The sequence below is a fragment of the Myotis nattereri genome (genome assembly GCF_964212035.1).
Source record: "Myotis nattereri genome assembly, chromosome: 5".
Taxonomy (NCBI): Eukaryota; Metazoa; Chordata; class Mammalia; order Chiroptera; family Vespertilionidae; genus Myotis; species Myotis nattereri.
Genome location: NC_138080.1, coordinates 6,961,391 through 7,245,566, shown reverse-complemented (window position 1 = coordinate 7,245,566; position 284,176 = coordinate 6,961,391). Strand labels below are relative to the sequence as shown.

Here is a 284,176-nt window from a genome sequence, read left to right as displayed (position 1 = left end):
AAAGCTGCAAAAGGGTCATAAAATCTCAGAGAAGTTTAAACAAAGACTAGCCCACTACCCTTATCTCCCCTGCCAGGGACAGAGTAAATGGTTAATACAGGAAGGGAGGGCAGGACAAGGTTGCTGAATACTTCTTAAGCAGATTGGCTGGGGGGTGGGGCAGCATCTGTACTTCATAGGTCTTTTTCAATAAACATGACTACTTTAATTACTTAATAAGTTAGCTTTTTACAATATAATTAAGGTCTCATATAAACTCATTTATATAAGAAGCCAATATTTTATGAGTAATTGGTTCTAGTAAAATCCAAAGTAAAATTTGCATAAATATGCAAATAAGCACTAGCCAAAAAGAATACTATTTTCAAAAAGAGAAAAATTTAAAATCTCTTCTGCTGCTATTTACAAAATATACTAAAAATTAATATGCAAGCATTAAATCTCACCATTAATGAGACACCATAAGTAAAAGGAAGGTTACTTTTACTTGAATGTATGCATTGCAGTATTGACCAGCATGTTTTTCTCCTACCTGTTTTTCTGAAAGGCAACTAAGTTGATTGTTGCTGTTTAAGAGAAAGTAAAAGTTTAAAAAATAAAACTCTCTAAATGTGGCTTAGAGATTTCTCTGGGAGAAAAAAACAGAGGGAGATGCCCTTTAATATCTAGGAACTGTAATTAAAAAGTCCATGTATTAGGCCTTAAAAGGTGGAAATATGTAAGGATTGCCTTAAAACCTTAAATGACTTTTAGAAATTATTAGGGGACATTAATTGGTTAAGGCCTTATCTAAAAATCTCTATGAAAGAAATGACGAATTTATTCAATATACTTAGGGGTGACTCTAATCTTTCCTCGCCCCAAACATTAACAGATGAAGCTCGGAAGGAGTTACTAAGAATTGAGCAGGCAATCTCCTCAGCCCAAGTAGCACGGGTACAGCCTCAATTGCCTTTATTAGGACAGATTAATCCTACTGCAAATAGTCCCACTGGAGTCATCTTCCAAAATAAAAACTCTCCTACTATTATTGAGTGGCGAACCTATGACACACCTAGGGCAGTGATGGCGAACCTATGACACATGTGTCAGAGGTGACACGTGAACTCATTTTTTTGGTTGATTTTTCCTTGTTAAATGGCATTTAAATATATAAAATTATCAAAAATATAAATCTTTGTTTTACCATGGTTGCAAATATCAAAAAATTTCTATATGTGACATGGCACCAGAGTTAAGTTAGGGTTTTTCAAAATGCTGACACGATGAGCTCAAAAGGTTTGCCATCACTGACCTAGGGCATCAATCCTCTAAAACTGTGGTTACATATATAGAACTCATGGCTCAGTTAATATCTCAACTCAGAAAGCACTGCAGGCAGCTTAGAGGAGAAGAACCCCAATACATCTATCTTCCCCTCACTGGGAAGCAATTACAAATGTTATTTCAGACTGATTTGAATTGGCAAATTGGACTAAGTATCTATTCAGGGGAACTTAGTTGTCACCTAGTAAAAAACAAATTACTATAATTTTTATATTACACCCCTATTATTATACCAAAAAATACTAGGCAGGAACCTATTCCTGAAGCATTAATTGTCTTTACTGATGGTTCATATAATGGTAAAGCTACTTATCATGCAATGAATTCAGGCTGAGTCATCCAGACCAGTCATACTTCTGTGCAAAGAACTGAATTAGAAGCTATCAAGCTACATTACAGGATTTCCAAGAGCCTCTTAATATTATTTCTTTTTTTAATATTTTATTGATTTTTTACAGAGAGGAAGGGAGAGGGACATAGAGTCAGAAACATAGATGAGAGAGAAACATCGATCAGCCGCCTCCTGCACACCTCCTACTGGGGATGTGCCCGCAACCAAGGTACATGCCCTTGACCGGAATCGAACCTGGGACCTTTCAGTTGGCAGGCCGACACTCTATCCACTGAGCCAAACCGGCCAGGGCTTAATATTATTTCTGATTCTGCCTATGCTGCTGGCCTGGTAAATAGAATTGAGACTGCTCAATTAAAATGGCTCAGTGACCAAAGTCTATTTACTAGGTGTACCAGTTAATAATGCGGATTTTTTTTCAATAGATGGAGTTACACATATGTTGATATATATGCGATTTGATATGTATGCTATTTTATTGTACTGACAGCAAGCTTCAAAACTTCATATGTCAAATTTGCTGATGGTGTTAACATCATAGATATTTCGATGCTTAAAAATGTCAAATTTCATGCCAAAAAAAGAGCATTTGTGGGAAGTTTTAACTCATTACTTTATTTTGAAGAAAAGTGCTGCTGAAAGTTATTGTATACTTTGGGAAGCTTATGGTGAACATGCTCCATCTCAAGATACTTATGAACACTGGTTTAAACGCTTTAAAAGTGATGATTTTGATGTGAAAGACAAAGAACGTCCAGGTCAACCAAAAAAGTTTGAAGACCAACAAGTACAAGCATCCATTGTACTCTATGCAGCTTAGTGGTCCTTGGTTGGGAGAGCATCCCTGAAAGTGCCAGCATGGGGGGTGCTCCTGTGGGGTGGGAGGGAACATTTGGAATAGTGAGTTAGCAATTAGGGATAGGGTTGCGATTTGGGGAGTGAGGGTGGCCATTTAGTTTGTGAGGGGGAATTTGGGGGCAGGTGCTGGGGAATAATGATGAAATTTTGGGGGGTGGTAGGAGTTGCTCCAGTGGAGGTTTGTCAATGGGGGGAGATTTGGACTTGGGGGGTAGGGTTGGGATTTGGAGGTCATTGTGCATGGTTTGGAGTAGCCAGGTCCTCAGGAGGGTGAAGCAGGTATGTGGTCTTTGTTGTTTCTGCCCTCAGGTGGGGGTTCACTTAGGTGACCTCAGTGTGGCCCAACTGAGGTGGGGGACAAGGTAGGTGCCTGGCTCCAGGCTGGAGGAGGAAAGTCTGGCAATTGATGAAATATGTCAAATCAGTTTTAAAAATGGTAAAATATCATGACATGAAAATTGCCACTTTAACCATTTAAAAAAGTATATTTTTATTGATATCAGAGAGGGAGAGAGAGATAGAAACATCAGTGATGAGAGAGAATCATTGGCTGCCTCCTGCCTTCCCCCCACTGGAAATCGAGCCTGCAACCTGGGCATGTGCCCTTGACCAGGATTGAACCCGGGACTCTTCAGTCTGCAGGCCCATGCTCTATCCACTGAGAAAAACTAGCTAGGGCACCACTTTAACTATTTTTAAGTGTAGCTTCCAGTGTCAGATAGTACACTGTTGAAGTAAAAATGTCCAAAGCTGTACAGAATTTTTATGAGTTTACTTGAGTCAAACTGATGACAATTGGCTGGAAGCAAAATGTCAACAGATTGAGAAAATGCTCTGGAGAATGGCAGTTTTGCAGTTTAATATATATATATATATATATATATATATATATATATATATATATATATAGCCTAATATGCAAATTGTCCCCTTGGGAGTTCAACCAGGAGACCGGGAGTTCGCTTGCTCGCTATGATGTGTGCTGACCACCAGGGGGCGGTGCAGAACGAAGGGAGCCCCTGGCCAGCAGCTAGAAGGAAGGCCCCGATTGGCCCTGATCACTGGCCAGGCCTAGGGACCCTACCTGTGCACAAATTTTGTGCACTGGGCCTCTAGTATTAGAATAAAAGGAGAAGCTGTAAGGAGGGTTACATAAAATTCATTGGTGGTAGACTAAGGAGGTGGGAGAAAGCATAGTGGAGGGGGGATTTTGGGGATTGAATAAAAAGCAAAATGGAGAGACCCATACTTTTTTCACAGTGATGCATATAGGACAGTTAACATTTATAGTACATAGAGATGGCATGTGGGCAACAAGATAATAAGGTGGTCTCATGCTATGGTTCCAGTGGTTGGAAAAGATTCCTCAGACATTTCAAAGGTTTGCTATCTTAGATGCAAAAAGACAGTAGATAGGGTTACTTAAGTAAGGATTGATCTTTGTCATGGAAGCTACAGGCCTAGGACATGACTACTGGCCATGACCACTTTTAGTTAGGAATTTTTATGTTTAGACCATCCTGTGTGGTCTCTGAGTTTGGAAGGCTCACCACATGAACCTCCCCTGAACATTCAGGTTTAGTATGTGGTCTTGTTTTTGTCCACAACATTCACATTTTTGTGCAAACTTCACCACCAGCCATCTCCAGAACTTCACTATCTTCCCAAACTGAAACTCTGTGTCCCCATTAAACACGAATTTCCTGACAGCTGCCCTTCTACTGTCTATTTCTAGGAATTTACAACTCTGGGGACCTTGTTCCTTTAAGTGGAATCTTGCAGTGTCTGTTCTTTGGTGTCTGGCTTATTTCACTGAATATAATGTTCTCAAGGTCATCCATGTTGTAGTGTGTATCAGAATTTCCTTCCTTTAGAATAAAGGTTAAAGGACAGAAGTATTAAAATGGTTATAGCATGATAATTTGTTATTGGATGCATAATATAAAGAGATGTAAATTGTGATATCAAAAAACAAAAAATTTGCTGGGGGAGCAAATGGAAGAGATTTTGTATGTGAATAAAGTCAAGTTGTTATCAGCTTAAAATAGACTTTTATCTATGAGGTGTTATTTGTAAGCCTCAGTAACTACAAAGCAAAAACCTACTGTGAAAACCTATAGTATATTCACAAAAGATAAAGAAGGGAATACAGCATACACTATGTCTTCATTTCACAACAGAAGAGGGAAAAAGAGGAAAGGAACTACAAAACAGCCACACACACAAAAAAATAGGATGGCATCAGCAAATTCCTATAATCCTGAATGGATTATAAAAGCAAGACCCAACTATATGCTGCCTACAAGACACTCACTTCAGCTTTGAGAACACAGACAGACTGAAAGTATAGGGATGGAAAAAGAATATACCATGCAAATGGAAATCAATGGAGAGCAGGGGTAGCTATACTTGTGTCAGGCAAAATAAATTTTAAACAAATAAACAAACAAACAAAACAAAACCACCAAACTGTACCAAGAGATTAAGATCATTATATAATGACTAGAGGCCCAGTGCACGAATGTGTGCACCAGTGGGGTCCCTCAGCCTGGCTTGTGGGATCAGGCTGAAACTGGCTCTCCAACATCCCCCAAGAGGTCCACGGGAGAGCTCCAGGGCATGTCTGGCCCATTTCGCTCAGTCCTGGTCAGCTGGACCCCAGCAGCAAGCTAACCTACCTGTTGGAGCGTCTGCCCTCCTGGTGGTCAGTGCACATCATAGTGAGCAGTTGAGTGTCCTTAGCATATTATGCTTTGATTGGTTGAACGGCCTACTGGTCGACTGGACACTTAGTATATTAGGCTTTTATTATATAGGATAAGGAAGCCAGTTTATTAAAAGGCTATAACAGCCCAGCTGTGGTGGCTCAGTGGTTGAGTGTCAACCTATGAACCAGGAGATCATGGTTTGATTCCTGGCACATGCCTGGGTTGTGGGCTCAATCCCCAGTGGGGAGTATGCAGGAGGCAGCTGATCAATGATTCTCTCTCATTGATGTTTCTATCTCTCTCTCCCTCCCCCTTCCTCTCCAAAACAAAAAAAAGGCTATAGCAATTGTAAATGCATACATATGCACCCAAAAACAGAAATCCTATCTATATTGAGCAAATACTAACAGATCTGAAGGGAAAAACAGACAACATACAATAATAGTGGGTGACTGAACACCCTACTGTTAGCACTGGGGAGATCATCCAGACAGAAACCCAATGGGGAAATGCTGCACTTAGACTATACTGTAGATCAAATGAACCTAACAGACATGTACAGAACATTTCACTTTCTTTTATTTGATCATCTGCACACCAGATGGCTGAGCTTGGATGGCTCCAGCCCATTTCACTTTCTTTTAATGATGTCTTTTTAGAACAGAAATTTTAAATTTCAACATAGTTAACTTTTAGATTTTTTAAAAGGTGTTTGCTTGCTTAAAAAATCCTCCCCATCCTGAGGTCACAGAGCTCTTGTCCTGTACTAACTTCTAAAACTTCTGTGATTGAACTTTTGGTAAGTTTTATTCTACCTGGGGCTGATGTTGAAGTATGGTGTGAGGTAGGGGTTAATGCTAATGTTTTCCTGTTTATATAACACTAGAGGCCCAGTGCACGAATTTGTGAATGGGTGGGGTCCCTTGGCCTGGCTGGTGATCGGGGCCGATTGGGGCCACAGGAGGTTGGCTGGCAAGGGGAGGGACTGCAGGAGGTTGGCTGCCCTGATCAGGGTCATAGAGCCAGCTGGCCGGGGGTGAGGGGGTGGGGGTTGGGGTGGACCGCAGCCGGCTATTGTAAATAATGCTATAATGAACATTACGGTGCAGATATTTTTTTAAATTAGTGTTTTTGTTTCCTTTGGGTAAATAACTAGAAGTGGGATTGCTGGGTTATAGGGTAGTTCTATTTTTAATTTTTTGAGGGCTCTTCATATTGTTTTTCATACTGGCTGCACTAATTTACATTCCTACCAGCAGTGCACGAAGGGTCCCTTTTCTTCATGTCCTTGCCAGCATGTGTTATGTCTTGTTTGTTTTGTTTCTTAATCCTTACCAGAGGATACTTTTTGCATTGCTTTTCAGAGAGAGTGAAAGGGAGTGGGGGGGGGGGGGAGAGAAAAGAGAGAGAGAGAGAGAGAGAGAGAGAGAGAGAGAGAATATCAATGTGAGAGAGACACATTAACTGGTGGCCTCCTCCATGTGCCCTGCCTGGGGGCGGAGAGTGAACCACAACCCAGGTATGTGCCCTTGACCAGGAATTGAACCCATGACCACTCGTGCACAAGCCAATGATCTAGTCACTGAGCCACACAGGCCAGGACTAACGTCTCTTTTATGATAGTCATTCTAATAGGCATGAGGTAGTTATCTTATGGTTTTAATTTACATAGCCATGATGATTAGTGATGTTGAGCACCTTTTCAGGTACCTGTTGGCTATTTGTATATATTCTTTGGGAAACAGACTCATGGCTACAGAGAATAGACTGAAGGTTGCCAGATAGGGTTGGGGGCTGAGTGAACAAGGTGAAGGGATTAGGATGTACAAATGGATAGTTACAAAATAGTCAAGAGAATGTAAAGTACAGTATAGAGAATGTAGTCAATAATATTTAATAACTATGTTGGTACCAGGGGGTACTAATTGAGGGAATAATCACTATGTTGTACATCTGAAACAAATATAATATTGTATGCCAACTGTAATTGAAAAAAATGTCTTCAGGTCCTTTGCCTATTTTAAATGTTTGTTTTGTTTTTTCAGGTTGAATTGTAAGAGTTCTTTATAAATTTTGGATATTAACCCCCTTATCAGATGTATCATTGGGGAATATCTTCTCCCATTCAGTAGGTTGTTTTTTAATTTTGTTGATGGTTTCCTTTGCTGAGGAAAAACTTTTTAGTTTGATGTAATCTCATTTGTTTATTTTTTTTATTTTCCCCCCCTTGTTCAAGTATTGAAAAAGTATTACTAAGAGTGAGGTCAAAGAGTTTACTGCCGAGAAACTAAGATGCCGGCATAGATAAACACCGGGAAATAGTCGCCTCCCACAGCAATTGAAAATTATCCCAAAGGACGGAGCAAACATCGTCCAGAAAAACAGGAAGGCTGGCTGAGTGTAATTTCTACAACTAGAAGAAAAGAAAAGCACGCTGAGAGCCAGAGGAGCTGCGGAGGCTGAGTGCAGAGGTATGGCGGCGGCTCGCACGCGCGGAAAGGGGGTGGCACCTGAGGACGCAGCTGTCTTTTTGAATCACAAGCTCCCGACTGCTCTGATCTCCGGTTCTGGGAAGTCTCTGGGGACTCAGGACTCATACGGGGAGAGGCTGCTCTGTCAGGCGGCAGCGGGCGAACTAGAGGGCGGATTTCCCGCAGAGGTGCTTGCAGCCCTTACTGGGACACTGAGACGCGCGACTCCGGGCGCGGAGAATCAGCCATTGCTTCTTTCTCCGCCCTTTTGACTCCCTGAGACCCCGCCCCACCCAGGCTGCAGCAGAGGCTTTTGCATGTGAATGTACCTAACTATAGCCCAGCCAAGCAGACCCGGAACTTCCAAGAGAAGGCCCAAGGCCCCGCAGCGGCTTGCATTGCTTCACAGCTGAGCCTCTTCGTGGCCCCGGCTGTGAGGCCTCAGGCAGGGGCTGAATTAGCACCTCCTTAGATCCAGGAGCCACTGTACCCAGTGGTCAGAGGAGGACCATTCTCCCACTTCAGACACAGCTGCTTCCCACAGCCAATTGGCCTGGAGGTCAATTCCTCCCAGTGATCCTACAACAAGCGAGGCACCAAGAGTGCACCAAGAGTGTCCACCCCGGGTAACTGGGGAGGCTGAGCCACTGGGCCCTACAGGACACCTGGCGCGCAGGGCCACTCTATCAACACAGGGAAGCAGCCAAAATGCGGAGACAAAGAAACAGGTCACAAATGGCAGAAACGGAGGAAAGCAAACGACTGGATATAGAGTTCAAGGCCACGTTTATAAGGTTTGTCAAGAATTTTATGGAAACCGCCGATAAATTTAATGAATCCCTCAAGGAGTATAGTGAGACCATGGAGGACATGAAAAAGGACCAACTAGAAATTAAGCATACACTGACTGAAATAAAGAATAATTTACAGAGATCCAACAGCAGACAAGAGGATCCCAAGAATCAAGTCAAAGATTTGAAATACAAAGAAACAAAAAATACCCAACCGAAAAAGAAAAAAGAAAAGAGATTCAAAAAATATGAAGATAGTGTAAGGAACCTCTGGGACAACTTCAAGTGTACCAACATCAGAATTATAGGGGTACCAGAAGGAGAGAGAGGGCAAGATATTGAAAACATTTTTGAAGAAATAATGACAGAAAACTTCCCCCACCTGGTGAAAGAAATGGACCTCCAAGTCCAGGAAGCGCAGAGAACCCCAAACAAAAGGAATCCAAAGAGGACCACACCAAGACACATCATAATTAAAATGCCAAGAGCAAAAGATAAAGAGAGAATCTTAAAAGCAGCAAGAGAAAGACAGTCAGTTACCTACAAGGGCATACCCATCCGACTGTCAGCAGATTTCTCAACAGAAACCATGCAGGCCAGAAGAGAGTGGCAAGAAATATTCAAAGAGATGAATAGCAAGAACCTGCAACCAAGATTATTTTATCCAGCAAAGCTATCATTCAGAATGGAAGGTCAGATAAAGAGCTTCACGGATAAGAAAAAGCTGAAGGAGTTCATCACCACCAAACCAGCATTATATGAAATGCTGAAAGGTATTCTTTAAGAAGAGGAAGAAGAAAAAGGAACTCTTAACATTTGCCACAGCATCGATGGAACTGGAGAGCGGATAAATACCACAAGATCTCACTTATTTGTGGAATATAATGAACAACATAAACTGATGAACAAGGACTGATCCAGAGACGGAGAGGCTTTGATTGGACTGTCGGGCCTTGGAGGGAAGGTAGGGGAGGGTGGGGGTAAGGGGGAAGGATCAACCAAAGGACTTATATGCAAGCATATAGGCCTAACCAATGGACACGGACAACGGGGGGGTGAGGGGATGAGCGGGGGGGGGGGGGGTTGAGGGTACACATATGTAATATCTTAATCAATAAAAAAATATATATATAAAAAAAAGAAAATTGAAAAAAAAAAAAAGAGTTTACTGCCTATGTTTTCTCCAAGAGTTTTATGGTTTCAGGTCTTACATTTAAGTTTAATCCATTTTGAGATTATTTTTACACATGATGTAAGAAGGTGGTCTAGTTTCATGCTTTTGCATGTGTCTGTCTAGTGTTCCCAGTACTACTTGTTGAAGAACCTGCTCTTTCCCTGTTGTGTGTTCTACGCCCTTCAAAAGAGAAAAGTTGACTTCAGTTGAGTGTTTGTTTCCAGGCTCTTGATTCTGTTCCATGATCTGTTTTTATGCCAGTTGTACACTGTTTTGATGACTGTAGGCTTGTGGTGTAGTTTAAATCCCCTTATCTTTTCAATCTGTGCAGCCTTCAATTCCTAATATAGACTCTGTGGACTTTTTGTGCCATCTGCCTTTTCTCTTAGTCAGTCTGGACAAGAGCTTGTCAGGGAAGTGACATGTGGTTTTATTTATCCGCTCGGGTGTTTGTTGACTCTTTGTTTCATTAACTTCTGTTCTTATTCTTCCATTCCTTACATGTTCTTTGTGTTGGTTCCATGTTTCTTTGACTTCTGGAATTGAAAGGGTAGTGTTTATTTTGGCCTTTCCTCTCAGTGGCTGATGTCTTCTCTCTCAGCTGGATCCATGGATTTGACAGACATGTTTTTGTTACATTTTAGTTCTAAGTATTTTTAAATTGCAATTGCAATTTTTTTCTCTTTGGTCCTTTAGTTATTCAGAAGTGATGTCTAAATGGAACTTGTTCTTGTTTTGTTTTTGGTAAGTTTTAACACTGTCAAAGACATGAAGTTTGTTATGCTGTTCCTTTTAAGTTTATGGCTCTTGGTGAATGACCTTTTCAAATGACCTCTGAACTTTTTCCCAGAAAGCCACTTTTTTTTTTTTTTTTTTTTTTTTTTTTACTGGTTATATAGCTGCATCAACTTTCTTTTGGTTAATATTGCCATTTCTGTATTTTCCTGTTCTCTTTCTTTGAACTTTTTTATGTGCTTGTTTTAGGTGTGTTTCATAAAAAAGCATTATTTAGATATATGTTTTTAAAATCCCTGAAATCTTTTTTGTTTAGCTGGACTACATGTATGAGTATGTATACACAAACATATGCACTTAACCCCGAGTGTATTTCTACCACTTGCATCAACAGCTGTTAGCTTATGAACCATGAGTCTGAAACTGGGAAAATGATCCACAGGTCTGGCTGTCCATTGCCATAAATGCCAAACTCATTTGACTGGTTCTGGTTGAGAAGGAAAGAGGTTTATTCAGGTGTTGACAACTTGAGAAGAGGGCAGGCTCATGCCTTCAAAACCCTCTTAACATCTCTGTGCAGGTGAGGGTTTTTATACGGAGGGAGAGGGAAAGCAGAAAAAAGAGATCAGGAGGAGGGGCTGTGGATGCACAGGCAGTGTCCTTGCTGGTTCCTATATGGATCTTTAATGTCAGTATACTGGCATGGGTCGGTGCTTGCCAAATTTTTGCAGTTGGGCGATCTGCATCAACCAAAGTCATGGTCAAAGCTCTTTCTTGTACAAGCATGAACTGGAACTGTGGATGCCTGCAATATGCTCATAAAAAACTGTCAGTATATGAGTTCCTTTTGTCAGTTTGTTACTATATTTTATTCTAATTCCATTTCATGGTTAGTCCAGAGTAGTATAAAATTTTTATTCCCTGTTACAAGTCTTGAAGTCCATGGTTCAAAGCCATTGCATTCTTTCTTTGTTTTTAAAGCAGACAGTTCAAATATATGTTCTGTGGAAGTCAGGGATTCTTTTGGGAGGTTTTTGGTCTCACAATTACTTCAACTCCTAAAAACTTTTGTGGACCTCATAAAGCTTTAGTTCATGTGCAATAAATCTATCAATATCAAAGCCAAGGAAAAATTTCAATGTTTATCAATTTATTTAAAATAAGCCCATTATATATTAATATAATTAACATATTTTTAATGAAAAAAAATAACTATTTTTCAAAACCAACAAAAAAAATGTAAGGAGGAGAGTAGTGATTGTTACAGTGTGCAAATCTCTAATACCCAGCTTCACACCAGACAGCCAGTTCTCTGCTCTGGACTTCTGCAGCCTTGGGATAACGCTACATTTGTAAGAATGAGAGTGAGAGAGGCAAACATCTCAGCACCACCATAGAAACTGCCTGGCTTTGTCTGCCTCCCATGGCCCCATGTGACCTTCCCATGGCCCCCACCCTGGTCCTGCCCAGGCCTGGCCTCCTGAATAGTGCACTATGGGGCTTTTGCTATATTGTCACAGAGTTTCTTTCCCATTGTGAGCCAACCTACATGCTGTCTTCAACTGCTCTGAGTTGGGATATGAAATACCAATTTGGCTGTGTCTGGGTCTTCTCCAAGCTCTGGTCCTCTTAGTACCCTGCCTGGCTGAATTATACAGGTTTTTGCACACATGTTCACTTCTTCAGGTCCCTATCTACTGTGTCCAGCCCCCTCTTCCCAGGTCTGTATTACCTGGAAGATCTCTCTTGTGGAGACCCATGTTAAGGTCTAGCCCATTGGCTTGGCTTTCCTCTTTAAAATTTTTATCTTCCTATTTTTTAACTGAAAATGGGATGTATGTCCATTGAGTACAACTTAGTGGCATAGAAGCACCCAGGGTGAAAGGATTGTGTCCTCTTTCCCACCATCCATCTCCATCTGTGCACCTACAGATATATAATACTAGGGGCCCAGTGCACGAATTCATGCACCTTGAAAAGAACTGTGGGCTGTGAGGATCTGGTGGGCACAGGGATGGGTCTCAGCCCATCCTCTGCATCCCTGCCTGGCCCATCCCACCACGGTCCGTGGTCCCCTGGCTGCTGGCAGCCCTGCTCCTGCTGCTGCTCCCACATTCTGATGATGCTGGCCCCGTTTGCATCTGCTGTGGCGCAGAGCGATGTGGGCCAGTGCCGGCAGTGGGTGTGAGAGGCGACTGCCGGCCCCGATTGCCCCTCAGGAGCAGGGGGAGGTGAAGAAGCCCTGAGGGGCGATCATGGCCAGCAGCCACCACTCGCACCCAATGACGGTGCCAAGTGACTGGGGTTGGCACTGGCAGCAGATGCGAGTGACCGGTGGAACCACAGTGCGTGGGAATAAACAATTTTCACTAACCTCCAGAGGCTCGCTCCGATGATAGCGCCCAGCGTCCAGCCTTGGTCTGGTGCCCCCACTCACCTGTTCCACCATCCCACCATGGCTGATGCCTGCCATGTTCTGCGCTCTGCTGCCTGCTGCTGACGTCTGCCATGTTCCGTGCGTGCTCCCTGGTGGTCAGCACACGTCATAGCGACCAGTTGTTCGGTTGTTTGGTTGTTCCACGGTTCGGTCTATTTGCATAGTAGGGATATATATCCTTGTGTCCATGTACATGCCGTTTTGTTCTGCTCTTTTCCAAGCTAAATCAGATTGTGCCCTTGGTGTCCTGTAATTCACATCACACTGGGTACTGGTGTTGGCTGATCTTATGTGTCACCTTTACTGGGTCATGGGAGCCCAGACATTTGGTCCTGCATGAATCTGGTGTGTCTATGAAGGTGTTTCTGGGTGGAGTTAGCATTGACTCAGTGCACTGTGTGAAGCACAGGGCCCTCCCGAGGGTGGGTGGCCTTGTCAAATGGGGAGGAAGAGAGAACTGTTCTTGCTGATTACTGGGAAATTGGTCCATTCCTTCAACTTGAACTGGAATGTTGGCCCTCCTGAGTCTCCAGTTTGCTGAGCAGATGTATATATTTGTGCCTCCTGTTGGTTCTGTTTCTCTAGAGAATCCTAGTACTGCTGTCTTCCCATGTCAGTGGTGAGGACCTGCTGCAGTCCTTCTGGGATTGTGCCCTGCCCTCAGCAGGTGTGCCCTGCAATTTATTTGATTCTCTCACTGGTGACTGAGTTTGTTGAGAGTTTTTTGCCTCCATCCACCACTTGAACATCCTTGTATCTATTGTTATGCACATGTGTAAGAATTCCTGCTGGTCATACGTGGGGTAGGGTCAATGGGTAGGGTTTTTTGTTTTTTTTTAAAATATATTTTATTGATTTTTTACAGAGAGGAAGGGAGAGAGATAGAGAGTTAGAAACATCGATCAGCTGCCTCCTGCACATCTCCTACTGGGGATGTGCCTGCAACCAAGGTACATGCCCTTGACCGGAATCGAACCTGGGACCTTTCAGTCCACAGGCCGATGCTCTATCCACTGAGCCAAACCGGTTTCGGCAATGGGGTAGGGTTTATTCCAAGGTTTGTTTTTGGTGTTGTTGGGCAGCCATTATGAATTTTAATGTAGTCAAATTAATTTTTTTCTTTTTTAGGTTGGCTGCTCTTTGTGTCTTGTTTAAGAAATCCTAGCCCTGCTGGCATGGCTCAGTGTTTGAGTGTTGACCTATGAACCAGGAGGTCAAGGTTCAATTCCCACTCAGGGCACATGCCTGGGTTACAGGCTCAATCCCCACTGTGGGGTGTGCAGGAGGCAGCTGATCAATGATTCTCTCTCATCATTGATGTTTCTATCTCTCTCTCCCTCCACCTTCTTCTCTCTTTTTTAAAATATATTTTATTAATTTTTTTACAGAGAGGAAGGGAGAGGGATAGAGAGTTAGAAACATTGATCAGCTGCCTCCTGCACACCCCCCCACTGGGGATGTGCCTGCAACCAAGGTACATGCCCTTAACCGGAATCGAACCTGGGACCCTTCAGTCCGCAGGCCAATGCTCTACCAACTGAGCCAAACCGGTTAGAGCTGTACCTTCTCTTGATCAATAAAAATGTATTTAACAAAAAAGAAGTCCTGGATATTAATTAAGCTTACCATGTTAATTATATTGCAATATATACATATATTGAATAATTATGTTGTATACCTAAAACTAATATAGTGTTATGTATCATTTACATATCAGTAAAAAAGAAATCCTTGCATAAAAATACTTTTTTCCTAAAAGTTGTTTAGATTTTTTAGTTAGGCTTTTAATACATCTCAGCTTGACGTTTTTTATTGAATAAGATTCACATTACATAAATTAATAATTTAAAAATGCATATAACACTGTTACTAGGGAACCCCCAGGTGGGCTTGGGCTGCCTGTCACAATGTCCAATAACGAAGGCAGGGTTGAATCATATAAGGCATTTATTGAGAAGGCCAGTCAACCAAGAAGACAGGAAGCTTACACGCATCCAAAACCTGTCTTGATAGTAAGGTGCAGGGAACAGGATTATATAGGAAAAATGAGCTGGGGTGAGGTTGGGGACAGAATGCAATTGCATGCAGTCCTGGACATCAGCAGATGTCAACCATTGCTCTTGGTTGTCAGGCAATGAGATGACGGCTTGGCTCCTGGTGGGGTCTGCCTGGTTATGCTTAGTAGTTCTGCTTGCCTGTTGGGTACAGTATACATTGTTTGCAGTTGAATCAACTCCTCCATCATGTTGTTCAGGATCAAAGGGAGTATGCAGGTGAACTGGCCTGAGAAATGAAACTTAGAAAAGAAAAAAAGCTTAACCCTCTGTTCCCACATGTATATGTATTTCAGAATTTCAAACTAATATGATTATCTTTCAGATTAACTCAGGTGCTCTATCTATTAGATTATAAGTCCTCCCTCTGATTAGGCAGATTAGTTGATATCTGTCAACCTTATACTATAGTAAATTTTGTTTTTAAACCCACCATATTGCTGTAGTGCCACTGACTTTGCCCCTGCTATGTGGCAATTACCTCTTTTAGGTCTGATGACTTGACATGCACTAGAAAAGAGGGGCATACATTGAATACAGCAACAAGATGTTAAATTAAAACAATAAGTGAAAACATGAGGAAAGCGTCCTTTAAACCAACCAGCGAGGTAAAGGATCCTCCCCTTTAGGTGACTTGGGAGAGTGTTTCCTTCACTGCTTGTAGTTCATGTTCTATAAGTTCTGAATTGTCAGTTAAGTTAAAGCAGAACATGCCTTTGAAGTCCTCATATCCATGACTATGTCTTAATAATAAACAATCTATGGCAGCACGGTTCCCTAGAACTGCCTCCCTGACCTGGTTTAGCTTTTGATTTATTCCCTGTATAGCCCTGGAAGTGGCATTCAGGGCTATTACCATGCTACAAGCCAGCCAGGTCACTTCTACATTAAGGGAGCCTACTATCTATAATAATCTATAATAATAAAAGCATAATATGCTAATTAGACCAGATGTCCTTCCGGACGAAGCTGGGGCTACGAGGGAAGCCCAGGTCCCTGGTGCCAGAGGGAAGCCAGTGTCTGCAGCTGGGGAAGAAAGGCCTACTCTTGCACAAATTTAGTGCATCGGGCCTCTAGTTACTAGCATATAAAAATGGTTAAAGCAACATGTTCATCAGGGCTCCACAGGTGATCATTGTTGCAGTCGGCCTGAGAAGATCTCCTTTGGTTTGGACCCTGTGCTGTTTCTGAGACATAACGACAGTCATTCATCCTAAGGAACAGGGCTGTTAGCAGGGATATATGAATAATTAGTTGCCCCACATATCTTAGAAACCAGCCAGCCAGGAGCTTAGTATGTCCGTTACTATAAGGTAGGGTGAATTTATCAGAACAATTCATGTTGTAGTTATTACTAAAGACAATATCTAGAACACCCGGTACAAGTCAGACATTCACCACAGGTAGCTACTGCAGTAACCTTTAGAGAAAGCATCCCTGCATCCTTTTCCCAAACAGTGGGTCCCATGCATAAAGGTCCCAGTATGTGACTTCCCCAAATGAATGGAATAATTCTATATATTAGCAATAGGTGTCCCAACTCCTACTCAGCAAAATGTAAAGGTCCATTCTGCACAGGTTCCTCTGTGGCCAGCTTCAGAGCAGTTGGCGTGGTGAGAAGCATGTTTCAGGGTCCAGTCCACTTCTCCTCCAGTTGGCCCATCGTCCTCGCTCTGCTCGTGTCTGTCTAACTGCCCACCACACCCCTCAAGGACCTTGGCTCTGAATTCTTTCAGGGAAAGAGACACAGAGTCACTTCTGTAGCTGCTTCAAGCTGAGGAGGGTTGAAGATTTCTTTTAGACCCAAGAGATCCTTGCTCTCTGTCAGAGGGACGATGAGACCTGGGCACGGAAGGAGGTGGCAATGGTGTCTAGAGGTGATATTCCCTGAGTACGAGTAGGGCTTGTAACCTGGTGGAGACAAACTGTATTATAAATTTTAGTATTATTGGGGTAAAAGCACCAATTCATAGGTGCTAATATTCATATCTGTGTGTTATAGAGTCTACTGAAACACAAAATTTCCCCCTAAAATCACCCTCATTTTTTTTAAGGAGCTAAATTAAGACCGATTCACTTACTGTATTAAGCCTAGTTTTAATTTGGCCTGATTGTTTGCATGAACAGAACAGGAATAACAGTTGATCACATTGCTATTTTTAAAAAATATGCTTTGCTGGAATCTCATGATCAAGTTTTAACTAGCCCCTCAGGGCAAAGAAGCTGAGCCACCTAGCTGCTAGCAGGTTTGCCTGCAGTATCTGTGAGTGAATTCCTCAAATTGAGGTCCCCAGTGATGTCTTGAGGTTCCTCTTTGCCATCTCTCAGGAAAGCAACATTCACTCCTTACCTGGAAAGACTGTCATAAACCACTGACCAAGCAAGGTACCAGGCTCTTTCTCCAAGGTGCTCACATTGGCTTCAAGTCTTCCGGTGACATCCAGAACCCTGGCATGTCTCTCTTAGACATGACACTCCAGCATACGTCTTGGTTAATAAAACCACAATTGGAAACTGCCCTATGTCCTATTATGAAAAAATCAGATTCTTATTGGATTTATGCAAACAAATACATTGCTATGAGAACAATATTACTCACTCATTAAGAGTTTCTGAATTCTGGAGGGATCAGATAGGAAGAAAAATATAAATGCCTCAACATTGCTTATGAAAGTATAAAAACTATAATTATTTTTTAGTTTATTCAATTCTGCAATCAAATTCCATTTCTCCTGATTTTTCTTGCAAGTATTTATATAAAACCAGATACACTATAGAGTTCTAATAATTTTAATCCAGTTTGAAGGGGATGATCTGAAAATGTCAGAGTCCTTTCCATGGGTCCCTTGGAGGATGTACATTTTTCCAGATGCATTATGACAAAACAGCGACTGACTCCAAATGACAAGAAGAGATTTAAAATGACACAGTTATGGATTTGATTATAATGCAAATGGCATGGAATCTTGTCCTTTCTGCAAAACACAATATTCCACAATATTATAACCAATAACAATTAGTGATAAATAAAAGCATATCAAAATCTATTCAATATGCATACATAAATAGAATATAGTTATTATTTCTTTATTTGACAAGGTTTCCCATCTACCTTAAATATAAAATTTTCCTTCATGAGAGAAAATAAATCCTTGGGGCATTTTAGGGCCTATTGGGGTGACTCAAAGCCATTTTCTAGGTCAAGAAAAAGTTTCTTAAAATTCAAACCCTGGGAAGGTTGTCAAAGTTATTTTACCAAAAGATTATATATCATCCTTATTACTATGAAACACTATTAGATTATTCATTCAAAGTGACAAAAGGGTATTAAACAGAAACATAAGCTAGCAAAACTTTAGTTCCTACAATTAAGAAGATTGTTTTTTAAGTAATTAAGTACTTGATTGATAAAACATAATATATAACCATTTCAATAATTTATAGAACTTCTGCTTCCTGGGCAAAAACACGAAAGGCTTTTTCCCTTTTAACAGACTAGAAAAGGCTAAACAAATTCTGTATTAGCTTACTTTAGATTCATTTATCTAATTAAATTTTTTACCTAAAACATTTTCTTAGCAAATTTTGTAACAGTGATAACTCACCAGCCTCTTGTGACTTTAATGTCAAAGTACTATTTTATTTTATTTTTTTTTATGAAATGGGAGTGGCCCCCACTGCTATTTCTGCAGCCTGTTGGAGGGCACTTCTGCAGATCTGGCCTCCTAGGAAAAAGACTTGGGGGTTTTAGGAGATTTTTATTTCCCACATTTTTCTTTCTGAGTAGACTGTAACAACATGAAATCCTATATAATAAAAGAGAAACATGCAAATTAACCATCCCTCCGCTATGCTCAAGCCATGCCCACAAGCCAATCAGGAGTGAGTATGCAAATTAACCCAACTAAGATGGTGGCAGCCACTGAGCTGGAGTGAGCAGGAGGCTTGGGTTGCCCCCGGCAATAGAGGAAGTCAAGCTTCCTGCCTGCCCTGGCCGGCCTGGGCTCCACTCAAGACTACAAAGTTTCAATTATAGAAGATAAATAAATCCCAGAAAAAAAAAGAAAAAAAGGAGAGGCTGGGAGGTTGGGTCACTGGGGGGTGTGGCTAGCCTGAAAATGACCCTCAGCCCCTCACCCAGGCTGGCCAGGCACCCCAGTGGGACTCCCCCACCCTGAAGGGACCGTGGGCAGCCAGAAAACAGCCCTCAGCACCTCATCCAGGCTGGCCACACCCTCATGGGGTGAGGGTCCCCACTGGGGGGCTTGACCAGCCTGCAAACAGCCATCAGCCCCTCACCCAGGCTGGCCAGGAACCCCAGTGGGGACCACCACCCTGAAGTGGCTGTGGCCAGCCTGCAAACAGCCATCAGCCCCTCACCCAGGCTGGCTACACCCTCACGGGGTAAGGGTCTCCGCTGGGGACTTCGCCAGCCTGGGTAAGGGGATGAGGGCCGTTTTCAGACTGGCCACACCCCCTTCAGGGTGGGAGTCCCTGCTGGGGTGCCTGGCCAGCCTGGGTGAGGGGCTGAGGGCTGTTTGCAGGCTGGCCACAGCCCCTTCAGGGTGGGGACCCCGGCCCTGAAGGGGCTGTAGCCAGCCTGAAAATGGCCCTCAGCCCCTCACTCAGGCTGGCCAGGCACCCCAGCGGGAACACGCCCCCCCCCCCCCCCCGAAGGGGCTGTGGCCAGCCTGCAAACAGCCATCAGCCCCTCATCCAGGCTGGCCAGGCACCCCAGCGGGCACCCCCACCCTGATCCAGATCACCCTTCAGGGCAAACCAGCCGGCCCCCACCAGGGCACCAGGCCTCTATCCTATATAGTAAAAGGGTAATATGCAAACTGACCCTAACAGCAGAAGGACTGGGAATGACTGGTCACTATGACACACACTGACCACCAGGGGGCAGACGCTCAATGCAGGAGCTGCCCCCTGGTGGTCAGTGTGCTCCCACAGGGGGAGCTCTGCTCAGCCACAAGCCAGGCTGATGGCTGCCAGTACAGCGGTGGTGGTGGGAGCCTCTCCTGCCTCCTCAGCAGTGCTAAGGATGTCCAACTGCAGCTTAGTCCTGCTTCCTGCTGGCAAGTGGACATCCCCCGAGGGCTCCCGGGCTGCCAGAGGGATGTCTGACTGCCAGTTTAGGCCCAATCCCCTGGGGAGCAGACCTAAGCCAGCAGGTGGACATCCCCTGAGGGGTCCCAGACTGCAAGAGGGCACAGGCCAAGCTGAGGGATCCCCCCGAGTGCACAAATTTTTGTGCACTGGGCCTCTAGTCTTGTATATAAGAAGAGATCTTAAAAACAAACAAAAAAAGAAACAAATACCCCTATCTATATTAATAAAAACCTAGGTGGTCCTCATGCCCTCATGCCACGCCCTCATGTCATCACAAGATGGGTGCCACAAGATGGCCATCAAAACATGGCTGCCGCCGAAACTGGTTTGGCTCAGTGGATAGAGCGTCGGCCTGCAGACTGAAAGGTCCCAGGTTCGATTCCGGTCAAGGGCATGTACCTGGGTTGCGGGCACATCCCCAGTAGGAGATGTGCAGGAGGCAGCTGATCGATGTTTCTCTCTCATCGATGTTTCTAACTCTCTATCTCTCTCCCTTCCTCTCTGTCAAAAATCAATAAAATATATTTAAAAACAAAACAAAACAACAAAAAAAAACATGGCTGCCACAAGATGGCCAGCAGAGGAGGTCAGTTGGGGGCAAATGGGCTGGCAAGGGAGGGCAGTTGGGGGCGACCAGGCCGGCAGGGGAGGGCAGTTGGGGGCCATCAGGCTGGCAGGGTAGGCTGTTGGGGGTGATCGGGCTGGCAGGGGAGGGCAGTTGGGGGCAATCAAGCCGGCAGGGGAGCAGTTAGGGGGCAGTCAGGCTGGCAGGCAGAAGTGGTTAGGGGCAATCAAGCAGGTAGGCAGGTGAATGGTTAGGAGCCAACAGTCCCAGATTGTGAGAGGGATGTCTGACTGTTGGTTTAGGTCCGACCCCTGTGGCAGTTAGACATCCCCCAAGGGGTCCCAGATTAGAGAGGGTGCAGGCCGGGCTGAGGGACAACCCCCCCCCCCCCCGCCCCTATGCTCGAATTTCATGCACCAGGCCTCTAGTAGTAAATAAATGAATACTCTCAAAAGTACAGACATGGGACATTAGCCTTAGAATCTTTTATACTAACCCAGTACAGCAAATGACCTTTGGTTCCGAGTGGCACAAAGCCTACACACAGCAGAGATAGGATACCCTATGTACATAAAAAGGCAAAGAGAAAACTAAGTCCCCAAAAGATAGAAAGCAAGTAAAGTACATCAGTAACCAAAATTACATTACAGACAGACAAGAAATCTCACTAGCTAAGAGTTTCCGGTGGCTGATGCCTTGAAATTCCTGCAAGCAGCTGTATCCCCCAAAGTAGGATGTGCCCCATCTTTAAACAATTAAACCAAACAACAAAGAGACAGAAAACAACAATCAACAGAGACACTCTTATATACAATATTTACAGGCGTGCACAACCTACAGACAGGATCCTCAAAATGTGCATTCCCAAACACTAACTTCTCTTGTTCCCAGTTGAGAGGATATTTAAGAGTGAGGCCAAGCAGAAAACCATTTTCTTTTTAGCATAGAATCATAGGCATAGGTCGACCAATCAGCCAGAATGTGAAACAGAGGGCTGTCAGATGGGGTTGCTAGTGCATTTCCCATGCTTTTTGAGTTATTCAGCACCCACAAAGAGAAACAGACCAGAACAGAAACAGAAGGCACCTTAAATATGCCACTCCTGGCTTACAATGCTCAGGATTTACAGATCAGACCAGAACAGGTGGGCAAACAGAATGGAATGCCAATTCAACCAACAGTGAAGGAGACTGGGAAAGTTCACAAGCACTTAAGGAAAGTCCCCATCTATATATATAAAAGGCTAATATGCAAAGTGTCCCCTTGGGAGTGCGATTGCTTGCTATGATGTGTGTTGACCACCAGGGGGCAGTGCAGAACATAGCGGGTGACCAGTGGCAGTGGTGGGGCACTGAGGGAGCGAGGAAAGGAGGCAGGGAGGCGGGGAGGCGGGGAACCTGATTGGCCCTGATCACTGGCCAGGCCTAGGGACCCTACCCAGGCACGAATTTTGTGCACTGGTCCTCTAGTGTTAAATAACTTGGCAGCTGCTAGGGAGTTTCCACAGGTGCCTGAAGAGGAGACCCCATACTCATTACAAAGTCCAGGCAACCTCCCTGAGTCCTTTGGTACAAAGTCACTCCCATTTTACCTCCCCCAGGCCCTGATAATGTACTTTCTGTCTCTATGGACTACCTGTCCTGGATGTTTCATATAAATGGAATCACACACCATGAGTCTGGCGGCTTTTGCTGAGCACTGTAGCATGTGACAGTATTCCTTTTTATGGCTAAATAGTATTCTGTTAGTGGCGGGATGACGAGACCTCTGTTCTTCTCTTCTTGAAAGAAAGATTTCAGTAAAGAGGCAAAGTGCAGCAAAGCAAACAAGAATTTATTGGCTGCAGCAAAAACACACTTAGGGCAGTGAAACAAGGAAGCGCATGGAAGAAGCAACAAGAGAGCTTAAACTGGGATGCTTTGGTTCACTGGGAAGTCAAAGAAAAGGAGGCGTTGGAGACAGGTTCAGGGGGTTAGCCCAGGACGTGCTGCAGCTGTCCATTGCTCCCTTGTTTGCAAGTCTCCTGGGGTCCCTTAGAGTTTAGGAGATGCACGCCTGTGGGGGAAGGGAATGGCATGGGCATGATCCCCTGGGGCAGAGCGAGAGCACTGGGTTCTTTGCATTGAGGGTATTTATCTCTCTCTTGTGATGGAAATTTTAGGGGAGATCTCAGAGGAGGGTCTCAATAGACTATTCATCAGCTTCCAGGTGTGTTTTTTGAGGGTCGTGGTCTCCACTGATTGGTTGGCACTGGGGTCATTAGTCAATGTACCTGGTCCTGAGGCAGTTACATGCCACTTGTCTGGTTTTGCAGCTTTTCTGGGCCTGGAACTGAACTACAACTGAGGCCCAGATGTTATGACCTGTGATATGCTAGGACAGGAAAGGTCACCCTGGGGGTGAGGTCCTTGTTTTCCCAGTTTTGCCCCCTTGCTAGGCACCCGGGGCTTTCTGTACCTGGCCCAAGTCCTTGCTCTGCTCATGTCTGTCTAACTGCCTGTAACAAATCCATTGTATGGATATTTACTTTTCCATTCATCTGTTGGTGAATATTTGGGTTGTTTCCACTTTTTGGCTATTGTGAATAATGCTGCTGTGAACATTTGTGTACAAGATTTTTGTTGTTGTAATATGTTTGACATACAACATGTAAATTTAAGGTGTACAACATGTTAACCTGATACATACATATATATTGTAATATGTTTGCCATTGTAGTGACAATTAACACCTCCGTCATTTCACATAATTACCTTTTCTTTTTAGGGGTGCATAAATCCTGGGTGGACATGTTTCAATTATCTTGAGTATACACCCAGGAGTGAAACTGATGGGTCATATGATAATTCTGTTTAATAAGCTTGAGTTTTGTAAGTAGCATTGTATTCGTTTCCTAGTGCTGTTGTAATAAATTATCATAAATTGGGTGAATTAAAACAGCAGACATTTATTCTCCTCCATAAGTCTAAAGTGAGGGTGTCACAGGGCTGAGCTCCCTCAGGGGGCTCCAGGGGAGGGTCCTTCCTGCCTCTTGCAGGTCCTGGTGCCCCAGGTGTCCCTGGGCTTGTGGCTACATCACCCTGATCTCTGCCTCTGTTGTCTTGTGGGTTCTCTTCTTGTGTGTCTCTGCATCTTTTTTTCTCGTGTGTGTCTTCTCTCTCTAAATTTCCCCTTATAAGGATGCTAGTTATTGGATTGGAACCCACCCTAATGACCTCATTGTTAAGTCAACATGCCGACCCCCAGGGCAGGAACTTCCTCAGCTGAATACGTGATGACCCCCGCAGCGGGAACTTCCTCAGCTCATGCCCCCCGCCTCTCATTAAACACCTGTATAAAAAGGAGCCCCCCTTCCCTGTTAGCGCAAATTCACTGGCCCTGCCTTTGGGGCTCGTGGATTTCGCCCGTGGACGCAGATTAAACCCTTCCTTTCCTTCTCTGGCTGACTCGACTGTTTTCCTGCACCGTAACTTTACGTTTGGTGCCTTGAGACCCGGGTGGCGCGAGCACCCCATTCAGCCGGCCCTCCCCGGCTCGGGGTGCCCTCCTCTCCCTCCTCGCGGCTCAGGACCCCTCAGGACCGCATTTCCTCAGCTTAGCAGCTCTTTTCTCGGCTTGGCAGCTTTCCCGGTTTGGCAACATTAGCGGTAAGTCCCGCCCCATGTCAATCCCCGAGGTCGCCCTCTGGCATCTCTGTCCGTAAAACTCGCTGAGACAGAGATTGCCCCGTTCTCCAGACCCTTCCAGAAAGGGCTCCTCCGGACCCCGGAAGATAGCGGAGATGTCCCTGTCCTCCCCCGTTCCTCCGTCCGTCCATAGCCCTGGCCAAACCACTGGGACACGGGCCCTTTGGCCCCGGCTACTGGCCTCAGGTATCGAGCATGGGGAATCGAAATTCCAAACCTGCTGCGGGCACACCTCTAGGGTGCCTGCCCGCCGACCTGGCCAAACACTAGGCCTGCCCCAGACCTGGGTCCTAAATGCCTCATTTATTTCTGTAACGTAGCATGGCCTCAGTATGAAAACGGGACCTTTGACTTTACCATCCGTACCCATCTCAGTAATTTCTGCCAACGAACTGGGAAATATGCCCAAGTCTCTCTCTCTGTCTGCGTCCTCGTCCCTTCCCCCAAAGTCCCTTCTGCCTTGCCGTCCCCGCCCTCTCCTCCTCCTTCCGCTACCCCCCTCCGGCAATGCCTTCTCCTCTACCTGCTGACCTCCCCCCTCTTCTGCCCACTGCCTCGGCAGCTGCAAGCTCAACTCGCCAGGCGATCCCACCCTCCCCCACCCCCGCCTGCTTCCCCAGTCAGTAAACACACGCGTTCGCAGCACCCCCCCCCCCCCCCCCCCGAGGTTGCGGCGGCGTCTGAGGGCAATTGAAAAGCGGCTGGGGTCCTTCTCCGCCAACCCCACCACGTTCGTCAAGAAATTCCGATACCTCGCCTGCCCAGGACCATTCACCTCCACCTCTCCCGCTCCCGCCCCTCCCCCTGCCCTTACAACCCTGCGGTAGAAACCTGTGCCCCAGCTGTACCCTCTAAGAATTCTAACCACTCGCCTTCCCCTGTGCGCTCCGCTGAATCTCTGCCCCCAGGACTGCCAGCTATTGAGTTCACAGGTGGCCGGCCAGTTCCCTTTGCGAGAGGTTGCAGCTGGGAAGGATATTATCCAGGTAGCCATTCTCTCTCACTTTCTGATCTTCCTCAAATTGAAAAATGCCTTGGCTCTTTCCCTTCAGACCCTCTTAACCAGCAGCCACCTTCTCCCCTATCCCTGAGAGCCCAAATCTTGAGAATGTGAGCTCCAAAACAGCCTTTCCCATCTAACAGTCATTCTCAGGCCACCCACAGACTGCCTTCCTCAACAGCCTCTTCCCTTTCTGTATCCATTCTACCCCCGAGGGAGGCAGCAGGAACTGAGGGCATAGTCCAAGTCCACGTCCCATTCTCTCCTTCCAGCTCCTAGCCACCCACTTCATTTCTCAGTCATCCCAAGATATTTGGAAAAAAGTTAAAAAAGGCTGAGAATGGCCCTCAGACCCTGGGCTGAGATCTAGTGAACATGGCCTTTAAGGTTTTTAATGCCCGTGAGGAGCAGGCAGAGTCAGATCGGGAGGCCTGCCTTCGACAGAAGGTAGACCTGCAAACTCATGTCCTGGTTGCAGCCCTGCGGCCAACGGCAGCCACCCATGGTTCCAAGGGGGCTGTGCGCGGTGGGGGTGCAACAAGAGGATGAACGCCACCTGGAGAATGCTTCAAATGCGGAAATGAAGGCCACTGGGCAAAGCAGTGCCCCCGGCCCCGGGTTCCAACCAAGCCCTGCCCGGCATGCGGTCAAAGTGGTCACTGGAAAAGTGACTGCCCCTGGAAAGGTGGCGGGCCCTCTGCACCCCAGCGTGGAGGGGCCGCCCTTCCAGGTCATGTCCCACCACTGGCCATGCTGGGACTGGCCGAAGACTGAAGGAGCCGGGACTCGACGACCCCCATCACCCTTGCCGAGCCCAGGGTCATGCTCAAGGTAGTGGGTATGTGGGTCTCCTTCCTGGTCTACACAGGGGCTACCTTCTCTGTCCTGCCCTCCTTTTCAGGGCCCCTTTTTTCTTCCACGATCTCGGTCATGGGTATTGATGGCAAATTCACCTGCCTGCTGACCATCGGACCCCTTCCCTGTCTCCTTGATGATAGCCCTATAACGCACTCGTTCTTAGTCATGCCTTCATGCCCTGTGCCCCTTTTAGGATGAGATATTCTCACCAAACTAGAGGCCACTCTGCAGCTCACTCGGAGCCCTTCAGCCTCCTTGCTCCTTCCGCTCCTGGTCCCCTCCCTTCACGGGGATGCTGATCCCCCACTGCCATGAGTCCCCTTATGGGGCCCAGTTGTCCCAGACCACAGTCACCTACCTCAGTTTCGCTTTCTCACCCCACAGGGCCACACCATTCCTTGGACTGTGGATGCCTTATCTCCTTATCTCCTCTGTGACTGTTCCCTCCTCTGAACAAGAAATGTTCTCCTTCCTCAGGCTCACTAGGTACTCTCGACTCCGGGTTCACAACTGTAGTCTTCTTGCAAAGCTCCTCTATGATGTGACATGGCGAAGGAACCCCCTCACTGAGCCCAGTAGATCCCAAGGCCAACATCCTCACCCCTTTAATGCTCTGAAAACTGCTCTGACCTCAGGGCCTTCTCACCCCCTCCCCCTCCCCCACTCCACTCTTCCCAAAAGAAACTTCCTTGACTGCACAGGTTTACTCAACAGTCCGGCTATTATCAGAAACGGAGATCATTATCTCTAAGAAAAAATGCGGCAGCTTTAAAATCCAAGCTGCTAGAGGCCTGGGAGCAGGGGAGCCTGCTCCCTCTCCCCCCCATCCCCCCCCCCCGCCCCCCACCTTTCCTCCAGCCTCATATCCAGGTCCCTGGCTTCCACTGCACCTTTCCTTCCCTTTCTCTTTTCCCTTGGATAACAGCGCATTCTAACATTCCCTCCCACTTTCACTGCAATACCCACCTCTCTCAGGCTCACCAAATGCCTCCCACCATCCCCGAAGAGGACTCAGCAACACCATCTAGGACCTGATGACCCATCATTCCTCACAGGCTCTTACCTGGCAAGGGACCCTCCGATTTTTACTCTGGAAGAAGCTCAGAAATTCGCAGCTCCTGGCCGAACCTCCTGCCCATGGCCCTGACCAGAATCTGGGCTACACCAAGGAGCCCCACCTTCTTAAGCCCTTTTGAACTTCTATATGAGAGACCCTTCTTGCTCAATCACTGTCTCCCTACTGATCCTCCTCCCCTGGGTACGTATCTCCCATATCTGTCCTTACTCAGGCAGCTGCTCCAAGAATATGTGGACAGGTTTCTGCCCAAGCCAGAGCTGACCGACCAGGGCTCCAGAGGACCAGCCCTTCACCCTGTTGACTCGGTCCTCCTTATGAATCTACATCCAAAAGCCTTGGTGCATAGGTGGACGGGACCTCACACTATAATCCTCACAAACCCAACTGCGGCCAAGCTGCTTGGTGACCCATTGTGGCACCACCTCTCCAGACTCGAGGACCCCGGAGCAGCACGACTTCTATAAATGTGAGGTGTTGGGCCCCACTAAGGTATGCCCTAGTTGCCCTCCCCCTCCTTTTTCTCCTCCCGGCCCTGAGTAACCTACACCCACCCCCACCCACTTATGTGTGGAGGTTCAAGGTCTGTGATGCCTCCCAAAACTCTAGAGCCCACCCTGCCCCCATGGATATGCTACCAGACCAGTAATCCGATAACTGGGGGACGAGTCACTTGGAACTGTACCCAAAACCACATCACAGCCAGTCTCACCAAGGCCAGCCCGGGTACCTTCTTTTGGTGCAGCAGCACCTTAAGCAACTGCACAAACTCCTCTGACCCCGGGCCTTGCTTCATAGTCACAGTAGTTCCCCAACTAACCTTGTACGGAGAGTTGGAGCTTGCCTGGCTGCTCCCTTCATCCCGCCCCCAGGCCCGCCATGTTAGGGGTGAGTATCGCTGCCTCGGTAGTCCTTGCCAGGGGGGCCCTCGGTAACAGTCTGGTCTCTGCTCAGGATTTCAATGACAAACTCCAGTTAGCTCTGGAGTCTCATACTGCCTCTTTAGCCTCCCTACAGTGGCAGGTAATATCAGTAGCCCAGGTAGCCCTACAGAACCAGCATGCCTCAGACCTTCTGACTGCAGAAAAAGGAGGAACCTGCATATTCTTTCAGGAGGAATGCTGCTACTACATCGATGAGTCCGGAGTAGAGGAGCAAAACGTGCAGAAGAACTACATGCAAGACACTCCCGGGACAACTCTCTTTTCAGCTGGTTCCAAAGCCCCTTAGCTACTTGGGTCCTACCCATGATAGGGCCCCTGATTCTTATCTGTGTCTTTTTTTCTCCTAGCCCCCTGCCTCCTCAAGTTCATCTGCTCCTGGATCGCGGAGATGTCACGGGTGACTGTAAATCAGCTCCTGCTTCATCCCTACACTCGGCTACCCTCCGACCTGCCTCTGCCTAACCCTGGCCTTTAAACAACCCCCCCCCCCCCGCGCCCTCCCCCTCGTCCCTGGTCAGCTGGAAGTAGTCAGAACGAACTGGCGCCCCCTATCACCAAAAGGCCGGGATGTTAGGTCAACATGCTGACCCCCACAGCGGGAACTTCCTCAGCTGAATACCATGACGACCCCCCGCGGCAGGAACTTCCTCAGCTCATGCCCCCTGCCCCTCATTCAACACCTGTATAAAAAGGAGCCCCCCCTTCCCTGTTGGCATGAATTCACTGGCCCTGCCTTTGGGGCTCATGGATTTCGCCCGAGGATGCAGATTAAACCTTTTCTTTTCTTTTTTCTCTGGCTGACTGGACTCTCTTTGTTTTCCTGCGCCAGTAACTTTACATTCATCTTAACTTGATTGCATCTGCAAAGACCCTACCCCCACCTGAGGTTCTCTCAGATTCTGGGGTGAGGACTTTGCTGTGTCTTTCTGGGGACACCAGACACCATCTCGTGCCAGGTCTGAAGTAGCCATCTGGTTTTCTTTTTTTGGAGGACAGCTGATCATCCAGAGCACTCTCCTACTTGAGTGTCTGACTGTGTGTGGGTTTCCAGGCTCTCTGTTCTGCCTGGTACCTCCCCACCCCGGGGCTTACTTACTCTTAGGTTTTACGCCGCCACGAGGAAAAACCGTGAGTCCAAACAGAGACCAGATTAAACAGGCTTTATTGGGAGCACACGGGCGGGTTCACCGGCTCAGAGAGGGGAGCCGGAGAAGCCGCGCCAAACCTGGGCAGGGGCAAGGTTTTATACTTTTCTGAGGTAATTGTTGCTGGCCGAAACTGGTGGCAGTCGGGGCTTTCCAGGGTCAGGTGAAACCTGCGGTCTGTCCTGCGGTTTGGTCATTTTCCGGGAGCCGTTTGTCCGGCAGGAATTTTTCACCGGGGTGGGGTGGTTTTCAGACGTCAGTGTGGACAGGTCAGCTTCTCACCGGCCCAAGAGAGGGAGGGGGTCCTTTCGCCCCGGGGCAGGGTGCCAGCGAATACCAGACATTCCGGACTCTCTATGATGGGATAAGAGGACGACGTGATCATCTGGCTGCTTCCTGCTGACTAGGGGCGCTGGGGGGAATAGAGAGGCTCCGAATGTTCTGTGTCGCTAGGCAGATGCTGCAGAGGGGCGAGGGAAGAGAAAAAAAAGAAAAGAAAAGAAAACAGGTTACACAGCATCCCTGCATGTATGTGTAGGCTGAGGCTGTTTACTTGCAGACATAGGTGTTTCAGCATAAGGGCCGGTTGAGAGAGCCCCCGAATTGAGGGCTAGGTACAGTTCTCCAACCTTCGCATTCGTGAGGGCTTGTATTCTGTTTTGGAGGAAGCTAGTAAGACATTTCATGAGGCATGGGCCAAAGAGAAGGATTAGGAGTAGGGATGTTAGCGGCCCCAGGAGAGGGAGGAGCCATGGAGCTAGGGAGCTGAAGAATGCCATCCCTCCAGCTTCCTCCCTCCACCTCTGACTAATTCTGTCCCTTAGTGTTTTTATATGGTCCTTTATTATTCCTGATTCATTGACAAAATAACAGCATTCTTCCCTGAGGAAAATACATGTACCTCCCTTCTCGGCGGTGAGGAGATCAAGGGCCCTGCGGTTTTGCAGAGCCACAGCTGCCAGCGAGTCTATCTGCCTTTGTAAGGATTCAATGGAGTCACTTATGAGAGCTATGTCTTCAGAGAATTCTGTGGAGAGCTTGTGATAGAAGTGTACTGAGGAAGAAATCCCTCCGACCCCGGTTCCCACGGCTGTTAGGACCCCTGTCCCCACAAGAAGGGGAACAAGAGCTGCTCTCTCTTGCCTGAATGAGGGAAGGCCGGGGTGAGAGATGATTCTAGCTTGCCTTCAGTTCTAACAGAGAGATTTGGTGTTAGGAAGACATAGAGACAGGGGGCTTGTTCGAGGTTCTCGGGGACACACGTATAGGCCGTTGTTCCGCAGAGGATGAAGATCCCCGGTGGAGGGCAAAAATTTGCAGGGGGAAGTGAGGTATTAGAGGTGCACGGTATGGTTGTCAATTGTTGGGTATGGTTGACGAGGCAAGTCATGTCTTCGGTGCCAAAGAGGGATATATTGTACAGTGTGCGTTGAAGCCTGCCTGGGGCGAAAGTAAGGTTGTTTATGAGTGTGTTAGGGAGGGGGGTTGCGGAAACCAGAGTTCGGGTCAGGGACAGGCATATCCAGCACGAGGTCGAGAAGGAGGGGTTCAGTTTGGAGAGGAGGTGGAAGGTGGTGTTTATTAGGGCAGGCAGAGGGGAAGGTTTTGCTGTGGGGCGGGAGAGAACATTCTGTATAGCCAGTCTATACTGCCCGTTGGGTTTTTTAACTGGGAGGATGGGGGAGTTACAGGGGGAGTTGATGGGAATGAGGAGCCCCTGGGTCTTTAGCTTGGTGATTATGGGGCTAAGTCCCATCCGGTGAGTGCGAGAGATGGGGAACTGGGGGCGGTTAGGATAGGAATGAGGAATTTTCAGTTTTACAAGGGCTGGTGTATGATGCCTGGCCACAGAGGGAGTTTCAATATTCCAGACCCCAGGGTTTACTTCAGGTAGAAGAGGGTGTGAAGGAGGGGAGGGGGCGTCAGACATATAGTCCAGGAGAACAGCTATGAGGGGGTGGTCCGAGGAGGAGAAGGTTATGGATGCGTGGAGTTTAGTTAAAATATCCCGCCCCAGTAGGGGGACAGGGCAAGTTGGGATAATGAGGAAGGAGTGTGAAAAAAGGCGGTCTTGGAACTGGCAGGCTAAAGGAGTTGTTTGCCGGGGGGTTGAGGGGGACCCATCTATCCCCGTAACTGAGATCTGGGAAGGAATACTAGGGCCCAAATGAGAGGGGAGGACCGAGTAGGTAGCCCCCGTGTCTACCAAAAAGGAGATAGACTCACCCGCCACCTGGAGAACTACCCTGGGCTCCGCGAGGGTCACCGGAGTCATGGAGCCAGGGCTACTTCATTCGTCCGCCAGTCCGAGGAGCTCCATTGCTGGGTATACCTGGTTCTCAAGCCCCCCACATGGAGATGTAGAGGGCCGAGCCAGGGTCGGACAGTCCGACTTCCAGTGCCCAGAGCGTTTGCACAGAGGACAGGGCGTTGTTGGCGGCCGGGGCTGGGGGCACGACTTGGCCCAGTGGCCTTCTTTACCACATTTGAAGCATGCCCCTGGTGGGGATCGGAACCCACCCTTTGATGGCTGGCGCCGACCCGGTTCCCCTGCCGGCCGCAGAGCCGCCACCAGAGCCTGGGTCTGAAGGGATACCTTCTCACGGAGCCGCTCCTGTCGGGCGGCTTCTGCCGTCTCCTCCCGGGCATTAAAGATTTTAAAGGCCATTTTTACCAGATCCTGTATGGGGGTTTCAGGGCCCTCCTCAACCTTTTTGAGTTTCTTTCTGATATCGGGAGCAGATTGGGAAATAAAGTGTGAGGCCAGGACAGTAGCCCCGTTGGAGGAGCTAGGGTCAAGACGGGTGAATTTTATGAGGGCCTCTTGAAGGCGGTTAAGAAAAAGGGCAGGGTTTTCATCAGCTTGTTGGGTGATTTCTCTTAATTTATCATAGTTTACTACTTTGTTGGAGACAGCATCCATCCCTCTGAGGAGGTATCTTAGCAGGGTGTTACGGTTAGGGATGTTAGAGCCTTGCCCGGTCTGGTAATTCCATAAAGGATCCTCCCGGGGAACAGCCTGCTCTCCTATGGGGACAGTGGGATCTACTTCATGGTCCCGGTCAGCCTGGTGTCGAGCCGCGGCGATGATACGTTCGCGCTCATCCGGGGTGAGGGAGGATGAAAGGATGACATGTACATCATGCCAGGTTAAATCATATGTCTGAGTTAAGTATCGAAATTCTTTTATATATGAGGTCGGATCAGCAGAGAACGATCCTAGGCGTTTCTCAATTTGGGAGAGATCTTGGAGTGAGAAGGGGACATGAACCCGGACCAGACCTTCGGCCCCCGCCACCTCGCGGAGGGGGCAAAGAGGGGCCGGAGTTGAAGAATGTGAGCGGGTATGAGAGGCAACCGGAGAGGAGAGCGAGGATAGTTGAGGTTCGGGTTCCTGAGCGGGGGATTCCGGGGGAGGAGAAGGGACAGAGGGGGTTTCGGGGACGGCCGGAGAAGTTGGGGGACGAACGGCTCCGTCAGGGGGACGGTAAGGAGGAGGAGAGGAGAGGAGGTCAATGAGGTACGGGTTGAGCAGGGAGAACAGAGGTCGGGGCGGGAACGTATGTCCCAAAAAGCCTGGACGTAGGGGACCTCAGAATCTTTGCCCGTGCGCCGGCAGTAATATCCAAGTCTGTTAGAACATTAAAGTCAAAGGTGCCAGTTGGGGGCCAGCGGGACTGGTTATCTAGAGGATACTGAGGCCATTGTTGTTGTGAGAGAGAAATTAAGCGTTTGGCCTTGAGTGTCTGAGTGTACCCCAATTTGGAAAAATCTTTAAGGAGACACCCTAGAGGTGTCTTAGGATCCGGCCTGGACTCTGAGACTCCCATAGTTGAGGGGTTTCCCGCTCCCCGAGATTAGAGACAAAGCACCAAGGGAGGCGTCCCACCGATTGGTACAGAGTCCCGGTTCTGGGTTGGGGTCTGAAGAGGACCAAGGACGTCTCCTTTGTCCTCAGAGACCGGACAGTGGCCCTCTGAGGGCGGAGGAGTTCTCTCGGCACGGCCGCGACTCAGGACGAGAGGCTCCGGACGGATCTCGGAGAGCAGGAAGGAAGGGAGGGAGGTTTCCCGTGTGACTTACTGGAGATGGAGTCGGGGAAGTCCAGGCCGAGGTCCGGGCGGCCAACCGGGGAAGTGAGCCGGACCGGCCAATCGACTCGGACCCCGGCACCTCAGAGTCTGGGAGTTAGCCCGGGCGAGCTGCCGCTGCCCACTGCTTCCCAGGTCGTAAGAGGAGACCGGGGCGAGGATCGTCCGAGCCCGAGACCCACTCCCGGGTTTCGGCACCAAATCTTAGGTTTTACGCCGACGCAAGGAAAAACCGTGAGTCCGAACAGAGACCAGATGAAACAGGCTTTATTGGGAGCACACGGGCGGGTTCACCGGCTCAGAGAGGGGAGCCGGAGAAGCCGCGCCAAACCTGGGCAGGGGCAAGGTTTTATACTTTTCTGAGGTAATTGTTGCTGGCCGAAACTGGTGGCAGTCGGGGCTTTCCAGGGTCAGGTGAAACCTGCGGTCTGTCCTGCGGTTTGGTCATTTTCCGGGAGCCGTTTGTCCGGCAGGAATTTTTCACCGGGGTGGGGTGGTTTTCAGACGTCAGTGTGGACAGGTCAGTTTCTCACCGGCCCAAGAGAGGGAGGGGGTCCTTTCGCCCCGGGGCAGGGTGCCAGCGAATACCAGACACTTACTATGCTTCCTGGTGGTGAGCTCTTAGTACAGTAAGTAACATTGGTTAGGAAGTCGAGTCTCTTTCTTGCTTCGACTGCTCTCTGTCCTGGTGATCCTCCTGCATGTTCTGGCCCTGGCCTGGCCCTAGAACACCAAGCAGTGTCCACTTGGAGGCTCTGAGCCTTGTGGTGTGCCCTATAAATGCCTGTCCAGACTCCAGAGCATCTCCTACCACAGTCCTGGGATAAGAAGACAGGGCAGGATGGGGCAGGGGCTGAGGCCTAGAACATGGTGCCCAGGAGGAAGGAGTTGGGCTGTGAAGCTGTTCCCAAAGGCCAGTGAACAGGGATGGAGCTGAAACAGCTGAGTCACTTTGCAGCAGAACCAGGGCCTGCCGTGGAAAGAAATGGCAAGATGGCCAAGTTAAGTCATCCAGTTAATTGTGGCCCTTAATTTCTACTCTAGGAATTTGTTCAGCCCTAATCTCAGCGTTTCCAGGGAGGAAAGGCAGCTCCGTGATCCTTGGTGGCTCCCAGGCCCAAGGGCTCTAATGTTAAACCATGGCAGGGAGGGTGAGGGAGGCTCACAACTGTGCTGCTGCCACCAGTGCACTGGCACCAGAGGCTAATTTCCTCCAACATGTCAACAGATTTCCCACAAGCTTTTCAGAAGTTTTGGCAAATACTTTGGGTTAAAAAATTTTTTTTCATGTGCATTCTGTGGCATTTGTTTTAGTGGAGGAAAGACAGATTATAAAAATCTTTGCATTTATTTTAAATTGTTTAAATTCTTATACCAAGATTGCTTCTGAAACATTATCAAATTATGGGGTCATTTCTGCATTTTCACTTGAATCAGTTATCATAACTGAATCCCTCTAGAACACTGTGAGAAAACCTCAGGGACTGGTGAGAGAATTTCTAGCATTGCAGTCCCTTCCCCTCCCCCAGCTCCCCAGCTGGTGGTTTAAAGTATTGCCACAATGGAAATAAGTTTAATAATAGTTACTGCTTAGAGTAATAGTAACAGAATCTCAAGCATGTTGTGTTTATTTTAATGTTCTGATTTAGCATTTTTAAGGTCCTGTTTTGGCTGATGCACTGTTTTGGAAAGAGGGCATTCAACCATGCTGCCTGTCCCCACCACCTTGTGGCATGCTTGTCTGATCAGAAATAAGCCATTAATCATGTCGAGGGTCCCTTGCATGTGTGGTTGAAAAGGGCCACAGGCTGACCTGACAAGCTCAGGGGAGGCCTGCATGGCGGTCTTGCAAACTCAGAGACCTAAAGTCACCACAAAGGATGGTCTGAAATGAAACTTTAACTAAAAGCAGTGATGGGGGGCAGTTACATCCTAGGCCGGTATCTTCACTGACAAGGTCAACCTTTACCTTAACTGAGCCTATCTGTCTTTCTTTTTTTAAAAAAAATATATTTTATTGATTTTTTACAGAGAGGAAGGGAGAGGGATAGAGAGCTAGAACATCCATGAGAGAGAAACATCGATCAGCTGCCTCCTGCACACTCCCTACTGGGGATGTGCCCGCAACCCAGGTACGTGTCCTTGACCGGAATCAAACCTGGGACCCTTGAGTCCGCAGGCTGACGCTCCATCCACTGAGCCAAACCGGTTAGGGCCTATCTGTCTTTTTGCATCTATAATAACATACCCTTTGAAATGTCTAGGTAACTTGAAACTTCCCTTTTTCTGGACCCCTTGGGGCACAACCTAATGTGCTGGGTGCCAGGACAGATACCACAAATACCTTCATTATCATGTTAATTGTTCCTACACCCACCTAAGTATGTTTCTATCATTTTACTTTTTATCCAATCCCAGGGGTTTCCTTGCTTTGCTTTCTCCTGCCTCTCTAGTCTGTCACCAATGGATTTCATGTAACCCACATTATCTCAATTTGTTGAGGTTCTGCTTCCCGGCATATGTTGACAGTTTGGTTCAAATAAACTCACAAAAATTCTTTACAGGTTTCAATGTTGTTGCTTTTTTATGTTAAGACATGCAATGAGTGTTTTCTCATGTGTATATTGGTAAACTTAATGGTGCCCACATTTCTCTAAGATTGTGAAATAGAATTTTTGGACTGGAACCCGGATTCTTTGTCCGCCGGAATCAGAGAATGAATCCACGAACAGAAAGTAGTATAGTAAAGGTGGAAATTTATTGAAAAATAAGTACAGACGTCCACATGGGGAGAGGGAAAGAGTCTCCCAGAATGGACTCTTATGTAGGGAGGGGGAAAGGTTCCCACAGAGTTCCTTTTCCCTATGGCTTATAAAGGCTTGCAGATCCTGGTGCCTTGATATCCCCTCTGATTGGTCACTATCTCCTTAGACTGGTTGCTATAGTAACTCCTGGGCTAAAAGGACCATGTGAGGTTCGCCCCCCCCTCCTTCCTTATTGTTTTTCTATTCCCTTTGGGCTTTCTTCCTCTCCTTCTGGATGAAGGGCTTCCTTCTCTTTATTTTGTAAATATAGACCTTTTGCTGTTCCCAGCTCCCTCATTCTATGGAAATGTACCTGTTGCAGCTTTTCAGCTTTTCTATTCTATGGAAATATACCTTCTGCTGCTCTGCAGCCCTGTGCTTCCTCCATGGTCCCCTTAATTTCCAAAATTTCTAAAATTTCCTAAATCTGTCCTATTTTACCCCCCAAATTCCTGTTTCAATTCTATATTTTCCTTCATTGTTTTTCTCTGATCATCAGGCTCCATAATTTTTATCAATTGATGTCAATGTTCCTGGATTCTAGACTTCTGTTGTTACAGAAGACCAGAGAAAAACCAAGCAATGCCCTGAGAAATGCAGTTACACTGTTTATTATGCCGTGTGGGCTCAGAGAAAGATTTCAAATTTTGAGCAAAACCATGGAAGAAGCCCTCCCTTTTATATCTTTCCAGCCCTTTGTCTCCCAAATAAGGGTTTTTCCAGTCCCCTTTGCAAGTTCTTAAAGACCCCCATGTGCTGGTTCCTTGAAACCACTACTAAAGGCCTGGTCTGGCACCAGCACTGATAACTCTTTCTGGGGATAGCTATGGACTCTCTAAAATGGGAGTAAACAGGTCTTGCAGGACCAGACAATTAAAGGGGAAGTGGCTAGACCAGGGGTGGGCAAACTTTTTGACTCGAGGGCCACAATGGGTTCTTAAACTGGACCGGAGGGCCGGAACAAAAGCATGGATGGAGTGTTTGTGTGAACTAATATAAATTCAAAATAAACATCATTACATAAAAGGGTATGGTCTTTTTTTTCAATAGTTTTATTCATTTCAAATGGGCCGGATCCGGCCCGCAGGCCGTAGTTTGCCCACGGCTGGGCTAGACTATAAGTCAGTGATGGCGAACCTTTTGAGCTTGGCGTGTCAGCATTTTGAAAAACCCTAACTTAACTCTGGTGCCGTGTCACATATAGAAATTTTCTGATATTTGCAACCATAGTAAAACAAAGATTTATATTTTTGATATTTATTTTATATATTTAAATTCCATTTAACAAAGAAAAATCAACCAAAAAAATGAGTTCGCGTGTCACCTCTGACACGCGTGTCATAGGTTTGCCATCACTGCTATAGGCTAATAAGAATGTGCATTAGGCTAATGGCACAGATTCAGATTGCTAGCCCCCCCAAAATGTCTCATTTTCCCCATCACTGTCAGTTGACTTCTGCCATGGAGTCCCTCTGAGGAATGGTTCATTTCATATTCTTATTTCCTTATCACTAGTCTCTATTTGATGATATGGCATCATGATACCTCTTTCACTTTCAAAAAAATTCTTTATTTAAAAAGCATTACATATGTCCCCTTTTTACCCCCATAGACCCCTTCCATCCCTCCCAGCCCCCCACCTCAGGCCTTCAGCACCCTATTGTCTGTGTCCATGGATTATGCATATATGCATACAAGGTCTTTGGTTGATTACCTCCCACCCACCCAACCTCCCCCACTTTTCCTCAGAGATTCTGCACTCCGTTCCATGCTTCCACATCTCTGGACCAATTCCATTCATCGGTTTATTTTGTTACTTAGATTCCACATATGAGTGCGATCATGTGATACTTGTCTTTCTCCGACTAACTTATTTTTCTTAGCATAATACTTTCCAGGTCCATGCTGTCTCAAAGAGTAAGAGATCCTTCTTTCTTTACTGCTGCATAGTATTCCATGGTATAAATGCACCACAGCTTTTTTATCCACTCATCTACTGATGGGCACTGAGCTGTAGCCACATCTTAGCTATTGTAAATTGTGCTGCTATGAACATAGGGATGTATACATTCCTTCTGATGGGTGTTTTGGGTTTCTTAGGCTATATTGCTAGAAGTGGGATCATTGGTTCAAATGGCAGTTCCATATTTAACTTTTTGAGGAAACTCCTTACTGTTTTTCATAATGGTTGCACCAGTCTGCATTCCCACCAGCAATGCACTAGGGTTCCCTTTTCCCCATATCTTCGCCAGCACTTGTCATCTGTTGATTTGTTGATGGTAGCCATTCTGACAGGTGTGAGGTGATACCTCCTTGTTGTTTTAATTTGCATCTCTCTGATGATCAGTGACTTTGAGCATTTTTTCATATGTCTTTTGACCATCTGTATGTCCTCTTTGGAGAAGTGTCTATTTATGTCTTTTGCCCATTTTTTAATTGGATTGTTTGTATTCCTTTTGCTAAGTTGTATGAGTTCCCTATATATTTTGAATAGTAACCCCTTATCAGATGTATCATTGCCAAATATATTCTCCCCTTTTCATTTTGTTGATGGTTTCTTTTGTTGTGCAGAAGCTTTTTTTTTAATATATATATATTTTATTGATTTTTCACAGAGAGGAAGGGAGAGAGATAGAGAGTTAGAAACATCGATGAGAGAGAAACATCGATCAGCTGCCTCCTGCACATCTCCCACTGGGGATGTGCCTGCAACCCAGGTACATGCCCTTGACCGGAATCGAACCTGGGACCCTTCAGTCCGCAGGCCGACGCTCTATCCACTGAGCCAAACCGGTTTTGGCCAGAAGCTTTTTATTTTGATGTAGTCCCATTAGTTTATTTTCTCCTTAGTTTACTTTGCCCTAGGAGATGTACCTATAAACATATTGCTATGAGAGATGTCTGAGATTTTGCTACCTATGGTTTCTTCTAGGATTTTTATGGTTTCATGACTTATATTTAAGTCTCTTATCTATTTTGAGTTTATTCTGGTGTATGCTGTAAGTTGGGGGGCTAGTTTTATTTTTTGCATGTATCTGTCCAATTCTCCCAACACCATTTATTGAAGACACTGTCTAGACTCCATTGTATGCTCTTGCCTCCTTTGTCAAATATTAATTGAGCATAATGGCTTGGGTCGATTTCTGGGGTCTCTGTTCTGTTTTATTGATCTATATGCCTGTTCTTGTGCTTGTACCAGGATGTTTTGATTACAGTGGCTTAGTAATATAATTTGAAATCTAGGATTGTGATTCCTCCAATTTTGTTTTTCTTTCTCAAGATTGCTGCAGTGATTCGGGGTCTTTTCTGATTTCATATACACTTTTGGAGTATTTGTTCTAATTTTGTGAAATATAGCGTTGGTATTTTAATAGGGATTGCATTGAATCTGTAGATTGCCTTAGGTAGTATGGACATTTTAATGATGTTGATTCTACCAATCCATGAACACGGTATATTCTTCCACTTTTTTATATCTTCTTCTATCTCTTTTTCCAACATCCTGTAGATTTCCGAGTGCAGGTCTTTTGCCTTTTGCCTTGATTAAGTTTATTCCTAAGTATCTTAATTTTATTGTTGCAATCGTAAATGGGATTGTTTGTTTAGTATCTCTTTCTGAGAATGCATTCATTATTGGTGTATAAAAAAGCCATCAATTTTTGCGTGATGATTTTGTATCCTGCTACATTGCCAAAATCATTTATTAAATCTAGTAGTTTTTTGGTGGAGTCTTTAGGGTTTTCTATGTACAATATCATGTCATCTGTGAATAATGAGAGTTTTACTTTCTTCTTTCCAATTTGGATGCCTTTTATTTCTTCTTTTTGTCTGATCACTGTGTCTAGGACTTTCATGGCTATGTTGAATAAGAGTGGTGAAAGCGAACATCTCAGTCTTGTTCCTGTTCTTAGGGAAACACTTTTAGTTTTTACCCATTGAGTCTGATGTTGGTTGTAGGTTCATCATATATGGCCTTTATCATGTTGAGATATGCTCCCTTTATTTACACTTTGCTGAGAGTTTTTATAAAAAACATGCGCTGTAGTTTGTTGACTGCCTTTTCTGCATCTATTGATATGATCATGTGTTTTTTGTCTTTCAATTTGTTTACGTGATGTGTCACATATATTGATTTGCAAATATTGTACCCGCCTTGGATCCTTGGAATAAATCTCAGGTGGTCATGGTGTATGACCTTTTTAATATATTACTGGATCTGGTTTGCTAATATTTTGTTGAGGATTTTACCATTAATGTTCATCAGGGATATTGCCTAAAATTCTCTTTCTTTGTAGTGTCTTTATCTGGTTTTGAAATTAGGATAATGCAGACTTCATAAAAAGAGATTAGAGGTCCGCGGCTCTGCCTCCTCCGGGCTGCGCATGTGGCCCAGGTCCGTTGGGCCGGCGGGGGTGGGGGGCGGGGGAGAGGGGGGGCGGGGGTGGGGGGAGGCTCGAGGATGGAGCCAGTCCCCCCACCTCCTTTCCCTCTGGGAGGCGCAGCCAACAGCTCCACTTGGTCACTGCCGTGATGGAGGCGACCGCTGTCTCCGTCTGGGGAGTCGGGGGTCCCGGCCGTACCCCCAACACTCAGTCGCAATGCCCCCCCATGCCCCGTGACCTCTCCTCATTTAGTAACAGTTTTTTTCTTAGGTTGCTTTCTTCTTTTTTATTTACTTACTTTTTTATGGTCTGAAGTTTTACATGTCTCCTCCCCGACTTGACCCCCAGCGCTCCCACCCGTGAGCCCCACCCCGGTCCGCGTCCCCTCCCCGCCCTCCCGGCTGTGGCTGGCGCCATCCCTGCATCCCGGTGCATGACGCTGAGCCCCGCACCAGAGACCACGGGCTCTCCCACGGGCTCTCCCATGGGCTCTCCCATGGGCTCTCCCACGGGGTTAAGGCTCAGGCTGCTCCAAACAGAAAAAAAAGAAAAAAAGAAGAGATTGGAAGTGTTCCTTCCTCTTGAATTTTTTGCAATAGTTTGAGGAGTATAGGTGGTAGTTCTTTGAATGTTTGTTAAAACTCCCCTGTGAAGCCATCTGAACCTGGGCTTTTGTTTGCTGGGAGTATTTTGATGACTGCTTCTATTTTTATCAGTTGTTACTGGCCTAATCAGGTTTTCTGATTCTTCCTGGTTCAGTTTTGGGAGATTGTATTTTTCTAGGAATTTTTCCATGTCATCTACATTGTTCAGCTTATTGGCCTATAGTTGTTCATAGTATTTTCTTCCAATCATTTGTATTTCTGTGGTGTCAGTGGTTACTTGTCCACTTTCGTTTCTGATTTTATTTGGATCCTCTCTCTTTGTTTCTTATTGAGTTTGGCTAACAGTTCATTAATCTTTTCATCCTTTCAAAGAACAAGCTCTTGGTTTCTTTGATTTTTTGTATTTTTTTAGTCTCTATGTCATTTATTTCTGCTCTAACTTTATTATTTCCTTCCTCCTACTTACTCTGGGCTTTTTTTATTGTTCTCTTTCTAGTTCTTTAAGTAGCACGGTTAAGTAGTTTATTGCTGATTTTTTGAGGTAAGCCTGAAGTGCTATGAACTTCCCTCTCAGGACTGCTTTTGCTGTGTCCCAGAGATTTGGCGTTGTTGTGTGTTCATTTTCATTTATTTCCAGGAAGTTTTTGATTTCTTTCTTGATCTCATTGGTAACCCATTCATTGTTTAATAACATGCTATTTAGCCTCCATGTGCTTGAATATTTTGGGGTGTTTTTACTGTAGTTGATTTCTAATTTCATTCCACTGTGATCTGAGAAGATGCTTGATATGATTTCAATCTTCTTGAACTTGTAGAGATTTGTTTTTTGTTTCAACATGTGGTCTATCTTTGTGAATGATCCATGTGCACTTGAGAAGACTGTATATGCTGCAGTTTTGGGGTGAAATGTTCTATAAAAGTCAATTAAACCATCTGATACAGTGTGTGTTTTAGAGTCAATGTTTTCTTGTTAAGTTTTTGATTGGAAGATCTATCCAGTGAAGCCAGCAGGGTGTTAAAGTCCCCTGCTATGACTGTATTGTTGTCTATCTCTCCCTTAAAGTCCTTAAGAAGTTTTTAAAAAAATATATTTTGGTGCTCCTATATTGGATGCATATATGTTTATGAGAGTTATATCCTCTTGTTGGATTGGTCCCTTTAGTATTATGTAGTGACCTTTGTTGTCTTTTGTGATGGCCTTCATTTTGAAGTCTATTTTGTTGGATATGAGTATTGCTACTCCAGCTTTTTTTTCTTTTCCACTTGTATGGAAAAATTTTTTCCAACTCTTTACTCTCATCCTGTGTGTGTCTTTTGTTCTGATGTGAGTCTTTTGTAGACAGCATATAGTTGGGTAGTGTTTTTATATCCATTCAGCTACCCTGTCTTTTGATGGGAGCATTTAATCCATTTACATTTAGCGTTATTATTGGTAGGTACTTATTTATTTCCATTTTAATTCTGTATGCCTTGGTTTCTCTCTCTTTTCTTCTTCTCATTATAGCAATCCCTTTAGCTTTTGTTGTAATGCTGACTTGGTGGTGATGTACTCCTTTAGCATTTTTCAGTGTAGGAAGCTCTTTATTTGATTGCCTATTTTGAATGATAGCCTTGTTAGATATATTAATCTTGGTCTCAGATGCTTGCTTTCCATTACCTTGAGTACTGCATGCCATTCCATTCTGGCCTGTAAAGTTTCTGATGAGAAATCAGGTGTCAGCTTTATGGGAGCTCCTTTGTAAGTAACAGTTTGCTTTTCTCTTGCTGCCTTTAAGATTCTCCCTTTGTCTTTAATTTTTGGCATTTTTATTATGATGTGTCTGGGCGTGAGCCTGTTTGGGTTCTTCTTGCTTGGGGTTCCCTGTGCCTCCTGAACTTGTGTTACCTTTTCCTTCACCAGGTTAGGAAAGTTTTCTGCCATTATTTCCTCAAACACATTCTCTATCCCTTTCTTCCTTTCTGCCTCTTCTGGAATACCTAATATTTGAATATTGTTATGTTTCACATTGTCCCACAGCTCTTTTAAGCTGTCCTCTTGTTTTTTTTCTTTGAGTGATTGAGTGATTTTTTTCAAACCTTTCTTCTAATTCACTAATTCTATTCTCAGCTTCCTCTAATCTGCTGTGTATTCCTTCCAATGTGCTCTTTATTGTTGCAATGTCAGTCTTTATTTCTGTTGTCATAGTTACTATATCATTTCTCATGCTTTACCATTATTCTGAAGTCTATATCAGATAAATATCTTATCTCCATTTCATTGATCTCTTCTGGAGAATTCTCTTGTTCTTTCATTTGGGGATTGTTTCTTTGTCTCCTCATTTTGGCTGCATATTTGGGTTTGTGACTATGTATTAGGTAGATCTGCTACGCCTCTCATCTCTAATGCAGGACAGTATCAAATGCTGTTTCTGTTTAATTAGATCAGGCAAAGACTGCCTCTGTCTACAGACTGATAGGATTTTGTCTTGAATTGCCTTCAGGCAATCGTCCACCGGTGTGGGATGAGTTTTTTCAACAGGGTGGGGTAATTGCTTCTGCCTGGAGGCTAATTGTTGTTCTCAGTCTCTTATTGGGCCTCAGAAACTCCATACCATGGGGCAAGGTGTTTTCCAATAGGGTGGATCTGCTGAGGTCTTTCTGCAGCTACTAGGGTTCAGGAATCTGGAGAAGGGCTGTGCATAAATGAATGAAGAGACTAGAGAAGAAATACAAATTTGGAAGGCATTTTGGGGGGCCAGTTGGATACTTCGTTCTGGTGACTAAGCTCCCCGAATCTCCAGACCCCTGGCTTTTTATTCCCACATTTTGCTCTATAGTAAAGCAGATATACATATCAAAGGTAAGGCTTGGTAAACTATGAAGGATTATCAGGTTAGGGGAACTGCCCTCAGCTGTCTGACAGCAGGCAATAAAATGCAGATCTTCAGCCCCGCTGAAAATTCCCATCAGCCTTCTGATGAACTTCTCAAATTTATTATGCCCTGCTGGACTTAGCCTCCAGCATGGATCAACTGTCTTCCCCCCAGGCAAACAGCCTGTTTAGCAAATATCTGTGTGAAAACGATGGCCTCCACAGCATGAGGGAATGACTCAGCACTGGAAATTGGGTGTCTGCCTTCTGAGCTCTAACCCCATAGCCCCCAATCCTGGCTTCTGCTCGCACATCTCCAGTCCACTCTGCCCTCCCTCTGCCGGAGCCCATGGTGAGTGGCTCCACAGGGAATTTTGTGTGTTGGGCCTTTAAGAGTGTGCTTGAATTTTCCAGCTGTCTCTCCCTGACAGATAGCAACCCTGCTGCTTTTCACCCAGATTTATGTGGGTACCCTTCTCAGTTCTGGTGCTCTCTGCTGGGGGAGGGGAGTAGCACAATCCCTCTGCAAATTTCACTTTTAAAAGTAGCATTTCCTTTCAATTCCTCATTTCTGGCAATTATTAGCCTAAATTTGTAATGAATGATTTATTTTTAAAGAGGCACAAAAAGATGATAATGAAGGGCCTTCGGTTTTGAAATGGAAATGCAGAAGGATAGTAAGAAGCTAGGAAAATTCCTTGACTACTGGAATAAGGAAACTGAGGTAAAATAACTAAACAAGGCCAAGCAATTTGAGCAATTTACAGCCAGGTGGGTCCCCACATGGTGGAAGGTGTTACCTTCCCTAATCAAGGACACTTAGGGCAAATGGTTTACACATTCCAGACTGTGCCAAGGCAGACTGGCCTTAGTCCCAGGTCCTCTTCAATGACATTTTTTTAAAAAATGAAACAAACCAAAAAACTCCTGACCCCTTTATTTTTTGTTAATCCTCACTAGAGGATTTTTTTTTTCTATTGATTTTTAGAAAGAGTGGAAGGGAGAAGGGCAGGGAAGAGATAGGGAGAGGGGGAGAGAGAGAGAGAGAAAGAAACATGGATGTATGAGAGACACGTTGATTGGTTGCCTCCTGCATGCACCCTGACCAGGGCCAGGGATTGAACCTGCAACCCAGGTATGTGCCTTTGATGAGGAATTGAACTCTTGACCCTTGGGTGCTCGAGCTGATCCTCTAACCACTGAGAAACACTGACCAGGGCACTCTGGACCCCTTCATACACACATTTTGACGAATCAACACAATGAAGGACTCACCTGGAAAGGCTAATAAATATTCTGTTAAGACCCTCCCCTGAGACCTCCCTTAGGATTCTGTGGGGCCCTGTCTAAGAATCCACCGGATGTTCAAGGCTTCTCTAAGCATGAGCCTAATTGGGGTGCTCAAGGCCAAGATACTTTTAAGCAGGTGCAAGGCCACAGCGATCTCACAGTGCACTGTGCCCTTCTGTAGCCAAATAATTGATGTCACTGTTGGCAGCTAGCCTTCTTTGTCTAAGTGGTAATATATGTTACTGACCAGCTAGTCTGCTAGAGTATGAAGAAGACGAAGCTGGAGAGATGGAGCTGAGAGCTAGTACTGCTACGATGTAAGGTTAAGAGCTCATAGAGAGCTCAGATATAGCTGCCATGTTAACCAGACAGTGTGCTGGGCAGGGGAGACAGGAGAAGCTGCTGAGCCAGAGAGGCTATAGCTCTAAGGGAGAGCTCAGGTACTATTTCTATGTAAAGCTATAGGTTTAGAGGCAGCATGCGGCTGCTCAGATAATAGCTGTGGGTATAGAGATTAATGCTGCCTTATGGGCAAGATATGTATTTACCAACCAGTGTCTGGCTGGCTGCCTATATGGAATTGCTGTGAAAGACTATATTGTCTGATGGCTATATGGCCACTGGGCAGTGGCAGTTTGTCCTAGGCTGACCCCCGAACCTGTCTCCAAGGACCCCTTTTTCTCTCTCCTGTTGCTTCTTCTATGGTAAGTCCTTCCTTTGTTTCACTGTCTCCAGTTTTAATAAACGTACTCTCAAAATCACTGGATTCGTATTGTGAAATCTTTCCTGCATGAAGTGAAAAACCCCCATACTCTCGGTGGGCCCAGTCTTGTCACCTAACAGAAACAGAAAGGATAACCCAGTTTTGAACTATCTTTAGGAGAACGAGAGGATTAGGAGCAGAGACCATTTTCTCCATAATTTGATTTATTCTTTTTTTTAAAAATTAAATCTTTATTGTTCAGATTATTACAGTTGTTCCTCTTCCCCCCACCCCCCATAGCAGCTCCCCTCCACCCGGTTCCCATCCCACCTTCTGCCCTTACCCTCCCTACCCCTGTCCTCATCCATAGGTGTACGATTTTTGTCCAGTCTCTTCCCGCACTCCTCACACCCCTTCCCCCGCCCCCGCCCCCCGAGAATAGTCAGTCCACTCCCTTTCTATGCCCCTGATTCTATTATATTCACCAATTTATTCTGTTCATCAGATTATTTATTCACTTGAGCTTTAGATTCACTTGTTGATAGATTCGTGTGGCTACTCCCTTGTAGGTAACTGACTGTCTTTCTCTTGCTGCTTTTAAGATTCTCTCTTTGTCTTTTGCTCTTGGCATTTAAAAAAAAATTTTTATTGATTTTTTACAGAGAGGAAGGGAGAGGGATAGAGAGTTAGAAACATCGATGAGAGAGAAACTTCGATCAGCTGCCTCCTGCACACTCTTTACTGGGGATGTGCCCTAAACCAAGGAACATGCCCTTGACCGGAATCGAACCTGGGACCCTTGAGTCCGCAGGCCGACACTCTATCCACTGAGCCAAACTGGTTAAGGCTGCTCTTGGCATTTTAATTATGATGTGTCTTGGTGTGGTCCTCTTTGGATTCTTTTTGTTTGGGGTTCTCTGTGCTTCCTGGACTTGTAAGTCAATTTCTTTCAGCAGGTAGGGGAAGTTTTCTGTCATTATTTCTTCAAATAGGTTTTCAATATCTTGCTCTCTCTCTTCTTCTGGCACCCCTATAATTCGAATGTTGGTACGCTTGAAGTTGTCCCAGAGGCTCCTTACACTATCTTCGTATTTTTGGATTCTTTTTTCTTTTTGTTTTTTCCAGTTGGGTGTTTTTTGCTTCTTCGTATTTCAAATCTTTGACTTGATTCTTGCGACCCTCTAGTCTGTTGTTGGAACTCTGTATAATATTCTTTATTTCAGTCAGTGTATGCTTAATTTCTAGTTGGTCCTTTTTCATACCCTCAAGGATCTCACTAGATTTCTTGAGAGTCTCACTAAATTTATCGGCGGTTTCTAGAAAATTCTTGAAAAACCTTATAAGTGTGGTTTTGAACTCTATATCCAGTAGTTTGCTTTCCTCCATTTCTGTCATTTGTGACCTGTTTCTATATCTCCGCATTTTTAATGCTTCCCTGTGTTGATAGAGTGGCTTTCTGTGCTAGGTGTCCTATAGGGCCCAGTGGCTCAGCCTCCCCAATTACCTGAGGTGGACACTCTTGGTGCACCCCTTTGTTGGCTTTGTGCACAGTCTTGTTGTAGTTAAGCCTTGATTGTTGTAGTTATCACTGGGAGGAATTGACCTCCAGGCCAATTGGCTGTGAGAATTAGCTGTGTCTACAGTGGGAGAACTTCTGTGCTGGAGACACTCTTCTGGGGCAAGACTTGCTTCAGTGGGGCTTTGGTGCTCACTGAGTCTTCCCCCTGAGTGTGTCCCTTATGGATCTAAGGAGTTGTAATCTGGATGGTCACACTCTGACCACTGGGTACACTGGCTCTTGGATCTCTAAGGAGGTGCTAATTTAGCCTCTGCCAGAGGCTACCCAGCAGGAGCTAGGGAGAGATCTGCAGATTCCTCTTCTTTGTTTGGGGTTTGGAGGTGCCCAGATGAGGCCCAGCTGTGAAACAATGCAAGCTGCTGTGGGGCCTTGGGCCTTCTTTTAGAAGTCCTGGGTCTCTCTGACCCAGCTGCAGTTTAGGTAATTTTCAGATTGCAAAGGGCCAGGCCTTTCATATGCAAAAACCTCTGTGCACAGCTTGGGTGGGGTGGGGTCTCAGGGAATCAACAGGGCGGAGGAAACAGCTATGGCTGATCCTCAGTCCTGCCCTAAGAGGTCCCGGGTCTCAGTGTGCTGGTAATCACTGCAAGCACCTCTGAGAGAAAGCCGCCCTCGAGTTCTGACTGATGCCAGATAGTCCAGTTTCTCCCCGTATGAGTCTGGGTCCCCAGAGACTCGCCCAGAACTGGAGTTCAGAGCAGTCGGGAGCTTGAGACTCGCTCCCGATTGAAAAAGAAAACCGAGTCCTCAGTTGCCAGCCCTTTCCAAGTGCGCCTCCGTACTCTTCACTTTACTTCCGCACCTCCTCTGAGTCTCAGTGTGCTTTTCTCTTTTCTTCTAGTTGTAGAATTTCCACTCAGCCAGCCTTCCTGTGGTTCTGGATGATGTCCATTGTGTCTTTTAGTTGTATTTTTGAGTGGTTGTGCGAGGCAGCAATTTCCGGTGTTTACCTATGCCGCCATCTTGGTTTCTCCAATTTGATTTATTCTTTTTTTTTTTTTTTTTTTTTTATATATTTTATTGATTTTTTACAGAGAGGAAGGGAGAGTGATAGTTAGAAACATCGATGAGAGAGAAACATCGATCAGCTGCCTCCTGCACATCTCCTACTGGGGATGTGCCCACAACCCAGGTACATGCCCTTGACCGGAATCGAACCTGGGACCTTTCAGTCCGCAGGCCGACGCTCTATCCACTGAGCCAAACCGGTTTTGGCTTTTTTTTTTTTTTTTTGATTTATTCTTGAATAAACTTTGGAGGCAGTGTGATGTGCATAACCTAAAGAGAGGATCAGACTAGATGGGAGAAAGGAGACAGAAATCTCAGCTTTATGGTGCAACTTAACACGTGTTAATAACTGTGAATATGGCTCTATTTTTAAAAGCTCAATTAGCTTGTTTCCAATATGTAGGGGCAACAATTTCCTTTAGTTTCTGTGGTATCCATGTGTATGGTATCTGTTGTCAATCCTTATGATAGGAGTCAACATCATTTACTCCAAGTAGATTTTATTTTGCTTCTGAAATATTACTGGAAAAGCGTTCCTTTGAAGGGCGATATTTGTGTGAAACCTCACTTCGCACTGGGACACAGAAGCCTTTCTCTAGATTTGCAGTGTCCCACTCCCCAGGATGGGTGGCCTCTGGCTCTCAGGTGGACTGTCCACTCTGCTCCACCCTGAGGTCACCATTGGGGGGATGTCAGTCAGGGGCAGATGGGAGACCTGCACCCCTTGTAGCTCCCTCAGCCACTTGGTTCTCTTGGAACTCATTTTTGTCTTACACTTCTTCTTGCAAAGAAATATGTGCTTGGTATTCAAAATTCAAATAATATACAAGTATGTCAAGGTAAAACACCCCCCACTTCTAATGATAACTATAATTAGCAGTTCACCTGGAGTTTTCTGGATGTTTCTCTCAGTCCTCTGTGGCTCTGTCCTTGGCACGTGGGCTGGGGTGGGCTGTAGGCTGCCCCCGGCCTAGGCAGTGTCTACTCCCTGATGACCTGAGGGCTCTCCACCAGTGCTCTGAGCAGTGCACATGAAATGACATCACAGCATGGCTCTATTTCATTTTTTCTCTGCTGTTCTTTTTCCTAACATCTTGGGAGGACAGCCATCACCAAGACAGCCTTTGTGGCTGTTGGGAAGAAATCAGTGCTTTGTAATCCAGTAACTGCAGTCTCTTGTGTGGCATTGTCTTGAACCAAGTTTGGGCCTTACCATTTCTGGCATGTGGGGCAATTTTGCAACAACCTCCTTTCAGTAGCACTTATCAGTTCTACCTGGGCTTTCCAGCCACCCTTCAGTGAGATCAGGATAAGACCCACCTGGGGAGTTGGGGTCCATGGACTGGAAAAGGCAGCCTCTTGTCTTGCGGCTTCTGCAGTCCTGGTGGGGACCCAGGACTCAGCCTGGAGATGCATGTCTCTTGTCCAGGAATAATGTCCGCAGGTCCATGCTGTGGGGAGCAAGGTGGGCCAGGACTATGCCCGCCCCAGCATGGGCACACACTGAGACCCAAAAGCAGATGGCCCATCATGCAGAGAGACAAGTGCAGTGCTAGTAACCCCCTCTTATGTCCCCTCCTCTGGATGTATGTGCCCTGGGCCCTGGCCTTGTCTGTCCAGCCACCAGCTCTCTCTGTACCCCAGGTACCCAATGGGGCCCCCTCTCTGCACCCAGGAGGGGCCCACGAATCCTTCTCCCAGAAGCCTGTACAGCCTAGCATGCCCAGAGCCAGCTCCCCTTCCCAGTGCCCCCACTGAGCCTGGTTGGTGAGGCCAGGCCAGGCTGGCAGCCTCTCCTGCCTGAATAGCTGGCAGCCAGCAATCAGCCCAGGGCATCCCTTGGTCCTTCCCTTCCTCCTGGGTCTTCACCACCTGGCTAAGGGCCCCTTCCAGTCCTGCCATGCTGGGTATGTTCTGGAGCTGCTTCTGTGGCCTTCACTGCTGAGCAGGGGGCCCTGAAGGCTACACCAGGCCTTCTGCAGCCCCGCCTCCTCACCCAGGCTGTCATGCAGGCCACGCCTCCTTCCTGGTCTTTCTGGCACATTCTTCTTCTCTCCCAGCCCTCCCTCCCACCGCCTCTCCTCCCCTCACCCTAGCTTCTGGCTGTGGGTTTAGCAGAGGGAAGGGGGCAGGGGCACAGGGTGTGGGAGAGCTGGACACCATTTGGGTTCTTTCATTTTCATTTGATCACTTTATTTACTGACATGGTTTTTAGAGTTAACTTTGTGGATACAATTCAGTTCATTTTAAATGGTGTGTAGCACTCATTGCCCAGTGATGCTGTTATTTCTTCACTTTAATATTGATGGGCATTTAGGTTCTTTCCAAAGTTTCTCCATCAAAAGCAGTAGTGTGATTAAAAACCCTCTGTCCACCTATGAGCTGGGTGCTCATCTGGTTGCTGTCTTCAAACTATTTGCTTTTGCGCCTTCCCAGAATTCTAACCCTTACATTTTGTCAAAACTAAGCTCCAGACTTTATGTAGATTTCACTTGGTTCGCCACCGGTGTGCCCTTTTTGTTCCAGGACGTCATGCAGGCTGTGATAATGCCGGGTTGCTCCTTCGCCCCGGCCGCCGTCTGTTTGCCACCTACATTCAGGAGGAACCCGGTGGAGCCCTGTCGATGTGAAAACTTGAGCAAATCATTGCAGCCACTCTGCACCTCGGGTCACGCTGCTGTGAAAGGAGAAACCCTGGGTTGGGGGACCTAGTGAGACCCTGACCTGAAGCCCTAATGTGTTTGTTTTCCAAGCGGGACATGCACTGGCTTCACCAAAGTCACACACCATAAACATCCTCCTTTCAAAACATTACAAGGGAATTAAATGCTCTTTTCCCAGAATATGCAACAGTATCTTTATGAGGACTGTGTCTGATGACAAGAGGGACACTCTGCCACCCACTTGTTTTTTCATCCCTGATGACGGGAGTGTTGGTCCAAGGGCCAGGGTGGGTAGGGAAGGTAGTCACGGACCGGGGACCCTCAAAGCTGGAGTCTCCCCAGACAGACACACCATTTAAAGCCTCAGGGACCTGGTGGGTGATGGGAATCTACTCTTACTGCCAAGACCCGTGAGGTGACGTCACAGTTTCCATGCCTGCAGCTGGTACATGGATCATTGATGACACCATGTTGGCCAGGTGCGCAGGGTCTGCTGCAGGAATGGAACAAGGAGAGTGGACCTTCTGTGACTGCCAGAGATGTGCAGGGCCATGGGTTGCAGCTGGTGACCTGGGATTTGTCCCAAGTAAAAGAGCTGGGCAGAGCTTAAGGGAATAGTGGTCCAGGGATGCTGAGCCTCCCATCCTGGGACTGAAGACACAGCCTGTCCTGAGACAAGTAGCCCAGAGAAAGAAGAGAAAAAGAGGGTGAACTATAGAGGACACAGGACAGGGGAGGACAGAGGAGGAGTGAGCTGTGAGGACACAGGACAGGGAGGAGGACAGAGGAGAAGGGTGTGGGCAGGGCCTCTTGGGACAGTGATATCTGAAGTGATGATTCCCTGAGTTTTCCCAAGGCCCCTGGCCCCGGGGTGGGCCGACAGGTGGTAGGTGACATCTCTTTGTAGAGGATCCAGGGAAGGGTTGGGAGGATGAAGGATTGTGCCCTGAATCGGATCCCTGTAGCCTCCCCAGCAGGAAGGATGCCATGGGCGTGGTGGCAAAGCAGCCTCTGGAGACTGTAGGACTCACCTCCTGGTCTCTTCAATAGACGTGCTATGAGGATATACACAGAAGGAGAATCATAGGCAGCAGGTGGGGCGGGGGCGCATTCAGAACACAGCAGGGGCCGGCCTCCTGAATCCTCTTTGGGTTTCACACCACTGCACTCAGCTTTTTCTTTTTTTAAATCCTCACTGGAGGAGTGAGGGTATTTTTTCCATTGATTTTTAGAGAGTGGGAGAGAGGGAGGTTAGGGAGAGAGAGAGAGAGAGAAACATCAATTGATTGCTGCCCATATGCACCCTGGGTTGAACCTATAATCTGGGTAGGTGCCCTGACCGGGAATGAATCAGCGACTTTTATTGCATGGGACAGCGCTCCACCAACTGAGCACACCTCACTGCACTGGGCTTGTAGTTCTCTGAAAAGAGGGTAAAGAGCAGGTATGTGCACCTCCTCTGGGCCCCACTGCTTCCATGGTCATGTCCCAGGAGGTATGCAGCATGAGCATGCACGCATGTGCACCAGCTGTGGGTCCCAAGGGCCATGTTGTGGGGCTGAGCCCTCCTCGGGTTTTCCTTTCTCCTGGGGTGCTGTGGACCGAATGTGTCCCCTCAGATTTCCATGGTGAAAGCTCTGCTCCACAATGTAATGTGGAAGGAGGTGAGGAGGTCAGATGAGGTCCTGAGGGTGGGCTCCCAGGATGGGATTAGTGTCCTTCTAAGAAGAGGAAGAGCCAGAGCTCTCTCTCCACCACGTGAGGACAGTGAGAAGGCATCGTTGTGTCCCAGGAAGGGGCCCTCAGCAGAACTGATCTGCTAGGGCCTTCATTTCGGACTTGCAGCCTCAAGAACTGTGAGCAATAAATGGTGTTTAAGCCCTCGGTCTGTGGGGTTTGTTATGGTGACTTGAGATGACCGAGCCCTTGGAGCCATTCCCCAGGGGACCAAGGAGAGGCCTTGGGTCAGGTGGAGTGCAGGGGGCCTGCCCTGGGGCTGGCAGGCGGGGTGGGGGCAGGGGCAGTTGATGTGGGTGGCCTTAGGAGGGCTCCCCCGTCCCTGTCTCTGTCGCCCCAGCCCAGGGACAAATGTGGTCAGGGTGCCCGGTTGCCCTGGATTCAGAGGGGGGCACCTGGTGGGAGTCCTGGGGCCTCTCCTGGGAAGGGGCCAGCCCCTGCCCCCAGGGCCCAGGCGAGAGACTCATCTGTGGGCAGAGCCAGGGCAGCACACTCAGACAGCCACTGCACTCCGCCTGACCCAGGCCCTTTCTGCAGGGGTGTCCATGGGTAGACCCCCACCATGGGTGGTACTGATCTGCACCCCCACCTCACCCCTGCCCCAGATCCAGCACTAGGGTGTGTGTCCTAGCTCAGCACCCAGCCCGGGTCCTGCCATCCTCGCACTCCCTCTGTGCCCTCTGCACTGGTGTGGAAACCACAGTTCTGAGCACAGACCAGTCACCCAATGTGGCCAGTGTCAGCTCAGCCATTGTTCCCCCTGGATGGTCCCAGGTCCCCTGGGCATGATCCTGGGTCCCCTTGGAGGTGGTCCCTGCGCTCCTGGGCTTCTTCCCAGCCTGCTCTCCAAGATGCTGGTCTGAGGAGGGGGTCCCAACCAGCTGGGGCCCTGCCCCACCCGCATCATCATCATCGCTGAAAGACAGGGTCTCCTCCTTCCGCCAGCTACCCCGAGCCTCCGCGCTTTGCCTATCTAGGGCCTGGGGTGAAACTCAATAGGGGCAGTGACAGCCAGGCTATTTTGAAGCTGGGCTGGGCTGCCTGGCCAGTGGTGGGGGCAGGGTGGGGGCGGGCTCAGCCTTCTCCAGCTGACAGCGTCTGCCTGTCCTCTGTCCCTGTCCAGTCTGAGGACCGGCCAGAGTGCAGGCTGCGGGCAGGAGTCCTGCCGGTCCTGGGCCCTTAGAGGAAGGTGAGACCTGGTGGCTCTTGCTCCACCATCTGAGCCCCTGGCCTGGGCGCTGCCCTGAATTCCCCTGTTGAGACAGGTGAGAAGGCAGAGTGGGCAGGGGTAGGGGCCATCCCATGGCCCCCATACCCCCCACCCCGCCCGCCCCCTCCCCCGCAGGGTGGTTTGGCTGAAGGTCATGGTTCTGGGAGACTGTGGGGCCTGGGTAGGGTTCTGCTGGGCTGTGCTGCTCCCTGGCTGGGGGCCTGGATTCCAGCCCCTGCCCCTCAGCGACCTGAGCTGGGCTCTCATGCAGGGAGGGAGCAGCCAAGCTGCGAGCCTGGGGCCTTGTGGCCCATTCTGATCCACGGGCCTGGGGTCTGGCTAGCCCTGCCCCCAGCTTGGCTGAGATGGATGCCCGCTGACAGCTGGGGCTATTTTGGGCCTGTTGGCTCAGTGGTGGGGACAGCCAGAGGAGTAGTGACACCTGACTCCAGGAAAGAATTTCCCCGTGGTGTCCGGGAAATAGGACCCTGGGTCTGGGGGCCGAAGATCCAGGAACTGCCCTTGAAGTCTTTTCTGGAGGGTGTGGGGGCAGCAGAGTGGGGAGTGCCAGGAGGACCTGCTGTCAGGTCCTCCCACACTGGCTCATTTGGAAAATGGTCCAGGGCCACCTGAACCCACACCCGAGAGTGGCCAAGTGCTGGAGAAGCAAGTGGCCGGGCTAGGGCGAGGAGGGTGGGGAACACCCCAGGTGGGGGGCGGTCTCAGCCCTTGGCCACTGAGGGATCCACAGGAAGCCACCTTCCAATAAGGCATCTGGGGGAGGAGGGGCCTCCTGTGAGGCTGGGGCTCAGGTTCTGGCTGGGTCCCCTCCTGAGGTCTGTCTCTGCCAACGTGGCAAGGAAAGGAGGAGGCCGCTGCAGATGTCCCTGTGCTCAGAGGTTGCCTTGTATGGTACCCTCCCTTGGTCTCCCGAACCAGAGAGGCTTCAGAGTCCTTGGGCATGTGCTCGGGGCGCCTGGCCCAGCTGACGGGTAGGGATGCCTGCCTGGCAGGGCTGCCTTGGGGCTCTGAGGCTGCCATGTCTCGGTGAGCCTCCTCAGATCCCATGGGGTCTGCTGCATCAGGGGTAGGGAGTGTAGGCTCTGGACAGGGAACAGGATATCAGTAGGGTCCCCAGTGGCCTTAGAGGATCTCAGGATCTCTGCCCACCCTTGTCAGGCCAAGGGACAGCCTGTACATCTGCTGAGGCTGGGGTAGGATCCCCCTAAGCACGAGCAGAGACGGGAGCTCCCTCCCTGTCCTTCTGGCACCAGAGGTCCAGGCTGTGGAGTTGCCCCCCCCACCCCCCCCCACCCCCCCAACTCATGAGCTGGAGCAGCTTCTCTGGCACCTGCTCTGGGTATGTGGGGGTGTGTGTGGGAGGTTCCATGTCCTGCCTTGGGGAACCCACACAATGACTATCTGATTTGGGGTGCTATTAGGAATAGCTCAGAGCTCAGGGTCCCAGGAGTCCTGGTGTCAAAGTAACCCTTCCAAAGAGGGATGCCAAAGCCCTGGGGGGCATCCATGGGCGGGGCATTGGTGGCTGCCCTCCCAGGTCTTCCCAGGCCCTCCCTGCCCGGCCTTGTGGGGGCAGCTGGTGGGGTGGGGGTCAGAGGTGCTGACTGCACAGTGAGTCAGCAGGCTGCTCTGGGCTCAGCCTCCTTGAGGGGGATTAAGGGGGATTAAGTGCTGAGTCACAGGACCAGCAGCAGAGGTCCCAGAAACATCCGCCTATCCTCTGGTGGTGGGCAGCCCATGCTGGAGGTTGGAGGTCCAGCTCCTAGGATGGAGGGAGTTAAAGCACTTGGTGACAGCCCGGGGCCCAGTGAGGCCCACTGTGCTCCCTGTTCTTACAGAAGCCCCCTCACCCACCTGTTCTGGGACCAGTGGGGGCTACCCTGGGTGGGTGGAGGCCAGAGTCACCTAAGACATTTAGCGCCCCTGGTGCCAGCCTTGTCTATGCAGGGTGCCCAGGCAGTGAAGCCGCGGAATGAAAGGGCTGGGTGCGGCCCCCCAGGTTGGGTTCAGCTAGCCAGCTGGCCTAGAGGTCCCTGGCTCTTTCTGGGGGATCCTCTGCTGTCCTCTGCAGGCACGCTGCTGACTGGGCTGCCCAGATAGTCTTGCTCAAAGGGAAGAGATAGGCACTCACAGTGAGGGGGCCTGTTGGGCTGAGGGTGCTGTCTGTTAGGAAGAGCTTGCTTGGCTATAGAGTTTTCATTTCTTCTCTGCTCACTGATGGGCACAACCCCCCAGGGGTTTGGGGTAGGGGACCCCAGGAGAGGTGCACCAGAGTTGCTGCAGGTGGGACAGATCTGTGCATAGGGCTCCCTTTCATGGGCGCCACTGGGCAAGGGGCCTGACATGCACACAGCCCCCGCTGGAGCCCAAAGGCTTGGGAGAAGCCACTTGGGGGAAGAACAGCAATAAGGGGAGATTAAGGGAACACTGGGCTGAAGGCTGGAGGAAAGCCTGCGACCATGGGAGCAAAGAACCACCCCCTCTGAGTGGAGGAGAGGCAGGCAGATTGCAGATTCTGACCCCGGGAGCCAGAAGTCTGTTGGAGGAGACAGGACACCTACGGCAGTTGGAGTGGCTCAGGGGGGCACAAGCAAGTCTGCTTAGCAGGTGCCATGGGGCTGGTGGAGGGAGAGGCTGGCGCTAAAGCCTGATGCCTCGCAGGGAGGGGGCAGCCTGGCTGCTGGCCTGGTGTTTGGGGCAGGTGCTCAGCTGGACCTGAAGTTGGGCAGCAGGACTGAAGCTGGGGGAGAGGCTGGAGATGCTTGCCCGTTAGGAGAACCTGTGTGGGGGTGGAGCCAGACCCCAATGCTCAGAAAGGGGCAAATCCGCACTTCTGAACCACCGTGCCTTCAGGTGATGTTGTCTGGGGTGGGGGCGGGGCACGGGACCTGGATGGGGGAGGGGCACGTGCAGGTGTCTAGCTGGATTCATGGGTTCTCTGAGCGGCACTGATGGGTGAGGTGGCCCGGTGGGACAAGGTGGCGGGCTCTGAGTGTGCCGGGGGCTTGTCTTCATTAGGACTTTTCACACCCGCCTCACAGGTCCCCCACCCCTTCCTTCCACCATGGATCATTCCTCATTCAGCGGCGCGCCCCGATTCCTGACCCGGCCTAAGGCCTTCGTAGTGTCGGTGGGTAAGGACGCCACGCTAAGCTGCCAGATCGTGGGCAACCCCACGCCGCAGGTGAGCTGGGAGAAGGACCGGCAGCCGGTGGAGGCGGGCGCTCGCTTCCGCCTGGCCCAGGACGACGACCAGTACCGCCTCACTATCCTGGACCTGGCGCTGGGCGACAGCGGACAGTACGTGTGCCGCGCGCGGAACGCCATCGGCGAGGCCTTCGCCGCCGTGGGCCTGCAGGTGAACGCCGAGGCCGCGTGCGCCGAGCAGGCGCCCCACTTCCTGCTGCGGCCCACGTCCATCCGCGTGCGCGAGGGCGCGGAGGCCACCTTCCGCTGCCGCGTCCGCGGCTCGCCGCCCCTGGCCGTGAGCTGGGACAAGGACGGGAGGCGCCTGGGCGCGCCGGACGCCCCTCGAGTGAGCGTGGAGGCCAGCGGCGAGGCGAGCGCGCTGCGCATCCAGGCCGCGCGGCCGCGCGACGGCGGCACCTACACGGTGCGCGCCGAGAACCCGCTGGGCACCGCCAGCGCCGCCGCCGCGCTGACGGTGGACGCGGACGCGGACGCGGCCGGCCCGCCCGGCGCCTCCACCGCCGCCCTCCTGGCGCACCTGCAGCGGCGGCGCGAGGCCATGCGGGCCGGGGGAGCCCCGGCCTCGCCGCCGGGCGGGGGCACTCGCACCTGCACGGTGACCGAGGGCAAGCACGCGCGCCTCAGCTGCTACGTGACGGGCGAGCCCAAGCCCGAGACCGTGTGGAAGAAGGATGGGCAGCTGGTGGCCGAGGGCCGGCGACACCTGGTGTACGAGGACGCGCAGGAAAACTTTGTGCTCAAGATCCTCTTCTGCAAGCAGTCGGACCGTGGCCTCTACACGTGCACAGCGTCCAACCTCGTGGGCCAGACCTACAGCTCCGTGCTGGTCGTTGTGCGAGGTGAGCTGGGTGCCTGCCCCACACACCTGCCGAAGTCACTGCCGGGAACGCAAGCTAGGCTCCTCCCTGTCTGTCCAGTAGTGGATGCGGAGTTGGAAGTCCTGACAGCTCTGTCTTTAACCAGCCCGCAAAATGCCTGTCCCCTCAGCCTGTCCCCTGTCTTTGTGAGTCACAAGAGTAAAGAAGAAAGTGCTTTGTCACCAGCACCCCCTCCCCATGGGAGCCGCTCCGAATGCCTGGTAGCTGAGCCTGCCCTGTGCAGAGTGAGGGTGAGCCAGGCATCACTCTCCCCTGGACGCTAAGGGGTGTGTGTCTCCCTGACAGAGAGGGAAGGAGGGCGGGGACAGGGACAAACCCTTGTGCTTTGGAGGGCTTGGGCCCAGCGGCTGCATGCAGCCTGAGGTGGCTCTGAGGCAGTTTGCAGGCTCTCGTCCAGGCCTGGGCAGGTGTGGGCAACACCGTCAGGTTTTGTTGGGAGGCCCCTTTATTCTTCCCTCCTAACATCAGCCTCTGGAGTGCCGGGGGTCCCAACTCCACCCTATTACACATCTCAACCACGGTAGGATTTGAACAGGGTGCATGGATCTTCCCGCACATGCCCCAGTTTCCTCGTTCTGTGGAGTAAATGCCCCTCCACCACGAGGGTCCCTGAGGAAGCTACAGGGAGAAGATGCATGTGGCGCCATGGCGGGCCTTGGCCAGCGGGTCTTGGTCCTGCTGTCTTGCCTAGGGCTCTGGCAGGACCTGTTCCAGCGCTGAAGGCTGTAGCTTCACCTGCCTTTATTCTTCTTTCTCTTTCCAGACTGCTTCTATTTGGGGGCAGGGGCTCTTTTCTTTAATTTCTGTCTCCTCTCCCTGCCCCTCTCCAGTTCTCTCACTCACCCTTGCCCTGCAGCCCCTCCAACCCCTGCTGGGACTTCTGCCCCCACCTCAGCACCTACTTGCCCTGCCCTGTGCCACCCACCACACTCCAGGTGCCCCCAGCCAAGTACCCCCTTTCTTTCCCTGCCCAGCCACCCTGCCCTGCTCATCAGCTCTCTCCCCTCAGAGCCCACAGTGCCCTTCAAGACGAGGCTGCAGGACCTGGAGGTGCAGGAGAAGGGGTCGGCCACGTTTCAGTGTGAGGTGCCACTGCCGACCACGGAGGCCGTGTGGTACAAGGAAGAGACACGGCTGTGGGCCAGCGCCAAGTATGCCATCGAGGAGGCGGGCACAGAGCGCCGGCTCACTGTCCACAATGCTTCCACTGATGATGACGCGGTGTACATCTGTGAGATGGCCGAGGGCAGCCGCACGGTGGCCGAGCTCGCAGTACAAGGTGGGCGGGCAACACGACAGGGGGGTCCATGAAACTGGAGGGGGGCAGGCTGTCCGGTTTGATTAACCCCTGGCTCTGGCCATCCTAGGCAACCTCACCCGAAAGCTCCCGAGAAAGACAGTGGTGCGAGTGGGGGACACTGCCATGTTCTGCGTAGAGCTGGCCAGGCCAGAGGGCCCGGTCCACTGGCTTCGGAATCATGAGGAGGTGGTGGCCGGGGGCCGAGTAGCCATCACCACTGAAGGCACATGCCACACGCTGACCATCTCCAAGTGCAGCCTGGAGGATGTGGGTGAGGTGGCCTTTGTGGCTGGGGACTGCCGGACGTCCACTCAGTTCCTGGTGTCAGGTAAAGGCCTGGAGTACCTCTCCAATGGAAGAGGTGCCCCTTGTCACCATCTGTGCTCTGGACCCAGGGCTGGCCCACATGTGCTCAGTAGCTGCAGGAAGGGTGTGGGGCTCATTGCGTTCAGGCTGTGGTTCTGGTACCCTCAGACCCACAGATGTTTGCAGCCATCCCCCACTCTGTGCTCCCCAGGCGTTGACAAAATGGGAGACTTGGTAGCCTCTCATCCTACCAACCAAATTAGAGGTGCAGATTGTTCTAGAAGCACAGTGTGTGGTTGTGTGTGTGTGTGTGTGTGTGTGTGTGGTTGTCCTGTGTGAATATGTCTTCTCTCTGTGGCCTTTAGTATCTACATTGTAGATTGAGCAGTGGTTCCCTCCCACTCCTGCCCTCCCCAAAAGGGCTAACTCTTGGCTGGGGGCAGGGGGATGCCCCTCCATAGGGCCCCAGCACCTCAGGAGGGTCACTGTGCCCTGCTTCAGCCACTGTCTAGCCAAGACCCCAATGCACTGAACTGGAAGGTGTCTGTCCCCAAACCACATGGCAAGCTTATGGTGGTCCTGGGCCCAATGTGGCTGCTGCAACTAGAGAAATGGTCACAGGTTGGGACCAGGGATCATGGGCCTACAGCTTCCCCTCAGGCTGGCCTTCCACCTTGGCTGTGGCCATTTCAGACCATCAGAGCGGTGCCCCCTAGGAGGGCTGGAGATTCTGTGCCCCTCTCCTCCAGGGTGATCCTGGATCTGGGGTCAGGGAGGGGCTCCCAGTTGGTGACAAGGACCTGTGCTCTGCCCAGCCCCCAGGAAGCCACCACCACACACCCCTGAGGCCCCTGTGGTGAAGGCCAAGACAGAGAGTTCCGTGACTCTCAGCTGGTCCCCACCACCCCATGGGGACCGCCCTGTCACCATTGATGGCTACGTGGTGGAGAAGAAGCGATTGGGCACCTACACCTGGAGCCGATGCCATGAGGCCGAGTGGGTGGCTACACCTGAGCTGACTGTGGACTGTGTGGCTGAGGAGGGGGACTTCCAGTTCCGTGTGTCAGCTGTAAACAGCTTTGGCCAGAGCTCCTACCTTGAGTTCCCGGGGACTGTCCACCTGGGTAAGTATGGAAGGTTCTGTTCCCATTGGCTTCCAGGTAATGGCCTGCAGGGCGCCTGCTGCTGAATCACCCAGACTTAGAGCATAGCCCAGCCTTGGTGAGGCCACAGTGATTCATGGAGCCTCTTTATTGGCGGGGTGGGGGGGGTGGCGGGGGGGAGTTACCAGGGTCCTGATGTTGGAGCCTCCTCTGTGGGAAGGGGAAGGGACTCTGAGACAGGACTTGAGGCCCCTAGGAACCTATCTGTGCCCACCAGCCCCAGGGGACCAGGCTGCACAGCTGCACCCTCCACCTCTGGTGTGTAGGATCCGGAGGGGATCTTGGGTGGTTCTAACTTATCCCTGCTCAGTCCTGAACCCTGCCATCTCTCATGGTTGCCATGGGCCTGTCTGACGGGCTTCCTGGAGATGGGGGCACATGTGCCCAGGCTCTGGGGGGGAAGAAGAGGGGAGGCCAGGTGCCCTGCTTGTCCTGAAGCCCCTACTCTGCAGCACCCCGGCTGGCTGTGAAGACGCCTCTGAAGGCAGTGGAGGCGGTGGAGGGCAGTGAGGTGACCTTCTCTGTGGACCTCACTTTGGTCTCTGTGGGCGAGTGGTTCCTGGATGGGCAGGCCCTGAAGGCCAGCAACACATATGTGATCCGCTGCGAGGGCACACGGCATGTCCTCACCATCCGCTCAGTACCTGCCAGCCTGCATGGTGCTGAGCTCAAGTTTGTGGCCAATGGCATCGAGAGCAGCATCCGCATGGAGGTCCGAGGTAGGGGGACGCCAGCCCATGACCCCTGGGGACTCTCTAAGTTCTATTTCCTCTAAGGGTGGGGGCAGGAGTGGGACCTGTGACCCTAGGCCCAAAGCTCCTGGGGTGTGCTAGTGGATTGCTGGGTATGTGGCCTGTGCAAGCAGGACCCAATGGGGTGGGGGGTATGTGAAGCAGCTTGCCCAGCTTGGCGGGTGTCCTCAGCCACAGGGTATGAGTGGACTAGGGGCTGGGGGCTCCTGATGACACAGAGGCTCATGTCTCCATCTGTCTGCTCTCCTTTCCCTCCTCCTCCTCCACTCTCTGTCACCTCCACACCCTCTCTTTCCACCTGTGGGGGCCCCCAGGGCTGACCACCAAGCATCCAACAGAAGTTCGGGAGGTGCTGGCCCGACTACACGAGGAGGCACAGCTCCTGGCAGAGCTGTCAGACCAGGCTACGGCGGTAACGTGGCTCAAGGACGGCCGAGCACTGCCCCCAGGCCCCAAGTACAAGGTGCAGGCTTCAGCAGGACAGCGGGCACTGCTGGTGCGGGATGTGGCGCGGGACGACGCTGGCCTGTATGAGTGTGTCAGCCGTGGGGGCCGCATCGCCTACCACCTGTCAGTTCAAGGTGTGTGTGTTCACATGTGTCCACGTCCTTCTGGGCACTGCTATAGCTACAGCATTCTGTACCCCAACTCTGGGCAGGCTCTAGGGATTTAGGGCAGTGGGAGCTGTTGTTCTCTGTGGCGGGGTAAGTTAGGGGGCATTTTCAGGTGACTGTGGGGACTGTGACTCAGGTTACCCCTGTTATGGGTGGGGGAGGGGTAGGCTCAGGTGACTCCATGGGGACAGTGGGGGCATGGGAGGGTGCTCACTCTACCCCATGGAAAAGTGGGGGCCAGGGCTTTGTTCACTAGAGGGAGGGACCCTGTGGGGAAGTCCTAACAGTCCATGGCACTGGGTGGCTGGAAGTCAGGAGCAGACCCTGTATGAAGGGGACCCTGGGCTGGGCTGAGCCAGGGTTCCACCTGGGACCCTCCATTTGCTACTGTGTGCTCATAGGCCTACCCCCTACCCCCAGCTGCCCTCGCAGGACTCACACCCTTTCTGCACAAAGACTCGGCGGGTGGCTGCGTGGACACGGTGGCCGGGGGTCCAGCCCACTTTGAGTGCGAGACTGCGGAGGCCCATGTGCCCGTGCGCTGGTTCAAGGATGGCTTGGAGCTTGGCCACTCCTCGCACTTCTCACAGGAGGATGTGGGCACACGGCATCGGCTGGTGGCCAATTCAGTCACCAGGCAAGACGAGGGCACCTATTCATGCTGCGTGGGCGAGTACTCGGTGGATTTCCAGCTGCGTGTCTGTGGTGAGTGGGCAACTCTAGGGCTTGGTGGGTGGGGAGAAGGTCTGGCTGCATCTGGGACTTGCAAGGTAGAGCTGCTAGGCTCTTCATTGCTTATGTGAATGCTTGGGGTGGGACAGCTGCTTTGATTTGGGGAAAGAAATTACCCACAAAATTAACACTGAGATGGATGAACAATGCAAAATAAGAAGGAACTGTGAAGTTCTTGTTTTCCTTTTAAAGATCAAAGGAGGCTGAGAGGACCCAAAAGGTGCTGGCAGCATCCTCAGTGGGATAGATTTGGATCTCAGTGATTGTGAGGTCCTGGCTACTTCTAGAAGCCACTGGGGCCTCTTGGTGCATTCTCTGAGCCCTGCTGCACCCTCCTTGCCCCCAGGAGAAGCTCTGCCAGCCCTCTATGCCTCCCTCTGTTTGAGGCACCAGTCAGGCCCCCTGTGCCTGGGAGGGCTGTGCTGTAGTACCCCATCGCAAAAGTTCCTCATGGGGACCCGTGGTTGCCTGCATCTGAGCCTCGTTGTGGCTTCAGGGCTCACCTCTGTGGGGCCTCTGACTGTGCATCCCTCCCTGTCCCCAGAGCCCACGGTGGTGTTTGCCAAGGAGCAGTCGGCACACAGCGAGGTGAAGGCCACGGCCGGGGCCAGTGCCACGCTGAGCTGCGAGGTGGCCCAGGCTCAGACGCAGGTGACGTGGTACAAGGATGGCAAGAAGCTGAGCGGGAGCTCGAAAGTGCGCGTGGAGGCCACGGGCTGCACCCGGCGGCTGGTGCTGCAGCAGGCGGCGAAGGGGGACAGTGGGGAGTACAGCTGCGAGGCCGGGGGCCAGAGGGTCACCTTCCATCTGGATGTCACAGGTCAGTTGACGAAGCAAAAGTTTGAGCACTCTGGGAACAGGCCTGGAGATGTGTTTCAGTGTGTGTGCACGGGCAGCAGTCAGCAGCCTCATCAGGGCCTGTTCAGCCAGTTATTTGGTGTTGAGTAACAGATATCCCCCAAGCCTAGAGGCCTGGAAGAACAATTGTTACTGTCCGATTCTGTGGGTCAGGGCTCAGTGGGGGTGGCTCATCTCTGCTCATGTGGTTTGGTGGGGACAGAAGGAGCCAGCCTGACCTTATTCATGCCTCTGATATCCCAATTAGGATGGCTCCTAAGGGTGGGTCTGGTGGGGCTGACAGGTCTCTCTTTTCTGTGACGTTGGCTGGGCTCACTTCTCTTTCTGAGACCCGTTCTCTTCCGGTGGTATCTCACTCACAGGCCTTTTTCTCCATGTGGCCAGCCTGGCCTCCTTCCAACAGTGTCTGGGTTCCCTCAGAGAATGGTGGATACTATAGGGCTTGCTAATATCTATTCTCAGCCATCCCAGAATGTTACCCCCTTGTGTCCTGTTGTGCAAAGCCAAGTATAAGGCCTCTTGATTCCAAAGGGGGAGAAGTAGAGCAGTGGCTCCCTGAGGACCACATCCAATAGTCTCTCACAGGGACATCGCAGGGACTCAGGCTCTGTCTGTCTCTAATTCTTTGCCATCCTGAGTGTTTAACCGTTTTCATTCTAATGCCCATGGTCACGAGATGGCTTTCACAGCTCCAGCCAGCACATTCAAGATGGGAAGAATTTGCAAGGGATGTTTTTAAACAAAAACAAAAACTGCTGTGTAACAAATGATTACAAACTCAGTGGCTTAAAACAATGCCTATTGATTGGATCACAGTTCTGTAGGTAGGACGTCCGAGCATGGTGTGGCTGGATTTTCAGCTCAGGGTCTCAGAGGCTGGAATCCACATGCCATTGGTTGAGTCCTCTGGAAATCCTCTTCCAAGCTCATCTAAGTTGTTGGTGAATTCCATCCCTTGCGGGTCTGAATGTGAGGCTGTTTCCTGGCTGGCTGGCAGATGGAGGCCGCTTTTGGTCCTTGGCCATATGGTCCCTCCCTCTTCAGGCCAGCTGTGGAGAATCCCCCTGTGTCCAATCTTTGGCCAGAAAGAGCTCTTCCCCTTCAGGGCTCCCCTGATTAATTCAGGCCCACCTAGGGTCATCTCCCTTTTGATGAACTAAGAGCCAGCTGACCTGGGACCTAATTCTTTCTGCAGAATCGCTCACAGCAGTGTGCACATGGATTGATGCGTTTGGCGGGCTAGCTTGGAGAGACTGTGAATGCCCTGGGCAGGGAGCTTGGGGCATTTATGTCTAGCACTGGGTGTCACCTGTTGTCTCTTCTGTTTGGAAGGCAGGTGCTCTCCTTTCTGGGAGCCTGAAGCATGTTTTCCCACAGCCATGCCCTGCTCCAGGTAGCCTGGGAGGTGAGCCCCTGACCTTCCTGTCTTGTCAGTGGGATATCGGGACTGGAGGAGGTGGGTCTGTTGAGGGGGCTGTGTGGCAGGTTGGCCCATGCCCACATCAGGATGGTCACACCGTTCAAGGCTGGCTGTGGAGGGATCAGAGTATGGACAAGGTCAGATCTCACTCTTGCCTCTTAGTAGCTTGGTGACCTTGGGCAAGTTGTTAATGTCCTGTACCCCTGTAATTCACACCCATATGGGACTTCAGATCACTGTGGCCTTATGTGGAAATAGGGTCTCTGCAGATATCCTCACTTGATGATCTCTAGATGAGATGATCTGGATGAGGTGGGCCCTGAATCCAATGGGGTCCTTATAGAAAAAGGAAGGGGAGATTTGAGACACACACAGGGAGATGGCCATGTGACAACAGAGGCAGAGATGGGGTGATGTGGCCACAAGCCCAGGGATGCTTGACGCACCAGAAGCTGGAAGGGGAAGAAAGGACCCTCTTTGGAGCTCCAGGTGGAGCATGGCCCTGTAACGTCTTGATCTTGGGCTTCCGGCCTGCAGACCTGCAGAGGATAGGCACCTGTTGCCTTTAGCCTCCGTGTGTGGTCATTTGTTCCAGTCCCTCGGGCCTCCTGCAGCTTCCTCTGCGTTTCAGTGTTCTCATTTGTGAGGAGGGGGTGGTAATAGAGCTTCTAGAGCAGTGCTGAAGGACTGCCCCCTAAGCCCATCCCTGCTGCTCTGCAATGGCACGGGCACATCCTGCCACCTCCCTCCAAGGCAGTGTGGGTTCTGACCACTGGACGGGGTTCTGGGTATGAGGTAGGCAAGGGAAAGGGTCTGAGCTTGCTTGCTGGGCCAGAGGTCCAGGCAGCAGGCCCTCATGTTGGTCCTGGAGGAGGAACCCAAGTGTGTCGGGCTGGCAGGACAACAGGAGCTGTGCATGTGTCAGGGTGTCCAGAAAGCTCTGGGTGGCAGCAGCTGGCTGTGTCTGAGGATTGGGCAGGAGGCTGAGCAGGAACCATGTTGGATTATTAAGGCCAACCTTCTCAAGCCGTGTTTTTTCTTTGGAACACACCACTCTAAAGTGGGACCCAGAGACCTGTGTGTTCACAGGCCCACGCGGCTTTGTCAAGTTTATGCACAGCGAGGTGATGCTCTTACACCCGGGGCAGAGCTTCCTTGGGATGTATAGTGAGGGGCTGGAGGCCCATAGGCCTCCGGGCTTCACCCCAAACTGGTGGTCTTTGCATAGAGTTTTCTTTAAAATGAATTCTTTTTTAAAACATTTTTTATTGATTGATTTGAGAGAGAGGGAAAGGATGGGCGAAAGAGAGATTTGTTGTTCCACTTATTTATGCATTCACTGGTTGATGTTTGTATGTGTCCTGACCATGTGAGCAAAGGTTTTTTGTAGTCTCTCTCTTCCGTTCCATTGATCTGTGTATCTGCTTTTGTGCCAATACCACAGCACTGTTATGATTATTATAGCTTTGTAGTATAGTTTGAAATCAAGGAGTGTGATACCTCCAACTTTGTTCTTCTTCCTCATTCATGGTTGGCTACTCATAGTCTTTTGTGATTCCATATAAATTTTAGGATTCTAGTTCTGAAAAGAATGTCATTGGTATTTTGATAGGAATTGCATTGAATCTGCATGGTCATTTTAACAATATTAATCCTTCCTATCCATGAGTATGTCTTCAATTTCTTTCTTCAATGTCTTATAGTTTTCAGAGTACAGATCTTTCACCTCCTTGGTATTTATTCCTAGGCATTTTATTTATTTATTTATTTTTGATGCAGTTGTAAATGGGATTGGTTGCTTAATTTTTTTGTCTGATTGTATAGGAAAGTGATGGATATCTGTATATGAACTTTATATCCTGCTACTTTATTGAATTCTTTTATTAATTTTACTAGAGGCCCAGTGCATGAATTTGTGCATGGGTGGGGTCTATAGGCCTGGCCAGCGATTGCAGCCCATCAGGGCCGGGCCGGCCACAGTGAGGGACCGCGTGAGGTTGGCTGGCCGGGGAGGAGATGCTGTGGGAGGTTGGCTGTGGGAGTGCACTGACCACCAGGGAGCAGCTCCTGCATTGAGCGTATGCTCCCTGGTGGTCAGTGCACATCACAGCAACTGGTCGACCAGTTGTTCTGGTCATTTGGCCATAATGGTTGCTTAAGCTTTTATATATAGATTAACTTTTTTGTGGAATCTTTAGGTTTTCTATATATAGTACCATGTCACCTGCAAATCGTGACAGTTTTACTTCTTCCTTTCCAATTTGGGTGCCTTCTATTTCTTTTCTTTTTTCTTTAAATATATTTTATTAATTTTTTACAGAGAGGAAGGGAGAAGGAGAGTTAGAAACATCGATGAGAGAGAAACATCGATCAGCTGCCTCCTGCACACCCCCCACTGGAGATATGCCCACAACCAAGGTACATGCCCTTGACTAGAATCGAACCCGGGACCCTTTAGTCCACAGGCCGAAACTCTATCCACCGAGCCAAACCGGTCAGGGCTCTTTTCTTTTTTTTAATATATTTTCATTGATTTCAGAAAGGAAGGGAAAGGGAGAGACAGAAACATTAACGATGAAAGAGAACCATCGATCGGCTGCCTCCTGCATGCCCCCAACTGGGGATCGATACTGCAACACAGACATGCACCTTTGACCTGAATCGAACCCGGGATCATTTAGGCCGATGCTGTATCCACTGAGCCAAACCAGCTAGAGCTTTTATTTCTTTATCTTTTTGGATTGCTGTGGCTAGGACCTCAGTACTATCTGTACATATAAAAGGCTAATATGCTAAGTGTCCAGCAGTCTGGGTAATGACGTCATGTAGCAACGCCCGGCTTCCTCTCCCTAGCAACTAACTAGCCTCCTTGGAGTTTCTTCAGCCCAGGAACATGACTTGCTTTATAGTGGAAGCACTTTACTCTGTAACCAAATGTCTGTGAAGAGTTTTCATGTGCCTCATCTCATTTGATACTCACAGAAGTCCTGGAGTAGGTAGACTTGGTGGAATCTTATTTTCTTTTCATTAGCTGGAAAACAGAGATTTAGAAAGCTTAGAAACTTGACCCAATTGAAAAGAAGTAAGAAATGGTGGACCATGAAAATGACTTCAGGTTTTCTCACTGAGCAGAATATAGTCAAACACTGCTGCAGTTAAATATTTTACCCTTTGTTCTCCCTGTGTGATGTACAATAATAATCTGCTTCGTGTTGATATTTACTGCTGTGTTGATGACAGTTACCTGAAAGAGAAGTTTGGGTGCTTCACTGGGCTGGAAAAAGTTTAGCTAAGTTAGAAAGCAGGTCTAATTAAGCAAGTTTATTATCCTATCTAATAATAGAGAAACATGGTAATTAACTGTAACTTTGCTACCCTTCCCATTGGCTAATCAGCGAGATATGCAAATTAACTGCCAACCAAGATGGCGGCCAGCAGCCAGGCAGCTGAAGCGAACAGGAGGCTTGCTTGCTCCAGTGATGGAGGAAGCCAAGGTTCCCCGCCTGCCGCTGCCGGCCTCTGAGCTGCAGTCTAAGAAACAATGTTGCAATTATAGGAGGTAAATAAATTCCAGAAACCTGCTTCCAGCCGTCAGAGCTGGAGCTAGCAGGACCGCAACAGTGTTACAGTTATAGAACCCAAACAAACCCAGATTCCTGCTTTCAGCAGCTGAGGTCTCAGAGCTGGAGCCGAGCCTCAGAGTTAAAGCCGGCTCTCAGCTCCAGTGACAGCCATAGAAGGTAAATAAATCCAAGAATAAAAAAAAAAGAATAAAAGGAGAGGTTGGGAGCTTCAGTCACCCGCCAGCCTGAAAACGGCCCTTAGCCCCTCACCCAGACTGGCCAGGCACCCCAGTGGGGACCCCCACCCTGAAGGGGGTGTGACCAGCTTCAAACAGCCATCATCCCCTCATCCAGGCTGGCCAGGCACCCCAGTGGGGACCCCCACCCTGAAGGGGGTGTGACCAGCTGCAAACAGCCATCATCCCCTCATCCAGGCTGGCCAGGCACCCCAGTGGGGATGCACACCCTGAAGGGGGTGTGACCAGCTTCAAACAGCCATCATCCCCTCATCCAGGCTGGCCAGGCACCCAAGCGGGACCCCCACTCTGATCCGGGACACCATTCAGGGCAAACCAGCCAGCCCCCACCCATGCACCAGGCCTCTATCCTATATAGTAAAAGGGTAATATGCAAACTGACCCTAACAGCAGAAGGACTGGGAATGACTGGTCACTATGACACACACTGACCACCAGGGGGCAGACGCTCAATGCAGGAGCTGCCCCCTGGTGGTCAGGGCGCTCTCACATGGGAGGAGCTCTGCTCAGCCACAAGCCAGGCTGATGGCTGCCAGTACAGCAGTGGTGGTGGGAGCCTCTCCTACCTCCTCAGCAGTGCTAAGGATGTCCGACTGCAGCTTAGGTCTGCTCCCTGCTGGCAAGTGGGCATCCCCCGAGGGCTGCCGGGCTGCCAGAGGGATGTCTGATTGCCATCTTAGGCCCAATCCCCAGGGGAGCGGGCCTAAGCCAGCAGGTGGTCATCCCCTGAGGGGTCCCAGACTGCAAGAGGGCACAGGTTGGGCTGAGGGACCCCTCTTCCCCGCCCCCCCCCGAGTGCACAAATTTTTGTGCACTGGGCCTCTAGTATATTTATAAAAGGCTCAGTTGACTCGTGCAGGAGCGATACATATAAAGTTCTTGCTGGAGCCAATCGCATGTGTGTGTTTCCATCTGTCATTGTTGATTATGAATTTGGTTGACATTTCTATTATAGAGAAAGGGCAAATAGCGATATTAAAATATTTCTTCTAATTAATTTCCTTTCAATGTGCATGAATTCGTGCACTGGGCTACTAGTATTGAATAATAGTGGTGAGAGTGGGCATCCATGTCTTGTTCCTGATCTTAGAGGAAGAGTTTTTAGGTTTTCATCATTGAGTGTGATGTTAGCTGTGGGTTTATCAGGCCTTTATTAAGCTGAGGTAAGTTTCTCCTATACGCACTTTGTTGAGAGTATTTTGTTTGTTAATCCTCACCCGAGGATATTTTTTCACTGTGGCTAGAACTTCCAGTACTATGTTGAATAAGAGTGCTGAAAGTGGACATTGCTGTCTTGTTTCTGTTCTTAGGGGAAATGCTTTTAGTTTTTGCCCATTGAATATGATTTTGGCTGTAGGTTTGTCATATAGGGCCTTTATTATGTTGAGGTATGACCCCTCTACTCCACTTTGCTGAGAGTTTTTATCAAAAAAGGGTGTTGGATTTTGTTGAATGCTTTTTCTATGTCAGTTGACATGATCATGTGATTTTTGTCTTTCACTGTTTATGTGATGTATCACATTTATTGATTTGTGAATGTTGTACCAGATTTGCATTCCTGGAATTAATCCTACATCCTCATGATGTGTGATCTTTTTTAATATATTGCTGGATCTGATTTGCTAATATTTTGTTGAGGATTTTAGCATCTATGTTCATTAGGGATATTGGCCTGTAATTCTCTTTATTTGTAGTGTCTTTATATGATTGTAGTATTAGGATAATGCTGGCCTCATAAAAAGTGCTTGCAAGTGTTCCTTCCTCTTGGATTTTTTGGAATAGTTTGAGGAGTATAGGTGTTAGTTCTTCTTTGAATGTTTGGTAAAATTCCCCTGTGAAGCCATCTGGATAAAGCTTTTGTTTGCTGGGAGTTTTTTGATGACAGTTTCTATTTCATCAGTTGTTATTGGTCTCTTGAGGTTTTCTGATTCTTCCTGATTCAGATTTGTAAGATTGTATTTTTCTAGGAATTTGTCAATGTCATCGAGATTTTCCAGCTTGTTGGCATATAGTTGTTTAATCCTTTGTATTTCTGTAGTGTTAGTTGTTACTTTTCCACTTTCTGTTCTGATTTTATTTATTTGTGAACTGAGAAGATGTTTGATTCCAATCTTCTTGAAGTTGTAGAGACTTATTTTGTGTCCTAATCTGTGGACTGTCTTTGAGAATGACCTGTGTGCACTTGAGAAGCATGTATATTCTGCAGCTTTGGGGTGAAATGTTCTGTAAGTGTTAATTAATTACATCTGATCTAGTGTGTCATTTAGGATCCCTGTTTCCTTGTTGATTTTTTTGTCTAGAAGATCTATCCAGTGATGTCAGTGGGGTGTTAAAGTCCCCTACTATGATTATATTGTTGTTGATCTCTCCCTTAAAGTCCTCAAGAAGTTTATACACACACACACACACACACACACACACACACACACGTATTCTATATTGGGTGGCATATATGTTTACCAGGGTTATGTCCTCTTGTATCAATCCCTTCACTATTATGTAGTGACCTTCATTATCTTTTGCTATGACCTTCATTTTGAAGTCTATTTCTTCATGTATGAGTATTGCTATCCCAGCCTTTTCTTCCATTTCCATTTGCATGGAAAATTTTTTTTCCATTCCTCCACTTTCATTCTGTATGAGTCTTTGATTCTGAGGTGAGTCTCTTGTAGACAGAATATAATGGGTCATGTTTTCTTATCCAGTCAGCTACCCTATGTCTTTTGATTGGAGCATTTAAGTGATTTACATTTAAGGTTATTATTGATAGGTACTTATTTATTGTTATTTTTATTCTTTATGTCTGCATCCCTCTCTTTCTATTTCTTTTTCTTACACCACTTCCTTTAGCAATTATTGCAGTGCTGGTTTGGTAGTGATAAACAACTTTAGCCTTGTTTTGTCTGAGAAGTTCTTTATTTCACCTTCAATTTTGAATGATAGCCTTGCTGGATAGAGTAGTCTTGGATTCAGACACTTGCTTTGTAATACAGTAGGTCCTCGGGTTATGTTGGAGATCTGTTCCTATGGCGCCACATAACATGATTTTCGCTGTGAGTCGGAACCCACTTACATAAGTACCTACGTCACTCACATGGAGCATATACACAGTAGTAATGTAGTGAAACAGTAAAAAAAATTTAAAAGAAAGATAACAATTCCTGACCTTTACTAGTGTTAAATAAATAATAAAAAACATAAAGCACATATGTACATATGTTGAAATGACAGAACTTTCTTTTTCTTTTTATAAATAAATGGGAGATGACGACGTAACCACAAAACAACGTACGTCAAGTCTGACATAACCCGAGGACGGTCTGTACTTTGTATACTTCATGGTCTGAAGTGTTTACTGACAGTCTAATGGGAGCTCCCTTTTAGGTATTTTTCTGTCTCTCTCTTGATGCCTTTTAGGTTCTCTCTTTGCCTTTAACATTTACCATTTTATTTTTAAATATGTTTTTATTGATTTCAGAGAGGAAGGGAAAGAAAGAGAGAGAGAGAGAGAATCATTGATTGGCTGCTTCCTGCACGCCCCATGCTGGGGATGGAGCTCGCAACCCAGGCATGTGCCTTGACCGGGAATTGAACCCTGACGTCCTGGTTCATAGGTTGATGCTCAACCACTGAGCCATGCTGGTCAGGCAATGTTTGCCATTTTAATTATGATGTGTCAAGATGTGGGTTCTTTTGGGTTCATCTTGATTGGGACTCTGTGTGTTTCCTGAACTTGAGTGACTTTTTCTTTCACCAGGTTAGTGAAATTTTCTGTCATTATTTCTTCAAACAGGTACTCTATTACCTGCTCAGATTCTTCATCTTCTGGAACCCCTATGATACAGAAGTTGTTATATTTCATATTGTTACAAAGATCCCTTAAATGATCTTTCTTTTTAATTTTTTTTTGCTGATTGCTTCTCTGATTGGGTGTTGTTGTTTTTTGTTTTTGTTTTTTTACCTTGTCTTCTAATTTGCTGATTTCTTTTCAGTTTCTTCTAATCTACTGTTGATTGCTTCCAGGGTGTTTTTTACTTCAGCTATGTCATTCTTCATTTCTGATTGATTCTTATTCATGATATCTATATCTGTTTTCATGCTGATATTTTGCACTGAGTTCCTTATAGTTCTCACTGAGTTGTCTGAGAATCTTTATAAACATTACTTTAAACTCTATATCTGATAAATTGCTTGCCTCCATTTCATTTAGCTCTTTTTCTGGAGATTCTTCCTGTTCTTTCATTTGGGGCCTGTTTCTTTGTTTCCCCCCTCTTTTTTTTCTGTTTCTTTGTGTTTGTTTCTGTGTGTTGAAGAAAACTCCTATGCCTCCAGTGGGACCGAGTGGTGTAAACTTCTTGATCTTCTGAGCTGTGTGCTGTGGGTTTTCCTGTTGAATTTGGGTCTTGATTTCTGTTGTTCCATTTGTGGATGAGTTCAGCCCTCAGGCTTACTGACTGTGAGTCCCAACCCCAACCTCATTGTGCCAACTGTTATGCAGGTACTGACAGAATGAAACAAGACCAAACCAAAAAGAACATGAAGAAGACAACAAAAACTAAAAAGCAAACAAACAAACATAAAAGCAAAACACCAACAATAATGAAAACAACAGCCTCAACCAAAAGACTGAAAAGCAAGCAAGCACACAACATCAGGCACACTAACAAAGACCTGAAGAATTAAAGGAGGAAAGAAAAATACTAAAATAAATTTTAAAAAGAGAATATGAAAGCAAAGAAGGAAGAGACCAGAAATAGTGTAAGTATCAAAATAAAAGGTAGAAAATAATATAATCATAATTTTAAAAAGTAATAATACTAAATAAAATGAGATATAGAATAGAAAAAGAAGATGGGAAAAGAGGAAAGAGAAGAATAAATAATTGAATTAAATGTAAGAACAAAAAGTAGAGAGAATGAGAAAGAAAAAAATACTTGGTTAAAATAAAAGATAGCAATTAGAGACTATGAGAAAAAAGAGAGAAGAGAGAGAAAGAAAATCCAAACCAAATCAACCCTCCCCCCCCAACCACCACCACCAAAGAAAAACACAAACAAAAAACTTTGAGTCTGCTATTTGTGGAGCTCGCTGGGTTTTGCTGTGATGCTGTTGTATCTGGCCCCTTGGTGTGTGAGTCCCAGGCCTCCTGGGCAGTTCTCTGGTGCTGGCCAATGTGAGTCACTGTCTCTCCCTAGCCCTAGGCAGCCTGGCTGAAGCCTCGTGGGTCCCCAAGTATTCCGGTGGGTGGGGCCTCCATAGTCCAGAGGCTGGGTCTGCTCGGACTTGCCCCTTGAATATACTTGTTCTGGGCTGCTTTCCCTTCTCCCATGGACCTAGGCTTGGTGGGGTATCTGGTCCAGGTCAGGATGTTTTTAACAGATTTGCCTTGGGGGTGGTGCCCATAGCTTGTCGGTGGGATAGGCGACTCTTCCTCTCCTCCCAATGCCTTAGCTCTCCCTGGATTGCTGGTACCCCCTTGTTGCCACCTCTAGCAGTTGGGATTTAAACAAAGCACACACAAAAAACAAAATAGAACAAAAAAATCACTCTGCCCCACTTGGCTGTCTAATCTTTCAGCAAGGCCTGCTCTCACTGGGCGGGGCTTCTGCTCAGGCTCCCACCTGGCCAGAGATGTTCGAGTCCTCTATGCCACCAGGCCCAGCTGCTGGGGCACAGATTTCTAGCCCAGAGCTGTTCCACAGGTGGGGGAAAGGGTGGCTCCTCTTCATTTGAGATTGGGAGAATTGAGCCTTTTTCCCGGGACACTCAGATTGGCCCCCATCCTGCTCTTTGGGGAAAGTTCTTTCAGAGAATAATTGACTCTTCAGATTCACTGCTGGGTGGTCTGCTCAGGCCCCTCTCCTGGTCTAGAGTTCTGCTGAGCTGCCCTTCCCACAGACACCAATCCGGTGAGCTTTCCAGGCTGTATTATAACTCATTACTCACTTTTTGTCTGGGATAGGGTGGTCTGAGTTACCCTGGTGGACTGAATTCCTACTTATTCCCACTGCCTGATGCTTTGTGGGCTCCCCTTACCTTCTCTGTTGCTTTGGTTTGGGAATCCCTGTGTGTGATTGAAACTCTGCTCTCCTAGGAGGCAGGAGCTGCTCTGCCACACCTTCCCTCCAGCTTTCCAGCCAAGGTGCTTAGCTGTGCACATTGGCTCACCCACACCATGTCTTATCCTGTCCTCCCTCCGTAGTTCACACTCACAGTATTTTTTCAGGTGGTTTTTCAAGTTGAATGTTCTTCAGATTAGCCTGCTACAAGTCCAGTCTGGTGTTGAGAGCAAGCAGATAGAATTTCCTTAGACTGCAGCCATTTTTCTTCCCCCAATCATTTCTTCATATCTACCTACCTACCTACCTACCTACCTGTCATCTATCATCTATCATCACCTTTAATTTTTTTAGTAGTTACTCTAGGAGTACAATTAATAACTTTATAATAATCAAGTTTGAAATGACATCATCTTAGTTTCAATAAAAACTCTGTGTCTCACCCCTGTTTTATTTTCTTCTTGTCCCATTATGTTTCATACATTGTGTGTTAATTAACTTTATAGATTTATAATTATTGTTTTTGCATTTCTATTTTAAGTCATATAGAAAAAAAAAGAGTTACAAATCAAAAATGCTACAATACTGGCGTTTATATTTATCTATCTAGCTACATTTGCTGATGTTCTTTATCTTTTCACATGCTTTCAAGTTACTGTCTTGTGTCTTTTTATTTTGTCTTGAAGGACTTTTTTTTTTTTTTTTTTTTTTTAGCATGTCTTGTGGGAAAGGTCTAATAGCAACAAAGCGCTCAGTTTTTGTTTATTTGGGAATATATTAAGTACTCCTTTTTTTGAAGAGCAGCTTTACCAGGTATAAAATTCTTGGTTGGTAGTTTTTTCTTTCAGCTTTTTAAATATGTCATCCTACTGCCTTCTGACCTGTCTGGTTTCTGAAGTAAAATCAGCTATTAATTTTAGTGAGGAATTCTTGTTTTTGATGAGTTGCTTCTCTGTTGCTGCTTTCAAAATTCTCATTATTTTTTGGCTTTTGACAGTTTGAGTACATATGTCTGTGTAGATCTCTTTTAGTTTACTTATTTCTTTTTTTTAATGGAACGCTTCATGAATTTTGTGTGTCATTCTTGTGCAGGGGCCATGCTAATCTTCTTTGTATCATTCCTTATTATGGTTATTATTTTTTATTTTATTATTGTTATTATTATTTTTAGTATATGTGCTGCTGAAATGAGCACTCTTTTAGTTTATTTTGCTTGGGGTTTGTTGAGGTTTTTTGGATTTGTAGATTCATGTCTTTCATCAAACTTTGGAAGTTTTAAAATAAGTATTTCTTAAATATTCTCTGTACCCCTTTCTCTTCTCCTGATGGACTCCCATTATGCATATGATGGTTCAAATCAATGTTGTCCCATAGGTATCTGAACCTCTGTTTTTCTTTATCTTTTTCTTTCTGCTTCTCAGACTGGATAAACAATAAATCAGATGTAGAATTACAGAACAGAGATTACTGAACTAGAATATATACCTGAGGAAATTACTCAAAATGAATCATAGATAGATTAAAAATAAGAGATATTGATAAACTTGGGAAAGAGCAGCAGAAGATCACACATATGTCTAAAAGGACGTCTATGGCCCTGCCAGTGTGACTCAGTGTTGAGCATCGACTTATGAACCAGAAGGTCACAGGTTTGATTCCTGGCCAGGGCACATGCAGGTTGCAGGCTTGATCCCTAGTGTGGGACTTGCAGGAGGCTACCAGTCAATGATTCTTTCTCATCATTGATGTTTCTATCCCCCTCTTCCTCTTCCTTCCTTTCTGAAATCAATAAAAATACATTCTTTAAAATAAATAAATAAATAAATAAATAAATAAATAAATAAATATATAAATAAAAGGACTTCTGTGAGAGACTACAGAGAATGGGGAAGATGAAATAATAAAAGAAACCATGCATAGAACATTTAGAAATTGTAAAGTATATTAATTTTTAAATTCAGAACTCACAAGAAAAAAATGGGAAATGTAAAGAAAACAGATTCATAAAAAAAAAGAAAAAAAGAAAACACGTTCACAGCTGGACACGTCATAGTGAATCACAGAAGACCAAAATCTAAGCGGAGATCTTAAAAATCACCAGAGAGAAGAAAAAGATTTATGGAACAGCAGTAATCCTTTCTGCCAATTTCTTAATTGCAATAAAAACACAGAAAATATTCTCTAAAGTATTGAGGGAAAGTAACCATTGACCTAGAATTCTGTATCCAGCTAAACTATCATTCATAAGGGAGGATTAAATAAAGACAAAGAAAGTAGTTAGAATTTATCATTTCCGAAAGCTTGCTGAAAGAATTACCAGAGGATATCCTCCTATATAATAAAAGCCTATTATGCTAAGTGTCTGGTCGTCCATTCAACCAATCAAAGCATAATATGCTAATGATATGCTAAGTTCGCTCAACTGCTTGCTATGATGTCTACTGACCACCAGAGGGAAGATGCTCCAACTGGTAGGGGAGCTTGCTGCTGGGGTCTGGCTGATTTGGACTGAGCGAGATAGGCCCGACATGCCCTGGAGCCCTCCTGTGGTCCCTCCCTGGCTGGCCAACCTCCTGTGTTCCTCTCCGGCCCTGATTATGCACCGGTGGGGTCCCTCAGCCTGGCCTGCACCCTATCGCAATCCAGGACCCCTCAAGGGATGTCAGAGAGTTGGTTTTGGCCGGATCCCGAAGGCCAGGCCAAGGGACCCCACTGGTGCACAAATTCGTGCACTAGGCCCCTAGAACTTTATAAAAAACAAAATGGGTCTTAAAATAATGTGATATGAAGTAAAGGAAGTAAGTTAGTGAAAAACAACATCTGATTCCAAGGTTAGGCTTTGATTACACTAATGGTGATTGGTGTGCTAGAAGCTGCACACTATGTTAGCATCGTTTCTATCAGTGCTTGTATGACTAGAATATTGTCTGTTCTTGGTGTCATTACATAATAAATTCTCCCTGAAAATACTTATGCTTTGATGTTGAATCCACAAAGTATGCTTTCCTTTGTAAGGATAATTATGAAATCACAGTTGATAAATAGATGCCAGAACCTCAATTGTAACATACACCATCCTAAAAATTATTGAACTGGAAGGCTTCAGATTCTGAGAACTAATCTGTCCTTTGCCTTATGCATCTTCTAAGTGTGAAGTTGCTTGAGTTAAATAAGAAAATGGGCATTATGGTTTTGAGATCCAGAGGTGGGCCCTTAATCAGTTCTAGACATTTGATTGTCTCTGACCTTGTGTATCCCTTCCTCCCCCCAGAGTCTGCAGCCATGTTTGCCAAGGAACAGCTATCACACAGGGAGGTGCAGATTGAGGTGGGGGCCAGTGCCATGCTGAGTTGTGAGTGGCCCAGGCCCAGATGGAGGTGATGTAGCATAAGGGTGGGAAGAAACTGAATGGGAGCTCTAAAGTGCATGTGGAGTCCATGGGCTGCACCAGGCGACTTTGTGCTGTAACATGTGGGGAAGGCAGGGGGCCAGAGGGTCTCCTTCTACCTGGACATCACAGATAGGTTCCTTAAGGTCTCTCATATGTTCCTTAGGTTAATTGTTCTCATAAAGTTTTCCATGTAGTAGCTAGGTGGCTATTAATTACACGCTAAGGGATGGCTTTTATGAAGTGCTTCTTGTTTTTTTACTTGTGTAAACTTTGCAACAACCTTGTGAGGAGGAACTCCTATTATTCCCATTTAAGATAAGGCACAAGAAAATTACATAATTTTCCAAAGTTCACACAGACAGAAAATTGCAGATCTAAGACTTGGGCCCAATATTTCGAGATTATTATTTTTTTCCTCCTGCAGAACCGTGTCATCAGCATTTATTTTAGAAAATCTACTGGTGTTCTAAAATTTTTACTTGTGTAAAAAAATTACTTGTTTTCAATCCTGAGTGCTATTTTCTCTGGATATAAAATTATAGTTAGTCAGTTGCATATATATATATATATATATATATATATATATATATTAAAGAGAGCATTCTATTATCTTCTGGATTCCATATTTTCTTTTTTATTGCATTTATTGCAGTGACATTGATTAATAGAATTATATAGGTTTTAAGTGTACAATTCTATAATACATCATCTGTATATTGTATTGTGTGTTCATCACCCAAAGGGAAGTCTCCTTCCATCACCATTTATCGTCTCATTTACCCTCTTCTACCTGTCCTGTCCTTTCCTCTGGTAATCACCATACTGTTGTCTGTGTTGATGGAGGTTTTTTTGTGCTGTTTAATCCCTTCACCTATTTCACCCAGCCCCCAACACCCCTCTCCTCTGATAGATGTCAGTCTGGTCTTTGTATCTATGAGTCTGTTTCAATTTTGTTTGTTTGTTTTGTTCATTAACTCATACAGTATGTGTCTATCTCTGACTATCTTATATCTCTGAGCATATTACTCTTCAGGTCCATCACTAAAGATAGGTTTCTTTCTTTTAAAAAAAAATATATTTTATTGATTTTTTTACAGACAGGAAGGGAGAGAGATAGAGAGTTAGAAACATCGATGAGAAAGAAACATCGATCAGCTGCCTCCTGCACACTCCCTACTGGGGATGTGCCCGCATCCAAGGTACATGCCCTTGACCAGACTCGAACGTGGGACCCTTGAGTCCGCAGGCTGATGCTCTATCCACTGAGCAAAACCGGTTAGGGCGGTTTCTTTCTTTTTTTTATGATTGAGTATCATTCCATTGTGTAAATCTCCTACAGCTTTTTTATCCACTCATCTACTGATGGGCACCTGGGCTGCTTCCAAATCTTGGCTATTGTAAATAATGCTGCAGTGAACATAGGAGTGCATATATTATTTTGAATTAGTGTTATGAGTTTCTTTGGATATATTCCCAGAAGTAGAATCACTGAGTCAGAAGGCAGTTCCATTTTTCATTTTTTGAGGAACTTCCATAGTGGCCACACCAGTCTGCATTCCCACCAACAGCTAACAAGGGTTCCTGTTTCTCCATACCTTCCTTGCTGTTGGTTGATTTATTAATAATAGTAATTTTGACAGGTGTGAGGTGATATCTCATTGTGGTTTTAATTTTATTTCTCTGAGGATTAGTGATGCTGAGCATCGTTTCATATGTATATCCTCTTTGGAGAAATGTCTATTCAAGTACTTTGCCCATTTTTTTATTGGATTGTTTGTGTTTCTGGTGGTGAGTTGTATCAGATCTTTATAAATGTTGGATATTAACCCCTTATCAGATGTATCATTTGTGAATGTTCTCTCATTCAGTGGTCAGTCTTTTCATTTTGTTTATTGTTCCTTTTCTGTGCAAAACCTTTTCAGTTTGAGTAGTCGCATTTGTTTATTTTGTTGTTGTTGCTCTTGCCCAAGGAGATATATCAGAAAAAATATTACTAAGTGCAGCCCTGGCTGGTTTGGATCAGCGGTTAGAGCGTTGTCCCATAGACCGAAGGGTTGCAGATTCGATTCCTGGTCAAGGGCACATGCCTCGGTTTAAGGCTTGACCCCACCACCCCAGTCAGAGTGCGTTCCAAGGCAACCAATTGATGTGTCTCTCTCACATTGATGTTTCTCTCTCCCTCTCTCTCCTCCGCTACTCTCTCTCTTTCTCTCTCTCTCTAAAAAAAAAAAAAAAAAAAAAGCAATGGAAAAAATATTCTTGGGATATTTTTCACAGGAACCCTTGTGAGCTGTTGGTGGGAATGCAGATTTAAAATAATAATGATAATAATAACAATAATAAAATATTACTAAGTGCAATGTCAGAGAGTTTACTGCCTGTTTTTTCCTCAGAGTTTTATGGCTTTAGGTCTTACATTTAAGTCTTTAATCTATTTTGACTTTATTCTTCAGTATGGTGTAAGCAGGTACTCTAGTTTCATTTTTTTGCATGTATCTGTGCAATTTTACTAACACCATTTATTGAATAGATTGTCTTTACCCCATTGTATGTTCTAGCCTCCTTTGTCAAATATTGACAATAAAGACATGGGTTTATTTCTGGACTCTGTATTCTGTTTTGTATGTCTGCTTTTATGCCAGTACCATTGATTACTGTGTCCTTGTAATATAGTTTGATATCAGGTGGTATGATTCCTCCAATTTTGTTCTTTCTCAAGATTGTGGTGGCTCTTCAGGATTGTGGTTCTATATAAATTTTTGGAATATTTGTTCTAATTCTATGAAATGTGTCATTGATATCTTGATAGGGATTGTGCTGAATCTATAGATTGGTTTGGACATTTTAATACTTTTAATTCTTCCTATCCATGAACATGGTATATGCTTGTATTTATTTGTGTCTTCTTCAATTTCATTCTTCAGTGTCTTATGATTTTCTGAATATAGGCTTTTTACATCCTAGGTTAAATTTATTCTTAAGAATTTTATTTTTGATGCAATTATAAATGGAATTATTTACTTAGTTTCTCTTTCTGATAGTTCATTATTGGTGTATAAAAATGCAACTGATTCCTGGATGTTTATTTTGTACTCTGTTACTTTGCTAAATTCATTTATAGGTTCCAGTAATTTTTTTTAATGGAATCTTTAGGGTTCTCTATATACAGTGTCATGTCATCTGCAAATAATGACAGCTTTACTTCTTTTTTTAAAAATTGGATGCCTTTTATTTATTTTTCTTTTCTGATTGCTGTGGCTAAGACTTCCAGTACTATGTTGAATAAGAATGGTAAATCTATTTCCTGATGCAATGCTTTTAGTTTTGCCCTTTGACTATGATGTTGCCTGTGGTTTTGTCATAAACAGTCTTCATTATGTTGATATATGTTTCTTCTATTCCCATAATGCTGAGAATTTTTATCATAAATGGGTGCTGAATTTTAATATGATCATGTGATTTTAAAAATTTTGTTTATGTGTTGTATCACATTGGTAAATTTTTGGATATTGTACCAGCATTGTATCCCTGGAATAAATTCCACTTGGTCGTGGTGTCTGATCTTTTTAATGTATTGCTAGATCTGGTTTGCTAATATTTTGTTGAGGATTTTAGCATCTGTGTTCATTAGGGATATTGGCATCAATTTTCTTTCTTTTAAGTGTCTCTGGTATTGGAGTTAGGATAATGCTGGCCTCATATAATGAGCTTGGGAGTCTTCCCTCCTCTTGACAATTTTTAAATAGTTTGAAGATAGGTGTTAGTTCTTTGAATGTTTGGTAAAATTCACCTGTGAAGCCATCCTGTTCCAGACTTTGTTTGTTGGGGATTTTTTTATTATTCCTTCAATTTCATCAGTTGTAATCAGTCTATTCAGATTTTTTTAGTCTTATTCAGTTTTGGGAGATTGTATGTTTCTAGGATTGTATGTTTTTATCCATTTTGTCCCGATTGTCCAGTTTGTTGACATGTAGTTGTTTGTAGTATTTTCTTACAATCCTTTGTATGTCTGTGGTGTCAGTTGTTACTTTTCTTTCATTTATGACTTTATTTATTTGCTTTCTCTCTTTTTTTCTTGATGAGTCTGTTTAAAGATTTTTCAATCTTGTTTATCTTTTTAAGAAACCAGCTCTTGGCTTCATTGATCTTTTGTATTGTTGTTTTTAGACTCTATTTTGTTTATTTCTGTTCTGGTCTTTTTTTAATCCTCACCCAAGGATATATTTTCCATTGATTTCTAGACAAAGTGGAAGGTGGGGGGGGGGGGGGGAGAGAGAGAGAGAGAGAGAGACAGAGAGAGAGAGAGAGAGAGAGAGAGGAATATCGATGTGAGAGAGACATATTAATTGGTTGCCTCTTGCACATGCCCCGGGGGCAGGGATAGAATCTGCAATCTAGGTATGTGCGTTTGACCGGGAACCGAACCCTCAACCCTTCGGTGTACAGGTTTAACCACTGAGCAGTGCCGATGAGGGCTGCTTTGATCTTTATTATTTCCTTCCTTCTTCTTACTTTTGCCTTTGTTTGATGTTCTTTTTGTAGTTTTTTTAAATGTAATGATAGATTGTTTATATGAGATTTTGTTTTGTTTGTTTCTTGAGGTAGGCCTGTAATGCTATGAAGTTCCCTCTTAGGACTTTTTTCTCTGTCTCATAGATTTGGGGTTGTTGTGTTTTCATTTTCATTTGTTTCAAGTTATCTTCTAATTTCTTCCTTAATCTCATTGTTAACCCATTCATTGTTTAGTAACATGTTATTTAGCCTCTAAGTGTTTGTGTGTATTTCACTTTTTTCTTGTGGTTGATTTCTAGTTTCATAGCATTTTGGTTAGAGAAGATACTTGATATGATTTCAATCTTCTTAAACTTACTAGGACTTATTTTGATTCCTAACATGTGGTTTATCCCAGAAAATGTTCCGTGTGCACTTTTCAAAGAATGTATATTTTGCTGCTTTGGGATGAAATGCTCTGAAGATATCAATTAAATCCATCTGATCTAGTGTGTCATTTAAGGCCACTATTTCCTTCTTGATTTTATGTTTAGAAGATCTATCCATTGATATCCAATGGATTGTTAAAATTCCTTACTATGACTGTATTACTGTTAATCTCTTCCTTTATGTCTGAGATTTGCTTTATATATTTAGGTGCTCCTATGTTGGGTGCATAAATATTTATAAGGATTATATTCTCTTGTTGGATTGCTCCTCTTATTTTTATGGTAGTGTCCTTCTTTGTGTCTTATTATAGTCTTTGTTTTAAGGTCTATTTTGTCTGATATAAGTCTTGCTACCCCAGGTTTTATTTCCATTGACATGAAACATCTTTTTCCATACCTTTACCTTTAGTCTGTGTATGTCTTTCATTCTGAGGTAAATCTATTGTAGACAGCATATGTACGGGTCTTGTTTTCTTATCCATTCTGCTACCCCATGTCTTTGTTTATTGTTGACAGTATCACAGATATTTCCCATTTTCTTTTTGCCCCCCCCCATAAGCCCCTCCCCTCCCCAGGCCTTTTCCATACTATTGTCTGTGTCCATAGGTTATGCCCTCCAACTGAGATATGTTATTCTGTTCAATGCATCCATACCTCTGGACCTATTTTGTTCATTAGATTCCACATTTATGTAAGATCATGTGATATTTGTCTTTCTATGACTGGTTTATTTCACTTAGCATAATAATCTCCAGGTCCATCCATGCTGTCTCAAAGGGTAAGAGCTTTATCTTTTTTAGAGCTGCATAGTATTCCATTGTGCAAATGTACCACTGCTTTTTTTTATCCACTCACCTACAGGTGGGCACTTGGGCTGTTTCCAGATCTTAGCTATTTTAAATGATGCTGCTGTGAACATAGGGATGCATATATTCTTTCTGATTGGTGTTTTTGGATTCTTAGGATATATTCCCAGAAATAAGATCACTGGGTCAAATGGCAGTTCCATTTTTAATTTTTTTGAGAAAACTCCATACTGTTTTCCACATTGGCTGCACCAGTCTGCATTCCCACCAGCAATGTACTAGGGTTCCCTTTTTTTCCCTATCCTCACCAGCACTTGTTGTTTGTTGATTTATTGATGGTGGCCATTTTGGCAAGTGTGAGATGATACCTCATTATTGTGTTTTTTTGTTTTATTTTGCAGTGACTTCTATTAAATTTATTTTTAAATTTCTTTATTAAGTTATTACATATGTGTCCTTATCCCCACATTACCCCTATCCCTCACCCTCATTATTGTTTTAATTTGCATCTCCCTGAGGATCAGTGACTTTGAGCATTTTTTCATGTCTATTGGCCATCTGTGTGTCCTTTGCGAATAATGAGTTTTACTTCTTCTTTTCTAATTCAGATGCTTTTTATTTCTTCTTGTCTGATTGCTATGGCTAGCACTTCCAGAACTATGTTGAACAGGAGTGGTGAAAGTGGGCATCCCTGTTTTGTTCCTGTTCTTAGGGGAAATGGATTTAGTGTTTTCCCATTGGCTGTAGGTTTGTCATATAGGCTTTTATTATGTTGAGGTATGATCACTCTATTCCCACTTTGCTGCGAGTTTTTATCAAAAATGGGTGTTGGATTTTGTCATGCTTTTTCTGCATCAATTAGTATGATCATGTGATTTTTGTCTCTCAGTTTGTTTATGTGATATATAATGTTTGTTGATTTGTGAATATTGTACCAGCCTTGCATCCTCAGAATAAACCCTACTTGGTCATGGTATATGATCTTTCTAATGTAATGCTGGATCCGATTTGCTAGAATTTTGTTGAGGATTTAGTATCTATGTTCATCAGGGATACTGGCCTATAATTCTCTTTCTTTGTAGTGGGATTTTGGATTAGGGTAATGCTGGGTTCATAGAAAGAGCTTGGAAGTGTTCCTTCCTTTTGGATTTTTTGGAATAGTCTGAGGAGGGTAGGTTTTAGTTCTTCTTTGAGTGTGTCCTCTTTGGAGAAATGTCTATTTAGGTCCTTTACCCATTTATTAATTGGGTTGTTTGTCTTCCTGGTGTTCAGCTGTATAAAAGTTCTTTATATATTTTGAAAATTAACCCCTTGTTTGATGTAGCATTGGTAAATATGTTCTCTCATACAATAGATTCTCTTTGCATTTGGTGATGGTTTCTTTTGTTACAGAAGCTTTTTAGCTTGATGTAGTCCATTTGTTTATCCTTTTCTGAGTTTCCTTTACCCTAGGAGATGTATCTGTAAACATATTCCTATGGGAGATGTCAGAGATTTTACTGCCTATGTTTTCTTCTAGGATTCTTATGGTTTTGTGACTTACACTTAAGTATTTAATTCATTTTGAGTTTATTCTTCTGTATGGTATAAATTGATGGTTCAGTTTCATTTCTTTGCATGTACCTGTCCAATTTTCCCAAAACCATTTATTGAAGAGACTATTTTATTCCATTGTATGCTCTTGCCTCCTTTGTCAAATATTAATTGTCTATATTGGCATGGGTCAATTTTTGGGGTCTCTGTTCTGTTCCATTGATCTATATGCCTGTCCTTATGCTAGTACCTGGCTGTTTTGATTACAGTGGCTTTGTAGCATAACTTGATAACCGGTATTGTGATCCCTCCAACTTCATTCTTCTTTCTCAAGATTGCTGTGGCCATTCAGGGTGTTTTTTGGTTCCATATAATTTTTTTGAATATTTGTTCTAGATCTATTAAATATGCTGTTGGTATTTTAGTAGGGATTACATTGAATCTGTAGGTTGCTTTGGGTGGTATGGCCATTTTAATGATTTAATTCTACCAATCCATAAACACAGTATATGCTTCCACTTGTTTGTATTTCCCTCTATTTTCTTTTTCAATGCCCTATAGTATGCTGAGTACAGGTCTTTTGCCTCCTTGGTTAAGTTTATTCCCAGGTATCTTATTTCTTTGTTGCAGTGGTAAATAGGATTGCTTTTTAGTTTCTTTTCTGGGAGTTCATTATTGGTAAATAAAAATGCCACTGATTTCCAGATGTTAATTTTGTATCCTGCTACATTGCCAAATTTATTTATTAAATCTAGTAGTTTTTTGGTGGAATCTTTAGGGTTTTCTGTGTACACTATCATGTCATTTGTGAATAATGACAGTTTTACATAATCCATGCCAGTTTGTATGCCTTTTATTTCTTCTTCTTCTTGTATGATGGCTATGGCTAGACTTCCAGTATTGTGTTGTATAAGAATGGTGAAAGTAGACATTCTTGTCTTCTTCCTCATCTTTAGGGACATGCTTTTAATTTTTTCCCCATTGAGTATGATGTTGCTATAGGTTCTGATGTATGGCCTTTATTATGTTGAGGTATGATCTCTCTATTCCCACTTTGATGAGAGTTCTTATTAAAAATGGGTATTGTACTTTGTCAAATGCCTTTTCTACATCTACTGGATTTTTATCCTTCATTTTGTTAATGTAGTGTATCACATTTATTGATTTGTGAATATTGAACCATTCTTGCATACCTGGAATAAATCCCACTTGGTCATGGTGTATGATCTTTTTAATGCATTACTGGACCTGATTTGCTAATATTTTGTTGAGGATTTTAGCATCTATGTTCATCAGGGATATTGTGCTGTAGTTTTCTTTCTTTGTAGTGTCTTTATTGAGTTTTGGAATTAGCAAAATGCTGGCCTCATAAAAAGAGCTGGGAAGTCTTCCCTCCTCTTGAATTTTACCCTGTCTCTGATTAGAGCATTTAAGCAATTTACATTTAAAGTCATTATTGATAGGTATGTATTTATTGCTGTTTTATTTTTTATAGCTATATTCCTCTCTCTTTTTTGTTCCTTTTCTTTCTTTTTTTAAAATTTTTTTATTAAGTTATTACATATACCCAAGTTACCCCCTACGCCCCCCACCCCACTCATGCCCTCAACCCCCTGTTGGCTGTGCCCATTGGTTAGGCCTATATGCAGGCATATAAGTCCTTTGGTTGATCTCTCCCCCTTACCCCCACCCTCCCCTACCTTCCCTCTGTGGTTTGAGGGTCTGATCGATGCTTCTCTGTCTCTGGATCCATTTTTATTCATCAGTTTATGTTTTTCATTATATTCCATAAATGAGTGAGATCATGTGATATTTATCTTTCTCTGACTGGCTTACTTCACTTAGCATAATGCTCTCCAGGTCCATCCATGCTGTTGCGAATGGTAAGAACTCCTTCTTTTTTACCGCAGCATAGTATTCCATTGTGTAGATGTACCACAGTTTTTTTTTAATATTTTTTATTGATTAAGATATTACATATGTGTACCCTCTACCCCCCCCCCACCCCCGCTCATCCCCTCACCCCCCCGTTGTCCATGTCCATTGGTTAGGCCTATATGCTTGCATATAAGTCCTTTGGTTGATCTTTCCCCCTTGCCCCCACCCTCCCCTACCTTCCCTCCAAGGCCCGACAGTCCAATCAAAGCCTCTCCGTCTCTGGATCAGTCCTTGTTCATCAGTTTATGTTGTTCATTATATTCCACAAATAAGTGAGATCTTGTGGTATTTATCCGCTCTCCAGTTCCATCCATGCTGTGGCAAATGGTAAGAGTTCCTTTTTCTTCTTTCTCTTCTTCTTTTTTTTTTTTAAATATTTTTTATTGATTAAGATATTACGTATGTGTACCCTCTACCCCCCCTCTCCCCACTCACCCCCTCACCCCCCCATTGTCCGTGTCCATTGGTTAGGCCTATATGCTTACATATAAGTCCTTTGGTTGATCTTTCCCCCTTGCCCCCACCCTCCCCTACCTTCCCTCCAAGGCCCGACAGTCCAATCAATGCCTCTCCGTCTCTGGATCAGTCCTTGTTCATCAGTTTATGTTGTTCATTATATTCCACAAATAAGTGAGATCTTGCGGTATTTATCCACTCTCCAGTTCCATACATGCTGTGGCAAATGGTAAGAGTTCCTTTTTCTTTTTCCTCTTCTTAAAGAATACCTTTCAGCATTTCATATAATGCTGGTTTGGTGGTGATGAACTCCTTTAGCTTTTTCTTATCCGTGAAGCTCTTTATCTGACCTTCCATTCTGAATGATAACTTTGCTGGATAAAGTAGTCTTGGTTGCAGGTTCTTGCTATTCATCTCTTTGAATATTTCTTGCCACTCTCTTCTGGCCTGCATGGTTTCTGTTGAGAAATCAGCTGACAGTCGGATGGGTACTCCCTTGTAGGTAACTGACTGTCTTTCTCTTGCTGCTTTTAAGATTCTCTCTTTATCTTTTGCTCTTGGCATTTTAATTATGATGTGTCTTGGTGTGGTCCTCTTTGGATTCCTTTTGTTTGGGGTTCTCTGCACTTCCTGGACTTGTAAGTCCATTTCTTTCACCAGGTGGGGGAAGTTTTCTGTCATTATTTCTTCAAAAAGGTTTTCAATATCTTGCCCTCTCTCTCCTTCTGGTACCCCTATAATTCTGATGTTGGTACGCTTGAAGTTGTCCCAGAGGTTCCTTACACTATCTTCATATTTTTTGAATCTCTTTTCTTTTTTCTTTTTCGGTTGGGTATTTTTTGTTTCTTTGCATTTCAAATCTTTGACTTGATTCTTGGGATCCTTTTGTCTGCTGTTGGATCTCTGTAAAGTATTCTTTATTTCAGTCAGTGTATGCATAATTTCTAATTGGTCCTTTTTCATGACCTCCATGGTCTCACCATACTCCTTGAGGGATTCATTAAATTTATCGGCGGTTTCCATAAAATTCTTGACAAACCTTATAAACGTGGCCTTGAACTCTATATCCAGTCGTCTGGCCTCCTCCGTTTCTGCCAATTGTGACCTGTTTCTTTGTCTCCGCATTTTGGCTGCTTCCCTGTGTTGATAGAGTGGCCTGCGCGCCGGGTGTCCTGTAGGGCCCAGTGGCTCAGCCTCCCCAGTTACCTGGGGTGGACACTCTTGGTGCACTCTTGGTGCCTCGATTGTTGTAGGATCACTGGGAGGAATTGACCTCCAGGCCAATTGGCTGTGGGAAGCAGCTGTGTCTGAAGTGGGAGAATGGACCCCCTCTGACCACTGGGTACAGTGGCTCCTGGATCTAAGGAGGTGCTAATTCAGCCCCTGCCTGAGGAAACACAGCAGGAACTACGAAGAGGCTCAGCTGTGAAGCAATGCAAGCCACTGCGGGGCCTTGGGCCTTCTCTTGGAAGTTCCGGGTCTGGCTGGCCCGGCTGCAGTTAGGTAATTATCAGGTTGCAAAGTTCTGGGGCATTCACATGCAAAAGCCTCTGCCGCAGCCCGGGTGGGGCGGGGCCTCAGGGAGTCAAAAGGCCGGAGAAAGAAGCTATGGCTGATTCTCCGCGCCCGGAGTCGCGCGTCTCAGTGTCCCGGCAACGGCTGCAAGCACCTCTGAGGGAAAGCGGCCCCCCAAGTTCGCCCGCTGCCGCCTGAGAGAGCAGCCTCTGCCCGTATGAGTCCTGGGTCCCCAGAGACTTCCCAGAACCGGAGATCAGAGCAGTCGGGAGCTTGTGATTCAAAAAGACAGCCGCGTCCTCAGGTGCCACCCCCTTTCCGCGCGCGCGAGCTGCCGCCGTACCTCTGCACTCAGCCTCTGCAGCTCCTCTGGCTCTCAGCGTGCTTTTCTTTTCTTCTAGTTGTAGAAATTACACTCAGCCAGCCTTCCTGTTGTTTTGGACGATGTTTGCTCCGTCCTTTGGGCTAGTTTTCAATTGTTGTGGGAGGCGACTATTTCCCGGTGTTTATCTATGCCGCCATCTTAGTTTTCTCCAAAATCCCAGAGTAAGTAAAAGGAAGGAAATAATAAAGTTAGAGCAGAAATAAATGACATAGACACTAAAAAAAAACCAATACAAAAAATCAATGAAACCAAGAGCTTGTTCTTTGAAAGGATAAACAAGATTGTTGAGCCATTAGCCAGACTCATCAAGAAACAAAGAGAGAGGATCCAAATAAATAAAATCAGAAACAAAAGTGGAAAAGTAACCACTGACACCACAAAATACAAAGGATTGTAAGGAAATATTATAAACAGCTATATGCCAACAAGCTGGATGAAATGGAAAAATTCCTAGAAAAATGTAATCTCCCAAAATTGAATCAGAAAGAATCAGAAAACCTGAATAGGCCAATAACAACTGATGGAATAGAAGCAGTAATCAAAAATCTCGCAGCAAACAAAAGCCCAGGTCTAGATGGCTTCAGAGGGAAGTTTTACCAAACATTCAAAGAAGAACTAACATCTATACTCCTCAAACTATTGCAAAAAATTCAAGAGGAAGGAACACTTACAAGCTCTTTTTATGAGGCTAGCATTATCCTAATTCCAAAACCAGATAAAGACACTACAAAGAAAGAGAATTACAGGCCAATATTCCTGATGAACATAGATGCTAAAATCCTCAACAAAATATTAGCAAATCAGATCCAGCAATATATTAAAAAGGCCCATACACCATGAGCAAGTGGGGTTATTCCAGGAATTCAAGGCTGGTACAATATTTGCAAATCAATACATGTGATACATCACATAAAGAAATTGAAAGACAAAAATCACATGATCATATCAATAGATGCAGAAAAATCATTCCACAAAATTCAACACATATTTTTGATAAAAACTCTCAGCAAAATGTGAATAAAGAACGCATATCTCTACATGATAAAGGCCATATATTACAAACCTACACGAATATCATACTCATTGTACAAAAACTAAAACAATATCCCCTAAGAACAGGAACAAAAAAGGGATGTCTGCTTTCACCACTCTTATTCAATACTAGAGGCCCGGTGCACGAAAATTCATGCACTTGGGGGGGGCGGGTTATCCCTCAGCCTGGCCTGCTCCCTCTCATAGTCTGTGATGCCTCAGGAGATGTCCACCTGCCAGCGGGACTAAGCTGGCAGTCAGATATCCCTCTGGCAGCCTGGGAGCCCTCGGGGGATGTCTGATTGACGGCTTAAGCCAGACTTGGACATCATTAGTGCTGCTGTGGAGGTTGGAGAGGCTCCCGCCACTGCCGCTGCGCTCTCAGCCCTCAGCCTGGCTTGTGGCTGAGCAGAGCTTCCCCTGTGGGAGCACAGTGATCACCAGGGGGTGCTCCTGCATTGAGCGTCTGCCACCGTGGTGGTTAGTGTGCGTCATAGCTACTGGTTATTCCTGGTTGTTCTGCTGTTAGGGTCAGTTTGCATATTACCCTTTTATTATATAGGATAGTTCTGGAAGTCCTAGCCACAACAATCAGACAAGAAGAAGAAATAAAAGGCATCCAAATTTGAAAGGAGGAAGTAAAGCTCTCACTATTCGCAAATGACATGATATTATACATAGACAACCCTGAAGACTCCAACAAAAAACTACTAGATTTAATAAATGAATTTGGCAATATAGGAGGATACAAAATCAACACCCAAAAATTGATGGCTTTTTTATACACCAATAATGAATTCTCAGAAAGAGAAACTAAACAATTCCATTTACCACTGCAACAACAAAAATTAAGTTACTAAGGAGTATACTTAACCAAGGAGGCAAGAGACCTATACTCGGAAAACTACAAGGTGTTGTAAAAAGAGATAGAAGGAGATATAAACAAGTGGAAGATTATAGCGTGTTCATGGATTGATAGAATCAACATCATTAAAATGTCCAAACTACCCAAGGCAATCTGCAGATTCAAAGCAATCCCTATTAAAATACCAAAGGCATATTTCACAGATCTAAAACAAACACGCCAAAAATGTTTATGGAATAAAAAAAACACCCAGAATAGCTGCAGCAATCTTGAGAAAGAAAAGCAAAGTTGGAGGAATCACAATACCATATTTGAAATTATACTACAAAGCCATCATAATCAAAACAGCCTGGTTCTGGCACAAGAACAGGCATATAGATTAATGGATCAGAACAGAGACCCCAGAAATCAACCCAAGCCATTACACTCAACATTTGACAAAGGAGGCAAGAGAATACAAGGGAGTCAATAGAGTCTCTTCAATAAATGTTGTTGGGAAAATTAGACAGATATATGCAAAAAAATGAATCTAGCTTACCAAGTTATACTATATACAAGAATAAACTCAGAATGGATAAGAGACTTAAATTTAAGTTGTGAAACCATAAAAATTTCAGAAGAAACCATAGGCAGCAAAATCTCAGACATCTCTCATAGCAATACTTTTACAGATTTATCTCCTAGGGCAAAGAAAACTAAGGAGAAAATAAACAAATGGGACTACATCAAAATAAAAATTTCCTGCACAGTAAAAGAAACCATCAACAAAACGAAAAGGGAGCCCACTGTATGGGAGAACATATTTGGCAATGATACATCTGATAAAGGGTTAATATCCCAAATATATAAGGAGCTCATACAACATAACTAAAGGGAGACAAACAATCCAATTAAAAAATGGGCAGAGGACCTAAATAGACACCTCTCCAAAGTGGACATACCGATGGCCAAGAGACTTGTGAAAACATGCTCAGTCACTGATCATCAGAGAGATGCAAATTAAAATGACAATGAAGTATCACCTCACACCTATGAGAATGGCTACCATCAACAAATCAACAAATGACAAGTGCTGGCGAGGATGTGAGGAAAAGGGTACATTGCAGGAGGTAATGCAGACTGATGTAGCCATTATGGGAAACAGTATGGAGGTTCCTCAAAAAACTAAATATGAAACTGCCATTTGACCCAGTGATCCTACAGCTATCTATACTAATAATAGAGGAATATGCAAATTGTCTGGGATGCTGTCACAGTAACAGTAATTACCAAACAGGAACAGCAGGCTGCATGGGGCGACAAGTCTGGCAGGGGGGTTAGTGAGGGACAACCAAACAATTGAACAGCAGGCTGCAGGGGGTGACCAGGCAGCAGGGGGGGGGGAGTTGGGGGCAACCAGGCCAGCAGGGGGGGCCAGTAAGGGGCGACCAGGCTGGTGGGGAGGGGGTGGTTAGGGGCAACCAGGCTGGGGGGGGGCATTTGGGGTTGACCAGCTGGTGGAGGGGGGCAGTTGGAGATGACCAGGCCACAGGAGGGGCAGTTAGGGGTGATCAGGCAGGCAGGCAGGTGAGCAGTTATGAGCCAGTGGTCCTGGATTGTGAAAGGGATGTCCGAATACCGGTTGATTGGGCCCAAACTAGCAGTCGGACATCACCCAAGGGGTCCAGGATTAGAAAGGGTGCAGGCTGGGCTGAGAGGACCTGCCCCCCATGCATGAATTTCATGCACTGGGCCTCTAGTATATCCTAGGATACCCAAAACACCCATCAGAAAGAATGTATGCACATCTATGATTATAGCAGCACAATTTACAATAGCTAAGATTTAGAAACAGCCCAAGAGCATATCAGTAGATGACTGGATAAAAAAGCTGTGGTATATTTATACCAGGAAATACTATGCAGCAGTAAAAAAGAAGAATCTCTTACCCTTTGAGACAGCATGGAGGGACCAGGAGAGTATCATTCAAAGTGAAATAAGTCAATCAGAGGAAGACACATATCACATGATCTTACTCATGTGTGGAATCTAATTAACAAAATAAAGTGATGAATGGAATGTATCAAGAGAAGTGGAAGCATCTAACAGAGTGGGGAATCTCTGAGGGAAGACGGGTGAGGGTTGGTGGGAGGGAAGTAATCAACTAAGGACCTTACATGCATATATGCATGGCCCATGGACACAGACAAAAGGTTGCACACAAGAGTTGACTGTCACATAGGGAAGACAATGAACATGCAGTGACAGGTGGCAGAATAGTGTTGACTGACTTCCTAAGGTCTCAGAAATTTCTCTAAGTCAACACGCTCTGTAATGCACACTTGAGATTCCATTAAAGGAGACATGTTTGTAAACACAGTGCTGACTCCCATCATGGACTAATACTCAACAAGGCACAAAGTGCAAGGAGAAATTTTACTCATCTCTGAAGCTGTGGTGAACGTGACATAGTCTTCTATGAGTTTTGTGTCTCTGACCCTGTGTGTCTGTCATTGTCCCCAGAGCCCACGGTGGTGTTTGCCAAGGAGCAGTCGGCACACAGCGAGGTGAAGGCCACGGCCGGGGCCAGTGCCACGCTGAGCTGCGAGGTGGCCCAGGCTCAGACGCAGGTGACGTGGTACAAGGATGGCAAGAAGCTGAGCGGGAGCTCGAAAGTGCGCGTGGAGGCCACGGGCTGCACCCGGCGGCTGGTGCTGCAGCAGGCGGCGAAGGGGGACAGCGGGGAGTACAGCTGCGAGGCCGGGGGCCAGAAGGTCACCTTCAACCTAGATGTCCCAGGTCGGTTCTTTGGTGGCACTAACTTAGCCTTGTGTGTAGGTAATGCCTCCAGCCGGACACACCTGGGGCTCTTTCCACTGGACCTCACCTCTTTAGCCTTCTATCCTCCATCTCCCATATCATCCCAGTGGTGGGGCCAGACCAGGCTGTGTGGACAGAGTGTGAGCAGAAGGGAGAGGTGTTCCTGCACAAGCTGAGTGGTGCTCAGGTTTTGCTCAGTCATAGTTCCCAGGACCTGCCAGAGACTTCTGGGTGCCCCTCTCCAGCCGGGACTCGGGCTCTACCTTTCACGTGGAGTCTGAGGTAGACCAGACGTCTCTTACCTGTGTTATGTGAATCTCCTACTCCCCAAGTCCTGGTAGCTCCCAAATGCCCACGGCCAGCAACACGGGCAGAGGCACGTTTGAATTTCATTACAACAGAATGTCGGGAAGTTCCTGCCACCCAATCTTACTTGGATCCATCTCAGACTGAACAGGGTGTTAGCAAATTGTAGTTTCTTAGGGCACTCCTTTGCATGTGGATGGAGAAGTTACTGGATCCTCACTTGGCGCAAAATCTAGGTCCGTGTTTTCTTGTAAGGTCTGTGCAAAAAAGTACACAGAGACCAGAGGATTGGCACGTGTGTGTCGGGGTCCTGTACCTGTGAGGTCTGGAATTCCCCTCCTAAAGTACATCTCGGTTTCTTGTTGAGTCCTGTGTCACAAGCCCCTGGGACTCTGATGTATACCAGATTTGGACATGGAGAGGAATAAGGAGCTCCTTCCACACGGCACGGCTTGTTGAAGACAAGTAACTATAGCGATAGCCCTTGATTGTTGAGTCAGTATTTATGTCATAGTAGTTCCTAAGGACACATGTGTGTTTGTCCCTGTCCATGGTGTTCACAGAGATGTCTGTGAACTAACTGTATTTTCATTTAGTTAGGAGAGTTTTAACCTCAATTCGACATCCCGGTGCCTCTAACTAACAGTTTGGTGTTCTAAGTGTGTACAACAGCTTGTGGGTGTGTATAGATACAAACAAAAATCCACCAAACATTTGTAATTGCTACTTTAGGAGAATATGACAAATTCTTTTGTAGGAGTAAATATGAAAAGGTTTCAGAAATTGACCAGGTTATTAGAAAACTATATGAACAGTGGCAGACGATCTTGACAGCTCAAATAGTCCTACAACCGTTTCAGTAAATGGAACCACAGTGGGAAAAAGAAGAAAAAAAAAGATCTTATAGGTGAAGATGACACCCCCGTGGCTCCACTGGAAAATTGTATGAACTATTCCGTAAGGAAAGTATTGCATGTGCATGGAGATCCTTCTAGAGCTAGAGAAGGACACACAGTCTCTGGTTGATTATGCGGCAACAGCATGGCATCTATCACCACCATCTGATAGGGAGAGTTGAAATAGTGGGCCAATGCATTGTGGAGCCCAAGCCCAAAACCTGAAGTTACGTAGAATCAAAATGAATCGGCAGTGCATTAAGAGGACGGTGCACTCTAATGAAAGACACGGCCCGGGTGTGTGAGCACTACAAAGGTCAGCAAATCAACATACCTCATGACGTGAGCCGATTGAACCTAAAATATGAAGGGATCGTCTCAGCGATGCAGAGTTGAGTTTGATAACATTTAACGTCAGAAATGTGGAAGAAACAGTTTATTAACATCTCTCCATGCCGCAGATTCTGAACCAATTAGAAATAAAACGGTTCACCCTTCTACTGATAAATGACACTGAAGGAAATCCAGCTAACCACACTAAGTGACACTTGAAAGCTGTGCCTGTGAGATCAGGGACCAGGCAACGGGGCTCACAGTCACCGCTTTTGTCAGCAGGAAAGCAGGAAATAAAGTGAAACATGCCAAAGTGTGAAAAAACGGAAGTGGAATTCCGATAATATGACTCACGCAACAGATAAATTATTGGACTTGGTGGGAGTGGGGAGAAATATCATGGTGTCCAAAATGCCCATGAACAGACACACCGCAGAAGAGCAAACAGAAAAGTCCGAAAGCATAGCAAAGGTCCATCACTTTGTGAGTCATCCAAACCATGGGAGAGACAGGCTCAGGAGGCACAGCTCAGTGCCCTAGGTGGCCAGCAGGTGACACAGGGAGTGCGGGTGGGAGGTGGAGCCCAAGAACTGTCCCTCGCTGGCTGGGAATGCTCCCTGCGCACCCGGGAAAGACTTGGTCACGTGGGGAGGGTGTGTGCACACCTCATGGTCTGCAGTCCCTGTGCTCGAGGGTGTGTACTCCGGAGAAGTCCTTCACTGTGTCTCCAGCGGGGACCACTCCCTGGGCAGTGGTCCATGTGCAGATGAATGAGCTACTTGTGCTGAGAAGGTGCTGGGGCTTCTGCGGGTCACACAGAGCCTTGAGAATTTTCCCGTCCTGCCACCTCCCAGCTTAGTCCTTCCGTCCCCAGTGCTGTCCTCCTGATTTAGAAAATATCTTTGACCCTGTGTGTCTGTCATTGTCCCCAGAGCCCACGGTGGTGTTTGCCAAGGAGCAGTCGGCACACAGCGAGGTGAAGGCCACGGCCGGGGCCAGTGCCACGCTGAGCTGCGAGGTGGCCCAGGCTCAGACGCAGGTGACGTGGTACAAGGATGGCAAGAAGCTGAGCGGGAGCTCGAAAGTGCGCGTGGAGGCCACGGGCTGCACCCGGCGGCTGGTGCTGCAGCAGGCGGCGAAGGGGGACAGCGGGGAGTACAGCTGCGAGGCCGGGGGCCAGAAGGTCACCTTCAACCTAGATGTCCCAGGTCGGTTCTTTGGTGACACTAACTTAGCCTTGTGTGTAGGTAATGCCTCCAGCCGGACACAGCTGGGGCTCTTTCCACTGGACCTCACCTCTTTAGCCTTCTATCCTCCATCTCCCATATCATCCCAGTGGTGGGGCCAGACCAGGCTGTGTGGACAGAGTGTGAGCAGAAGGGAGAGGTGTTCCTGCACAAGCTGAGTGGTGCTCAGGTTTTGCTGAGTCATAGTTCCCAGCACCTGCCAGAGACTTCTGGGTGCCCCTCTCCAGCCGGGACTCGGGCTCTACCTTTCACGTGGAGTGTGAGGTAGACCAGACGTCTCTTACCTGTGTTATGTGAATCTCCTACTCCCCAAGTCCTGGTAGCTCCCAAATGCCCACGGCCAGCAACACGGGCAGAGACACGTTTGAATTTCATTACAACAGAATGTCGGGAAGTTCCTGCCACCCAATCTTACTTGGATCCATCTCAGACTGAACAGGGTGTTAGCAAATTGTAGTTTCTTAGGGCACTCCTTTGCATGTGGATCCAGAAGTTACTGGATCCTCACTTGGCGCAAAATCTAGGTCCGTGTTTTCTGGTAAGGTCTGTGCAAAAAAGTACACAGAGACCAGAGGATTGGCACGTGTGTGTCGGGGTCCTGTACCTGTGAGGTCTGGAATTCCCCTCCTAAAGTACATCTCGGTTTCTTGTTGAGTCCTGTGTCACAAGCCCCTGGGACTCTGATGTATACCAGATTTGGACATGGAGAGGAATAAGGAGCTTCTTCCACACGGCATGGCTTGTTGAAGACAAGTAATTGTAGCGATAGCCCTTGATTGTTGAGTCAGTATTTATGTCATAGTAGTTCCTGAGGACACATGTGTGTTTGTCCCTGTCCATGGTGTTCACAGAGATGTCTGTGAACTAACTGTATTTTCATTTAGTTAGGAGAGTTTTAACCTCAATTCGACATCCAGGTGCCTCTAACTAACAGTTTGGTGTTCTAAGTGTGTACAACAGCTTGTGGGTGTGTATAGATACAAACAAAAATCCACCAAACATTTGTAATTGCTACTTTAGGAGAATATGACAAATTCTTTTGTAGGAGTAAATATGAAAAGGTTTCAGAAATTGACCAGGTTATTAGAAAACTATATGAACAGTGGCAGACGATCTTGACAGCTCAAATAGTCCTACAACCGTTTCAGTAAATGGAACCACAGTGGGGAAAAAAGAAAAAAAAAGATCTTATAGGTGAAGATGACACCCCCGTGGCTCCACTGGAAAATTGTATGAACTATTCCGTAAGGAAAGTATTGCATGTGCATGGAGATCCTTCTAGAGCTAGAGAAGGACACACAGTCTCTGGTTGATTATGCGGCAACAGCATGGCATCTATCACCACCATCTGATAGGGAGAGTTGAAATAGTGGGCCAATGCATTGTGGAGCCCAAGCCCAAAACCTGAAGTTACGTAGAATCAAAATGAATCGGCAGTGCATTAAGAGGACGGTGCACTCTAATGAAAGACACGGCCCGGGTGTGTGAGCACTACAAAGGTCAGCAAATCAACATACCTCATGACGTGAGCAGATTGAAACTAAAATATGAAGGGATCGCCTCATCAATGCAGAGTTGAGTTTGATAACATTTAACGTCAGAAATGTGGAAGAAACAGTTTATCAACATCTCTCCATGCCGCAGATTCTGAACCAATTAGAAATAAAATGGTTCATCCTTCTTCTGATAAATGACACTGAAGGAAATCCAGCTAACCACACTAAGTGACACTTGAAAGCTGTACCTGTGAGATCAGGGACCAGGCAACGGGGCTCACAGTCACCGCGGCTCACAGTCACCGCTTTTGTCAGCAGGAAAGCAGGAAATAAAGTGAAACATGCCAAAGTGTGAAAAAAAGGAAGTGGAATTCTGGTAATATGACTCACGCAACAGATAAATTATTGGACTTGGTGGGAGTGGGGAGAAATATCATGGTGTCCAAAATGCCCATGAACAGACACACCGCAGAAGAGCAAACAGAAAAGTCCGAAAGCATAGCAAAGGTCCATCACTTTGTGAGTCTTCAAAACCATGGGAGAGACAGGCTCAGGAGGCACAGCTCAGTGCCCTAGGTGGCCAGCAGGTGACACAGGGAGTGCGGGTGGGAGGTGGAGCCCAGGAACTGTCCCTCGCTGGCTGGGAATGCTCTCTGCACACCCGGGAAAGACTTGGTCACGTGGGGAGGGTGTGTGCACACCTCATGGTCTGCAGTCCCTGTGCTCGAGGGTGTGTGCTCCGGAGAAGTCCTTCACTGTGTCTCCAGCGGGGACCGCTCCCTGGGCAGTGGTCCATGTGCAGATGAATGAGCTACTTGTGCTGAGAAGGTGCTGGGGCTTCTGCGGGTCACACAGAGCCTTGAGAATTTTCCCGTCCTGCCACCTCCCAGCTTAGTCCTTCCGTCCCCAGTGCTGTCCTCCTGATTTAGAAAATATCTTTGACCCTGTGTGTCTGTCATTGTCCCCAGAGCCCACGGTGGTGTTTGCCAAGGAGCAGTCGGCACACAGCGAGGTGAAGGCCACGGCCGGGGCCAGTGCCACGCTGAGCTGCGAGGTGGCCCAGGCTCAGACGCAGGTGACGTGGTACAAGGATGGCAAGAAGCTGAGCGGGAGCTCGAAAGTGCGCGTGGAGGCCACGGGCTGCACCCGGCGGCTGGTGCTGCAGCAGGCGGCGAAGGGGGACAGCGGGGAGTACAGCTGCGAGGCCGGGGGCCAGAAGGTCACCTTCAACCTAGATGTCCCAGGTCGGTTCTTTGGTGGCACTAACTTAGCCTTGTGTGTAGGTAATGCCTCCAGCCGGACACACCTGGGGCTCTTTCCACTGGACCTCACCTCTTTAGCCTTCTATCCTCCATCTCCCATATCATCCCAGTGATGGGGCCAGACCAGGCTGTGTGGGCAGAGTGTGAGCAGAAGGGAGAGGTGTTCCTGCACAAGCTGAGTGGTGCTCAGGTTTTGCTGAGTCATAGTTCCCAGCACCTGCCAGAGACTTCTGGGTGCCCCTCTCCAGCCGGGACTCGGGCTCTACCTTTCACGTGGAGTGTGAGGTAGACCAGACGTCTCTTACCTGTGTTATGTGAATCTCCTACTCCCCAAGTCCTGGTAGCTCCCAAATGCCCACGGCCAGCAACACGGGCAGAGACACGTTTGAATTTCATTACAACAGAATGTCGGGAAGTTCCTGCCACCCAATCTTACTTGGATCCATCTCAGACTGAACAGGGTGTTAGCAAATTGTAGTTTCTTAGGGCACTCCTTTGCATGTGGATGGAGAAGTTACTGGATCCTCACTTGGCGCAAAATCTAGGTCCGTGTTTTCTTGTAAGGTCTGTGCAAAAAAGTACACAGAGACCAGAGGATTGGCACGTGTGTGTCGGGGTCCTGTACCTGTGAGGTCTGGAATTCCCCTCCTAAAGTACATCTCGGTTTCTTGTTGAGTCCTGTGTCACAAGCCCCTGGGACTCTGATGTATACCAGATTTGGACATGGAGAGGAATAAGGAGCTTCTTCCACACGGCACGGCTTGTTGAAGACAAGTAACTATAGCGATAGCCCTTGATTGTTGAGTCAGTATTTATGTCATAGTAGTTCCTGAGGACACATGTGTGTTTGTCCCTGTCCATGGTGTTCACAGAGATGTCTGTGAACTAACTGTATTTTCATTTAGTTAGGAGAGTTTTAACCTCAATTCGACATCCAGGTGCCTCTAACTAACAGTTTCGTGTTCTAAGTGTGTACAACAGCTTGTGGGTGTGTATAGAAACAAACAAAAATCCACCAAACATTTGTAATTGCTACTTTAGGAGAATATGACAAATTCTTTTGTAGGAGTAAATATGAAAAGGTTTCAGAAATTGACCAGGTTATTAGAAAACTATATGAACAGTGGCAGACGATCTTGACAGCTCAAATAGTCCTACAACCGTTTCAGTAAATGGAACCACAGTGGGAAAAAGAAGGAAAAAAAAAGATCTTATAGGTGAAGATGACACCCCCGTGGCTCCACTGGAAAATTGTACGAACTATTCCGTAAGGAAAGTATTGCATGTGCATGGAGATCCTTCTAGAGCTAGAGAAGGACACACAGTCTCTGGTTGATTATGCGGCAACAGCATGGCATCTATCACCACCATCTGATAGGGAGAGTTGAAATAGTGGGCCAATGCATTGTGGAGCCCAAGCCCAAAACCTGAAGTTACGTAGAATCAAAATGAATCGGCAGTGCATTAAGAGGACGGTGCACTCTAATGAAAGACACGGCCCGGGTGTGTGAGCACTACAAAGGTCAGCAAATCAACATACCTCATGACGTGAGCAGATTGAAACTAAAATATGAAGGGATCGCCTCATCAATGCAGAGTTGAGTTTGATAACATTTAACGTCAGAAATGTGGAAGAAACAGTTTATCAACATCTCTCCATGCCGCAGATTCTGAACCAATTAGAAATAAAACGGTTCATCCTTCTTCTGATAAATGACACTGAAGGAAATCCAGCTAACCACACTAAGTGACACTTGAAAGCTGTACCTGTGAGATCAGGGACCAGGCAACGGGGCTCACAGTCACCGCGGCTCACAGTCACCGCTTTTGTCAGCAGGAAAGCAGGAAATAAAGTGAAACATGCCAAAGTGTGAAAAAAAGGAAGTGGAATTCCGGTAATATGACTCACGCAACAGATAAATTATTGGACTTGGTGGGAGTGGGGAGAAGTATCATGGTGTCCAAAATGCCCATGAACAGACACACCGCAGAAGAGCAAACAGAAAAGTCCGAAAGCATAGCAAAGGTCCATCACTTTGTGAGTCTTCCAAACCATGGGAGAGACAGGCTCAGGAGGCACAGCTCAGTGCCCTAGGTGGCCAGCAGGTGACACAGGGAGTGCGGGTGGGAGGTGGAGCCCAGGAACTGTCCCTCGCTGGCTGGGAATGCTCTCTGCACACCCGGGAAAGACTTGGTCACGTGGGGAGGGTGTGTGCACACCTCATGGTCTGCAGTCCCTGTGCTCGAGGGTGTGTGCTCCGGAGAAGTCCTTCACTGTGTCTCCAGCGGGGACCGCTCCCTGGGCAGTGGTCCATGTGCAGATGAATGAGCTACTTGTGCTGAGAAGGTGCTGGGGCTTCTGCGGGTCACACAGAGCCTTGAGAATTTTCCCGTCCTGCCACCTCCCAGCTTAGTCCTTCCGTCCCCAGTGCTGTCCTCCTGATTTAGAAAATATCTTTGACCCTGTGTGTCTGTCATTGTCCCCAGAGCCCACGGTGGTGTTTGCCAAGGAGCAGTCGGCACACAGCGAGGTGAAGGCCACGGCCGGGGCCAGTGCCACGCTGAGCTGCGAGGTGGCCCAGGCTCAGACGCAGGTGACGTGGTACAAGGATGGCAAGAAGCTGAGCGGGAGCTCGAAAGTGCGCGTGGAGGCCACGGGCTGCACCCGGCGGCTGGTGCTGCAGCAGGCGGCGAAGGGGGACAGCGGGGAGTACAGCTGCGAGGCCGGGGGCCAGAAGGTCACCTTCAACCTAGATGTCCCAGGTCGGTTCTTTGGTGGCACTAACTTAGCCTTGTGTGTAGGTAATGCCTCCAGCCGGACACAGCTGGGGCTCTTTCCACTGGACCTCACCTCTTTAGCCTTCTATCCTCCATCTCCCATATCATCCCAGTGATGGGGCCAGACCAGGCTGTGTGGGCAGAGTGTGAGCAGAAGGGAGAGGTGTTCCTGCACAAGCTGAGTGGTGCTCAGGTTTTGCTGAGTCATAGTTCCCAGCACCTGCCAGAGACTTCTGGGTGCCCCTCTCCAGCCGGGACTCGGGCTCTACCTTTCACGTGGAGTGTGAGGTAGACCAGACATCTCTTACCTGTGTTATGTGAATCTCCTACTCCCCAAGTCCTGGTAGCTCCCAAATGCCCACGGCCAGCAACACGGGCAGAGACACGTTTGAATTTCATTACAACAGAATGTCGGGAAGTTCCTGCCACCCAATCTTACTTGGATCCATCTCAGACTGAACAGGGTGTTAGCAAATTGTAGTTTCTTAGGGCACTCCTTTGCATGTGGATGGAGAAGTTACTGGATCCTCACTTGGCGCAAAATCTAGGTCCGTGTTTTCTTGTAAGGTCTGTGCAAAAAAGTACACAGAGACCAGAGGATTGGCACGTGTGTGTCGGGGTCCTGTACCTGTGAGGTCTGGAATTCCCCTCCTAAAGTACATCTCGGTTTCTTGTTGAGTCCTGTGTCACAAGCCCCTGGGACTCTGATGTATACCAGATTTGGACATGGAGAGGAATAAGGAGCTTCTTCCACACGGCACGGCTTGTTGAAGACAAGTAACTATAGCGATAGCCCTTGATTGTTGAGTCAGTATTTATGTCATAGTAGTTCCTGAGGACACATGTGTGTTTGTCCCTGTCCATGGTGTTCACAGAGATGTCTGTGAACTAACTGTATTTTCATTTAGTTAGGAGAGTTTTAACCTCAATTCGACATCCAGGTGCCTCTAACTAACAGTTTCGTGTTCTAAGTGTGTACAACAGCTTGTGGGTGTGTATAGAAACAAACAAAAATCCACCAAACATTTGTAATTGCTACTTTAGGAGAATATGACAAATTCTTTTGTAGGAGTAAATATGAAAAGGTTTCAGAAATTGACCAGGTTATTAGAAAACTATATGAACAGTGGCAGACGATCTTGACAGCTCAAATAGTCCTACAACCGTTTCAGTAAATGGAACCACAGTGGGAAAAAGAAGGAAAAAAAAAGATCTTATAGGTGAAGATGACACCCCCGTGGCTCCACTGGAAAATTGTACGAACTATTCCGTAAGGAAAGTATTGCATGTGCATGGAGATCCTTCTAGAGCTAGAGAAGGACACACAGTCTCTGGTTGATTATGCGGCAACAGCATGGCATCTATCACCACCATCTGATAGGGAGAGTTGAAATAGTGGGCCAATGCATTGTGGAGCCCAAGCCCAAAACCTGAAGTTACGTAGAATCAAAATGAATCGGCAGTGCATTAAGAGGACGGTGCACTCTAATGAAAGACACGGCCCGGGTGTGTGAGCACTACAAAGGTCAGCAAATCAACATACCTCATGACGTGAGCAGATTGAAACTAAAATATGAAGGGATCGCCTCATCAATGCAGAGTTGAGTTTGATAACATTTAACGTCAGAAATGTGGAAGAAACAGTTTATCAACATCTCTCCATGCCGCAGATTCTGAACCAATTAGAAATAAAACGGTTCATCCTTCTTCTGATAAATGACACTGAAGGAAATCCAGCTAACCACACTAAGTGACACTTGAAAGCTGTACCTGTGAGATCAGGGACCAGGCAACGGGGCTCACAGTCACCGCGGCTCACAGTCACCGCTTTTGTCAGCAGGAAAGCAGGAAATAAAGTGAAACATGCCAAAGTGTGAAAAAAAGGAAGTGGAATTCCGGTAATATGACTCACGCAACAGATAAATTATTGGACTTGGTGGGAGTGGGGAGAAATATCATGGTGTCCAAAATGCCCATGAACAGACACACCGCAGAAGAGCAAACAGAAAAGTCCGAAAGCATAGCAAAGGTCCATCACTTTGTGAGTCTTCAAAACCATGGGAGAGACAGGCTCAGGAGGCACAGCTCAGTGCCCTAGGTGGCCAGCAGGTGACACAGGGAGTGCGGGTGGGAGGTGGAGCCCAGGAACTGTCCCTCGCTGGCTGGGAATGCTCTCTGCACACCCGGGAAAGACTTGGTCACGTGGGGAGGGTGTGTGCACACCTCATGGTCTGCAGTCCCTGTGCTCGAGGGTGTGTGCTCCGGAGAAGTCCTTCACTGTGTCTCCAGCGGGGACCGCTCCCTGGGCAGTGGTCCATGTGCAGATGAATGAGCTACTTGTGCTGAGAAGGTGCTGGGGCTTCTGCGGGTCACACAGAGCCTTGAGAATTTTCCCGTCCTGCCACCTCCCAGCTTAGTCCTTCCGTCCCCAGTGCTGTCCTCCTGATTTAGAAAATATCTTTGACCCTGTGTGTCTGTCATTGTCCCCAGAGCCCACGGTGGTGTTTGCCAAGGAGCAGTCGGCACACAGCGAGGTGAAGGCCACGGCCGGGGCCAGTGCCACGCTGAGCTGCGAGGTGGCCCAGGCTCAGACGCAGGTGACGTGGTACAAGGATGGCAAGAAGCTGAGCGGGAGCTCGAAAGTGCGCGTGGAGGCCACGGGCTGCACCCGGCGGCTGGTGCTGCAGCAGGCGGCGAAGGGGGACAGCGGGGAGTACAGCTGCGAGGCCGGGGGCCAGAAGGTCACCTTCAACCTAGATGTCCCAGGTCGGTTCTTTGGTGGCACTAACTTAGCCTTGTGTGTAGGTAATGCCTCCAGCCGGACACAGCTGGGGCTCTTTCCACTGGACCTCACCTCTTTAGCCTTCTATCCTCCATCTCCCATATCATCCCAGTGATGGGGCCAGACCAGGCTGTGTGGGCAGAGTGTGAGCAGAAGGGAGAGGTGTTCCTGCACAAGCTGAGTGGTGCTCAGGTTTTGCTGAGTCATAGTTCCCAGCACCTGCCAGAGACTTCTGGGTGCCCCTCTCCAGCCGGGACTCGGGCTCTACCTTTCACGTGGAGTGTGAGGTAGACCAGACGTCTCTTACCTGTGTTATGTGAATCTCCTACTCCCCAAGTCCTGGTAGCTCCCAAATGCCCACGGCCAGCAACACGGGCAGAGACACGTTTGAATTTCATTACAACAGAATGTCGGGAAGTTCCTGCCACCCAATCTTACTTGGATCCATCTCAGACTGAACAGGGTGTTAGCAAATTGTAGTTTCTTAGGGCACTCCTTTGCATGTGGATGGAGAAGTTACTGGATCCTCACTTGGCGCAAAATCTAGGTCCGTGTTTTCTTGTAAGGTCTGTGCAAAAAAGTACACAGAGACCAGAGGATTGGCACGTGTGTGTCGGGGTCCTGTACCTGTGAGGTCTGGAATTCCCCTCCTAAAGTACATCTCGGTTTCTTGTTGAGTCCTGTGTCACAAGCCCCTGGGACTCTGATGTATACCAGATTTGGACATGGAGAGGAATAAGGAGCTCCTTCCACACGGCACGGCTTGTTGAAGACAAGTAACTATAGCGATAGCCCTTGATTGTTGAGTCAGTATTTATGTCATAGTAGTTCCTGAGGCCACGTGTGTTTGTCCCTGTCCATGGTGTTCACAGAGATGTCTGTGAACTAACTGTATTTTCATTTAGTTAGGAGAGTTTTAACCTCAATTCGACATCCAGGTGCCTCTAACTAACAGTTTCGTGTTCTAAGTGTGTACAACAGCTTGTGGGTGTGTATAGAAACAAACAAAAATCCACCAAACATTTGTAATTGCTACTTTAGGAGAATATGACAAATTCTTTTGTAGGAGTAAATATGAAAAGGTTTCAGAAATTGACCAGGTTATTAGAAAACTATATGAACAGTGGCAGACGATCTTGACAGCTCAAATAGTCCTACAACCGTTTCAGTAAATGGAACCACAGTGGGAAAAAGAAGAAAAAAAAAAGATCTTATAGGTGAAGATGACACCCCCGTGGCTCCACTGGAAAATTGTACGAACTATTCCGTAAGGAAAGTATTGCATGTGCATGGAGATCCTTCTAGAGCTAGAGAAGGACACACAGTCTCTGGTTGATTATGCGGCAACAGCATGGCATCTATCACCACCATCTGATAGGGAGAGTTGAAATAGTGGGCCAATGCATTGTGGAGCCCAAGCCCAAAACCTGAAGTTACGTAGAATCAAAATGAATCGGCAGTGCATTAAGAGGACGGTGCACTCTAATGAAAGACACGGCCCGGGTGTGTGAGCACTACAAAGGTCAGCAAATCAACATACCTCATGACGTGAGCAGATTGAAACTAAAATATGAAGGGATCGCCTCATCAATGCAGAGTTGAGTTTGATAACATTTAACGTCAGAAATGTGGAAGAAACAGTTTATCAACATCTCTCCATGCCGCAGATTCTGAACCAATTAGAAATAAAACGGTTCATCCTTCTTCTGATAAATGACACTGAAGGAAATCCAGCTAACCACACTAAGTGACACTTGAAAGCTGTGCCTGTGAGATCAGGGACCAGGCAACGGGGCTCACAGTCACCGCTTTTGTCAGCAGGAAAGCAGGAAATAAAGTGAAACATGCCAAAGTGTGAAAAAAAGGAACTGGAATTCCGATAATATGACTCACGCAACAGATAAATTATTGGACTTGGTGGGAGTGGGGAGAAATATCATGGTGTCCAAAATGCCCATGAACAGACACACCGCAGAAGAGCAAACAGAAAAGTCCGAAAGCATAGCAAAGGTCCATCACTTTGTGAGTCATCCAAACCATGGGAGAGACAGGCTCAGGAGGCACAGCTCAGTGCCCTAGGTGGCCAGCAGGTGACACAGGGAGTGCGGGTGGGAGGTGGAGCCCAGGAACTGTCCCTCGCTGGCTGGGAATGCTCTCTGCACACCCGGGAAAGACTTGGTCACGTGGGGAGGGTGTGTGCACACCTCATGGTCTGCAGTCCCTGTGCTCGAGGGTGTGTGCTCCGGAGAAGTCCTTCACTGTGTCTCCAGCGGGGACCGCTCCCTGGGCAGTGGTCCATGTGCAGATGAATGAGCTACTTGTGCTGAGAAGGTGCTGGGGCTTCTGCGGGTCACACAGAGCCTTGAGAATTTTCCCGTCCTGCCACCTCCCAGCTTAGTCCTTCCGTCCCCAGTGCTGTCCTCCTGATTTAGAAAATATCTTTGACCCTGTGTGTCTGTCATTGTCCCCAGAGCCCACGGTGGTGTTTGCCAAGGAGCAGTCGGCACACAGCGAGGTGAAGGCCACGGCCGGGGCCAGTGCCACGCTGAGCTGCGAGGTGGCCCAGGCTCAGACGCAGGTGACGTGGTACAAGGATGGCAAGAAGCTGAGCGGGAGCTCGAAAGTGCGCGTGGAGGCCACGGGCTGCACCCGGCGGCTGGTGCTGCAGCAGGCGGCGAAGGGGGACAGCGGGGAGTACAGCTGCGAGGCCGGGGGCCAGAAGGTCACCTTCAACCTAGATGTCCCAGGTCGGTTCTTTGGTGGCACTAACTTAGCCTTGTGTGTAGGTAATGCCTCCAGCCGGACACACCTGGGGCTCTTTCCACTGGACCTCACCTCTTTAGCCTTCTATCCTCCATCTCCCATATCATCCCAGTGATGGGGCCAGACCAGGCTGTGTGGGCAGAGTGTGAGCAGAAGGGAGAGGTGTTCCTGCACAAGCTGAGTGGTGCTCAGGTTTTGCTGAGTCATAGTTCCCAGCACCTGCCAGAGACTTCTGGGTGCCCCTCTCCAGCCGGGACTCGGGCTCTACCTTTCACGTGGAGTGTGAGGTAGACCAGACGTCTCTTACCTGTGTTATGTGAATCTCCTACTCCCCAAGTCCTGGTAGCTCCCAAATGCCCACGGCCAGCAACACGGGCAGAGACACGTTTGAATTTCATTACAACAGAATGTCGGGAAGTTCCTGCCACCCAATCTTACTTGGATCCATCTCAGACTGAACAGGGTGTTAGCAAATTGTAGTTTCTTAGGGCACTCCTTTGCATGTGGATGGAGAAGTTACTGGATCCTCACTTGGCGCAAAATCTAGGTCCGTGTTTTCTTGTAAGGTCTGTGCAAAAAAGTACACAGAGACCAGAGGATTGGCACGTGTGTGTCGGGGTCCTGTACCTGTGAGGTCTGGAATTCCCCTCCTAAAGTACATCTCGGTTTCTTGTTGAGTCCTGTGTCACAAGCCCCTGGGACTCTGATGTATACCAGATTTGGACATGGAGAGGAATAAGGAGCTCCTTCCACACGGCACGGCTTGTTGAAGACAAGTAACTATAGCGATAGCCCTTGATTGTTGAGTCAGTATTTATGTCATAGTAGTTCCTGAGGCCACGTGTGTTTGTCCCTGTCCATGGTGTTCACAGAGATGTCTGTGAACTAACTGTATTTTCATTTAGTTAGGAGAGTTTTAACCTCAATTCGACATCCAGGTGCCTCTAACTAACAGTTTCGTGTTCTAAGTGTGTACAACAGCTTGTGGGTGTGTATAGAAACAAACAAAAATCCACCAAACATTTGTAATTGCTACTTTAGGAGAATATGACAAATTCTTTTGTAGGAGTAAATATGAAAAGGTTTCAGAAATTGACCAGGTTATTAGAAAACTATATGAACAGTGGCAGACGATCTTGACAGCTCAAATAATCCTACAACCGTTTCAGTAAATGGAACCACAGTGGGAAAAAGAAGAAAAAAAAAAGATCTTATAGGTGAAGATGACACCCCCGTGGCTCCACTGGAAAATTGTACGAACTATTCCGTAAGGAAAGTATTGCATGTGCATGGAGATCCTTCTAGAGCTAGAGAAGGACACACAGTCTCTGGTTGATTATGCGGCAACAGCATGGCATCTATCACCACCATCTGATAGGGAGAGTTGAAATAGTGGGCCAATGCATTGTGGAGCCCAAGCCCAAAACCTGAAGTTACGTAGAATCAAAATGAATCGGCAGTGCATTAAGAGGACGGTGCACTCTAATGAAAGACACGGCCCGGGTGTGTGAGCACTACAAAGGTCAGCAAATCAACATACCTCATGACGTGAGCAGATTGAAACTAAAATATGAAGGGATCGCCTCATCAATGCAGAGTTGAGTTTGATAACATTTAACGTCAGAAATGTGGAAGAAACAGTTTATCAACATCTCTCCATGCCGCAGATTCTGAACCAATTAGAAATAAAACGGTTCATCCTTCTTCTGATAAATGACACTGAAGGAAATCCAGCTAACCACACTAAGTGACACTTGAAAGCTGTGCCTGTGAGATCAGGGACCAGGCAACGGGGCTCACAGTCACCGCTTTTGTCAGCAGGAAAGCAGGAAATAAAGTGAAACATGCCAAAGTGTGAAAAAAAGGAACTGGAATTCCGATAATATGACTCACGCAACAGATAAATTATTGGACTTGGTGGGAGTGGGGAGAAATATCATGGTGTCCAAAATGCCCATGAACAGACACACCGCAGAAGAGCAAACAGAAAAGTCCGAAAGCATAGCAAAGGTCCATCACTTTGTGAGTCATCCAAACCATGGGAGAGACAGGCTCAGGAGGCACAGCTCAGTGCCCTAGGTGGCCAGCAGGTGACACAGGGAGTGCGGGTGGGAGGTGGAGCCCAGGAACTGTCCCTCGCTGGCTGGGAATGCTCTCTGCACACCCGGGAAAGACTTGGTCACGTGGGGAGGGTGTGTGCACACCTCATGGTCTGCAGTCCCTGTGCTCGAGGGTGTGTGCTCCGGAGAAGTCCTTCACTGTGTCTCCAGCGGGGACCGCTCCCTGGGCAGTGGTCCATGTGCAGATGAATGAGCTACTTGTGCTGAGAAGGTGCTGGGGCTTCTGCGGGTCACACAGAGCCTTGAGAATTTTCCCGTCCTGCCACCTCCCAGCTTAGTCCTTCCGTCCCCAGTGCTGTCCTCCTGATTTAGAAAATATCTTTGACCCTGTGTGTCTGTCATTGTCCCCAGAGCCCACGGTGGTGTTTGCCAAGGAGCAGTCGGCACACAGCGAGGTGAAGGCCACGGCCGGGGCCAGTGCCACGCTGAGCTGCGAGGTGGCCCAGGCTCAGACGCAGGTGACGTGGTACAAGGATGGCAAGAAGCTGAGCGGGAGCTCGAAAGTGCGCGTGGAGGCCACGGGCTGCACCCGGCGGCTGGTGCTGCAGCAGGCGGCGAAGGGGGACAGCGGGGAGTACAGCTGCGAGGCCGGGGGCCAGAAGGTCACCTTCAACCTAGATGTCCCAGGTCGGTTCTTTGGTGGCACTAACTTAGCCTTGTGTGTAGGTAATGACTACAGCCAGACACACCTGGGGCTCTTTCCACTGGACCTCACCTCTTTAGCCTTCTATCCTCCATCTCCCATATCATCCCAGTGGTGGGGCCAGACCAGGCTGTGTGGGCAGAGTGTGAGCAGAAGGGAGAGGTGTTCCTGCACAAGCTGAGTGGTGCCAGGTTTTGCTGAGTCATAGTTCCCAGCACCTGCCAGAGACTTCTGGGTGCCCCTCTCCAGCCGGGACTCGGGCTCTACCTTTCACGTGGAGTGTGAGGTAGACCAGACGTCTCTTACCTGTGTTATGTGAATCTCCTACTCCCCAAGTCCTGGTAGCTCCCAAATGCCCACGGCCAGCAACACGGGCAGAGGCACGTTTGAATTTCATTACAACAGAATGTCGGGAAGTTCCTGCCACCCAATCTTACTTGGATCCATCTCAGACTGAACAGGGTGTTAGCAAATTGTAGTTTCTTAGGGCACTCCTTTGCATGTGGATGGAGAAGTTACTGGATCCTCACTTGGCGCAAAATCTAGGTCCGTGTTTTCTTGTAAGGTCTGTGCAAAAAAGTACACAGAGACCAGAGGATTGGCACGTGTGTGTCGGGGTCCTGTACCTGTGAGGTCTGGAATTCCCCTCCTAAAGTACATCTCGGTTTCTTGTTGAGTCCTGTGTCACAAGCCCCTGGGACTCTGATGTATACCAGATTTGGACATGGAGAGGAATAAGGAGCTCCTTCCACACGGCACGGCTTGTTGAAGACAAGTAACTATAGCGATAGCCCTTGATTGTTGAGTCAGTATTTATGTCGTAGTAGTTCCTGAGGACACATGTGTGTTTGTCCCTGTCCATGGTGTTCACAGAGATGTCTGTGAACTAACTGTATTTTCATTTAGTTAGGAGAGTTTTAACCTCAATTTGACATCCCGGTGCCTCTAACTAACAGTTTGGTGTTCTAAGTGTGTACGAAAGCTTGTGGGTGTGTATAGATACAAACAAAAATCCACCAAACATTTGTAATTGCTACTTTAGGAGAATATGACAAATTCTTTTGTAGGAGTAAATATGAAAAGGTTTCAGAAATTGACCAGGTTATTAGAAAACTATATGAACAGTGGCAGACGATCTTGACAGCTCAAATAGTCCTACAACCGTTTCAGTAAATGGAACCACAGTGGGAAAAAGAAGGGAAAAAAAGATCTTATAGGTGAACATGACACCCCCGTGGCTCCACTGGAAAATTGTATGAACTATTCCGTAAGGAAAGTATTGCATGTGCATGGAGATCCTTCTAGAGCTAGAGAAGGACACACAGTCTCTGGTTGATTATGCGGCAACAGCATGGCATCTATCACCACCATCTGATAGGGAGAGTTGAAATAGTGGGCCAATGCATTGTGGAGCCCAAGCCCAAAACCTGAAGTTACGTAGAATCAAAATGAATCGGCAGTGCATTAAGAGGACGGTGCACTCTAATGAAAGACACGGCCCGGGTGTGTGAGCACTACAAAGGTCAGCAAATCAACATACCTCATGACGTGAGCAGATTGAAACTAATATATGAAGGGATCGCCTCAGCAATGCAGAGTTGAGTTTGATAACATTTAACGTCAGAAATGTGGAAGAAACAGTTTATCAACATCTCTCCATGCCGCAGATTCTGAACCAATTAGAAATAAAACGGTTCATCCTTCTTTTGAAAGTGACACTGAAGGAAATCCAGCTAACCACACTAAGTGACACTTGAAAGCTGTGCCTGTGAGATCAGGGACCAGGCAACGGGGCTCACAGTCACCGCTTTTGTCAGCAGGAAAGCAGGAAATAAAGTGAAACATGCCAAAGTGTGAAAAAAAGGAAGTGGAATTCCGGTAATATGACTCACGCAACAGATAAATTATTGGACTTGGTGGGAGTGGGGAGAAATATCATGGTGTCCAAAATGCCCATGAACAGACACACCGCAGAAGAGCAAACAGAAAAGTCCGAAAGCATAGCAAAGGTCCATCACTTTGTGAGTCATCCAAACCATGGGAGAGACAGGCTCAGGAGACACAGCTCAGTGCCCTAGGTGGCCAGCAGGTGACACAGGGAGTGCGGGTGGGAGGTGGAGCCCAGGAACTGTCCCTCGCTGGCTGGGAATGCTCCCTGCACACCCGGGAAAGACTTGGTCACGTGGGGAGGGTGTGTGCACACCTCATGGTCTGCAGTCCCTGTGCTCGAGGGTGTGTGCTCCGGAGAAGTCCTTCACTGTGTCTCCAGCGGGGACCGCTCCCTGGGCAGTGGTCCATGTGCAGATGAATGAGCTACTTGTGCTGAGAAGGTGCTGGGGCTTCTGCGGGTCACACAGAGCCTTGAGAATTTTCCCGTCCTGCCACCTCCCAGCTTAGTCCTTCCGTCCCCAGTGCTGTCCTCCTGATTTAGAAAATATCTTTGACCCTGTGTGTCTGTCATTGTCCCCAGAGCCCACGGTGGTGTTTGCCAAGGAGCAGTCGGCACACAGCGAGGTGAAGGCCACGGCCGGGGCCAGTGCCACGCTGAGCTGCGAGGTGGCCCAGGCTCAGACGCAGGTGACGTGGTACAAGGATGGCAAGAAGCTGAGCGGGAGCTCGAAAGTGCGCGTGGAGGCCACGGGCTGCACCCGGCGGCTGGTGCTGCAGCAGGCGGCGAAGGGGGACAGCGGGGAGTACAGCTGCGAGGCCGGGGGCCAGAAGGTCACCTTCAACCTAGATGTCCCAGGTCGGTTCTTTGGTGGCACTAACTTAGCCTTGTGTGTAGGTAATGACTACAGCCGGACACACCTGGGGCTCTTTCCACTGGACCTCACCTCTTTAGCCTTCTATCCTCCATCTCCCATATCATCCCAGTGGTGGGGCCAGACCAGGCTGTGTGGGCAGAGTGTGAGCAGAAGGGAGAGGTGTTCCTGCACAAGCTGAGTGGTGCTCAGGTTTTGCTGAGTCATAGTTCCCAGCACCTGCCAGAGACTTCTGGGTGCCCCTCTCCAGCCGGGACTCGGGCTCTACCTTTCACGTGGAGTGTGAGGTAGACCAGACGTCTCTTACCTGTGTTATGTGAATCTCCTACTCCCCAAGTCCTGGTAGCTCCCAAATGCCCATGGCCAGCAACACGGGCAGAGGCACGTTTGAATTTCATTACAACAGAATGTCGGGAAGTTCCTGCCACCCAATCTTACTTGGATCCATCTCAGACTGAACAGGGTGTTAGCAAATTGTAGTTTCTTAGGGCACTCCTTTGCATGTGGATCCAGAAGTTACTGGATCCTCACTTGTCGCAAAATCTAGGTCCGTGTTTTCTTGTAAGGTCTGTGCAAAAAAGTACACAGAGACCAGAGGATTGGCACGTGTGTGTCGGGGTCCTGTACCTGTGAGGTTTGGAATTCCCCTCCTAAAGTACATCTCGGTTTCTTGTTGAGTCCTGTGTCACAAGCCCCTGGGACTCTGATGTATACCAGATTTGGACATGGAGAGGAATAAGGAGCTCCTTCCACACGGCACGGCTTGTTGAAGACAAGTAACTATAGCGATAGCCCTTGATTGTTGAGTCAGTATTTATGTCATAGTAGTTCCTGAGGACACATGTGTGTTTGTCCCTGTCCATGGTGTTCACAGAGATGTCTGTGAACTAACTGTATTTTCATTTAGTTAGGAGAGTTTTAACCTCAATTCGACATCCCGGTGCCTCTAACTAACAGTTTGGTGTTCTAAGTGTGTACAACAGCTTGTGGGTGTGTATAGATACAAACAAAAATCCACCAAACATTTGTAATTGCTACTTTAGGAGAATATGACAAATTCTTTTGTAGGAGTAAATATGAAAAGGTTTCAGAAATTGGCCAGGTTATTAGAAAACTATATGAACAGTGGCAGACGATCTTGACAGCTCAAATAGTCCTACAACCGTTTCAGTAAATGGAACCACAGTGGGAAAAAGAAGAAAAAAAAAGATCTTATAGGTGAAGATGAGACCCCCGTGGCTCCACTGGAAAATTGTATGAACTATTCCATAAGGAAAGTATTGCATGTGCATGGAGATCCTTCTAGAGCTAGAGAACGACACACAGTCTCTGGTTGATTATGCGGTAACAGCATGGCATCTATCACCACCATCTGATAGGGAGAGTTGAAATAGTGGGCCAATGCATTGTGGAGCCCAAGCCCAAAACCTGAAGTTACGTAGAATCAAAATGAATCGGCAGTGCATTAAGAGGACGGTGCACTCTAATGAAAGACACGGCCCGGGTGTGTGAGCACTACAAAGGTCAGCAAATCAACATACCTCATGACGTGAGCCGATTGAAACTAAAATATGAAGGGATCGCCTCAGCGATGCAGAGTTGAGTTTGATAACATTTAACGTCAGAAATGTGGAAGAAACAGTTTATCAACATCTCTCCATGCCGCAGATTCTGAACCAATTAGAAATAAAACGGTTCATCCTTCTTCTGATAAATGACACTGAAGGAAATCCAGCTAACCACACTAAGTGACACTTGAAAGCTGTACCTGTGAGATCAGGGACCAGGCAACGGGGCTCACAGTCACCGCGGCTCACAGTCACCGCTTTTGTCAGCAGGAAAGCAGGAAATAAAGTGAAACATGCCAAAGTGTGAAAAAAAGGAAGTGGAATTCTGGTAATATGACTCACGCAAAAGATAAATTATTGGACTTGGTGGGAGTGGGGAGAAATATCATGGTGTCCAAATGCCCATGAACGGACACACCGCAGAAGAGCCAACAGTAAAGACCGAAAGCATAGCAAAGGTCCATCGCTTTGTGAGTCATCCAAACCATGGGAGAGACAGGCTCAGGAGGCACAGCTCAGTGCCCTAGGTGGCCAGCAGGTGACACAGGGAGTGCGGGTGGGAGGTGGAGCCCAGGAACTGTCCCTCGCTGGCTGGGAATGCTCCCTGCACACCCGGGAAAGACTTGGTCACGTGGGGAGGGTGTGTGCACACCTCATGGTCTGCAGTCCCTGTGCTCGAGGGTGTGTGCTCCGGAGAAGTCCTTCACTGTGTCTCCAGCGGGGACCGCTCCCTGGGCAGTGGTCCATGTGCAGATGAATGAGCTACTTGTGCTGAGAAGGTGCTGGGGCTTCTGCGGGTCACACAGAGCCTTGAGAATTTTCCCGTCCTGCCACCTCCCAGCTTAGTCCTTCCGTCCCCAGTGCTGTCCTCCTGATTTAGAAAATATCTTTGACCCTGTGTGTCTGTCATTGTCCCCAGAGCCCACGGTGGTGTTTGCCAAGGAGCAGTCGGCACACAGCGAGGTGAAGGCCACGGCCGGGGCCAGTGCCACGCTGAGCTGCGAGGTGGCCCAGGCTCAGACGCAGGTGACGTGGTACAAGGATGGCAAGAAGCTGAGCGGGAGCTCGAAAGTGCGCGTGGAGGCCACGGGCTGCACCCGGCGGCTGGTGCTGCAGCAGGCGGCGAAGGGGGACAGCGGGGAGTACAGCTGCGAGGCCGGGGGCCAGAAGGTCACCTTCAACCTAGATGTCCCAGGTCGGTTCTTTGGTGGCACTAACTTAGCCTTGTGTGTAGGTAATGACTACAGCCGGACACACCTGGGGCTCTTTCCACTGGACCTCACCTCTTTAGCCTTCTATCCTCCATCTCCCATATCATCCCAGTGGTGGGGCCAGACCAGGCTGTGTGGGCAGAGTGTGAGCAGAAGGGAGAGGTGTTCCTGCACAAGCTGAGTGGTGCTCAGGTTTTGCTGAGTCATAGTTCCCAGCACCTGCCAGAGACTTCTGGGTGCCCCTCTCCAGCCGGGACTCGGGCTCTACCTTTCACGTGGAGTGTGAGGTAGACCAGACGTCTCTTACCTGTGTTATGTGAATCTCCTACTCCCCAAGTCCTGGTAGCTCCCAAATGCCCATGGCCAGCAACACGGGCAGAGGCACGTTTGAATTTCATTACAACAGAATGTCGGGAAGTTCCTGCCACCCAATCTTACTTGGATCCATCTCAGACTGAACAGGGTGTTAGCAAATTGTAGTTTCTTAGGGCACTCCTTTGCATGTGGATGGAGAAGTTACTGGATCCTCACTTGGCACAAAATCTAGGTCCGTGTTTTCTTGTAAGGTCTGTGCAAAAAAGTACACAGAGACCAGAGGATTGGCACGTGTGTGTCGGGGTCCTGTACCTGTGAGGTCTGGAATTCCCCTCCTAAAGTACATCTCGGTTTCTTGTTGAGTCCTGTGTCACAAGCCCCTGGGACTCTGATGTATACCAGATTTGGACATGGAGAGGAATAAGGAGCTCCTTCCACACGGCACGGCTTGTTGAAGACAAGTAACTATAGCGATAGCCCTTGATTGTTGAGTCAGTATTTATGTCATAGTAGTTCCTGAGGACACATGTGTGTTTGTCCCTGTCCATGGTGTTCACAGAGATGTCTGTGAACTAACTGTATTTTCATTTAGTTAGGAGAGTTTTAACCTCAATTTGACATCCCGGTGCCTCTAACTAACAGTTTGGTGTTCTAAGTGTGTACGAAAGCTTGTGGGTGTGTATAGATACAAACAAAAATCCACCAAACATTTGTAATTGCTACTTTAGGAGAATATGACAAATTCTTTTGTAGGAGTAAATATGAAAAGGTTTCAGAAATTGACCAGGTTATTAGAAAACTATATGAACAGTGGCAGACGATCTTGACAGCTCAAATAGTCCTACAACCGTTTCAGTAAATGGAACCACAGTGGGAAAAAGAAGGGAAAAAAAGATCTTATAGGTGAACATGACACCCCCGTGGCTCCACTGGAAAATTGTATGAACTATTCCGTAAGGAAAGTATTGCATGTGCATGGAGATCCTTCTAGAGCTAGAGAAGGACACACAGTCTCTGGTTGATTATGCGGCAACAGCATGGCATCTATCACCACCATCTGATAGGGAGAGTTGAAATAGTGGGCCAATGCATTGTGGAGCCCAAGCCCAAAACCTGAAGTTACGTAGAATCAAAATGAATCGGCAGTGCATTAAGAGGACGGTGCACTCTAATGAAAGACACGGCCCGGGTGTGTGAGCACTACAAAGGTCAGCAATTCAACATACCTCATGACGTGAGCCGATTGAACCTAATATATGAAGGGATCGCCTCAGCAATGCAGAGTTGAGTTTGATAACATTTAACGTCAGAAATGTGGAAGAAACAGTTTATCAACATCTCTCCATGCCGCAGATTCTGAACCAATTAGAAATAAAACGGTTCATCCTTCTTTTGAAAGTGAGACTGAAGGAAATCCAGCTAACCACACTAAGTGACACTTGAAAGCTGTGCCTGTGAGATCAGGGACCAGGCAACGGGGCTCACAGTCACCGCTTTTGTCAGCAGGAAAGCAGGAAATAAAGTGAAACATGCCAAAGTGTGAAAAAAAGGAAGTGGAATTCCGGTAATATGACTCACGCAACAGATAAATTATTGGACTTGGTGGGAGTGGGGAGAAATATCATGGTGTCCAAAATGCCCATGAACAGACACACCGCAGAAGAGCAAACAGAAAAGTCCGAAAGCATAGCAAAGGTCCATCACTTTGTGAGTCATCCAAACCATGGGAGAGACAGGCTCAGGAGACACAGCTCAGTGCCCTAGGTGGCCAGCAGGTGACACAGGGAGTGCGGGTGGGAGGTGGAGCCCAGGAACTGTCCCTCGCTGGCTGGGAATGCTCCCTGCACACCCGGGAAAGACTTGGTCACGTGGGGAGGGTGTGTGCACACCTCATGGTCTGCAGTCCCTGTGCTCGAGGGTGTGTGCTCCGGAGAAGTCCTTCACTGTGTCTCCAGCGGGGACCGCTCCCTGGGCAGTGGTCCATGTGCAGATGAATGAGCTACTTGTGCTGAGAAGGTGCTGGGGCTTCTGCGGGTCACACAGAGCCTTGAGAATTTTCCCGTCCTGCCACCTCCCAGCTTAGTCCTTCCGTCCCCAGTGCTGTCCTCCTGATTTAGAAAATATCTTTGACCCTGTGTGTCTGTCATTGTCCCCAGAGCCCACGGTGGTGTTTGCCAAGGAGCAGTCGGCACACAGCGAGGTGAAGGCCACGGCCGGGGCCAGTGCCACGCTGAGCTGCGAGGTGGCCCAGGCTCAGACGCAGGTGACGTGGTACAAGGATGGCAAGAAGCTGAGCGGGAGCTCGAAAGTGCGCGTGGAGGCCACGGGCTGCACCCGGCGGCTGGTGCTGCAGCAGGCGGCGAAGGGGGACAGCGGGGAGTACAGCTGCGAGGCCGGGGGCCAGAAGGTCACCTTCAACCTAGATGTCCCAGGTCGGTTCTTTGGTGGCACTAACTTAGCCTTGTGTGTAGGTAATGACTACAGCCGGACACACCTGGGGCTCTTTCCACTGGACCTCACCTCTTTAGCCTTCTATCCTCCATCTCCCATATCATCCCAGTGGTGGGGCCAGACCAGGCTGTGTGGGCAGAGTGTGAGCAGAAGGGAGAGGTGTTCCTGCACAAGCTGAGTGGTGCTCAGGTTTTGCTGAGTCATAGTTCCCAGCACCTGCCAGAGACTTCTGGGTGCCCCTCTCCAGCCGGGACTCGGGCTCTACCTTTCACGTGGAGTGTGAGGTAGACCAGACGTCTCTTACCTGTGTTATGTGAATCTCCTACTCCCCAAGTCCTGGTAGCTCCCAAATGCCCATGGCCAGCAACACGGGCAGAGGCACGTTTGAATTTCATTACAACAGAATGTCGGGAAGTTCCTGCCACCCAATCTTACTTGGATCCATCTCAGACTGAACAGGGTGTTAGCAAATTGTAGTTTCTTAGGGCACTCCTTTGCATGTGGATCCAGAAGTTACTGGATCCTCACTTGTCGCAAAATCTAGGTCCGTGTTTTCTTGTAAGGTCTGTGCAAAAAAGTACACAGAGACCAGAGGATTGGCACGTGTGTGTCGGGGTCCTGTACCTGTGAGGTTTGGAATTCCCCTCCTAAAGTACATCTCGGTTTCTTGTTGAGTCCTGTGTCACAAGCCCCTGGGACTCTGATGTATACCAGATTTGGACATGGAGAGGAATAAGGAGCTCCTTCCACACGGCACGGCTTGTTGAAGACAAGTAACTATAGCGATAGCCCTTGATTGTTGAGTCAGTATTTATGTCATAGTAGTTCCTGAGGACACATGTGTGTTTGTCCCTGTCCATGGTGTTCACAGAGATGTCTGTGAACTAACTGTATTTTCATTTAGTTAGGAGAGTTTTAACCTCAATTCGACATCCCGGTGCCTCTAACTAACAGTTTGGTGTTCTAAGTGTGTACAACAGCTTGTGGGTGTGTATAGATACAAACAAAAATCCACCAAACATTTGTAATTGCTACTTTAGGAGAATATGACAAATTCTTTTGTAGGAGTAAATATGAAAAGGTTTCAGAAATTGGCCAGGTTATTAGAAAACTATATGAACAGTGGCAGACGATCTTGACAGCTCAAATAGTCCTACAACCGTTTCAGTAAATGGAACCACAGTGGGAAAAAGAAGAAAAAAAAAGATCTTATAGGTGAAGATGAGACCCCCGTGGCTCCACTGGAAAATTGTATGAACTATTCCATAAGGAAAGTATTGCATGTGCATGGAGATCCTTCTAGAGCTAGAGAACGACACACAGTCTCTGGTTGATTATGCGGTAACAGCATGGCATCTATCACCACCATCTGATAGGGAGAGTTGAAATAGTGGGCCAATGCATTGTGGAGCCCAAGCCCAAAACCTGAAGTTACGTAGAATCAAAATGAATCGGCAGTGCATTAAGAGGACGGTGCACTCTAATGAAAGACACGGCCCGGGTGTGTGAGCACTACAAAGGTCAGCAAATCAACATACCTCATGACGTGAGCCGATTGAAACTAAAATATGAAGGGATCGCCTCAGCGATGCAGAGTTGAGTTTGATAACATTTAACGTCAGAAATGTGGAAGAAACAGTTTATCAACATCTCTCCATGCCGCAGATTCTGAACCAATTAGAAATAAAACGGTTCATCCTTCTTCTGATAAATGACACTGAAGGAAATCCAGCTAACCACACTAAGTGACACTTGAAAGCTGTGCCTGTGAGATCAGGGACCAGGCAACGGGGCTCACAGTCACCGCGGCTCACAGTCACCGCTTTTGTCAGCAGGAAAGCAGGAAATAAAGTGAAACATGCCAAAGTGTGAAAAAAAGGAAGTGGAATTCTGGTAATATGACTCACGCAAAGGATAAATTATTGGACTTGGTGGGAGTGGGGAGAAATATCATGGTGTCCAAATGCCCATGAACGGACACACCGCAGAAGAGCCAACAGTAAAGACCGAAAGCATAGCAAAGGTCCATCGCTTTGTGAGTCATCCAAACCATGGGAGAGACAGGCTCAGGAGGCACAGCTCAGTGCCCTAGGTGGCCAGCAGGTGACACAGGGAGTGCGGGTGGGAGTTGGAGCCCAGGAACTGTCCCTCGCTGGCTGGGAATGCTCCCTGCACACCCGGGAAAGACTTGGTCACGTGGGGAGGGTGTGTGCACACCTCATGGTCTGCAGTCCCTGTGCTCGAGGGTGTGTGCTCCGGAGAAGTCCTTCACTGTGTCTCCAGCGGGGACCGCTCCCTGGGCAGTGGTCCATGTGCAGATGAATGAGCTACTTGTGCTGAGAAGGTGCTGGGGCTTCTGCGGGTCACACAGAGCCTTGAGAATTTTCCCGTCCTGCCACCTCCCAGCTTAGTCCTTCCGTCCCCAGTGCTGTCCTCCTGATTTAGAAAATATCTTTGACCCTGTGTGTCTGTCATTGTCCCCAGAGCCCACGGTGGTGTTTGCCAAGGAGCAGTCGGCACACAGCGAGGTGAAGGCCACGGCCGGGGCCAGTGCCACGCTGAGCTGCGAGGTGGCCCAGGCTCAGACGCAGGTGACGTGGTACAAGGATGGCAAGAAGCTGAGCGGGAGCTCGAAAGTGCGCGTGGAGGCCACGGGCTGCACCCGGCGGCTGGTGCTGCAGCAGGCGGCGAAGGGGGACAGCGGGGAGTACAGCTGCGAGGCCGGGGGCCAGAAGGTCACCTTCAACCTAGATGTCCCAGGTCGGTTCTTTGGTGGCACTAACTTAGCCTTGTGTGTAGGTAATGACTACAGCCGGACACACCTGGGGCTCTTTCCACTGGACCTCACCTCTTTAGCCTTCTATCCTCCATCTCCCATATCATCCCAGTGGTGGGGCCAGACCAGGCTGTGTGGGCAGAGTGTGAGCAGAAGGGAGAGGTGTTCCTGCACAAGCTGAGTGGTGCTCAGGTTTTGCTGAGTCATAGTTCCCAGCACCTGCCAGAGACTTCTGGGTGCCCCTCTCCAGCCGGGACTCGGGCTCTACCTTTCACGTGGAGTCTGAGGTAGACCAGACGTCTCTTACCTGTGTTATGTGAATCTCCTACTCCCCAAGTCCTGGTAGCTCCCAAATGCCCATGGCCAGCAACACGGGCAGAGGCACGTTTGAATTTCATTACAACAGAATGTCGGGAAGTTCCTGCCACCCAATCTTACTTGGATCCATCTCAGACTGAACAGGGTGTTAGCAAATTGTAGTTTCTTAGGGCACTCCTTTGCATGTGGATCCAGAAGTTACTGGATCCTCACTTGTCGCAAAATCTAGGTCCGTGTTTTCTTGTAAGGTCTGTGCAAAAAAGTACACAGAGACCAGAGGATTGGCACGTGTGTGTCGGGGTCCTGTACCTGTGAGGTTTGGAATTCCCCTCCTAAAGTACATCTCGGTTTCTTGTTGAGTCCTGTGTCACAAGCCCCTGGGACTCTGATGTATACCAGATTTGGACATGGAGAGGAATAAGGAGCTCCTTCCACACGGCACGGCTTGTTGAAGACAAGTAACTATAGCGATAGCCCTTGATTGTTGAGTCAGTATTTATGTCATAGTAGTTCCTGAGGACACATGTGTGTTTGTCCCTGTCCATGGTGTTCACAGAGATGTCTGTGAACTAACTGTATTTTCATTTAGTTAGGAGAGTTTTAACCTCAATTCGACATCCCGGTGCCTCTAACTAACAGTTTGGTGTTCTAAGTGTGTACAACAGCTTGTGGGTGTGTATAGATACAAACAAAAATCCACCAAACATTTGTAATTGCTACTTTAGGAGAATATGACAAATTCTTTTGTAGGAGTAAATATGAAAAGGTTTCAGAAATTGGCCAGGTTATTAGAAAACTATATGAACAGTGGCAGACGATCTTGACAGCTCAAATAGTCCTACAACCGTTTCAGTAAATGGAACCACAGTGGGAAAAAGAAGAAAAAAAAAGATCTTATAGGTGAAGATGAGACCCCCGTGGCTCCACTGGAAAATTGTATGAACTATTCCATAAGGAAAGTATTGCATGTGCATGGAGATCCTTCTAGAGCTAGAGAAGGACACACAGTCTCTGGTTGATTATGCGGTAACAGCATGGCATCTATCACCACCATCTGATAGGGAGAGTTGAAATAGTGGGCCAATGCATTGTGGAGCCCAAGCCCAAAACCTGAAGTTACGTAGAATCAAAATGAATCGGCAGTGCATTAAGAGGACGGTGCACTCTAATGAAAGACACGGCCCGGGTGTGTGAGCACTACAAAGGTCAGCAAATCAACATACCTCATGACGTGAGCCGATTGAAACTAAAATATGAAGGGATCGCCTCAGCGATGCAGAGTTGAGTTTGATAACATTTAACGTCAGAAATGTGGAAGAAACAGTTTATCAACATCTCTCCATGCCGCAGATTCTGAACCAATTAGAAATAAAACGGTTCATCCTTCTTCTGATAAATGACACTGAAGGAAATCCAGCTAACCACACTAAGTGACACTTGAAAGCTGTGCCTGTGAGATCAGGGACCAGGCAACGGGGCTCACAGTCACCGCGGCTCACAGTCACCGCTTTTGTCAGCAGGAAAGCAGGAAATAAAGTGAAACATGCCAAAGTGTGAAAAAAAGGAAGTGGAATTCTGGTAATATGACTCACGCAAAGGATAAATTATTGGACTTGGTGGGAGTGGGGAGAAATATCATGGTGTCCAAATGCCCATGAACGGACACACCGCAGAAGAGCCAACAGTAAAGACCGAAAGCATAGCAAAGGTCCATCGCTTTGTGAGTCATCCAAACCATGGGAGAGACAGGCTCAGGAGGCACAGCTCAGTGCCCTAGGTGGCCAGCAGGTGACACAGGGAGTGCGGGTGGGAGTTGGAGCCCAGGAACTGTCCCTCGCTGGCTGGGAATGCTCCCTGCACACCCGGGAAAGACTTGGTCACGTGGGGAGGGTGTGTGCACACCTCATGGTCTGCAGTCCCTGTGCTCGAGGGTGTGTGCTCCGGAGAAGTCCTTCACTGTGTCTCCAGCGGGGACCGCTCCCTGGGCAGTGGTCCATGTGCAGATGAATGAGCTACTTGTGCTGAGAAGGTGCTGGGGCTTCTGCGGGTCACACAGAGCCTTGAGAATTTTCCCGTCCTGCCACCTCCCAGCTTAGTCCTTCCGTCCCCAGTGCTGTCCTCCTGATTTAGAAAATATCTTTGACCCTGTGTGTCTGTCATTGTCCCCAGAGCCCACGGTGGTGTTTGCCAAGGAGCAGTCGGCACACAGCGAGGTGAAGGCCACGGCCGGGGCCAGTGCCACGCTGAGCTGCGAGGTGGCCCAGGCTCAGACGCAGGTGACGTGGTACAAGGATGGCAAGAAGCTGAGCGGGAGCTCGAAAGTGCGCGTGGAGGCCACGGGCTGCACCCGGCGGCTGGTGCTGCAGCAGGCGGCGAAGGGGGACAGCGGGGAGTACAGCTGCGAGGCCGGGGGCCAGAAGGTCACCTTCAACCTAGATGTCCCAGGTCGGTTCTTTGGTGGCACTAACTTAGCCTTGTGTGTAGGTAATGACTACAGCCGGACACACCTGGGGCTCTTTCCACTGGACCTCACCTCTTTAGCCTTCTATCCTCCATCTCCCATATCATCCCAGTGGTGGGGCCAGACCAGGCTGTGTGGGCAGAGTGTGAGCAGAAGGGAGAGGTGTTCCTGCACAAGCTGAGTGGTGCTCAGGTTTTGCTGAGTCATAGTTCCCAGCACCTGCCAGAGACTTCTGGGTGCCCCTCTCCAGCCGGGACTCGGGCTCTACCTTTCACGTGGAGTCTGAGGTAGACCAGACGTCTCTTACCTGTGTTATGTGAATCTCCTACTCCCCAAGTCCTGGTAGCTCCCAAATGCCCATGGCCAGCAACACGGGCAGAGGCACGTTTGAATTTCATTACAACAGAATGTCGGGAAGTTCCTGCCACCCAATCTTACTTGGATCCATCTCAGACTGAACAGGGTGTTAGCAAATTGTAGTTTCTTAGGGCACTCCTTTGCATGTGGATCCAGAAGTTACTGGATCCTCACTTGTCGCAAAATCTAGGTCCGTGTTTTCTTGTAAGGTCTGTGCAAAAAAGTACACAGAGACCAGAGGATTGGCACGTGTGTGTCGGGGTCCTGTACCTGTGAGGTTTGGAATTCCCCTCCTAAAGTACATCTCGGTTTCTTGTTGAGTCCTGTGTCACAAGCCCCTGGGACTCTGATGTATACCAGATTTGGACATGGAGAGGAATAAGGAGCTCCTTCCACACGGCACGGCTTGTTGAAGACAAGTAACTATAGCGATAGCCCTTGATTGTTGAGTCAGTATTTATGTCATAGTAGTTCCTGAGGACACATGTGTGTTTGTCCCTGTCCATGGTGTTCACAGAGATGTCTGTGAACTAACTGTATTTTCATTTAGTTAGGAGAGTTTTAACCTCAATTCGACATCCCGGTGCCTCTAACTAACAGTTTGGTGTTCTAAGTGTGTACAACAGCTTGTGGGTGTGTATAGATACAAACAAAAATCCACCAAACATTTGTAATTGCTACTTTAGGAGAATATGACAAATTCTTTTGTAGGAGTAAATATGAAAAGGTTTCAGAAATTGGCCAGGTTATTAGAAAACTATATGAACAGTGGCAGACGATCTTGACAGCTCAAATAGTCCTACAACCGTTTCAGTAAATGGAACCACAGTGGGAAAAAGAAGAAAAAAAAAGATCTTATAGGTGAAGATGAGACCCCCGTGGCTCCACTGGAAAATTGTATGAACTATTCCATAAGGAAAGTATTGCATGTGCATGGAGATCCTTCTAGAGCTAGAGAAGGACACACAGTCTCTGGTTGATTATGCGGTAACAGCATGGCATCTATCACCACCATCTGATAGGGAGAGTTGAAATAGTGGGCCAATGCATTGTGGAGCCCAAGCCCAAAACCTGAAGTTACGTAGAATCAAAATGAATCGGCAGTGCATTAAGAGGACGGTGCACTCTAATGAAAGACACGGCCCGGGTGTGTGAGCACTACAAAGGTCAGCAAATCAACATACCTCATGACGTGAGCCGATTGAAACTAAAATATGAAGGGATCGCCTCAGCGATGCAGAGTTGAGTTTGATAACATTTAACGTCAGAAATGTGGAAGAAACAGTTTATCAACATCTCTCCATGCCGCAGATTCTGAACCAATTAGAAATAAAACGGTTCATCCTTCTTCTGATAAATGACACTGAAGGAAATCCAGCTAACCACACTAAGTGACACTTGAAAGCTGTACCTGTGAGATCAGGGACCAGGCAACGGGGCTCACAGTCACCGCGGCTCACAGTCACCGCATTTGTCAGCAGGAAAGCAGGAAATAAAGTGAAACATGCCAAAGTGTGAAAAAAAGGAAGTGGAATTCCGGTAATATGACTCACGCAAAGGATAAATTATTGGACTTGGTGGGAGTGGGGAGAAATATCATGGTGTCCAAATGCCCATGAACGGACACACCGCAGAAGAGCCAACAGTAAAGACCGAAAGCATAGCAAAGGTCCATCGCTTTGTGAGTCATCCAAACCATGGGAGAGACAGGCTCAGGAGGCACAGCTCAGTGCCCTAGGTGGCCAGCAGGTGACACAGGGAGTGCGGGTGGGAGGTGGAGCCCAGGAACTGTCCCTCGCTGGCTGGGAATGCTCCCTGCACACCCGGGAAAGACTTGGTCACGTGGGGAGGGTGTGTGCACACCTCATGGTCTGCAGTCCCTGTGCTCGAGGGTGTGTGCTCCGGAGAAGTCCTTCACTGTGTCTCCAGCGGGGACCGCTCCCTGGGCAGTGGTCCATGTGCAGATGAATGAGCTACTTGTGCTGAGAAGGTGCTGGGGCTTCTGCGGGTCACACAGAGCCTTGAGAATTTTCCCGTCCTGCCACCTCCCAGCTTAGTCCTTCCGTCCCCAGTGCTGTCCTCCTGATTTAGAAAATATCTTTGACCCTGTGTGTCTGTCATTGTCCCCAGAGCCCACGGTGGTGTTTGCCAAGGAGCAGTCGGCACACAGCGAGGTGAAGGCCACGGCCGGGGCCAGTGCCACGCTGAGCTGCGAGGTGGCCCAGGCTCAGACGCAGGTGACGTGGTACAAGGATGGCAAGAAGCTGAGCGGGAGCTCGAAAGTGCGCGTGGAGGCCACGGGCTGCACCCGGCGGCTGGTGCTGCAGCAGGCGGCGAAGGGGGACAGCGGGGAGTACAGCTGCGAGGCCGGGGGCCATAAGGTCACCTTCAGCCTAGATGTCCCCGGTGGGTACCAGTCTGGGCACAGAGGACAAGTACCCGAGGAATGAAGTGACAGGCTTTGTCTTGAAAAGCTGTACAAGGCTCTTTGTGTGGTTGCATCAGTATTGGTTTCTATGGACATGCCCTGCCTCAGGCCTCTTGCTCTACTGAGCTCTTGTGACTGAGGACCTAGGTTAAGACCTTAGTCCTAGGCATTCTGGACCTGTTTCATCCAGATTTTTGCTTCTACGTCCTCCCCTTCCCCTGAATAGAACCTTTCATGGAGGCTTCTACAGCCTGTTAATGGTTGAGGCCTGTGGAAATGCGCATTCTCTGTCGGGCCTGGAGCACACAGTTTTCTGTTTTAAGTCTCCCCTTGCAGCTATTGAGTGCAGCCTTGCTCTGGAGAACCTCACCAGAGGGGCCTCTGGCTTTCGATGCCTTTTTCCTCAGTGGAGTTTGGGTCCCTATCACTGGCCTTGGGTTCCTGACTGTCCTGCAATTGTTAAGTCAGCCGGGGGACCTGACCTCTGCTGGGGCACATCCAGGGCTGGCACTGGTCCTGCTGGTTTGCTACCTGTCCCTTATAGCCCCCAGCTGATGACAGCACCTCTGGGTTTCCGAGTCCTGCTGTAGGTGTTGGCCTTTAGCTGGCGGACATGGCCCCATCCCCTTGCCGACCTGCCCCCCATGGTACAGCTGGCCTGTGTTCAGGTGCTCCCCTGGATAGGCTCTTACAGGGTCCCTCTTGGGCCCCTTCTGGGGCTTTCCCCCTCCCCCTTTGGTGCTGCTGTGCACTACCCCCACATGCTGAGGCACTCAGGGTGTTATAGCCTCTCAGCCTCTGTCCTGGGCCCAGGCTTCCCTGGAGGGCAGGCATCCAAACCTCTCGGCTCTTGGTCAGGCAGAGCTTGTGGCTCCAGGCCTGCGGTCCCCTGCAGCTGACTCCTCTTGGCCAGTCTTCATGGCCCCTGAGAGCCTGGATGGTGGCCATCAGGGGTGTGGCGCTCTGAGGCGGTCCCTCTTGGGCTTGCTCAGTGGAAGCAGCAGCCAAGAACTGGGTGATTAAGGCGTTGCATAGCAGTTGGAGCTTAGGCCAGTCCCACTTTAGGTCTTCTCCCATAGTATGGCCCAAAGCAGGCAGGGACCAGGCCAAGGAAGCAGGGTCCCCACTTACTTGATGACTAACCCTTCTGCTCCTTCCCCCTGCACCCCAGAGCCAGAGCCTGAGTCCCCAGCCCTGGAGAAACCCAACCGCAGGGGGCTTCTGGTGGTCAAAGAACACGAGGACATCGTCCTGACTGCCACGCTGGCCGCACCCTCTGTGGCTGCGGTGACATGGCGCAAGGACGGCGTGGAGATTCGCCGCAGTAAGCGGCACCAGACGGCCAGCCGGGGGGACACGCACACCCTGACGGTGCGCGGTGCGCAGACTCTGGACAGCGCGGTGTACAGCTGCTGCGTAGGCGCCGAGGCGCAGGACTTCCCGGTGCAGGTGGAAGGTCAGCGGTCAGCGCAGTCCTCTGCGAACCCCGCGCCTGCTGGGCCTCACTGAGGGCGAGCAGGCAGTGTCTTGTCCGGGAGGGGGTAGAGGTGGGGCTCAGGGCGCAGGACCCCAAAGCAAAGCACAGAGCGGGTCTCCAGGGCCCGAGCCCCTCCGGGCTGACCTCCTTCCCCTCCGCAGAGGTGGCCGCCAGGTTCTGCCAGCCCCTGGAGCCCGTGAGCGGGGAGCTGGGCGGCACGGTGACGCTGGCCTGCGAGCTGAGCCCGGCGCAGGCCGAGGTGGTGTGGCGCTGTGGGAGCACGCAGCTGCGGCCGGGCAAGCGCTTCCAGATGGCGGCCGAGGGGCTCCGGCGCTCCCTCACCGTGTCGGGCCTGCGGGCGGAGGATGCGGGCGAGTACGTGTGCGAGAGCCGCGACGACCGCACCAGCGCCCGGCTCTCGGTCCGCGGTACGCTCCACAGCGCTGGCGGCGGGGAGGGCGCGGGTCCTGGGGCGGGAGGCGGGGCGTTCCCCGCGGCTTCGCGGAGAAGGTGCGCTTCCGTGGCGTCTGCAAGTGGGGCCTCGCTCCTCCTACCAACTTCTCAAGGGGACCTCCCGTCCACAGTCCCCCGCGAAGTCAAGTTCACGTCTGGGCTGAGCGCCATGGTCGCGGAGGAGGGCCAGGAGGTCACCTTCCAGTGCGTGGTGACCCCCAGCGACGCGGCGGTCCTGTGGTTCCGGGACGGTACCCAGCTGCAGCCCAGCGAGAAGTTTCGCATGTCGCAGAGCGGCGCCAGCCACAGCCTGACCATCTCGGGTCTGGTCCTGGAGGACGCCGGCCAGATCGCCGCGGAGGCTGAGGGGGTCACATCCTCGGCTGCCCTCCGCGTCCGAGGTGCGGGGGCGGGGGGTGGCGGGAGTGTGGGCCCCTCACGGGTGGGCTGGCTTCGTGCTGCTCGCAGGTGCCCGCTCCTCTGGCTGATCTCAGGGAACACGGGGTTTGCTGGTTGCAGGGAGAAGGCGGGTGGGACGGAAGGGCTGGGCACCTCCTCTGAAAGAGTGAACTGCTGCACTGTACCCTTGGTCTGAGAACGGATCTACTCCAAGCCCCATAGGTGCGAGATGGGAGGGCGTGGGGTTGGCAGCCAGTGCAAGCAGAGGCAGGAGGGGAGGACGCATTTTGCTCGATGAAGCCATATTGTCGGTGAGAGCCAGCCTTCACCTGAGGATAAGTGGGAGCCATTGCAGGTCTTGAGTAAGAGTAACGTGGGCAGACTCACTTTCTGGGGAGGTCATGGTACAGTGTGGGACTTCAGCATGTTTCTCTCCCTTAACGTTCGGGCTCCCAGGGCTCCGGTGCAGTGGAGATGCTAATTCTACTGGTCTGGGGGCTCAGAGCCCACCTGTCTCACCAGCTCCGTGTCCTGAGGCTACTGGTCCCCACACGTAGGAGCTCCAGGCACTGGTGCCTGGCAGGGTTGTTCAGAGCAGGGGAGCAGAGGTGGGAGGGGGTTGGGAAAGGAGAGGCCTCCTTAGTCTCCATTTCCTCCCATTAAAGCATACCTGTGCAGGTGTGCAGCTGGGCCCTGAGTATTGCTAAAGCCTTGCCTGGCTTGGAGGCAGAATGTGGTAGGGGTCCCTGCTCTACCGGCTGGGGGCTGGGTTGGACAGGGGCCCTCTGAGCCTCGTGTTCCTGAGTGGCAGTGGCTGTGTGATTGCCCTTTCCCTGACCCCAGAGGCTCCTGTGCTGTTCAAGAAGAAGCTGGAGCCACAGACAGTGGAGGAGTGGGGTTCAGTGACCCTGGCGGTAGAGCTGACCAGGCCTTGGCCGGATGTCAAGTGGACACGCAATGCCATGGCCATATCCCCAAGCGAGAATGTGGCCATCTACACGGAGGGCGCAAGTCACCGCTTGGTCCTCCGCAGTGTGGGTTTTGCTGACCGTGGCTTCTATGGCTGTGAGACGCCAGATGACAAGACACAGGCCAAGCTCACAGTAACAAGTGAGCTACAGGGCAGCTGGGTGTGGGGTCTGGCACCCAGGAGAGGGAAGGGAGAAGGGAAGGGATGGAGAGGAATGAGCTTCCCACTGGGTACCTGGCCTTGGGAAGGGAGGGTTATCAGGGGGAGAGGTCTTATGGCTGGGGATGAAGTGGGCCTCCCCCTCTAGGGCAACACGCTGAGCTGAGGCCCCTGGGAAGGACAGAGGGAGGGCCAGGGTCTCGGTGCAGTGGCACACCCTTCCCTCCTTTGCTCTGCAGTGCGCCAGGTCCAGCTCCTGCGGGGTCTGCAGATGGTGGAGGTGCAAGAGCAGGGCTCCACCACCATGGAGGTGGAGCTGTCCCATGCCAACGTAGAGGGCAGCTGGACACGTGATGGCCTTCGGCTACAGCCAGGGCCCACGTGCCAACTGGCAGTTCAAGGCCCCATTCACACCCTCACGCTGTCTGAGCTGCGGCCACAGGATGGTGGTCTCATCGCCTTCAAGGCTGAGGGCGTGCATACATCCGCGCCGCTGGTGGTAACTGGTGCGTGGGGGGTGGAGTGAGACTCACTCGAGACTGCATGGTCCCTGTCTTGAAGGGGAGGCAGGTGGGGACAGGGGTGTGGAATCCGGGGGGGCGGGCTTTCATTCCTAGAACCAGCTGAGTGATTTGGTCCATCTCAGTCCCCCTCCCCCACTCCATCTGCCTCTCTCATCTCCTTCTGCCTCCCCAGAGCTGCCTGTGAGGTTCAGCCGCCTACTGCAGGATGTGGTGGCTACAGAGAAAGACAAAGTGACCCTGGAGTGTGAGCTGTCACGCCCCAATGTGGACGTGCGCTGGCTGAAGGTGCCTCTGTCCCTGGACTCTTCTGCTTCATCCTACTCCTCACCATGAGGGGCATCCCCAGCACCTGACCTGATTTTGTACCCCCACAGGATGGCGTGGAACTTCAGGTTGGCAAGACAGTGGGTATGGCAGCCAAGGGCACCTGCCGGACTCTCATCATTTACCAGTGTGCCTTTGGAGACCAGGGCGTGTATGTGTGTGATGCCCATGGGGCTCAGACCTCGGCATCCCTGAAGGTGCAAGGTGAGGACTGGGCAGAGTGGGAGGTCAGGGCCAGGTGCAGGACCTCCTTACCCCCTGTGTCCCCCATTGAGGTGCTTGGCCTTCTGACCCCAACCCTCTGGTACTCAGCAAGCTGTGGATAGGGGAGGGGCAGGCAGCTCTGTGCTTCAGTGTGGCAGGGCCTCCCTCGCTGCCCCAGGGCGCAACATCCAGATCCTGAGACCCCTGGAGGACGTGGAGGTGATGGAGAAGGAGAGCGCCACTTTCTCCTGTGAGGTCTCCCATGATGACGTGTCTGCTCAGTGGTTCCGGGAGGGCAGTAAGCTTCGGTCCAGTGACAACGTGCGCATCCGCCAGGAAGGTGTGACAATTACGGCAGTGGCTGTGGGAGGGCCTCTCCCCATCCTCCATGCACCTCCCCCAGTGCTGAGTGGTCTGTGTTCCCAGGAAGGACATACACGCTCATCTACCGGAGGGTCCTGGTGGAAGAAGCAGGAGAAATCCGATTTGTAGCTGAAAATGCAGAATCTCGAGCCCAGCTCCGAGTGAGAGGTGAGGGGGACTCAAGGGAGGATGTGGGCTGGACCAAGTGAGAACATAGATGGGTGCTGTGCCAGCTGTCCTGACACAGGCCTGCGGCGCTCCAGCCCCTCCCAGGACAGGACGGGGGTAACCCAGGAGGAGGCAAAGAGGGTGTTGCCTCCACTACAGGAAGGCAGGGGTCTGAGTAGGCAGCCCTTCTTGTTTAAAATGGAGATATCAGTGAGGTCTTCCTCCTAAGACTGCAGCAGGTGCTGCAGAGTGAGGCCCTGGTGGCCTTGATGACAGGAGAGGGAGGGAGGGATAGTCTGTGGACAGGTAAGGTGATCACACGGGGGTGTTGATGCACAGGAGAGGACAAGGGAGGTGGCATGAGGGGCAGGGCAAGAGGTGGAAAGGGTGGAAGGTAGGTGTGGATGCACCGACTTTCTTCAGGGTCAGTTGTACGGAAGGGGTCAGACCTGAGGGTGACACCCACTTTAGCCTGGCTGGTTGGGAGCACCCACCTGACTCTTCCCTGCTCACCCACAGAGCTGCCAGTGTCCATTCTGCGCCCCCTGCGGGACAAGATTGCCATGGAGAAGCATCGCGGGGTACTTGAGTGCCAGGTGTCTCGGGCCAGTGCCCAGGTGCGGTGGTTCAAGGGTGGCATGGAACTGAGGACCGGGCCCAAGTACGAGATGGTCAGCGATGGCCTCTACCGCAAGCTGGTCATCAGTGACGTGCAGCCTGAGGATGAGGACACTTACACATGCGATGCTGGCGATGTGAAGACCTCTGCCCAGTTCTTTGTGGAAGGTGTGGGCAGGGCTGTAGGCAGCTGTCCTCTGTGCCTGGGGATGGGCTGCGGCCTCTATCATTGGCCCTGATACTTGGAGGCAGCCAGGTCTGAGAAGGGCCTGACTGGGGGGCATTGGGGCAGGGGGGGAGGATGTGAGCACGTGTGTTTGGTGGGAGGGTTTGTTCCCAGGAAGGAACACAGATGGGGTTGGTCCTCCTGCAGACAAGGTGATGCCTCTCACCCACAGAGCAATCCATCACCATCGTGCGGGGCCTGCAGGACGTGACCGTGATGGAGCCCGCCCCCGCCTGGTTCGAGTGTGAGACCTCCATTCCCTCTGTTCGGCCGCCCAAGTGGCTGCTGGGGAAGACGCCGTTGCAGGCCGGGAAGGATGTGGGCGTGGAGCAGGAAGGCACAGTGCACCGGCTGACGCTGCGGCGCACCTGCTCCACCATGACCGGGCCAGTGCACTTCACCATCGGCAAGTCGCGCACCACCGCCCAGCTGGTTGTCTCAGGTGGGCGCACAGCCCCCGGGCGAAGGAGGGGTCCTTAGCGGATGGCAGTGCCCCGAGCTCCTCTGGCCCGGCCCACCCGCAGCGCTGCGCTCTCTCTCCTCCCGCGCAGACATCCCTGTGGTGCTTACAAGGCCGCTGGAGCCTAAGACGGGCCGTGAACTGCAGTCAGTGGTCCTGTCCTGCGACTTCAAGCCGCCCCCCAAGGCTGTGCAGTGGTACAAGGAGGACACACCCTTGGCGCCCTCGGACAAATTCAGAATGCGCCTGGAGGGCCACATGGCTGAGCTGCGAGTGCTGCGGCTCACGCCCGCCGACGCCGGCGTCTACCGGTGCCAGGCCGGCGGTGCCCAGAGCTGTGCCCAGGTCACCGTGGAAGGTGCGCAGCGGGGGTGCAGGGCCGCCCAGAGGGGCCCGGGGGGGGGGAGTGCCGGACACTAAGCCTCCGTGTGCTCTTGGCAGCGCGGGAGGTGACCGTGACAAGGCCGCTGCAGGACGCGGAGGCCACGGAGGAGGGCCGCGCCTGCTTCTCGTGCGAGCTTTCCCACGAGGACGAAGAGGTGGAGTGGTCACTCAATGGGATGCCCCTCTACAACGACAGCTTCCACGAAATCACCCACGAGGGCCACCGCCACATGCTGGTGCTGAAGCGGGTCAGGCGGGGGGACGCGGGCACCGTGCGCGTCTCTTCCCCCAAGGTGACCGCCTCTGCCCGCCTGGAGGTCAGAGGTGAGGCGGCCTGGCCTGCAGGGGTCTGTGGGAGTCCCCCCAGGGGTCTCCGCTGGTGAGGCGGCGGCTCCTTCGCTCACCTCCTGACGCCTCGTCCTGCAGCGAAGCCGGCGGTGTTCCTGAAGGCGCTGGACGACGTGTCGGCGGAGGAGCAGAGCACCCTGACCCTGCAGTGCGAGGTCTCCGACCCCCAGGCGGGTGTGGTGTGGCGCAAGGACGGAGTGGAGCTGGGCCCCAGCGACAAGTACGACTTTCTGCACAAGGCGGGCACGCGTGGGCTGGTGGTCCACGACCTGAGCCTGGACGACGCGGGCCTGTACACCTGCCATCTGGGCACTGAGGAGACCTGCGCGCACGTCAGCGTGCACGGTGCGTGGGGGCGCGGCCGAGAGGGGGGAGTGGCCTGGCACAGAAGGCGTGGCCACTTACTGAGGCCCTGCCCACTCAAGCCCGGGCTGTTCACTGAGTCCGGAGAGGTCATGCAGCCTCTGATGGCGAACCTTTTGAGCTTGGCGTGTCAGCATTTTGAAAAACCCTAATTTAACTCTGGTGCTGAGTCACAAATAGAAATTTTTTGATATTTGCAACCATAGTAAAACAAAGACTTATATTTTTGATATTTATTTTGTATATTTAAATGCCATTGAACAAAGAAAAATCAACCAAAAAAATGAGTTCGCGTGTCAGAGGCTCGCCATCACTGCTCTAGGAGGAGCGGGCTTGACATGATCCTTAGGAGGCCCAGGTGCAGGCAGGTTAGCAGGGACGATAGCAACGGAGTGAAGCGTGGGAGACGGGCCAGGCCGTGCCTGACCAACAGGGACTTGGAGACATTCACTGTGCACCAGGGGATGTGTGTGGGTAGGTGTGAAGCCAGTCACTGGAGCCTCTTGGAGGTGGGAAGCAGGAGAGACCAAGGTGTCAGGGGGGGATGCCCTGGAACTTGTTTCCCAACCAGGTGGTCGCTATCTTGGCTCAGCTCCAGTAGTCTTGTTTCCCTTCCACATGCACGACAGGCCTGTTCTCTGTGACCCCGTGGTGGGTGCCTGACATCTGGTGGGTTTTGAGATGAGACAGGAAAGGGGGGAGGGTGGTGCAGTGGGTTTGTCCCAGAGCTAAACGGCACCTTCACTCGGGGCACCTATCCTTCCAGACCAGGTGAGCTACTGAAAACTGATGCTTTGTTCTCTGCCCCTTGTTCTGTAGCAGGAAGGTGGTGCCCTGGTCAGAACTCACAGCTATTGGCCATCCAAACACCAGGGTGTGGCCAGCTGGAGGCCAAGGGGGCATTGGCTGAGGGGCAGCAGGTCTGCCCGGAGTGGGCTGGGGAGGCTGGGTATTTGAGCCTCTGGAACACTATGGGGCTCAATGATGCTGGTCCTGAGGGGCAGGCATCTGGGGCCTGGCCACAGTGACCGCTGCCTCTCATGGTTCACAGACCTGCACGTGGGCATCACCAAGAGGCTGAAGAACGTGGAGGTGCTAGAGGGTGAGGGCTGCAACTTCGAGTGTATCCTGTCCCATGAGGACACAGGTGACACGGCCACTTGGACAGTCGGCGGGAAGACATTGGGCAGTGCAGGCCGCTTCCGGGCCACTCGCCAGGGCCGAAAGTACATCCTGGAGGTGCGAGAGGCGCTGCTGAGTGACACCGGGGAGGTGGTCTTCTCTGTGCGCGGCCTCACCTCCAAGGCCTCACTCCTCGTCAAAGGTGGGCACCACGCACCCGGGCAGATGGGCCACTCTCCCCAGGCAACCTGCAGTGGAGCCTTCGGCTGGGCAGCTTTCCAGGGGAGGCTTCTGGAGACTACCTCCCTCAGCCACTGGTGGGGGCCCAGAGCTCCGGTCGGGATGTGGGGCTTCTGGTCATCTGGGGGCAGGAGCAGGGCTTCTGGTCTCGCACCTGTGGTCTGACCGCTGTGGTAGCTCCAGGGCGCATGGTCACCGAGCCAGTGAAACTACTGAGCTCATGCTCCCAGCATAAACACTGGTGCAGAGCAGTGAAGCGTGGCTCACAGGTGGCACCAGCCATGGCTACGTGATGTCACAGCTCTGAACAACGCTGAGAGCATCTGTGCTCTCATATCCCCCCTCAAAAATGCCTCCCTTGTCACAGCGAGGACTCCTGGCATTCCAAGGCTCCGAGGCTCCTAGGTTTGATGTCCTAGAATTTTAGGCTGCGGGCTTGGCCTCCAGAGCCTACAGGTTTCCAAGCACCAGCCCTGCCATTGTCTCTGGTGTGGCTGTGGCCGTGACTCACAGGCTGCCTCTCATTCCTTCAGAAAGGCCGGCAGACATCACGAAGCCATTGGAAGACCAGCGGGCCATGGCAGGGGAGGATGCGATACTGAGCTGTGAGCTGTCACGGGTGGACTCCCCAGTGCGCTGGCTGAAGGACGGGAAAGCCATTCGCAAGAGTCAGAAGTATGACCTGCTCTGTGAGGGCACGCGGGCCATGCTGGTAGTCCACGCGGCCTCACTCAAAGATTCCGGAGAATACACGTGTGAAACAGAGGCTTCCAAGAGCACAGCCAGCCTCTATGTGGAAGGTAACCCCACAAGAAACGCTGAGGCAGCACCCATGGCCTCTCTCCCGCAGCGTGTCATGGGGCCACTCCCGCATGGCCTCCACTCTGCTATCCAAAGTGGAAAGGGAAGGGGTCCAGAGGAAAGGGGCTCAGGCCAGTCCTTGAGGTTGCATGGGCAGGCCGGGGGAAGAACTGCCCATGTCCTGTGGGGTCTGTAGGCCTCACCCCCACCCCTTCTTATCTCTTCCCCCAGAAAAGCCAAACCGGTTCACAGAGGAGCTGGCTGACCTGCAGGTGGAGGAAAAAGGCCTGGCTGTATTTACCTGCAAGACAGAGCGCCCTGCAGCCACGGTGACCTGGAGAAAGGGCCTCTCTGAGCTGCATGCCTCGGGGAAGCATGCACCCAGCCAGGAGGGCGTGACCTTGAGGCTCACCATCAGTGCCCTGGAAAAGGCAGACAGTGATACGTACTCCTGCGATATTGGCCAGGCAAGGTCCCAGGCACGGCTCGTGGTGCAAGGTGAGGCTGGTGCATTGCATGGATTTCATGACCTCTGATGTGGCCAGTGTCAGCCTTGTGTAAAACTGTCTCAGAGGCCCTGGACAAGCACAGCCTTGGTTTCCCCATCGTCTGGAGGGGTTGCCTTGGGTGGCTCATCTCTGTGGCCTCCCAGTTGGACCTTGTGCGAAGCAGTCAGCAGTCCTCATTTATTACTGCATTTGTGTTTCCGGAGCTCCTCCTATGTGCTGGCAGTGCCCAAGCCCATTGTGTAAGCTCGTGTGTATTTGCACAGAGATGTACCGCCTCTGTGCATGGAGGTCTCCAGGTTTGAGGAACTGTTTGTACCTGGCAGGCAGAGTGAGGGTCATCATTGTCTCCATCTCACAGATAAAGAAACTGATGCTTTACTTGGGGTCAGAGGCTGGGCCAGGTTCTTGGGTGTGTTGGCATCTGGACAGGGTTGAATCCGACCTTTCATATCCCAGGGCCAGCATCCTGGGTCTCTCCCTTTTTCCTTCCCTCCCTTCCTCCCTCTCACTCTTCTAAAAATCAGTGGAAAAAATACCTCAGGTATCCTCGTGTGAGGATTAAAAACAAAAAACACACCCGTGAGCCCATCTGATGGCCCACGCCTTTTCTCTGAGTGTCGGTCTTCAAATCAAAATTATTTTTCTCTGACCAGTCACCTCTTGACACACCAACTGTGCTTTCTAGTGCCTTGTGCCCAGTGTCCATCCAGTGTCTTGTGTTTGGTGTCTAGTGCCTGGTGTCATGGCATCTGGTATCTGGCATCTGGTGCCCGGCATACGGCAGCTTCAAAACACCCGTGAATATGGAGAAATCTGTTGCACACCCATTTTCATGCTTAACTTTTTCTGAGTGTCCCTGACCTAAGTTGGCAGCAAAAAAAAAAAAAAAAAAAAAAAAAAAAAAATTCCTAGCAATTCATGTTGTCAAACCTCCAGAGCATTGGATTTAAATTTCACATAGTCACATGTCTTTTTTCAGCGTGTCCATGGGCCTGGTCAGTTTAGCTCTGACTTCCTTGCTGTTTCTCAGTTTCATCATCCTGAACCCATTAGAGGTCTGGGAGAGCACCCCGTTTCCCTTGGTGGGGTCCTGATGTGTCCACCCTGTCCCCCAGGTCAGAGAGTGCTCATCACAGAGGACCTGAGGGACGCGGAGGTGCAGGAGGGCTCCTCTGCCTCCTTCAGCTGCCGTGTCTCCCCTGGGGACTATGGGCCTGTCTACTGGTTCCTGGACAAAACACCTCTGCACCCTAATGAGCTCAATGAGATTGAGACCCAACCGGGTGGTTACCATATGCTCACCCTGCGGGAGCTTGGGCTCAAGGACTCAGGCACTGTCTACTTTGAAGCGGGCGACCAGCGGTCCTCGGCCACCCTTCGGGTCACAGGTGGGCTGCATGCCAGTGCTGCGGTGGGGACCGTCCATGTGGCTCAGGATGCAGTGTGATCCTGGGCCTCACAGAGCAGGTGCTGTGGACTGGGCCTTGGGGCCAGGGTGGGCTTGGGAGGCTGGGTGTGGCTGTTTCAGGATGCATCATTGCACGTGGTATGCAGAGCTGATTCCATGGTCAGCGTGGCATAGGCCTGGCCATGCCCCTGGAGTGTGGGGAGCCATGCAGAGCCCGGCCTGTCTGTGTCCCCAGGCTGAGGTGGACAGATGGGTACTGACCTGGGGTGTCACCTAGGCTGCAGCAACAGCTGGAGCTTCTGCTGGAGCCTCCATGTGCCCTGTACTTCCCTCTCTGTCCCCAGAGAAGCCAAGTGTCTTCTCCCAGGAGCTCACGGATGCCACAGTCATGGAGGGGGAGGATCTGACTCTGGTCTGTGAGACCACTGTCCCGGACAACCCTGTGCATTGGACCAAGGATGGGAAAACCCTGCGGGGGTCAGCCCGGTGCCAGCTGAGCCGTGAGGGCCGCCGAGCCCAGCTGGTCATCACTGGCACCACCCTGCAGGATGGCGGGCGCTACAAGTGTGAGGCTGCGGGTGCCTGGAGCAGCTCCATCGTCAGGATCCACGGTGAGCCCTCAGGCAGGAAGGACCAGGCAGCTTCCAGCCATGCTCTGTGTGCCCACCGCTCTCATCTTGTTCAGGGCAGGGGAAGCCCCAGACCTCACCTAGCTCCTTCCTTCTCTGTCTTTGCCCTCTCGGTGTCTATGAGTGTGTGTGTGTGTGTGTGTGTGTGTGTGTGTGTGTGTGTGGTGGCGGCGGGGGGGTGTTTCGTCTGGCTCTGCCTCTCCACAGCTTATCCCCCCTCACTGCTTCTCCCCATCTCTGGGTCTGAGTCTCTGCTGCTAATAGAACCTTTCTCACCCTCTCTTGGTCTCCTGACTGCCAGTATCTTTTGTACTTTATTCCTGACTTGGTCTTGCATTCTGACATCTCTCCTCCCTTTGTCTTGTATTCTTACATCTCCCCTCCCTCCTCTGGGCTTGGCTCATCTCCATCAGCCTGGGCTGATACCATAGACATGGCAGCTCAAACTCCAGTCATTTATTTCTCCCATTCCTGGAGCCTGAAAGTCTGGAACCCAGGTGTGGGCAGGGCTTGTCCCCTGGAGGCTTCTGTCCTTGCTGTGTGGATGGCCATCTCCTCCTGTGTCCTCCCTTGGCCATCCCTCTGTATGTATCTGTGTCCTGATCTCTTCTTCTTATAATGACCCCAGTCATATGGAGTTAGAGCCCATTCTAGTGATCTCACTTCGCCTTCATCACATCTTTAAAGGCTCCACTTGCCAATACAGAACCATCTGAGGTCCTGGGGTTGGGGCTCCAATGAGTGAAGGGGGACACAATGCAGCTCATGACACCCCACCCTTCTTTGTTCTTTTGTTTGGCTCCCCCTCCTGGAGGGTCACCTTCACTAGCCCCTGATGTAGAAGGGTGAGGTGGTCCTCCTGCACCGTGCTGGTCCCTCCAGCCCTCTTCAGCTGTAGGGGAGCCCCAGGTGCAGGCAGGAGTGAGGACAAGCTGAGCCTGCGCCTTCCACAGCGCGGCCCGTGCACTTCCGGGAAAGCCTGAAGGACCTGGAGGTGCTAGAGGGCGGTGCTGCCACACTGCGCTGCAAGCTGTCAACGGTGGCTGCACCTGTGGAGTGGCGCTGTGGAGATGAGGTCCTGCGGCCTGGAGGCAAGTACAGGATGCGGCAGGAGGATACCATGCTGGAGCTGGTGGTCCGGGACTTGCAGCCCGGCGACAGCGGGCAGTACGTCTGCTGCTTCGGGGACCAGACAACCTCAGCCACGCTCACCGTGAAGGGTACGAGTGCCCCTGCCCTGCCCATGCAGCCCCATTGGTATCTTTCATCCCCTGTAGGAGGATGAGGATGAGGTTCTCTGTCTCTGACCCTCCACAGCCCTGCCTGCGGAGTTCATAGGAAGACTGAGAAGCAAGGAGGCCACGGAAGGGGCTGTGGTCACGCTGCGCTGCGAGCTGAGCAAGGCGGCCCCCGTGGAGTGGAGGAAGGGGCTCGAGACCCTCAGAGCTGGGGACAGAGTCAGCCTGAGGCAGGACGGGGCCGTGTGTGAGCTGGAAATTTGTGGCCTGATGGTGGCGGATGCCGGGGAGTACTCATGTGTGTGCGGGCAGGAGAGGACGTCGGCCACACTGACCGTCAGGGGTAAAGACCATGTGTAGCCTAGCAGAGCCGTGCCTTGGTTTCAGTTACTCGCTTCATGACATCTGCCTGCGCTCATTCCATGTTCTCCGCTGTCTCAGTGTCATTCTCTTCCCATAATTCCACAGAATCCCTTCCACCTTTCTGGCTGTTGTGCAAACCATGAGAAACCAGCATCTAGGCCACTTCTCACTGCTGTGTCACTGATGGTTTTGTTCTGTTTCCTGTCAGTGTCTGTATCACGTCCTCTGTCCTGTTAGGTTCTCTTCCAAAGCTCTTCACAGAATCTAATGTTCTCTGTCTCTGACCCTCCACAGCCCTGCCTGCGGAGTTCATAGGAAGACTGAGAAGCAAGGAGGCCACGGAAGGGGCTGTGGTAACGCTGCGCTGCGAGCTGAGCAAGGCGGCCCCCGTGGAGTGGAGGAAGGGGCTCGAGACCCTCAGAGCTGGGGACAGAGTCAGCCTGAGGCAGGAAGGGGCTGTGTGTGAGCTGGAGATCCGTGGCCTTGCGGTGGCGGATGCCGGGGAGTACACATGCGTGTGCGGGCAGGAGAGGACGTCGGCCACGCTGACAGTCAAGGGTAAAGACTGCATGTGGCCATATGGAGCAGTGGGTCTGTGTCTGAGGGCTTGGGCAGGTCCTTTGCTATGTTCATGTACATAGGTATTTCCACCTCTCTCTGTGTCTCCCGCTGTCCTGCAGCAGGAATCTCAGCACAAAGCTGTGTGAAGCCTTCCCAGATAAAGATCAGAAAACAAAGCTTCCTCTCTTACAGGGTCACCTCTGAGGGTGGGGGTTGGGGGTGGGGAGGAGAGTAACCACACAACACAAATGGTGGGATACAGTCCTTTTGAGGAGGCCATGCCAGCAAAGATTAGGAAGTAGATCTAAGTGTGGCCCTTGATGCAGAGATGTCAGGAGTTATGATCAAGGGAGGGAGCCAAGCATACGTGACTGGTCATGAGAGAGCCATATAGGTGATCTGGGTCCACTGTCTAGGACCTGGGTGCCATGAGAGGTAAGGCAGCTGTATAGGGTGAGGTAGTGGTGTGGGTGTGAAGGATGAGGAGGAGGTGAGGTGGGTGTGGGAGGGGAGGAGGAGGTGAGGTGGGTGTGGGAGGGGAGGAGGAGGTGAGGTGGGTGTGGGAGGGGAGGAGGTGAGGTGGGTGTGGGAGGGGAGGAGGGGAGGTGGGTGTGGGAGGGGAGGAGGGGAGGTGGGTGTGGGAGGGGAGGAGGGGAGGTGGGTGTGGGAGGGGAGGAGGTGAGCTGGGTGTGGGAGGGGAGGAGGTGAGGTGGGTGTGGGAGGGGAGGAGGAGGTGAGGTGGGTGTGGGAGTGGAGGAGGGGAGGTGGGTGTGGGAGGGGAGGAGGGGAGGTGGGTGTGGGAGGGGAGGAGGGGAGGTGGGTGTGGGAGGGGAGGAGGGGAGGTGGGTGTGGGAGGGGAGGAGGGGAGGTGGGTGTGGGAGGGGAGGAGGTGAGGTGGGTGTGGGAGGGGAGGAAGGGAGGTGGGTGTGGGAGGGGAGGAGGGGAGGTGGGTGTGGGAGGGGAGGAGGGGAGGTGGGTGTGGGAGGGGAGGAGGGGAGGTGGGTGTGGGAGGGGAGGAGGGGAGGTGGGTGTGGGAGGGGAGGAGGGGAGGTGGGTGTGGGAGGGGAGGAGGGGAGGTGGGTGTGGGAGGGGAGGAGGGGAGGTGGGTGTGGGAGGGGAGGAGGGGAGGTGGGTGTGGGAGGGGAGGAGGGGAGGTGGGTGTGGGAGGTGAGGAGGTGAGCTGGGTGTGGGAGGGGAGGAAATGAGGTGGGTGTGGGAAGGGAGGAGGGGAGGTGGGTGTGGGAGGGGAGGAGGGGAGGTGGGTGTGAGAGGGGAGGTGGGGAGGTGGGTGTGGGAGGGGAGGAGGGGAGGTGGGTGTGGGAGGGGAGGAGGTGAGCTGGGTGTGGGAGGGGAGGAGGTGAGGTGGGTGTGGGAGGGGAGGAGGGGAGGTGGGTGTGGGAGGGGAGGAGGGGAGGTGGGTGTGGGAGGGGAGGAAATGAGGTGGGTGTGGGAGGGGAGGAAATGAGGTGGGTGTGGGAGGGGAGGAGGGGAGGTGGGTGTGGGAGGTGAGGAGGTGAGGTGGGTGTGGGAGGGGAGGAAATGAGGTGGGTGTGGGAGGGGAGGAGGGGAGGTGGGTGTGGGAGGGGAGGAGGGGAGGTGGGTGTGGGAGGGGAGGGGGGGAGGTGGGTGTGGGAGGTGAGGAGGTGAGGTGGGTGTGGGAGGGGAGGAAATGAGGTGGGTGTGGGAGGGGAGGAGGAGGTGAGGTGGGTGTGGGAAGTGAGAAGGTGAGGTGGGTGTGGGAGGGGAGGAGGAGGTGAGGTGGGTGTGGGAGGGAAGGAGGAGGTGAGCTGGGTGTGGGAGGGGAGGAGGAGGTGAGCTGGGTGTGGGAAGTGAGGAGGTGAGCTGGGTGTGGGAAGTGAGAAGGTGAGGTGGGTGTGGGAGGGGAGGAAGTGAGGTGGGTGTGGGAGGGGAAGTCTGAGATGGTGGAAGGACAGGGAGGGCTGGGTTGAAGAGCACAGTTCTAGCCAGGAAGGGGTGGTTGGTGTCCATGCCAGAGTGGGGGGTCTGTGACTGGTTTCTGTGACTGGTGGACATCTTCTCTGGGTTGGGGTCTGCATCTCGTGTTGTGGTGGGTCTGATGGTTCTCCCCTGCAGCAGTAGGGGGCTCACTCTGTGTGGTCAGGTGGTCTGGAGTGGACTGAGAGCCCAGGCTGAGGGTTGGGGTAGGGGCTCGCTCAGCTGGAGTTGGTGGGCTGGCCCATGGCTTAGGGGCCAACTGTGTGGTGGATGGTAGCCAGTTGTGTGGGCACCCCTGCAAGGAGACAGGTGGGTGTCCCCTCTCATCAGAACAGCCCCTGTGAGGGGTATCCTGCCTGTGTCCCTGGGGCCCCACCTCCAGAAGGTGCCTGTTTACCAGCTTGGTATGTGTGGCCTGTTTCTTGTCTACAAACTGCAGCATCCAATGGTCTGTGTGTCCATCTGACCCTCCATAGTCCTGACCCCCCAATTCACAAAAGTCTTGGGTCCTGAGACAGCCATGGAAGTTCCATGTCCATGCTGCACATGTCTGTGAGTTGTGTAGGGTTCCCCCATGAAGTGGTGGAACAGGCCTGAGACCCTCAGCGATGGGGAATCAGGACCAGGCCTGGCCATAGTGAGGTATGGTTGGCAGTCTGGTGACAAGTCAGGGGGTCCGGGTTCTTCGGGCCCCTGAAGACCCGGGCCCTCCTGAGGTCCTGGCCCCTCCTGAAGGGCAAGTAGATGGACAGAGACAGGACGGGGCCACCTCTATGTCCTAGGAGGGTCCAAGGAGCAACATCGATGAAGGAGCACAGGGGCAGGGTGGGCCTCAGAAAGAGCAGAGAGAAGGGCACCTCTGCAGGTGTGATGGCCGCCAGTCATGGGCCTCCAGACCCACCCATGAGACAAGGTGGACAGTGAAGAAGAGGATTCTGGAGGCTGGGCAGGGCCATCATGTGCACAATGTTCAGACCTTGGGGGAGAAACCACCACCATGACTCCCCATGCTGCATGGACAGAGCCTAGCACCTCCAGCAGGGATGCACTGTGCCCTGTGCTAGTCAGACTTTCCGGGAAGACCAAAGGAGCACGGGCTCCGAGGGCTTCACTCAGCCAACAGCCAGAGTACAAGACCTGCGGTGACAAGCTCTAGGTGGCTCCAGAGAGCTGCTTCTAGAAGTGTGGGGGTTCTAAGGACACCTGTACCAGGGCAACAAGCTCACGGACCTTCCTGGCCAGGGTGTTCCTTACTCTGGTCTGTCCATCTCTGGCCTCAGGAGCTACAGGAGGTGATGAGGAGTAAGCGCTGATGCAAACTCGTGGGGGAGATTTAGGCAGCCCTTTTCATGCCTCCTCCAGCCATACCTGTAAGGGTCACAAATTGCTAAAAAATAGGGAGCCGTGGAGGGGGCCATGGCCATGGTGTTGTTATCTGAGCAGCCTGGTGTGTTGAGTGAGGGACAGGGCCAGGGGTCTTGACTCTGACCTCAAAGTCTGAGGCAGGACAAGGAACAGAAGGTTCCAGATTACATCCTTCTGGTCACTGTCTCTGTCCATTGAAACTATGGCCATTTCCCTGTGTCTGTCCTGCTGAGAGGTCCTCACTGAGAGTCCAGCTCCTTCTTCTCGTCACTGGCCTTCACCTGGATAGGTACCACTTCCCACCACTGTCTCCATGTGTTCATGAATCCTCGTTTGCTCCAGAGTGTGTTTCATTGTCAAGTGTCCATGTCTTGCCCAAACCCCAAGTTCCCCAGGCAAACTGATGTTTTCTGGGTCCTTCTGACCTCCCTAGCCCTGCCTGCGAAGTTCACAAAGGGTCTGAGGAATGAGGAGGCCACTGAAGGGGCAACGGCCACACTTCTCTGCGAGCTGAGCAAGGAGGCGCCTGTGCAATGGAGGAAGGGGCTCGAGACCCTCAGAGCTGGGGACAGAGTCAGCCTGAGGCAGGATGGGGTCCTGTGTGAGCTGGAGATCCGAGGTCTGGCTGTGGCAGATGCCGGGGAGTACTCGTGTGTGTGCGGGCAGGAGAGCACGTCGGCCACACTGATCATCAAGGGTAACAACAACTGTGACCAAGCAGAGCCCTGTTTTGGTGTCCAGTTACTTGTTTCATGACATCTGCCTGCGCTCATTCCATGGTCTCCGCTGTCTCAGTGTCATTCTCTTCCCATAATTCCACAGAATCCCTTCCACCTTCCTGGCTGTTGTACAAACCATGAGAAACCAGCATCTAGGCCCCTTCTCATCCCTCATGTCACCACTGGTTTTGTTCTGTTTCCTGTCAGAGTCTGTGTCACCTCGTCCATCCAGTCATGTCCTGCCCCAAATTTCCCCACAGAATCTGTTTCATGTCTTTCCAGCCCTCCTGGCCCTGCCCACCAGTTTCATACACAGCCTCAGGCCTGAGGCGTCCATGAAAGTGGCACAGCCCTGCTGTTCACAGGCTGGCTGAGGGATGCTACCATGCACAATGTGACTGGGCACACCCAGCATGTGGCCCGTGTCCACATGGGTTTTATGTCTCCTCTGTGCTGTCCATGTCTTGTCTTATCCATGAGCTCATATCTGTGACTGTGCCCATATCTTTCTGACTCCCAGCCCTGCCCGCCAAGTTCACAAAGGGTCTGAGGAAGGAAGAGGCCACAGAAGGGGCCATGGTCACGCTGCACTGTGAGCTGAGCAAGGCGGCCCCTGTGGAGTGGAGGAAGGGGCTCGAGACCCTCAGAGCTGGGGACAGAGTCAGCCTGAGGCAGGACGGGGCTGTGTGTGAGCTGGAGATCCAGGAACTGGTTGTGGCGGACGCCGGGGAGTACTCGTGCGTGTGCGGGCAGGAGAGCACGTCAGCCACACTGACCGTCAGGGGTAAAGACCATGTGTGGCCATGTGAGCCAATAGCTTGGTGTCTGCAGAGACCACCGTCTGCTCTGTAGGGCTGTGTGGCTGGGTCTCTCCTTGAGCATCTCCCCGCTGTGGCTGCGGCCAATTTCATGTCCTGATATTTGTGTCCAGTCCTTTGTCTCCTCTGTTCCTCTCCTCAGTTTGCCTCTGTCACCGTCTGTGCATTCATTCTCATTTACACGTGGCCCTTTGCAGCTTGTGTGGTCCTTGTGGGTGTCCTTGTCCTGGACACAGAGTCCGCAGACAACCTTAAGTTCTCTGTGTCACTGTGACCCCCCCACAGCCCTGCCCGCGAAGTTCACAAAGAGTCTGAGGAAGGAAGAGGCCATGGAAGGGGCCACAGCCACACTGCACTGCGAGCTGAGCAAGGCAGCCCCTGTGGAGTGGAGGAAGGGGCTCGAGACGCTCAGAGCTGGGGACAGAGTCAGCCTGAGGCAGGACGGGGCTGTGTGTGAGCTGGAGATCCGAGGTCTGGCTGTGGCAGATGCCGGGGAGTACTCGTGCGTGTGCGGGCAGGAGAGCACGTCGGCCACACTGACCATCAAGGGTAACAACAACTGTGACCAAGCAGAGCCCTGTTTTGGTGTCCGGTTACTTGTTTCATGACATCTGCCTGGGCTCATTCCATGTTCTCCGCTGTCTCAGTGTCATTCTCTTCCCATAATTCCACAGAATCTCTTCCACCTTCCTGGCTGTTGTACAAACCATGAGAAACCAGCATCTAGGCCCCTTCTCATCCCTCATGTCACCACTGGTTTTGTTCTGTTTCCTGTCAGAGTCTGTGTCACCTCGTCCATCCAGTCATGTCCTGCCCCAAATTTCCCCACAGAATCTGTTTCATGTCTTTCCAGCCCTCCTGGCCTTGTCCACCAGTTTCATACACAGCCTCAGGCCTGAGGCGTCCATGAAAGTGGCACAGCCCTGCTGTTCACAGGCTGGCTGAGGGATGCTACCATGCACAATGTGACTGGGCACACCCAGCATGTGGCCCGTGTCCACATGGGTTTTATGTCTCCTCTGTGCTGTCCATGTCTTGTCTTATCCATGAGCTCATATCTGTGACTGTGCCCATGTCTTTCTGACTCCCAGCCCTGCCCGCCAAGTTCACAAAGGGTCTGAGGAAGGAAGAGGCCACAGAAGGGGCCATGGTCACGCTGCACTGTGAGCTGAGCAAGGCGGCCCCTGTGGAGTGGAGGAAGGGGCTCGAGACCCTCAGAGCTGGGGACAGAGTCAGCCTGAAGCAGGACGGGGCTGTGTGTGAACTGGAGATCCAGGAACTGGTTGTGGCGGACGCCGGGGAGTACTCGTGCGTGTGCGGGCAGGAGAGCACGTCGGCCACATTAACCATCAAGGGTAAAGTCTGCATATGGCCTCAGGGACCAGTGGCTTGGTGTCTGCACATTTCTACTCTGTCAACACCTGCTCCGTTTTAGCATCCGTGGGTTTATGTCTCCAACTTGGGTCCCCGAGCATCTCCCAGCTTCATCTCTCTGTCCAGAAGTCCTGATGTCCATGTCTAGTCCTTGTGTCTACTGTTCCTCTTGTTCCATTTGCCTTTGTTACCATCTGTGCATTTGTTCTCAAGTTCATGCCATGGCCAATAGCAGTTTGTGTGGTCCTTGTGAGTGTCCTTGTCCTAGACACACAGTCCCACGGACAATCTGAAGTTCTCTGTGTCACTCTAACCCTCCCCAGCCGAGCCTGCGAAGTTCACAAAGAGCCTGAGGGATGAGGAGGCCACTGAAGGGGCCACAGCCATGCTGCTGTGCAAGCTGAGCAAGGCGGCCCCTGTGTAGTGGAGGAAGGGGCTCGAGACCCTCAGAGCTGGGGCTAGAGTCAGCCTGAGGCAGGACAGGGACCTGTGTGAGGTGGAGATCCGGGAACTGGTTGTAGCAGATGCCGGGGCGTACTTGTGTGTGTGCGGGCAGGAGAGCACGTCGGCCACACTGACCATCAGGGGTGAAGACCATGTGTGGCCAAGCAGAGCCATGCTTTGGTTTCAGTTACTTGCTTCATGACATCTGCCTGCGCTCATTCCATGTTCTCCGCTGTCTCAGTGTCATTCTCTTCCCATAATTCCACAGAATCTCTTCCACCTTCCTGGCTGTTGTACAAACCATGAGAAACCAGCATCTAGGCCCCTTCTCATCCCTCATGTCACCACTGGTTTTGTTCTGTTTCCTGTCAGAGTCTGTGTCACCTCGTCCATCCAGTCATGTCCTGCCCCAAATTTCCCCACAGAATTTGTTTCATGTCTTTCCAGCCCTCCTGGCCCTGTCCTCCAGTTTCATACACAGCCTCAGGCCTGAGGTGTCCATGAAAGTGGCACAGCCCTGCTGTTCACAGGCTGGCTGAGGGATGCTACCATGCACAATGTGACTGGGCACACCCAGCATGTGGCCCGTGTCCACATGGGTTTTATGTCTCCTCTGTGCTGTCCATGTCTTGTCTTATCCATGAGCTCATATCTGTGACTGTGCCCATATCTTTCTGACTCCCAGCCCTGCCCGCCAAGTTCACAAAGGGTCTGAGGAAGGAAGAGGCCACAGAAGGGGCCATGGTCACGCTGCACTGTGAGCTGAGCAAGGCGGCCCCTGTGGAGTGGAGGAAGGGGCTCGAGACCCTCAGAGCTGGGGACAGAGTCAGCCTGAGGCAGGACGGGGCTGTGTGTGAGCTGGAGATCCAGGAACTGGTTGTGGCGGACGCCGGGGAGTACTCGTGCGTGTGCGGGCAGGAGAGCACGTCAGCCACACTGACCGTCAGGGGTAAAGACCATGTGTGGCCATGTGAGCCAATAGCTTGGTGTCTGCAGAGACCACCTTCTGCTCTGTAGGGCTGTGTGGCTGGGTCTCTCCTTGAGCATCTCCCCGCTGTGGCTGCGGCCAATTTCATGTCCTGATATTTGTGTCCAGTCCTTTGTCTCCTCTGTTCCTCTCCTCAGTTTGCCTCTGTCACCGTCTGTGCATTCATTCTCATTTACACGTGGCCCTTTGCAGCTTGTGTGGTCCTTGTGGGTGTCCTTGTCCTGGACACAGAGTCCGCAGACAACCTTAAGTTCTCTGTGTCACTGTGACCCCCCCACAGCCCTGCCCGCGAAGTTCACAAAGAGTCTGAGGAAGGAAGAGGCCATGGAAGGGGCCACAGCCACACTGCACTGCGAGCTGAGCAAGGCAGCCCCTGTGGAGTGGAGGAAGGGGCTCGAGACGCTCAGAGCTGGGGACAGAGTCAGCCTGAGGCAGGACGGGGCTGTGTGTGAGCTGGAGATCCGAGGTCTGGCTGTGGCAGATGCCGGGGAGTACTCGTGCGTGTGCGGGCAGGAGAGCACGTCGGCCACACTGACCATCAAGGGTAACAACAACTGTGACCAAGCAGAGCCCTGTTTTGGTGTCCGGTTACTTGTTTCATGACATCTGCCTGGGCTCATTCCATGTTCTCCGCTGTCTCAGTGTCATTCTCTTCCCATAATTCCACAGAATCTCTTCCACCTTCCTGGCTGTTGTACAAACCATGAGAAACCAGCATCTAGGCCCCTTCTCATCCCTCATGTCACCACTGGTTTTGTTCTGTTTCCTGTCAGAGTCTGTGTCACCTCGTCCATCCAGTCATGTCCTGCCCCAAATTTCCCCACAGAATCTGTTTCATGTCTTTCCAGCCCTCCTGGCCTTGTCCACCAGTTTCATACACAGCCTCAGGCCTGAGGCGTCCATGAAAGTGGCACAGCCCTGCTGTTCACAGGCTGGCTGAGGGATGCTACCATGCACAATGTGACTGGGCACACCCAGCATGTGGCCCGTGTCCACATGGGTTTTATGTCTCCTCTGTGCTGTCCATGTCTTGTCTTATCCATGAGCTCATATCTGTGACTGTGCCCATGTCTTTCTGACTCCCAGCCCTGCCCGCCAAGTTCACAAAGGGTCTGAGGAAGGAAGAGGCCACAGAAGGGGCCATGGTCACGCTGCACTGTGAGCTGAGCAAGGCGGCCCCTGTGGAGTGGAGGAAGGGGCTCGAGACCCTCAGAGCTGGGGACAGAGTCAGCCTGAAGCAGGACGGGGCTGTGTGTGAACTGGAGATCCAGGAACTGGTTGTGGCGGACGCCGGGGAGTACTCGTGCGTGTGCGGGCAGGAGAGCACGTCGGCCACATTAACCATCAAGGGTAAAGTCTGCATATGGCCTCAGGGACCAGTGGCTTGGTGTCTGCACATTTCTACTCTGTCAACACCTGCTCCGTTTTAGCATCCGTGGGTTTATGTCTCCAACTTGGGTCCCCGAGCATCTCCCAGCTTCATCTCTCTGTCCAGAAGTCCTGATGTCCATGTCTAGTCCTTGTGTCTACTGTTCCTCTTGTTCCATTTGCCTTTGTCACCATCTGTGCATTTGTTCTCAAGTTCATGCCATGGCCAATAGCAGTTTGTGTGGTCCTTGTGAGTGTCCTTGTCCTAGACACACAGTCCCACGGACAATCTGAAGTTCTCTGTGTCACTCTAACCCTCCCCAGCCGAGCCTGCGAAGTTCACAAAGAGCCTGAGGGATGAGGAGGCCACTGAAGGGGCCACAGCCATGCTGCTGTGCAAGCTGAGCAAGGCGGCCCCTGTGTAGTGGAGGAAGGGGCTCGAGACCCTCAGAGCTGGGGCTAGAGTCAGCCTGAGGCAGGACAGGGACCTGTGTGAGGTGGAGATCCGGGAACTGGTTGTAGCAGATGCCGGGGCGTACTTGTGTGTGTGCGGGCAGGAGAGCACGTCGGCCACACTGACCATCAGGGGTGAAGACCATGTGTGGCCAAGCAGAGCCATGCTTTGGTTTCAGTTACTTGCTTCATGACATCTGCCTGCGCTCATTCCATGTTCTCCGCTGTCTCAGTGTCATTCTCTTCCCATAATTCCACAGAATCTCTTCCACCTTCCTGGCTGTTGTACAAACCATGAGAAACCAGCATCTAGGCCCCTTCTCATCCCTCATGTCACCACTGGTTTTGTTCTGTTTCCTGTCAGAGTCTGTGTCACCTCGTCCATCCAGTCATGTCCTGCCCCAAATTTCCCCACAGAATTTGTTTCATGTCTTTCCAGCCCTCCTGGCCCTGTCCTCCAGTTTCATACACAGCCTCAGGCCTGAGGTGTCCATGAAAGTGGCACAGCCCTGCTGTTCACAGGCTGGCTGAGGGATGCTACCATGCACAATGTGACTGGGCACACCCAGCATGTGGCCCGTGTCCACATGGGTTTTATGTCTCCTCTGTGCTGTCCATGTCTTGTCTTATCCATGAGCTCATATCTGTGACTGTGCCCATATCTTTCTGACTCCCAGCCCTGCCCGCCAAGTTCACAAAGGGTCTGAGGAAGGAAGAGGCCACAGAAGGGGCCATGGTCACGCTGTGCTGTGAGCTGAGCAAGGCGGCCCCTGTGGAGTGGAGGAAGGGGCTCAAGACCCTCAGAGCTGGGGACAGAGTCAGCCTGAAGCAGGACGGGGCTGTGTGTGAGCTGGAGATCCAGGAACTGGTTGTGGCGGACGCCGGGGAGTACTCGTGCGTGTGCGGGCAGGAGAGCACGTCAGCCACACTGACCGTCAGGGGTAAAGACCATGTGTGGCCATGTGAGCCAATAGCTTGGTGTCTGCAGAGACCACCGTCTGCTCTGTAGGGCTGTGTGGCTGGGTCTCTCCTTGAGCATCTCCCCGCTGTGGCTGCGGCCAATTTCATGTCCTGATATTTGTGTCCAGTCCTTTGACTCCTCTGTTCCTCTCCTCAGTTTGCCTCTGTCACCGTCTGTGCATTCATTCTCATTTACACGTGGCCCTTTGCAGCTTGTGTGGTCCTTGTGGGTGTCCTTGTCCTGGACACAGAGTCCGCAGACAACCTTAAGTTCTCTGTGTCACTGTGACCCCCCCACAGCCCTGCCCGCGAAGTTCACAAAGAGTCTGAGGAAGGAAGAGGCCATGGAAGGGGCCACAACCGCACTGCGCTGCGAGCTGAGCAAGGCAGCCCCTGTGGAGTGGAGGAAGGGGCTCGAGACGCTCAGAGCTGGGGACAGAGTCAGCCTGAGGCAGGACGGGGCTGTGTGTGAGCTGGAGATCCGAGGTCTGGCTGTGGCGGATGCCGGGGAGTACTCGTGCGTGTGCGGGCAGGAGAGCACGTCGGCCACACTGACCGTCAAGGGTAAAGACTGCCTGTGGCCACATGGACTCATTTGGGTGCCATGGCCCTCTCCTTGTCTCCTGCATCCACACTGGGTACCCATGGGCGCTCCCTCCTCTCTTCCTTGAACAATTTCCCTCTCCTTTCTCCTTGCCTACCACTGTGTTGTCCAGTGTCTTGGTAGCTAGGTACTGATCTCCATCCAAATGATTTCCCTTGATCAGTTCTCATGGTAAAGACAGAATTCCAGCTTGTCCTTCTTCCTATCCTAATCTGTTTATTTTTTCCCCTTTCTAGCCTCTAGTCACGGTCTTAGGGGTCCGATTGCCTGATGGGACACAGCCCTGCCCATGGGCATCCTAAGTGGAGGCTGGCATGAGATTTGCCTGGTTAGATCCAGAGCTCCTCCCAAAGCTCCCACCATGGACCCTCCTTTCCTTTGAAGTGGACCCAGACCATGATGCCCTTTCCTATCCCAGTCTCCTGGGACCTGTGGCAATGAGTCCATTGGGCATCCAGACAGCTGGGGTGAAGCTGAGAGCCATGCCTGACCTAGGTTCTCAACAAGGTTGACTGGTGTAGGGGGCCTGTCTCCTGACTAGGCGTGTGTGGGGCTTGTCTCTTGGCTGGGTCTCTAGACTGACCCTGTCTCCCCTCTGCCCACCCACCCCACAGCCCCGCCGTTGGTATTCAGGGAGCCTTTGCAGAGCCTGCAGGCTGAGGAAGGCACAGGGGCCAGGCTACGATGTGAGCTGTCTGAGCCCAGGGCTGTGGTCTGGAGCAAGGGTGGCCTGGAGCTGCAGGCCGACGAGCGCCGGGAGCCACGGCAGCAGGGCTGCCTGGTGGAGCTGGTGCTGCGGGACCTGCGCTGGGAAGATGCGGGCGAGTACACCTGCACCTGTGGCTCCCAGGCCACCAGCGCCACTGTCACCGTCACAGGTGGGACCCAAGGTGGCCTCTGCCCTCTGCATAGGCCATGCATGCTTTGGGGGGCCCTCTGGGCTGCAGTTTTACTGGAGTCCAATCTGAGGGGACCCTGCCTCGGGCAGGGCTGGTGGGTGGACCTGACCAGATGTTCAGTTGACTCTACGTTCCCCCCTCCCCACAGCTGCACCCGTGCGGTTCCTCCGGGAACTGCAGGCCCAGGAGGTGGATGAGGGTGGGACGGCACGCCTGTGCTGTGAGCTGAGCCGGGCGGGCACCAGTGTGGAGTGGCGCAAGGGCTTGCTGCAGCTCTTCCCCTGTGCCAAGTACCAGATGGTTCAGGAAGGCGTGACTGTGGAGCTGCTGGTGCATGATGCAGACCAGGAGGACGCTGGACATTACACCTGTGACACAGGCCACGCACAGAGCACTGCCAGACTCTCAGTTCGCGGTGAGCTGCCCGCGGGTCCCTGCCTTCCCAGGGCCCCTCAAGACCCTGTGGAGTGGAGGCTGGGGTGCGTTGCTCAGCACTTCTAAGTCACCCTCTGGCCCCCCAGCCCCCAGGCCCATGTTCCAGACTGAGCTGCAGGACGCAGAGCAGGAGGTGGGCAGCCTGGCCCGGCTGTGCTGCCAGCTGAGTGAGGTGGAGCCTGGGGCCCCTGTGCAGTGGCTCAAGGAGGGTGTGGAGCTGCACACTGGCTCCAAGTACGAGATGCATCACCAGGGGGCCATGTGTGAACTGCTGATCCACGGGCTCGAGGCCAAGGATGCGGGCCAGTATGCCTGCGTGGTGGGTGGCCAGAAAACCATGGCCTCTGTCAAGGTCAGAGGTGAGCCTTTCCCTAATAGCTGCCCTGTGACCCCCTCCCCAGGTGCTATTCCAAGGGTGGCTCTCAGGCCCCAAGGTTACAAGCTCTCTCTTCTCATTTCGGCATCACTCCCCTGTCGACAGTGGGAAAAGGGAGTCTGTGGCCCCTGGGTGCTTCCCTGCCTCCTGCCCCTAGCCGGCAGGTAGGGCAGCTTGACTTGGGCTGTTCTCTCTGAGCCCCTGCCTGTCTGTCTGAAGGTCTTGCCTTCCTGATGTCCCAGCCAGGGCAGGGCTGGCCGTGGGGTGGGGATGGAAAGAGGCAGCTCCCCACTCTGCAGCCCCTTGCCTACTTCCTCCTAACAGAGATGCTTGAGCCCATCTTTGCCCCTAGGGGGTTTCTGTAGCAAGTGAGGTGATGGATGCTATGTGAGGCAGATAGAGGCCATGACAGGACAGGCGTGTGAGAGTATCGGGAAGGCTTCCTGGAGGAGGGAGAGTTAAAAGTTCACCTGGGTGCTCAGGCCTGACTGGTAAAGGGTCCCATCACCCACACCCCAGAGCCTGAGGTAACCATTGTGTGAGGCCTGGTTGACATGGAGGTGCAGGCTGACAGGGAGGTGGAGTTCAGCTGTGAGGTGTCGAGGGCAAGGGCCACAGCTGCCCAGGGGTGCCTCCAGGACCTGCCACTGCACAGCAGCAAGGTGGCAGAGGTGGTTGTGCAGGGCGACCACACCCACATGCTGCAGCTGAAGGGTGTGACATGAAAATGCAAGCTCAGTCTTCTTCCACGTGGGCCTCTACAAGTCCTCAGCCCAGCTCACTGTCCGTGGGAGTGGGTGAGGGTGGCTGCCCCTCTCAGCACACTCGGAGCCAAAATGTCCAGACCCTGTTGGGAGACAGAGGCAGACTGCAAGGGTCCCTGCTTTGGGGACTGGGAACTAGCCCCATGCATGGGTGGTTCTGAGGTGGCCCAAGATGCCAGGGTTGAGTGGTACCCTGTATGCTTATCTGTAGAAATTGGGGTGGGGTGCTGGGGGCAGACTCCAGAACTGGGAGGTGCTCCTGACAGTGGAGCATCCCAGCTGTTGAGGCTGATGCCACACTTCCCTTGGTGCAGCCCCCCAGGTGACCATTCTGGAGCCCCTGCAGGATGTGCAGCTCAGTGAGGGCCAGGATGCCCATTTCCGATGCCGGCTGTCCAGGGCCTCTGGCCAGGAGGCTCGCTGGGCCTTGGGAGGAGTGCCTCTGCAGGCCAACGAAATGAATGACATTACAGTGGAGCAAGGCACACTCCACTCGCTCACTCTCCACAAGGTGGGACCCTGGGACCTGCCTCCATCCACATGCTCCCAGGAGTGTGGGGGGAGAAGATTCCAACTCCCATTGGATTGGCCTGGGGAGTTGTCAGGAGACATGGTATGAACAGGCTGCCAGGCTGAGACCCCATCTTCGCTCCCACAGGTGACCCTCGAGGATGCAGGAACCATCAGTTTCCAGGTGGGCTCATGTAGCTCAGAGGCCCAGCTGAAGGTCACAGGTGGGCAGCCCCCTCCCACACCTGGCAAGGTGATGTCTCCATATCCCTCCCTAGTCAAAGAGCTGTTGGGGGGTGGTGTGGTCAGAAACCCAGGTCTTCCAGCAGTTATTTTGCCTTGGGGTGGCAATTTTCCAACCCCTGACTGCTAAAGCCATGAACTGGATAGCCCACTGAGGGGGGCTGGTGAAGATCAGCTTGGGAGATTCTGGTGTGCATGTGGGGTCCCTGTGTGGGGGTTAGTGCTGTCTGCAGGAGGGAGGTGGGGAGCCTGGCCATGGGGGCAGGGGGTTGGGCCCTAAGGTGGAAGCCCTCTGTATGGCTACTCCTATGGCACAGGTCATCTTAACACACATGTGCATACTTGACAGCTCCCAGGTGATGGTGCAGTAGCATACCTGTGACACGTGTACAGTTTTGGGTATAGTGTAGTTGGCCTCAGGCATGCAAACATGATTTCAAGAACCTTCAACTTAGATTATACCTTGTCTGCAGAGCTGGTTATTCTTGAGTGTCCCTCACCTGCTGTTCTACTCCTGGTTTTAACACCAGTCCCATCCATCTAACCAACTATCCACTATCCATCACCATTCATCCCTCATCCACCTACCCACCATCCATCCATCCACCATACTTCATAATTCATCATCCATCTATCCATCCATCCATCTATCCATCATCCATTCATCCAACACGTAGCATCCATTCATCATTGACCATCTATCCATCCATCCACCATCAATCCATCCACCATTAATTTCTATCTTCCTTCCATCCACCATCCATCTACCATTTACCTATCTATCACCCACCATCCATCCATCCACCAACATCCATCCATCAATCAATTCATCTATTCAACCATTTATCCATCCACGCATAAATCATCCATCTACCCAACCATTCATCTGTTCACCTATCGACTCATCCGTTCACCATCTACCATCCATTGAACAAACCTTCTAAGCCTCTACCCTTGTGTAAGTCTCGGATCTTCAGAGGGGCCAGGTGCAGTTCTGCCATCATGGAGCCCCCAATCCACTGGGATTATTGGACATTAGAGACAAAGCATGCCCTGGGTCTTCAGGGGTGAACAGATATGGCGAGTTCTGTGGCCTCTGGTGCTGGGAAAGACTCTGTGGTCTCTGGGATTGGGAAAGGCCTCAAGTTGAATGATGAGAGATGGGCAGTGTCCTAGGTATTGTGACCTGGCTGGGCCAGAAAAGGCTTTGTGTGTTCATCAGGGTGGTTGGTTGTGAGGGAGGACATGCAGCTGGGTTGGAACTTATGCAGGGTTGTGCCTTGACCCCTGTCAGCCAAGTCCCAGCCTGTGTCAGCTGACCTGTGTACAGACACCTGGCCATGTCCTTGGGGGAGGGAAATGGCATGGGGTGTCCTGATAGGTGTTATATGGACCAGCTTAGGTACAGTGCTGGAAGTGGGAATGGGGAGCTGGTGGAGCAGTCAGGGACTGTCAGATGTGCACTCTCAGAAGAGGGTTGGGGCAGGTGGAGGGCTGGGGCTGGAGTTTTGGTGGTGCATGCCCAGAAAGAGCTTGGGGAGGTTTCTGAGGAAGGCCTAGCTGGGGCAGGTGTGGGAACACAGATCAGGCAGCAGCCGGGTTGGGGAAGCCCCTGAGCTAGGGCCTGCTGTGTGCTGGGGCAAAAGTAGTTGCCATGGGCATTAGGGCCCTAGAATTTTAGGTCTGGGGACCACAGGTGACATCTGGCCATATGGCCTTCTGGGAATAGAAGAAGTATCTGCTTCCACACCTGCAGGGATGGAAGGCTTACTACCTGAGGCAGACCCCACCCGCTCAGAGTGGCAGCCCCACAGCCTCTTCTCCCCGCCCACCTCGTAGCCATGGGGCTTGGGACTTGTTCATTCTGATTGCTGAGGAGGCTGTGGACACATGCCTTCTGTGTATTTTTGTGAAACCAGGTGTATTCTGGAGAGGGGTGTGAGTGCAGGGACACTGAGCCCACTCTCTGTGAGTGGTTTGAATGTATCATTCCATGAGCAGGGTGGGATAGCTGGCCCGAGTTGATCTCTAAACCCCAGTGCCAGGGATCCCCAAAATGGTATACCCCCCACATAGTCCTGTGGGCCCAGGGCACCCAGCCTGCCCTCCTATTGCCCTCTTGTGCAGAGGCAGCGCCATGCCTGGTACGTGGCTTGCAGAATGTGGACGTCTTTGCGGGGGATGTGGCCACGTTCTCCTGTGAGGTGTCCTGTGCGGGTGGGCCCGAGGCCTGCTGGTGGCTGGATGGGACTCTGCTGCAGGACAGCCCCCAGAGTGCCATCTGCGTGCACGATGGGACGGTTCATTCCCTCACGCTGTCGGGCCTGGGGATTGCTGACTCAGGCACTGTCACCTACCGTGCAGGGCCCCTGGTCTCCACGGCCAAGTTGTTGGTCAAAGGTACCGGCCGATGGGACCCCGCCTGCACTAATGCTTCTGCCATCGCTGCTCCCGCAAGTTTCCTGCAGGGGTTTGGGGACTGGCATTGCTCCACACGTGCCATGTGTGGACACTCAGGCAGGCTGCAGTCCTGCTTCCTGGATGAGAAAGAATGCTTGGCTCAGAGCATGAAGCTGGGAGGCCAACTTCATGCCCACCTGCTCGTGGGATCCTGAGTGCTGGTGCCACCTGGTCGCCACTCTGTGGCTGCACCCATCTCAGGCATACACCCAGAGGGCAGCCTTCCCACCTTGCCCCAGCCTGCCCTATCCCTGCTCGTGGCTGCTTACACTGCTGTGGTTTGGGTTGGGGGTCTTTTCTCTTTTGGGTTGGGGAAGGCAGTGGGTTGCCAGGAACCCCTCAGTCCACTCCCAGTTGGGTGCTCCTGGGACGGCCGCTTGGTGTGGCTTCACCTGGCATGTTTGCAGATGGGTCTTCTCTGCACTGTTGAAGAGTAAATTGACATCTTCCCAGGTCCAAGGAGCAAACCATTTTTTGAGTAGGATTTTTCCAGGTGGAGATGGGATGGCGCCCCCTGGAGGGGTGGAGAAGCCCCTGAAAAAGGGACAAAGTGGGCTGGGGGTGCTGCGTGCCCAGCAGATGCTGAGGGCCCCTGAACTTTTAGGAGGAGGCATTGTGTCCCTGCTGGTGCCCCATGCTCCCCAGGCTCAGGGAGGAAAGGGCTCAGGAGGTCAGAGGGGCCAGGAGGGGACAAGTGGATGGAGGCCGTCAGCCATGGGTGGGGTGTGTAGGGGCAAGGCTTGCACTATGTGGAGGGTCCTGGGCCACCATGGCCAGTTCCTTTCCTGCCAAAGCCCCTCGCTTGCTTGCTGATGAACTGCTGCTGCTGACCGCAGAGGGCGGGTAGGCGCTGGTCACACGGCTCAGGCTTACACGTGCCCGGCGTGTTGGCCGACAGATCCTGCAGTGGAGGTGGTCAGTGCCATGCAAGACCTGGCGGTGGAGGAGGGTGGCCCAGCCGAGCTCCTCTGCCAGTACTCACGGCCAGTGCAGGCCACGTGGAAGATGGACGAGCAGGAGGTGCGCGCCGACGGGCGTCGCGTCATCATAGAGCAGGACTGGACCGTGGCCAGGCTGTCCTTCAGACCAGCCTTGCCCTGCGACAGTGGCATCTATTCTTGTGAGGCTGCGGGCACCCGAGTGGTGGCTCTGCTGCAAGTGCAAGGTGAGGCCGCCCAGCAGGCAGCCCAGGCCTAGCAGGCTTCGGCATGGCCAGCCAAGATGCAATGGTGGAGCATCGGGCAGGGGCAGCCAGCAGAGTGTGACCATGCCAGTACTGGAAAGATGAGATCTGAGCAGTAGGTCCTGCTGAAGCTGGCTGAGCCCTGAGCCCACCCATCCAGACCCCACCCTTCCTAAAGCAGCCTGAGAACACAGGGTGGCTGGACAGACCCTGGGCAGAGACTACACCTAAAAGAATCTGCATCCGAAACACTGGGGAGGTAGAGGCAGGCAAGGAAGCAGCCTCCGGGCAGGTGAGCAAGCAGGCCTGGGGCCACAGGACCCTCCGCAGGGCTCTACGTGGGGCTCTGTCCCCACATCCTGGGCTCAGATCCCAGCTCTGCCCCTTCCCAGGCTGTTGCTTGGATGGTGCACCAAGCCCCATGTCCTTGAAAGGATATGCTGTTGGGGAACCAGGAGCAGGGGACAGTGGGCTGCCCCACTGTGTGGAAGGGAGCATTGTTTGGCTGAAGCCGCTTGATCTTTGGGAAAATCTGGACTGTCCCTGGTGTTGAGTGAGCTGGAGAGTAGAGACAGTTGTCAGGGCCATCCAAGCTGGATAGCAGGTGTGAGCAGGTGAGACCAGTCTCCCACAGGCCACACGCGGTCTTCCCCCCCGCTCCCTGCCACCCATTCCCTCACTTGTTCAACAACTAAATTTTGTAAACACTTTTTTGGGGCACCTGAGAGCACATCAGGGAACAGACAAAACTCCCTCCATTCACGGCAGCACCCCTGACATCCTCATTGGAAATGTGATTGGAGCAGTGTGTCCCCAGCCTGGGGGGTGGGTCTGGGGCTCATGGACATCTGGGTAGAGGCTTCAGCCACAGGCTGGAGAAGGAGCAGAGTAAGGAAGTGGGGACAGCAGGCGCTAGGGGGCTTGCTGCTGCTTTAAAATCTGGGCGTTTATCTAACACCATGGTGACATCCTTGGGTAGGAAGCAAGGGTGAGCTCCAGCGGTGACGTCACTGCCGCCCCCTCCTGTCTGTCAGCTGGCCCTGATCACGCCATCCAGCAGAATGGAGTCAGACGCCTAAGTCGCTGTCAGCTCTAACGGGAGGAGAGGGGCTGGGCCAAGGGGGAGTCTACTCTGTTGTGGGAGGGGGATGTGGGTGGCCCAGCAGGTCCTCTGTTTTGAAACACCCTCCCCACTTCATTTCCTGGGCCCCTGTCCACAGCAGACACCCTTGCCTATGGCATGGGCCTGGCCTCTAACCGAACTGGGAGGGTGCATCCTGGCTGTGTGTGGGTTCAGTCTGAGGCACGTATCCAGACAGCAGTTGGGGCTGTGGGCTCGGACCACCAGCTCAGTGACTGCAGTGGCTCCTTGCTGTCGTGTGGGTCAAACTCAGACCGTTCCTAGCATCCAGGCCAGCCCTGGGTCACCTGAAGCTCCTCTCCTGCCTGATCTCACCACCTGGCCCCTTGCATCCTTCACCCCGCTGGCCTGACTCCCCGCTGTCCCCCATGAATCCCTCCTTCATCCCCATTGCAGTGTCCCCTCTTGTCACTCCTCTTGGCTGGATGCCTGTCCTGAAAACGGTGCTAAAGGTGGCAAGCCTCACAGTCAGGCACTGAGTTCATGGCCTCCATGGAAAACGCATGGCCATTTATTATAGACTCTCGGACTTTTTAGGAGAGAGCCAGAGCGGGCTGGGGAATATGGGCAGAGGTCTCTCTGGTCCCAGCGAGTGAGAGTAGCAGCCCAGCAGGTCTGATAGCACTGGCCTGGAGACCGAGGAAAGGGGGACAAGTAGAGCCCCACCTGCAGCCAGGGCAAGGGTGGCAGCACCTGTGAGGCTTCTCACCTGTGAGGTGGGGGAGACCCCCATCCTGACTCTAGCGTGGTGATGGTGTGGAGGTGGGCAGGGCCTTGGGAGGACATGCATGAAGGCTCCACGTGGACATCACTGGGCTCCCTCCTGGTGGCCCGCTGTTTGGCCCTATGTCACGGGGGCATTTCTATGCGGCCTGGGCAGTCAGGGCTCCCAAGCCCTGAGCCATCCCTCCATCCCCCAGCCAAGAATACAGTGGTGCGTGGCCTGGAAAACGTGGAGGTGCCCGAGGGGGGCGAAGCGCTATTTGAGTGCCAGCTGTCCCGGCCAGAGGTGGCTGCACACACCTGGCTGCTGGATGACCAGCCCGTGCTCAGCTCAGAGAACGCTGAGGTGGTCTACTTCGAGAACGGTCTGCGGCACCTGCTGCTGCTCAAAAACCTGCGGCCTCAGGACAGCTGCCGGGTGACCTTCCTGGCTGGGGATGTGGTGACCTCAGCGTTCCTCACCGTCAGAGGTGGGTGTGTGGGTGGGGGGGAGGGTCTCTGCCACCCCTCCCACTGGATACTCTGCTGAAGGGATGAGGAGGGGTGGAGCTGGGCCTGCAGGTTGGGCAGGTCCCTCAGACCCTTCCCGCTATGGGATAGGGGTGTGGCCATGGGTCTCTGAGACCCCTTCCCACCAGATGCCCGGGTGCAAGGAGAACTGGTGGCCACAGGGGGCGTGGGTCTCTCAGACCCCTTCCACCGGATACTGCCTTTATGGGGGGAGGGTGGGCAGAGTGGGGAGGGCTGTTAAGGGGGGCTGGTGGCCTCTGAGGCTCCATCCCACCTGAGGCTTCGAATTTGGAGAACAATGATCTCAGAGATCAGATCTCTAAGACTCCTCCCACCTGAGCTGGGCCACGACTGGGTAGCTGGGCTCAGAGGTAGAGGGAGGGGTGAGGGGGAAAGGTCTCCCAGCACCAAGAGGCCACCATCGTGGTCCCGAGCTCACACCCTGGCCCCACCCTCAGGCTGGCGCCTGGAAGTCCTGGAGCCCCCGCGGGATGCGGCCGTGGGGGCAGGAAGGCAGGCCCACTTCAGCTGCACGCTCAGCGAGGTGGTGCCCGTGGGCGAGGCAACCTGGTACATCAACGGGACTGCAGTGCAGCCTGACGACGTGGACTGGATGGTGACCGCAGATGGCAGCCACCACACGCTGCTGCTGCGCCGCGCCCGGCCGCACCACGCCGGCGAAGTCACCTTTGCTGCCCGCGATGCCGTGGCCTCTGCGCAGCTCACCGTGCTGGGTGGGTGGCTTGGGTGCTGGACTCTCTCATGGGTGGGTAGGGGCGGAGGTTCCAGCTCCAGAAGCTACTGCAGGCTCTCCGTGTCCCCCCACCCAGGCGCACAACCCTCGCTCCTGGAGACAGGAGCCCAGGCACCTGTCTGCTCACAGGCCTGGGGGGTGATCTGTCCGAGCCCTCACTGCACCCCAGAATCAGACCCTAGGGCGGAGGGGCTGTGCCCCATATGAGAAAATGGATACCAAATTGACCGCCCTCCCCTGCAGGCCTCCCGGATCCCCCGGAGGACGCCGAGGTGGTGGGGCGCAGTGACCACTCCGTGACGCTGTCTTGGGTGGCCCCCACAAGCGATGGCGGTGGCGGTCTCTGTGGCTACCGGGTGGAGATGAAACCATCGGCCACTGGGGAGTGGCAGCTGTGCCACGAACTGGTGTCCGAGCCGGAGTGCATTGTGGATGGCCTGGCCCCTGGGGAGACCTACCGCTTCCGCGTGGCGGCTGTGGGCCCTGCAGGCGCCGGAGAGCCCGTGCACCTGCCCCAGACAGTGAGGCTCGGTAGGTTGCTGCCCTGGTCCTGGTGGATAAGGGTGGGGGGTCCAGCCTGGAGCACTCGGCCTCCTTAAGCCAGAAGAAGGTCGGCATGTCCTTACTGATGCGCGCATCCTCAGCAGAGCCCCTGGGACCTGCGCCCGCGCCCGCGCCCCTAGCTCTGGAGTGCCGGCAGGTGGCGGCCGGCCAGGATTTGCGTCTGGATTGTGAGGTGGTGGAGGCTGGAGAGGTTGTCTGGCTGAAGGGAACGGAGCGCATCCAGCCTGGGGGGCGCTTCCAGGTCCTTTGCCAGAGTGGGCGACAGACGCTGGTGATTCGGGACTTCTCAGCAGAGGACCAGGGCGAGTACCGCTGCAGCCCTGCCAGGGATCCCATCTCTGCTGCTGCCGTGGCCTTCCAGGGTGCGTCCTCCAGGGCCCAGCATGCGGGAGTGGAGGAGTTGGGGGAAACCCTGGGGTGGGGGGGACCCCCACAGCAAGGGGTCCACTTGGGGAGTTTGCCTCACACCAAGGGAAACTGAGGCTTGCTGGGGAGACGCACAGACCCTGCATGGCTCAGTCTTATGTCCGAGCCCATATCTCTAGCGTCTTAGGTTGCACCCCCTCCCTGAATGTGATCCTGGCCATCACGGTGCTTGATACCCACTGCTGGTCCCTTAAGTCCTCAGGCTTCTGTGCTCTGAGTCCCCCTGCACTGTGTCTCCTCCCCACTGCATGTGAACCTCCCCATGACCTCTGAGCATCCCCCCCTCACTCTGAGGGCTGAGGCTGAGCAGGGGAAGCTGAGGCCCAAGGAAAGTGGTTTGGAGCCTCTGAAACCTTGTAAAGGCTGTGCGATCAGAGCTCTCCAGAAGCCCGGATGGACAGCAGAGGCCTATTGAGGGGAACCACAGTCGGCAGCCCAGTTCCCACCTGGCTGACCAGTCTCCTGCTGTCCGCAGTGGTGCTGACACCAGGATCCAGAGATGAGGTCCCTGCACAGCCCAGCCTGCCTCCTGAGGCGGCCCAGGAGGGTGACCTGCACCTGCTGTGGGAGGCCCTGGCTCGAAAGCGCCGCATGAGCCGCGAGCCCACGCTGGACTCCATCAGCGAGCTGCCTGAGGAGGACGGGCGCCTGCAGCGCCAGCGGCGGGAGGCAGAGGACCTGGCCCCTGACCTATCTGAGGACTACTCCACAGCTGACGAACTGGCACGCACTGGTGAGGCCGACCTCTCACACACCAGCTCTGACGACGAGTCCCGAGCAGGCACTCCTTCCCTGGTCACCTATCTCAAGAAGGCTGGGAAGCCTGGCACCTCTCCACTGGCCAGTAAGGTGAGCCTCCATCGTGGCCTGCAAGGGAGGCTTGGGTGTCTCAGATCTTTACCACTCGTTGTCCATCCAAGCATCATCTTATTCACCCATTCACCATCCACCGACCCATCCATTCAGTAAGCCTTTGTTCATCCATCTGTCATCATCCATTTATCCATCCAACAGCCATCCACTTATCCATTCATGCATCTACCACCACCAACCCATCCATCCATGCACCTCCATTTATCACCATCTATCCACACATTTCACCCATCTGCCCACCCATCCACCATTCAACCATCCATCCATTTACTCGCTGTCCATAGGTCTATACCACCCATTTATCCATCCATCCATCCATCTGCCATCCACTTAACCACTTATCTATCCAAGGTAGTGCAGCTGCCAGCAGCGGAGGCAGAGTGGCCTGCTGGCGCTGGGATCAGACTGGGTTCTGCCTCCTGCCTACCCCGGAGGCCCCTGCCCATCCTTTCCCTGACCCAGGCCTTGGTTTCCCTACCCTCTGTGCACACAGGTTGGGGCTCCAGCAGTCCCTTCTGGAAAGCTGCAGAAGCAGCAGAAACAGCCAACCACAGTGTGCCCGCCACCAGGAGACCTGAGTATTGAGGACCTCAGTGACCCATCTCTGGACAAGGCAGCCATGAAGATCCAGGCTGCCTTCAAGGGTTACAAGGTGCGGAAGGAGATGAGGCAGCAGGAGGGGCCCGTGTTCCGGAGCACATTTGGAGACACTGAGGCACAGGTTGGGGACACCTTACGTCTAGAGTGTGTGGTGTCCAGCAAGGCAGACGTGCAAGCTCGTTGGCTGAAGGATGGAGTGGAGCTGACGGATGGCAGGCACCACCACATTGACCAGCTCAAGGATGGCACCTGTTCTCTGCTGGTCGCTGGCGTGGGCCATGCAGATGCGGGCTGCTACACCTGCCAGGTGAGCAGCAAGTTTGGCTGTACGGTCCACAGTGCCCACGTGGCTGTCAGCGGGACGGAGAGCGAGGCTGAGAGCTCCTCTGGTGGAGAAGTGGATGACGCCTTCCGCCGGGCAGCCCGGCGGCTGCACCGCCTCTTCCGCACCAAGGGCCCAGCTGAGGTTTCGGAGGAGGAGATCTTCTTGAGTGCCGATGAGGGCTCAGGGGAGCCTGAGGAGCCTGGGGACTGGCAGACGTACCGCGAGGATGAGCACTTGGTTTGCATCCGCTTTGAGGCACTGCCTGAGGCCCGTCGGGCGGCCACCCACTTCCAGGAGATGTTCAACATGCTAGGCATTGGGGTGGACATCAGCCTGTTGGAGCAGGGACCCCGGGGGGTGGAGATACGCATCGCCAAGGTGGCCCTTGCCCCCGCAGTGCCTTTGGAGCCAGTGCCCAGCTTGCGGACCACAGAGGCTGGTGAGTCTGTGAGCTACCCGGAGTGGGATAGGGCGGGAGAGGAGAGGAGAGGCTGGTGCATGACCAGGGTCAGCTGAGAGGTCAAGGAGTTGGCTGGGCCCCAGCTTCTGGCTCTTGGCAGATGCTGCCCACTGAGGTTGGCAGAGCCCACCTGGCAGAGCCCAGGTGGATGGAGCTCCAGCTCCACCCAGTTCTGCCTGTTATTGTCAGAGTTTCAGCGTTCTCATTTGTGCGCTGGCTATGGGAATGCTGACTTTTGTTTGTTTTTTTCTCCATGAGGGTTTGAGATGCAACCTGTATAAAAGGTGGGGCTCCATGTGGTCCAGTCTGCACCCCATTTCCTGCTCCAGCAACAAAAATTAATTAAAAAGCCACATCACTGTTTACTTGTATGTCCCTAGAAATGGCAGAAGAGGTGTCCTTAACCCACAGTGTTGTGCCTTGAAAATTTCCCTCTCCATTCTGAGCGCCAGGCCTCAACCCTGGACTCCCAGCCATAATGCCTTCGTCCTCCCTCCACTTCCCCTCCTCCATGCCTCCTGTCTGCTGTCCCTCTGGCCACAGGGTGACTTGGGAGCCAGGCTGACAAAGGGAGGACTCCCCTAAAGCCGTGGTCGGCAAACTAATGAGTGTGGCTCTTCCTAAGCCTTAGGAGTACCCTAATTAAGTTAATAACAATGTACCTACCTATATAGTTTAAGTTTAAAAAATTTGGCTCTCAAGAGAAATTTCAATTGTTGTACTGTTGAAATTTGGTTGTTGACAAATGAGTTTGCCGACCACTGGTCTAGAGAATGGGGAGGAGGGAAGAGCTCATAGAGCAGAGACAGTGCTGTTTAGCCGCTTAGTCTGTGCGCGCTCTCCCTTGAATGGGGGCCTTGTGGGTCACCCGTGTGCACTGCTGCAGCCCAGGTGATTGGGCACGGGGGCTGCTACTAACTTGCACACCCTACCTGTCCCTCCCAGCCCCAGTGTTCCTGACTGAGTTGCAGAATCAGGAGGTGCTGGACGGGTACCCTGTGAGCTTCGACTGTGTGGTGACAGGCCAGCCCGTGCCCAGCGTGCGCTGGTTCAAAGATGGGAGGATCCTGGAGGAGGATGACCACTACATGATCAGTGATGACCAACAGGGCGGCCACCAGCTCATCATCACAGCTGTGGTGCCTGCAGACATGGGTGTCTACCGCTGCCTGGCTGAGAACAGCATGGGTGTGTCCTCCACCAAGGCTGAGCTCCGAGTGGACTGTGAGTGTGGCTGGCCTGCTTTGCTGGCCTAGGGTGGGTGGCTCAGGAGTTCCTGGCTGGGAGGGGCAGTGCTGGGTTGGATGATGTCTTGTGGCTGATGGAGAGCTCTCTGGGAGTCTCTTGGAGTAGGGATAGGGGCCTTAACTCTTTGAGAAGTGTCAGGGCTGAGGAGGGACCCAGAAAGGCTTGGAGGTGTCCTGGGGCATGGTGGGTGACTAATGGCACTGTGGGCAATAAGAAATATGTACTAGGTCTCATCCCTGGTTCCTGCTCAGAGCTCTTAAATCTCTTAAAATTCCGAAGTGACAAGTCACTAAAGCAGTGACTCCTGGAGGGCCTCTAGATGGCTTCAGGATGGAGGATGGTCATAGAAAAGACCACATCATGGACCCTATAAATATGTCTAACTGATTTTTTAAAAATATATTTTTATTATTATTTCAGAGAGGAAGAGAGATAGAAACATCAATATTGAGAATCATTGATCAGCTGCCTCCTACACATCCCCTGCTGGGGATGGAGGCTACAACCTGAGCATGTGTCCTGACCGGAAGTCGTACTGAGACCTCCTGGTTCATAGGTCAATGCTCAACTGCTGAGCCACGCCAGCTGGACATGTCTAACTGATTTTTGACAAAAGTGCAAAAGCAGTTGAGTGGAGTAAAGTTTCAAAGATGGTGCTGGAGTTATTTGGACATTTATAAGAAAATAAGAACTTAGACCATATATGAAAATTAACTCAAAATGGATTACATGCGTAATGTGAATATAAAACTTTAGAAAAACAATAGGAGGAAATCTTCAGTACCTAGAGCTAGGAAAGATCTTTGTATACTTGACTGGCAAAAGAAAAAAGTAGTAAAATGGACTTCATCAGAGTTAAAATCTTTTGCTGGTGTGGAGCAATGAATTATTTCTTAAAAATTGATTTTAGAGAGCGGAAGGGAGAGAGAGAGACAGAGAAGCATTGATGTGAGAAATATTAATTGCTTGGTTGCCTCCTTTATGCACCCCCATTGGGGATCAAACCCACAACCTGGGTATGTGCCCTGACCAGGAATTGCAGCTGCCACCTTATAGTGTATGGGAAAATGCTCTAACCAAATGAGTCACACTGGCCAGGGAGAGAGAATGAAATTCTACAGGCTGAGAGAAAATATCCACAAACCATATATTTTGTGAAGGACTTTATCTAAACTATATAAAGAATGCTCAATTTTAAATAGAAAAAAAAATGCTTAAAAATCTAATTAGAACAGGAGCATGTGCAGACATTTCAGGGGAAAGGACACAGAGATGACAAATAAATGTGTCGAAGGTCTTCCACACATTAACCAACAGGAAAATGCAAGCCAGGACCCTAGCAAAACATCCCTGCACACAATGGAATGACTAACATAAAAACTGTGCTGCCACCACATGCAGGTGAGGGGCCAGAGAAATGGGACCCTTGTACACTGCTGGTGGGTGTCAGTGTAAGAAACATTCAAACCTGTACAGAATTTTTGTGAGTATTTGAACCAAACTGCCAGGATTTCAACAGATTGAGATAATGCTCCAGAGAATGGCAGTTTTACACATTATTTTATACATTATAATCAAAGGAGACGTAAATGGGTTACATGAAATTCATTGGTGATAGATTAGGGAGAAGGGAGAAAGCAAGAGGGGGACCTCTGGGATTGGATACCAATAAAATGATAGACATATACATCTTTTAGGTAGGTGGGTACTGGATAGTTATAGTCAACAATTAACATGATAAAAGCAACACTCAGAGGATTTGTAGTCTCTGCTCTGGTGCATTGGTTGTGCCCTGAGGGGTCCAGAAAAAAGAGGAGTTACCCTGACATTCCAAAGGTATGTTATCGTAGATGCAAAGGACAATAGACAGGCTCAGTCAAGGTAAGATTGACTTTTGTGAGGGAAGATCCTAGCCTAGGACATGATTACCCACCATAAACTGCTTTTAGTTTAAAAGTTTTAATTTCAGACCATCCTTTGTGGTTACTTTAGGTCTTTGATTTTGCAAGATCGTCACACCTTCCCTGAGCTTGTCAGGTAGCATGTAGCACCTTTTCATCCACATGGGAGTGGAAAATGGTGCAGCTACTCTGGATCATGGTAGGGAATTTTTTATAAAATGAATCATGTACTTACCATATGACCCAACCATCATTTTGTTGGGTGTTTATTCAAGAAATGAAAACTCAAATTCATAACACAATCTATACCCAAATGCTCATAGTAGCTTTATTTCTAACTAGAGGCCTGGTGCACAAAAATTTGTGCACTCGGGAGGGTCCCTCACCCCAGCCTGTGCCCTCTCGCAGTCTGGGACCCCTCGGGAATGACCACCTGCTGGCTTAGGCCCACTCCCCGGGGGACTGGGCCTAAGCTGGCAGTCAGATATCCCTCTGGCAGCCCAGGAGCCTTCGGGGGATGTTCACTTGCCAGCGGGGAGCAGGCCTAGCTGCAGTCGAGCATCCTTAGCATTGCTGAGGAGGCAGGAGAGGCTCCCACCATCACCGCTGTACTGGCAGCTGTCAGCCTGGCTTGTGGCTGAGCAGAGCTCCCCCTGTGGGAGCACACTGACCACCAGGGTGCAGCTCCTTCATTGAACATCTGCCCCCTGGTGGTCAGTGTGTGTCATAGTGACCAGTGATTCCCAATCGCTCTGCTGTTAGGGTCAATTTGCATATTACCCTTTTATTATATAGGATAGAGGCCTGGTGCATGGGTGGAGACCAGCTGGTTTGCCTTGAAGGGTGTCCCGGACCAGGGTGGGGTCACACTGGGGTGCCTGGACAGCCTGGGTGAGGGGATGAGGGCCGTTTTCAGACTGGCCATACCCCCTTCAGTGTGGGGGTCCCTGCTGGGGTGCCTGGCCAGCCTGGGTGAGGGGCTGAGGGCTGTTTGCAGGCTGGCCACACCCCCTTCAGGGAGCAGGGTCCTGCTAGGGTGCCTGTCCATCCTGGGTGAGGGGCTGATGGCTGTTTGCAGGCTGGCCAAGCCCCCAGTGGGGACCCTTACCCCATGAGGGTGTGGCCAGCCTGGGAAAGGGGCTGATGGCTGTTTGCAGGCTGGCCACAGCCCCTTCAGGGTGGGGGTCCCCACTAGGGTGCCTGGCCAGGATGGGTGAGTGGCTGATGGCTGTTTGCTGGCTGGCCACAGCCCCTTCAGGGTGGGGGATCCCACTGGGGTGCCTGGCCAGCCTGGGTGAGGGGCTGAGGCTGTTTTCAGGCTGGCCACACCCCCTTCAGGTTGGAGGGTCCCTGAGGGAGGGATCCCTCTTTGTAGCTGCTTCTTCTCTGGTTTTCTGTCCTGTGACTCCAGCTGCCTTCTGTCTCCTCAACTCAGGGCCTGCCTGGCTCTGCCTCAGCTTCCTCTTCTGGGCCTGAAGGCAGAAAGCTGGGGCAATCACAGGGCTCACCATTGTTTCCTGTCTGTAAGGGCTCAGTGTCCTTGCTTAATGCTCATTGTCTTGAAACCATTCTGATGATTCTGTACCCAATTCCAAAGTGTGTGGGCTTTCTCTACAGCAAGCAATTCTCGCACACCAGCTTGGTGTTCTATAATTTTACTCAGTTTGACATTATCTACTTGAAGATAGCGTCAGACCCCACAGGTTAAGGGCTCAGGACCACAAGAGTGAAAGGGTTCAGAAGCCAATGGTAAGTCCAAGTTGTCACCTGTGCTTCTTTGTATCGGAGGTTCTCACAGCCATCTCCTCGGGTTCCATTAATTTGCTAGAGTGGCTCACAGAACTCAGAGAAACATTTACTTATGAGGTCACTGTCTTAATGTAAAAGTTATAACTCAGGAACAACCAGGTGAAAGAGATGCACAGGACAGGGTATGGGGAAGGGGGAGGGGCTTGCATGCTCTCTGAGTCCAGCACTCTCCCTGCAGCTCCACATGCCCACCAACTGGGAAACTCTCCAAATTCCCATCCTTTTGGGTGTTCCTGGAGGCGCCATCACACAGGCACAATTGATTCAACCTCCAGCCCCTCTACCTTACCTCGAGGGACTGAAGCTTTCAACCCCCTAATCACATGGTTGCTTGTCCTGGCAACCAGCCCTGTCTAAGGAGCTTTCCAAAAGTCACATCCTATATAATAAAAGAGAAACATGCAAATTAACCATCCCTCTGCTATGCTCAAGCCATGCCCACCAGCCACACCCACCAGCCAATCAGGAACAAGTATGCAAATTAACCCAACTAAGATGGCGGCAGCCACGGAGCTGGAGCGAGCAGAAGGCTTGGGTTGCCTCCGGTGATGGAGGAAGCCAAGCTTCCTGCCTGCCCTGGCTGGCCCTGGGCTCTGCTCAAGACTACAAAGTTTCAATTTAGAAGATAAAAAAATCCCAGATACCTGCTTCCAGCTGGCCGTGGTCTCCGCTCAAGGAGGGGCTTCCAGCCGGACCTGGGCTCCGCTCAAGGCTACAAAGTTTCAATTATAGAAGATAAATAAATCCCAGGAAAAAAAAGGAAAAAGAAAAAAAGAAGAGGCTGGGAGCTTGGGTCACCAGGGGGCGTGGCCAGCCTGAAAACGGCCATCAGCCCCTCACCCAGCTGGCCAGGCACCCCAGCGGGACCTCCACCCTGATCCAGGACACCCTTCAGGGCAAACCAGCCGACCCCCACCCGTGCACCAGGCCTCTATCCTATATAATAAAAGGGTAATGTGCAAATTGACCCTAACAGCAGAACGATTGGTCACTATGACACACACTGACCACCAGGGGGCAGACGCTCAATGAAGGAGCTGCGCCCTGGTGGTCAGTGCGCTCCCACAGGGGGAGCTCTGCTCAGCCACAAGCCAGGCTGACGGCTACCAGCACAGCGGTGGTGGCGGGAGCCTCTCCTGCCGCCTCAGCAGCACTAAGGATGTCCGACTGCAACTTAGGCCTGCTCCCCACTGGCCAGTGGACATCCCCCAAGGACTCCTAGGCTGCCAGAGGGATGTCTGACTGCCAGCTTAGGCCCGATCCCCTGGGGCGTGGGACTAAGCCAGCAGGTGGACATCCCCCGAGGGGTCCCAGTCTGTGAGAGGGCACAGGTCGGGCTGAGGGACCCCCCACAAGTGCACAAATTTTTGTGCACCGAGCCTCTACTTATTAACATAAACTCAGGTGTGCATACTTTGTTTCACGTATTTTGTTTGTTTTAATTGTTTCACCTGGAGGGTGTCTTAGTTCATGCTGCTCTAACAAAGCACTGAAGACAGGGTGGCTTATGAACAACAGAAATGTATTTCTGGGTTTTGGAGGCTGAAAGTCCAAGGGCCGGTGCCAGCACCATTGGATTCTTCTGAGTCATAGATAGCCCTCCTGGCTGTGTCCTCACACGGTGGAAGGAGTGCTGTGGGGTCCCTTTCATAAGGACACTAACCTCATTTCTAATGGCCCCACCCTCATGATCTTGTCATCCCCCAAAGGTCCCACATCCGAATGCTATCACCTTGGAGGTTAGGCTTCAGCATATGAATTTGGGGGCCACACCAACATCCTGTCCATAGCAGAGAGCAGATCCAGTCCCTGTTACACCATCATGACTATAAGTGGAAGCCCTCAGCTGAGGCCCAAATACACCAATCTCTGCCCCGTAGTGGGATGGAATTGGAAGATGTTGCCACTTACCCTGCCTTCCATTTGTGAAGCTCACAGTCACCCATATCTATAATTTGTTGGGTCTTGTAGTTAGTTATAGGCCTAGAACTTGGGCTGGTAACAGCCTGGGAGTGGGGAGGGGCCACAGGGCAGCTGTGTCCCTATGACTTCTGACTCAGGAGGGTAAGTGGCTCCAGGAACAGCTGTGCAGGGAGAACCAGGTGCCTCTGGGGTGGGGCTGTGCCCGGACGGAGGGAATGCAGCCTGGCTCCAGCTTCACTCTTCGTCCCCAGTGACCAGCACTGACTATGACACTGCCGCGGATGCCACCGAGACCTCGTCCTACTTCAGCGCCCAAGGCTACCAGTCCAGGTGGGGGCCGCACAGGGGCGGTAGTGCCCAGCAGGCTGGCAGTCCCCAGCCCTGGCATGGGGGTGGCCGTGCTGGCTTGGACCGACAGAATCCCAGTCCTGGAGGCTTCACCAAGGCCACGCGGTCTCTGTCCAGCATGTTAACAAAAGACCTCAGAAGTCATCCAGACTGACCCCACTCCCCTTGCGCTGGACCCCTCACCCATCCACATCATGCTGCCCTTTTCTGTTCCCTGCCAGTCGAGAGCAGGAGGGTGTAGAGTCTACGTCAGAAGAGGGACAATTACCCCAGGTGGTGGAGGAGCTGAAAGACCTCCAGGTGGCCCCTGGCACACGCCTGGCCAAGTTCCAGCTCAAAGTGAAAGGTGAGGGAGATAGGGCCGGAGGGCTGGGTGGGGTCTCCCACCAGTAGAAGTTAGGTGGTCACTGTGGCCTGGGGGGTCTCCAGGGATCCCCTCAAGTGGAGGATCCCCCCATCAGCCCCCAGCACCCACCACTACTCTCCCTGTGGTTTCAGGCTACCCGGTGCCCCGCCTGTACTGGTTCAAAGATGGGCAGCCCCTGACTGCTTCTGCGCACATTCGCATGGTGAACAAGAAGGCACTGCACAGCCTGGAGATCCTGTCGGTTACCAGCGAGGATGCCGGCCAGTACTCTGCCTATGTCAGCAACACTGTGGGTGCCGCTTACTCCTCTGCCCAGTTACTGGTCCAAGGTGGGTGCTAGGGGCTGATGTCCGCCGGTGTGACCCCCATGGCAGGCCTGGGGTTGGGCCCACGGTCTTCACGCAGGTGCAGAGGTGTGGTGGGAGGGCAGACACCTGCCTGCCTGCATTCCAGAAGGTGCTGGGTGTGGGAGTGGGAGGGTTCCTCAGAGCCCTCACCCTTGGAGCAGGCCCCGGGCCCACGCAGGACACACTGTCCTACTTCAGGTCTGACTTACCTGCCTCTTTCAGGCCCTAATGACCCAGAAAAGAAGCCGGCAGCAGGTGAGCCGAGTCCAGATGGAGGGAGGGCAGGAGGCTCAGTGAGGGTGGTGGGGGGATGCCCATTGGGTGGAGGGAGGGAGGAACCCTGGGCACAGGCTCCAGGGACAACCACTCAGGTGGGTGGGGGCTTGGGCCTGGGAGGAGGGGCAGAGCCTACCCATCACAGGACTGTGGCTCTCCACTTGTCACCAGCAGCCTCTTGTGTCTCCCCAGATGTGCAGCAACAGCTGGTGCCACCCCGATTCCTGGAGAAGTTCACCTCTAAGAAGGTGAAGAAGGGCTCCAGCATTACTTTATCCGTGAAGGTCAAAGGTAGGGCATCCTGTCCTCCCTCACTCAGGATCCCCAGAGAGGATCAGAGGCACCGCCCTTCTAGAATCTCTTCTCAATGGGGGCTGACTGTCCATCATCCACTCCTGCCCAGGTCTCCCCACCCCCACTGTGCACTGGCTGCGGGAGGAGGCCGAGCAGGTGCTCTGGATTGGCCAGGACACCCCGGGCTACACGGTGGCCAGCTCAGCCCAGCAGCACAGCCTGGTCCTGCTGGACGTGGGCCCACAGCACCAGGGCACCTACACCTGCATCGCATCCAACGCTGCTGGCCAGGCCCTCTGCTCCGCCAGCCTGCATGTCTCTGGCTGTGAGTGGGCGTGGGTGGCCTGTTGGGGATGGGAGGGAGCCACCCTCCCTGAGGACTGTCACCCCCTCTCTGAGACCCTGCCTAGACTCCTCCCTGAGCACAGGCCCCAGGGGCCAGCTCCCATCCCTGCCTGTGGGCTTACACCAGCAGGCCAAGACCTATAGCAGCCCCTGCTACTCCAAGCAATCTCTTCCTGGTTCCCTCAGCCCTTCTGTGGGCAGGTCCATCAAGTGTGGGCCCATTCCTGTCCCCACCAGTGGGGGGGGGGGCGCGAGGGGGTGTGGGCTACATTGGGATGCCGGGCACAGCCTTTCCTTGGGGCTCTGGATGGACAGGCCAAGGCCGTACGTAGGGGTGGCCCACACATCCCAGGCAGAGGTCCCCACAAGAATCATCTCAGCGGGTGGGGGTCATTCTGGTAGTCACCTGTTCTTCTGACAGTGCCCAAGGAGGCAGGATCAGCGGGAGAGACCGCTGCGGTGAAGGAGGCCCTCATCTCCACCTTTCTTCAGGGGTGAGTGAGGGCTCCGTCAGAGCTGATGGGGGTGCCTTGGAGTTCTAGAAGCCCTGGGAGGGGGCAGCACTGCTGCCAGGGAGGGAGCCCTATCCTGGACCGCAGCCTGACTCTGTCCCTTGCAAGCTGTGTGGCTTGGGCCAGCCCCTACCGCCCCCCCTCCCCCCAAAAAACAAAAACTCTGTGCCTCAGTTTCCCCATTGTGAAATGAGGGCTCCCCCGAGCCTGACTGTGGCATCTGGCCCACTGCCCTCAGATTCTTTCTGTCAGAGCTCCCACCCAAGGGTATGTGTGGTGGGTCCACCCCAAGCCCTCAAGATACCCCCACCCCCTTTAGGACCAAAGCCATCTCCGAACAGATGCCTGTGGATTTCACCAGCCTTGCTGGGCAGAAAGGTATGGGAGGTGCCCATGGCTGATTCCTAATTTGGGATGGGGTGTGGAGGAGGCTGCCTGGCCCCAGGTGTGGGCCCGATTCTGAGCTCTGGGCCCTGCCAGCTCTTGGCTCAGCTCTCATAGCCAGAGGCTGTGTGGATGCCCAGGTGCAGGGGGCTGCTGAGTCAGAGCTTGGGTGAGGGGCTCCGTATGTTCAGCCCTTTCCCAGGCAACTGCATAGGGCATTCTGGAAACTTGGCATGTTTTTACCTTCTTTATGGAAAATACTGAGTCTGCACAGAAGAGAGGACAGAGCCGTGTGCCCATCACCCAATTTAGGGTCACTTCTTGGATGATCTACAGCTACTGACTTTACCTGCCCTCCGCCCGCCCCCCCCCGCCCCCAGCAGCCCTCATCCACCCTTAACCCCAGCCACCGAAGTTTGCCCCGATCCCTCAGGCCAGCAATCTGGGTCCTGCCCCCTGCCTTCAGTGTCCAGGTCCCGCCCTCCTCTCCTGCAGCCTGGCTGAGCTCCCTGTGCCCCCTGCCCCTCCTGCACCCCTTCCCAGATCAGCTGCCAAGTTGGAACCCCAATGGAGAAACCACAAACCCATTGGGGGCTCCAGTGTCTTCAACCCCCTCTCCCCCCGCACCGGCCTCTACCCAGCTTGACCCTCAGCTGCCTTGCCCAGTGCCCTGCAGCCACGCTGGCTGCCTGTTCTCCTGACTGCCCACCGCCCTCTCCTGGACCCTGTTTCTCTGCATTTGTAGCCCCTCCATCACACCTTGGCCCAGACACCTGTGAGCCATTGAGGCCCCTTATCCTCGTCAGCTTCTCTGCTTCTGGCAACATAGCCCCGAGCCTGTGTACCCATCTCCCCTGAGCCCCGAGTCAGGATGGGCCTGCAGGGGCTGCTTGGGCTTGTCTGGAGTGCACACTGGCTCAGCTAGGGTCTGACCACCAGGAGAGCCCCTGGCAGCCGAGGCCCATGGCCACCTGACCCTGGCTGAGGTGGGCACGGAGGAGTTCCTGCAGAAGCTGACCTCACAAATCACGGAGATGGTGTCGGCCAAGATCACCCAGGGTGAGGGGCTGGCATGGATCAAGGTCCTAGGTGGGGGGTTGTGGGGGTGGTGACCCAGGGCCAGAGTCCTCCACACCCACACCCTGGAGACCCATAGGGAGGGGCACAGGGCACTGGCCCTTCCCAGTGTCACATGCCCTTTGCCCCCAGCCAAGCTGCAGGTGCCTGGAGGTGACAGTGACGAGGAGTCCAAGACACCGTCCGCATCTCCCCGTCATGGCCGCTCTCGCCCCTCCTCCAGCGTCCAGGAGTCATCCTCGGAGTCGGAAGACGGGGACTCCCGGGGGGAGGTGCTGGGGGCCCCGGGGGATAATGGGGCCCACGGAGGGGAACAGGAGTGAGGGTGGGAGAGGGAACGGGTGGGGGCCTTCGGGTGACAGGGTGGAGGAGGCTGAGGACAAACAGCTGAGCAGCCAACATCACCACCAGGACCCAGGACATCCCAGCACCCCTGAGGCTCCCTTGCCCCTCTGGGGTGGCCCCATCCGGCACCCCTGATAGTGTTTCCATCAGCAGAGGTCAGTGGGGCCTGTTTGAGAACGTCACAGAATGTTAGGATGGCTTCTTCCTCCCACTTAAGGCCAGGGGCTCTGTGGCCTTGGCCTTGGGAAGCCCCGCTGGCTCCCCTCTGGTCTGATGCAGCTCCCTCCTCCTCAGATCTTTGACATCTACGTGGTCACTGCTGACTACCTGCCCCTAGGGGCTGAGCAGGACGCCATCTCGCTGCGGGAGGGCCAGTATGTAGAGGTGCTGGACTCGGCCCACCCTCTGCGCTGGCTTGTGCGCACCAAGCCCACCAAGTCCAGCCCCTCAAGACAGGGCTGGGTGTCCCCTGCCTATCTGGACAAGCGGCTCAAGGTACCTGGACTGCCCAGGGAGGGGGGTAGGTGAGTTCGGGAACCTGACACCCACAGGGCCAGCCCAGCGCCCAGGCCACCTACAACCCTCTCTGTTCCTCATCAGCTGTCGCCTGAGTGGGGGCCCGCTGAGGCCCCCGAGTTCCCCAAGGAGGCCGTGTCTGAGGATGAGTACAAGATGAGGTTGAGGTAAGGAACCATGGTGGGGGGGTCTTTGGCTGACGAAGTCGGGTGGTGGAGCAACCTTGTGGGGCTGCCTCCTCCACTGTCTTGCTGGTGCCTATGTAGCATTTGAGCTCTTGGTCCCCTCACACTGTGCCTCCAGCTCCATCGTCCAGGAGCTGCTGGCCTCTGAGCAGGCCTTTGTGGGCAAGCTGCAGTTTCTGCAGAGCCACCACATGCAGCACCTGGACCACTGCCCCCACGTGCCAGCGGCGGTGGCCAGCCAGAAGGCCGTCATCTTCCGCAACGTGCCGGACCTCAGCCAGTTCCACAACAGGTAGGCGGGCCTGTGTGTGCATACACATGTACCCACATGCAGACATACCACACACACACACATACACGTGCACATGTACCCTCTGGGTTGGGCCTCCAGGGGTTAGCAGGAGCCAAGACAGACGAGAGAGAAACTGTGTGCACTTGATGTACTTGTTGGAACACCACACCCTTGTACGAAGATACACACATCCTCTGGAACATAGGTGTGTGCACCTGCTTACCCATGGAAGTGCTTGCAGCATTCCTACTTGCTATAGTCTCTGTACATAGGCACACATGCCATTACATGCATAGGAATGGGTTACATGGGCACATGTGTGTACATGTACACAGCCACACAACATATACAGCAGACAATTCACATGCACTACATATGTGTATCTGTTTGCTTGTGCACACATGCCTACACATACATGCCCCGGTGTACATGCACTTCTTCGATGTGTGCGCACACACATACCTGCACACATGTGCACACGCTGAAACACCACACACGCACGTCCTCACAGCCCAGCCTGTTCCCAGGAGCCACCAGGACTCTGCCCTGGCAGGAGCCTGTTTCCTCCCAGACCTGGGACAGGCTGGGCAGGGGTGGTAAGCAGGGTCCTGACGCTGTCTCCTCCACGGCAGCTTCCTGCAGGAGCTGCAGAGCTGCCAGACGGATGACGACGTGGCCATGTGCTTCCTCAAGAACCAGGCGGCCTTTGAGAAGTACCTGGAGTTCCTGGTGGGCCGAGTGCAGGCCGAGTCGGTGGTGGTCAGCACGGCTGTGCAGGAGTTCTACAAGGTGCCCCTGTCCCCGGCCAGTGCTGGCCCCCGTCTCCAAGATCATCTTCCCTGACCCTGCCCGGCCTCCCACCACCTGCCAGGGCCCCCACAGCCTGCCCAGGTCCCGGGGCCCTGGCTTAGTGAGTAAGGCAGGCAGAGCCCCTGCAGCTCTTCTCACCTGTCAGCGACTGGCCGTCACTGGTGGGGGGTGGGAGGTGAGGCCCACCCAGAGAGGAGGGTCTGTGTGCCTGCTCTGGGTGACGTGGGCCACCCGGGCCTTGCCCTCCTGCCCTGAAACCCACTCTGCGGTTCCCACAGAAATACTCGGAAGAGGTGCTGTCGGCCATTGACCCCTCGCAGCCGCCCCCACCGCCGCTGCAGCACTTCCTGGAGCAGCCGGTGCAGCGGGTGCAGCAGTACCAGGCTCTGCTCAAGGTAGGCAGCTCGCCCCTCGCCCACACCACCGTGTCCTGGGCCCACGTGGCGGGTGCACCCTGACCAGGCCTCTCTCCAGGAGTTGATCCGCAACAAGGCGCGGAACCGGCAGAACTGCGCACTGCTGGAGCAGGCCTACGCGGTGGTGTCGGCCCTGCCGCAGCGGGCGGAGAACCAGCTGCACGTGTCGCTCATGGAGAACTACCCAGGCACCCTGGAGGCCCTGGGCGAGCCCATTCGCCAGGTCTGCGGTGGGCGCCATGCAGAGTGGGGGGGGGGGGGCAGAGTGGAGGTCTGTGCCTTCGGCTGACCAAGGGCTGGCCCCTCTCCCAGGGCCACTTCATCGTGTGGGAAGGGGCACCGGGTGCGCGGATGCCCTGGAAGGGCCACCACCGCCACGTCTTCCTGTTCCGCCACCACCTGGTGGTCTGCAAGCCCAAGAGGGACTCACACACCGACACCTTCAGCTACGTGTTCCGGAACATGATGAAGGTGTGCAGGCACCAGAGGAGCCTGGGTGCCCGGGGGGGCGGGGGGGTGGAGGCAGGGGGGAGACTGCAGGGTGGGCAGGAGGAGCCCTGGGCCGGTTCTCTGGCCACTCCCGGGCGGTCAGCCTGCCTCCTCCACCCACAGCTAAGCAGCATCGACCTGAACGAGCAGGTGGAGGGGGACGACCGTGCCTTCGAGGTGTGGCACGAGCGGGAGGACTCGGTGCGCAAGTACCTCCTGCAGGCTCGGACTGTCATCACCAAGAACGCATGGGTGAAGGAGATCTGCGGCATCCAGCAGCGCCTGGCCCTCCCCGTCTGGCGTGAGTGCTGGTCCTGGCGGTGAGGCTGGATGGGGGAGCAAACCTGCCAGCCGGGCCATCTGGCTCGGGGACACCCAGGCCCCTGCCCCTGCCTGGGCAGCACCCCCTCAATCCGTTCAGCCGGAGCTGGGATGCTGGGATGGCTATGACTCGAGTGGGGCCGTCAGGTTTCACTCAGGGGCCCTCTGCATAGCAGAGAAGCCCAGAGGGGTTAGGGGTGTGCCAGGTCTGATCCCTGGGTCTCCTTTCCCATCTAGAGCACACGCTCCTCTCCATACACCCCACCACGCCCCAGTACACCCAGCCTGACGCTGATTCAGATTCCCATTCGGGCCCAGTGAGCGACCCAAAGGGGTGGGGATTGCAGCAACCACACTGCTCGGCCTTGGGACTTCTGGCCCTACCAGGGGTGCACTGGGGCAGGGTGAGCACTCGGCCCAGGTGTGCGGTGTGTGTTCCCAGGGCCCCCGGATTTCGAGGAAGAGCTGGCCGACTGTACGGCCGAGCTGGGTGAAACAGTCAAGCTGGCCTGCCGTGTGACGGGCACACCCAAGCCCATCGTCAGCTGGTACAAAGGTAGGTCCCGTGGGCTAAAGGTGCTGGCCTTGCCACAAGGAAGAGCTGCCCAAAAGGAATCAGGCTAGGTGGGGACCAGGACCCAGGGTAGGGCCCGGTCAGGGGCTGGGTGCCAGGGACAGGCCTCCTGCCCCTGTTGCCTGCTCCCAAATCAAAGACAGCATGGCCAGGGCGCATGAGGTGGGATGAAGGGAGAGGGTGTGCATCAACCCTGTCCATGGGAGCTGACTTTCTAGGGGAGTGGACAGGCGGCAGCAGACAGACAAAGGTGTAACGGGAAGTCAGGACAAGGCGCAGCCAGGCACACCTGTTGGAGGCTTCCGAAGAGCAGTGAGGTGGCCAGGAGGCCAGGGAGAGGGGCCGCCGTGGCAGAACAGTGGGAGATGTGGGCTGCCATGGGGTCTCACATTTGATTGAGTGATGGGAGCTGCAGAGAGTTCAGGGATCCCCAAAACCACCCTCACTCTGACAGCAAGGTCCAGGGTCCCACAACTCCTGTTGGGTTCAGTGATTCACTGGGGACTCACAGAACTCAGCAGAGCCCTTCCACTGAGGTTCCAGGTGATTGCTATGGAAAGGAAAGGGGTGTGGGGCGGGGCCTGGCAGGGGTGCCGGTGGGTTGGGCAGATGGTGCCTATGCTCCCAGCTCTGATGTTTGACAGCACACGGAGAGTGGCCAACTAGGGGCTCTCATCAAGCCTTGGTGCCCCAGGTTTCTGTTGGGGGTCATTCATGTTGTCATGACTGACTGCTGCATGGCTGACCTCAGTCACAGCCCCTCCAGGGGTCAAGCTGATGCTGCGTGTCCCAAAGCCCCCATACTAAACCACAATGTAGCACAGACCATTCAGAGTGGCCCAAGACCCCAGGTAAACCAGGATACTCTTGTCAGAGGTCACTGGGCGGGCAGATAAGCTTCATCTGGGCTGGCAGGTAGGCCTCTGAGACCCTAGCTCGGTGTGAATAACCAAGCCCAGTCCTGGTTTCAGAGGAGGCATCCAGGGCTGTCAGTCCTTCTTGTCCTACTTGTCCACACCTAGCCAGGGGCATTTGTTTGCCCTTACGGGCTAAGGATGGGGCTGGAGAGGACACACGGGGGCGTTTTGCTGGGACATGCAGGAGGGGCCTCCCTGTGGCCCATGGTCAGAGCTGCATGGCAGACCTGTGGATGCAGCAGCTGGTTCCTGTGGCAGCTTAAAAGAGCTTCCTGGGGTCTTCCTTCTGGAGGGAGGCCTGGGGTCCACACAGTCCCTTCCCATACACCTCGCCCTGCAGCTCAACTGCCCTTTCCAATATCCCTCCGCACCCAGACCTTTCCCCCGAAGGGCGGGCTCAGAGGGACAATGCAATTCATAAAGGTCCTCCAGAAATGACTCGGCATTCCTCGGACCCTCCTTTTGGCCAGATTGTCCTCAGGAGCATGTGCTGGCTTGCCACCTCCGAGGGGAATAGGGTGTGCCTCACTCTGCAGTCAGGGTGGAGTCCTGGGTTCTTAACTGCGCCTCTGGCTCTCTCGCCCTGGTGGTTACCCAGTGAAACCCTGGAGGGGGTGGCCCCTCTGGGGACAGCTGTGTCCAGTGAGCACAAGCAGTGAGGGAAGCTGGACCGACGGCTCACGTTGACATGGTGGTCAAACTGCAGGTGGTCCGAGCGGGTGTGGCCAGAGCCAGCAGTTGGCTGACCCGAAACACCATTATGATGGGAAACACCACTGATAGCTCTTGAGGCACTGACCTGCCAGGATAGGGGTCCGCTCATGTGATGCGCCCCCACCCGGACTAGAGCATTTCTCAGCAGTCCTCTGTGTGGCTGCAGGGGGGTCAGCGCCCTGCGCCCATGGCAGCTCCACGCAGAACCCTGGTGCTGGGTGGGAGCCCATCAGCAGCCTTTCTTTGCTTCAGTGGCTCATGGCCCAAGGTGGGGGTGTCTTCCACCAAACCACTATATTTAAGTGGCAAAACAAACAGCCAAGCCACTTGCAACTCCTCAAGGTCAGTGAGCACATAACAATCTTGGCCAGGAAGAGCAGCATCGGGCAGAAGTCAGACTCACCGGCAGACAAAATGTCCTCATACAGCAGTAGCTGAGTGCTGGGGGCAGAGTGTCAACACTGACCCACCGGGCAGCTGCCAGGGCAGAGAGCTCTGGAGATGTGTATTGGAGACCTTGCCATGAGAATGCAGAGCAGACCTGGTGCAGCCACCCTGCCTACACCAGCTGGAGCCACAGGAGTAGAGACTGGTTTGGGCTGGTGACAATCTACTCCCACTGGCTGTACAAGGCTGTTGGTTTGCGACGCAGCCTCTCCTGTGACCCAGCTACCTTCACATCACACAGGAGGCCCAGAACCTCCTTTCTCCATGGGGTTCAGAGCATCAGCCTGGGAAGGGACTGATTGCTGGGCTCGGCCGGTTCCATGCTCCAAGACCCCCTCTCAATGTGCAGGCATCTCCACCAGGACTGTCCCCTCCCCAAACACAGCAAACATCAGGGTCTAGAGGTAGAGCCACAGCCACAGTCCCCTGACACTATCTTCCCGGATAACCAGGAACCTTGCGAAGACTCCACCCGTGGAATCCAAGTGCCTGTATCCGGAATTCTCTTAAAGCAGTGGTGGTTGGGTGGAGGAGAGGAAGGGGCCAGGGATCAAGACACACTTCCACACTTCTGTGACATCCAGTGCTTTGGGCTCACCCAAACCCTTACCCGGGCAGCATGACCGTCTCTGCTGATGTATCCATTTTAGCTCTGGGACCCCTTGTCTTAACAGCTGTGTCATCACTCTCTAGGGTTCCATGCCCTTCCACCCACTGGGGTTTAACTTGTACGGTAGTGACCCTTATTATGGGTTGTCCACTTACCAGGTCATCTCTAGTCTTTCCGTGATGGCTGAATGAGATTTCTGAGGCGGCAGGGCCGCCTGTCAGAACACACTCCCTGCGGGCCACTCTTCCAGCTGTCACCACATTCTAGATGCCACCCAGGTGCCACGCGCCGTGTGCCAGCCGTCAGTGGCTCCCTGTGGGGCTTCTTCTGTTCAGGTGCCTGTCCTCATAGCCAAAAATCTCACTCGTTCCTGTCCTCTGCCCATCGGGGTTGATGATGGCCCACACGGGTTGTAGCATTTGTTGATGTTTCAGAAGAAGGCTGTGCATGCAAAGCCCTCCTCTAATGCTGAAGGAGCCAAGAGACCAAAGAACGAGGCAGACCGTTCCAGCTGGTCGATTAGTGAGGTTAACAGGAGACTTACATGCAAAAATGCAAGACGGTCAGACCTCCACGCTCTGCCTCCCAGACTGTTTTGTAGCCAGTGAGAGGGTGGGAAAGAAGTGTTCATCTAAAGGGAGGGGGACTGCCAGGTGCCGAGGGGGTCTGGCATCAGAGCTGGTTAAAGACAGACAGGTCCAGGGTGAATCACTCCAGTAGCAGAGCACAGAGTTTCCAGGGGCGGGGCTGGGAGTCAAGGTGGCAGATTAGCTACATCAGGGCCAGCTCTGTCCGCACATAGGAAGCAGGGTGACCCGAGGCTGAACCAACAGCGCAAGGAGAGAGCGTGTCGACCAAGGCACCAACCAGGAATCTGTCTCGGAGCCTCCCTCTCAGCACGCAGACTGCAGCCACCTGCCCAGCTCCTCTCCATTCACAGGCAGCAGGTGGAGAGATCTGTGACTGCCCAGCTGACCACACAGGTCGGTTGGCATGTCTACCACCAATCCCCATGGACCTCCCTCAGGCCCTGTTACTTACCACCTTCTTTCTCTGCTGGAATGATGTGTCTCTGACTGTGTCTCTTGCTTGTCACCAAACTGAATATCAGAAGCCATGAAGGATCTGAGATGATTTCCTGCCTCCCAGCCAGACACAGACACAAAACCCAGTCACAGAAAAAAAGCACAGCGCTTTGGGTCAGTTGCCCCGATCCCCATGCCCAGGGCCAGATATTAGCTGTGCACAGTGGGTCGCACCGCAAGAGAGACCCCAAGATTTAGGAGGTGCTGAGCTTTTGTAGGGCTGCTGACACATCTGCCCATCCATTCCCCAGAGAGAGAAATGCCTCGGGGTGGGGGGAAGGGGGGAAGGCTCTGTTTCTGTCCCCTGGACAGCCCAGGTGTCTCTGAACAAGGGCCGGAGTTGGTGTCATGTCTGCACAGCAGTGGGCCTCATGGGATGCCAGAAAGGCCTGGAGAGCTGTTCTCTGACAGCAGGCAAGGACTGAGAAGGCACTGGATTGATGATGTCACCAGCAGCCTTGCTGAGAGCTGTTCTGTGGGAGTTGGAAGTGGGGGTTGGGGCGGGGGGGATGCACGTTGGGAGATGATGAGAAGGAAGCACTGGAGAGAGAACAACTTTCCTGGAACATAGAACAGGGGTGGAGAGAAATGGGGTGGCGGCTGGAGGCTTTGTTTTGTATGCGTTAAAATAATTTTTTAAGGTTTCGTGTGAATTAAAGGTCAAGATTCTGGTTATGAATGGTTGTAACTTAAACCACCTTGTTTAGCACATCGGAAAGTGTTTGTTTATGGAATTTTACTTATTTATGGAGGAAAGGGTTCTTTGGAGTGAAAGGTGCACATCTCCCCATTCCTCACCCAGGAAAGAATCACATGATGGCTGGAGACATTAGGTTGGGTGGGTATTCAGACAGTGTGTCTGTTGGGGCTGGGGAGGTCTGCACCTTGGAGGTGCCTGGAGGTCACAGAATCACTGGCTAGGTGGCTCAGGGTCTGGTTATTGGAATGGGATGTCTTTTGTGGGGTTCAGGCCCCCAGCCTACCCTCCAAAGGCCACACTGTGCACACGAAGGCCTGGGACGTATCCAGGGAGCTGCACCTGGCCCTTGTGCTTCAGGCCCGCTCCCTAACCCATCACTGCCTGTGACCATGACCCCAAGCAAGCCCCGCCTCTTGTCCCGGTGCACCTCTCTATGACAGCCTCCCTCCTTTCCAGATGGGAAGCCAGTGGAGGTGGACCCTCACCACATCCTCATTGAAGACCCTGATGGCTCATGCACCCTCATCCTGGACAATCTGACCAGCGCTGATTCCGGCCAGTACATGTGTTTTGCGGCCAGTGCTGCCGGCAATGCCAGCACCCTGGGCAAGATCCTGGTGCAGGGTGAGCCTGGGAGGGAGGCTGGCTGGGCACCCGGACACACCCACCACAGCAGTCCCCAAGGTGGTGCAGGCATTCGGATGGAGCTGGCAGGGGTTGTGGATGTCTGACCCAAGTCTGGGGCCTCATTGGTCCGGGTGGGGTCCTGCACATTATGCCTTCTCTCTCATTTTGTCTCTGTGTTCCTCTCTCTGTGTCTCTATCTCTCCATCTTTTCTCTCTCTCTCCCTCTTCCTTCCTCTTTCTGTGTCTCTCAATCTATCTCTCTGTGTATCTCTTTACCTGTCTCTGTGTTTCTCTCCATTTCTCTCCGTCTCTGTCTCTCTCCGTGTCTCTCCCTTTCTCCTCCCCACCCTCTGGCCCCACAGTCCCCCCAAGGTTTGTGAGCAAGGTCCGGGCAGTGCCTTTTGTGGAAGGAGAGGACACCCAGGTCACCTGCACCATCGAAGGTGCCCCACACCCTCAGATCAGGTGGGTTAGGTGGAAAAGGGGGGTGGGCCTGCCCCAGGGCCTCCGCTTCTGCCTGTAAATCGAGGGTGGGCAGCTTGTTCACTGTGTTGGGGTCAACTAGACAGAAGCTCAGCCATTTGGGTGAGAAGTAGTGTCCTGAGGGCGTGGCCTGTCTGACACAGCCCTTGCTGCAGCAAGGAGGGACTGCTAGGCCGGATGTTGGGCAGGTGGCATCCAAAAGGGTGGGCGCTATCAGGACACCAGGTCTGTGGGGTGGGTGAGGCGGGTCATGAGCACTGGGGGTTTTGGAGACACCCCACTGACTACTGGGGCTGCTGGTTTCAGGTGGTACAAGGACGGGGCCCTCCTGACCCCTGGTGGCAAGTACCGGACCCTGAGTGAGCCACGCAGTGGCCTGCTGGTGCTGGAGATCCGGGAGGCCAGCAAGGAAGACCTAGGCCACTATGAGTGTGAGGTGAGCGGGGAGGATGCAGGGAAGTGGTGGGGAGCTTGCCGTGGGGCCACAACCTTGTCATCATCATCGATAACGCATGATGTAGAGCAGACATCAGGTTCAGGTCCCGCAGGGTCCATGACAGTACACCAAGTCCACTGTCATGCACGTCCATGGATGAGACAGAAGATATCAGCTCCACTGTCACCACCATCCATGATGAGGGAGGAGACACAGGCTTACTGTCACCTACCATTCATGGTGAGAGATTGTACAACAGACTTACCAAAGTCCATTCTGAGACAGGGGACGCCATGAAACTGTCTCCCACCACCGTGGTGAGAGAGGAGACACAGACCGACTGTCACTCACCTTCTGATGAGAGGGAACACCAGGACACCAGGCCACTGTTGCACACCACCCGTTATTAAAGAAGGGAAAACAGGCAACTGCCACCCCATCTATGATGAGCTAACAGGACTCCATAAGCGGGGCTCTGCCTGTGGCCAGCCTCCTCCATGATACTGCTGCTGGCAGCCTGGGGTGGGCCGGGAGGGGTCTGCCCTCCGTGTCAGGTCTCAAGTCGGCTTGGGCCCTGGAAGGTCAACTCATCCCCCAAAGGGTGAGTCAGGCTCCCTGGGCTCTAAGTGGCCTTTGCCGTCTGTGTCTGTCCGCAGCTGGTGAACCGGCTGGGCTCCGTACGAGACGGCGTGGAGCTGTGCCTGCAGGGCCCTACCCTGCAGGCCAGGGAACCACACCGCCGCAGGGAGCACGTGGCTGTGGTGGAAGGTAGGTGCAGCCGCTGAAGGTCTCAGCCTGGCTGGATTTGCTGGGGCTGGGTGGGGTGACACCATCAGTCCTTCCAATCAGGGTGTGCTCCCTGGAGAAGAGGCATTGGATGGAGGGGCTGCGGAGGCCCGACTGGAATAGAAAGTGGGTGGGACGAGGATGATGGGCCATAAACCCAGAACCCGGGCAAGGCTGGACTGACAACTCTAGGGCTCAGGGCCCAGGCCCTGCTCACCATCCCTGGGGAATAACGTATATAAAGGGCAGACCCAGGCCTGGGCAGCCTGTCAGGCAGCGGCCAGCAAGTGGGAGGGGTGGGAGGAACGGTAAATGGGACAACTCCACCTAAGAGGGCGCTAGCCAAGTGCAGAGTGTAGGCTGCTGGGCTCCAGTTTGGCTTCCAGGAGATGGAGCGGGTGTCATGGTTCTGGTCCCTCCATACTAGGCAGGCTGTCCATGTTGAGTATCCCTGGCCTGGGGCCACCCCTGGGGTCCTTGGAGGGGGAGAGGTGGACCAGACTACAGAATGGGCCTCATTTGGGAAGGTGTGTTTCTGGCAGGAGGCGAAGGGCAGGGAAGTGCCTCATGCTTCCACTCACACACACTGTGACCCCAGGGTCCCAGCTGGGTCTGGCTGAGGATGGCCAGGACAGGAAGGAGGGCAGCTCACATCTGTCCTGGGCTGCTCAGTCTGAGAGAGCAGCCTTCCGGGGCTCACAGAGCAGGCTGCCAAGGGAGAGCTTCTCCGTCTGAGCTGCCTCACCTGGAAGAGGCTGTCTGGAAGGTGGTGAGCCTCCTGTCCCTGGAGACATGCAAGTACAGGCTGGGCCAACACCTGGTGGAGCTGCAACTCCCATAGTTGGACAAGTTGAAATGTGTGTCCTCCCAAATTCTGAAAGTTGGCTGCTGTGATCCTTGGCCACTAGACCCAGTCCCTCCCAGGACCCAGCGTCTGGGGGCCACTGTCTGTATGGATCCTCACAGAGTCGGCCACCTAGAGTTCAGAACTTGGCCTCAGGGCCTTCGAGACTCTCCAGGGTCCTCACGGAGACCCATCCCTCCCTTGTGGGCAAGGGTTCTGGTTCCTCGTCCCCCAGAGGGCTGCCTGCACTGCCGGCCAGTTCTGCTGGAGGACAGGGCTATCTCTGGCACCTCCACTTCCTGCTGGTGGCACCTCCAGGGGGTGTGCTGAGCAGGGTGCTCGGCGCTCCCTCTCGGCTGGGGATAAGCACGTCCTACAGAGCCGTTCTCTTCACTGTCCTGGTGGATCTTTTCTTGTCAATGTTCCGTGACCGGCCTCCAGTGTGGACACGTGCTGTGCCTCACTCAGGGAGATGGCCGGTTCTCACAGACCCTGGAATTGGAGCCTGCCACCTCCCGCTTCCTAACCCTGTCCTGCTGCTTTATCGATAACCTGGTGGCCCGCAGCCAGCTGGTCCTGTGGAGTGGGCGCTGCCCCCTCGCTTGTGAAACTGCACTGGGCTGGAAGTCCTGCTTCGCACGTCTGCACCCCTCCCACAGTAGCCAGTACTCACCAGGGCCCAGAGCCTATCAGGCTGCAGTTAGGTCAGGAACAAAGCCATGTAGGGGTGCCAGACCAGCACTCCCAAGAGCACAGGACGGGCCCGTCAGGGAAGATGAGAGGCAGAGGCCTGGTTCTCCCATTGCTCTGCACACAGGGTCTGCCCAGCTTAGACAAATCCATGGCATTTTGTCTGAACCCATTCTCCCAGCAGGCTGCCCTCTCTCCAGGAAGCAGCTTGCACAAACATGCACATGCACGCACACACATACACCTGTGTGCATACCCACACAGGAACACACGTACACACTTGTGCACACACAGAGACTCAGCTAGTACATTTAATTCACATGCACCTAATCAGAGACAAGTCTAAAACGCTCTTGGTTGCCTAAAGCAAAGCCTTACTCCATGTGGCTTTGCAGCAAAGCAGAGCCTCCCCTTCAACTTACACAGGACAGTGAGAGGGGATGCTGAGATTTGAGGGAGCTGGTAGCCGGTGGCATCCTTGCTGTCCAGGTGGGCAAGACTGGGTGGGACACCCCTGAGCCAAGCCTGACCCCGCCCAGAAGCTGCAGAAAAAGAGGCCTTAAGATGATTAGCATAACTGCTGCCTGGCCCCAGACAAGTCCTGTTCTGTCTCTGGGACTTGGGTCCCCCATCACAAGACAGGAGTCACAGGCCCTATCCTGCTGCTCCGGGGAGGAGGAAAGCTAGGCGCTCCTGTGAGAAGACCTGGGTGGCCCAGGCATCTGCAGGCTGCTCCATGGGCCTCCGTGTCCTCCAGCCGTGGAGCTCAGATTCGCCTCCTCCAGGACTCCAGCCATTCTCTCCTAGAGACACCTTTGGTCTTTAGGGGATTTTTTCCCTGTAAAATGGGCATCCGCTATCCTGGTTCTAGTTTGGCTGCTTGCTCACTGTGCAGCCACGGGCTATTCCTTCCCTCTCTCTAGACCTCCGTTTCTGTGTCTGAGAAGCAGGACTTTGGCCTGACAAATTCCCAGGGTTCCCTAGGCACATAGCTGAAGGAGAAGCTGGGATTCTGTGTGGGCAGCCTAGGAAAGGGCCTTGCTTTATCTGAAGCTTCTGCAAGACCCTCAAGAGGGACAGGTCCTGCTCTCATGGAGCATGCATTGCCATACCACTCAAGGCAGACAGATCAGCAGTTCAGTGAGGGAACTAGCGCTCTAAGATGAGACAGTGTCCCTGGGGCACACGGCCCGGCAGGGCTTGGACCCAGTGCTGCTAAGCTGAGCGGGCTACTACACTGCCATGCCACTTAGCTAGCTCGGCCCTACGTGCTGACTGATCTGTAACCCTCGCTATTCCGACTGTTTTCTTTGTAGTCACTGAGCAGGAGACTAAAGTCCCCAAGAAAACCGTCATCATGTAAGTGCAGGCGTGTTTCTAACCTTCCTTCTGACTGCCGTGCCACCTGCATGCCCACTAACCCACCCGGACCTTGCCCGTGTGGTCTGGCACCTGCTTGCCTGACTGCCTGCCCTCACCGTCTGTGCTTGCCACACAGACTGCCAGCACCTTGCAGGTACTGCCAGGGAGTTCACTCCCCTGGACTTGGCTGCCTTCACACTCAGCTTTCTCTTCCAGGGCCTCAGAACCCTCTCCGTGGCTGCACTGCCTCAGGAGGGTAGACTTACTCTGCACACTCCACAGTGTCTCACCTAGAGTCACACCTGTTAGGGTAGACCTGGGACTGACAACTGTGTCCTGCTGGGCTAGAGGCATGTTTCTACCCTTCAACACCCTGGGATCTAGGGTGTTGCTGTCCAACAGAATTTCCTGTGAGGATGGAAATATTACAAGTTTACAGTGTCTACTACAGCTGCATGTGACTATTGGGCATTTAAAATGTGTCTAATGCAAATGAAGAACTGAACTTTAACTTTTCACTGGTTTGACTTCAATTAAAATAGCATAACAATAGCTCTGGAGCCCTTAGACATCTCCAAGTCCAACCCTCACATTTGAAAGATGGGGAAACTGAGGTTCAGGAAAGAAAAGAGGGTTTCTCAGGGTGGCTTGTGATTCTAAGCTAACAAAGCACCCATTTCCCTGGTGCCACACCCACTGTCCTTCTTCTTCCAAGCCTTTAAAGCTGGAAAAAAAAGACATATGGTTGTTGATAATTAAATAACACAAGAGGTCCAGAGCTAGTTGAAGCCATGAGGGAGGGGTTGGTTTTGACCTGGACAATCTGGAAGGACTTCCAATAGGAGATGTGTGCAGGTGGATGTGGTGGAAGAGCTTGCAAAAGCCAGGAGGCAAGAAAGGCGATCGTTTCCTAAGGCCAGGTGACTGAGAACTCCAGGATGGCAACCTCTTAGTTCCCCAAGGGCCTCAGGCCTCTTAAAGGGCCTACAGTTAGTCATGTTGCTAGAGAATCCCATATTCACACGTTTGATAAGGTCCTGGGTTAACCTTCCTGACTTCCTTCCTCCTCCCACAAAGCAGGTCGACACCCCACAATAGAGGGGCTGCCTGGGGCAGCAATGAGCACCCCATCCCTGGAGGTATGCAACTACTCTGCAGCTTTACACAGATCAACTCTACATTTCATCCATGAGAGGAGCATTGTTATTTTCACATTTAATGGATGACATAATGAGGAGCAGAAATGGGCCAGGCAGCCCTATGTGGCAGGGGGTGGGGGTGGGGGGATGGGGAGTGTCAGAGAGGACTCATGCCAATGGGAGACTGGACTAGGTGACTCCAGGTACCCTAAAGTCCATTGCATTCCAGGCTCATGGTGGTAGCAACTTTCACCCCACAAGGAGTTTACCCGTTCAGCGTGAGAAGTGGAGGGAGGAAACTGCCTGGCACAGCATGCCCCCTACAGGGCACACCACACAGTGAGGGTACCGGGGAGCCAGGAGTATGGAAAAGCAACCGGCTTGGAGAAACTACCACCTGGAAGCCCCACATGCTGTACCAATGGCCTCAGAGCAGGATGCCCACATGCCCTCATGGGAGCAGCAGTGAGCCCAGTAGTGGGAGTGGCATTTTATTTATTTATTTATTTATTTATTTATTTTTTTCGTTAATCCTCACCTGAGGATATTTTTCCATTAAGTTTTAGAGAGAGTGGACAGGAGGGAGAGAGGGGGTGGAGAGAGAGAAACATTGATGTGAGAGAGACACAGCAATCAGTTGCCTCCTGCATGCGCCCTGACCAGGGCCAGGGATGAAATCTGCAACCCAGGTACATGCCCTTGACCAGGAATTGAACTTATGACCTTTGGGTCATGGGCTGACGCTCCAACCACTGAGCACCACCGGCCAGGGTGGAAGTGCCTTTTAGAGGAGTGATCCAGTTTCCCAGTTCCACCTGACCCACTGTCCTTTCTTAGCCAATTAGGCAGCATGAGGCCAGCAGATGGGACCTGGCCCAGGTTCCCCTGATGTTTGGGCAGACTCTGATCTCTGGACCTGAGTGCGGGGCAAGAAGGCAGGTTTTTGGCCCTGAGTAGGCTCTGACTCCAAACCTCAGTTTCTCCTCAGTGAAGTGGAGATAGCATTTCCCCTTTCCAGGTGAGGGCTGGAGGAGGCAGGACCTCTAACTGCTCTGCACCCTGAGGTGTGGCCACAAATCTCTGGGTCCATGCCTGAGGGTAACTGTTCCTGGATGGAGCCCTGAGTTAGACAAAAGCAAAGCTGGAGAAAGAGAGACAACCTCTTATCAGGCAGGCAGCTGACGACAGCACACCAAGTCCCTCTGCCTGAGCCCAAGAGGAAATGCAGGTCCTGGGGCCCAGGAAAGCTGTGTGTTACTCAGCCCATTGCTCTCCCTGCCTGTTCCTCATTTCACCCTCAGCACCCAGCCAGGTCAGGGCATTGGACGGTCGAGGAGGACCTAGCTGACTGGTGGGCTTCTGACTCTTGGTCCTGAGAAAGTTTTGAGCCTCTTTGAGTCTTGTCCACTCCCATAAAAGGGGGCCAGACCCATCCCCCAGTGCTGCTGAAGTCTCCAATCAGCACCCCATGTGCACCCACATGCAACTGGCCTTGAGTTCTGCTTCTTTTCCCCCCACTCCCTGTTTGGAAGATGGGGCCCAGGAAGGGGAAGAGCTTGTCTGAGGTCACAAAGCCTATGACAGCAGAGTCACATCCGGGACCAAGTGTCCTTGCCCAGCCTCACACCACCAGACCAAGAGGCCAGGAACCCAGACTGCAGGTCAGGGCTCTGACAACCTCCTCATACCTGCACCTGTGGCATCAACTGCCCAGTCTGTCCCTAACTCAAGATCACTGAGGCACCTGCCCTCTGAGAGCTTGCTGGGCCCCCACCCCATGATACAAAGCACAAAACACTGGTGGGACAGACAAGGAGGACTCTGGGGCACTGTCCTTGCACACTGGCCATTAGCTCTGAGAGGACCGGCATCCAAAATAAGACAGCTATGAACAGGGAATACTACCCACAGGGACTTGCACACTGGACTTGGTCTGGGGTTTGGAGGCACCTGTGTGATGCAGTGATGCCTCAACTATTTTAGGTCTGCGCACCAGAGGCCATGGTTGACCAGAAGAGACTCTGCGTTTGTTTCTTTGGCTCTCTGGCTGGGGGTTCCAGAGATTGGGCTCAAGTGCATGTGTAGGAGCTTATGTAGTTTCACCCTTTGCTTGCTGGTACATTAACCTGATCTCTCCTGCTGGCTCTGAATGTGCTGGTGGCATGGGTGGCAAGCCAGGCTGCAGGTCTCCGTGCCATCTCCTCTCGGCCCTCTCCCTGCAGAGAGGAGACCATCACCACCGTGGTGAAGAGCCCGCGTGGCCGCCTCAAGTCCCCCAGCAAGTCTCCCTCCCGCTCGCCTTCCCGGCACCCTGCCAGTTCACCCAGGTCAGGCCTGTCAGCCCCTGAGCTGCTGCATTCACCAGGGGCTGGCCAACTTCGAAGGCCAGGGGAGGAGCCAGGCTGGAAGCCCCCTGTACCCACGCTGTACGTGACAGAGCCCGGAGCCCATACGCCAGCCCTGCCCAGGGGCACTGGGCCCAGGCCCAAGTGGGTGGAGGTCGAGGAGACCATCGAAGTCCAGGTGAAGAAAACAGGCCCAAGGGGTGCATCTCCAGCTAGAGAGGTGCCTGGCAGCTCAGCGGGGTTTCTCTTCACGCTTCCTGGTGGGACCCCCAGAGGAGACCCCAACACAAACAACTCCAACAACAAGCTGCTGACTCAGGAGCCCCTGACCCAGGGCAGAGTCTTCTGTGTGGACGCTGGGCTGGAGACCCATGAGCTGTCCCCTCCTGGGGCCACCGAAGAGGAGGCCCCCCTGGAGGTGCAGGAGGGGAGAGGTGTCCACCTGATGGAGGAGCCCCTGGGCGCCGAGGACCTTCGAGGCTGGGACCCCAAGATCCTCACACGCGATGGCTGTGTGCTGACGCTGGCTGACCTGGAGGATTACATGCCCCAGGAAGGGGAGACCTTCGGCTGCAGCAGCCCCGTGCCCAGTGTCTCCGACGACCCACCCTGTGAGGTCTCGGTGCTCCAGAGAGAAATCAGCGAGCCCACTGTGGGACAGCCCGTCCTGCTCGACGTGTGGCGTCCACCAGGCCCCCGAGCCCCACCTGGCTTCTTCAGTTGCTTGCCCCAGGGAACAGCTCTGTCGAGGCCCCAGGTCTTCCGCCCTGTTGGTGTCTCCCGGGCTAGGGGTGCCACATCCTTCTGCACCCAAGTCCATCGCTCTGTGGACAGTGGCCAGAGCAGCTTCAAAACGGAGGTTTCCACCCACACGGTCAGCTTTGGGACAGTGGGTGAGACAGTCACCCTGCACATTCGGCCTGATAGGGATGAGGACCCCAGTCCGTCCCAGGGCTGAGGCTGCGACCCTCGACCCTCAAGGTCACAGGCGGCTGGGGGGTGAGACATTGACCCTCTCAGAGCCAGTTTATTGCTGACAGGGCTGCATGAGAGCAGCAGAAAGAGGGGCATGGCCTTGAGGCCTAGGACCCTGCCTGGCACCGTACCTACCTGCTTCACAGCTGCTGTGAGTTTTGAGCTCTGGAGAGGGGCCTGAAGCCAGCACCTCAGGACATGTGCTCTGACCACCCCCCTGCTCTCCAGCAACTCGGGACTTCAGCTGCCTGTCCTCCTGGGGTCTTCAGCTGAGGACACTGTCTGCACAGCTGTAACCCAGATTTACTGAGAGCTGTGGGGGAACAGCAGGTAGACTCGGTCTGGGCTGTGACCTCCCATCTCTCTTTGCTGTGGCACACCCCTGTCCCAAGCCCAGGCTGCCCCATCTCAGTGGGGGCTTTTAGGGGGACATCTTCCCATGGACACTGGGTGCCCTCTGCAGACTTTCCAGGCCTCCCCTGCAGCATGGGCCAGGGTCTGGGTGGGAAGCAGCCCCTGCTAGTTGACTCCATGATGATAATAAACTGGCTCCCACACCCTGTACTCTGCTCCTTCTTGCTTCTTCCAGTGGCTCTAGAACTTGGGCGGTAGGGGCCCTCTAGACCTAGCTCTGGGGACCAACCAGTGGCAGCCCAGGCCCCCTCTGCTGCAGCCTGGGGTGGGTCCTGGCCGTCTGAAGTCCCTGGGTGGAGGCAGGCCTTCCTGCCCCTGTGCAGCCAGGCTGTTGTCAGGACAGACAATGGGGGTGTGATGTGTGTGGGGGGGTCCTCCTCGGAGTGGGAAAGGACAGGGTGGGTACCTTAATGCTGGAGAGGGTCCTGGGGCAGGGGAGGGCTCTAGGCAAGGGGACCTGCTGGGAATGGAGCAGTGGGCATGACTGGGCACACCTCTCCAACTACAGTGATGCCACCTGGGGCTGGCAGCCAGGCGGAGGAAGGGGCTGCACCCAAGGCTGAGGGCAGGGAGGGTCTGGTGGGAAGAGGTGTGGGCTGTGTTGGAGGCCAGGGCAGGGCCAGATGAAGGGGCAGTGACCTGGGCCAGACAGGCCCTCTGTGGGTGGGGGAGAGGGTCTGCTATGGGAGGGCAGTAAGGGAGCCCACCCCTTGTGGGTGCCCAGGCCCCTCAATTGGCTGCAGGTTTCCCTATATTATGGGGCTGGGTCCACTGGGCCTGGGGTCCAGAGTGAGCCATGAGGGAGGTCAGCACAGGATGAAGGGATGGCAAGAGCTGAGACCTTGGGGCAGACGGGGCACATGGAGGGTGACCATGCTCAGCTGCTCCTGAGGAGTTGGCGTTCTCCTGGAGGCATCTGGGCACAAGTGCAGGAGTGGTGGGGCTCTGCTCTCAGTGCCCTGGGCACCGTCTCTACCCACTCCCAGGCCCCTTTCTCTTTCGGGCTTCCACCTCCAGCGCCTCCTGAGAGAGGAGTGGTGGGTGGGAAAGGCAGCCTGTTCGTCTTACCTGGGCATCTCTAAGGACTGAGATAGATAGGTTTCCTGAAGCCCCTGCTCAGGTCCTCAGCCATGTCTCACCCCTACAGGCTGACCCACTTTTCCCATAGGTGCTGCTGTCCCACCCCCAACTGCTCTGGAGCAAGTGGACCAGAGCACTTCTGTCCAGAGGACACTGGTGGGCCTGGAGGCTCCGGGAACCTCTGCAGGGGACCACGCTGGCCTGGGCCCCAGGGAGCCACTTGCTCTCCAGGAGGCCAGCCCCCGGCTCCTAGGCACTGAGGCTGCAGATGAATCTGGTGAGGCCCAGTGCCAGGCTGACGGCCACGTACCACCTGCTCCCAGGCCCCTCCTCTGTGCTGACCCGAGCCTTGGTCGCCATGGGTGCTCATCCCATGGGAGTGAAGTGGGAGAACCCGGGGACCCAGATACCACTGGGATCCTTGCACGGGGGCCCTGGGCGAGGCCCACCCCTTGCTCAGGCTGTCCCCCATCTACGAAACTAGGCAGGGGAGAGGTAGTTCAGGGAGGTTCCCACCCTGAGCACATCTGTCCTGGGTGTCAGAGACCTGAGTCAGAGCCCCGGTAGGTAGCCTGGGCACCCTGTGCTCAGGGTAGGAGAGGAGGGGGTGGGGAGGAGGAGAGGAAGGAGGAGGATACCTTGCCCCTGACAGATGCAACCCTAGGGATGCTGCCGAGGGGGTCCGCTCCACCAAGTGCCGCATCCCTTGTGGGATGGGGTGTGGGGGAGGTGGGCAGCCTTAGGGCTGGTGGCCCGGGCTCCCGGCCAGGACAGGTGGGTGCCTGGAGGAGGTGCACATGCGCGGAAAGAGTCCCGGGTTTGGGGACACGGACCCTTGCGCCCCTGCTCTGCCTGTGCTCCCACCCTCTGTGCCCTGGAGGGTGACAGGGGCATGTCATTGGGGACAGCCCCAGTGCATCCCAAGCTCTGTCTCACTAGGCCCTGGCCTCCCACCAGCAGAGTCCAGGAAGGTGCCTGAGTCTCTCCCTCCTGGGAGCCAGGATCAGGACCCGGGGGCTCCTGCGGCGGCTCACGAACGCATGGTGCCCATCAGGTAATGTCCCTGGCACACTGGGTGGGGCTTTCTATGAGGGGACGTCTGCGAGCAGGGCAGGAGGAGTAAGAAGTGGGCGCACAGCACCCCAGGGCATTCCTCAACAGCCCCACCCCAGCCAAAGGGCAGTACAAGGAGGAGAGGTTACTCTCGGGGCGAGAGGTGTTCGGGGAGCCCTTCCACATGTAGGGCTGGGCCCCAGTCTCTGCATTCCTTCCCATGCAGTCTGCTGCAGCCCCAGGTGGGGGTGGAGCAGGGGCCCATCTTACCACCAGGGTCAGTGCCCAACCCCAGAAGTGGATGGGTGGCAGACAACTCACCCCGCTGCATGACCCCAGGATGGAGAGCGCGGCCTGGCCAGGGACAGAGGCCACTGAGCTCTGGGATGTCTGCAGCCATGTGTTCACAGAAACCATGCACCGGACATACGTGTACAAAGCCAGCGACCTGGGTGCCGCAGCAAGTAGGCTACGTGTGTGCCCGCCGGGCAGTCAGCTGGGGGACACTTGCACGGAGGAGCCATCTGATGTGTGTCAGCTTGCTGTGGCCAGATGTGTGTCAGCTTGCTGCGGCCAGCCCCTGCGACCCCAGCCCCTGAGTCCCCTCCGAGGGGCATCCCTGGGAGGGGAGCACAGGCAGCAGGGACCTAGATGTCCTCTCTGCAGCCTAAGTTAGCATGCCCTGTGTGCCTGCCTCCAAGAGCCGGGTCCAAGCGGGGAGACGGTGCTCAGAAGCACCTCCTAACTGTCCGGAGCCTGCGCCGAATCAGGAGGGGCCGCCTTCACCTGGGAGGCCAAGGGGCTCTGTCACCCTGAGGGTCTCAGGGCCTTGAGATGCCTGGGGCGCCTGAGGCACCTGGGTCCCTGCCAGCCCACCGGGGTCTTGATGATGCAGGCCCCCGCTCACAGACTGCAGTGTGGGCTGCGGTGGGCGGCTGTGCTGTGCAGCCTGGACTTCTCCCCACGGTTTTCTCTGTACCCCCAGGACCCCCGTCCATGCAGGTCACCATCGAGGATGTGCAGGCACAGGGAGGCAGCACAGCGGAATTCCAGGCCGTCATCGAGGGCAACCCGCAGCCCACAGTGACCTGGTATAAGGTAGAGATGCGTGTGGGGTGGGGCCCTGTATCTGGAGGGAGAGTGAAATCCCCACTGGACATGGCGTGTCACTCACGGAAGGCAGGGTGGGCTGATGGTCACCCCCCACCTGTGCCTCCAGGACAGCGTCCAGCTGGTGGACAGTGCACGGCTCAGCCAGCAGCAGGAAGGGACAACCTACTCCCTGGTGCTGAGGGATGTGGCCCAGCACGATGCCGGTGTCTACACCTGCCTGGCCCAAAACGCTGGCGGCCAGGTGCTGTGCAAGGCGGAGCTGCTGGTGCACGAAGGTGAATCAGGGAACCCTTCCCAGGTCCCAGTCCGGCTTCCTGCTGGCGTGGGGTCCTGTGGGCTCCCACAGGCTTGGGCACAGGGAACTGCCCCGCAGATACTACAGAGTTGGGGAACAGTGAGAGGGGGTGGTGATCTCTGTCCACACTGGCAACTGACTGCTCCCTGGCTATAGGGGCCAGCGAGCTGGGCTCGGAGAAGCAAAGCTATCGGAGAAAACTGCACTCTTTCTACGAAGTCAAGGAAGAGATTGGGAGGTATCTCCCCCATCCCCAGGAGCCCCGCCCCCATCCCTGCCCAGTCCCCCAAACCTGGCCTGCTGGAGTCCCTAGCCCAGGATCCCCAGCCCCAACCCCCGGAACCCTGCCCTCTGGAGTCCTGGTCCCCCATAAACCCTTACCTCCTAAGGACCCCACTTGTCAGAGGCCCTCAGTCCTCTCTGGACGCCTGGGAACCCTGCCCAGCCCCCAGCCCCTGCCCTCCCAGAATCCTCCTCTCTCAGGAATCTGCCCGCCTATCACCTGCAACCCCGCCTTTGGGAGCTCCCATCTCCTGGAAGACCCCCCACCCATCCCATCCTCGCCTCCCCCCTCTAGTACCCTCCCATCCTCAGGAAGCCCGTACCCTGGGAACCCTACCTCTAGGGAGTCCTTGCCTCCCCAGTACCCGCTCCCCCAGCCCCTGCCCTCCAGGAACCCCACCTCCCTCCTTGGAGCCGTCTTGGGAGTCAGCGTGGGCTCCCTCTTCCTAGAGGTGTGTTCGGCTTTGTGAAGAGGGTGCAGCACAAGGGCAACCAGATGTCTTGTGCTGCCAAGTTCATCCCCCTGCGGAGCAGGACGCGCACCCAGGCTTACCGGGAGCGAGACGTGCTGGCAGAGCTGAGCCACCCGCTGGTGACCAGGCTGCTGGACCAGTTTGAGACGCGCAAAACGCTCATCCTTGTCCTGGAGCTGTATCCAGCCCCCAGCCCCAACAGCACCAGGAGGGAGCAGGCCTCAGGAGAGCAGGGGTCCCCGGGCGCTGCGGGCCTGCGATCCTGGTGTCCTCGGTCCTGCTTTCCTAGTGGGGGCCGCCAGCTGGGCCTCCCACGTTCCTGTTACGATGCTGTGTGACTAACCAGCGCAGACATGGCCCTGTCCTCAGAGCTCGCTGCCCCTTGAGTCAGGAATTTGGGCAGGGTTGCGTCCAGAGGGTCCAAGACACGCCTGGGCAGGGCCCCTCCCCTGCTCCATGTGGCCTCTCTCAGCAGGAGGTCAGGCTGCTTAAATGGCAGCCCTGAGCCCCAAGTGCTGGGCTTCCTACTTTGTCCACTCAGGCTCGAGGGAGGGCCACACCCCTTCGCTGCCCCCTCTGGGTCTCACCCCACCACTTGCTGAGAGTCTCTGGGTGTCACATGCTCACTCCCCGCCACCTCCCCCAGTCAGCGACCCCTGTCCCTGCAGGGGACGTGGGCTTTGTGCAGAGTAGAGGATGTCTCCACTCCAACTCTGCTACTGGCTCCTGGCCTCAGCTCTCTCCTCAACCCGGAGGGCCCACCTCCCCAGCATGGACCCCCACTTCCACCCCAAGAGAAGACTTGCCATGGGGTGTGGAGCCGGGTGGGTTCCAGGCCCCAAAGCTTTCCTTGACCTGAGCCCCAGGTGCTCATCAGAGGAACTACTGGACCGCCTGTTCAAGAAGAGTGTGGTGACAGAAGCTGAGGTGACTGCAGCCTGAGCTGTCTGCCCAGCCAATGGGCTTGCATGTATACCCACCAGGCCTCCTACTCCCCCGCCCCCCACCCTGACTCCTGCCCCAGCAGACACAGCCTCCCCTCTTGCATAGTGTGCCCCAGCTCAGAGACCTTTTGGGGTCTCCAGGGCCTCACGAAGTGTCACAGTTCCTCAAAGACCTCCTGGGCAGAGCTCACCACTTCCCTCTCCCAGCCTGCACCTGGCCAATGGGCCAACCCTTGCCTTCTCCTGAAATATCAAGCTTCCTGTTTTGCTCAGGCGGCTTCACACATCCAAACCCTCCCCACCTTCAGGGCCCAGAGGAATCGCCGTGCCCAGGCTCATGGGGTCTGGGAGGCTTTGTTTGTACTGCCTCTGGGACTGTCCCAGGCTTGGAGGGAGTGGAGGTGTAGATTGGCGCAGGGCGGGGAGGAAAGCGGGGGGTGGGGGTGGGGGGCGGTCGAGGCTGACTGTCTTGCCTGCACAACGGCCTTTGCCACTGTAGGTCAAGGTCTACATCCAGCAGCTGGCGGAGGGGTTGCATTACCTGCACAGCCACAGCATCCTCCACCTGGACATAAAGGTACTTGCCCCAACCACCCTGCATCCCAGAGTCCTGGGAAGGGCAGATGGGAGCCTGGGGCCTGCAGGCTGGAAAGGCACAGGCCCACCACTTCCAGTTTTCCTGTCAGGATTTACTCATTTTTGGGGATGGGAGGCTCACTACTTTACCAGCAGCCCCTGCAGGTGGGGTGTGGCTCTGATAGAGCATAGGCTGCCCCCAAATGGTACTGAAACCTGCTCCGGCCCCCACTGGCCTCTTCGTCTCATGGAACAGCTCCTCACAGACTCCCTAGTTATCCCCCTGCCTCAGACCTGGCAGCCCCAGGAGTCACCTCCGTAGGTTGAGGCCTTACCCACTCATGACTCTGTCCAACAGCCCCCCAACATCCTGATGGTGCATCCTGCTCGGGAAGACATTAAAATCTGCGACTTTGGCTTTGCCCAAAAAATCACCATGGCAGAGCCAAAGTATAGCAAGTACGGGTCCCCTGAGTTTGTGTCCCCGGAGATCATTGAGCAGACCCCTGTGAGCGAAGCCTCTGACATCTGGTGAGTGGGTGGGCCCCCAGGGACAAAGCCACATGACAGCCCATCCTCCTGTTCTCTGCTGCCATTCCCCTCGTGCCCCTCACCTGGGGGCCAGGCTGGGTGACTCACAGCTGTGGTTTTGTTCCCACAGGGCTATGGGGGTCATCTCCTACCTCAGGTGAGCAGACCTGTGCCCCATCTCCTCAGAAGAAATCCCAGACCCCACCCGCAGGCTCATGGGAGTTCCCAGGCCCCGCTGGCCCTCCCCAGATCAGAGACCTGGGACCCAAGGGGCAGCTGGTTTGGAAACAAGCAGTTGGCCAACTCGGATAAGAGGTTTTGCCTAGGGCTTTTCACCATACCCTGTCCGAGAAGCTCTTCCCAGTGGGGTCGTGAGGCACAGCGCTGAGCTGCTTCCTCAGAGGGTCTGGCTGGTTTGTCCAGAGGCCCTCCATCGCAGTTACTGCCCTGAGGACGCTGCTGGTGCAGCCTGAGCCCAGATCCTCACTCCAGCCTGAGCCTGCACACCTGGGCACGTCTGAGACACTTGCTGGGACGCTGAGGGAACTAAGAGGCCTTCCCAGTCAGGGCTCTGCCGACCAACCCCAGGGGACCCAGAGGTCCGGGGTCGTGTCTGAGGGCCCGACACTCACTGTGCTTTCAGCTTGACCTGCGTGTCCCCATTTGCGGGCGAGAGTGACCGAGCAACCCTCCTGAACGTGCTGGAGGGGCGGGTGTCCTGGAGCAGCCCGGTGGCTGCTCACCTCAGCCCGGATGCTCAGGACTTTATCAAGGCCGCCCTGCGGAGGGTCCCGGAGTGAGTGTGCATGCTCTCCTCTCCTCCCCCATCCCCTGTTCAGGGGACCGGCCGACCCCTGGCCTGACCCCTGGCTTGGTCTCCCCACAGAAGCCGGCCCAGTGCAGCCCAGTGCCTTGCCCACCCCTGGTTCCAGGTGAGTAGGGTGAATCTGGCAGGCCTGCTGAACAGGGAGGAAAGATGAGGCCAAGAGGGTGGGGCCTATCTGGCTGTAGGGTGCACCAGGGTCTCCCCTCACACACGTGGCTTTCTCACCCGGGCCCCCCAGAAGTCCCTGCCCGCGGAGGAGGCCCACTTCATCAACACCAAGCAGCTCAAGTTCCTCTTGGCCCGCAGCCGCTGGCAGGTGAGCCAGGCCGGATGGCTGAGGGGTGGGCAGGGAGGGGCCTGGAGGCAGGTGGGGGAACTGAGGTCCCACGGCTGGCTGTGTGCAGGGAGGTGGGGGCTGGGCATCCCTGAGCTGACAGGACGGGGCACAAACACAGAATCCTGGGGTGTAGGGAATGGGGACAAGGGCTTTTAACGCGCCCCGCCTCCTGGGCCCCCCATCTGGGGGCACCGGAGTCGGGAGGCAGTGGGCCCTGGCTGATGGCCCCGTCCCCGCGCCCCCAGCGCTCCCTGATGAGCTACAAGTCCATCCTGGTGATGCGCTCCATCCCCGAGCTGCTCCAGGGCCCGCCGGACAGCCCGTCCCTCGGGGTGGCCCGGCACCTGCGCGGCGACGCCAGCGCCTCTTCCAGCAGCTCCTCGTCCTCCGACAACGAGCTGGCACCCTTCGCCCGGGCCAAGTCGCTGCCACCCTCCCCGGTGACGCACTCGCCGCTGGTGCACCCGCGAGGGTTCCTGCGGCCGTCGGCCAGCCTGCCCGAGGAGGCCGAGGCCTGCCCTGCCGAGGAGGCCGTGCCCCGGCCCGCGCCGCCCGGGGGCGCCGAGCCCGCAGCTGCCCCGGGCTGCGTGCCCCGGCAGAGCGTCATCCGCAGCCTGTTCTACCAGCAGGCCGGCCAGAGTCCGCCGCGCGGGGCCCCGGCCACGGCCACGGCCACGGGCAGGCGGGTGCCTGCGCGGCGGAGGCACCTGCTCAAGGGCGGCTACTTCGCGGGCGCCGTGCCCGGTCTGCGCGAGCCGCTGCTGGAGCACCGCGCGCTGGAGGAGGCGGCCGCCCGAGAGGAGCCGCCCAGCGCCAGCACCGGCGCCCCCGGAGGCCCCTGCCCCAGCCAGTCCCTGGGCTCCGACTGTCCCCGTGGGGCCGGCCCCTCCGGAGAGGCCTGCCGTGAGGGGCAGGGCCCCTCACCCACCCTCTGGGGCCTCCAGGCTGAAACAGGAGGGGAGAGCGTGCCCAGAGAGGTGGCAGGTGCCCCGGAAATGGAGTCTCGGGAAGGGCAGAGACCATTTTCATCTTCTGGCGGAGATCCTTGCCTTGCTGAGCAAGAGGGGTCCTCCCAGGACAGCTGTGGGGGGCAGCCGGCTACTTTTTATCACCCCCAGAGGGGCCCTGCCACCAGGAAGGGCTCTGATCCCCCTGAGGCTGTTGCACCCCAAGCTCCTGGCTCCTTCCTCTCCCGGGGACTGCAGGCTCCCTCCTCCTCAGCTCAAGCAAGCCTCCAGTCAGGCCCGAAGATGGGGCTGGAGGCCACCCTGTTTCCTGGGAGGCCCCGTCCCCCCAGCTCTCCAGGGCCAGCCTCCCCATCTGGCATGGCGCCCGGCTCCTCCCGGGACACCAAGGACCTAGCCCAGGAGACAGAGGGCCTGTGGGAGTCTGAGCCCAGCCCACCTCAGCCTCGGGAGCAGGCGACTTCACGGAAGTTCTCCCTTGGGCACCATGGCGGTTACGCAGGGGTGGCCGGCTATGGCGCCTTTGCCTTTGGCGGGGACGCGGGAGGCATACTGGGACAGGGACCCCTGTGGGCCCGGATGACCTGGGCCACCTCTCAGTCCTCGGAGGAGCAGGACGAAACAGGGGCCGAGAGCCCGCTCCCCCAGGCCAGCGTGGTGCCCTTGCCAGAGGGCCGCGGGGGAAGGGGATCCCAGGTGTCGCTGGTGCAGATCCAGGACCTGTCAGGGGACATGGAGGCAGCAGACACCATGTCTCTGGATATATCAGAGGTGGAGCCTGCCTACCTCAACCTGTCGGACCTGTACGACATCAAGTACCTTCCCTTTGAGTTCATGCTCTTCAGGAAGATCCCCAAGCCAGAGCTGCCACCATCCCCAGCGTCGGAGGCCGGGGAGGAGCTGGCTGAGCTCCCAGAGGCCACGTGGTCCTGGCAGGGCGGGCTGGGCCTGCCTGCCAGCCTGGAGATCAGGGAAGAGCTGGAGGACAGTGAGGCCCTGTTCAGGGAGGCAGGTGGCAGCAGGAAGCGCAAGTGGTCACCCCCCTCCAGTGGCCTGCGCTTCCCTGGGAGGCATGCCCTGCTGGACGAGCCTGTGGAACTGGGGCTGCGCCAGAAGGTGAGGGCCTCAGTGGCCCATATCTCCAGCCTCCTGAGAGGCAGGCCTCAAGGTGAGTCTCCCCCCCACCCCCCGCCATCATGGGGGCTTCTGGGCCTGGCCAGGTGTGCCCTCTGTACCTTGGGGCACCTTGCACACACACCCAGGAATCAGCTCAGGAGCCCACCTGAGGCAGGAGGCCCTCCCTACCCCTGCCTGTGCCTGTGCCTGTGCTGCCCACCCCCATGCCCATGGGCTTCTGTTCCCAAGATCATCTTCTTGGTTTCATCCCCTCCCATGTGCCTCTGAGACCTAGTGCTGGGACCTGGAGCAACTGCAGGGGTTACACCCTTGCGGAGAGGATCCTTCCCGGGCCAGTCTTCCTGACCCCTGACCCTCACTGACCCCACCCGACCCCAGATCTCAGCCAGGACTTCTGGGCACTGCACCCCTGAGCTGCTGGCCTTACTTGCCAGAGGTCCTCCCACTCAGAATGGACAGACGCTGACAGGCTAGGGAGGGGTGGGCTCCTCAGCAGATTTAGTTTGTTTCCCCCCAAAACCCTTAGGATCTGGGCTTTTCTGCGACATGGGAATCTGGCAGAGGGTGGTAGGTGGCCCCAGAGTCCTCCTCCCATGCTCCTGATGGCAGTGCCAGGCAGCTGGCTGCCCAAAGGGGCAGCCTCTTGGTGTGACCTCCCTTGGTCCTGTCCTCCATGCAGGTCCAGAGAAGGAGGGTCCCCCTAGGAAAAAGGCAGGCCTAGTTTCCTTCCGGCTGTCGGGTCTGAAGAGCAGAGACCAAGGTGAATGTGCTTCCTGGGACTGGGTCCCGCTGCTGCCCAGGAGACCACAGTGCCCAGACCAGCAGGGGAGCAAGCTAAAACCACAGGGACTTGAGCCCAGATGGGGGTGCTCGGCTCCCTGGTTGTCGGGACTGAGCACTTCCTGGAGGAGGCGCTAGTGTTGAAGATGAACTGGGTGGGGTGGGCTTCTCTCCAGTATCCCCACCTCGGCCCTTATGCTCTGCCTGGGATCACCTCTGACACTTGGTCCACCTCCCTTCTCTAGCGCCATCCTTCCTAAGGGAGCTTGCAGATGAGACCGTGGTCCTGGGCCAGTCTGTGACTCTTGCCTGCCAAGTGTCGGCCCAGCCAGCTGCCCAGGCCACCTGGGATAAAGGTAAGGAGCTATCCCGGTGTCGGGGAGGAGGTGGAAGCGTGGCAGGACAGCAGGGGGTATTCCTTGACTTCATGGCTATCAACTTTCAGAGGGAAACTGAGGCCCAGATAGGGTGTGGGGCTGGGTGTTTTGAGCTGCCCCCCAGGCTTGCTTTGTCCCAATGCAGATGGGGTCATCCTGGAGAGCAGCAGCCGCCTCCTCATCTCCTCCACACTAAAAAATTTCCACCTTCTGACCATCCTGGTGGTGACCACTGAGGACCTAGGCGTGTACACATGCAGCGTGCACAATGCCCTGGGCACGGCAGCCACCACAGCTGTCCTCCGGAAGGCAGGTGTGTGGGCCTCGCCAGGCCAGCTCAGCGGGGACTGGGAGAGGGGCCACTCCAGGCTATCACCTCCTCCCTGAGTTTCCAATGGGGCAGGCAGGCCTAGTCTTAGACCCCACTGATCCCTAGAGGGGGTCAGGTGCCCTGCTCTACCACTCAGCCAAGCTGAGGCATCTCTGACCAGAACTTGGGGTGGGCAGGGGCCTGCGAGTGAGGGCCACTCCATGGGTCAGGCAGGCAGGCACCTCCTGAGCCTCCAGCAGGAGAGGCAGTGGGTCCTTTGCCAGGCAGCACTGGAATGGGACCCTGGAATCTATGGGGCAGGGGAGGGTGGGCTCAGGGCCTGACAGTAGGATGCGGGAGTGGGGACAGGGGCTCAGAGCTGCATGGGCCGCCCCTGGAAGCCCACCTCAGACCCCTGACTGTGGCCCCTGCAGAGCGCCCCTCGTCCTCCCCGCGCCCAGACATCGGGGAGGTGTATACTGATGGGGTCTTGCTGGTCTGGAAGCCCATGGAGTCCTATGGCCCTGTGACCTACATTGTGCAGTGCAGCCTAGAAGGTAGGGCTGTGCCTGTGCTGTGACTCCTGGGGGGCCCTGTGGCTAGTGGAGGGAGGGGGCGTGCAGGAAGTACCAAGCCAATCTGTGCTTCTGGGCACCCAGGGGGAAAGGACTGCCCCCCTCTGTGCTCCTGGGCAGCCTTACTCGGGAAGGGGTCTCTCCACCTGGGACTCTGGAGTGGGGAGCGCTGGAGCTACCCCTCACCCGCTCTGTGTGGCCAGGTGGCAGCTGGAGCACGCTGGCCTCAGACATCTTTGATTGCTGCTACCTGGCCAGCAAGCTTTCCAGAGGCGGTGTGTATGCCTTTCGGACTGCGTGCGTCAGCAAGGCCGGCATGGGCCCCTACAGCAGCCCCTCTGAGCAGGTCCACCTGGGAGGGCCCAGGCACCTGGGTGAGCCTCTGCAGGACCTGGTGGGTGTCGGGTGGTGGTCCCTTTGGAATTGCCCTGCCACTTCACCAAAATACATGCAATCACTGGGAAGGTTTTTTCTGGCTAGTATGCTGCCCCCACTCCCGCCCCAAATGGTCCAAAGAATGAGAGGCCAAGTGTGGGTTTAAAGGGTGCCAGGGAAGGGGTGCGAGGAGACAAGGTTGGGGAGCTGGGGCTAGGGGGAGTCACCGGCTTCCCTTCCCACAGCCTCCGAGGAGAGCTGCCCTGCACCGCCAGCCCAGCCGCTCCCCAGCACGCAGACCTTCGCCTTCCAAACACAGATCCGAAGGTGCGGCCGCTCCCCAGTCCGCTCTCCAGCACCTGCACCCCCTCCTTCCCTGCTGGGCTTCCTCCCTGCAGCTCTGAGAATGGGAAGGGGCTGCAGGAGGGCACGCGGGGGACAGGAAAGGCCCTCAGTAGCCTGGCCTGTGCCTCCTCACCAGGGGCCGCTTCAGCGTGGTGCGCCAGTGCCGGGAGAAGGCCAGTGGACGGGAGCTGGCTGCCAAGATCATCCCCTACCGCCCGGAGGACAGGACAGCCGTGCTCAGCGAGTACGAGGCCCTCAAGGGCCTGCGCAACCCGCACTTGGCCCAGCTGCAGGCCGCCTACCTCAGCCCCCGGCACCTGGTCCTCATCTTGGAGCTGTGCTCAGGGCCGGAGCTGCTCCCCTGCCTGGCTGAGCGGTGAGGGGCCACTTGGCTTGGATGAAGGGCTGGGGGAGGAGGGGCACAATGCCGGAGGCTCACTTCCTGGCTCGCATCCGCCTCCACCCACCAAGCTGAGCCCTCCCCTGTGCCCCCAGGGCCTCCTATTCAGAATCTGAGGTGAAGGACTACCTGTGGCAGATGCTGAGCGCCACCCAGTACCTGCACGCACAGCGCATCCTGCATCTGGACCTCAGGTCCGAGAACATGATCGTCACAGAGTACAACCTGCTCAAGGTGGTTGACTTGGGCAACGCCCAGAGCCTCGCCCAGGAAAGGGTCCTGCCCTCAGAGAGGTTCAAAGACTATGTGGAGACCATGGGTGCGTGGGGTAAGGGGTGGGCCAGGAGCCAGTCCCTCCCGCAGTCCTGCCTCCAGGCCTCACCTGTGCACCTGCTTTCCCAGCCCCGGAGCTCCTGGAGGGCCAGGGTGCCGTTCCACAGACTGACATCTGGGCCATCGGTGTGACAGCGTTCATAATGTGAGTCACCGCGTGACCGGGGCAGGAGGCGGGGGGGGCGGGGGGGAGGGGGGGTTGTGGGGGCTGGTGTGGGATCCATGAGGATGACCTCAGACCCCCTTTTGACTTGAGTCCCCTACCTCGCTCCCGCGCAGGTTGAGCGCTGAGTACCCAGTGAGCAGCGAGGGCACGCGAGACATGCAGAAAGGCCTGCGCAAAGGGCTCATCTTGCTGAGTCGCTGCTACGCGGGGCTGTCCGGGGGAGCCGTGGCCTTCCTGCAGAGCACGCTGTGCGCGCACCCCTGGTAAGGTGGCCCTGTCCCCCAACCCCCACCCTGCCGCCCCCAGCTGCCAGTCCTGCCCATCCCCCTGTGCCCTGCATCGGCCAGAGCAGGCTGACACCCCCCCCCCCCACCACCACCACCACCACTCTCCATGCTCCAGGGGCCGGCCGTGTGCATCCAGCTGCCTGCAGTGCCCGTGGCTGACTGAGGAGGGCCCAGGCTGCTCCCAGCCCTCCGCGGTGACCTTCCCCACGGCACGTCTGCGTGCCTTTGTGCGAGAGCGTGAGAAGAGGCGGGCGCTGCTGTACAAGAAGCACAACCTGGCCCAAGTGTGCTGAGCGCTTGGTCCTGCGGTGTTTGGGGTGGGGGTGGGGGGGGGTCACACTGTTAGGCAGCACACCTGGCCTCCACACGCAGTATATGCACAGACACTAATAAAAACCAGAACCACATGAGGCATCATCTATTTCACTGTTTTGTTTTGGGGAAGAGGGTGAGGGCCCTGCACCTTCCTGGGGTTTGGGGAACCATCCATTTAGCAGAACTGCCCTTCCTTGGTTCATGGATTGAAAGAGCCTGTCCCGGCAGTCTCACTAGAGGTAACCGGCTTACAAAGAGAGCCTCCCCCTGCCCCCCGCCCCCCCATCAAAGCCCAGGCACATTGCAACCGGGCACATTGGTCTCTCAGCCCCAGCCCACCTGCCAGTCTCTGAGGCGTCTCCACTGGAACTCCTGAGCTCCAAGGTGCACAGATCGAATGGTTCCCGTGGTGAGCTTCCTGGCCTCTGATCCTCCATCAAGGCCGCCAGGAAAGGCCACTGCTGCCCTTTCTTGGTCTGAGGCAGGAGGAGCCTGGTGAGTGACCAGCCAGGCCACCCAGAGGGAGTGGAGAGGTGGGCTCAGAGCGAGGGAAGGTGTGATAGAATCTGCTGAGGAGCCTGAGCCACGGTGGCGTTTCCCCCACCCCGATCCTGCCAGATGCTCCTGCTGCCCACAGAGGAGTCCTGCTTGGGAAGGTGTGTGGTCCTGAGGCTGCATGAGCATGTGCCGCCTTGTTTGATCTCCACCAGCTCCGATTCTACCTGCTGTCAGGAGTGGTCTCCCAACACCAGCGCTCCTCAGGGGCAGGCCACTGTGCCCAGGGCCTATGTCGGAGCGCTGTGCTGTGGAGTTCTCCCTCCCACAGGGCACCTCCTGTACCCTGGCCATTCCTGTTCAGACGCATAGTGAGCACACCGCCAGTCGCGGCCCTCACGGTGCCCTGTGGCACCTGCGTGTGAGCCCGCTCCTTCCTCTCCACCACACACTCACCCAGCCCCAGCTCACCGTGTCCACAGAAAGCTGGGCTCTATGGTGACCCTTTCATCCTTGTCTTTGGAGGATGCATTTCTTTGGTGACCTCGTCTGTGCTGTGTGCTGGGATGACTTGCTCTTGTCTAATCCTGTAGAGATCAAATTCTGCAAGTTGAGCAGAGCTCTGACTCTCACACTGAGAGACACTTGCTGGGGCTGGACAGAGGCAATGGATCTTCCAGATCCCCCAGGAGCTCAGCTTTCCTGGGTCTATGCTGGGCTGGCCTTGCCTCCTTGAAAGCCCAGGTCTCCTTGTGCATGCTGCCTTGGTACTCGGTACCAGTGCTTCTTGTGAAACAGCTAGTGGCTTGCCTAGGACTCACCCTGGTAACATCCTATAGCATGGGCCATGCCACATCCTCACTCCTCCCATGACTCTCCTCTCCTCTCGTCTCTCATTCGGGGTGGCCCTCTTCCCGACTGAACCTTGCCTGATAAATCCACTCAAACCCAAATTCCCTCTATTTTAAGTATTTTATTGGCTGGTTGTTTCTAAAGATCAAATAAAATGTACTGCATTTTAAACAGTCACATCATATTTTATTATATGCTTTTTCAATTAAGCTTTTATTATGAGACTAGAGGCCCAGTGCACAAAATTTGTGCACTCAGGGGGGTCCCTCAGCCCGGCCTATGCCCTCTTGCAGTCTGGGACTCCTCGGAGGATGTCCACCTGCTGGCTTAGGCCTGCTCTCTGGGGGATAGGGCCCAAGCTGGCAGTCAGACATCCCTCTGGCAGCCCGGCAGCCCTTGGGGGATGTCCACTTGCCAGTGGGGAGCAGGCCTAAGCTGCAGTCGGACATCCTTAGTGCTGCTAAGGAGGCGGGAGAGGCTCCCACCACCACTGCTGTGCTGGCAGCTGGCAGCCTGGCTTGTGGCTGAGCAGAGCTCCCCTTGTGGGAGCACACTGACCACCAGGGGGCAGCTCCTGCATTGAGCATCTGCCCCCTGGTGGTCAGTGTGTATCATAGTGACCAGTCATTCCCAGTCTTTCTGCTGTTAGGGTCAGTTTGCATATTACCCTTTTATTATATAGGATAGAGGCCTGGTGCATGGGTGGGTGCTGGATTGTTTGCCCTGAAGGGTGTCCCAGATCAGGGTGGGGGTCCCGCTGGGGTGCCTGGCCAGCCTGGGTGAGGGACTGATGGCTCTTTTCAGGCTGGTCAAGCCCACCCCCAGTGGGGACCCTCACCCCCTGGAGGTTTGGCCAGCCTGGGTGAGGGGCTGATGGCTGTCTTCAGGCTGGCCACACCCCCTTTAGGGTGGAGGATCCCCATTGGGGTGCCTGGCCAGTCTGGGTGAGGGGCTGAGGACCATTTTCAGGCTGGCCAAGCCCCCCAGCGACAGAAGCTCCCAGCCTCTCCTTTTTTTCTTTTCTTTTTTTTCTTATTCTGGGATTTATTTACCTTCTATAATGGAAACTTTGTAGCCTTGAGAGAAGCTCAGAGCCAGCCAGGGTGGGCGGGAGGGAAGCCTCCTGCTCGCTCCAGCTCTGTGGCCACGGCCGGCTGAAAGCAGGTATCTGGGGTTTATTTATCTTCTATAATTGAAACTTTGTTGCTTTGAATGGAGCTCAGAGCAAGGCCGTGGCAAGCAGGAAGCTTGGCTTCCTCCATCACTGGGGCAACCAAGCCTCCTGCTTGCTCCAGCTCCATGGCTGCCGGCCGCCATCTTGGTTGGGTTACTTTGCATATATAGTCGCTCTGATTGGCTGATGGGCGTGGCTTAAGGCATGGGACGGTACGGTCAATTTGCATGTCTGTCTTTTATTAGTGTAGAGATCATTGTTGAATCACATGCAGTTGAAAGAAATAATACAGCCGTGGCCGGTTTGGATCAGTGAATAGAGCGTCGGCCTGTGGACTGAGGGGGTCCCAGGTTCGATTCCAGTCAGGGGCATGTGCCTTGGTTTCAGGCGCATCCCCAGGGTGGGGGGGGGGGGGTGCAGGAGGCAGCTGGTCGATGTTTCTCTCTCATCGATGTTTCTGACTCTCTGTCCCTTTCCCTTCCTTTCTGTAAAAAATCAATAAAATATATATTTTTTTTAAAAAGAAATAATACAGAGAACCCAGGTATCACTTACCCAGGTTCCCTAATGGTAATATTTTGCAAACCTCTTGTGCAGTGGTTCTCAACCTTCTGGCCCTTTAAATACAGTTCCTCATGTTGCAGTCCAACCATAAAATTATTTTCGTTGCTACTTCATAACTGTAATGTTGCTACTGTTATGAATCGTAATGTAAATATCTAATATGCAGGATGGTCTTAGGCGACCCCTGTGAAAGGGTTGTTCGACCGCCAAAGTGATCGCAACCCACAGGTTGAGAACTGCTGCTCTAGTGCAATTAGACAGCCAGGATAGCAACATTGATACAATAAACCTACAGAACATATTTATCATCAAGTGGAGCCCTCATACTACCCCCCTTTTTTTAACAACCACACCCACTTTCTTCTCACCCTTAACACTCCTTAACCCTGGCAACCAACAATTGGTCTTGAATTTATATACTTTTGTCATTTTACACTTGATCTTAGCCAAAGGCCAAGAAGAGATATACTTTTGTCATTTTAAGTGTTATATAAACAGAGTAACCCTGATTTGACCTTTTGAGGTTGGCTTTTTTTCACCAAGCATAATCCTCTGGCAATTGGTGAATGAGGTTGCATATGTCAATGGGTCATTCCTTTTTATTGGTTTAACACAATTTCTTTAGACACTCACCCACGGAAGGGCATTGGGGTCATTCCCAGTTTGTGGCTGTTTCAGGTAAAGCTGCTCTAAGCATTTGTGTACAGATTTGCATGTGAACATAAAACTTCCTTGCTCTGGGAAGGGCACACGTGTGCAAGTGCTGCAATTCCCTTTGCATCTTTATCTTCTCTTGGGTGAGAGGTCTGTTCGCGTCTTTTGACCATTGTCTAATTGGCCTATTTATTTGCTGTTGAGTTTTGAGAGATATGAATATATTCTGGATATTAGTCCTTTCTCAGATATGTAGCTTACAAATATACTAGTATTCTCCCACTTTGTACCTGTCTTTTTGTCCTCTTAAATATAGAATTTAAAGAGCAAAAGTTTTAATATTTAAAAGCATCTTAATAACATAAAATTTACCACTTTTAAGTGTAAAGTTCTGTATTGTTAATTACGTGCACGTTGTTGTGTAACCATCACCACCAACCATTTCCACGATTTTTCATCTTGTAAAACTGAAACTCTACACCCATTAACCCCCTATCCCCCCCCTGAACCCCAACCCCTGGCAACCACCATTCTGCTTTCTGTTTCTATGAATTTGACTACTCTAGACATCTCATATAAGTGGGATCATACTGTATCTTTTTGTGTGTGACTGGCTTATTTCATCTAGCATAATGTCTTCAAGGTTCATCCATGTTGTAGCATGTGTGAGAATTTCCTTCCTTTTCAGGCTGAATAATATTCCACTGTATGAACAGACCACATTTATTTATCCATTCATCTGTCCATGGATATTTGTCAATGCTTCTACCTCAAGCAATTATTGTGCGACAATAAACATGCGTGTGCAAGTCTCTCTTTGAGGTCCTGCTTTAATTCTTTTGGGTATATATCCAGATGTGGGATAGCGGGCAATACAGCAGTTTTTTGTATCTTTTTGAGAAACTACCCCACTGTTTTCCATAGTGGCTGCACCATTTTACATTCCAACGAACAGAGTGCTGTTTAAGCGTTCCTATTTCTCCACATCCTTCTCAACATTTCTTTTCTTTGCTTTTTTTTTTTTTTAATGGTAGCTATCCTAATGGGTGTGAGATGCTATCTCATTGTAATTTTGATTGCATTTCTCTAATGATTAGCGATGTTGAGCATCTTTTCACATATTTGTTGGTCATTTGTATATCTCTTTTGGAGAAATGTATATTCAAGTCCTTTGTACATTTTCTGCTTGGGTTATTTTTGGTGTTGTTGAGTTGTAGGAGTTCTTTATATGTTCTGGATATTAATCTCTTATCAAATACAGAATTTGCAATTATTTTTTCCCTTCCATAGTGTATCTTCTCACTTTGTTGATTCTGTCCTTTGATGGAAAGATGTTTTAATTTTGATGTCCAAGTAGAAAAAGAAATCCTAAAATTTGAATGAAACCACAAAAGATTCCTAATAGCCAAATAAATCCTGAGAAAGAGAAAAAAGCAGGATGCTTTTTTCCGACTTCAAGCTATATTACTCAAAACAGCATGGTACTGACATAAAAATAGATACATCATAGACAAATGGAACAGAATGAAGACCCCAGAAATAAACCCATGTGTATATGATCAATTAATATTTGACAGCGGAGCTAAGAATACTCAGTGGAGAAAAATATAGGCTCTTCAATAAATGAAACTAGATCGCTATATTATACCACTCATAAAAATTAATTCAAAATGGATTAAAGACTTAAATGTAAGACCTGAAACCATAAAAGTAGAAGAAAGCATAGAGAAAAGGCTCCTTGACATGGGTCTTGGTAATGATTTTTTAGATGTGACACTTAAAGCACAAGGAACAAAATATAAAATAAACAAGTGGGACTATATCAAACTAAATTCTGCATAGCAAAAAATTATCAATGAAATGAAAAATTTCCATGTATGAAATGTTAGAAAATACTTGCAAATCATACATCTGATGAGGGGTTAATATCCAAAATATATAAAGAATTCTAACAACTAATATCAACAACAATAATAATACAATTAAATATGAAGAACGTGAATAGACATTTTTCCCAAAGACAATATTCAAGTGGCCAACAAGTGCATGAAAACGTCCTCAGCATCACTAATCATCAGGAAAATGCAAGTAAAAACTGCAATGAGACATCACTTCCCGCCTGTTAGAATGGCTATCATCAAAAAGACAAGAGATAAATGCTTGTGAGAATGTGGAGCAAAAGGAATCCTTGTGCAATATTGGTGGGATAGCAAATTGGTATAGCCACTATGGAAAACAGTATGGAGGTGCCTCAAAAAATTAAAAATACAGTCACCTTAGGACCCAGCAGTTCCATACCTGGGTATTTAGCTGAAGGTAATAAAATTACTACGTCAAAGAGATATTTGCATTCCCATGTTTGCTCCAGCATTATTCAAAACAGTCAAGACAAGGAACAACTTAGGTGTCCACTGATGGATAAAAGGATAAAGAATATGTGGTACATATATACAGTGAAATATTGTTCAGCATAAGAAGAAGGAAACCCTGCCATTTGCAATAGTATGGTGGACCCTGAGGGCATTGTGCTAAATGAAATAAGTCAGAAAAAGACAAATACTACATGATTTCATGTACATATGGAATCAAAAAACATCAAACTCATAGAAAAAGAGATTAAATTTGTGCTTATCAGAACTGGGAGCTCAGAGTGAGGGAATTGTGTAAAGGTGATCGAAAGGTACAAACTTCCAGTTATGATAATTAAATTTGGGGGATATAATGTACAACATGGTGATTATAGTGAAAACTTCTGTAAAGTGTATTGTAAAGTTGCTAAGAGAGTAAATCCAAAAAAAAAATCTCATCACAATGAAAGAAGATTTTTGTAACTAAGTGAGGTGATGGATACTAACTACACTTATTGTGGTAATAATTTCATAATATATGTATGTCAAGTCATTATGCTATTCACCTTAAGTTTTTACAGTACTGTATGTCAATTATATTTCAATAAAGCTGAAATAAAAACTATAAAACATTGTTTAAAATAATTAAAGAAAACATATAAAATGAAAAAGACCACATGTCCATGAATTGGAGTTAATATTGTTAAAATGAAAAAAAATAAAATAAAATGGAAAAAAATTATTAAAATGTCCATAGTAACCAAAGTGATCTATAGGTTCTATGAAAATCTTATTAAAATTCCAATGGCATTTTTTATTTTTGCGGAAATAAAGAAAATATTCTAAAATTTATATGAAATTTCAAAGAACCCAAATAGACCAAAACAATCTTTTTTTAAAATTTATCTGTATTGTTGAAAGTATTACAGATGTTTCTCTTCCCCCTCCCCGCCCCCATTTGCCCCCTGCACCCCACAACTGCCACCCCCCAGGCCTTCACCACACTATTGTCTGTGTACATGGGTTATGCATATATGCATATAAGTTCTTTGGTTAATCTCTCCCCACCACTCCCGCCTTCCCTCTGAGATTTGACAGTGTTCCTTGCTTCTGTGTCTGTGAATCTAGTTTGTTCATCAGTTTGTTTTGTTCATTAGATTCCACAGATGAGATAATGTGATACTTGTCTTTCTCTGACTGGCTTATTTCACTTAGCATAATACTATCCAGGTCCGTCCATGTTGTCTCAAAGAGTAAGAGATCCTTCCTTTTTACAGCTGCATGGTATTTCATGGTATAAATGCACCACAGCTTTTTGGTCTGCTCATCTACTGATGGGCACTTGGGCTGTTCCAGATCTTAGCTATTGTAAATAGCACTGCTATGAACATAGGGATGCATATATTCTGAGCAGTGTTTCAGGTTTCTTAGGCTATATTCCTAGAAGTGGGATCACTGGGTCAAATAGCAGTTTCATTTTTCATATTTTAGGAAACTCCATACTGAAATCCACAGTAGCTGTACCAGTCTGAATTCTCACCGGCAGTGCACTGGGGTTCTCTTTTCTTCACATCCTCACCAGCACTTGTCAATTGTTGATTTGTTGATTCTAGCCATTCTGACATTTTCATTTACATCTCTCTGATAATTATTGATTTTGAGCATTTTTTCATACATCTAATGGTGTTCTGTATGTCCACTTTGGAGAAGTGTCTATTTAGGTCCTTCACCCATTTTTAATTGAATTATTTGTTTTCGTTTTGTTATGTTGCAGAGTTCCTTATCACTTTTGGAAATTAACCCCTTATCAGATGTATCATTGGCAAATTTATTCTCCCAGACAGTGGGCTCCCTTTTCATTTTGTTATGCTCTGCAGAAGCTTTTTAGTTTGAAGTACTCCCATTAGTTTCTTTCTCCTTTGTTTCCCTAGCCCTAGGAGGTGTACCAGCAAACATATTACTATAAGAGATGTCTGAAATTTTGCTGCTTATGGTTTCTCCTACAATTTTTTATGGTTTCACAACTTAAAGTTTTTTATGCATTTTGAGTTTATCCTTATGGCTGGTGTAAGTTGGTGGTCTAGTTTAATTTTTTTTTTTTGCATGTACCTGTCCAATTTTCCCTACACAATTTATTGAAACAACTGTCTTTATTTCATTACATGCTCTTGCCTTCTTTGTCAAATATTGAGCATAAGGGCCTGGGTTGATTTCTGGATTTTCTGTTCTGTTCTACTGATCTATATGCCTGTTCTTGTACCAGTACCATGCAGTTTTGATTACAATGGCTTTGTAGTATAGTTTGATATCTGATATTGTGGTCCCTCCAATTTTTTTCTTCTTAAGATTGCTGTACCTATTTGGGGTCTTTTTGGGTTCCATAAAAATTTGTGGAGTATTGTTCTAGATCTGTGAAATATGCCATTGGTAATTTAATAGGGATTGAATTGAATCTATAAATTGCTTTGGGTAATATGGACATTTTAATGATATTAATTCTACCAATCCATAAACACAGTATATCCTTCCACTTGTGTATATCTTCTTCTATCTCTCTTTTTAATGTACTGTAGTTTTCTGAGTACAGGTCTTTTACCTTCTTGGTTAAGTTTATAACTAAGTATCTTAATTTTTTTTGTAAGAGGGATTGTGTTTTTAGTTTCTCTTTCTGAGAATTCATTATCTATACTAATAAAAGGGTAATATGCTAATTAGACCGGACATCTTCTGGATATCCTTCTGAACAGAGCCATGGTGGCGAGGGCCGAGGCAGAGGCAGTTAGGGGTGACCAGGCTGGCAGGCAGAGGTGGTTAAGGGCGATCAGGCAGGCAGGGGAGCATTTAGGGACATCAGGCAGGCAGGCAGAGTGGTTAGGAGTAATCAGGCAGGCAGGCAGGTGAGCGGTTAGAAGCCAGTGGTCCTGGACTGCGAGAGGGATGTCCGAGAGGTCCTGGATTGGAGAGGGTACAGGCCAGCCTGAGGGATATCTCCCCCCCCCCCGCACGAATTTCATGCACCAGGTCTCTAGTTGGTGTATAAAAATACCATCAAATTCTGGGTGTTGAGAGAAACTAAGATGGCAGCATAGGGAAACATCAAAATTGCTGCCTCCTAAAACAACTTCAAAACACAATAAAAAGACAAAACGGACATCATCCAAAACTTGCAGGAAGGCTGGCAGAGTGGAAATTCTACAACCAGAAGGAAAGAGAAAGGCACATTGAGGGTCAGGAGCTGCGGAAGTGAAGTGCAAAGGTACGGAGGCTCAAGAGTGTGCGGAAGGGGGCTGGTACCTGAGGACACGGCTGTCTTTTTGAATCGGGAGGGAGTCACAGGCTCCCGACTGCTCTGAACTCCGGTTCCGGGAAGTCTCTGGGGACCCAGGACTCATATGGGGAGAAACTGGACTGTCTGGCAGCGGGCAGAACTTGGAACTCGAGGGCGGCTTTCCCTCAGAGGTGCTTGCAGCAATTGGATTGTCGGGACACTGAGACTCGCGCCGCCCCTTAGGGCAGGGCTGAGAATCCGCCATAGTTCCTTGCTCCACCCTTTGATTCCCTGAGACCCTGCCCCACCCAGGCTGAGGCAGAGGCTTTTGCATATGAATGCCCTGGCCCTTTGCAACCTGAAAATTGCCTAACAAACTGCAGCGGGGCCACAGACCCAGAACTTCCAAGAGAAGGCCCAAGGCCCCACAGCAGCTTACATTGCTTCACAGCTGGGCCTCATCAGGGCACCTCCAAACTCCAAAAAAGGACAGGGAATCTGCAGTTCTCTCCATAGTTCCTGCTGGGTAACCTCCAAGAGCCAGTGTACCCAGTGGTCAGAGGGGGACCATCCGGATTACAACTCCTCAGATCCATAAGGGACACACCCAGGAGGCAGACTCAGTGAGCACCAAAGCCCCACTGAAGCAAGTCTTGCCCCAGAAGGGTGTCTTCAGCACAGAAGTTCTCCCACTGCAGACACAGCCGATTCTCACTGCCAATTGGCCTGGAGGTCAATTCCTCCCAGTGATCCTACAACAATCAAGGCATAACTACAACAAGACTGTGCACAAAGCCCACAAGGGGGTGCACCAAGAGTGTCCACCTCAGGTAACGGGGGAGGCTGAGCCACTGGGCCCTACAGGACACCTAGCACACAAAACCACTCTACCAACACAGGGAAGCATAAAAAATGCGGAGACAAAGAAACAGGTCACAAATGACAGAAATGGAGGAAAGCAAACGACTGGATATAGAGTTCAAAACCACGTTTATAAGGTTTTTCAAGAATTTTATGGAAACTGCCGATAAATTTAGTGAGACCCTCAAGAAATCTAGTGAGACCCTCAAGGATATGAAAAAGGACCAACTAGAAATTAAGCATACACTGACTGAAATAAAGAATAATATACAGAGATCCAACAGCAGACAAGAGGATCCCAAGAATCAAGTCAAAGATTTGAAATACGAAGAAACAAAAAATACCCAACCAAAAAAGAAAAAAAGATTCCACAAATATGAAGATAGTGTAAGGAGCCTCTGGGACAACTTCAAGCGTTCCAACATCAGAATTATAGGGATACCAGAAGAAGAGAGAGGGCAAGATATTGAAAACCTATTTGAAGAAATAATGACAGAAAACTTCCCCTACCTGGTGAAAGAAATAGACTTACAAGTCCAGGAAGCGCAGAGAACCCCAAACAAAAGGAACCCAAAGAGGACCACACCAAGACACATCATAATTAAAATGCCAAGAGCAAAAGACAATGAGAGAATCTTAAAAGCAGCAAGAGAAAGAAAGTCAGTTACCTACAAGGGAGTACCCATACGACTGTCAGCTAATTTCTCAACAGAAACCATGCAGGCCAGAAGAGAGTGGCAAGAAATATTCAAAGTGATGAATAGCAAGAACCTACAACCAAGATTACTTTATCCAGCAAAGCTATCATTCAGAATAGAAGGTCAGATAAAGAGCTTCACAGATAAGAAAAAGCTAAAGGAGTTCATTACCACCAAACCAGCATTATATGAAATGCTGAAAGGTATTCTTTAAGAAGAAGAAGAAAAAAAAGGAACTCTTAGCATTTGCCACAGCATGGATGGAACTGGAGAGTGGATAAATACCACATGATCTCACTCATTTGTGGAATATAATGAACAACATAAACTGATGAACAAGGACTGATCCAGAGATGGAGAGGCATTGATTGGACTGTCAGGCCTTGGAGGGAAGGTAGGGGAGGGTGGGGGTAAGGGGGAAAGATCAACCAAAGGACTTATATGCAAGCATATAGGCCCAACCAATGGACACGGACAACGGGGGGGCGGGGGGTGAGGGCATGAGCGGGGGGCGGGGGTAGGGGGTAACGTGGGGATAAGGACACATATGTAATATCTTAATCAATAAAAAATATATTAAAAAATTCTGGGTGTTAATTTAGTATCTTGCTACATTGCCAAATTCATTTATTAAATCTAGTAATTTTTTGGTGGTCTTTAGGGTTTTCTATGTACAATATCATGTCATCTGAGAATAATGAGAGTTTTACTTCCTCCTTTCCAATTTGGATGCCTTTTATGTTTTCTTCTTTCTAATCACTATGGTTAGGACTTCCAGCACCATATTAAATAAGTGATGAAAGCAGACATCCCTAGCCCTAGGAGATGTACCAGGAACAGATGTTCCTGTTCTTATGAGAAATGATTATACTTTTTGCTCGTTGATTATGTTGGTTGTAGGTTTGTTATATATGGCCTTTATTATGTTGCTGTATTCCCACTTTGCTGAGAATTTTTATAAAAAATGGGTGTTGATTTTGTTGAGTGCTTTTTCTGTGTCTTATGATATGGTCATGTGATTTTTGTCTTTCACTTTGTGTATGTGATGTATCGCATTTATTGATTTGTGAATATTGTATCAACCTTGCATCCCTGGAATAAGTCCCACTTGGAGTATGACTGCTAAAATTTTGTTGAGAATTTTAGCATCTGTGTTCATCAGGGATATTGGCCTGTAATTCTCTTTGTAGTGTCTTTTTCTGAATTTGGAATTAGAATAATGCTGGACTCATAAAAAGAGCTTGGAAGTGTTCCTTCCTCTTGGATTTTTTGGAACCTTATGAGGAGGATACATGTTAGTTCTTCTTTGAATGTTTAGGACTTTTGTTTGCTGGGATTTTGTTTGTTTGTTTGTCTTTTATTACTGCTTCAATTTCATCAGTTGTTATCAACCTATTCAGATTTTCTGATTCTTCCTGAATGAGTTTTGAAAGATTGTATTTTTCTAGGAACTTGTCCATTTTGTCCATATTATCCAGCTTGTGGCATATAGTTGTTCATCATATTTTCTTACAATCCTTTGTATTTCTGTGGTGTCAGTTGTTACTTCACTTCTTTCATTTCTGATTTTATTTATTTGGGTTCATTATCTGTTTCTTCATGAGTCTGGCAAAAGATTCATCATTCTTGCTTATCTTTTTGAAAAATCAGCTCCCAGTTTAATTATCTTTTGTATTTTGGTGTGTGTTTTTTTCCTCTATGTCATTTATTTCCACTCTGATCTTTATTTTTTCCTTCCTTCTACTTATTCTGGGCTTTCTTATTGTTCTCTTTCTAATTCTTTATGTTATAGGGTTAGATAGCTTATTAAAACTTTTTCTTGTTTTTTGAGGTAGGCCTGTCAGGACTATCCTCTCAGGACTGCATTTTCTATGTCCGATAGATTTTGGGTTGTTCTATGTTCATTTTCATTTGTTTCCAAGAAGTCTTTTTATTTCTTCCTTGATATCATTGGTAACCCATTCACTGTTTAATTCTATGCTATTTAGCCTCCATGTGTTTGAATGCTTTTGAGTGTTTTTACCGTAGTTGATTTCTAATTTCATGCCATTGTGATCTGAGATGTGTGAGATTATTTCAATTTTCTTGAACTTGTAGAGGCTTAGTTTGTGTCCCATGTGGTCTATCTTTGAGAGTGTCCCATGTGCACTTGAGAGTAATGTATATTCTGTGGCTTTGGCATGAAATGTTCTGTAAATGTCAATTAAATCCATCTGATCTAGTGTGTCATTTAGAGTCCCTATTACCTTGTTGATTTTTTGTCTGGATGATCTATCCAGTGAAGTCAGGAGGTTGTTAAAGTCCCCTACTATGACTGTATTGCTTAACCAGTTAACTGCCACAATATTTTGAATTTAATTTAAAAAGGTCCACTGCTTGTGTCTATAGATGCTTATGGAGTACAAATGGGTAAAGCCCTCCAGAGGTTTTTAAAATATATTTAGGTGCTCCTATATTGGGTGCATATATGTTTACCAGGATTATATCCCACTAGAGGCCCAGCGCATGAATTTGTTCATGGGTGGGGTTCCTTGGCCTGGGCGGCAATTGGGGCCCATCGGGACTATCTCAGGTCCAGCTGGCCAGGGGGAGGGACCGTGGGACATTGCCTGCCATGGGAGATTGGCTGTGGGAGTGCACTGACCACCAGAGGGAAGCTGCCCTCTGGTGGTCAGTGCGAGTCATAACAGACACTTAGGCTTTTATATATAGAGACTAGAGGCCCAGTGCACAAAAATTTGTGCGCTGGGGCTGGGAGGGGTCCCTCAGCCCGGCCTGTGCCCTCTCGCAGTCTGGGACCCCTCGGGAGATAATGACCTGCTGGCTTAGGCCTGCTCCCGGGTGGCAGAGGGCAGGCCCAATCCCTAGGTGCAGCCCCTGGTTGGGCTCAGAGCAGGGCCGATTGGGGACTTGGGGCGCTGCCCCCTGTCATGCTCAGAGCAGGGCGGATCCGGAGGTTGCGATGCCACCCTCAGTCACGCTCAGGGTAGGGCCAATTGGGGGGTTGGGGCACCGCCCCCTGTCACACTCAAGGCAGGGTCAATGGGGAGGTTGCGGCGCCACCCCCTGTCACGCACAGAGCAAGGCCAATCAGGGGGTTGGGGTGCTGCCCCCTGTCACGCACAAAGCAGGGCCCATCAGGGGGGTTGGGGCTCTGTACCCTGTCACGCACAGAGCAGGGCCCATCAGGGGGGTTGGGGCTCTGTACCCTGTCACGTACAGAGCAGGGCCCATCAGGGGAGCTGGGGCTCTGTACCCTATCACCCACAGAGCAGGGCCAATCAGGGGGTTGGGGCGCCGCCACTCTCACACTCAGGGCAGGGCCGAAGGGGAGGTTATGGCTCTACCCCGTCACACACAGAGCAGGGCCTGTGAGGGGGGGTTGGGGCGCCACACCCTGTCACACACAGAGCCGCAGGGCAATCAGGGGGTTGGGGAGCTCCCCCCTATCAGGAACAGAGCAGGGCCGATCAGGGGGTTGGGGTGCCTTCCCCTGTCACGAACAGAGCAGGGCAGATAGGGAGGTTGTGGCCCCGCCCCCAGTCACACACAGAGCAGCAGGACAATCAGGGGGTTTGGGCGCTGCCCCCTGTCACACTGATCCTGGTGCCAGGAGGCCTCTCAGCTCCGCTGATCCTGGTGCTGGGAGGCATATTACCCTTTTACTATATAGGATAGAGGCCTGGTGCACGGGTGGGGGCCGGCTGGTTTGCCCTGAAGGGTGTCCTGGATCAAGGTGGGCGTCCCCACTGGGGTGCCTGGCCACCCTGAGTGAGGGGATGATGGCTGTTTGCAGCTGGTCACACACCCTTCAGAGTGGGGGTCCCCACTGGGGTGCCTGGCCAGTCTGGGTGAGGGGCTGAGGGCTGTTTTCAGGCTGGCGAGTGACTGAAGCTCCCAACTGCTCCTTTTTTTCTTTTTTTTTTAATTCTGGGCCAGCTTTAGCTCTGGCTCCAGCTCTGAGGCCTCTGCTGCTGAAAGCAGGTATCTGGTTTGTTTGGGTTCTACAATCGAAACACTGTATCAACTCCAGCTCTGAGATCCCTGTGGGCTGAAAGCAGGTTTCTGGGGTTTTGTTTAGCTTCTATATTTGTAACAATGTTTCAAACTACAAGGTCAGAGGCTGGCAAGGCAGGCAGGGAAGGTTGGTTTCCTCCGTCACTGAAGCAAGCAAGCCTCATGTTAGCTTCAAGCCGCCTGGCTGCCGGCTGCCGTCTTGGCTGGCAGTTAATTTGCATATCTCACTGATTAGCCAATGGGAAGGGTAGCGGACGTACACTAATTACCATGTTTCTCTTTTATTAGATAGGATTGTTGGATTGATTCCTTTAGAATTATGTAGTGACATTTATTGTCCCTTGTGATGGCCTTCATTTTGTAGTCTATTTTGTCAGATATGAGTACTGCTACCCAGCTTTTTTTTCTTTCCATTTGCAGGGCGAATTTTTTACCATCCCTTCACTCTCCTCTTCTGTGAATCTTGGGTTCTGAGGTGAGTCTCTTGTAGACAGTATCTCTATATCTATATGGGTCATGTTTTCTTCTCCATTTAGCTATCTTATGTATTTTTATTGGAGCATTTGATCCATTTACATTTAAGGTTATTACTGATAGGTACTTATTTATTGTCATTTTAATTCTCTATGCCTGTTTCTCTCTCTTTTTCATCATATTATTACAGTATTTCTTACAATGCTAGTTAGGGGTTGATAAACTCCTTTAGCCTTCTATTTTATTTATTTGTTTGTGTGTTTATTTACTGGTCTGGGAAGCTCTTTACTTCACCATCTATTTTAAATAGCCATGCTGGATAGAACAGTCTTGGTTTCAGATCCTCGCTTTTCATTACCTTGAATACGTCATGCCATTCTCTCTGGCCTATAGAGTTTCTGCTGAGAAATTAGCTGGCAGCCTTCTGAGAGCTTCATAGTAGGTTACAAACCTCTTTGGGTTCTTCTTGCTTGGGATTTTCTGTGCCTCCTAAACTTGTGTGACTTTTTCCTTCACCAGTTTAGGGATTTTTCTGCTATTATTTCTATCCCTTGCTCACTTTCTTCTCCTTTTGTACTCCTATGATGCAGATATATATATGTATTTCATGTTCCACAGCTCCCTTCAACTATCCTCCTATTTTTTAATATTTTCTTTTTGATTCTCTGATTTTTTTTCTGCTCTGACTAATTTTCTGATCCCATCATTGGCCCCCTCTAATCTGCTGTTTATTCCTTCCAATGTATTCTTAATTCTGTTATGTCATTCATTTCTGACTGGTCATTTTTCATAGTTTCTATATATTTTCTCATGCTGTTGAACATCCTTATAATCTTTACTTTGAACTCTATATTGGATAAATTTCTTCATTTCATTTAGTCCTTCTTCTGAAGAATTCTCTTGTTCTTTCATTTGGGGCTTGTTTTTTTGTCTCCCCATTTTGCCCACCTGCTTGGGTTTGTTTCTATTAGGTAGATCTGCTATGACTTCCAGGCTTTTTGGAAGGTCTCTGGTGCAGGCCAATGTCAGATGCTGTTTGTGACTGGCCCTGAGTACTCTGTTACGAGTGATCAGTGATCAACAGTTTGTGGCTCCTTCTGCTGGAGCTGGGTGCATTTGGAAAGGATAGAGATGCACACCAAGGCTGCTTTTCCTAGCCCCTGGCCCTGAAGCAGATTAGGCCAAGACTCAAAGCCTTTAGAGATCCACCTCTGCCTGCAGGCTAATTGTTATTCCCCGTCTATTAATGAGCCTCAGGCTGTAGACCAAAGCAAGGTATAAACTCCACAGGGTGGGGCAAGAAGATTTCCAATGGATGGGACAATTGCTTCCCCCCAGACAAAGGTGTCTTGATGATAAAGGTTTGCTGAAAAAGATGTCCTCTGCCCTACAGGGGAATGACTTGCACAGGAATCCAGGTGGATGCCCTTCAAGCTCTATCCACAGAGCCACCAACCCTGGATTTTCTTCACACTCTGCCCTCCCTCTGCCAAAGCACAAGGGAAATGGCTGCACTTGAAATTTTTTGCTTTGGCCCTTTAAGAGGGTACCTGAATTTTAAGCCATCTCTCCCTAGCAGACAGAAACCCCACTGCTTTTCATAGCCAGATGCCATGTGGGCATCTTTCTCAGTTTTGGTGCTCTGGACTGGAGAGCCAAGCTTGGGGTTTCTACCCCAGAGTTCTCCGTGGGAAACCCCCACAGCTGAGATATCCCTCCGTACCTTCGCATGCTGTCCGTGGGAGCCTGGCCAGCCCTCTCACGCCTCCACACTTTCTGCCAGTCTCTATGTGGTCTCCACTTTATATCCTTGGTTATAAAGGTTCTCTCCAGCTAGTCTTCAGTTGGTTATTCAGGATTGTTTTTCTATATTTTAGTTGTAATTCCAGTTTGGTCCTGGGTGAATGTCAGTGTAGTTTCCACTTAATCTGCTGCCATCTTGGAATTTTCTGCCAAAAACAATCTTGAGGGAGAAAAAAAGCTATAAGCCTCACACTGCCTGATTTCAAAACATGTTATAAAACTACAATAAGGAAAACAGTATGGTATTGGAATAAAGACACACACAGACCAAAATAATAGAGTCCAGAAATAAGACTTTGCATATATGGTCAAATCATATTTGACAAGGTTACCAAGGCTACACAATGGGGAACATATGGTTTCTTCAAAAATGGTGCTAGGAAAACTGGACACTTATCGAGCATGATATACAAATATTATCTCAAAATGTATCAAACACTTAAACTATATAACCCTACAAGAAAACATGGGGGAAAGCTTCATGGCATCGAATGTGGCATTGATTTCTTAAATATGACATTTTCTTTCTGGTCATCCTCATTATTGTGGTTATTCATGGTGTTTGCTGTTCTCCTTTGCCTAGGGCAGGATTTATATCTGTCTACATATATGGCTGATAGCAGCTTCCTCTGAAGAGGTTTTTCTGCTATTTCCCAGTAGATGGCACTGAATCACAAGGTGTTTTTCTTTTTACCTCTGACCTCCCAGTCTTGACCTCCATGGCTTCAGTAAGACAGTACAGCTGCACTGCTTGCTGAGGGGAGGGTGGGGGCCTGTTTTGCCCTTACCATAATGGTGACCCCTGACCTCCGTGGCATCTTGCCCCAAGCACCCCACCTGGGGATCAGTCACAGAGGGGAACAACAGTTCTATTGCAATTGCTCTTGGTCTACAGATACCATACTTCTCAACCCCAAGACAACAGGAGACAAGTTTAGGGAGTCCACGTGGTGGCAGGGCTCTGTGGTTCTGTTTCTTTGTCTGAAACACCATTGTCTGACCCAACAGAGAGCTACACTGCAGAACCGTGTGCTCTGTCAGGTGTCTGCTGGCTCAATCAGTATTCATTCCATCACTCCCTGCTAGACTGCCCTACTCCCACAGCTCTCTGTTCCTCAGGCTGAAAGAAGCGCCATTTCACCGGCTTCCTCTCCTTTCCAAGCCTAGCTCAAGCTCCCAGCTGCAGGGCTGCATCTATGGGGACAAAATCATGTCTAACCAGGCTGGTGCAGTGCCTGTTTCTACACATGGGAGCAGCTGTCTTCCGCCTGGACCCCAGCGAGCCTGGCACTCAGAGCTGCCAGGCCGCTAGGGAGCTATGGGGGTAGGGAATGAAGGGCAGAGCGGTGGGCAGAGAAAGGAGATGCGGGGAGCGTGGGGGGGGGGGGGGGCGCCCGGACGAAGGGGCCCTGCGGGTGGGGCCAGGGTAGGAAGCCGTAGAGGGCTCAGGAACTAGGTGTGGGGCAGCCTCTGGGGTGGGGACAGCCGGTTCCACCCGACTGGGGCTCATCCCAGAATGGGGGGCCCCCTCCCTGCTCGCCGCAGCCCCAGGTCCGGTGGCCCAGCCCGGACCCCACAGCCCCTCCCCAAGGCCTGCGGTGCTGTAAGCTGGACACAGCCACAAGTCCGTGTGCACGGGTGGCCCTTACCAGAGCTGTGGCCCGCCTTGGCCATAGCCCTGCGCTGGCTGGCCCAGCCTGGAGGAAGTCACCACCGCCGCGCAGTCTGACACAGCCTGGCTCCAGGGTACTGCCTGCCCACCCAGCCCACCGTCCCCGGACTGCACGCGCGCTCCTTGCTGGCCGAGCCTTGCCACTCTGTCCGCAGGTGCGCCGCTGCCGTCAGTGCCCAGCCAGTCCACACTGCATCCTGGAAGCCGGTGCAGGCCCTTGAAGCTTCCGGGAGGCAGCATGGCCGCACAGCCCCACCTGCAGCCCGAGGTGAACGGCAGACACCCACACACCCCGTGGACCCCTGACCCACCCCCACCCCCGAAACTGCCGGTCCGTGCTGAGTTACCATGGGACCCCACACCTCACCTGCCACTGGCTGTGTCTCACGGGCGCCTCCGGCATTTTGGACCCCGCATCCCTAGGGACTTGGTGACCGAGAAGAATCACCCCACTCCAGGGACCTGCGGGGCCGCCCCCATCCCCCTGCGCCCCCAGGGGACCTGCTACATTGCACCTGCCGCTTTAAGTCCTGCCAGGCGCTTTGGGCTTGTTACTGTTTGCTTATTTGGCAGCTGCAGCTCATGTCTACCTTTGGTTTAAAATGGAAAAAATTCTCCCAACAATAGGAACATAGTTCGGTAAACCCCAGTAGGCAGCCACTCAGAACTCTCTACTGTGTTTATTACCTATAAAACTATTTTTTTTCTGTTTTATTTTTTTATTGCTTAAAGTATTACAAAGAGTATTACATATGTCTCCTTCTTCCCCCGCCACCCCCCCCCCCCCGCCCTTGACAATCCCCTGGCCTCCCCTACCCGCCAGTGTCTTATGTCCATTGGTTATGCTTATAGGCATGCATACAAGTCCTTCGGTTGATCTCTTACCCACCTCCTGCCCTCCCACGCTCCCCGGCCTTCCTGCTGTAGTTTGACAGTCTGTTCGAGGTAGCTCTGCCTCTGTATCTATTTTTGTTCATAAGTTTATAATGGTCTCTATTATCCGTGAATGAGTGAGATCATGTGGTATTTTTCCTTCATTGACTGGCTTATTTCACTTAGCATAATGCTCTCCAGTTCCATCCATGACGTTGCAAATGGTAAGAGTTCCTTCCTTTTTAGAGCAGCATAGTATTCCATCGTGTAGATGTACCACAGTTTTCTAATCCATTCATCTACTGATGGGCACTTAGGCTGTTTCCAGATCTTAGCTATGGTGAATTGTGCTGCTATGAACATAGGGGTGCATATATCCTTTCTGATTGGTGTTTCTGGTTTCTTGGGATATATTCCTAGAAGTGGGATCACAGGGTCAAATGGGAGTTCCATTTCTAGTTTTTTGAGGAAACTCCATACTATCTTCCATAGTGGCTGCACCAGTCTGCATTCCCACCAGCAGTGCACAAGTGTTCCTTTTTCTCCACATCCTCTCCAGCACTTGTCGTTTGTTGAATTGTTGATGATAGCCATTCTGACAGGTGTGAGATGGTACTTCATTGTTGTTTTGATTTGCATCTCTCGGATGATTAGCGACTTTGAGCATGTTTTCATATGTCTCTTGGCTTTCTGAATGTCCTCTTTTAAAAGGTGTCTATTTAGGTCCTTTGCCCATTTTTTGATTGGATTGTTTATCTTCCTTTTGTTGAGTTGTATGAGTTCCCTATAAATGTTGGAGGTTAAACCCTTATCAGTGATAGCATTGGCAAATATGTTCTCCCATGTAGTGGGTTTTCTTGTTGTTTTGTTGATGGTTTCTTTTGCTGTACAGAAACTTTTTATTTTGATGTAGTCCCATTTGTTTATTTTCTCTTTAGTTTCCAATGCCCTAGTATCTGTATCAGTGAAGATAAAACTATTTTTAATAAAATGACCAGTAGGACATAATACCATCATTTAAAATTATTTTGGTAAAGAACTTGGTATGGGAAGATGTTCCTGGTATTTTAAGAGATGCCGGTCAAAGAAGAAATAAAATAAAATAATAATAATAAGAAGAAGAATAAGAATAAGAATAAGAAGAAGAAGAAGAAGAAGAAGAAGAAACAAAATAAAATAAAACAAGAGACAATGGTCCAGAATGATCCCATTTTTATTTTGTAAAATAAGTATCCTACATAATAAAGCCCTAATATGCAAATCGACCCAACGGCAGTCAGACATCCCCTGAGGGGTCCCAGACTGTGAGAAGGAGCAGGCTGGGCTGAGCGACGCCCCCTGCCCCGTGCACGAATTTCGTGCACCAAGCCTCTGTGATATAAATGACAGAGAATTCAAGATTGCAGTCCTGAAAATACTCAAAGAGACACAAGAAAATACAGACAGGCAATTCAATGCACTCAGAAAGCAAATCAATGAACAAAATAAGTACTTTACCAAAGAGAGTGAAACTGTAAAAAAGAGCCAATCAGAAATCCTAGAGATGAAACATGCAATTAAGGAGATGAAGAGTAAACTACTGAGCATAGAAAACAGAACTAACCAAAGGGCCGGGGGGGGGGGGGAGGACACACATGTAATATCCTTTGTAACACTTTAAGCAATAAAATAAATTTAAAAAAAAGAAAATAAAGAAGAGCTACACGCTCCCCCCAAAAAGGCAAGACAAGATTACAATATAAAAATTAGATGAGTTAATGCTCATAACATTAAGATCCATCTTTAATGTAAAAAAAAAAAAAAAGAAAACAGAACTAACCAGATGGAGGAAATAATTAGTGATACTGAAGAGAGGGATCTAGAAATGGTGCAGAAAGAAGAAGAGACCTGAGCATAAAGAGAAATGAAATAGCTCTATGAGAACTCTCTGACTCCATCAGAAACAGCAATATTAGAATTATAGGCATTCTGGAAAAGGAAAAGAGGGAGCAAGGAATGGAAAGTCTCTTCAAACAAATAGTGGATGACAACTTCCCAAACCTATGGAAAGAACTATATCCTCGAATCCAAGAAGCAAACAGAACACCTAGTTACCTCAATCCAAAGAGGCCCTCTCCAAGGCACTTGTTATAAAAACTGTCAAAAATTAATGACAAAGAAAAAATTCTCAAAGCAGCCACGGAAAAGAAGAAAGTGACATGCAAAGAGAAACCCATCAGATTATCATCCGACTTCTCAGCAGAAACTCTACAAGCCAGAAGAGAGTGGAACCAAATATTCAAATGTCTGAAAGAGAGAAATTACCAGCCATGAATAATATATCTGGCAGAATTACCCTTTAAATATAAAAGAGCAATGAAGACGTTCCCGAACATACAGAAGCTAAGGGATTTTATCACCAGAACACCTCCATTGCAGGAAATACTCAACAACATAAGATTACAACATAAGAGTAAGATCACCAAAAAACTTACAGCATTATCAGGGATAATTTGTGACAACAAAAACATGGAAGGGGAAAACTTAAAAGTCTGAACTGACAAAGGTGGATGAAGATCAGATGCACTCAAAAGGAAAAAAAACTATGGTATGTTTGCAACTTTATTTTTTATAAACCTAATGGTAATCACACACAAAAATTCCCAAACCAGGACACATAGCTTAAATAAAGAGGAAACAGAGGAAGGACATATGGAATACCACCAAACAAAAACAATTGACAGAAACACAAAGGAAAACAACCAATGGAGACACAGAGCTACCAGTCAACAAAAGATAAAATGGCTATAGGAAATCCTCATACATCAGTAATTACCCTAAATGTACATGGTCTGAAAAGAAGCACAGAGTAGCAGAATGGATCAAACAACAAAATCAACCATATGCTGCCTACAAGAAACACATCTAAGCTGCAAAGACAAAAGTAGATTCAAAGTAAAAGGGTGAAAAATGATTCTCCAAGCAAATAATATCCACAGAAAAGCAGGTGTAGCCATACTTATTAGTATATCTGAAACAACCAATAGGTATATGAAAAGATGTTTAACTTCACTAGTAATTATGGAAATAGAAAGCAAAACTACAATGAGATCCCACCTCACACCTGTTAATGTCACCATCATTAACAAGACAAGTGATGGAGTGGTTGTGGAAAAAAGGGACCCTTATTCACTACTGGTGGGAATACAGACTGGTACAACCACTATGGAAAGCAGTTTGGTGATTCCTCAAAGAATTAAGCATAGAGCTACCATACAACCCAGCAATCCCTCTCCTGGGTATATAACCGAAAAACTCGAAATCAAGTATTCACAAAGATATATGCACCCCTATGTTCATTGCAACCTTGTTCATGGTGACCAAGACATAGAAACCACCATGTCCCACAATAGAGGACTGGGTAAAGATGTGGTACATACTAGGTGTACCGGTTAATAATGTGGATTTTGTAATCAAAGAAAACACAAGAGAAACATCAAAAGTGCTTTATTCAAAATAATGTCCATCGCTAGATACACATTTCCCCCATCTTTCAGGCAATTTGTGGATACCGTCCCAATAGAACTTTTCTTGTTTTAAGGCAAACCATTCAGAGACCCAATTTTCCACTTCTTCGTATGTTCTGAAGTGCTGCTCAGAAAGTGTGTGTGCCATTGATCAGAACAAATGGTAATCTGAAGGAACAAGGTCTGGTGAATACAGCGAGTGGGTTAATACTTCCCAGGCAAGATCTTTTAACGTACCTTTAACTGGTTTTTGAAGTGTGTGATGGTGCATTATCATGAAGCAAAATTACTTTGCCATGTCTTCTGGCCCATTCTGGTCATTTTATGATCAAATCGTGGTTCAAATTGATTATTTGTTGTTGGCAGTGATCAGTATTAATGGTTTCACCTGGTTTTAGAAGCTCATAATACACCACACATTCCTGATCCCACCAAACACAGAGCATTGTCTTCTTTCCGAAGCGATTTGGCCTTGCAGTCGATGTTGATGGTTGACCTGGATCAACCCATGATTTTATGCATTTGGGATTCTCAAGATAAATCCACTTTTCATCGCCAGTCACAATTCAATGCAAAAAAGACTTTCTTTCGGGCCGTTGAAGCAACATTTTACTGATAACTTTTCGGTTTTTCATTTGTTTTTTGTTCAGCTGATGTGGCAACCATTTTCCTTCCTTTAAAATCTCTCATTGCTTGTAAACTATCAGAAATTGTTTGCTGAGCAACATTTAATCTTTCTGCAAGTTGTTTTTGAGTTTGACACGCACCTTCATCCAATAATGCTTATAATTGTTGGTCTTCAAACTTTTTTGGTTGACCTGGATGTTGTCTTTCACATCAAAAGCATCACTTTTAAAGTGTTTAACACGTTAAGCGCCAAGCCTGTTTTGTCTTCCTTTCTGTTTAGCCCGCAATATCCAATTTCACTGACATGCTGGCAGCTGGAGATCTGTGTAAGGTTTCGATAAGACTGCATTTATATCTTCAGATATTTCTTGTATGTATTTATCACAATCTGTACTCTGTATTTTTAGAAATGCTTTCTGTTCAGTCATCTGTGGTTCGTGTTCCAGTGCAGTTTAAAAATTTTTTCTTTACCTGTAACAGTGACAATGTCAGAAGTGTGTGAAAGCGATTCAAGTGAAATTAGTTTGCCTAAAAAAACGTCGTAGAGTTGTTCTTTTTTTCCTTATCAGAGGATGAGGATGAGGATTTTGAAGAATGGCATGATCTGAGAGGTAATCAATCAAGAATTATGCCTTTCACCTATCCAGCTAGCTTTAGGATTGAAGATTTGAATGTAAAGTCATGTGCAACAGTAGAAAATTCTTATGAACTGTTTGTGCCTAATGAATTGTTTGAGGATATCGCCAAACTTATATGCGTCGCAAAAACTAGGGGTTGAAAACTTGCGTTTGTGTAGGTGGACTGTGACAAACAAAAATGAAAAGATGTTTTGGGTGATTCTATGTATGCGACTAGTTAGATACCATCTTTACGTCTATACTGGTCCCATGATTCTGCATAAATGCAAACTTTCCCCCCAAAAAATGTCAAGAAATAGATTTGAAATATTATGAATGCTGAATTTTTCAGACAATAGGAAGACAGATGTTTCCAATAGTTTATGCAAAATACAACTAGTAGATAACATGGAAATAAATTTCAAAAAATATTATGATCCATTTGAAGCTATATGTATCAATGAATCTTTGATACTATTTCATGGCCACATAATATTTAGGAAATATTTAAAATAAAAACGCCACAAATATGGTATCAAATTATTTAAGTTGTGCTGCGGAACTGGGTACACGTATGCTTTTTATATATATGCAGGGAAAAGTTTAGAAAAAGAAAATACGACACCAATTAATGTTGAAATGTATCTTTGTAGAGATGTATTCCATAAGGGACACACGTACACAGACAACTGATACACAAGTTTAGATTTAGCATATAAATTACTCGATAATAATACTCATTTAGTAGGAACATTACATTCAAATCGACGGGGAAATCCTCATGAAGTAACATCAAAGAAATTAAAACGGGGAGAAATTATAGCAAAAGAGAACAAAAAAGGAATAACCATTTTAAAATGGAAAGATAAGTGGGACATCGTCTTTCAACAAAACATACGTCAGAGATAGTGAAGGTTGAAAATAGATCAGGTCACTACTGGAAACCAAAAACTGTAGATTATAATGTAGGAAAAGCAGCAGTTGATATATCTGATCAAATGAGTGCCTATAATAACCTGTTACGAAAATCCATGAAATGGTATAAAAAGCTAGCCTTTGAGCCCCTACTAAATAGTGCTGTTCTCAATGCTCATATTTTATTTGAAAGTATTAGCAAGAAGAATATGAGTATCACAGAATTTCAGAAGAAATTAGCTGTCCATCTAACAAATTTTCGGGATGAAGAAATTTCAAGTAGCCATGCTGTAAATATACCTCAAATATCTCGTCACAAACTGCAACAAAAACTGGAAGAGTGTCTAAAGTCCAAAGATATTGTAAAAAATGCTACGGAGATAATGCAGCATGATTTGGACAAGATATTGCCAGAAAGTTGACAAAACAAGTTATAACATTCTGTGAAACCTGCACAGGACAACCATTTCTGTGCATACCGTGTTTTAATAATATTCATTAAAAAAATTTTTTTGTAACAAATAATACTTAGGTACATTCTTTTATGATCTCCAAGTTATTTAAAATGTATTAAAATATATTTTTAAATTGTATGTCATCAGTCAACAATGACTGACGCAGTACAGAAAGTATAGTGTCAGTCACCAGTGACTGACATGGTGCTTAATGTGTTAAACCAGTGTTCACAAGTATCTTGAGATGGAGCATGTTCACCATAAGCTTTCTGAAGTATCCAGCAACACTTTTCTTCAAAATAATGAATTAAAACTTCCCGCAGATGCTCTTTTTTCGGCATGAAAGTCAACATTTTTAAGCGTAAAAAATATCTATGATGTTAACACCTTCAGCAAATTTGACATATGAAGTTTTGAAGCTTGTTGTCAATACAACAAAACAGCATACATATCAAATCGCATATATATCAACATATATGTAACTCCATCTATTGAAAAAAATCTGCATTAGTAACCGGTACACCTAGTATACACAAAGGAATACTACTCAGCTATAAAAAAGGAGGAAATAGCACCGTTTGCAACAACAAGGATGGACCTTGAGAACATTATGCTAAGTAAAATAAGTCAGAAAACGCTAAGCACCATGATTTCACTCATATGTGAGATCTGAAACTTGTGAACACAAACAGCAGTGTGGTGGTTGCCCGAGGGGAGGGAGTGGAGGCAAAGAGGTTCCTAATATACGGCGGCAGAAGATTTGACTTTGGGTGGTGGGCACACGTGCAATATACAGATCTTGTAACATAAAAATCCACACCTGAAACCTGTATGTTCATGTTGACCAACGTCACCCCAATAAATTTAATAAAAAAATAAAGATCTTGCCCTAACTGGTTTGGCTCAGTGGATAGAGCGTCGGCCTATGGACTGAAGGGTCCCAGGTTCAATTCTGGTCAAGGGCATAGACCTTGGTTGCGAGCACATCCCCAGTAGGGGGTGTGCAGGAGGCAGCTGATCAATGCTTCTCTCTCATCTATGTTTCTAACTCTCTATCCCTCTCCTTTCCTCTCTGTAAAAAATCAATAAAATATATTTAAAGAAGAAAGATCTTGAATAGATTTTATACATCAATGTTCACTGTAGCATTATTCACAACAGTCAAAGGGTGGAAAACCCCCAAATGTCAATTAACATGTGAATAAAGTGATTATATATAGATTACATATATAATATATACCGACAGAATGAAATATCTCTCAGCCTTAAAAAGAATAAAATCTTGTCAAATGCTATAATATGGATGAACACGGAGAGCATTATGCTAAGTGACATAATCCAGCCATAAATGAACAAATACGAATTAATCCACTTCTAGGAGGTATCTATAATAGTCAAATACTTAGAGCAATTAGAATGGTTGCCAGTGGTGGGCGAGGGAAAAGAGGAGTTGTTCAATGTTTATAGAATATTTTGGCAGATTAAAATGTTCTAGGTGCTGTTGAAAACCAGCATGCATATAGCTAACACAACTGTGCTATATACACTTACAAAGGTTAAGATGGTACATTTTATGTTATATGCACTTACACATACTATTTCAAAAAAATAAGTAGGCACCTCAATACAAAAAATTTAAAAAAATTATAGACAGTATGACAATGGTTCATTAAGTAGAGAATATTATTAAGACAGAAATTATAAACAATAAATAAATGAAAATTCTGGAGTTGAAAGTACAAAAATTGAAGTGAATTAAAAAAGAGGGCTCAGACTTAAGTTTGCAAAAGACAGAATTAGTGAACTTTGAGATGTATTAATACAGATGATCCAATCTGAAGAAAAATATTAAGAGCACTGAACAGAACCACAGAGAATTGTGAGACACCAACATACATACTAACATACAGGTAAATGGGAGTCCCAGAAAGTGAAAGAGATTAAAAATATCTGAATAATGGCCAAAATTTTCCTAAACATGATGAAAAACTAACATACATATTCAATAAATTCAATCAAGTTCAAAAGGTGAACATGAAGAGTTCCACACCTAGACATATTATAGTTAATCTAATGAAAGCCAAAAAGCAAAAGAGAATCTTGAAAGCAGCAAGAGAAAAACAACTTATTACATACAGGGGAACCTCAATAAGATTAAAACTGACTTCTCGTTAGAAACAGTGGGAGTCCTGGCCAGTGTGGCTCAGTTGGTTGAGCACTGTCCCATGCACCGAATGGTTCCCTGCTCGATTTCCAGTCAGGACACATGCCCAGGTTTTAGGCTCGATCCCCAGTAGGGGGTATGCATGAGGCAACCAATCAATGTTTCTTTCTCCATCTCCCTTACTCTCTAAAAATAAAAATCAATAAAAACATAAAAGATAACCACCAGTGGAGGGTAAAGATATTTGGATAACATGCTTAAAAAGCTAAAAGGAATAAAAACTGGCTAAGTCTGTAACTAGCAAAACTACCCTTCAACAATGAAGATGAAATAATATTCCTAGATATACAAAACTGGCAGAATTTGCTGCTAGCAAGTTTTACTTACAAGAAATACTAAAGGACTAGGAGAAATTGAAACCAGATGAAAACCCAAATCTACATGAAGAAATAAAGAGCATGGTAAGTATAATTACATGGGTAGACATAGAAGACAGTATCAATAACATTTTCTTAACTGATTTAAAAGCCAGCCACATAAAACCATCATTATAAAATTGTATTGTTGGGATTATAACATTATATATATATATATATATATATATTTTTTTTTTTTTTTTCACTAATAGCACAGAGAGGAGGGAGGAATGGTTCTATTTTGGAGAAAGGAAATGACACTAGGCAGTAATGTGAATCCAAAGGAATGCCTCCTTTTCTTAAGAAATATACTAAATTAATCTTTCAATGGTGTTGTCACTCAGTCCCCTCCAAATACTAAAATCCCATCCATACAATCATTGATACAATAGAACACTCCACTGAAGAGCAGAACACACATTCTTGTCAAATGCACATGGACCATTCTCCAGGAAAGCAATATGCCAGTCAATAAAACAACTAAGTTTGTGTTTTTACCACAATGGTGTTTAATCAGAAGTCAACAGAAGGAAATTTGGGAAAGCCTAAAATACTTGGAAATTAAACATACGTCTAAATAACCCAGGTGCCAAAAAAGAAATCACAATAACAATTAGAAAGTGTTTTGAGCCTCCCCCCACCCCAGCCCTCTTCCCCACAGGCAGAGGAAAGAGCGCTAGTGCAGGAGACACCCACTGCTCGTTCAAGGGACACTACCAGGCTTGCAAACCAGGGCAGCAAATTCATCCCAAACAATCCCCCAGAACCTGACCCAAGGCCCCCCTTTTCTCTGACTTCTTAGTGAGCCAAAGCAGCCCAACCTAGGCTCATTTCCCCAGCCCTCTCTTCACTGTCCCCAGCTTTAATAAACGTCCTCTAAAATTCACCTGGACTTGTGTTGTGAAATCTTTCCTGCATGAAGTCAAGAACCCACATACTACCAACTGGCCCTAAGCAGACCCACCAAGGGCCAGGACCTCTTCCCAGTAGCAGTATTCTAGACACCCCCTGGTAGTGTAGGGGGACACCCCATGTTAATACAGGAGATCCCACTAGTAGTGCAGAAGACACCTGCTGCTCGTGTTGGGAGACACTCACTACTTGTTGGGACACATCTTTGTAGCTCTTAGCCACTCAGGTATCAGCTACATGGGCAAAATCTTTCCTTTACTGTGGTCCATGCTGCACAGAAGAGTGAGGAGCGATCACAGAGTTCACTGGCTCAGTAGGTAAAATGTGTGGACAGTGCACTAAGCATGTGTGTGTGGTCCTCAACTAAGCTCATTTCTTCTGTCACCTGGTGATGGATATGTGAACATTCCATCTCAAACTTCCCAGTTTGGCAACAGGATCATTTGAGCTAAAGGCAGTTGATATGCAGATAGTAGAGAAGCTGCAAGTCCTCCCCCTGCCTAAAAGGACCAAGTCAGTAACAGGAGACAGTAAGATCCCTCAGCATGGGGTTGGCTCTGGGAATCTCCATAAACCCCCCAACCAGCCCCTACCCTGGTACTGCTTCAGACTGTCATTTCCCACAAACTTCTTTATTGCAGTGGCTGCAGAAGCCGGACTTCTAAGCTGCTGCTGGAGTTACTCATTTCCTCTGCGTGTCTCCCATGTGCAGGAGGTGCATGTGTTAATAAACTTCTTTTTCTCATTAATCTTTTATTACCGGGTTCCAGACAGGGATCAGATGGGTGGAGGGAACATTTTCCCTCCCTCACACTGGTGTCCAGCTTTGCTCCAAAGCCTTGGTTAGGTGTCCATCCTGCTGTTCTTGGGGCAGTCGTGTGCTCCTCCAAACTCTCACCGAGGCTGTCTCACCTTCTGGCAGCCGGTGGCCATCCAGGAGATCCCAAAGTCCAAATCTTGCTTCAGGCAAGAACCAACCAGTACCTCAGATTCTCAACAGGGAGTGAAACAGTAGGCAGTCAACTGGGAGAGGATGGGGAAACCTCCCCAGCCAGAAAAGTGGCAGACCCCTGGCTTGACTGAGGAAAAACCTCCCGGGTACATAATTTGAAGGAATTGTTCAAAGTGGTACATACATTTAAAAAAAAGTCCAACAATAGGAGAATGAGCAAATAAATAATCAAGTAACTAGCTATTGAACACCATGGAACCTAGAACTGTTGATCAGATTATTTGAAAAAAAGAATCCCATGGCAGTTGCATGAAATGCAGCCAGCCACTGTGTCCCCAACTTTGCTGTGGATGGTAGGCCTTTGCCCATGGACTCTCCCACCCAATTCACAGGTGGCATCACAGACAATGGTTAGTTTATTTACTGTAAGGATGGTCCTTACCACAGATAAAATCTTGGGGTACACACCTTCTTGTGAAAAAGCACCAAAACAAGCCAGTAGAAATCCTGGATTGAAGTGGTGGTGGGGGGGGGGTCTACGCAGCTTCACCCCTTCCCCAGGCAGGGCCAGTCTTTTCTCAGCGAGTGCTCAGCTCTGGGGTGGGAAGGAGCATTCTGCAGAAGCCCACAGTGGCCCATGCTGGGGGACTTGAGGGCTTGTACCCAGGTTCCTCAGACCCCTTACGTAGTACCTTTTGCCCTGAGCACTCTTCCTCTGGCCTTTCCCATGCCCCCCCTCTCCTGATGACTGCTGCACCCCGATTAATGGGGCATCCACATCCAGCACCATTTTCTAGGACCAGGCCCTGAGACAGGCTGACGGACTCACCTCCCTCCCAGCGGCCTCACAAGACAGCAGCTCTTTGGGGATACAGCCCTGGGGCTGTCAAGTCTCAGGCTGAAGCCTCAGAAAGTTCCACAGGCCCTGGCCTCAACGCTGACCAGCTGGGCTCCTGCAAACAGAGCTCCTCAGGACCCTGGCTTGGGCTATGCAGAGGACTGTGAGCAATGCACTGGTGACACCAGATGGCCATGGAAGGTCACCTGGGAGATGTTGCTGGCCCCACAGTGTTGGCTTCCCGGGGATGACAGAGGTAGAGGGATTTTACTAAGCACACGAAGTGGCATTGGGAGCTCTTCCTGTGGCTCAGGATACCCTTGAAGACTCAAAGGCAGGACAAGGCATGAGACACCTGCTCACTGGGAAGCCAGCCCATCCCCAAGCCCTCCCTTGGGTCGGCAGATGGTCATGGGCGTGGGGCTGCTAGACAGAGGTGAGAAGAGGGCCCGAAGCGTCCCTGAGAAGGGCGTCTCAGGGAAGGCATACAGGAGTGACCCATCGGTGGCGCTGTAGAATGCCAGGTGCCCGGCCTCATAGTCCAGAAAGATGCCTACACGCCGGGGTGGGTCTCGAAGGGGGGCAAAGGCCCGCTCAGAGGAGTTGTAGAAGCCCCCCAGGAACACCAGGATCCAGAACCCATTGCCTGCAAAGAGCTCACCCTTCTCCTTACGGTTAGCATTCTCCCTGCAGACACCCAAGGCCCAGCTGGCCCGCTCGCCCACCTCCACCTCCCAGTAGTGGCGGCCGGAGCTCAGGGGCTCCCGGCCCAGCACACAGGGCCCGGGGTCAAAGCGCTCGGGGCTGTCAGGCAGGGGCTGCCGCAGGTCCCCCCGCCGCACACTCTGCATGTCTTCTGACAGGACCAGCTCGGGGTTAGCAGTGTCCGGATCCAGCGTCATGTCCCCTGCAGACAGAGCAGTGGTCACCTCGGGCCCCTTCCGCCAGCCTGCATGAAGTCTGCCCTCAAACATCCTCATAGTTGGCTAGAGTGACTGCTCTCCATCTTGTGTCTTCCTCAAAAGATCACCTAACCACCTGCAGTTGCAACTTGGAATGTCTGGAAAGTGGTCATACACTGCCTTGCAATTCACTCTCTTGAAATTCAGGAGGAACCTGAGTGCTTTCTATGTCTACTCTTCCAATCCTCAGAGTGTTCAGCCCAGCTTTCACACTGGGCTCCCCAGGCCTGGGCCTACACAGGTGTCCTGGCACCTGATGGACCGACCTTCACTTTCCCTAAATGCACCAGGACAGCCCAGCCTGGCTGGCCCTCCCTCAACAGCCTGCCCTGACCCCTCAGCTCCTCAGCCATGAACTAGGAGCCTCCGTGCCTTTCCTACCACAGGCCCTGGGATAGGCACTTCTTCTGGACCAGACCTGGCCAGCTGGGTCTCCCCGCCCCCCCCCTCCCCCGCCCCCGTATGCTGTGGCACCCACCTCGGAACCTCTGCAGAGCCTCCACCAGCCCCGGGACCCTGCACACCGTCCTCATCTCCATGGGCACCACCTTAGGCGGCTGCAGCTTCACTTCCTGGACCCTGAAGAGGCAGCCAGGTGTCACACCCAGGGTGGGCCCACCCCACCCATACCCAACCATCTTCCCTAGGGAAAGGCTGGACTCCTACCTGCGCAGGGTGTCCATGATGTCCTGTGGGAGAGACATGTGGTGTCAGTGCCCGTCACATGGTCTTGCCCCCTACCTCCATCCGTGTTGCAGTGCCCCCTACATGGTCAGAAACTGCCCCTGCAGCCTCACCTGCTCCCATCCCATCCCGCCCACAGGCATCTTACACGGCCTCCATCAGCTGCCCTCCCTCATGTCCTGACTCAGAGCCCAACTTCCCGGTAAGGCCGCTCTGCTTAGGTGCTCCTTTCCCCCAAAATGATGCATAAGAGCATTTTACTCAGTGTCAAAGGCTGCTTGTAGCCCCGAAATCCACATGTTGGTGTCTTAATGACCAGGTCCTCAGAATGGGTCAGTATTTGAAGAATGGGCTTCCTAAAGAGGTGATGATATTAAAACCAGAGGCCCGGTGCATGAAATTCGTGCATTGGGCGGGTGGGGGGCGGGTGGTGGTGTCCCTCAGCCCAGCCTGCACCCTCTCCAATCTGGGACCCCTCGAGGGATGTCCGACTGCTCGTTTAGGCCCGATCCCACTGGGCCTAAATGAGCAGTCGGACATCCTTCTTACAATCCAGGACTGCTGGCTCCCAACCGCTCACCTGCCTACCTGCCTGACTGCCCCTAACCGCTTCTGCCTGCCAGCCTGATCACCCCTAACCACTCCCTGCCAGCCTGATCAACACCTAACTGCTACCCTGCCAGCCCAATTGCCCCTAACTGCCCTCCCCTGCCGGCCTGGTCACCCCCTAACCACTCCCCTGCCAGCCTGATCGATGCCTAACTGCTCCCCTGATTGCCCCTAACTGCCCTCCCCTGCCGGCCTGGTCGCTCCCAACTGCCCTCCCCTACAGGCCTGGTTCCCCCGCAACTGTCCTCCCCTGCTGGACATCTTGTGTCCACATGGGGCGGCCATCTTGTGCATTGGAGTGATGGTCAATTTGCATATTACCTCTTTATTAGATAGGACGAGGTCACCAGGGTGGACCCTAATGCTATATGGCTGGTGTCCTTACAGGAAGAGGAAATCAGGACACAGGTGTACACTGAGGCAGAGAGGCCTCAGGAGAACCGGCCCTGCCCACACCTGGATCTCAGGCTCCAGGACTGGGAGAAATAAACATCTGTTGCTTAAGCCACCTGTGTCATTTGTTACACAGCCTGAGCTGACAGAGACAATCTGTTATTTGGAATGCCAGCTCCTGACAGTAAACAGCTTGTCTTTTTAGAACACTGCCTAGCACACAGCAGGGACCCAGCCCACTTTGTCAATCAAATGAACCCCACAAGCAGTCCTTCTAACCATACTGTGTACCACCTACCAGGCCATAAAGGATGAAGAGGGAAAGTAAGATATTGTGCCCAACGTGGGTTTCCTTAGGGGCAGGGAATTTCACACACAGCAGTTGATTCTGTCTGGGGAGCCTGGGCACTTGCTAGGCCTCTAAAGAAAAGGGAGCCTAGTGGGTTTCTGAAACCTGAGGATTCATCAGGAGAAACCAACAGTACCGGCCTGGGGGAGGCACATGCAAAGGGCCAGGTGCAAAGCAGTTAGAAACAGTGTCCTTACTTGTTTTACTGGGTTAGGGGAAATGGGGGTGGGGATAGTCTTGGTTGTCAAGGTCTGGAACTGCCCTAACCACTTAGGAGAGGGATGGAGAAAGGGCCCCTGCCCAGGGGTGGGGAGGGGGCCTGAACCTTGAAGGAAGTTGACCTCTGTGGAGATGACCTGGCCACTCTGGGCAGTGGGAACTAGATACACACCCCTTTAGGAAAATGCTCGGTACCCACAGAGGGTGGTTACGGGGGAATCCTGGAGGGGCACCCAGGACCCCAAACTCTGGTGTAGCTGGGGTCCCGGGATCAGTCACTCAGAGCTCTGCTTCTTCCGTCTCCAATGGGGCTCCCGGACAGGTACCAACAGCAGTTCTCAGTGGGGCTTGGGGTTCATATCTATTCCCCAGGCAGTGGCATCTCCAAAAGGCCCTCACCAGTCCCAGTCCTCACCCCAGTATGTCACAGGCAGGACACAGGACATCCAGAAGAGGACAAGCTCAGAGAGCTTGCTCCACTGAGGGCTTTCTCCTTCCTGCTCCCAGGTCTGCACCCCTTCCCATTAGAGCCCCTGTGTGCCCATTCCAGGCACGTGCTCACCTGCAGCAGTCCCAACGCCGGCAGCTGGCAGCGCCCCTCCAGCTCAGCAACAAGATCGGCTAGCTGGGCGCTCTGTTGCCCAAGGCGGACAGCGCTCTCCTGCAGTGGGGGCAGCACCTCCAGCTCCTCCTCCTCCAGCCTCTGCAGAAGCCGTTGCTCTTCTTCTGCCAGCAGGCGGCGCAGCCGCTCAAACTCTGCACGCACATTCTGCCGCTGGCTCTCCACCATCTTCTGCAGGGGGCGTAGGGGGCCAGTGAGCTGGGCGCCACAAACCCACCACCAGGGCTCCACACACCACCTGTCCCCCACCCAAACTCACCCCGGGGCTGAGGGTCTGGAGCAGGAGTGCTGTGTTATGAGGAGCATTAGTGTGACAGCGGCATCCAGCAGTGGGGGCACCAATGCCCCACCTCCCCACCCCTGGGACCTCAGCGCCCAGCCACCTGCCTGCCACAGGGCACAGGTCTCCTCCGCCTGAGCCTGAAACAGCAGGGCATCTTCCATTTGCTTCTGCAGGTGGTCCAGGGACTTCTCCAGCTTGCCCTGCAAGGAAGTGAGGGCAGCCAGTAAGCCCACTGGGCCCTGTCCCTATTCCCACTGCCCAGCCCCACACAATGGACTGAACAAACTGAATCTGCTAGGAGATGCCCTCTTCCCGGGATGCCCTCCCACCACCCAGGCTGACCCAGCCCCTAGCCCATTTTTTTCCTTTCTCCAGCCTTCCTGCCTTCCTTCCTCTCCCGACCTTCCCAGCCTGACTCCCTACCTCATCGCAGCCTTCTTTCCTGCGAATCCTTTCACTTCAGTGCCTGTTCTGAGCTTGCCAAAGTTCAGCTTCATCGGAAGGCGCCAAGGGACACTCACACTTGGATCCAGCTGCCTTGAGCCTGACCTCAAGCAACACCCAACTGTTTACTTCAACCCTATTTGCTTGCTGGGGCATCCCCAGCATTAAGACAAAGTAGGCACCAGTACAGTGTGAGGGAGAAACAGCAGTTGTGTAAGAGCCCTCTGCCCTCCTCCTTCTGCCTAAAGGCAGGACATGAATTTCCCAGAAGGGTGGCCACCCTGTACCAGGAAGGGGGCACACACTCCACCAAAGATGAGGTGTCATCCCTGAATGTGCTGAACAGACCTTACAAAAATGCCAGCCTTCCAGTAGTTCCCCCGTATCATTTCCTAGTTCCTTTCCCACAAGTTATTGGCCCTAGCAGCCCAAACCCTTTCTGTTGTCTAGTCACTTCTCCACAATTTATCATCCTCTGTTAAAATGGAATACAAGCTCTTAAGTCTAAGCACTCATTTTGGCTTTGTACTCTTCTACGAAGTCATTGTGCCGTATGAAATTTAAGACTAATAAAACTATGTCTTTTCATCTGTTCAGATTAACATTTGTCAGTTTAATTTGCAAGTCTCAGTCACAGAACCTAACAGGCTAGAGTAAAAGGTTTTTCCTCCTCTACAATAGTTAGTGCTGCCCTCTGAGACTTTATCAGGTCAGCTACAAGGAGCCCTTAGGGGGCTGGTGGTGACTCTTCACCGCACGGCCACTTTCTGCGCCCTGATCCGGGTGTTTGGTGATAGGAGTGCAAACCTGCTGGACGTGAGTAGACAGGCATTCCTGCATGCATGTAATACCCCCAAGTGAGAGGAAAATCCACAGAAATCCATGTCCAGACTGGATCATGGAACAGGTTTATTCCGGTACCCCACAGGCTTGTTCTATGACAGTGACCTGCTGGCCAAGTATTAATTCTAATGCTGACTAAATGCTGTACATGGTGTGCCCCAGCGACACACACACACCCCCGCTACTGGCCGTGAAGCAAAATGCAAGCCAGTCACAAAGTCTGAAAGATGCCACCGGTGCATCAATAATGAGTTCCAGAAACAAACCCTGCTAAGGCAACAGGCCAGGTGAGCTGTTTGCCCCCCAGCGGAGCGGGTAGTGCTGGTGTGAGTTTGGGTTTTAAGGAAATGCGTTTCCAGGACAGGAAACAAGGCTTCTCAGCCTGAGACCACACACAGCTGAGCTCGGGTGTGTCAGACGGCAGTGGTGGCCCCAAGCAATCCACTCAGAAGCTTGCCGGGCCCTGGCCACTGCACCCCCTCCCACCGGAGAGGAGTCCCCATTCAGTCCCCACCTGAAGGAAACCACCTCTGCTCTTCTCTTCCCACTTTCTCCCGCGCTGGGCTCTATCCCAGCCACCGTTCGGTCACCCCGGCCCAGTGCCCGCCCCAGACGGTGGGCCCCACCAACACAGCGGGACCTCGGCCTCAGAGACCGCCTTCTCCCCCCAGGTCCCCACGCTGGCTCCCCACTGCGGAGTGGTGCCCCAAAGTGCCCCAACCCCGCGAAAATGCCGGTCTGGGAAAGGCTAAGCGCCCCCCACCCCAAAACCACAACGCAGGCCAGACCTGAGCGCGGCCGCGCCCGCCCCGCCCGCGCGCACCTTGAGGTCCTCGGCGGCGTCCTGCAGCGGGCGGACGCGGTGCGCCCAGTGCTCCCCCGAGCGCTCGCAGGCCGCGCACAGCAGGCGCAGCTCGTCGGCGCAGAAGGACGCCAGCGGCTCGCGGTGCGCGGCGCACACGCCCTGGGGCACCGGGGACGGCGGGTGCAGGCGCCGCGCCATCTCGGCCATCTTGGCCAGCGGGCGGTTGGGCCGCAGATTGCGCTGCGGGGACAGCTCGCGACACTCGGGGCAGGCGTACGGGCCCTCGGGCTGGCCCCAACAGCGCCGGATGCACTCGCGGCAGAAGTTGTGGCCGCAGTCGGTCATCACCGGGTCCATGAAGTAGTCGAGGCAGATGGCGCAGGTGGCCTCCTCCTGGAGGTTGGTGGACAAGTCGGAGGCGGCCATGGCGCGGTCACGCGGAGAAGGCGGCGCTCTCCCCGGTCGGGCGCTGGCCTGCCGCCGTCGGGGCTCCGGGGGACTTGCGGGGACCGGGGCTCCGGGAGCCGGGGGCGCGCGGGCTGTGGGAACGCGAGGCGCAGGGTGCACGGGGCGCCTCGGCTCCCGAAAGCAGGCAGGAAGAACCACGGCGGAAGCAGGAAGCAGCTGTTTGGGGGCGGGGCGGGAAACACCCGCTTTGGGCCGGGATTGGCTGCGGCCCGTCACGCGGCCCGCGGGGCTGTTCGCCCTCTGACCTGGCGTCTCCGCTGCCGCCCGTGCGCGTTCTCGTGGCTCCGGCTCGTCCGGGGGTCGCGCGGCCTGGCTATGCCTCAGGCCAGGGGAAGGGTGGGGTTCAGGGGCCGGGCCGGCGGGGCGCCCCGCATGGTCGCTGGGGTCCTCGCGGCGCAGCGACCACTAGGACTAGGGTAGCCCCAGCCGCCCCCGTGCGCCCAGGACGGTCGGAAGGAATGGGTGGCAGCGCTCTGCCCATAGGGACTCTGGTCGTGTTGAGGTAGGAGTGCGTTGACTGTATTCTGGGGTGCTGATGACTGTTAGGGGGGCTAATGCGCCGGAAACTGCGAGGGTGGGTGGGGAGTGAGAGGAAAGGACCCGCCCACACCCATGATCCTCTTTGAACGTAACCCCCCACTTCCCGCAGGTTCAAAGGGGATGGAAAGGGATGGGGGTGGGCAGCTCTGAGGTTTTTAGGGGTTCAGCTTGAAAACTTGTACTTCCTTGTTTTCCCTATGAAAGACCCAAACGTGGGATTGCTGATAACAAGAAAGGTGGACCCCTCAGGCCCCAGGTTTACTTATAGCGACCCAAACCAGGAGAACCCATTAGCGGCAGGGAGGGCAACATGTCTAAAGAGCTACAGCCCCGCGGCCTGTCCCTGAGTGTTACTGAGGGATTGGTACAGGCTCCCTCTATGAAGCACCTGTGAATACAGTCCGTGGTGTAACTGCTTTAATCACGATTCTATTTCGGCTTGGTGAGCCGCCTGGGCCAGCAGGGCTCTCCACAGCTCCTCGGAGATAAGCAGGGCAGGCAGACTGCTGAGCAGGACCACCTCACTTTCTAGAGAAAGTGGAGTGCCCGCACTCCCTGCCTACACGCCTATCCCTTCACCCACAGTGTCACTGTTGAGATGACCATCTGGCCAGATTTGGGGACCCCAAGGCAAAAGAAGGGCTTCAGGGGGCCTGGGAAGACTGGCTCAGCATAGGTGTGCAGGTGGGACCCGCTGCTGGCATTGTAGAAAGACACCTCCCCAGCCTCAAAGTCCAGGAAGACGCCCACATGGCTGGGGGGCTCCGTCAGTGTGATGGGGATCACGGTTGACACGGGGGGCACATACTTCTTTCCCTTGCACAGCTGTACAACCCAGAATCCATTTTCCGGGGACTTAGGGACTCTATCCGTCCGGCTCACGTTGTCCCTGCACACACCCAGGGCCCACAGCGCATCCCCTGTGAGGTTCATGCCCACCTCCCAGTAGTGCCGCCCTGAGGAGAAGGTCTGACAGCCCACTGCACAGGGGTAGGCCAGGAACCTGTCCTTGCTGCAGGGTGTGCCGTCTGGTGGCGTGCTGAGGTAGTGCCTCTGGTGGCTCTCGTACAGGAGGAGGTAGGGGTACGCTGTGGCAGGGTCGGGTACCACGTTCTCTGCAGACAGGGATGGGGCTGAGTCATCCCTGTTCTCCCTGACCACCACCCTCCCAGGCCTCCCCTTGGCTGAGTCCAGCTGTGAGCCTGGATCTCTGCATGGGCCGTACCCCAGCTGCCGATGTTGATGGTGCCAAGGAGATGAGCTGGGCACCATTTGGGCATCTGGGAGTGGCAGGTAAGGGTAGGGTGTGAATTCCCAGTGAACATCAAGGTTCCCAGGGGTGGCTCTGGTCGAGAGACTGGCCCCACTTACCTTGGAAACTCTTGAGCACTTCTATCTGCCCTGGGACTCTGCAGACAGTCCTCAGTGAGATGGGGGTGGCCTCTGGGTACTGCACACTCAAGCTGTTCTTCCTCCAGAGGGAACAGATGTTACTGACCCCTCTGGCCCCATGTGAAGCCCTCCCTGCCTGCACCTCAGGCGGTCATATACCTGTCCAGAGGCTTCTTCATGTCCTGCGAAAACACAGAGAGAGGGGGGGCTGCTACATCTTGTTAGGGATCTGGGGCGTCCCCAAGCCCCCTGTGTAGACATTTCTGGCCTGCAGAGCAAGGAGAATTCATAATGCTTTCCTGTGACCCTCTCTCCAGTTTTCAGAATGGATCTCTATCTCTTGGCCATGAGGGCCTCCTACTATCCCCCTGCATGTGAGTAAGAACACAAAAGCTGTCCTGCTCTCAACGGAGAGGCAGGGGGTGAGGGGGGGGGAAGCATGGGGGACCCAAGGGCGCTACCACACTGCAGGCCTTGGGCAACTCAGGAGTGTTTAGTGGGTGGTGAATAGGCTGCTTTTTACTAGAAGACCAAGTATTCCCCAAAGTTGGGGCAAGTGCATAGTCCGTTAACTAAACCAGGACACTGTTGTCCAAAGATGCCAGGACAGCAGGCACGAGACTGGTGCTGACCTTGCATGTGGCATTTGCTTCCGTTGTATAAACACGCTGTGTGTGTGATGACTCACGGCACGAAATATGTTTTTTGCTATGGATTCCATTTTTCCACACAATTCACAAGACAGTTACCCACTTGTCGGCCAACATAATCACTCCCACTTCTCTGGCCTCCTGTGCAAGCCCATCCCTGACAGTCCAGCTGCACCTTCTCCCTGATTCCAAATCCTCAGTAGAATCACATGACTTGCTCCTGCCTTGAATTCACTGGGCCTGACCTGGCTGGTGTGTCCCTGCCCCAAGTCACCAAGTGGATGACAGCTGCCCCTGGGCCATCCCCCACCCCTCAGACTAGGAAGGGAATGCAGAACACAGGTGTCTAGGACTGGAGTCTGTCAGGCTGATTGTGTCGCTTGGCCCTGGTCGGCAAACTGCGGCTCACGAGCCACATGCGGCTCTTTGGCCCCTTGAGTGTGGCTCTTCCACAAAATACCGACTTCTGCGCATGGGCCACGAAGTTTCAATCGCACTGCACGTGCGCACCCGCACGTGGTATTTTGTGGAAGAGCCACACTCAAGGGGCCAAAGAGCCACATGTGCCTCGAGAGCCACAGTTTGCCGACCACTGCCCCAAGCCAACATGTTGGAGCCCAGCCCTCAGGACCTCAGATGAGGCTATATTTGAAGATGGGGCCTTTAAAAGGTAATGAAGGTGAAATGAGGTCACAAGGGTGGGCCCTAGTCCAATGTGACTTGGTGACCTTAGCAGAGCAGGACAGCTGCCCAGTGGACAACCACGTGCAGATACAGGGAGGAGACGGCATCCACACACCAAGGAGAGAGGCCTCAGGAGAACCAGTCTTCCAGCCTCCAGACTGAGAAATAAGTGTTTAAGCCCCAGCCTGTGGTATTTGTTACGCAGCCTGAGCTGATGAAGACAGGGCCTTCCCTGTTGGCCTGTATTTGCCCTGGCAGGTCCACCACACCTGGGCCAGAACTTGTGTCCACCCCGCCCAGCCAGGTGAGCAGGTGAGCCTCACCTGCAGCATCTGCAGTGGCTCCCGAGTGCAACAGTCCTCCAGCCGCAGCAACAGGGTCTCCAGGGAGCAGCTCTGCTGCTCTAGTGCAACCATACTCTCCTGCAGCCTGGCAGCGGTGTCCTGCTCCTCCTGCCGCAGGGCCTCCAGGAGGCGCTGTTCCTCCTCCACTAGGAGGGCAGCCATCTTCTTGAACTCCGTCACAATGCGCTGTCTCTGCGTCCTCACCTTCTCCTGCAGGGTGGGACCTGGAAGTGAGGCACTGCCAGGGGACTACCATCCTGTGCCCACCAACTTGGAGGGGCCACTCCTGGGATGCTGGCACATCACATGGCCACAGTGACCCACAGAAAACCAGCACAGCTGGTGGGGGGAGGGGCCATGCAGAGCCCCCATCACTGTGGGGTGACCCCATGAGCCCAAATGGCCATCAAGGCCTCTGTACCCCTCAGTCCCTGCTTCAAAGTGGCCAATCTGGGCTGAGTGCACATTCCCAGTCCTGACTCTGGTGGGAATTCCGTGCCTCTCCTGGGTCTTATGCTGTCATCCACCTTGAGGGTCCACAGGTTCTAGAAGCCCTGCAGTACCCTGGGGCCTGGCCAGGCCTTCCCGCCCGTTCCTCAAGGTCTCAGCACCTGCCTGCCACTCGGCCAAGGCCTGCTGCTCCCTGGTCTGCAGCTTCTCAGTCTTCGCCATTTCCTCCCGCAGGTGCCCCATGTCACCCTCCAGCTTCAGCTGCAGACAACAGACCGTGGGATAGGAGTTGGAGGCCCCCTGCACACCCACTTCAGGAGGTGCCCTCTGAAGCTGCATCAAAGGGAATGGAAATGCACCCCATAGCCTGCCCCTTGGGCGTGAGAATTATTTTAATAATTGGAGGCAGAAAGACACCTTCCCAGGCTCCTGTTATGTGACTAACGGCAGAAACTGCTGAGGAATGAGGGTTGCCACAGGTCCGCCTCCCAGGGGAAGTTTTGTGGCTCTGAAGGAGGTGGAAAGTGGGACACCACTGATGAACTTTATCGTTTGTTGGTTTCCCCAAAATACTTTCTGTTATGATCTGAATGTTCATGTCCCCCAAAATTCACATGTTCAATCCTAACCCCCAAGGAGATGGGGCCTTTGGGAGGTGATGAGGTCGGAAAGGTGGAGCCCTCAGGAATGGGGCTGCTGCGGAAGAAGGGGCTGAGAGCTCCCAGCCCCCTCTTCCATGGGAGGACGGTGGGAAGTTGGCTGTCTATGAACTGGGAAGGAGCCCCCACCGACTGTGCTGGTGCCCTGGTCTTGGACTTGCAGCCTCCAGAGCCATGAGCATGAAGTTCTTGCTGTTTATAAGCCGCCCAGTCTTGTGTTCTGTGACAACAGCTGGAATGGACCAAGACACTTTCCCAGTTGCTGCCCTTGGGAGCCTGTCACCTTTCCCTCTGTCTCTTCTCTCCAAATGTACTGTTCCCTGTTCAGATGCTGATCAAAACCACCCAGCCAGCCACACACATTGCTGTGCTTTCTTCCTGTGACGTGTGCGGGCCACATGTGTTAACAGTTTGCTTTTCTCTCCTTGATTTGTCTTTTCTCCGTCTGATTTAGGGTGGAAGAAAAAGGCCCTTTCCTCCCCTACAAAGGGTCACCTGGCCTGCCCACACAGTGGCTTAGAGGCTACTTTTGTCAGCCTGGGCTCTATTAACTGTGGAGGGGATGCTCAGCTGGCCCTGCCACCTACCTGCTTTATTGTGGGAGTTACAGACACTTCCACTGTGGGGTCCAGCATTTGGGGCTGTTTGTTACAGTGGTTGTTCTCCTATCTGACTGATACACCCCTGGACACACAGACATGCACTCAGATCTCCTTGACCCGTTGCCCTTCACCCCTGGGCCCACCTTGTGCTCCTTCACAGCCTCCTCCACCGGGACCACTCTGTGAGGTCGGTGTTCCTGGGACTCCCTGCAGACCACGCAGATGGGGCTCTGGTCATCTTCGCAAAAGAGTTTGAGCACCTCCTGGTGCACCTGGCACAGATCCCTGCTCTGGATGCCCGGGTGCTGTCGTGCCATCTCAGCCACCTTGGTCAGCAGGCGGTTGGGCCGCAGGGTCCTCTGGGGGGACAGCTCGCGGCACTCGGGGCAGGGGAAGACACCCTTGCGCTTCCTCCTGCCCTTCTTGCCTTTGGCCTTCTCCCAAGTCAGCCGGATGCACTCACGGCAGAAGTTGTGGCCACAGGTGGTCATCACAGGATCAGTGAAATAGTCAAGGCAGATGGAGCATGTTGCCTCCTCCTGCAGCTTTCTGGAAAGTTCCACAGCATCCATGGCTCCTGGGAAAGAAACAGAGTATCCGGCCACACCCTCTGCCCAGAACCCCAGGCACATGAGGTGTCCTCTTGCGGACAGCACTGTACATGGTCCTGTTAGGGCACCTGGCTTGTCTTCAGTAAGAGGCATAGGTGCCTCTCTAAAAGCTGACAGACTCTCCACAACCGAATTCAGCCAGGTTCCCCTATGCTGCCGCCTGTATCCCTAGCCATGCCCAGTTCTATTCCATGTAGAGCCCATTCCACCCCTCCTGTGACGCATGTGCAGGAATCCTGCTAGTCAGTTTAGCAACAAGATCCCTCCCCATTTCTCTTCATTGTGATTTTCCATCACTAACCCCCTCACCGTGCCCCGGGCCATCCTCCCTTTGTGTAGGCTACAGTAGGAGATGACCCCATCTTCCTCCCTATTGCAATAGTCTTGAATAAAGTCTTCCTTACCGGTGTAACCAGTGTCAGAATCAGTTTTTCTTTAACAGGACATCCATGCAACAAAGGAAAGGAGGACTTTAAAAGGAAAAATCAGAGTTGGAAAAGTTCTCTGCTTGACCAAACTCTATTCAGGCTCCCAGAACTTTCCTAATAGGCCCTGGGCTTCCGTGTTTGTGTCTCCATTGTCCAAGTTTAATAAGAATCCCAATATGTGGGTTTAGATCAGCCGTGGGCAAACTACGGCCCGCGGGCCGGATCCGGCCCGTTTGAAATGAATAAAACTAAAAAAAAAAAAAAAAAAAAGACTGTACCCTTTTATGTAATGATGTTTACTTTGAATTTATATTAGTTCACACAAACACTCCATCCATGCTTTTGTTCCGGCCCTCCGGTCCAGTTTAAGAACCCATTGTGGCCCTCGAGTCAAAAAGTTTGCCCACCCCTGGTTTAGATAGAAGCCCCTACCCCAGTGGTTCTCAACCTTCTGGCCCTTTAAATACAGTTCCTCATGTTGTGACCCAACCATAAAATTATTTTTGTTGCTACTTCATAACTGTAATGTTGCTACTGTGATGAATCATAATGTAGATATGATTAGGCCACCCCTGTGAAACGGTCGTTCGACTGCCAAAAGGGTCGCAACCCACAGGTTGAGAACCGCTGCCCTACCCAGTGGCTTCCTGTTAGTAATTTCCTGTCACTCACCCACCTTGACCATAAATCCCCACTGGGAGTTGAGCTTTCTGTGGGATTCTGTGCTTCCCCTATGGCAGTCCTGAATAAAATGTTCTTACTGCTCTACCTACCACCCACCTCTGGTGTTCTTTGCCAAGATGCAGTACCGAAGACACGCTGGTTCATGCTCACACAGACAGAGGCACGGACACACTGGTGTTCGAACACCCATGCCCTTATGCAGTTCAGATCCAAGGTCTCCCCATGCACCTCATGGGGTGATCACTGGGGCGAGGCAGCGTAGATCTGAGAGTCATTTCTGAACCACAGCACTATCCGGGTTCCCTTCCCTGCCATCACCAGAGAGGTGGCTCTGATACTTGAGACACTGGGTTCACCCTGTGGAAGCTGCCTCTCTCTAAGCAGAGCCCTTGGGATCGGTCACTCCTGCTGCCTACCCACCTGAAGCCAGATGGGCTCAGGATGGTCTGGTGGGCACCGGTCTGGGTCAGGTTCAGCGGAAGGGGGCCAAGGACTCTGGGTCAGTGAGGTGGGCCTGTGGCCCTCGGTCCTGGGGATGCTCCTGTAATTAGAGCTAAACCAGGTGACCCTTCCGGTTCCAACCTTCAAGCTGGGACCTCAGTGTACGGGCGCCCACAGGGTGGCCATCGGACCGCCCCTGGATAGACTGGTACTCACCGGGGAGAGGGGTGCACGCTGCCGGACCAGGCGTCCCGGACCACGAGCACAAACGGAGGCGCTGGAAAACCTGCGTTTGCGCCACAGAGACCAGGGGGAGGTGGGTGCGGTGGCCTCAGGGGCGCGGGCTTTGTGGCGTCAGCAGAGGCTAGGAGGCCTTAGCGGGTGTGTGAGTGGTGAGGAGGATTGGGGTGGGCGTCAGCAGTCAGGGGCAGACTTGGGCGGGGTGAAAGGCGGAGGGCAGTGTCCTGGGTGCGGGGAGGGGTTTTGGATAGACCAACGGGGATGGGCCAGGGGTGAGGATAGGGACCGTACTCTTGTCCCTGGATGGGGGTAGGCGAGTTGGGGGGCAAAGGGAGGAAACGTGGTGTGGGGATAGGAAACGCTTTGGGAAGAAGGGGAGAGGGCAGCCGGGGCGGGGGGGGGTGGGGGGGGGGCGGGGTGCCTGGCGTTGGGAGGAAGGTGAAGGTGATAGTGGCAGCGGAAACCGGCGCCAGGTTGGGGAAGTGATCGAGGGTCTGGGCTCCAGGAGGCACCGGGGAGGAAGGAGAGGGGCGGCGGGTTCACAGGGGCACCGGACAGGGTGGGTCCCTGAGGGTCTGGCCAGCGGTAGAGGTGATTTTGGTGACTCCCAACACTGACCTAGGCCTGCCCTGGCCAGGGGCATTGGCTGCGCACACCGGAGTCCCACCCCTGGGGAGCGGACATATGAGGAAGCTAAGGTTCAGGCCACCGCCAAAGGGCGGAGCAACAGCCGGGCCTCATGTCCAGGGGCGCGGTGTGGACGGCCAGGCCGTGGCTGCAGGCGGATGGCTAGCTTCCCGGTGCGCAGCCGGTGTGTGTCTTGGGCGGCGCCTCAGCAGAACAGGAGGAGGTCGGAGGGGGACTGCGCAGTCCCGCGGGCGCCGGGCAGTGCTCGGGAGGGGCGGGGCGGGGAGGGCCGGGTGCGCTCATGCCTTCTAGGCCCTGACTCACGCCGTGGGCTGAGGGTTTCTTCAATTTAGGAAATTGCATTTAGAAAAACTTTAAAACAAAAATTAAAGAAAACACACAAGAGAACAATGGACCCCATGTATAAACTGTCCGGATCGGTATTTCACTGTGTTGGCCTCGTTTGTCCTGTTCTCTAGTACTGGCTGAAGATTAAAAAACAAACAACAAATCCCACAAATCACTGAGTCACCTCTACGTGCTTCTGCAAAGGAGAAGAAGCTTTCCCTAACCTCTTGGTTCGGTGGCTGGGGCTTGCTAACTTACCTGAAAAGGCCTGACCAACCGGAAAAAACACCCACACTCCAGTTTGTATGTATTTGGGCTTCCACAAAGGAAGTAGCTGGCTTGTTAAACAGGTAAAGTTAAAAGTTTTTATGTAAAACTTAGGGAAAAGGAAGGGGGAGAGATGGCCTCTTTGGGAAAAACAAATAGGCTTCTTTAGGAAATACCAAAAGGGTGTGGACGAAAAGGGGCCACAGACAAACCCTGACAAGCTGCGGGGGGGGGGGGGGGGGGGGGGGGGGGGGTGGTGGTGGTAGGCTGTGTCAACACAGGGAACAGTCAAACCTGTGAAGAATTTTTGTGAGCTTATTTGAGCCAACCTGGTGACAATTGTCAGGAAGCAAAATCTCAAAGGATTGAGATAATGCTCTGGAGAATGGCAGTTTTGCACCTTATTTTATACACCAGAGGCCCAGTGCATGAAATTCGTGCACAGGTAGGGTCTCTAGGCCAAACTAGCTAGGGCCCAATACTGTTGTAATGTACCCTGAGAATCACACGAGGATGCCTCAAGAAGTCAAATTAAAGAGTCACATTTATTGCAAATCCAGGACTATGAGGGGTCGTTTTGCTCTCCCAGATCTCATAGTGTCCGCCCCAGCCCCAACACCAGATTTATATAGGCAAAGATCACAAAGGCATTGGTTACATCCCAAGGTTTGGAATGAGGAACCTGGTTTGCAAAAAAGCAGTTTACAGAAGCAGAAGCAGTTTTACTTAAGCATGTTATCTAAATTATAGTTTTGGGTCTGCGAACCACTGAATTGACAGAAACACATTGTCTAGAGCCCTTGGGTCTCGGGACCACTGAGTCAACAGGGGCACATTATCTGGAGCCCTCTGACCTTGGGATAATTGTGCTGTCCTTCCCAGGTAAAGGAAAATGTGCTTTCTAAGACCAGTATGACCACAACCGATGGGATATTCACATTACAATCAATAGGGTATTCAATTGATTGGGATGATTTATATAATTCAGAAAATCTAAATAACTTTTCTATTATTTTAGCAAGCAAATAAGTACAGAAACCAGACAGCAGGGTTAGAGTTAAACTACAGTTTCTACCTGAGATGATTGCTACCATACATCATATCCTTTCTGGATAAAAACTCTCAGCAAAGTGGGAATAGACACAATAAAAATCTTATATGACAAATCTTCAGTCTGCAGGTGAATGCTTTATCCACTGAGCCAAACCAGTTAGGGCCACTGATGTCTTTTGATTGGAGCAATTAATCCATTTATTTTTAAGGTTATTATTGATAGGTACTTGTTTGTAGCCATTTTTATTCTTTATGCCTGTGTTCCTTCTTCCCTTTCTATTTCTTCTTCTTTTTTTTTTTTTTTAAACATGGAGGAAGCTTCCCTCCCCCTTTTTTTAAAAAATATATTTTATTGATTCTTTACAGAGAGGAAGGGAGAGGGATAGAGAGTTAGAAACATCGATGAGAGAGAAACATCAATCAGCTGCCTCCTGCACACTGCCCACTGGGGATGTGCCCACAATCAAGGTACATGCCCTTGACTGGAATCAAACCAGGGACCTTTCAGTTCACAGGCGGATGCTCTATCCACTGAGCCAAACCGGTTAGGGCTATTTCTTCTTTTTATAATAGTTACTTTAGCATTTCTTGCATTGCTGCCTTTTTAGTGATAAACTTCCTTAGCCCTTTTTTTTTGTCTGCAAAGCTCCTGATTTCCCCTTCAATTTTGAATGATAACCTTGCTGGATAGAGTATTCTTGGATTCAGTCCCTTGCTTTGCATCACTTTGTATACTTCATTCCATTCCCTTATTGCCTGATGTGTTTCTGTTGAGAAATCAGTTGATAGTCTAATAGGAGATCCCTTGTAGGTAACACTCTGTCTCTCTCTTACAGCTTTTAAGATTCTCTCTTTGTCATTAATGTTTGCCATTGTAATTATGACATGTCTTGGTGTGGGTCTTTTTGGGTTCATCTTGTTTGGGACTCTCTGGGCTTATGTGACTTTTTTTCTTCCCCAAATCAGGGAAGTTTTCTGTCAGTATTTCTTCAAATAGGTTTTCTAATCCTTGCTCCTCTTCTTGTCCTTCTCGCACCCCTATTATTCATATGTTCTTCATTTCATATTGTCCCAAAGCTCAGTTAGGCTCTCCTTCTGCTTTCTAATTTTTTCTCCAATTGCTGTTCAGATTGGTGTTTTCTGCTATGTATTCTAACTCACTAATTCAGTCCTCCTCTTCTTCTAATATACTGTTGAAACCTTCCATTGTGTTTTTTATTGTAGCGATATCATTCTTGATTTCCTCTCTTTTCTTACATAAGTTGTTGATTTTCTCATCTAGCCAGCTTAGGAACTGTATGATCCTTACTCTGAATTTTTTTCTGACATATTGTAGCCTCTGTTTCATTTAGTTACTTTTTTGGCAATCCCCCCCACTCCTTTCCTTTCCTTTGGCAGTTGTTTCTTTGTCTCTGCATTTTTGCTCTCACCAAAGGGTTCAGGCGTCGAGATGCATGGGGCCTATGGCCGAAGTGGCAGGCTTGGCAGGTGGGGTGCACTCCGAGACTCACTGAAGGATCCAGTTGCCAAATTGTGCAGGGCCTGTAGCTGCAGTTGTGAGTTGGTGGGAGGGGAGTGCACTCCAGGGTTCACAGGAGCCTGTGGCCAGCGAGTCTGGAGTCCCAGTGTCTTTCTTTTTTTTTTCTTTTTTAAAAATATATTTTATTGATTTTTTTACAGAGAAGAAGGGAGAGGGATAGAGAGTTAAAAACATTGATGAGAGAGATCGATCAGCTGCCTCCTGCACGCCCCCTACTGGGGATGTACATGCCCTTGACTGGAATCAAACCTGGACCCTTCAGTCTGCAGGCCGATGCTCTATCCACTGAGCCAAACCAGTTCAGCCCAGTGTCTTTCTTGCTGCCTGCTTTTCTAGAACTGCCTCCCTCTCTTGGCTCAGCTCTTGATTTATCCTGTGTATAGGCCTGAAAGTGACATTCAGGGCTTTTACCATGCTACAAGCCTTCTGGGTCACTTCTACATTAAGGGAGCCTACCATTACCAGCATAACAAAAATGGTTAAAGCAATGTCTTTAGCAGGGCTACCCAGGTGGAGATCGTCATTGCAGTCTGGTGCCATGAGCTTGAGACGGTCCCTTTGGTTCAGACCCTGTGATGTTTCTGAGGCATAAAGACAGTCAGTAGTCCTAAGAAAGAGCCCTCCCCCCATGCTGCTAGCAGGGATAAATTGTTACCCCACATATCAGAAACCAACCAGTTAGCAGCTTAGTATTTCCATTACTATAAGAGAAGGTGAAATTATCAGAACAATTCATATTGTAGTTATTAGATACTTAAAGACAATAACTAGAACACTCAATAAAAGTCAGACATTTGCCACAAGGAACTACTGCATCTTTTTCCCAGACAGTGGGTCCCAACATATAACCCTGCATGTGAATAATTCCATATATTAGCAATAGGTATCCCAACTCCTTCTAGGCAAAATGTAAAGGTCAGTTCTACGCAGGTTCCTCCATTGCCAGCTTCAGAGCAGTTGGATTTGTGAGAATCATGTCTCAGGGTCCCATCCATTTCTCCTCCGGTTGGCCCATTGTCCTTGCTCTGCTTATGTCTGTCTAACTGTCTACCACATCCTCTCATGAATATTGACTCTGAATTATTGCATGAAAAAGGGGTGTAGGCTCTCTTCTGTAGCTGCATCAAGCTGAGGAGAGACAAAATTTTCTTTCAGAGCCAAGAGATCCTTGCTCTCTGTCAGAGGTACAATGAGGCCTGGGCATGGAAGGAGGTAGCAATGGTGTCTAGAAGTGGTATTTCCTAAGTGTGAGTAGGGCTTTGTAACCTGGTGGAGACAAGCTGTGTTATAAAATTTAGTATTATTGGGCAAAAGTTAGAACAGCAACAATTATGACAAATAGTCTGGTGGAAGGAAAAAAATTTCAGTTCTAATAATTCCCTATTGAAACAAAAATTTTCCCTCTAAAATCACCCTCATTTTTATTAAAGAACCAAATTAAGACCAATATATTTACTGTATTTTTAAGAATATATTTTTATTTATTTCAGAGAGGAAGGGAGAGGGAGAGAGAGAGATAGAAACATCAATGATGAGAGGGAATAATTGATTCAGCTGCTTCCTGCATGCCCTCCAGAGCTAGTAGCCCGGACATGTGCCCTTGACCAGAATCAAACCCAGGACCCTTCCACCTGCAGGCTGGCACTTATTCACTGAGCCAAAGCGCTAGGGCTATTTACTGTACTAAGTCTAGTTACAATTTGGCCTGATCGTTTGCATGAACACAATAAGAATAAGTGATCACATAAGCTATTTGTAAAAAGTATGCTTTGCTGGAATCTCATGAACAAGTTTCATTAATTGTGCAGAGCAAAGAAGCTGAGCCACCTAGCTGCCATCAGGTTTGCCTGCAATACCTGTAGAGTTGGGTGAATTCCTCAAGTTGATGACCCCAATGATGTCTTGAGGTTCCTTCCTTGCCATCTCAGGAAAGCAACCTTTGCTCCTTACCTGGAAAGACTTCCATGAACCACCTTACCAAGCAAGGTACCAGGATTTCTCCAAGGTGCTCTTATTGGCTTCATTCCTTAAAACTTTCTCGTGATATCCAGAGTCCAGGCATGTTAGACATGACATTCCAAAGTCTTGGTTAATAAAACCACAATTGGTAACAGTTCTTATTCATGCAAATAAACATATTGTCATGACTCACTCATTAAGAGTTGTCCAATTCTGGAGGGATAAGGTAGAGAGAAAAATATATAATTTACCAAATTGCCTTAAAAATGCTTCCTTATATCTGAAAAACAAAAACTTTAAGAATTGGAAATACTTTCAACAAAAGTTATAAGAACTATATAATTATTTTTGGTTCATTCAGCCCCATAATTTTTTGTTTCTCCTGATTTTTCCTGCTAGCACTTTTGTAAATCCAGATAGTCTATAGAGTTCTAATAACTTTCATCTAGTTCGAATAGGATGATCTGAAAATGTCAAAGTCCTTACCATGAATCCCTCCAAAGATGTAACATTTTTCCAAATGCATTATAACAAAACAATGACTGTCTCTAAAATGACATGGTCATGGATTTGATTATAATTCCAGTGACATGGAATCTTGTCCTTTCTGAAAAACACAATATTTCAGAGTAACAATTAGAGTTATAAATGAAAGCATATATAGTTACTTATTTGACAAAGCTTCCCATGTACATTAAGCAGAAAATTTTCCTTCATGAGAGAAAACAAACCTTGAGGCATTCCAGGACCTATTGGAAAGACCTAAAGCCAATTCTAGGTCAAGAAAATGTTTCTTAAAATTCAAACCCTGGGCCCTGGCCGGCTTGGCTCAGTGGATAGAGCGTCGGCCTGGGGACTGGAGGGTCCCAGGTTCGATTCTGGTCAAGGGCATGTACCTTGGTTGCAGGCACATCTCTAGTTGGGGGTGTGCAGGAGGCAGCTGATCAATGTTTCTTTCTCATCGATGTTTCTAACTATCCCTCTCCCTTCCTCTCTGTAAAAAATCAATAAAATATACTTAAATAAAAAAAAAAAATTCAAATCCTGAGAAGGTTGTCAAACTTATTTTACCAAAAGATCATATAACATTACTAGAGGCCCAGTGCACAACAAATTTGTGCATTTGGCGGGGGTGTCCCTCAGCCCGGCCTGTGCCCTCTCGCAGTCTGGGACCCCTCAGGGGATGACCACCTGCTGGCTTAGGCCCGCTCCCTGGGTGATTGGGCCTAAGATGGCAGTCAGACATCCCTCTGGCAGCCCGGCAGCCCTCGGGGGATGTCCACTTGCCAGCAGTCGGACATCCTTAGTGCTGCTGAGGAGGCAGGAGAGGCTCCCACCACTACCGCTGTACTGGCAGCCATCAGCCTGGCTTGTGGCTGAGCAGAGCTCCTCCCATGTGAGAGTGACCTGACCACCAGAGGGCAGCTCCTACATTGAGAGTCTGCCCCCTGGTGGTCAGTGTGTGTCATAGTGATCAGTCATTCCCAGTCTTTCTGCTGTTAGGGTCAGTTTGTATAATACCCTTTTACTATATAGGATAGAGGCCTGGTGCACGGGTCGGGGCCAGCTGGTTTGCCCTGAAGGGTGTCCTGGATCAGGGTGGGGGTCCCGCTTGGGTGCCTGGCCAGCCTGGATGAGGGGATGATGGCTGTTTGCAGCTCGTCACACCCCCTTCAGGGTGGGGGTCCCTACTGGGGTGCCTGGCCAGTCTGGGTGAGGGGCTGAGGGCTGTTTTCAGGCTGGTGGGTGACTAAAGCCCCCAACCTCTCCTTTTTTTCTTTCTTTTTTTTATTCTGGGATTTATTTACCTTCTATGGCTGTCACTGGAGCTGAGAGCCGGCTTTAGCTCTGAGGTTCAGCTCCATCCAGCTCTGAGACCTCGGCTGCTGAAAGCAGGTATCTGGGCTTTGTTTGGGTTCTATAATTGTAACACTCTTGCAGTCCTGCTCGCTCCAGCTCTGACAGCTGAAAGCAGGTTTCTGGGGATTGTTTAGCTTCTATAATTGCAACATAGTTGCTTAGAGTGCAAGCTCAGAGGCCAGCAGTGGCAGGCGGGGAACCTTGGCTTCCTCCATCGCTGGAACAAGCAAGCCTCCTGTTTGCTTCAGCTGCCTGGCTGCAGGCAGCCATCTTGGGTGGCAGCTAATTTGCATATCTCGCTGATTATCCAATGGGAAGGGTAGCAAAGTTACAGTTAATTACCATGTTTCTCTATTATTAGATAGGAGGATATAACTCAGGTACAGGCAGATAGAAGAGATGTACAGGGCAAGGTTGGGGGAAGGGGGCGTGGCTTCCATGCTCTCTGAGCCCAGCACTCTCCCTGCAGTTCCACATGTCTACTGTGAGGTCTGACCAAATAATTAAACCAACACCTCCTCCCCTGAGAACTGACCTTTAGACCACTTCACAATGGATATTTCCTTTTCCTTAGACTACATTTCACTTAAGACCACATTCCACTTAAGACCACATTCCACTTGCTAAGACCATTATTTTTCCCCTCAGGACCTGCACAGAGAATTCTCCGCCCAGAAAACGCCTGCCTAGAGTCCTTTAAAACCTCTGACTCCCTGTTTTTGGGTGCTGGCACCATTTTTCAGGCTCAGCCCATCTGGTTTTCCAGATGACCTAAAAGTTTATAATCCCTTACCACTTTGGCCTTGTGCATTCCTCCTTTGGAGACTCTAACATTTGGTGCTGAAACCTGGGAGGATTCCGAGGATGGGAAGCCATCTCTCTGGCTTCGGTCACCAGGAGTTTGGTACTCAGAGAGTGGTAGGCAGCGGCAGCTTGACCTGAGCTTACCTCCAAATCCTACTCGGGTGGCATGATCACTGGCCTCTCTCCGTATGGGCCCTCCTGAACCAGCCAAGGAGGACGCCAGATCAGGGACCTCTCCTTCCCATTGCTGACCCTGCACTCAATTCCAGCTCATTTCACCTCCGGGAGGTAACAATTGGGTCACCCTTCCAGATTTCTGATTTGCCATCTCAGACAAAAGACCTAGCGCTAGGCCAGAAATCCTCCCCAGTCCAGCTTCGGCCCCAAGACCAGGTCCCACAGTCTTCCTCGCTGCAGGGGATGCTGGCCACAGAAATTAGACTGTCCTCTCTCTGGAGCATGAACAGGTGGCAAGGACACCCTCCCTTTAGTCTTGCTCCCCAGGTCTCCCTTTGTTTCTTACCTCCTCTTCCTCATTTGCATCACAGGGAATTTTTTTCTGCCACCCCCAAAAAACAACAACAACAACACCACTCCTCTGGGATGTCACCTCCGTAACCTTAACACACTCAGCCTTTCCATGGCGGTCCAGCCAAAGCATCCTATCTACAATTTAAATTATTCACACTAAATTATTTAACATTTTCTGGGACTTAAACAATTTTTGTAACTGCAGTGGTCAAAGATTCCCTACATCCAGGTCTTCTTTACATTCCGTAATCCTCCTCCTCTGTGTCAAACCTGCCCTGCCTATCAAATCTTACTTCTCCACTCAAAGCCTCTCCTGCCAACCTCAGACCTTTACACCCTGAGGTTTCTGATCCATCCCTCCCCGACCTGTCAGGTTCCTCAGATCCTCCCTTTGACCCTTACGATCACTCAATTCTCTGTTTCATTCCGGGTCCTTCGAATCCACCTCCTTATGTCCCTCCTCTGACTACTCCCTGTCTTCTTCCACCCCCTCAACCTCCTTACCAAGGCCTCTCTTACTAGTTCTGGGACAGCCCAGACTCCAGCTCCCATCCTTCCTCTCTGAGAGGTGGCTGGGCCTGAGGGCATTGTCCGGGTACACATCCCATTTTCCATGTCCAACCTCACACAGATTGAGAGGTGTCTCAGGTCTTTTTCCATAGACCCCGCCACCTTTACTAAGGAATTTGAGTACCTGACCCACTCCTATGACCTGACCTGGTACAACATCTGTGTCATCCTGTCCTCCTCTCTAAGCCTAGAGGAGAAAGCACATCTGGCGAGCAGCTTGGGACCATGGCAGTGCCCTCCATGGACATGATGCAGTGGCCCACCTGGTTGGTGCTGATGCGGCCCCCCAAACTGACCGAAGATGGGACTATCAGGTCAAGTCTCCAGGGTGTCAGCTCTGTAGCCATATAATCCTCTGTCTCATTGCCAGACTCAAAAAGGCTGCCCATAAGGCAGTCAACTATGACAAACTTAAGATCACTGAAGGCCCTGACAAAAACCCAGCTCTCTTCCTCTCCCACCTCACAGAAATTTACAACCCTAGATCCCACTTGCCCAGAGGGAACCCCTCTTCTGAACACCCATTTTATATCTCAATCAGCCCCTGACATACACCAAAAACTCTGAAAATGGATACCCGTTCACAAGCCCCTCAAAAAGATCTCCTTAACCTGGCCTTTAAGGTCTGTAATAGTAGAGACGAGGAGACCCAAATCCAAAAACAAAAGTGAGATCAGGCCAAGGCTGAGGCCCAGAAGGAGGCCTTTCAGTTCCTGGCCACCGCCCTCACAAACCCCAAACAAAATGCCGATCCTCCAACCAAGGGTAAGTCAGGGGCTAAGCCTCCTCTGGGCCCATGCTTCAAGATCCCCCTCCTGGGCCCTGCCCAAGGTGCTGAAGGGACGGCCACTGAAAATCCAGGCTAGGCAGCTTGGACCCCTGGCCTTTCCCTCCCTAAAGGTAACCTCTAGGCCTCAGTTGTATGTCAGCCCCGGGCCCAGAAAAGCAGCAAAACCAGACAAGCGACCCTGTGGCAGCCTCAGGAGCAGCTTTTACCTCCCAATCACTCAACAGGACCACTTTCAAGCCGTCACCAACCAGCCTCTTGGGGAAACCATGCTGCTGCAACCCCTTGCTCCAACCAGGAGGAATCTATACAGTGTTCCAGCCGACTGCAATCAAAGTCCATCCCCCTATGATCTCCACGTCCCCCCTAAGCAGGAAGTAACTACAGAAGACCTTCATCTCTATTCTACAAAACAAAAAGGCTGGAATGTTAAGTCTGATCAAATAATTGTATCAATATCCCTCACCTGGGACCTGACCTTTAGACCACTTCACAATGGACATTCCCTTTGGCTTAGACAAAAATTTCACTTGCTAAGACCACATTACACTTGCTAAGACCATTATCTTTCCCCCCAGGACCCACCCAGAGAATTCTCTACCCAGAAAAAACCTGCCTACAGTCCTTTAAAACCTCTGACTCCCTGGCTTTAGGAGGGAGTTTTGGGGCTCAGCCCATCTGGTATCCAGATGACCTAATAAGCTCATAATTCTTTACCCCTTTTTGCATCATGCATTCCTCCTTCAGTGACCCTAACATACACCAACCCAGCTCTCCAAAACCCATCCCTTTTGGAGTTTGTGGCAGCTTTATTAAATTACTAGCCATTGGTGACAGATTCATCTCTAGCCCCTCCTCCCCCCCAAGGTGAGGGGTGGGACTGAAATTTTCAACCCTCTAATCACTGGTTAGTTCCCCTGATGTCCAGCTCCATCCTTCAGGACTTTACAGAATCACCTCATTCACAAACAAAGACATCTTTATGACTCTTATCACAGGAAATTCTAAGGATTTTAAGAGCTTTATTTGAGGTGAATATTAAATCACAACCACAGTGATTTCAAATTGACTCTTCCTAGTGATACCAACTAATATATGAGTCCATCTGCCTGTGCACACAGGCCAAAATAAATGCACAAGCAGGAGTTTGCAGTGTAGAGTGGAAGACATTTAATATTAAATTGGCCAATCCACAGACGGGGAGCTAGTGCTATAAAAGACTCCACTCCCTGATGGAGTGAAGGTTCCAGATTATATAGGGCAAAATCACAAGACACCATGGGTTAGGGCAGTGGTTCTCAACCTTCTGGCCCTTTAAAAACAGTTCCTCATGTTGTGTGACCCAACCATAAAATTATTTTCATTGCTACTTCATAACTGTAATGTTGCTACTGTTATGAATCGTAATGTAAATATCTGATATGCAGGATGGTCTTAGGCGACCCCTGTGAAAGGGTCGTTCGACCGCCAAAGGGGTCGCGACCCACAGGTTGAGAACCGCTGGGTTAGGGGGTTGAGGTTATACTTGGAACTGATTGGTTGTGTTGGCAGTGAAAACAAAATCAGGTGTTAGACTGGTGGAGTCAGATTGAATCTTGGTTCAGCAACCTCAGTACTTGAGTTCTGGAGAAAGGTAATGGTAGCACGAGGGGGTGGGATATTAGCAGATATCATCAGATTTCCAGGTCTCCACTGACTGGTTGGTACCAGGGCAGTGGTCACTAGTCAATGCAGGTGGTCCTGAGGCAGCCATGGCACGGCTTGTATGATTTTGCTGCTTTTCTGGACCTGGAGCTGAGGAGCAACTAAGGCCCAGAGGTATTTGATGTGGGTCAGAAACTCATTGTCCCGGGTGCTCAATGCTTAGGGCTACTCTCCAGCCCCCCAGCTCCACCTCCAAGGCGGGGAGGAATCTGCTACATGAGTAGTGACAGGCCAGGGGAGGAAAGGTCAGGGAGGGTCTGAACCACATGACCAGCTTTATGCTGGAGGAGGAAAGATTACCCGGAAGCCAGGTCCTTATTTTCCCAGTTTTGCCAGTTGTTAGGCACCCAGGGCTTTCTGCCCTGGGGCCTTCTGTACCCTGCCTATATAGTCTTTGCTCTGCTCATGTCCAATTGTCCACCACAGGTTTGCCTGTCTCATTTATGACTCCCAATCGGTGCATTTTAAAGTCTATATCTGATTTTTAAAAACTCATAAAACCAAAAAGCAGTACTTTGAAAGGTTTTGCACTTGTATGGTGTGACTGCTGCATCCATTTGCAGCTAGGGTTCAAGGTCTGGAGAAGGGGCTGCGCACAAATGGATATACTAGACAAGAAATATAAATTTAAATGCGTGGGGAGCCAGGCAGAGGCTTCACTCTAGCAGAGAAGCTCTCTGACTTCTCCATCCCCTTTGCTTTTTATTTACTAGAATACACATTTGCCCTTTAGCAAAGCAAACAGACATAAATGGCAAAGTTTGGTAAACAATAAAAGAATTATCAGGTTAGGGGCTTGCCTTTAGCCATTCAGCCAGCAGCAGGCAATATTATGCTGATTTTCAGCCCTTGCTGAATACCAAAGTCCATCAGCCTTCTAATGGACTTCTCGCATTTGTATGTTAACTGCTTATTGGTCTTAGCCTCCAGCAGTGTGGGAGAGTAAATTCATTTTTTAAAAATTTAAAAATCACATAGTAAGTGCCATGCAGATTATTTTAGGCTCATAATGTATTCTTTTTTAAAAACGTTTTTCTTATTGATTTTAGAGAGGGAGAGGGATAGAGATAAAAACATGAGAGGAAAAAACATGGATTGACTGCCCCCTACTGGAGATGCGCACGTGCCCTGATTGGGAATAGAACTGGGGACCTCTTGGTTCCTGGGTCCACGCTCAATCACTGAGCCACCAGCCCAGCCCGTGATTTTTTTTTTAAACTGGGTGCTTGGTTGTGTTCAAAGGAAACAGATTGTTCCTCCCCCAAACTTTTTTGTTTTTCCTAAAGAAAAGCTAACGAATATCCAGGGGCCAGTATCCGTGGGATGTCCTAGATATTCTGAATCAATGAACTGTCCTCACTGGGGCAGCGCGAACAGTTCACCGGAGGAGGGGCGCGCTGGGGGTGAGGGGCGCGCAGAGCCGTGGTTCTGAGGACGGACGTGCAGACCATTTTCAGCACTTCCTCCAGCCCCGCGAGCACGGCGCACCGCGCGTGCGTGCGCGTGGTGGGGGAGGGGTTGCTGTCGTGTGTGGCAGGGGTGGGGTGCTTGCCGCTCAGGTCCTAGCAGCTGACAAAAGACTTTTCAATACTCTCCAAATAATAAAACTTGGCTTCTCTCTCGCCCATGAACCATTTATAGGGGAAGCGAAAATCCCTGTATGATTTCGGGGTGCGACAAAGTGGGCGACCCACCGGCCAGAGTGAAGCGCTCCGTTGACAGGACCCGCGGGTGGCGTACACCACTGCCAGGACCGTGCGTGCAGCGTCCAGTCCGTTCCCGCCCTGCGCATCCTGGTCGGCATCCTTGTTTCGGTCCAGCGCTACGTCTGCGCTCTCCGTCTGCGCCCCCATCCCGGTCCGCGCTCTCCGGCCTCTCCCCCTCGCCCTCTCCAAGGGTACCCGCCGCAGCCCTGGCGCTCCCCGCGGGCCCCGCCGAGGCCGCCTGCGCCCTGTGCCAGCGCGCGCCCCGCGAGCCGGTGCGCGCCGACTGCGGCCACCGCTTCTGCCGGGCGTGCGTGGTGCGCTTCTGGGCCGAGGAGGACGGGCCCTTCCCTTGCCCCGAGTGCGCCGATGACTGCTGGCAGCGCGCTGTGGAGCCCGGCCGCCCGCCGCTCAGCCGCCGCCTGCTGGCGCTCGAGGAGGCGGCCGCCGCACCCACGCGCGACGGCGCGGCCTCGGAGGCGGCGCTGCAGCTGCTGTGTCGCGTCGACGGGGGTCCGCTGTGCGCCGCCTGCCGAATGGCGGCGGGGCCCGAGCCACCCGAGTGGGAGCCCCGCTGGAGGAAGGTGCTGCGCGGCAAGGTGCGCCGGAGCGGTGCCTGTGCGCTGCTACCCCCTTCCCGACCCCGGTCCCTGCCCCGGGACGGCGCCCTGACCACCTTCCCCGACCTCCGGGCAGTGCCCTGTTATCGGATCCCCCCCGACCCCCGGAAGGTGTCTGTGGGCCTCCCCATCTTCTCCTGCCCACCCTTTCCCCTTTGGGCTCTCCTTCCTCCCCCCCCCCCCCCCCCCCCGCCCCATGGTGTCCTGCTGTGGGGTCCGCCCCTGTGCCTAGTTCTCTAGGCCTTCCTGCCCCTCCTCCTTGCATGACCTAACCCGGTGGCAGCCTGCCCCCCACGAGTGAACCCTCTGAAGCAGATAAGGCCCCTCCCTGTTCCAGGCCCCGCCCCTCCCACACACTTCTCATCCCCTCTTAGCCCGCCCTGAGCCTCTCCATTTACTTTGTTCTGGCACCTTATCCGCACGGCATGTGGTATCTGACCCTGGGTGGAAACCCGCCAACTGGCAACCCAGGGACCCACCCTTTTAGGTTGTGGGCGCTCAGTAATTTATGAGAGAGTAGCCAGCCCGACTAGCTGGATTCCCCTCCTGCTGGGGGCTCTTCCCACCCACCTGGTCAGTGCACAGCCAGTGACATGCCTAATGGGCCCTGGGAGAGGCCGTGCTCACCCCCAAGGGGGCACGTGCAGGGTCTTGTGGGATTCCTAGAGTGGCCCTGCCAGGGCCATTCCTTCTGAAAAGGATATGGTGACTGTTTTTGGCAAATATCCATCCCAGAGCTAGTGACAGTAACACTGGAAACTGAGGGGACACGCATGTCCAGTTATTTGGTTAGATTCTTAGCACAGGATTTTCTAAGAGGCTCCTTCCGGGAGCAAGCTTAGGGGCGTCATTAAGACCCCTCTGGTACCTGCAGCCTGTTTGATGAGTCTGGCGGGCCAGGACCGTTCAGTGGGACCTTATGGATAGTCAGATCTTTAGTAAACTCCGGAGGTGTGATGTCCCCTGGATTGGGCTAAGGGAGGGGTGTCCCAGACCTTCAGGGGTGGTCACCCACTGGGTAACCAGCTTCTCTTCCCAGGAGAATAAGGGGTCTGTGGAGATCATGAGGAAAGATCTGAATGATGCCCGGGACCTGCATGGCCAGGCCGAGTCTGCTGCTGCTGTGTGGAAGGCAAGTAGGAGGGGACCTGGGTCCGTGGGAATGAGGGGACATGGGTATGTCCTCTTGACTCTATCTGGCAGGGCCTTGGGAAGGAACTGAGCCCTCGGTAGCAAACCTTTTCTCCTTGAGGTGGTCAGCATGGGGCTGGGGTCCTGGGTGCAGCCCAGGACACAGGTGTCCTTCCCTGCCACCTGCCCTGCAGGGACACGTGATGGACCGCAGGAAGAAGGCCCTGACCGACTACAAGAAGCTCCGGGCTTTCTTTGTGGAGGAGGAACAGCGCTTCCTGCAGGAGGCAGAAAAAGAGGAAGGGTCCCCCGAAGATGAGGATGCTGACCCTGCAGAGAGGTTCAGGTCCCTCCTGCAGGCCCTGTCGGAGCTGGAGCGGAGGCACCGCAACCTGGGCCTTAGCATGCTGCTCCAGGTGGGCCCTGGCCCCATCTTGAAAGCCTTTAGCTACCAAGAGAGGGCTTACAGCGAGGCCTGGCCTTTGTTTGGGGCTGAATTTCAGGATGAGTAATCCAGTGGACTCCCCAGCCTCCATGATACTGGTGATCTTTCATGAGGCAGGGCTGCTCCCCAATATTGAAGCACCAGGCCCTTGTCCTACCCTAGCACTCTGCAGGCAGGAGCTGGCCGTGGGGTGCAGGAGCACACGGTCCCCAGGAAGGTGATGGCCATCTGACTCTTTTCCTACATGTCCTCACTCCCTATGTCTGAGGCCAGGCCCTGGAGGCTCTGGGTTCTTTGTGCCCCCTCTGATCTGAGCCAGCAGCCCCCACCCTCCCCTCCTCTGGGCTGGGAATTGCCATTTCACTCGGAATGCTTGTTATCAGCTGCTGGTAGGCGGTGGTGTGGGGTGATCATCATGGGAGGCTTGGCTTCAGCCTTGGGGAGCTGCCTGTGGTGGTGGAACTGGGGCATGGCCATCTGGATTTTAGGACAGCAGCTCCCTCCTCTATCTCTTTCTCTCTCTCCCTGTCTCTCTCTCTCTCTGCAGTGATGCCAGGCAGAGGAAGCTGGCTCGACCATGGCCCGGCCCCCAGCAGCTCCATCGCCTTGTTCAGGACCCCGGAGGGTCCTAGGTGTGACTGGGCTTCGTACCGTAGGTGCCACCTCGGGTTGTCCCCTCAGTAGTGACGGTGTTTTCTTTCCTTGGGTGTTTGTGTTTCTGGGCTATAAAAGCCAGCCTCACTGTGGGGACCTGAAGCGTGGGGAGGCATCAGTAACTCAAGTGTATCCTGTTCTTTCTCTTCATAAAACTGTTATTGCCGCCGCCGAGTCTCTTCCCATCTGCCTGGGATCTCCGTGACAGCTGTTGTCACAGCTGCCGGGTGGCTGGGTTGTCCAGACCTGGCACCTGCCCCCTTTAAACGCTGCCCATGATGGGCCTTGTTCTACTCAGGTTTAAAGACCCCTGTCTGAGCATCGGGCAGAAGAGTTAAGGTTAAATTTGGGGTGATCATTGAAGGAAAGGGAGTCCGAGGGTACCCAGATGGGGAGGATGGGCAGGTAGATCCACCTGCCACTCCTGTTTGAGGCCCTGACAGGTTGTGTCCCCCACAAATCACCCACAGCTCCATTTCTCTGCAGTAATGGCCCCGGGTTCTCCTGGGTGTGGGAAGTCAGCCCCCTGTGCACCTCACCTGCAGCTCTGTTCCCGGTGTCTCCCAGTGTGTCCACTTGCCCTGCTCCTCCTCCATCACTGTCCCTTAGGAGCAGGTTGGCGTGCTGTCATTCTTGCTGTACCCCTGGCTTCCCTTGCTGTGTAGTTCCTCCCGTAGATGAACTTAGCAAAACCCATGACTTAGTGGCAGTGTCACTGTGTAGATGCGTCCAAGGGACAAACATGCCACGTGGGGACAGGACATGGGTCCCAGTGCGTGGGCATAGACCTTCAGGGTGGCTCTGAGTCACTCCAGATCAGCAGCTTTGTGATCAGTGGGCCATCTCTGGACAGAGCTTATTAGACTTGGGTGCCCCCGGCTCAAGTTTGAGGCTGGCACTCCTGGAGCCCGGATCAGGGTTTGCTCGCCTCCCTCCTCCCTCTGTCTCCTCTGGTGCCCTGTGATTGGGTGGAGCTTCTGCAGGTGGGTCTTCTCTTTGATGTGCTCCCACTTCCCACCTTCGTCAAGTGGGGAACCATGGGAGCTGCTCCAGGCACCTGTGCACTGAGCGCAGATGCCCGCTGGGAGGCCTCTCAGTTGGAGACTTCGGTGCAGCTCAGTAAGATGGTGCCCAGCGGGGCGGGGGCTGGGGAGAGACACAAGATCCACCAGCACAGACTTGCTTGCATTCTGACAGTGGCGAGCATCTTTGGTGCTCTCGCATGCTGTCTATGTAAAGGATGACTGGCAGAGAGGTAGTTTGTTAGAGACAGTCATCATCTTGTCAAACGGAATGCCTTTGGCTAAATAATCTTGAAGAATCCTGACCCCCTCGATCAGGGGTCAGTACTAAGATGCCCTCTGGCCTCTTTCCAACTCTGGGGGACCCAGGAGGAAGTTTTGTGTCCCAACTTGGGCTCCAGTGAGGCCTGGCTGCCTCCTCACAGCTCCTCTGAGTGTGTGGGCAGTGAGAGCTCTGACAGCCTGTTTATTTATGGGTTCATATAGTCAGTACTGAGATGAGGCCCTCCACTTGTCATTTTATCAGAGTTCAGTGGGAAAGTCACCAGTATTTGGGAACTGCGGCCCATTTTCAATTTCAGATCCGTAGTCCAAGGGGAGCAGAGACAAATGCTGAGGATTGGGCCACTCAATGGGGCTGAGGGCACCGTGCTGATACAAATGAAAGCCAAACAACACAGCACTATTTATGTAAACTTACAATGCATGCACACAACTAATGGTTGCAAGAACACTTAAAATTGACAAATGGAACCCATTAGGATAGTTGTCTGTGGGGCAGGGGAGGAGGTTGAGTTGAGGGTGAATTTTCTCTGGACTCCCACTTTGAGACTCAAGAGGCTGAGCCCGCCCCGCCCCCCGCCCCAGTATTTGCTTCTCTGGCAACCTGAAAGCCCTTTGCCCTGGATGTCCCTGTGCTGGCTCAGCTGTTTTTACTGGTCTAAAGACCTACCTGAGCGCCGCCATTTCTTGGGAGGATTGGGCCTGGGAAGGGGTCAGGAGCCCCAGACAAACTCGGTAATTGAGGACATGGCTCAGACAGGCAGGTTCCCGGGGTGGAGGAAAGTGGCAAAGCAGTTTTGTGGGTCCCAGAGCCCCACCTGCCCCAAGTCAGGTGGCTCAAGGCTGAGGTTCCTCATTTCCTAGCAGGACTCTAACTCAGTTTAGAGACATGGTTTAAATGATACATAGACACCTTGGCCCTTTTTCTTTATAAGATAATTTTGGGGTCCTGAGGTTTATTAGATCTCCATTCCTTAAGAGGGATGTGGTAGTGAGCCACTTGGCAGATCTTGTAAGTATTTATAAAACTACTAAGTAATGAAGATGTCTCAGTCAAAACATGTCATCAGTACAACACAGTCAAGTAACCAGTCAGAATTTAACAGGACACAGTATCAACCTCTAGTTTTGTGTGTGTTTGTTTTTGTTAACAAGGCAGTTTTGCACAAATAAGAGTGGGCAGATTTAAACAAAATCAACAGGAAAGGGAACATACTGGTCATAGATAAAGACGCCTCGTGTCTCCTGTGTGTCAGAACAAGACACCCCTCTTCTGAGAGTTTCAGTCCTACACATTGGATAAGCCACCGAATTTGTTATGTGATGAGAAAGTGGCGTCTCCTGCACCGCAGCTCTCCTGGTTGGTGGCCTTTGCGCAAGGACTCCGTTCTTTAAAGACTCGATTCCGTGGTTGGGCTCTAGAACACCACTCCTTTGTCCTGAGACCCAGGCGGCCTGGGGAGAGCTGGCGACAGCACCCGGTCTGCATCCACACTGGGGCGAGGCCAGCCTGTCTTGGGCTCCTTGTTGGGGCCCCGACCCAGCTGCCGGGGGTGGGGTGGGGCATAAGCACTGCTTCCACACTCTGGGCCACCAGCATCGGAGGAAACCCCGGACCTGAGGAGTGAGGAGTGGCCGAACAGAAAGGGGCCTTCGGGCGGCAGAGGCGATTGTTTGTTTGGCCTGGGACACAGTCATGGTTAAGGTCCCGGGGCCCCAGCACGCAGATAGTGCTGCGCTGCGTGTTCTGGCGCCCGGCCCAATACTAATGAAGTGACTGCAGTCTCGTCTGATTGGAGAAGCCACAGGGTTCCACGCTACAGAGCAGCCAATGGGGCTCACGTGATACAGGACACCTTCATCCCATTGGTGGGCGGGGCACTTGGCGGCTTGCTCCCGGAATATGCCGCCTCTCCCACCGTGGGTTCAGGCTGCCGCAAGCAGGCTGGCCATCTGCAACTTGAGAAGCTCAACAAACGGCCACATGATCCTTGTGTGGATCGGTGTCCTGCCTAACATCCAGGCTGTGCTTCTGTGACACTGAAGACTTCAGAGTCAGCCACAACCAGCAGAGAGCTGCTGATGTGTCCTCCCGTCTCTCCTCTCCCCAGTTCCCTGTCCTTCCTTATCTTGTGCAGCTGAGGTCAGTAGTGAGACAAGGTTGGCGCAGGAGCTGGCAGTGGACCTGGCTCTTAAGTAGGAACAGTGTACACATCATTGCTGGCACACAGAAGATCCTGGGCCAGGACCAGCGCGGCCAGTTGTGCGTGGGATAGGGGACATGGATGGACATGTCACTGCAGAGGTATGGAATGGGCTTCCCATGGATGCTTATGTTCTTGCCCAAGGGGTGCCCTCCATGGTCTGGGTCCCTCTGGGAACAAACCACGGGCAGAAATCAATCCTGGGCAAAAACTTGGCTCAGTGCTGGATTCTGCTGGGCTCTACCCTCCTATGGGTTCACATAGGCCTTTCCTACCAATGCTCCTTTTAATGCCTCATCCTATCTAATAAAAGACAAAAAGGGTAATTGACCGTACCTTCGCTATGCTTCCCATTGGCTAATTTACATACTGCAGGCAGGGCTGGCCAGCACCAGATGCCATCCGGCCCCGTGTGCAGCCCTGAGCGGCCAGGCTTAGGCGGTGCAATCGCGCCACCTAAGCCCCAGCCAGGACCCCTGTGTGCCGCCTAAGCCCCACACCGCTTAAGCCCCGCTCCCAGCCAGGACCCCCTGTGCCGCCTAACCCCTGCTGCCACCTGGGACGCCATGGCGATCTCAGAGCAGGAAAGTTCCCCACAGGCAGCACCCAGCAGGGCCTGCCCCTGGTCTCTGCAGTGGTCCGGTGATCCATGAGCAGGAAAGTGCAGCCTGCAGGCAGCACCCCACCCTGGCCACAGCTCAAGAGAGAGAAAAACACACAGTGGAGGCCAGGAGCCTGAGAGATCAACACAGAGTTGTGCCTGTTCCAAGCCTCCATGGGGTGGCTGAGGGAAGGCCCCCAGTAGACACACACACACAGCGCCTGCTCTGAACCTCCAATGTGGCTGGGGGACAGGCCTCCAGCAGACACACACACACACACACACACACACACACACACAGGACACCTGCTCCGAGCCTCTGCGGCCAGACTGTGGCCATCAGTAGGACATCCACTGAGGGCTCCTGGACTGTGAGAGGGGCAGGCTGGGCTGAGGGAACCAAATCCCCCAGTGCACAAATTTCATGCACCGGGCCTCTAGTCTAGAATATAAAGCTCTCTGTTAGCTCCTGATAGGGTTCAGGACGTGCTGCCTCAAAGCCAGCAGCTGGGCATATTGAATACTTTAAGCTGACGGATTTGAGGAAATACCAGACAGGAACGTCACTGACCTTCCCCCTGCCCCTTGTCCTCCCCTGAAATACACGCGAAACCCTCAAATGAGAGATGGCCTCCCTATGCCCAATGGAAAGGAACACCCTGATCTGTGAACACAAAAGGGACGCCAAGAAGAATCCTAACAGGGCCTGCTATGGTTTACCTGCTCACTATTACACCTCATGCTCCTTGACCTGTCACAGTCACCCACAACCGTCCACTATTCACACACTCGGGCCAAACTATTTTTTGAGCCTGAATCTCCTTATGAAGGCTCCCCAAGTCCTATAAAACTTAAATAAATTTGTGGGCTTTTCTCCTGTTAATCTATCAGTTTACCTTTCAGACCTGCCAAGGACCCTAGGAGGGTCGAGGAAAACCTTTCTTCCTCTACACTCAGGCACCTTTTCTCACGTGTGATAAAACAAGCAGCTGAGAAACCTAAGGAGGCAGGCCTGGCTGTGGCTAAGGAGGTTTGGCATCAGTGACTCCAGAGGTGAGACCCCTGTGGAGTCAGCAGGCCTCATTGGGTTGAGAATAGGGAAGGGTTAGGCTGGGAAATGGGTGAACTTCTAGGATGGTCTTTGTGCAGAAGGGACACAACTATGTAAATGCATCAGGCAATAGGAACATGCATGCATTTACTGGTAAAGAAAAGTCACAACTTGTTGGGATATTTGTGCCCTAGACAAGGACCCAAAAGAGAATTTCAGATGTGTTGTGAAAATGTAAAGGAAAAATTGTGCTGGCCCAATTAAATTGGCAAGGAAGACTTAATTTGCTACCACTGCCAGTTTTCAAGATGGTGGCAGAGTAGGTGGATCTGTCTTGCACCTCATCTAGAACCAAACTGGAAATAAAACTAAATTGGGGAACATTCACCCTGAATTACCCACGAAAGACTAGCTGAAGAGGGGACTTTTACACAAGGAAGAGCAGAAATCACCTGGAGACTGGCAGGAAGGGAGAGGCCGTGAGAGGGTGGCCCTGCTCCCAAGGGCAGCAGGCTGAGGGCTGTGGGAATGTATCTTAGCTGCAGGGAAGCGGGGTGGTTTCCCCTGAGAGAAGTGAGGCTGGACCCCAGGCTGGGCTCCCCCGTCCAGAGCACCAGGACCAGGAAGAGCTGCCCATGTCGCATCCAGCCGTGAAAAGCGCAGGGCATCTATCTGCCAGGGAGCGGTGGAGCCTGCTGGAGACAAAACCGCTTTTTTTTTTAAAGGGCCAGGACAAGGAATTTTGTTTTGCAGCCACTCACCTGAGCTTTGGCAGAGGAAGGGTGGTGTGGACTGGAGTCACCTGAGGAGAGTCTGGGTGGGAGGCCTTGGGGAGAAACGTGGGAGAGCAGCTACTGGGATACCTGCACTTCACTACCCACCCTGATGCTGCAGCAACTATTTTTCTAAGAGGCACAAGCCCCTCCCAGCAGCAGCAGCAGCCAAAGGAACCTGGCCTTCTGAGATGCAACTCACCCCGCCCTCAGGAATCCTGTTTGCCCCACCCTACATCTCTCCACCGCTGAGGAGGCAGCAGCAGAGGCAAAGCCTAAGCATCTGGGCAGTCTCAGGGGGCATCAGTGACTGGCTGTGGCGGGGGCCATTCCTAGGAACTTTCCTAGGAACCTGACTAGTGCTTTCTCCTCACAGGAGAGCTTATCGCTACTTCCAGCTTCTGGCAGACCCCACTTGACTGCCTATGAGGGGCTCTGCCCTGTCAAAGGGAAATATTCTGGGATGGATTCAGACAGTTGGCTCTGGAATGGGGAGAACACACTGATGATCTTCCCTGAAGTCTAAATGACATCTACCCACAGGTCCTATCCTCCCAGTTCTGCCAAAAGCCCTTTCAGAAATAGCTTTTTCGATAACTAAGTCTGCCCGCTGTTGGAAAGGCAGAAGCAGGTGGAGGTAGACCCCAAAGTGACTTGGCACATTTGCTGACCTGCCCCTGGGCCTGTGCTGCTAAAAAGAGGGCCTTGGAGTGCAGCTTGGCTCCTCCTGCGCATGCCCAGCCCAGCAGACGCAGCCACTAACTATGGATGGCTTGAAGCTTTGAACAGGGTACTGAGAACCAAATGTGGACAGCTTCTGACATTGGCTATCTTCTGTGAGGCCCGGAACTGGCATACAAAAGTCAGTCTCAGTTAAAATAAGAGCAAGATCCACAGGGAGATCCCAACAGCACTAAACTCTGCTGAGAGAATCTCCACATTTTTTAAAATAATTTTTAAAACAGTTTTCCTTTTCCTATTCTTTATTTTTATTTTTCTTCTTATTTTCTTTCTTCCATCATTTTTCTTCTCATATTCTTTCTTTCCCTCTCATTATTCTTGTTGTTTTCTCTTTCCTGATTCTCTTTTCTTTTGTGGTTGGTTTTATTGCTGTTTGTTTGTGGGGTTCTTTTTCTTTTGAAAATTTTTGTTTTATTTTGTTTCAGCACCTGTACAACAGCTCACATGACATGGTTAGGGTTGAGCCTCACAGTCAGCCAGCCTGAGGGGATATCCCACCCAATATGGGTCAACAATAACCAAGAACCAATTGCAACAGGAGAGCCCAAATAAGCTGCACAGGGAACATTTCTAGAACATCCAGCTCAGGAGATCAAGGAGACTGCACCACGGGGGGCCACAGAACACTTACCCTATAAGGCCACCCCACCGAGACTGGGAATCCTGGCAGTTTTATCTCATACTTTGAAGCAAATGCAAAGATACAGCTAACGTGGGGAGACAGCCCCATAAATCAGCGGTTCTCAACCTGTGGGTCGCGACCCCTTTGGGGGTCGAACGACCCTTTCGCAGGGGTCGCCTAAGACCACCGGAAAACACATATATAATTACATATTGTTTTTGTGATTAATCACTATGCTTTAATTATGTTCAATTTGTAACAATGAAATTGTGGGTCACCGTAACATGAGGAACTGTATTAAAGGGTCATGGCATTAGGAAGGTTGAGAACCACTGCCATAAATGAAAGAAAAGGAGCAATCTCCAGAAAAAGACCTAGATGAAATGGAGGTAAGCAATTTGACAAATGTAGAGTTCAGAGTAATGGTTATAAGGATGCTCTAGGACAGGGGTCCTCAAACTACGGCCCGCGGGCCACATCCAAATACAAATATTGTATTTGTTCCCGTTTTGTTTTTTTACTTCAAAATAAGATATGTGCAGTGTGTATAGGAATTTGTTCATAGTTTTTTTTAAAACTATAGTCTGGCCCTCCAACGGTCTAAGGGACAGTGAACTGGCCCCCTGTTTAAAAAGTTTGAGGACCCCTGCTCTAGGAACTTAGTGGGAACTACAAGGAACTTAATGGAAACTACAGAGAACTTGGTACTACAGCATGAAAAAGGACATAGAAATCATGAATGAGAACCAGTTGGAAATGAAGAATACCATATCTGACATCAAGAATATACTTGAAGGAACTAGAAGTAGGTTCAATGAAGTAGAGGATCAAATCAAACATATAAAAGATAAGAGAATAAAGTATCCAAATCAGAGCAACAAAAATTTTTAAAAAATTAAAAATGAGGGTAGTTTAAGGGAACTTTGGGATGTGAAGTGTAATAATATCTTCACCAGAGGAGTACCATAATGAGAAGAAAGTGAGCAAGGAATAGAAAACCTGTTTGAACAGATAATGACAGAAAACTTTGCTAACCTGGTGAAGGAAGAAAATCACATAAATTTAGGAAGCATAGAGAGTCCCAATCAAGATGAACCCACACCAAGACATATCATAATTAAAATGGTAAAGGGTTAAAAAAAGAGAATCTTAAGGTTAGAAAGAGAGAAACTGTTGCCCACAAGGGCATTCCCATAAGGCTGTCAGTGATTTTTTTTAACAGAAACCAGGCCAGAAGAGATTGGCATGAAGTATTCAAAGTAGTAATAAAAAGCAAGACCTGAAAGCAAGACTACTCTATCCAGCAAGGCTATAATTAAAATTGAAGGTAAAATAAAGAATTTCCCAAACAAAAATGGCTAAAGGAATTCATTACCACCAAACTAGCATTACAAAAAATGTTAAAGGGATTGTGTTATGAAGATGAAGAAATGCATATAGAGAGGAATGTAGGTATAAAGAAAAAAATGTCAAAAAGTGCCTATCAGTAATAACCTGATATGTAAATGTATTAAATACTCCAATAAAAAGACATAGGATAGCTGAATGGATCAGAAAACATGACCCAAGTATATGTTGTCTACAAGAGACCTACCTCAGAACTAAAGATTCATATATACATATACTGAAAGTATAGAGATGGAAAAATATTTTCCATGCAAATGGGAACAATGGGGTGGGGGGCTGGGGGAGACTCATGTAATACTTTAAACAATAAAGAATTTAAATAAAAAGGAGAGTTGGTTCTTTGAAAAGATAAACAAGATTGATGAGCCTTTATCCAGACTCACCAACAAGTAAAGAGAGAGAACCCAAATAAATAAAATCAGAAATTAAAGAGGCAAAGTAACAACTGACATCACAGAAACACAAAGGATTGTAAGGAAATACAATGAACATCTATATGCCAACAAATTGGGCAACCTGAGTGAAATGGACAAATACCTAAAAACATACAATCTTCCAAAACTGAATCAGGAAGAATCTGAAAACATGAATAGACCAGTCACAACTAATGAAATTGAAGCAGTAATAAAAAACTTCCATCCCTAGCTGGTTTGGCTCAGTGGCTAGAGCATCAGCCTGAGGACTAAAGGGTCCCAGGTTCAATTCTGGCCAAGGGCACATACCAGGTTGCGGACTCAATCCCCAGTGTGGGGCATGCAGGAGACATCCCATCAATGATTCTCTCTCATCATGGATGTTTTTATTTCTCTCTCCCTCTCCCTTTCTCTCTGAAATCAATAATATATATATATATATATATATATATATATATATATATATATATATATATATTTATTTATTTATTTTATTATTAGTTAAGGTATTACAAATGTGTCCTCATCTCCCCCATTAACCCCCAACCTCCCCCACACACACAAACTCATGCTCCCATTCCCCTGTTGTCCATGTCCATTGGTTTGGCTTATATACATGTATACAAGTCCTTCGGTTGATCTCTTCCCAATAAAAATATATTTTAAAAAAAATAAAGAAAACACACACAAAATCTTTCAGCAAAGAAAAGTCCTGGACCAGATAGCTTCACAGGTACATTACTGAACATTCAAAGAAGAACTAACACCTATCCTCCTCAAATTATTCCAAAAAAATTCAAGAGGAGGGAGGCTTCCAAACTCTTTTTACAATGTCAGCATTATCCTAATTCCAAATCAGATAAAGACACTACAAAGAAAGAGAATTACAGGCTAATATCCCTGATGAACATAGATGCTAAAATCCTCAACAATATATTAGCAAACCAGATCAATCACTACATTAAAAAGATCATACATCATGACCAAGTGGGATTTATTCCATGATTGCAAAGCTAGTACAATATCTGCAAATCAATAAATGTGATATATCACATAAAAGGAAAGGTAAAAATCACACGATCACGTCAGTAGATGCAGAAAGTGCATATGATAAAATCCAGCACCCATGTATGATAAAAGTACTCAGTAAGGTAGGAATAGAGGGGTTGTACCTCAACATAATAACATATATGAAAAACCTACAGCCATTATCATGCTCACTGTCCCAAAACTGAATGCATTTACCTTATGATCAGAAACAAGATGGGGATGTCATCTTTCACCACTCTTATTCAACTGGAAGTCCTAGCTATAGTGATGAGGCAAGAAGAAATAAAAGGAATCCAAACTGGAAAGGAGAAAGAAAAACTGTCATTATTCACAGATGACATAATATTGTTCATAGAAAATCCTAAAGTCTCCACCAAAAAACTACTGGATCTAATAAATAAATTTGGTAAAGTAGCAGGATACAAAATATCTAGAAATCAGTGGCATTTTAATACACCAATAACAAACTATCAGAAAGAGAAACTAAGAAAATAATCCCATTTACCATTACAACAGAAAAATTAAGATATTAGGAATAAAGTTAACCAAGGAGATAAGAGACCTGTACTCAGAAAACTACAGAACATGGAAAAAAAGAGATAAAGGAATATATAAACAAGTGGAAGAATATACCATGTTCATGGATTGGTAGAATTAGCATCATTAAAATGTCTATAAACCCAAAGCTTCTATAGATTCAATGCACCCCCTATTAAAATAACAATGGCATATTCCACAGATCTAGAACAAACATTCCAAAAATTTATAGGGAACCAAAAAAGACCCTGAATAGTCCCAGCAATCTTGAGATGCAGAACAAAGTTGGGCAGAATCACACTACTGGATATAAAACTGTACTACAAAGCCACTATAATCAAAACAGTCTGGTACTGACATAATAACAGGCATATACCAGTAGATCAATGGAACAGAACAGAAAACCAAGAAATCAACCCAAACCTTTCTGGTCAATTAATATTTGACAAAGGAAGTAAGAGCATACAGTGGAGTAAAGACAGTCTCTTCAATAAATGGTGTTGGGAAAATTGGACAGATACATGCAAAAAAAAATGCAACTAGCCCACCAACTTACACCATACAGAAGAATAAACTCAAAATGGATTAAGAACTTAAATGTATTAGTAAGTCATCAAACCATAAAAATCCTAGAAGAAAACAGAGACAGTAAAATCTCTCACAGCCATATTTTTGCCCGTATGTTTCAGAGGGCAAGGAAAACACAGGAAAAAATAAACAAATGGGACCATATCACACCAAAAAGTTTTTGCATAGCAAAAGAAACCATCAACAAAACATATACTATGGGAGAATATATTCACCAATGATTCATCAGTTAAGGAGTTAATCTCCAAAATATATAAAGAACTTATACAACTCAACACCAGGAAGACATACAATACAATAAAAAAAAAATTGGCAAAGGACCTGAATAGACACTTCTGCAAAGAGGACATACAGATGGCCAATAGACAAATGAAAGCATGCTCAATGTCACTAATATTCAGGGAGATGCAAATTTATCTCCTCACACCTGTTGGAATGGCTACTATCAATAAATCAACAAACAATAAGTTCTGGTGAGGATGTGGAGTAAGGGAACCCTAGTACACTATTGGTGGGAATGCAGATTGGTGCAGCCACTGTGGAAAACAGTAGAGAGTTATATACCCCCCAAAATTAAAAATGGAACTGCCTTATGGCCCAGTGA

At 51.0% G+C, this 284,176-nt stretch overlaps 4 protein-coding genes across 5 annotated transcripts; 2 read left to right on the top strand and 2 right to left on the bottom strand.

The window, feature by feature from the left end:
- Positions 1-57,302: 57,302 nt before the first annotated feature.
- On the top strand, positions 57,303-210,218 carry OBSCN (obscurin, cytoskeletal calmodulin and titin-interacting RhoGEF; the record flags this gene model as incomplete). The annotated part of the gene is given in 109 exon segments (XM_081091302.1): positions 57,303-58,287; positions 59,336-59,605; positions 59,694-59,954; positions 60,748-61,056; positions 61,548-61,814; positions 62,162-62,428; positions 62,894-63,166; positions 108,582-108,857; positions 111,345-111,620; positions 114,107-114,382; positions 116,886-117,161; positions 119,649-119,924; positions 122,428-122,703; positions 125,207-125,482; positions 127,986-128,261; positions 129,461-129,739; positions 129,922-130,188; positions 130,345-130,614; positions 131,456-131,722; positions 131,981-132,247; positions 132,438-132,550; positions 132,640-132,793; positions 133,220-133,324; positions 133,844-134,110; positions 134,341-134,610; positions 134,720-134,986; positions 135,070-135,336; positions 135,439-135,705; positions 136,775-137,047; positions 137,619-137,885; positions 138,118-138,384; positions 139,511-139,783; positions 140,148-140,414; positions 141,386-141,652; positions 141,750-141,835; positions 148,630-148,807; positions 149,956-150,219; positions 150,539-150,802; positions 151,345-151,608; positions 151,951-152,048; positions 152,052-152,214; positions 152,757-153,020; positions 153,340-153,603; positions 154,258-154,521; positions 154,691-154,957; positions 155,064-155,336; positions 155,873-155,892; positions 155,896-156,074; positions 156,076-156,146; positions 156,432-156,628; positions 156,776-156,851; positions 162,575-162,847; positions 163,346-163,621; positions 163,885-164,172; positions 164,286-164,567; positions 165,107-165,480; positions 165,998-166,868; positions 167,835-168,113; positions 174,022-174,100; positions 174,340-174,464; positions 174,617-174,814; positions 175,055-175,087; positions 175,301-175,399; positions 175,512-175,727; positions 176,169-176,241; positions 176,579-176,637; positions 177,583-177,702; positions 177,853-177,992; positions 178,360-178,560; positions 178,666-178,748; positions 178,885-179,058; positions 179,691-179,847; positions 180,147-180,263; positions 180,343-180,507; positions 180,597-180,755; positions 180,897-181,074; positions 181,537-181,650; positions 186,598-186,765; positions 187,131-187,233; positions 187,558-187,687; positions 188,344-188,455; positions 191,324-191,366; positions 194,731-195,746; positions 197,411-197,599; positions 198,262-198,376; positions 198,715-198,839; positions 199,361-199,473; positions 199,595-199,763; positions 199,940-200,021; positions 200,516-200,716; positions 201,405-201,465; positions 201,982-202,059; positions 202,417-202,589; positions 202,720-202,746; positions 203,233-203,385; positions 203,476-203,521; positions 203,654-203,731; positions 203,998-205,885; positions 206,534-206,614; positions 206,880-206,990; positions 207,157-207,324; positions 207,756-207,878; positions 208,100-208,270; positions 208,517-208,598; positions 208,753-208,992; positions 209,112-209,335; positions 209,419-209,494; positions 209,629-209,778; positions 209,918-210,218. Coding segments are annotated over 109 exon segments (24,513 nt in total). The 3' UTR covers positions 210,096-210,218.
- Positions 210,219-238,671: 28,453 nt separating this feature from the next.
- On the bottom strand, positions 238,672-247,911 carry TRIM11 (tripartite motif containing 11; the record flags this gene model as incomplete). The annotated part of the gene is made up of 6 exons (XM_081091953.1): positions 238,672-242,179; positions 242,713-242,813; positions 242,901-242,923; positions 245,051-245,281; positions 245,498-245,593; positions 247,504-247,911. 6 exons carry the CDS (start codon positions 247,909-247,911, stop codon positions 241,632-241,634), a joined length of 1,407 nt encoding a protein of 468 aa, XP_080948079.1. The 3' UTR covers positions 238,672-241,631.
- A 375-nt stretch (positions 247,912-248,286) lies between these two features.
- On the top strand, positions 248,287-272,450 carry RNF187 (ring finger protein 187). 2 transcript variants are annotated; one of them, XM_081092854.1, is made up of 5 exons: positions 248,287-248,455; positions 269,370-270,030; positions 271,091-271,183; positions 271,377-271,598; positions 272,175-272,450. In XM_081092854.1, the coding sequence occupies exons 1-5, from the start codon at positions 248,412-248,414 to the stop codon at positions 272,175-272,177; spliced, it is 1,023 nt and encodes a 340-aa protein (XP_080948980.1). In that variant the 5' UTR covers positions 248,287-248,411; the 3' UTR covers positions 272,178-272,450. The 2 variants fall into 2 exon arrangements, with proteins under 2 accessions (XP_080948980.1, XP_080948981.1); XM_081092855.1 differs by lacking the exon at positions 248,287-248,455 and adding an exon at positions 262,781-263,368.
- Positions 248,901-255,183, bottom strand: TRIM17 (tripartite motif containing 17). Its single transcript, XM_081092856.1, has 6 exons — positions 253,418-255,183; positions 252,179-252,274; positions 251,543-251,773; positions 250,045-250,067; positions 249,865-249,965; positions 248,901-249,608 (listed from the first exon to the last, which is right to left on the bottom strand). The coding sequence occupies exons 1-6, from the start codon at positions 253,976-253,978 to the stop codon at positions 249,061-249,063; spliced, it is 1,560 nt and encodes a 519-aa protein (XP_080948982.1). The 5' UTR covers positions 253,979-255,183; the 3' UTR covers positions 248,901-249,060.
- Positions 272,451-284,176: the final 11,726 nt, after the last annotated feature.

Excerpts from the sequence above, each read along its gene's own strand:
- RNF187 (XM_081092854.1), top strand. The coding sequence starts at position 248,412 with ATGGGTGGCAGCGCTCTGCCCATAGGGACTCTGGTCGTGTTGAG. Across the intron at positions 248,456-269,369 it reads GGGACTCTGGTCGTGTTGAG|GGGAAGCGAAAATCCCTGTA; the intron begins GTAGGAGTGCGT and ends AACCATTTATAG. Across the intron at positions 270,031-271,090 it reads GGAAGGTGCTGCGCGGCAAG|GAGAATAAGGGGTCTGTGGA; the intron begins GTGCGCCGGAGC and ends TTCTCTTCCCAG.
- TRIM17 (XM_081092856.1), bottom strand. The coding sequence starts at position 253,978 with ATGCCTCTTACTGAAGACAAGCCAGGTGCCCTAACAGGACCATGTACA. Across the intron at positions 251,774-252,178 it reads AGGCCTTGGCCGAGTGGCAG|GAGAAGGTGAGGACGCAGAG; the intron begins GCAGGTGCTGAG and ends CCCACCCTGCAG. Across the intron at positions 249,609-249,864 it reads AGTGCTCAAGAGTTTCCAAG|AGAACGTGGTACCCGACCCT; the intron begins GTAAGTGGGGCC and ends CCCTGTCTGCAG.